General features: G+C 38.7%; 3 protein-coding genes and 2 pseudogenes across 6 annotated transcripts in view; 1 reads left to right on the top strand and 4 right to left on the bottom strand.

Annotated features, from left to right (window-relative positions):
- Nucleotides 1–18,502: 18,502 nt before the first annotated feature.
- LOC125919825 (secreted frizzled-related protein 3-like) lies at nt 18,503–20,156 on the bottom strand (annotated as a pseudogene).
- Nucleotides 20,157–24,192: 4,036 nt separating this feature from the next.
- Nucleotides 24,193–150,130, bottom strand: BMAL2 (basic helix-loop-helix ARNT like 2). Its single transcript, XM_049627227.1, has 16 exons — nt 149,816–150,130; nt 102,370–102,516; nt 84,754–84,795; nt 81,007–81,164; nt 74,428–74,507; nt 71,436–71,528; nt 69,097–69,211; nt 68,157–68,300; nt 42,332–42,572; nt 41,788–41,894; nt 41,483–41,633; nt 40,491–40,549; nt 39,626–39,734; nt 28,576–28,663; nt 26,676–26,784; nt 24,193–25,332 (listed from the first exon to the last, which is right to left on the bottom strand). The coding sequence occupies exons 1-16, from the start codon at nt 149,890–149,892 to the stop codon at nt 25,196–25,198; spliced, it is 1,857 nt and encodes a 618-aa protein (XP_049483184.1). The 5' UTR covers nt 149,893–150,130; the 3' UTR covers nt 24,193–25,195.
- A 6,938-nt stretch (nt 150,131–157,068) lies between these two features.
- STK38L (serine/threonine kinase 38 like) lies at nt 157,069–241,040 on the bottom strand. The gene is made up of 14 exons (XM_049627212.1): nt 240,879–241,040; nt 188,513–188,657; nt 184,962–185,013; nt 178,149–178,271; nt 177,629–177,712; nt 170,231–170,354; nt 168,245–168,399; nt 167,746–167,848; nt 167,508–167,569; nt 165,063–165,180; nt 164,514–164,637; nt 162,993–163,088; nt 159,647–159,738; nt 157,069–159,542 (listed from the first exon to the last, which is right to left on the bottom strand). Exons 2-14 carry the CDS (start codon nt 188,644–188,646, stop codon nt 159,415–159,417), a joined length of 1,395 nt encoding a protein of 464 aa, XP_049483169.1. The 5' UTR covers nt 188,647–188,657; nt 240,879–241,040; the 3' UTR covers nt 157,069–159,414.
- LOC125920183 (60S acidic ribosomal protein P1-like) lies at nt 176,061–176,399 on the top strand (annotated as a pseudogene).
- Nucleotides 241,041–242,516: 1,476 nt separating the features above from the next.
- MED21 (mediator complex subunit 21) overlaps nt 242,517–260,424 on the bottom strand; it is a 120,980-nt gene continuing 103,072 nt past the window's right edge. For all 4 annotated transcript variants that reach the window (XR_007456975.1, XR_007456976.1, XR_007456977.1 and 1 more), the window contains one exon: nt 242,517–242,685. The gene's annotated coding sequence lies outside the window, so the exon portion shown is untranslated. The remainder of the gene's footprint in view (nt 242,686–260,424) is intronic.

The raw sequence follows: 260,424 nt of genomic DNA, 5'->3' as shown, positions 1-260,424 counted from the left end.
AAAAAAAAAAAAAAAAAAAAAAAAAAAAAAAAAAAAAAAAAAAAAAATTTAAAAATAGAATTACCATATGATCCAATAGTCTTACTTCTGGGTATATATCAAAAAGAATTGAAAGCAGGATCTTAAGTTAGAGATGGAGGGAAGCAAACCATAAGAAACTCTTAAAAACTGAGAATAAACTGAGGGTTGGTGGGGGTAGAGGGAGGGGAAAGTGGGTGATGGGCATTGAGGAGGCCCCTGTTGGGATGAGCATTGGGTGTTGTATGGAAACCAACTTGACAATAAATTTCATATTTTAAAAAAAGAAAGAAAGAAAGCAAGCAGGATCTTGATGATATATTTGCATACCCATGTTCACAGCAGCATTATTTTCAATAGCCAAGAATGAATAAAGATGAGGTATATACATTAAACAGAATATTATTTAGCTTTAAAGGGAAGGAAATCCTGTCGTATGGTACAACATGGATGAAACTTGAGGACATTTTGCTAAGTGAAATAAGCCACTCACAAAAAAAGTGTATGATTCCACTTAGATGAGATATCATCTAAAGCTGTCAAACTTATAGAAATAAAGTAGACTTTTGGTTGCCAGGGGCTAGGAAGAAAGGAAACAGGGAATTGTGGTTCAGTGGGTACAGAGTTCAATTTTGCAAAATCAAAAAGTTCTAGAGATCTGTTACGCAACAATGAGAATGCAGTTAACATGACTATTACATTAGTATAACATTGTATACTATAACATAGATACTATGACATGTAACCTGTATACATGTATATAACAATACTAATGTATTACATGTGGTATAACATTACTACACACCTAACAAAAAATGGTTAAGACAGTGATTTTGTTATAACAATTAAGAAATACTTCAACAGGGGTGCCTGGGTGGCTCAGTCAGTTGAGAGTCTGACTCTTGTTTTCAGCTCAGGTCATGATCTCTTGAGTTCATGAATTCAAACCCTACATCCGGCTCTGTGCTAACAGTGCGGAGCCTGCTTGGGATTCTCTCTCTCTCTCTCTCTCTCTCTCTCTCTCTCTCTGTCTTTCTCTCTCTCTCTGTCTCTCTCTCTCTCTCTGCCACTTGCCCAGTTGTTTTCTCTCTCTTTCTTCCTCTCTCTTAAAAATAAATAAATAAATTTTAAAAAGAGAGAAATACTTAGAGATTTTTGTACATTGAATTAAGGAGGGTGGGGGAAAAGCAGACCCTGAAAATGCCACAATAAATCAAAGGGTTTATCATAACACAGGATTAAGAGCACCAGGCAGGGCTGTAGTGGGTCTGGATCCTGACTCCACCATGCATAAACTGGGTAACGTTGTCAAATTACGTAACTCTCCGAGACTCAGTTTCCTCATGTGTAAAATGGGATAATACCAACATTATCTTCACAGTTGTTAGGCAGCTTAAATTAATACACATTAATACAGGTTTAGGAACTTGCCTGCCATAGTAAGTATTTAATAAAGGTTAGATGATATTCTTAGAACATCAACAGCTCAAGAGAATACAGACTGTAGTATTAGATAGGCCGTTCCAAGAATAAATGTATTCTATATATAATGAAAGTATAGAAGAATGCTAAATCCATCAACATCATTTCTGAAATGTAACTCATTGACTTTCAGTGATCAAAATGCAGCCTGATAAATTAAAAATTTAGAGGAAATGTTAAAGTGAGAAGAAACCACTATTTTCAGTATCTTATAAATATAAGTATATAGATATTTTCTATTTCAAAAGTTTTCAGGAAAAAAAAAAGTGTAGGGAAGGTAAAACTATCTTTTACCCTTGTAAGTTCTGTGACTGGGCCTAAGAATTGAATGGACATAAGACAGATTAGCAGGAGAAAGTCATACAAATGTAATATTTTAATGTGTACATGGGAATCTTCAGAAGGAAAATGAAGACCCAAGGAAGGCTTTAGGCCCCAAACTTACATACCTTTTTACACAAAGAACAATACATTGTGGGGGTGTGACAAGATATGATAAATTGAGCTAGGGGCAATAAATTTGGGGACGGGGCGCCTGGATGGCTCAGTTGCTTACGCATCCGACTGGTTCAGGTCATGACCTCACGGTTCTGAGTTCGAGCCGGGCGTGGGGCTCTGTGCTGGCAGCTTCGAACCTGGAGCCTGCATCAGATTCTGTGTCTTCCTCTCTCTCTGCTCTGCCCCTCCCCCACTAGCACTCTGCCTCTCTCTGTCTCTCAAAAATAAATGAATGTTAAAAAAAAAAAATGTTGGGACAGAGACTAGTAAATATATGGGGAAACTAATGGAAAATTAAGGTTATTTTAGTAGGGTTTTTTTGTTGTTGTTTGTTTTGTTTTGTGCAAGTCCATTTCACCGGCAACTCCCAGTCTCTGCTAAGAATGTTGTTTTCTTTCTTACGCAGGGAGGGCACCTTTCTCATGGGAAAACCTTGTGTCCCACTTTCAGGTAGAAAGCGGGAGGGCAGAGACCTTTCCACATGTGCTGTTTCTCAAGTGCTTTCAGCTCAAAAGAATCCATGTGCCAAAGTGGCAAATTTTTGGAGTGGCCTCAAAATGGTCTGAAACCCTTCAGAAGAAACAGTGATACACTTGCAAATAACAGAAAGATCATTATCGAGCTCTGTTATTTAATTAATTTAAGCAGTTTGTTACAGATGAAACGATACCCAGATTAATAGAAGCTCCTCCTCACCCAAACAGCATCCCTACCACTTCCATCCCCTTTCCAAACAGGAACTAGAATATGCAAGAACTTAACGGTCTGTAAAAGTAACAATTCAAATCAGTAGGGAAAGGAAGGACAAGTCCCTGAATGTTTGTGGGGCAAGAGGCTCATATTTAAGAAAGAAAAACTAGACTTCTGTATCTCCTTACAGACTAAAACTTCACCTAGATCAAAGACTTTAGTGTAGAAGTATGAAACCACAGGACACCTAGAAGGAAATGTAGGTATGTTTTCATCTGATTTTGGGGTGAAGTTTTTCTTTCTGAGTATAAAAGCGGAAATATAGACTGACCTATTTGACCACATAAAAGTGACTCTGGAAAGAACACTAGATAAAAAATTTCTGTATTGTAGTTGGACAATTTGGATTTGTAGTTACGCTTCCAAGAAATCCATCCTAATAAAATAGCAAACGTTTGTGTCAAAGGATGTTAACTGACATGTTACCCATAATAGTAAAACTTTCCAAATATCCTAAATATTCTATCATTAGGGGAATATTTAAATTGTGGACTCCCTGTTCTACACCCATTCTGGGCAAATCAAGAAGCGGTAATCAAAGCATAGTTAGAAATATAACTATCAGTATTAAAATAGGTTAAAAGAGGGGCGCCTGGGTGGCTCAGTCGGTTGAGCGTCCGACTTCGGCTCAGGTCACGATCTCGTAGTCCGTGAGTTCGAGCCCCGCGTCAGGCTCTGGGCTGATGGCGCAGAGCCTGGAGCCTGCTTCCGGTTCTGTGTCTCCCTCTCTCTCTGCCCCTCCCCCGTTCATGCTCTGTCTCTCTCTGTCTCAAAAATAAATAAATGTTAAAATAAAATAAAATAAAATAGGTTAAAAGAAAGTCATAAATGGTTGCTCTAGACAAGAATTACAAGTTAGATAACAAGAATTAATGTAAATTAGAGACTTTTTTTTATAATATGCTTTTAAATACTAAATGACTTTTAACCAATATACATGTGTTAATTTCATACAAAAATATAGGAATAATAGAATCCTATTATTTATAAAATTTTAATTTAAAAATAATCAGAATTTATAGATTACCAAAGTGTTCATTGTGGTTTTTCACTGGTGAAAATTATGGTGAAATTATAAGTGATTTTATTTTATTCTTAGCACTTTCCTGTATCCCTGAATTTTCAACAGAGAATATAAAATTCTTTTGTCATCTGAAAAAAATAATTAAAATAAGCTAATATTACTACAAAGAAATAGAACAGTGTTTTACTGTGAATAATATGAATTTGATTATTTTACATGTAACCTGGTATGTTTCCATTTCCCCTTATCCAAGAATGACTATTTCAGGCACTATAACTTTTTTCTTGACTTTTGTTTACTCAAATAGAATATGGTGGGCTTCCAAATAATGTTAACAATCAGCTAATTATGTGCTATTAGTCTAGATGTCCATTCTGGTAGATGGAAAACCTTTTGGGTTATTGCTCTCTCAACCAAGTATAAAATAATTTTTTTCATTGAGACAATGGACTTCACATTACGTTAGTTTCAGGTGTAAAATATGATTTGCTATATTCATATATTGTGAAACGATCACATCAGTCTATTCAGCATTCATTACAATGCACAGTTATAATTTTTTTTCTTATGAGAACTTTCAAATTCTACCCTTAGGAACTTTCAAATATACAATACAGTAATACTAACTATAATCACCATGCTGCACATTACATCCCTCAGGACATTTTTATTCCATAGCTGGAAGTTTGTACCTTTTAACCACCTTTACCATTTTACCTACTCCCCAACCCTGCCTCTGGCAAACACCAATCTCTTCTCTGAGCTTGATTTTGTTGTGTTTTGTTTGATTTCACATATTGATGAGATCATACGGTATTTGTCTTTCTCTGATTTATTTCACTTAGCATAATGCCCTCAAGAAACATCTAAGTTGTCACAAATGGCAAGATTTTCTTCTTTTGTGGCTGAATAATGATTGGTATGTATGTATACAAATATAACACATTTTCTCTATCCGTTTATCCATTGATGAACCCTTGGGTTATTTCCATGTCTTGGCTATTGTAAATAATGCTGCAGTGAGCATGGGGGTGCAGATACCTTATCCAGTTAGTATTTTCATTTTCTTATGCTAATACTTGGAAGTGGAATTGTTGAATCATATGTTCTATATTTAATTTTAAATTTTATTGAAATATACTTGACATACAATATTAGTGTCAGGTGTACAAAATAGTGATTTGACAGTTGTACACATTATGCAATGCTCAGCATGATAAGTGTAGTTGTGATTTGTCATCATACAAAGTTACCACACTATTATTGATATTTCCCATGCTGTACTTTTTATCCTTGTGATGTATTTTTTCTTCCTTGTGACTTTTCTTTTATTTAAATTTTAGTTAGTTAATATATAGTGCAATATTTTTTCAGGAGTGAAATTCAGTGATTCATCCCTTACATACAACACCCAGTGCTCATCAGAACAAGTGCTCTCCTTGGGGCACCTGGGTGGCTCAGTCAGTTAAGCATCTAGTTCTTGATATCAGCTCAGGTTGTGATCTCTCAGTCGTGAGATCGAGCCCCACATTGGGTTCTGTGTTGAGCATGAAGCCTGCTTAGGATTCTCTCTCTCTCTCTCTCTCTCTCTCTCTCTGCCCCTCCCCAACTTGTGCTCTCTCTCAAAATAAATATTAAAAAAAAAAAAGAACAAGTGCCCTCCTTAGTACCTACCACCCATCTAGCCCATCTCCCACCCACCTCCCTCCATCAACCCATCAACCCTCAGTTTGTTCACTATCCTTAAGAGTCTTTTGTGGTTTCTTTCCCTCTGTTCTTTTTCCTCCCCTATCCATATGATTATCTGTTTTGTTTATTAAATTCCACATATGAGGGGCATCTGGGTAGCTCAGTTGGTTAAGTGTCCAACTTCATTTAGCTCAGCTCATGATCTCTCAGTTCGTGAGTTCGAGCCACTTGTGGAGTTCTGCATGGACAGTGTGGAGCCTGCTTGAGATTCTCTGCTCCTCCCCCACCTGCACGGTCTCTCAAAATAAATAAACTTAAAAAAAAATCCACATATGAGTGAAATCATATGGTATTTGTCTTTCTATGATTGACTTATTTTGCTTAGCAGAATACATTCTAGCTTCATCCATATCATGGTAAATGCAAGATTTCATGTTTTCAATGGATGAGTAATATTCCATTGTGTATGTATACCACATCTTCTTTATCCATTCATCATTTGATGAGCATTTGGGCTCTCCATATTTTGGCTATTGTTGATAATGCTGCTATAAACATTGGGATACATGTACTCCTTTGAATCTGTATTTTTGCATCCTTTGGAAAAATACCTTATAGTGCAATTGCTGGATGGTAAGGTAGTTCTATTTTTAGGTACTTGAGGAACCTCTATACTGTTCTCCAGAATGGCTGCACCCAGTTTTCATTCCCACCAACAGTGCAAGAGGGTTTCTCTTTCTCCACATCCTTACCAACACCTGCTGTTTCTTGTGTTGTTAATTTTAGCTGTTTTGACAGGTGTGAGGTGGTGTCTCATTGTGGTTTTGATGATGAGTGATATTGAGCATCTTTTCATGTGTCTGTTAGCGAACTGAATTTCTTCTTTGGACAATTTTCTATTTATGTCTTCTGCCCATTTCTTCACTGGGTTATTTGTTTTTTGGGTGTTGAGTTTGATAAATTCTTCCTAGATTTTGGATACTACCCCCTTATCGAATATGTTGTTTGCAAACATCTCCCATTCCATAGGCTGACTTTTAATTTTGTTGATTGTTTCCTTCACTGTGCAGGAGCTTTTTATCTTGATGAAATTTCAATAGGTCATGTTTGCTTTTGTTTCCATTCCCTTCAGCAACGTATCTGGTAAGAAGTTGCTCCGGCCAAGGTCAAAGAGGTTGCTGCCTGTGTTCTCCTCTAGGATTTTGGTGGTTTCCTGTCTCCCATTTACGTGAGAAGTCTTTCATCTTCTCATTTGAATTTATTTTTGTGTATGAAAGTGGTCCAGTTTCATTCTTCTGCCTGTTGCTGTCCAGTTCTCTCAACACCATTTGTTGAGGAGACTTTTTTTTTTTCCATTGGATATTCTTTCTTGCTTTGTTGAAGATTAGCTGGCCATATAGTTGTGGGTCCATTTCTGGGTTCTCTATTCTGTTCCATTGATCTATGTGTCTGTTTTTGTGCCAGTAGCATACTGTCTTGATGATTATAGCTTTGTAATACAGCTTGAAGTCCAGAATTGTGATGCTTCCAGTTTTGTTTTTCTTTTTCAGGATAGTTTTGGCTATTTGGGGTCTTTTGTGCTTCCATAAAAATTTTAGGTTTGTTTGTTCTAGCTCTGTAAAAATTGCTGGCGGTGTTTTGTTAGGGATTGCATTAAACATGTAGATTGCTTTGAGTAGAATAGACACTTTAACAATGTTTGCTCTTCCAATCTGTGAACAGGGAATGCTTTTCTATTTCTTTGTGTCCTCTTCAATTTCTTGCATAAGCATTTCATAGTGTTCAGAGTACAGATCTTTTACCTTTTTGTTTATGTTTATTCCTAGGTAACTTATTGTTTTTGATGCAATGGCAAATGGGATTGATTCCTTGATTTCTTTTTCTCCTGCTTTGTTATTGGTGTATAGAAATGCAACAGATTTCTGCATGTTAATTTTATATCTTACAACTTTACTGAATTCATGTATTAGTTCTAGCAGTTTGTGGAGACTTTTGGGTTTTCTATAGAGTATCATGTGTCTGTGAAGAGTGAAAGTTTGCCTTCTTCCTTGCCAATTTGGAGGCCTTTTATTTCTTTTGTTGTCTATTGCTGAGGCAGGACTTTCAGTACTGTGTTGAACAACAGTGGTAAGAGTGGACATCCTGGTCCTGTTCCTGACCTTAGGGAGGAAGCTCTCAGTTTTTCCCCGTTGAGGATGATATTAGTTGTGGGTCATTAATATATGGCCTTTATGGTGTTAAGGTATTTTCCTTCTACACATATTTTCTTGAGGGTTCTTTTTTTTTTTTTTATCAAAAAAGAATGTTGTATTTTGTCAAATGTTTTTTCTGCATCTATTGGCAGGATCATGTGGTTCTTACCCTTTTATTAATGTGATGTATCACGTTGATTGATTTGCGAATGTTGAACCAGCCCTGCAGCCCAGGAATAAACTCCACTTGATCATGGTGAATAATTCTTTTAACATATTGTTGGATTTCATTTACTAGTATCTTGTCGAGAATTCCGCATGCACGTTCATCAGGGAATTTGGTCTGCAATTCTCCTTTTTAGTGTGGGGTCTTTGTCTGGTTTCAGAATCAAGGTAATCCAGGCCTCAGAATGAGCTTGCAAGTTTTCCTTCCATTTCTAGTTTTTGGAACAGTTTGTGAAGAATAGGTATTAACTCTTCCTTAAATGTCTGGTAGAATTCCCCTAGGAAGCCATCTGGCCCAGGTCTCTTGTTTGTTGGAAGATTTTTGATTTCTGATTTAATTTCTCTGCTGGCTATACATCTGTTGAGATTTTCTATTTCTTCCTATTTCAGTTTTGTTAGTTTGTCCATTTCTTCCAAATTGCCCTGTTGGTTGGCATATAATTTTTCATAGTATTCTCTTGTAATTGTTTGTATTTCTGCAGTGTTAGTTGTGATCTCTCCTCTTTAACTCATGATTTTATCAATTTTGGTCCTTTCTCTTTTCTTTTTGATAAGTCTGGCTAGGGGCCTATCAATTTTGTTAATTCATGCAAATAATCAGCTCTTCGTTTTATCGATTTATTCTACTGGATTTTTTGTTTTGTTTTTATGTCATTTATTTCTGCTTTAATCTTATTTCTCTTTTTCTGCTGGCTTTGGGCTTTTTTTTCTGCTCCTTTTCTAGCTCCATTTGGTGTAAGGTTAGGTTGTGTATTGGGAACCTTTCTTGCATCTTTAAATAGGCCTGAATTGCAATATACTTCCCTCTTAAGACTGCCTTTGCTGCAAATGGTTTGGATTGTCATGTTTTCATTTTCATTGGCTTCCATGTATTTTTTAATTTCTTCTTTAATTTACTGGGTAACCTTTCATTCTTTAGTAGGATGATCTTTAACTTCCATGCATTTGAGGGCTTTCCAAATTTTTTCTTGTGGTTGATTTCAAGTTTCATAGCATTGTGGTCTGAAAATATGCATGGTATGATCTTGATCTTTTTATACTTGTTGAGGGCTGACTTGTAACCCAGTATGTATGTGATCTATTCTGGAGAATGTTCCATGTGTACTTGAGAAGAATGTGTATTCTGTTGCTTTAGGCTTTAGGATGACATTTTCTGAATATAACTGTTAAGTCCATCTGGTCCAGTGTGTCATTCAAAGCCATTGTTTTCTTGTTGGTTTTCTGCTTAGAGGATCTGTCCATTGTTATAAGTGGGGTGCTAAAGTTCCCAACGATTATTGCATTTTTATCATTCAATTTCTTTATATTTGCTATTAATTGATTTATATATTTTGGTGTTCAAGTTGGGGGTATAAATACTTACAATTGTTGGATCTTGATGGATACACCCCTTAATTATGATATAATGCCCTTCTTTATCTCTTGTTACGGTCTTTGTTTTAAAATCGACTTGTCTGGTTTATGTATGGCTACTCTGGCTTTCATTTGACATCTATTAACATAATAGAGGGTTTTCCATCCCCTCATTTTCAATCTGCAGGTGTCTTTAGGCCTAAAATGTAGGTAGCATATAGATGGATCTTGTTTTGTGGGTTTTTAAAAATACATTCTGATACCCTATGTCTTTTGATTGGAGTATTTAGTCCATTTACATGCATAGTGATTATCGAAACGATATGAATTTAGTGCCATTGTGTTACCTGTAGAGTTGGTGTTTCTGATGATGTTCTTTGCTCCTCTCAAGTCTCTTCTTGCTTTGTTGCTTTGGTCTTTTTTTCCTCCTCCACTCAGATCCCCCTTAAAATTTCTTGCAGGGCTGGTTTAGTCGTCATGAACTCCTTTTTGTTTGTCTGGAAAACTTTTTATCTTTCCTTCTATTAGAATGATAGCCTTGATGGATAAAGAATTCTTGGCTGCATATTTTTCCCATTCAGCACGTTGAATATTTCCTGCCACTCCCTTCTGGCCTGCCAAGTTTCCATGGACAGGTCTGCTGCTAACCTTATATGCCTGCCTTTGTAGGTTAAGCATATTTTGTCCCTAGCTGCTTTCAGAATTCTCTCTTTATCTTTGTATTTTGCAAGTTTCACTTTGATATGTCACGGTGTTGACCTGTTTTTGCTGATTTTGAGGGAAGTTTTCTGTGCCTCTTGGACTTGAATGCCTGTTCCCTACCCATATTATAGTAGTTCTCAGCTATAATTAGTTCAAATAAACCTTCTGCCCCCTTTTCCTGCTCTTCTTCTGAGACTCCTATGACACCAATATTGCTTCACTTTATGGAATCACTAATTTCCCTTGCTCTACCCTTGTAATCTAATAGTTTTCTTTCTTTCTTCTTTTCAACTTTATTACTTTCTATAATTTTATCCTCTACATCACCTCTTTTTTCCTCTGCTGCTTTAGTCCTTGTTTTGACTATATCCACTCAGTTTTGCATCTCAGTTACAGGCTAACTAGTTTTTATTTCAGCCTGACTAGTTTTTGGGCCTTTTATCTCTGCAGCAAGTGTGTCTCTTGTGTCTGCTATGCTTTTTTCAAGCCCAGCTAGTAGCCTTAGGACCGTTATTCTAAATTCTTGTTTGGATATATTGCATATATCTGTTTTGAGCAAATCCTTGGCTGTGATTTCTTCTTGACCTTTCTTATGGGAAGAATTCCTCCATCTTGTCATTTTGGCTAAGTTTCTGTCTTTTGCATGTTTTGAAATCTTGTTGTGTTTCCTGCAACTGAGAGTACTACTATATTAAAAAGGGATCATACACTGCCAAGGGCCCGGCACTTCAGGAAGTGTCTCTGGTGTGTGCTGTGTGCACTCTGCTGTTGTGTTTTGGCTGCTCTTTCTCACTGGTCAGTCCTCTGCAGAGCTCCTCCTTGCTTGCAGTGGGGAGTTTTTGGAACTTTAACTAGGTATGCTTTGATTTGTTTGTTGAAAGAAGCCTAGAAAAAAAAAAAAGGAAAAAAACCTGACCAGAAAAAAATAAAAAGAAAACAACAACAACAAAACAAGAAGGCAATCAAAAAACTCTAAGTCTGATTCCAAGGAAAAAGAAGAAAAAAGAAAGAAAAAGAAACCTGATTCCCCCCTTCCACCCCCCAGTCCAAAAGAGAGAGAGAGAGAGAAGAAAATGAAAACAAACAAACAAAAGCTATAGGCCTGGTTTCCAAAGGAAAAGGAAGAAGAAACTAAGTCTGGTCCTATTTCCACCAGAACTGCAGGTGACACTTTGAAGCACTCTACGATCAGCACATTTTGTCCATGTGGGGTGCTGTGCTCATCTTCTGGAGGAGGGGCCCACTGGACTGGCCCAGAGTCAGTTCTGCCTCAGTAAATGAGCAGTTGCCAGGCACACGGTGGAAGAGTTTGGTGTAAGTGCGTCCCACCTCCTCTGGGGGCCACTGTGTTGCTCTCTCAAGTCCCACCGTGTTGATGTTAAGGGAGAAATAGTGCCACCTCACTGTCTCATCCCTGGACAGGGGATCTCACAACCCTGCTGTTCAGTAAGCTCTCACAGAATGACAGGGACAGTCAGCATGCCCTGCAGCACAGCTCTTGTGCATTTTATCTTTAGTGCGTGGCTGGGTTTCAAAACTCGAAATCTTAAAGCACCCAGCACCACAGACCTACCCCCTCCTCCAAAGTAGAGACTCTCCATGCTGTGTCTGGTGTCCTTTGTCCCAGAAAAACAGTCCTACACCTGTGCAGCGCATGGAATCTATAATGTGGTACCACAAAAAGTAGCAACCAGGTTATCTGCCCTCTGTGCACCATTCTTTCCCCTGCTGATGAAAGGTATCTTGCTGGTGCCTGCAGGGTCTTTTGTCCTTGGAGAGGACAAATGTACTGCAGGAAGGGGAATATTCTCTCTCAGTGTGACCCTGAGATTTCTACACCATGCTATGCACTCTGTGGCCAGTGCCCTCCTTCTCTCCAAGGGCGTGTACCATAGCTTCTCTCCAGAGAAAGTCACGCACTTCCAAAACCTCAGAGTTTGAGCTCCACACACTGTTTGCAAAACACCTGTGGCACTCAATACCTCTTGCTTCCCAGTTCGTGGTCCAGAGAGGTTTTTCTCTCATGTGAACTTGGTGCCACACTCTCTCAACCCCACTCTCTTTCTCTCCCTTTTGTCTCTCTATTGAAAGAGTTCCTTCCCTCCTTCATGACACCACCTTTTTTTTCTTTCCCCCAATTCACTTCCATGCAACTCACCACACTGTCTTCCTCCAACAGTGGAGATCCTTCTGTCAGTCTTCAGACCAATTTCCTGGGTGTTCCAAGTGATCTGACCTCAATACCAGCTGTGTTTGAGGGACAAGGGAAGCCCAAGGTCCCCTTACTTCTGCACCATCTTAACTCCTGCCCCCAATTTGTGACTTCTTTGAAACTGGAAATTTGTGCCTCCTTATCCCTTTCATCTATTTCACCCATCCTCAATCCCTGTCCCCTTTGACAGCCACCAATTTGTTCTCTGTATATGTGAGACTATTTCTGTTTGTTTGGTTCTGTTTTTTTTTTTTTAATTCCACATATAAGTTAAATCATATGGTATATGTCTTTCTCTGACTTATTTCACTTAGCATCTTGCCCTCTACGTCCATCCATGTTGCATGAATGGCAAGACTTCATTCTTTCTCATAGCTGAATAATATTCTATCGTGTTTATATACCACACCATCTTTATCCATTCATCTATGGATGGACACCATGGTTGCTTCCACATCTTGTCTATTGTAAATAATGCTGCAATAAACATAGAGGTGCCTATATCTTTTTGAATTAGTGTTTTCATTTCTGTTGGGTTAATACCTAGCAGTGGAATTACTGTATCTTTTTTGTTAATAAATGGACTCATATCACATTTATTATTCTTGCTTTTTATTTTTATTTTTTAAAAATGTTTTATTTATTTTTAAGAGAGAGAGAGCAGAAGCAGGGGAGGGGCAGAGAGAGAAGGCTGAAGAGAGAGAAGGCAGAGAGAGATATCTGAAGCAGGCTCCAGACTCTGAGCTGTCAGCACAGAGCCCGATGTGGGGCTTAAACCCATGAACCTTGAGATCATGACCTGAGCCAAAGTTAGATGCTTAACTGACTGAGCCACTCATGTGCCCCTACTGTGTCTGTTTTTAATTGTCTAAGGAACCTCCATGCTGTTTTCCATAGAGGCTGTATCAATTTACATTCTGACCAACAGTTACACAAGGGTTCCCTTTTCTCCACACCCTTGCTATTTGTCATTCTGAGTAGTGTGAGGTGGTATCTTATTGTGGTTTTGATTTATATTTCCTGATGATTAGTGACGTTGAGTACCTTTTCATGTAGGTGTTGGCTACCTGTATGTCTTTGGAAAAATGTCTATTCAGATACTCTGCCCTTTTTTTTTTTTATTGGATTGTTTGTGATTTTGTTGTTTGCTATTAAGTTGTCTGTGCTGTTCATATACTTTGGATATTAATCCCTTATCAGATATGTAATTTGCAAATATTTTCTCCCATTTAATAGTTTTTGTTGGTGGTTTCCTTGCTGTGCACAAGCTTTTCAGAGTGAGGTTTATTAGATTCAAATTTGTAATCTATTTCAAATTGAGTTTTGTGAGTAGTGTAAGATGGGCTCCAATGTCATTCTTTTGCATGTGGCTGTCCAGTTTTTCTAATACCATATATTGAAGAGACTGCCCTTTCCTCATTGTATATTTTTGGCTCCTTTGGTGTGATTTAATTGACCATATATCCATGGATATGGCTATATATCCATATATCCATGGATTTATGGCTGGGTTTTCTGTTCTGTTGATCTATGTGTCTCTTGTTATGCCAATACCTTAATATTTGATTATGTAGTTTTATAATACAATTTGAAATTGGGAAGCATGGTGCCCCTAGCTTTGCTCTTCTTACTCAAGATTGCTCTGGCTATTAATTTCTTTTGTGGTTCCATATAAATTTTAGTATTGCTTCCTCTATTTCTGTGAAAAATGCCATTGGAATTCTGTTAAGGATTGCATTTTTTTTAAGGTTTTTAAATGTTTATTTATTTTCAGAAAGAGAGAGAAGGCATGAGAGGGGGTTAGGCAGAGAGAGAGGGAGAGAGAGAGAATCTCAAGCAGGCCCCATGCTGTCAGCTCAGAGCCTAATGTGGGTCTCATATTCACAAACCATGAGATCATGACCTGAGCTGAAATCAAGTTGGATGCTCAACTGACTGAGCCACCCAGGCACCCCCAAAGATCGCATTAAATATGCACATTACTTGTGGTAGTATAAACATTTTAAAAATATTTGTTCTCCCAACCTATGAGCATGGAATATCTTTCCGTTTGTTTGTGTCATCTTTAACTTCATTCATCAGTGTTTTATAGTTTTCAGAGTACAGGTGTTTCTCCTCCTTGGTTAGGTTTCTTCCTGGGTATTCTTTTTTTGGTGCAATTGTAATTGAGATTGTTTCCTTAATTTCTCTTTCTGCTACTTTATTATTAGTGTACAGAAATGCAACAGATTTCTGTATGTTGATTTTGTGTCCTGTGACTTGACTGAATTCATTTATCTGTTCTACTAGTTTCTTAATGGAATCTTTAGGATTCTTTCTATACAGTATCATATTATCTGCAAATAGTGACAGTTGTACTTTTTCCTTATCAATTTGGATGACTTTTATTCCTTTATCTTGTGTGATTGCTGTGACTAGGACTTCCAATACTATGTTGAATAAAAATGGTGAGAGGTGGACATCCTTGTCTTGTTCTCATTCTTAAGGGAAAAAGTTCTCAGTTTTTCACTATTATGATGTTAGCTATAGGTTTTTCACATATGGCTTTTATCATGTTGAGATATGTTCCCTCTAAACCTTTGTCTGAGGGTTTTATCATAAATGGATGTTGCACTTTGTCAAATGCTTTTTTTGCATCTATTAAAATGATATGGTTTTTATTCTTTCTCTTATTGATGTGATGTATCACGTTGATTGATTTGCAAATATTGAATCACATTTTCATTCCAGGAATAAATCCTACCCTATCATGGTAAATGATTTTTTAAAATGTATTATTGGACTTGTTTTGCTAACATTTTGTTGAAGATTTTTTTAAAGTTTTGTATTTATTTTGAGAGAGAGTGAGAGAGAGCGAGAGAAAGCAGACATGTGAGCATGACTGGAGGAAGAGAGAATTCCAAGCAGGCTCTATGTGCTGAAAGCCTGATGTGCAACTCACACCCATGAACTGCGAGATCATGACCCTAGCCAAAATCAAGAATCAGTCACTTAACCAACTGAGCCCCACCCAGGCATCGCTTTGTTGAAGATTTTTACATTTGTTTATCAGAGACATTGGCCTGGAGTCCATGCTTGCTTGCTTGCTTGCTTGCTTTCTTCCTTTATTGTAGTATCTTTATCTGGCTTTTAATGCTGGCCTCATAGAATGAATTTGGAGACTTTCCTTCCTCTTCTATGTTTTGGAATAGTTGGAGAAGAATAGGTATTAACTCTTCTTTAAATGTTTGGTAGAATTCACTTGTGAAGCCATCCGGTTCTGAACTTTTGTTTAATGGGAGTTTTTTGATTACTGGTTAAATTTCTTTGCTGGTAATTGGTCTGTTCAAATTTTCTGTTTCTTCCTGATTTGGTTTCTTGAGCTATGTTTCTAGGAATTTACCTATTTCTTAGGTTATCCATTTTTTTGGCATGCAATTTTTATAATATTCTCTTATAATCCTTTGTATCTCTGTGGTATATTTTTTTCATTTCTGATTTTGTTTATTAGAGTCTCTCTCTCTCTCTGTCTCTCTCTTTCTCTCTCTCTCTTTGATGAGTCTGGCTAATTTTGTTGATCTTTTCAAATAACCAGCTCCTGGTATCATTGATCTGTTCTATTTGTTTCTATTTTATTTCTGCTCTACCCTTTATTTCCTTTCTTCTACTGGTTTGGGGTTTTGTTTGGTCATTTTCTAGCTCCATTAGGTGTAAGGTTAGGTTAAGATTTTTCTTGCATCTTGAAGCAGGCCTGTATTGCTATAAAATCTTCTCTTAGAACAACGGTTGTTGCATTCCAAAGATTCTGGATCATTATGTTCTCATTTTCAGTTGTCTCCATGTATTTTTTTATTTCCGCTTTAATTTTTTGGTTGACCCACTTATTGTTTAGTAACAAGTTATTTAACTCCATACATTTGGGTTCTTTCCAGATATTTTCTGTGGTTAATTTCTAGTTTCATAGCATTGTGGCTGCTATGAAAAAATGCATAGTATGATTTCTATCTTTTTGAATTTGTTGTGACTTGTTTTGTGGCCTACTATGTGATCTCCCAGGAGAAATTTCCATGTTCGCTTGAAAAGAATGTGTATTTTGGATGTTCTGGATATATTTGTTAGATGCATCTGGCCTGATAGGTCATTCAAAGCCACTGTTTCCTTGTTGATTTTCTGTTTGGTTGATTTATCCATTGATGTAAATGGGGTGCCTAAGTCCTCTACTATTATTGTATTAGTATCAGTTACTTCCCTTAGGCTTATGTATTTATGTATGTAAATACATAATGTATATATTTGTGTATATATATATATATATTGCTTTATGTATTTTGGTACTTTCATGTTGGGTGCATAAAAACTTACAATTATTATATCTTCTTGTTGGACTGTTTCCTTTATTGTTAGGTAGTGTCCTTCTTTGCCACTAGTCTTTGCTTTAAAGTCTATTTTGTTCAGTATAAATATTGTTACCCCACCTTTGTTTTCACTTCTATATGCATGATAAACATGTCCTTATTCCTCTCCTTTATTCTGTATGTGTCTTTAGGTCTGAAATGAGTCTCTTGCAGGCATCAGATAGATGGGTTTTGCTCTTTTTTTTTTTTTTTAACCATTCTGTAATCCACTGTTTTTTGATTAGTGTATTCAGTCCATTTACATTCAAAGTAATTATTATAGGTATGTACTTCTTGCCATTTGGTACTTGTTTTATGGTTATTTTTGTAGTTCTTTATTCTTCTCTTGCTCTCTGTTGTGGTTTGTTGGTTTTCTTTAGTGATTTGCTTGGGTTCCCTTCTCATTACTTTTTGCATATCTATTACCTGCTTTAGATTTGTGGTTGCCATTGGGTTTATATATAATATCTTATGCATATAACAGTCTATATTAAGTTGATGGCTGTTTAAGTTTGAACCCATTCTAAAAGGATTCTAAATTTTTACCACCTCCTGCCATGTTTTATGTACATGATGCCATACTTTACATCATTCTATTTTGGGAACCTTGTGACTAATTTTTATTTATTGTTTATTTAAAAAAAATTTCCTTTTATTTAAATTTAAATTTTAGTTAGTTAACATACAGCGCAATATTGGTTTTGGGAGTAGAATTCAGTCATTCATCATTTACCTACAACACCCAGTGCTCATCATAACAAGTGCTCTCCTTAGTACCCATCACCCATCTAGCCCATCTCCCACCCACCTCCCTCCATCAACCCTCAGTTTGTGCTCTGTTGTTAAGAGTCTCTTGTCATTTGTTTCCCTCTCTTCTCATCCTACTCCCTTCCCATATGCTCATCTGTTTTATTTCTTAAATTCCACATATGAGTGAAATCATATGGTATTTGTGTTTCTATGATTGACTTTTTTTGCTTAGCATAATACAGTCTAGCTCCATCCACACCATGGCAAATGCAAGATTTCGTTCTTTTTGATGGCTGAGTAATATTCCATTCTATGTATATATCATATTTTCTTTATTCATCAGTCAATGGATATTTGGGCTCTCCATAGTTTGGCTATTGTTGATTATGCTGCTATAAACATTGGGGTACATGTACCCCTTTGAATCTGTATTTTTGTATCCTTTGGGTAAATACCTAATAGTGTGATTGCTGGATAGTAGAGTAGTTCTATTTTTAGTTTCTTGAGGAACCTCTATACTGTTCTCCAGAGTGGCTGCACCAGTTTGCATTCCCACCAACAGTGCCAGAGTTTTCTCCACATCCTTGCCAATCTGTTGTTTCTTATGTTGTTAATTTTAGCTGTTTTGACAGGTGTGAGGTGGTGTCTCATTGTGGTTTCAATTTGTGTTTCCCTGATGATGAGTGATGTTCAGTATCTTTTCATCCTTGACTGACTTTTATAGCTGGATTTAATTTTACTGCTTTGGTCCTTCCTACAGTTCTTCCTCTTGCTGATGGTCTTTCCTTTCCACTCAAAGAGTCCCCTTGAACATTTCTTCTAAGGCTGGCTTAGTGTGATGAATTCCTTCAACTTTTGTTTGGGACACTATTGATCTCTCCTCTATTCTGAATGGTACACTTCCTGGATAGAGTATTCTTGATTGGCAGAATTATTTTTCTTTCAGCATTTTGAATACATTGTGCCGTTCCCTTCTGGCCTGCAAAGTTTCTGGTGAAAAATCTGGTGACAGTCTTATGTCTTATTGGGGTTTCCTCGTATGTAACAAGTTGTTTTTCTTGCTGCTTTTAAGATTCTCCCATTTAACTTTTCACATTTGCATTATAATTCTGTTTATTGTTGTTAAGTAGAACACAAATAATGCATTTAAGGATCTGAACTCAGACCACAAAAAAGGGAAAGAGAAAAAAGAGCAGAAAACAGAAAATAGAGGTAATAACCATTACCATGTGATTTATGTGGTAAATAACAGATTATCATGTTCAACCATGCAATTTTCCTTTGCTAGTCCAGCAATGCAAGTCTTACCATGAAGCTCACCAATGTCCTTGCATTCCAGGATGTAGTTGCATGCTTGCAGGGAGTTAGAGTTCCTGCCAGATGTCTGACTCTGAGAGGAGTTACTATGGCTAGAATCACTTTTACTCTAAGATGGCAGAACTTCATATCCCAGTGTTTAACTTTTTTTTTTTTTTTTTTTTTTTTTTGCCAAGATGATCTTTCCATTTCTCAGCAATATAACTTTTCACCAAGACTAATCTTGGGGCATCACTCACCATAATAAGCCATAATGATTTACTGCCTATTAATATCAATGAGGACATAGGCAGCCAGAAATTGGTGTGAAGGTTAATGGTGTGCTTGGAATGATTACTAGAGAAGTCTTTAAAATCTCCTTCACCTCAACTACTGTAGTCACACCACAGCGTTTGGTCTTTATCTCTTAACTTTAGCCTGTATGACATAGTTATAATTGTTTTGAAACTAGATGTTCTGTGTAGCCTAATAGGTTTACATTTTCAGCATCCACTGCTTGCCCCTCTACAGTTTCCATTACTAGGATCCATAGGAAAATTCACTCCATCCACAGCGATGATGGCCTTATGAAAGATGCACACACCCTGGTCATAAACGGCAGCTCCTTGTAGGCTTGGCTCTCAGACCACAGGTGGCAGTACTTGCTGAAGATGGGCCTGCAGCCCTCTGGACCTACCTGCACGTAAACTTGCAGAACGTAATGTGCTCTTGTTGGAAGTAATGTTGCAGATAGATGCATACGTGGCACAGGAAGAGAAGATCAGGGCTCTTGGGAGTGCCTAGCAGATCTTCAAACTGCTCATTGGCCAGGATGGCATTAGTCTGGTACTGTGATGCAAGTAGTTGGACATCTTGGTCATGCTCTAGGGCAGGGGCTTGCACAGAGGGATGGAGACAGGCTCACAGGCTGCAGGCCAGACTCAGGGATCCACAGCAGGCAGAGCACAGTTAGGGCCAGCAGCCCAGCTGAGCCCACAGTAGCATCCATCCTGGGCCAAGGCAGACTATGATTGTGGCAGGATGGGGCAGGATGCAACAGTGTCAAGGACTCTGTGAGGCCTGCTTCACTGTCTCCTCTCCTGCACTGTAGGTTTGGTCTGTCCATGAGAGGAGGTGAATTCAGGATCTTCTTATATTTGGAGCTGGAGTAAATGAGATGTTTTGAGTTCTATTAAGTTATGTGTCCGTAATCTAGGTTTCTCATTTTAGCATTGTCTTTTGAAAAAAAACAAAAACCAAGAGCAAAAAACACCATAATGTATTTACTCCCAAGGTAAATGGGACTGATTTCCTCCTGGACAGGAATAAATATGGAAAACACTACCTAAATGTGAGCTTAAGAACCAGGACTGCCTAAGAAAATACATCCTAAGCCAGAGACACACAGCTGGACAAGAACTTAAGACAACTCTTTATGGATCCCTAACCACACACTTAAGCAACAGACAGGGTCTTCCAAAGCAACTAATGGCTGGGTATTAAACGAAAAAGGTGACCAATGTTAAAAACACATCACACAACTTGCTACTCCTCACTACCCTCTCATTCCCCCAAAGAACAATAAAAAAATAAGACTCCACACTCAGATAGCTAAACCTACAATTCTCAGAAATCATCAACTATTATAAATTACAAGTTTTCCATTGCCCTTTCTGCATATGTCTCTATTCTTTCCATTGGCCCTAGACCATTAGGCAGCTGGCTGTTTTTGACATCATTTCCCTTTCAAGGGTGCCTTTAAATCCAAGTTTGGTCATGTAACTAAAACCTGGCCAATCTGTATACTCCAGCCTGGTGGCCACAGGAAAATCTATGTGAACCAAGTTGATCCAAAGGCCCAAGCAATGGACATTTTTGTGTGAATTACTAGGAAATAGAGAAGCTCTCTTTCCATTGAGATTGCCAGGTAGAAGAACAATATGTGCTGGGAACTTCTGAGTGTCTTATGGGGAAGAAGGTGGTTACAGCAGTTAGCATATCTTCATAAACATGCACAAATATATACAGAGAGTAATGTAGTTCAATCTATCTCTCTGCCCAGTGGTTTGAGAAGAGTGGATTTTCTTGTCTGTATTTCCATTTTATTTATTTTTTAATTTGAAAGGAGAGAGAGAGAAAACACAAGCAGGGGAGAGGGGCAAAGGGAGAGCTAGAAGAGAATCCCAAGAAGTCTCCATGCTCAGCGCAGAGCCCGACATGGGGCTCGAGCCCGCAACTCTGGAATCATGACCTGAGCCAAAATCAAGAGTCAGATGCGCAACTGACTGAACCACCCCAGACACCCCTATGTTTCCACTTTAGAAAGTAGTTAAGGATATACCTTTTTTGGAAGAGGTCTAAATATTAAGTTTAAAAAACTTCAAACTAGTAATTATTACAAAATATATTTAATTTCACTCTTTTCATTACCACAAAATTTTTAAAATACTAATATACAGACAAGAGCAAGTAAACTGGAAAAGAGGTAAAAATTGTATAAAAGACGAAGCTAAGCATAGGAATGTAGGAGCAGTGACACATATACACACTCAAATGAATTCAGAAAGCATATTCCATGTTAAAGTCTAAAGTCATCTTTTACTGGAGCCACATCTGGAAAGCTCCTTAAACCAAAGTTCTTACATGGGAAGCATCTTCCCAGACTTCTCTTAAAAAGCATTTCTCATAAAACAGCCCACACCAGAGACACAGTCCTAATCTAAACACAAGTCACAAATACCTCCCCTAGGCCCCATAGAACTTGGAAAAATTAATGAAAACTATGCACTACAGAAATGGAAAAGTGACACCTAGTGGCCACATGGCAGTTTTCCATTATGGCTTCCCTGCCTTGCCGGTAACTGCTTGGCAAATCTGAATTTCCAATTCCTGAGCCAAACAATGACCTACCTGAGTGGTAGATATCTCTTTAGAGCAGGATCTGAAATGACACTGCTAAACATGGTCCAATAACTAGGTAGTGGTTATTTCATTTACTATGCCCAGACTCTACAGAAATTCCTCAAAAAATATGACTAATAAATATAGCCTTTCCCATTAAGAAACTGTAATGAAATACCTTAATCCCACTTATTTACCAAAAGCCTCTATGCTCTATTTCCTTTCAATTTTTCAACAGATTTCCAAATTTAGTGACTACAATAGAGTGTCAACATACACCCCAAGTTTGATTTCAGGCTATCATCATCTAATAAAATATCTGATAGCATCTTCAGGTTCACTAGTTTCAAAAAAGTTTTAAATTTGACACATAGAGGTTCAGTTATTTGTACTAAATCAAGGATCAATAAACAATTGTTCCTTAAGCCATAGCAGTTAGAGGTAAATATCATAGTTATGGTATAACCTTTGGTCTACTTCAATAATATCCATTTAATAAAATGTTTTAGAGCAGCACTGTCCAATAGAAATATAATGTATGCCATATGTGTAATTTAAAATTTTCTAGTAGCTACATTAAAAAAGTAAAAAGTAAAATGTTGATGTTTTATATAATTCAGTATATCCAAAATACTTGTCTAAGTGATCAGTATAAAACTGGTTTTTAAAATGTATTTTTTATATTTTATTGGGGGGGGGGAGCCCAAGCAGGGGAGGGGTAGGGAGAGAGGGGAAAAAGAGGATCCCAAGCAGGCTCCATGCTGTCAGCGTAGAGCCCTACATGGGGCTCGAACTCACGAACTATAAGGTGACGACCTGAGTGAAAATTAAGAGTCAGATGCTTAACTGACTGAGTCACCCAGGCGCCCCTTTATATATTATTTTTAAATTTTATTTTTAGGAAGCTCTACGCCCAACATGGGGCTTGAACTCAACCCCAAGATCAAGAGTCACATGCTCCACTGGCTGAGCCAGCCAGGCATTCCATTATAAAATTGATAATGTGATATTTTGCATTCCCTTTTTTACACTAAGTGTATGAAATCTGGTATGCATTTTACATTTAAAGCCTATCTCAATTTGCATTAGTGACATTTCTAGTGCTCAATAGCCACACATGGCCTGTGTCTATCATACTGGACTGCACAGTTCTAGAGTCTGACCCTAATACTCAAGTCCTGTAGATTAGAATCACAGAATCAGAACTGGAACTAAACCTAGAGGTCAAGCCTCTTGTACAGACAAGGAGCCTGAGGTACAGAGTATTTAAATGGCTTATGTGAGGTCACACAGCTTAATTTAGGCTGAGTAGGCTCTTCAGCTTCTAGGCTCTTGTCCCACTCCACTCCATTATTGTAGGTAATTCTTAGAAAAAAAATTACTCTTTTTATGATTTCATTCAATGTACAGATGTTTGAAATTGCAGGAAATGCAGGAAATTAATGAATAGGAGAAAGATTAGTTATAGGGCAAACCATAAAAATATCACTCCTAACAACAATTCAACATAAATGCAACACACTTTGGAGAAAACACTAATCTTGGGAGAGCTACAGCTATCATACGCTGCATAGACTGGATTCTGGATCCAGGACAAGATCTACAGAAAAATACTAGAGTGGATTATTAAAGGATCAAAGCATTCAATTGGCTATCTGTCCACTGTTCTATGGAATAACCCTTCCTCTTGCAAAGAGGAAAAACTGTTACTATGCCAGGCAGCAATGGCCCGCTTCTAGAAATTCTGCCTCCCAGATCCTTGCATCATAAAGCCCCTCCACTTTCAAGGCCATCCAGCACAGTGACCCATCTTGCTACCACTGGCTGAGTTCAACTCTAGAGGCCACGCCCAACCTGCAATGGTTTAGCCCCACAAAAATGTTATGTTGGTAAGGCCTCTGACTTAAAGAACAGCAACTCATTCCTGCTTCTTCAGATGGAACCGTCATGCTTAGGCTGTTGCAAACCAAGGTCCTTCATCTCATAGGGTTTCTTTGGCTTATTCTAAACCTCAGTGTGTCTCAAGTTCCAGAACCAGGAGTGGGGCTGACCTTCTAATATTGCTGGAACACTGTAAGTGCTGCAGGACACGGTGATACACCGTTGCCCACATGGCCACTGCGGCTGTCCCGCTTGAAGGGAACATGTGCTTTTGGCCTATTGCCTGTTGGTATGTTTACCATTAACATGTCTGACAAAAGTTCTAACTTATTACGTACAGCCTAAAGAAATATGCAGAGTCAAAATAATGCTTTGTTTTGGTGAGAGGCTCTGAGGGAGATCTGTTGGAAGGTAGAGCACCACCTAGAGGAAGAAAACGGCATTGGATTCCCTACTGAGCCTCAGGCTTCTCCATTAGTTTCCTAGCCTATCTTACTTTCCATTCGTGGGGCACCAAAAAAAAAAAAAAAAAAAAGGCCACAATATATATATATATATATATATATATATATATATATGGAAACACACTGGGTAAACTAGAAAGAGCAATTAAAACATAAAGTATAATGAAATTATGATCTTCAAAAAGGTAGATATACATGTATTATCTTAAATATTCTTCTTGTACTCAGTTTAAGCCACCTCTCAGTTACTAGTTAAAAAATGATCTCCGAATTTGTAATTATAGCTAGAAAATTGGTTTTTACATTCTTTCTCATTGCCTCATAGTTTCAAAATTATACTTAGCCTTTACATAACTACCTTTGGCTACAGGCAACAGTAACCATAATTGCCTAATCTAGAAGGCCACAGCTATTTCCTGGGTCAGTCAATTCATCATTTAACCAGCGAAACCAGTGCTTCCCCAAATGTGTATAAAGAAACTGGTTTATACACATTAAACATTTCAAAAATACGAATTTAATTGTGACTTTACACAAGACATTTATCCTGCCTGGGCTTGTTTTTTTCCTCCATGGCTAATCCTTCACTAAGCACCTTTACTGCATCAAAAACTGGTTTTAGATATAATGAAAATCTTGATTGGTTATGTTAACAGTAATTCTTACATGCAAAGGTTAATTACCAAGAACTAGGACTAAGGTCTTCTGTAAGCAAAGTTGAAACTCTCCCAGCTTTTCTTTTCTTTTTTTTTTTCCTGAGTTTTAAATAAATCATCTCACTTAAAGTCTATCTCAAGTGCTTCACTAAGCATAAATACCCTGTATCCAAGTCTACAACGACTGAATACTGTATTCATTACAATTATGAGCACCGATTATATCATTTCTTACATGTTCAAGTACTCGGTTTTCTTAAAATATTTAAGCCCTATTCTCAACTAAGGAAATACACAGGAAATGGTGATGTTCCAATTTACATAAATCTGCTATTATAAATCAATTATAAATGAATCTTAGGCACAATATATTAAATTCCCCAAACTTAAAAATTGCATCAGAAAATAAAAACAAAACCAAAACAAGGTGTATGTGATATTCTTGGTTAGAAATATTTTAGCAAAAATACAGCAACTAGTGGGTTTTAAGCCATTTCACTGAGCCAAGGGGTCTGTAGGAAACGCTGAGCCATTCTTTGTGAAGGGAAACCTCACATTTCCCCCATACTGCTGTGAAAGGTGCAAATCTATAAAAATTGGTAGACCATTAATAGGAATAAAAGATAAGAACAGTATCAATACAGAGCAGAAGATTGTACAGTTTTTTTTTTTTTTTGTAAATGAAATGCTTTATCACATTCCTAATTTTTAGAGTTAGAAAATCAAATGCTAGAGTGTCCAGTGGATATCACTGATGTCCCCAGGATCTCCCAGGCCCCCTTCTGCTTCAAAGTAATTCATGAAGGCAGCCATGGCTGTGTCGTCATTGTCACACAGGGCATCAAAATCCAGCTGGGCACCTTGGCCTATCAAATTAAAATACAGACTCGTGAGTACATTTGGAGGTTAAAAGAGGAGTATCATTAAAAATGGCAAAGCAAGCAAAAAAAGAGATATAAATCAAGAAACAGAGTCTTAATTATAGAGAACAAATTAATGGTTACCTAAGGGGAAGTAGGCAAGGGGACTGGTGAAATAGGTGATGGGGATTAAGGAGGGCACTTGCCATCATGAGCACAGGGTGATGTATGAAAGTGCTGAATCACTATATTGTACACCTGAAACTAATGTAACACTGTATGTTAACTAACTTGAATTAAAAACTTGAAGAAAACTAAAAAGAAAGGCAAGAACACTATACAATGTAATTTTGAAGGCAAAACCTCTGTCTTAAATTGCAGAAGGCTGATACATTTTTAAATGGGCCACCTCTTTTTACAACAAGGTGCTGTCACAGAAATTGCACATAACTCACTTGATACACCTAAGTGAGCTAGTCTATGAATTTTCTAATAGAAAATGACAGTGGTAAAAGACAGTTGGAAGCTAGGGGCCAGAATTCATGCATGTGTATGTATAGAGCCTGGAAGGATAGATTTAACTTTAATCTGATGCCTTGTGAAAATGCCAAGGAAAAAATGCCTTGTATTTGTTTAATCTGAATGAGAAGATGGATACAAAAGCATCCTCTTCCAAAAATCTGAAAATGTTATAAAAGGGGAAATGCCCAGATTTTTATTGAAAAAGGAAATAAGAAACCATAGAAATGAGTTATAAGTTAGATACAAGGAAAAGGTTCTAGAGATTATAGGTTAACACACAGCTACAGATTAGCCAAAGTTTTCTAGAAATTTTTCAAAGTACAATACAATTTGAGATGATGAATATGTGGCTCTGCATGAAGCTGATGTTCGTTTTCTTTCAAGTTCTTTGATTCTCTTTAACATACGTTTCTAGTAGATCAATGTTAGTTATGTATGGTATAAAACTGTATACTTGATTTGAGTCTGCATAAACATAGTTAAAATGAATAATTACATCTTAAACACTTCGTGATTGGTATCATTCAAAAGTTCTTATTCTTGGGAATGGACGTTTTTTCCCTAGATATAAGTACCTTAGTTTTACCTAAATGGCATGTGTTAACGATACCCATAACTGATTCAGTTAATAACTGAACTTACAATGACAGGTGCATTAGGTAGCATACACCTTAAAGTCAAGAGTGTGATTTATTGCATTTAGGATTTTGAAAAAAATCTTAGTTTTAGCTATTTGCTTCTCTAGAAGTCTCCTAAGTCTGAAAATATAATGATTAAGAAAGTGTTAGGTAAACTAAGACAGTGGGTGGTTGCCAAAGAAAACCTACCAAGGAGTGGCTCGTGACTATGGGAAGGAACAGCACTGTGGTTTTGCCTTGGAGCCTCTGGCTCCCCTATTTCAGAAGGATTTCGTGGAATCGGCTCCTTATTTGACATCTGAAAAGACAGGATAATAAATAGTAAGGCTCCTACTTGAGTGAAATAATGACCTCTTAGCAATGGTCGGATGTGGGCCTGATGGCAGTGCCATCACTGCCATCATCAGTATGACAGCCTGCATCTGCCCAGTACTATGTGCCAGGACCCCACAAGCAGCCTCTCCTTTCGTGTCTCAAACGTTGTGATCAGAAATCTGAGGGCTAAAGCTTGCCCAGAGTGTTGGGGCCATTATTCTAACCCATCCACCTGACGCCAGGGTCCACATTCTTTATAACAATAACTGAATGTACATGTTATAAGGACAAGTTTTGGATTAAGGAGGAAAAGCTATTTTTTTTTTTAAGAAAATGATCATAAAACTATCGCACATGAAACTACAATGGGAAATAGTGCTTTGGAGTGGGAAATGGATTAAACTAGAGGCTTTTACCAACAAGTTTTCATATTGTTGCAGAGTTACAAGCCAAACAATTGAATGTATTTAAAATTTTTTTTAATGTTTGTTTATTTTTGAGAGAGAGAGAGAGAGAGAGAGAGCAAGCAGGGGAGGGGCAGAGAGAGAGGGAGACACAGAATCTGAAGCAGGCTCCAGGCTCTGAGCTATCAGCAAAGAGCCCAACACAGGGTTCGAACTCAGGAACCATGAGATCATGACCTGACCTGAGCCAAAGTCAGAGGCTTAAACTGACTAAGCCACCCAGGCGCCCCACAATTCAATATTTAATGTAGCTTATCAATATACATCATTTACCAATATAATATTACTGACACTTTATTAGCCTGGCAATTGCCCTCCGATCACATCTCCTTTTCTCTTCTGCTGAAGTCACCACAGTCTTGAGTTTTATGTTGATTTTCTTGTTACTTTTATAATTTTAGCACCTATATAAATACCCTTAAGCAATGTATTGTTTCTAAAACCTTATTTTGAACACTCAATAAATGCAGTAATGCTCGGTGAAAAAAAATACTTCATTTACCTACACTTTCTTATTAAGTTGGTGAATTTGATCTATGAAAGTCTATATAATGCACACTACTTGGAGATTATGTTGGAATGCCGTAACTCCCTGCTTCTAGCTTATTGTCTGGCAAAAAAGGGGTACTTAATAAACATTTGCTAAATGTAGGAGTAAAACTTAAATACTAGACTGAAAGACTTAGGACATGTGTATAAAGACATTTTTTCAATTTCTGGTCAGATTTCTCTTATATTTTTATACCGCTTAGTTTATAGTCCCACTTTAGATCTTTTTGTTGTCTGGGATACATTAGAATTATATTGTAGATGGGTCCTCCAGATATTTAGGACTACATTTAATCAATTTTGTAAATGTAACCATGCATTTCAAATAGCTAGTATATGTTAAATTGAATTAAATAGTAGCTTATAGTAATTTTTCCCCACACCATAAGGAGTACATTTAATCCACTGAATTAGAACCCATTAAAATAACATTAATAGCTAGCATTTATTGGTCACAGGTTGTGTACCAGTCACTGTTAAGTTTTTGTTTGTTTTTGCATAAAATCACTTCATTTGCACACCACTCCAGAGTTCGGTGCTATTATTATCCCTACTTAACAGATGAGGAAATTGAGGCGCAGAGTTTAAATAGCAAGCCTGTGGTTGCCCAGCAATAAATGTCTGAGTCACAACTCAGATCCAGATAGTATGCTGTCAGCCACTATTCTATGTTGCCTCTTAAAATCCATGGAAAGAGTTTATTTTTACAGGACGGCATCTTTTCTCAAAAGAAATAATATTTCATGAATATTAACACTTACCGTACTTACTTTCCTGTAGTTTATAGTGTGAGAATCTTTCATTAAATCTGCTGGCCTTGAGTCCTCAAGGGAGGAAGAAGACTGTAACCTTTAAAAAGTGACACATAAAATTTTTCTCTATGTATAAGGTAATTTTCTCCTCCAAATGCATAATCTACTGATAAAAATACAGTGAAAAACAGGAGAGTGAATGTCATGACAGTTTTCACAATTAGACTAATTTGTTCAGTGCCATACTTACTTTTTACTATGGGCTGCTGAAAAGTAGCCTGTGGTAAATAGAAACCTAAAACTCCGAGGGTAAGAGCTCTTAGGTAAGTCATGTTGCCTGTCTTAATATAGCATGTGGCAAAGTTTGAATAGTAATACAGTTCAAAATAGGCATTCACATAAAGAATCTGTTCCTTATCAGTTCCTTATAGACAACAGAGCTGAGAGTAAAGAAAGATTTCCTAACATCCCACAACCTTTATTTTAAGTGAAAAATGGTCACATTTTTACTACAATAAGTCATCCCCAGGTACAAAATCAATGAAACATAAAACAACACAAACAAAATCATATGCTTTAGTCATAAATCTCTTCAAGACAATATGACAATATTAGTCTCTTCAAAACTTGGACAGTATCATATAAAGTTAAGTGCTCGATTATGTGAAATTCATAATGGCATTAGCATAACTTTGTCTTTATTGTCAAAAAACTAGTTGACAAGAAATTATAGAGGAAGAAATTAAAACGCAGGAATGAAATGAATTAGGTATAAAACACAAGTGAAAAAAAATCAGTGACCTGTCTTGGGGATTTTTCATAGGACAGCCCATGTAAATAGCTTTGCTGGTTTCTCATTCTATAGTTCATTATTTAAAACCACCACTTGTTCAATTAGCCTTAGGTTAAAGATACACCCCCGTCCCTGGACTTCATTTCCACATTAATCTAAAATACAGCTTCATATTAGTCACCTGGGCAGAAACCTGCTATTTAAGTCCCTTCACCATGTGACCTCTCCTTGGTTAAAACTCCCCACTGCTCAGCAACCCAACTTCTCTCACAAACTCCTTGTTATGCTGAAACCATCATGCTTTCTCCTACCTATCTCTATGCATTGGCTGTGGTGCCTCCATGGATAAACACCCTCCCCACTGCTTCCTAGACATTCTAATGGTATTCAGTTGTCAATGTGTGGCTCAAGTTCCACTTTTCTTCAAGTGCCCTTCCAGCATCTATGGTCAAATGATTTTCAGCAGGGCTCTAAAGACCATTCAATGGAGGAAAGGATAATCTTCAACTGATGACATGGGAAAACTGGATAGCTACATGAAGAAGAAAGTTGGACCCTACCCTGTACCGTACACAAAATTAACTCAAAATGGACCAACACCTAAACATAAGACCTAAAATTAGAAAACTCTTAGCGGAAAACAGGGGAAAAGCCTTATGACATTGAATTTGGTGATCATTTTTTAGATGGTGTCAAAACACCAAAACAAAACTGGGTCACATCAAAATTTAAAAATCTTGTATATCAAAGGAAACTATGAACAGAGTGAAAAGGCAACCCACGGAGAGGGGAAAAAATATTTACCAACCCTATATCTGATAAGGGGTTAATATCCGGGATACTTAAAGAACTCCTACAACTCAACAACCAACAGCCTGGTGAAAAACTGGGCAAAGGACCTGAATAAATAATTCTCCAAAGGACTACAAGTGGCCAATAAGCACATGAAAAGATGTTCAAAATCACTAATCATTAGGGAAATACAAATCAAAACCACAACGAGCTACCACCTCGCAACCATCAAGAGAACTATCAATGTACAGAAAATAACAAGTGTTGGCAAGGATGTGGAGAAACTAGAAAACTTGTGCACTGCTGGTAAGAACGTACAATGGTACAACTGCTATGGAAAACAGAATGGTGGTTCCTCAAAAAATTTAAAATACAATCACCATATGATTCAGCAGTTCTACTTCTGGGTGCATATGCAAAAGAATTGAAAGCAGGGACTAGAACAGATACTTGTATACCCACATTCATAATAGCCACAAGGTGGAAGCAACACAGGGATCCACAGATTAATGCATAAAGAAAATGTGGCATATATATACGGTGAAATATTATTCAGCCTTACAAGGAAGTTCTGACACATGCTGCAACCTGCTTAAACCTTGAAGGCATTATGCTAAGTGAAAGAAATCATTCACAAAAGGACAAATAATTATATGATTCATTCAGAAGAGCTACTTAGAGCAGTCAAATTCATGGAGACAAAGTAGAATGGTGGTTGCCAGGGGCTCAGGGAAGAGGGAAATGGGAAGTTGTTGTTTAATGGGAGTTTCAGTTTTGCAAGGTAAAAGGTTCTAGAGATGGATAGTGGTGGTGATTACATGACAATGCAAATGTACTTAATGCTACTCAACTATAAACTTAGGAATGTTAAGCTTTTTATGTTTTGCCACAATTAAAAAAGAAAATGCTTTTTACTGATACAATTGTTTTCAGTACTTAAGCCATTTAGTTGTAAAATCTTACATTTAGAAGGAAACCTGGATCCTATAGTGAAACTCAGTATAGGATTAAATGCCAAGAATGTACAAATTACACACTCAAGCATTTAATAATATACTATATAGTACTTTCAGTTTTACATATTAAGTGTTAAGAGATTTATGATCAAAATGTATGATGGGTCATATGCATATTCTAGTGCATATGTTTCATAATACTTTCAATTCTTAAAAGTATATAGCACATTGCAAGTATTCAATATTCAATAAAATTGGGCAGACAGTAGTCACATGACAAATGTCTGAGTTTTTTTCAATGTAAACTTTTTAATATGAAAATTAAACTGTATGAACAGGTAGAAAATAAAAAGCAAAAATTTCTTCCCCCTTGTTTGTCTCCTACCCACCCACCCCCATGCCTAGTTGCAAATAGGAGAAGTAACTAGTCTGAACAAATTTCCGTATTGTTCTATATTGTGAGGTTTTAGGACCCTTCTCTACAATTCCAAAATCAAAAAGGCTTTGAACACTGAAAGATTTCCCATAATTTATTTGGCAGCAAAATTAGAACTGATCTGAACTTGGCCAAGTCTGACCTGATATGAAGCTAATATTTTATCCTACTCTGCCCTCCTAGTATTTGTAACAATTCACTCCAGAAATAGATCTTTAAACTTTCATTATGGAACACTTCCAAAAGATATAAAAGTAGATAATACAACGAAAGATCAATAATTCTTTTCTAAATCTTATTTAATGTATACACCCCAAACTCCTCTCCTCTCCTCCCAGACGTTTTACCATTTAATCTGTAAATACTTCTCAAAGCATAAATACTAATGTAATTGATTATGGGGTGCTGCTCATGATGTAACTAATTGTTCTAAACAAATTAAATTTCAAAACACTATATTTAAATGTTTGTTAGAATTCATCTGGGAACCCATCTGGTCCTGGGCTTTTGTTTGTTGGGATTTTGTTGATCACTGATTCCATTTTATTACTGGTAATGGCTCTGTTCAGATTTTCTGTTTCTTCCTGATTCAGTTTGTAAGACTGTATATTTCTAGGCATTTATTTATTCCAGATTATTCAATTTGTTGGCATACAATTTTTCATGGTAGTTTCTTATATTCCTTTGTAGTGTAGGTTGCAACTTCTCTTTCATTTCTGATTTTGAGTCCTCTCTTTTTTCTTGATGAGTCTGGCTAAAGATTTATCAATTTTGTTTATCTTTCTAAAGAACCAATTTTTAGCTTTGCTGATCTTTTTGTGTTTTTTGCTTTTTTGCTTTTTTTTAGTCTCTATTTCATTTATTTCCACTCTAGTCTTTATTATTTCCTTCCTTCTACCAACTTTGGATTTTGCCTTTTTCTAGTTCCTTTACATGTAAAGTCACATTGTTTGAGATTTTTCTTGGTTCTTGAGGTAGGCCTGTATCACTATAAACTTCCTTCTTAAAACTACTTTTGTTGTATCCCAAAGATTTTGAACTATTGTGTTTCCATTTTCTATTGTTTCTAGTTATTTTTTAATTTCCTCTTTCATTTCTTCATTGATCCACTTGTTGAGCACATTGTTTAGCCTCCATGAGTTTGTGTTTTTTCCAGGGTTTTGTTGTTGTAATTGATTTCTACTTTCATATTGTAGTAGTTAGAAATGATGCTTGATATAATTTTAATTTCTTTAAATTTATTGAGAATTCTTTTGTGCACCAGCATGTAATCTATACTTGAGAAGGCTCCATGTGCATCTAATGTGTATTCTGGGGTACCTGGCTGGCTCAGTAGGTTAAACCTCCAACTTTGGCTCAGGTAATGATTTCACGGTTTGTGAGTTTGAGCCCAGTGTCGGGCTCTGTGCTGACCGCTCAGAGCCTGGAGCCTGCTTCAGATTCTGTGTCTCCCTCTCTCTCTCTCTTCCCCTCCTTTCTGTCTGCTCACATGTCTGTCTGTCTGTCTCTCTCTCCCAAAAATAAATAAACATTAAAAAATAAATAAAGAACGGGTGCTTGGGTGGCTCAGTCAGTTGAGTGTCGGACTTTGGGTCAGGTCATGATCTCACAGCTAGTGAGTTCAAGCCCCGCATCGGGCACTGTGCTGATAGCTCGGAGCCTGGAGCCTGCTTTAGCTTCTGTATCTCCCTTTCTCTTTGCCCCTAACCCACTCGCAGTCTGTCTTTTTATCTCTCAAAAATAAATAAACATTAAAAAAATTTTTTTAAATAAATAAAAGAAATGTGTATTCTGCTATTTGGGGATGAGACATTCTGTATATATATTTTTTTATGTCCATCTGGTCTAATGTGTCATTTAGAGTCACTGTTTTCTCATTCACTGATGTCAGTGAAGTGTTAATGTTCCCTACTATTATTGTATTACTGTCAATTTCCCCTTTATGCCTGCTAATATTTTCTTTATATATTTAGGTGCTTCCATGTGGGGTTTAATAGATATTTACAATCGTTATATCCTCTTATTGGATTGATTCCTTTATTATTATGTAACACCCTTCTTTGTTATTGCTATGGTCTTTGTTTTAAAGTCTATTTTGTCTAATAGAAGTATTACTACCCCAGCACCTTTTTTTTCTGCCTCCGTAATCTCTTTCTCCATCCCTTCACTTTCAGTTTGTATGTTTTTAGCTCTGAAGTGAGTTTCTTGTATGCAGCATATAGTTCTAATTTTTTATCTATTGAATCACCTTATGTCTTTTGATTGGAACATCTACATTTAAAGAAATTATTATTTTTTTAATGATTATTTTTGAGAGAAAGAGAGTGAGCAGGGGAGGGGTAGAGAAAGGGGTCAGTGGATCCAAAGTGGGCTCCATCCTGACAGCAGAGTCCGATGCAGGGCTCAAACTCATGAACTATGAGATCATGCCCTGAGCCAAAGTCAGATGCTTAACCCACCCAGGTGCCCCTATATTTAAAGTAATTATTGATAAGTATGTACTTATTGCCATTTTGTATCTTCCTTTCTGGTTGTTGTAGTTTTTTGTTCTTTCTTCTTGCTCTTTTCCTGGTGATTTGATGACTTTCTTTAGTGTTATGCTGGGATTCCTTTCTCTTAATTTTTTTGCATATCTTTTATACATTTTTGGCTGCGGTTACTATGAGTTTCACATATAACATCCAATGTATACTATATGAAGTTGATGGTCTCTTAAGTTTGACATTCTAATTTTTTTTTAATATTTATTTTTGAGAGAGAGAGGGAGAGCAAGTAGGGGAGGGGCACAGAGAATGGGAGACAGAGAATCCGAAGTAGGCTCTGCACTGTTAGCACAGAGCCTAACATAGGGCTTGAACTCATAAACCACGAGATCATGACCTGAGTCCAAGGTTGGGCACCTAAATAACTGAGCCACCCAGGCACCCCTTAAGCTTGACATCCTAAAAGCACTACATTTTTACTCCCACCTTTCATATTTTATGCGTAGGATATCATATTTTATACCTTTTAATTTTTGTATCCCTTAACCAATTTGTTCATATTATTAATTTTATTAATTTTGTTCTTTAACCATCATAGTAGCTTTATATATAATTGACCTACTACCTTTACTGTGTGTATTTTTTAACCAGTGAAATTTTTTCCTTTCACAATTTTCTTCTATTTATGGCCTTTTCTGATTAAAAATTTCTCTTCAACATTGCACATAAGGCCAGTTTAGTGGTGGTGAAATCCTTTAATTATGTTTGGGAAACTCTTTATGTCTCCTCAATTCTTATTTTTTTAAAGATTTTTTATGTTTGTTTTATTTATTTATTTATTTTTTAATTTTTGTTTAATGTTTATTTATTTTTGAGACAGAGAGAGACAGAGCATGAACGGGGGAGGGTCAGAGAGAGAGGGAGACACAGAATCTGAAGCAGGCTCCAGGCTCTGAGCTGTCAGGACAGAGCCCGACACGGGACTTGAACTCACAGACCGTGAGATCATGACCTGAGCCGAAGTCGGACGCCCAACCGACTGAGCCACCCAGGCACCCCATGTTTGTTTTATTTTTGAGAGAGACAGATCATGAGTGGAGGAGGGGCAGAGAGGGAGGGAGACACAGAATCTGAAACAGACTTCAGGCTCTGAGTGTCAGCATAGAGCCCAACACGGGGCCTGAACTCGTGAATCATGAGATCATGACCTGAGCCCAAAGTTGTACGTGCAACTGACTGAGCCACCCAGGTATCCCTCTCCTCAATTCTTATGATAATCTTGCTGAAAGAATATCCCTTACCCCCCCCCCCCTTAAATGTTTCTTTATTTGTTTTGAGAGAGAGAGAGAGACTAGGGGTAGGGCAGAGAGAGAGAATCCCAAGCAGACTGTATGGTCAGTGCAGAGCCTGATGAGGAGCTTGAATCACGAATCATGAGATCATGACCTGAGCCAAAATCAAGAGTCAGACGGTTAACCAGCTGAGCCACTCAAGCACCCCTGGGTAGAATATTCTTAGTTGTAGTTTTTTCCTTTCAGCACTTTGAATATATCATACCACTCCCTCTTGACCTGCAAATTTTCTGCTGAAAAATCAGCTGATAACCTTGTGGAGTTTTCTTTATATGTTTCTAGTTGCTTCTCTCTTGCTGCTTTTAAAATCCTCTCTTAACAATTTAAGATGTCAAAAACTAAAGATAAGTGTCATGGTGTGGATTTCTTGGGTTTATCTTATTTGGGGATTTCTTTGCCTTCTTAACCTAGATGTCTGTTTCCTTCCCCAGGTTAGGGAAGTTTTCAGTTACTATTTCTTCAAATAAGTTTTCTGCCCCTTTCTCTCTCTTCTTCTTCTTCTGGGATCCTTATGATGCAAATGTTTGTTCACTTGATATTCTCCAAGAGATCCCTTAACCTGTCCTCATTCTATTTTTATTTTTGTTGTTTAGCTTGGATGCTCTCCACTACCTTGTTCTCAAAATTAGTGATCCATTGGGGCGCCTGGGTGGCTTGGTCGGTTAAGCGTCCGACTTCAGCTCAGGTCATGATCTCACGGTCTGTGAGTTCGAGCCCCACATCGGGCTCTGTGCTGACAGCTCAGAGCCTGGAGCCTGCTTCCGATTCTGTGTCTCCCTCTCTCTCTGACCCTCCCCCGCTCATGCTCTGTCTCTCTCTGTCTCAAAAAAATAAATAAACGTTAAAAAAAAAAAATTAAAAAAAAAAATTAGTGATCCATTCTTCTGCATCTGCTAATTTACTGCTGATTACCTCTATTATACTTTTCATTTAAGTCATTGTATCCTTTAATTCTGATTATTTTAATATTTTCTGTCAACTTGTTGAAGTTCTCACTAAGTTCATCCACTCTTCTCTCTTGTCCAGTGAGCATCTTGGTGCCCATTACTTTGAACTCTTTATCAGGTAGATTGGTTATCTCCATTTAGTTTTTTGCCTAGGGTTTTGTCTTGTTGTTTTGTTTGGTACACATTTCTGTCTTCTCATTTTTAACTTATTGTTTTTTTCTTCTATGTATTAAGTGGAACAGTTACTTTTCCCAAACTTGAAGGAATGGGCTTGTGTATGGTTGTCCTCTGTGTAGACTACGTGCCTGGTGACTTTCGCTGACTGGCTAGAGCTGTGGCTAGCATGGGTGCAGATTCCAGGGCACTCTGAGCTAGGGCTGCCCTGGTGGGATAGCTGGAGCTGATGTGGGCATGGGCCAGTGTAGTCTCAGGGCTCTCTGCACAGAGGGTGCCCTGGCAGGACAGCAGAGAAGGGGCAGTGTAAGCTGGGGGTGCCTGGGGCTCTGGCAGAGTACCTAAAGGTAAGGCAGGGCTGAGTCTGAGGGTCCTGGGGCACATTGTGAAGATGGCATTCTGATAGGGTGTCTGAAGCTAACGCAGGCACGATCCAAGTGGCCCCAGAGTGCTATGGACCAGAGGTGCCCTAGTAAGTCATATGGAACTGAAGTGGTTCAGGTCTAGAGTATTCTGGGCTGCTCTGTGCCCATGTCAGCTTTGCAAGACAGCTGCAGCTGTAGTGAGCACCGACCAGGTGTGTTCTGGCATGTGTTATACTGGGACAACCTTGGTGGTACAGCAGGGCTGGTGTGGGCTCGGGGCATGGGGCTCACTGAAGCATTAGGCCACCCAGAATGCCGAACCCTGCTTCCATCCACACTCTCAAGGTGGAGGGGAAATATAAACTGCGGCCACCATCCCCTCTGACCTGGACAAAGTTCCAGCAGTTCCCCTGCTATTTGACAGAGTTCTCGGCTGGTTCCTGTATATCTAGTTGACCTTTTAACCCATGACTTTTTTTATGTGCCCCACAGCAGATGATCTGCTCACAGTATCCCTTCTCACTGCTGTTTGCAGTGTCAAGGGTGAGGATTCCCTTTGTTGCTGAGTCTCTATTTCTCTCGCTATTCTTTATGTGGTCTCTGTATCTTCAATTGTGCAGAAGCTGTTTAGTCAGCCCTCTGCTCTTCTTCAGGAGAAACTTCTCTATAAATAGGTGTAGATTTGGTGTGTCTGTGGAGGAGGTGAGTTCAGGGTCTTCTAACATCACCCCCTTGGAACAAAATCTCTTCTTTATGATTTTTCTGAATATTTTCTTTTCTCTAGCATATGTTATTGTAAGAATACAGTATACAATACATCTAACATACAAAATATGTGTTAATTGACCATTTATGTTATTGGTAAGGCTTCTAGTCAACAGTAGGCTATTAGTAGTTAGCCTTTGGAGGAGTCAGAAGTTATACGCGGATGTTTGACTGTGAGGGGTGATATCCCCAACTGCCATACTGTTCAAGGGCCAGCTGTATATATTTTTAACTGTGTGGGGAGGGGTGAGCAATTGTTGAAGTTTTTTGGCCATTTATAATTTTTCTAGTCTACTCTCCAAATTCTTTACTACTTATTTTATTCCGCAAGCTCTTTTTAAAAATTGGTTATGGCTAGTATCCAAAATCTATAAAGAGCTCACCAAACTCCACACCTGAAAAACAAATAATCCAGTGAAGAAATGGGCAGAAAACATGAATAGACACTTCTCTAAAGAAGACATCCAGATGGCCAACAGGCACATGAAAAGATGCTCAACGTCGCTCCTCATCAGGGAAATACAAATCAAAACCACACTCAGATATCACCTCATGCCAGTCAGAGTGGCTAAAATGAACAAATCAGGAGACTATAGATGCTGGAGAGGATGTGGAGAAACGGGAACCCTCTTGCACTGTTGGTGGGAATGCAAACTGGTGCAGCCGCTCTGGAAAACAGTGTGGAGGTTCCTCAAAAAATTAAAAATAGACCTACCCTATGACCTAGCAATAGCACTGCTAGGAATTTACCCAAGGGATACAGGAGTACTGATGCATAGGGCCACTTGTACCCCAATGTTTATAGCAGCACTCTCAACAATAGCCAAATTATGGAAAGAGCCTAAATGTCCATCAACTGATGAATGGATAAAGAAATTGTGGTTTATATACACAATGGAGTACTACATGGCAATGAGAAAGAATCAAATATGGCCCTTTGTAGCAACGTGGATGGAACTGGAGAGTGTGATGCTAAGTGAAATAAGCCATACTGAGAAAGACAGATACCATATGGTTTCACTCTTATGTGGATCCTGAGAAACTTGGCAGAAGTCCATGGGGGAGGGGAAGAAAAAAAAAAAGAGGTTAGAGTGGGAGAGAGCCAAAGCATAAGAGACTCTTAAAAACTGAGAACAAACTGAGGGCTGATAGGGGGTGAGAGGGAGGGGAGGGTGGGTGAAGAGTATTGAGGAGGGCACCTTTTGGGATGAGCACTGGGTGTCGTATGGAAACCAATTTGACAATAGATTTCATATATTGAAAAAAAAATTACACTTCAGTTAAAAAAAATAAAATTAAAAAAAATTCTTTAATAACTTTATTATTTATACCCTATATAAACTTTAATATAAATAAAGGTTAATAAAGTTATAAAGTTTATTTATAAAGTTTAAATGAAGTTTAATAATGTTATACTATCAAACTTCTATAGTAAGATATATTCATTTTATCACCTGAAACACACATTTTCTGCAATTTATTATTTACCTTTTTCAGAATGGTTATTATGCTTAAGTTTTGAGTTTTTATATAATTAACTTTTTTCTTTATGAATTATAGGTTTTTTGTGATGTTTAGAAAGGAGTTTCTAAACTAAGATTATAAAAATCCATACCTGTGTTCTTGATACACTTCTTATAGTTTTTATTTTTTTAAGTTTATTTCTTTATTTTGAGGGGGGAAGGGGCAGAAAGAGAGGAGGGAGAGAGAGAATCCCAAGCAGGCTCTGACAGCAGAGCTCTGACATGGGGCTGGAACCCACGAACCATGAGATCATGACCTGAGCTGAAGTTGGCCCGCTTAACCAACTGAGCCACCCAGGTGCCCCATATAATACTTAACCTTTTTTTGTTGCTACTATAAAAATGATCTTCTCTTCCATTATGTTATTGAACTGGTTATTGTTTGAATATAGGAAACTTACTGATTTTTGACTACTGGTTTTATAAGTATAATAATTTTACTTGTGAAGATATTTGCAGCAATAAAACATTACCTTTGTAAGTCCAGGGCTTCATTTACAAGATCTGTTCCAATACTACCAGGGCCAAGTACTATTCCAGTAGACATTCCAGGTACATTAATATAAGATGGTTTTGAGGATTCTAAATAATAACAAAAGGGAAAATCCAATTGAAGACTTCTAAAAAGTTATGTATAACTTTGGTTAATATGTTTATCTCAATTCAAATACATTTCCCATTTTCCTTTTTAAAAGAAACAGACTAGCTACATCCTAAAATATTAGAAATATTTATGCTTGCATTACAAACATAACTCATGATGGCTTAAGACGTGTATGAAGAATGATAGGAGTCAAATGTGTAGAACATCATTGAGGGTATAATCATGACCTGTAACCCTTGAGCACAGACAGTTCCTTCCCATTTTAATCTCCACACTGAAGCCAGAGTAATACTGCTTTATTTTTAATATTCCTTCATATTTCTGTTTTTATTTATACAAGTAATAGAATAAAATATTCCTGTGGTGAAAAACCAAGATAAGCAAAAACTCCCCATTAATACTTTTCATTAATTTGCTCAACAGATATGTATTGAGTGCCACAAACTACAAGGAACTATGCTAGCCACTAGATAGATAATGGATAAAATACCATTCCTACTCTTGAAGAACTCGATCAAGGGGCAGACCAGATGAACAAACAACTAATTGCAATACAGTGTAAGAGTATAATGGAAGGGTAATCAAAGAATTGTAGAAATTCTAAAGAGGATAACTTTAGCCCTACAAGTCTTTGCAATATTACCTTGAAATCTTTCCCTCTCCAAGACAGAAAAAGATGGTAACAATAACAACACTCCTAGTAATAAATCCCCATCATTTAAAACCAAGCTTACCTTCTGATAATTGAGAGCTGCAAGGAAGTAACGATGCTTCTCTAACCTCACTATGTCCCCTAGAATGAAGAAACACCATAGGTGATTTTTTTTTTTAGGTGAAGGAAATTGTTAAATAAGTAGAGCTTTAATGTAGTGGCTTTATTAGTTCTTGACCTTTTTGTTTTATATATACTTATTGTTAATGTCACCACTAGAGATCAAAGTATTTATGTGCTAAGTACCAGGACATTTGCTAAATGTCCTATTACCCTATAAGGTACATTTTCTCAGTTACAAACTCTCGGTTTGTATACTAATGATAAGAAGGCAAGGATTATTAGAATGATAAACAGGGGATAGTGCTGGAATGCCAAGCTTTGGGGGCCTTTTAAAAACCTAAGTATAGTAGATCAGGAAACAGAATTGGGTTAATGTTACAGCAATTACAATGAAAAACTTACAGAAAAATAATGATACTTAAAATGGGCTATGCTATCCTATTAAGCAAAGCAGGGAAAGTTGTTCTTCCTTTAAGTTAGCTGACACAGACATAGCCATGGTTTGGCAAGCAGTGCTTAGGCTGGATTTGTGCTTATCCCTCGGCCAAATATTCCTACACAATCACATGTTGTAGTACCTCAGGCTTAGAAGATGTCTATAAAAATGATCTGTGGGACAAAACAATTTCTTACGATGATATATAGTTGAAAGCTACAACCACATCATTTATTGGAAGGTCATGACAAGGCCATGAAAGGTAGGAAGAAAGAACTTAAATGCATTTACTATCACATTTTATACCAAGCAAAAAGAAATGTATTCCAAAAGGGAAAACTTTCATCCTAATTCTGAGAAGTAACGCCAATCAACAGTGAATGAATTACAAAAAGTATGTACTGAAGTTATAAAGCCAGATGATCATGCAACTTTAATGGTTTAGCAAGACAAGAAAAGACATGACACTTATTTGAAATCAACATAAAGGTCTTAACAACATAAAAGTTACTTACAAAACTAAATTGTTGACAGACACAATATATTCCAGTTCTTTGGTCCAAGGATTTGTGAAACTAAACCACTGGCTTTTTAAAGTTACAAAAGAGCCATCTTTCTTTCTGAACTTGTATGAATCTGTAAAGATTTTCTCTTTACTCTGTAGAACTTAACAAGAAAGGATAATAATCAGCATAACGGTCTACTGTTACATAAATCAATCCCTTGAGGGTTAATTCAAGTTTCAGATTTCACAGGGATGAAAAATGAGTTGAAGCTATAATTAAAAAGTACCAAAAAAATTACCCTACTCAATGCCTACCTGCTTTGTGCTTGTCAGTCAAATTACTATGGTCATCCTGATGAAAATATTCATAACAAGAAGTTCCCAAAAGTTCCTGAGGCAGGTATCCTAAAATTGCTGTTGCCCTGGTTTTAAAATCGAAAATAAACTTCAGATTGGTGAATGCATTCCCTTCCAGAGACTGTAGGTCCACATACAGTCACAATAGTGGGAAAGTGACAGGGGATGAGTAAGCCATATGCATCACCAGGCCCCCCCTTTGGCTGCCCTAGACCCAGGCTAGAATGGACATCCCCCCCAGCCCAGGGTAGACTCTTTTTACCATTCACCAATAAAATTGTGGCCACAGACCATGCTCAGTTTCTGCACCACTGGCTCAGAAATATTCCAAGTTTATTTTTTGACTTGAACAAAATTATGCACATATCCACATTCTTTTTTCATTTAAACTTATTTCCTGTTCTGAAGCCTTAACAATCTAGCAGTACTATCAAGGTACATCTTTAATAGCCTTAAGTATCCCATTGAATGCTAATCATTATGGCAATAAATAAATGTTCACCTTTGGTCCACATAGACAAACTTCCCGTTCATTGCAAACCGGGTTATAAATTCAGTTGGTTTCACTTTAATCTCTCCACTGTTCTGTGGTACAATATATGGATGTAACCTTCCAATGGCAACAAGGCAGGTAAAATTACTACTGTCTTTCTTACTGTCCTTTTCTTCTTCCATTCCAACAATATTTGGAGGCCAGCTTCTCAAGTAACCAGTGCAATGGATAGTACAGAATTTTCTATGATCTAATTCAAAAGTTAAAAAAAAAAGAACATTTGTGTTATTATGAATAAACTCTTAAATTTCTTTGACATTTATAATTATAATTGTGCTATAAAGTATTCTTGATGCTAAAATACGAAAGGGGAAAGGTATTACATTGAAAAGAAATCATCAATTACATTTAATAACCTTATTCTTAATGGGTTATTTTTCTCATCAACTAAATTATACATACTACAATAAAAAGTTAAAAGATTACTTTAGGTCTAAATAGGCCTGTAGCTAAGTATATTTCCAAGTCAGTTTTTAAAAAAATTTTTTTAATGTTTATTTCTGAGACAGAGAGAGAGCATGAGTGGGGGAGGGGCAGAGAGAGAGGGAGACACAGAATCCGAAACAGGCTCCAGGCTCTGAGCTGTCAGCACAGAGCCCAACGTCGGGCTTGAACTCACAAACCGTAAGGTCATGACCTGAGCTGAAGTCGGTCACTCAACTGACTGAGCCACCCAGGCACCCCTCCAAGTCAGTTTTTTAAATAACAGTTGGGGCGCCTGGATGGCTCAGTTGGTTAAGCGTCCGACTTCGGCTCAGGTCACGATCTCACGGTCCATGAGTTCGAGCCCCGCGTCGGGCTCTGGGCTGATGGCTCAGAGCCTGGAGCCTGCTTCTGATTCTCTGTCTCCCTCTCTCTCTGCCCTGCCCCCGTTCATGCTCTGTCTCTCTCTGTCTCAAAAATAAATAAAAACGTTAAAAAAATTTTTTTAAATAACAGCAATTCACATCTGTTAGAAAAACTTAAACTTCAAGCTCCCTTGCTCTTAACCACAAAGGTACTATTTTTGGCTTAATAACTTTTTGGTATAATTCATATTCAAAAATTTATACAAGACAGCATACATTCTTAAATTTCTTATGTTAGCACTTATACTGATTAATAGATATCTATGGTTATAATAGATTATAAAAAATAGAGAACATTTGGAGAAATTCATAAAAGGTATAAAAATAAAATTTGATTTGATTTCACTTTTCAGAAAATTCTCAATTAACTCATAGGAAAAGACTTAACAGGCCCAATCAAAATAACAAAGAATTGGAGCTATCACCACAGAGCCTGACATTGGGCTCGAACCCACGAACCAAGAGATCATGACCTGAGCCCAAAGTTGGACGCCTAACCAACTGAGCCAGCCAGGTGACCCTTAAATGTTTATTTTTGAGAGACAGAGAGTGAGCACGTGCATTTGTGCAGGGGAGGGGCAGAGAAAGAGAGGATGACAGAGATTCTGAAGCAGCCTCTGAGCTGTCAGCACAGAGCCTGACGCAGGGCTCAAACTCATGGAACCATGAGATCATGAACTGAGCCGAAGTCGGAGGCTTAACCAACTGAGCTACCCAGGTGCCCTTCAAATATCAGGAAATTCTTAAAACAATGAGATACAACACTGCAATACTGCATAAAAGATAAGCAGTATACAGATTATGGCAACTCACACACAAAAAACCAATTTACAGGTTAAAAGAGACGGGAGGGGAAAGCCTGGTAAAAATTATTTAAAACAGTTGTTTGTGATAAGAGTTAGAAAAGACCAGAACACTCATTGTTTTAAATCAGCACTATTTGGTAAGACTGTTATTACAACAAATCTTAAAAAAGAATTTTTTTTAACAGAAGATGATATGGGCTGTCTTGTAAGACAGCACCTAACAGTAAGAGCAAAGACTTGGAGAACACTTCTTGTGCATGCTGTTTTAAGTGCTTTAGATGTATAATTAATTCTAATAGCCCAGTGGTGTTCCTATATTAGCACCACTGTCTCAGGAAACTGAGTTAATGCCAAAGTCACAGCAGAAAAGGGTGGAGCTGTGAGTGCTCTGTCTTAGAAGGTGTTCAAACATGAGTTGTCTGGGTGACGGAGGGGGAGGAATACAAAAAGGTGTTTCAGTCACAGGGAACAGCCAGTGTAAACCCAGAGCAGAGAGTGTCAGATGTGGGTGAAGGCATGGTCTGTGATGGGGGTGTGGCTTGACAACAAAGCAGGGAACAGATAGATTTAGCTCTTGTAAACCGTGTATAGGACATTGTACTCATCACCTATCAGACATCACCTCCTCCATGGTCCACAGATGCCTTAAATTATAAGTTGTCTCTTCTATTCTCAATCCAGATATTTCCTTTAATTTTTTTTTGTTTCAGGTGTACAACACAGTGATTCCACAAGTTTAAACATTATGCTATACTCACAAGTAGCTACCATCTGTCACCATACAATGCTCTTACAATATCATTGACTGTGTTCCTTATACTGTGCCTTTTATTCCATGACTTATTTGTTCCAAGACTGGAAGCCTGTATTTTCCACTCCCTTTCATTCATTTTGTCTGATAACCTCAACCCAACTTAAAAATGGGCAAAGGACCTAAATAGACGTTTTTCCAAAGAAGACCTAAAGATGGCCAACAGACACATGAAAAGATGCTCAGCATCACTAATCATCAGGGAAATGCAAATCCAAAGCACAATGAGATGCCACCTCACATCTGTCAGAATAGCTAGAATCAAAAACATAAGAAATAACAAGTGTTGGTGAGGATGTGGAGAAAAAGGAATCTTCATACACTGTTGGTGGGAATGCAAATTGGTACAGCCACTGTAGAAAACAGTATGTTTTTCAAAACCTTAAAAACAGAAGCACCATATGATCTAGTTAATTTCACTGCTTACCCAATGGAAAAAAAAATACTTACTTGAAAGGATATATGTGCCCCATGTTCATCGCAGCATTATTTACAATAGCCAAGATATGGAAGCAACCTAAGTGTCCATCAATAGATGAATGGATAAGGAAGATGGGAGATACACACACACACGTGCACACACACACACACACACACACACACACTGGAATATTATGCAGCCAAACCACATCTTTATCACTTACTCCCTATTCTGCTTATTGGCACCATAATCAACCCCAGTAGATAAATGACAAACCTGGGAATCCTACCAAGTTCTTTCTTTATAACATCCAAGATACCATAAAGGAATTATGGTAAGTGGTAAAAACGAGGTTTTTATTAATATTAAAACTAGATAGCAGTCAAAAGTAAAAAAGCTTACATACACTGAGTCTGGCATTTCTGATGACACTAGCTTGCAAATTTACAAATGATACCGACTAAAAATATTCTATTCAACTAAAAATGTAGGTTTAAAAAAGTGTCACATTCATATGGAATTTCATCACACAGAACCTCGCATTTTGCTGTGATTCTTCTCTAACAACAGGGTTGCCAACCAAATTTCCAACTTAATCTGTCTCACAATCCTCACTGTGAATATTTATTCATTGACACATTTTTAGTTGGGATTATGTAATTCCATCCACTGTAATCCATTCAATCAATTATCTAAGGTATTGTTTTAATCCCATAAAAAACCTCTTATTTCAAGAATTCTTTAGATTTTTACCTAAATATTGGGGTCATCAGCCCCAATCCTCATCAAACTATTTACATCAGCTCCAAAGGGTAGATTCAAGTATAGCCTACTCCATGATTTTTGAAGAGGGAGGAAATTTTATATTAACCCAAACACTGTCTTCGTTTACAGGACATCTTTTCAAAATCCTTTGTGAAAATTTTCTTCAGATTGAGGGCTAGGTCTCTCAGCTTGATATCTTGCTGTCTTGGGTTAAATTCTCACAGAAGCAGAGCCTGAGACAAGGATTCTGGTACAAGAAGCATATTTGAGAGGTGATCCCAGGAACACTGGTAGGGAAGTAGGATGAGACAGGGAAGAGGAGGAAGCTAATAAAGGACATGTTCTCTAGCAAGCTGCCACTTTGGAAAACCAACGTTATATCTGGGCGGGGGGTATTTGGGAAATAAAAATGTAGAACAAGAGCCTCAGAACTAAGTAATCTGAAGGAAAAGAGAGCTAGGAAGTTTATCCATCAGCTCCCTTTAGGCATTGGATGAGGGATGCTCACAGGCAGCATTCATTCCCTAGCACTTGAGGTCTGCCCCTAGCTAGTATAGGCAGAACTGTCTCTAAATAAGGGAGAAGGTCTAGTAGAGTCTAACAGAGGTTCGACATTGGAAACAAGGTGCCATGCCCTTGAAGTGGTAGGTGCTAAGAGGACAGGTCATGGTGTACTGACAGCATCTGCCACACTTGCACAAGGAGCCAATGGGATTCTGGGTGTACTCCTGCATGGTTATCTTATTAGGTTCAGGAAACACCCAAGATATTTGGTAGTAGCCATCCGTTCTGCATCAGCCCTTGACTTAACAAGCAGAGACACATGAATATTCCTATCTTACAAGCTTTTTCAAAGTATGAATCTGTAACATTTATGTTAGAATCAGGCAGAAATAATGTTTTTAATGTCAATCTGGCTTATTTTTTAAAAAGTTTTTATTATGGAAAATCTCAAACACACAAAATCAGAGAGAACATTACAATGAAACCTCACTAGAGTGTGTCATAGCCAATCATGAGAAATGGTTTTTCCATAAATCTTAAGTTCAGTTTCAAAAATTAGCATAAAAAGGCTACTTCCTAGTGACTCTTTTAAATTAAAGTATAACTAGGGGCACCTGTGTGGCTCAGTTGGTTAAGCTTCTGACTCTTGATTTCGGTTCAGGTCATGATCTCATGGTTCATGGGGCTGCATTGGGCTCTGCACTAATAGCAAGAAGCCTGCTTGGGATTCTCTCTCCGCCCCCCTCTCTCTCTGCCCCTCCCCTGCTTGTGCTCTCTCTCTCTCTCTCAAAATAAATAAACATTTTTTAAAAGTTTAAGTGTAACTAAAACATGGAGGCAAGAGATCAGTGGTTGCCAGGGGTGGTGGTAGGGGGTAAGAGGAGATGAATAGGGCAGAACACAGTGGATTTCAGTGCAGTGAGACTACTCTGTATATATTTTTTAAACCGTTTTTTAATGTTTATTTATTTTGAGGGAAAGAGAGAGTGAGCAGGGGAGAGGTAGAGAGAGAAGAGAGAATCTTAAGCAGGCTCCACGCTGTCAGTGCAGAGCCTGGCATGGGGCTCAAACTCACAAACCTGAGATCATGACCTGAGTCTAAATCAAGAGTCAGATGCTTAACCAACTGAGCCACCCAAGCGTCCCTACTCTGTATGATATTATAATGATGGATACATGTCATTATATATTCGTCTAAACCCACAGAATATACAATACCAAGAGTGAACCCCAAGGTAACTGTGGACTTTGGGTGATTATGATGATGATGTGTCAGTGTAGGTTAATCCTTGGTAACAAATGTACTATTTTGGTGGGAAAGGTTGGTAATGGGGGAGGTGTGTGCATGTGTGGGGGTAGGACTACAAGGAAAATCTCTGTCCCTCCTTTTTTTTTTTTTAATATGAAATTTATTGTCAAATTGGTTTCCATACAACACCCAGTGCTCATCCCAACAGGTGCCCTCCTCAATGCCCATCACCCACCCTTCCCTCCCTCCCACCCCCATCAACCCTCAGTTTATTCTCAGTTTTTAAGAGTCTCTTATGGTTTGGCTCTCTCCCTAACTTTTTTTTTCCTTCTCCTCCCCCAAGGTCTTCTGTTAAGTTTCTCAGGATCCACATAAGAGTGAAAACATATGGTATCTGTCTTTCTCTGTAGGACTTATTTCACTGGAACCCTCCAGTTCCATCCACATTGCTACAAAAGGCCATATTTCATTCTTTCTCATTGCCACGTAGTATTCCATTGTGTATATAAACCACAACTTCTTTATCCATTCATCAGTTGATGGACATTTAGGCTCTTTCCATCATTTGGCTATTGTTGAAAGTGCTGCTATAAACATTGGGGTACAAGTGTCCCTATGCATCAGTACTCCTGTATCCCTTGGGTAAATTCCTAGCAGTGCTATTGCTGGGTCATAGGGTAGGTCTATTTTTAATTTTCTGAGGAACCTCCACACTGTTTTCCAGAGCGGCTGCACCAGTTTGCATTCCCACCAACAGTGCAAGAGGGTTCCCGTTTCTCCACATCCTCTCCAGCATCTATAGTCTCCTGATTTGTTCATTTTAGCCACTCTGACTGGCATGAGGTGATATCTGAGTGTGGTTTTGATTTGTATTTCCCTGATGAGGAGCGACGTTGAGCATCTTTTCATGTGCCTGTTGGCCATCCGGATGTCTTCTTTAGAGAAGTGTCTATTCATGTTTTCTGCCCATTTCTTCACTGGATTATTTGTTTTTCAGGTGTGGAGTTTGGTGAGCTCTTTACAGATTTTGGATACTAGCCCTTTGTCCGATATGTCATTTGTAAATATCTTTTCCCATTCCGTTGGTTGCCTTTTAGTTTTGTTGATTGTTTCCTTTGCTGTGCAGAAACTTTTTATCTTTGTGAGGTCCCAATAGTTCATTTTTGCTTTTAATTCCCTTGCCTTTGGGGATGTGTCAAGTAAGAAATTGCTGCAGCTGAGGTCGGAGAGGTTTTTCCCTGCTTTCTCCTCTAGGGTTTTGATGGTTTCCTGTCTCACATTCAGGTCCTTATCCATTTTGAGTTTGTTTTTGTGAATGGTGTAAGAAAGTGGTCTAGTTTCAACCTTCTGCATGTTGCTGTCTAGTTCTCCCAGCACCATTTGTTAAAGAGACTGTCTTTTTTCCATTGGATATTCTTTCCTGCTTTGTCAAAGATTAGTTGGCCATACTTGGTCTCTATTCTATTACATTGGTCTGTGTCTATTTTTGTGCCAATACCATGCTGTCTTGATGACAAAGCAAACCTCCTGCTTTGGTCTTCTTCTTCAATATTACTTTGGCTATTCAAGGTCTTTTGTGGTTCCATACAAATTTTAGGATTGCTTGTTCTAGCTTCAAAAAGAATGCTGGTGCAATTTTGGTTTGGATTGCATTGACTGTGTAGATTGCTTTGGGTAGTATTGACATTTTAACAATATTTATTCTTCCAATCCATGAGCACAGAATTGTTTTCCATTTCTTTGCATCTTCTTCGATTTCCTTCATAAGCTCTGCATAGTTTTCAGCATACAGATGTTTTACATCTTTGGTTAGGTTTATTCCTAGGTATTTTATGATTCAGGTGAAATTGTGAATGGGATCAGTTTCTTTATTTGTCTTTCTGTTGCTTCATTAGTGTGTAAGAATGCAACTGATTTCTGTACATTAATTTTGTATCCTGCGACTTTGCTGAATTCATGTATCAGTTCTAGAGGACTTCTGTCCCTCCTTTTCAATTTCACTGTAAACCTAAAACTGCTCTAAAAATAGTCTTAATAATTTAAAAGCTTAAATGTAAGTGATGTGTCATGGTAAACACGAAGAAAAACACCTTTAGTATGAGCTTTCCTCATTAATAGGAAGTGATCTTAAAACATAATCCCATGGGCTAATTATTACCGGAAAGAACATTTAGAAGCAACTATAAAATATAAAAATATATTTTTTAATATTTTTATAAAATAAAATTGTATCTTTATTCGATTTTGTGTGTTTGTAAAATATAATTATTTCATTTGATACTCTCCTTGGCTAAGGTAGAATACAGGTGTGGGAACCCACCCACACATGTGGCCAATCAAGGTTCAATTTTGCAGTTACCTTATCCTGACCCAGTTATCTGTCTACATTCAGTTGTCCTCAAACCAGGCACTGCAAGGAAAGGCCATACAATTGTTAACACATGGCCTTACTATTCCTTAGGCCAAATTAGCCGTATGCCTTTGGCACAGAGTTCTGGAATATTAAGTGAATATTTGGTTCAAGTGCTTGAGCAGATTAAAAAGTCTCTTTTGAAAAGATATTTGATTCTGACTGCAGGCATCTGTGTGTGGGCAGGAATACATTCCACCACAAAAGCCAACCCCTTGCTGTGTGTCTGCTGCACACATCTAGAATGCATCTCTTTCATTAGTAACCTTTTGGCATCTAGGAAGCTGCTTTCGTAGGTAGTATGGCATGGTGGGAAGAATACAGATTTTAAAGCCATGTTCATGATTCTGCCACTTTCTATGTGACTTTAGACAAATTACATAGCCTTTGAAGGCTTCAGTTTCCTCGTGTGCAAGATGAAGATGGTTTGCACAGGATTATTATTCAGATTAAATTAGGCATTTACTCAAAGTGGCATAGAGTTTTTTTTTTTTAATTAAAAAAATTTTTTTTTAACATTTTATTTATTTTTGAGACAGGGAGGGACAGAGCATGAACAGGGGAGGGTCAGAGAGAGGGAGACACAGAATCTGAAACAGGCTCCAGGCTCTGAGCTGTCAGCACAGAGCCCGATGCGGGGCTCGAACTCACCGACCGAGAGATCATGACCTGAGCGGAAGTTGGCCGCTTAACCGACTGAGCCACCCAGGTGCCCCATCAAAGTGGCATAGAGATTTTAAATAATTACTGATTTTCTTGCTGAAGAAGAGAATTTTATTTTGTCCTCCTTCTTTCGGAGCCACAAATAATGGCTTCCATTTATCAAGCATCTACTAGGAGCCAAGTACAGCATCAGCCACATGTAATCCTAACTCCTGTGAGGTGGTATTATTCTTATGCCCACTGGATCAGTCTGCGAGGGCTGCGATAACAAAATACATAGACTGGGTAGCTTAAACAACAGAAATTTATTTTCTCACGGTTCTGGAGGCTAGAAGTCCAATACAAAAGTATCGGCAGGTTTGGTTTCCCTGAGGCCTCTCTCTCTGGCTTGTAGATGGCTCACTTCTCATTGTCTCCATAGAGCCCCTTCTCTGTGTGTGCACATCCCTGGTGTCTCTGCCTCTTCTTATGTGGAAACTGGCCAAACTGGATTAGGGGTCCACTCCATAACCTCATTTGACCTTAATTACCTCTTTAAAATCTCTCTAAATATATTCTTCAAATATTGAGGAATTTGCTTCCAGTTGCACAGGTGTTAAACAGCCCCTACTGAATTCAGACTTCAGGCCCCTTCTGCTCTGTCCAAAAGCCTGTCTACCAACATGGTTGTTGCCAGGCAGAGCCACTTTCTTTGACTCATCACAAAATTCAAATGTGAATTAGTTCTAATATAGCAATTGAAATAGATATAGTTTTCCAGGAAGATTATCCAAATTTATTTAAAAAGAAACAAAATCTTCCCTGTCTCTTCTATACGTTTCTACCTTAAAATAAAATAATTCCATTTAGAAATCATGTAGGAAGATTAAAGCTTGATTATGACATTCTTTAAAAATGCTGTTTGGATTTTTTTTTTAACCTAGGCTATATGTAGGTCTTTTTGCTTAAGATTTAGTATTTTCAAATACTGTAATGGAATCATGCTTCACAATACTGTAACATACTATGCAGTCCATGGAGAGCATCTTATTTCCTTTTTGTGTGTTTGCAAAGGGTTAAGAGACTAGACACAGAAAGTGCCCTTTCTCTTGGCACTTACTTGGGTGCCCTTATCTAAGAAAAATCCTTCAAGAATGTATATATCCAGTTCTAGAATTCCACAAAGGCTAAAACAAAAAAATCTAAGGTGGCATAGAATTTAGACAAGGTAGAGTCCTACCACCAACTTACGACTTGTAGTTCCATATTTCCAGCCAAATTTTAAAATGCCTATTCAATAAACACAGATTTTTTCAACCAGACCCAGATTCCTTTGGTTCCCACTGCAGAGCCTTTCCAGATTGACTTCTCATGAGAATTATGTTCAAATTCAAGTTGTTGCCTATCTTAGCCAGAGCTCCCATAACACAGCATCACAGACTGGGTGGCTTGAACAACAGACTTACTTCCTCACAACTCTGGAGGCTGGAATTTTGAGATCAGGATGACTGCATAGCTGAGTTCTGGTGAGGGTTCTTGTTCTGGCTTGTAGACTCCTACCACCTCACTATGTGAGACAGTAAACTCTCGGCTGTTTCTTCTTACATGGGCACTAATTACATCATGGTGGCCCCACTCTCGTGACTGAAACTTCTTGGGGTCAAATCTTTTAAAATGTTTAGATTGCTTTTTGGGTGAAACAAAAACATTATAATGTAGATTAATTCACTGGATTCTTCATTGTTGTGGATCTGAGAGCAATTATGTGGTCAATCAGGGAAAACAAAACAAAACCCAAGAAGATGGTCATTTAAGCTTTCAGTAAATGAGTGTCTACAATGTGTCACACGTCATAGAAACATATGAAACTCTCATTCTAGTGTGAGATGCAAATACAAAAAATTATTGTGATACGGTGCAGCAAAGAGCTTAGGGTTATTAATGGGTTACCTATCAAAAGTAGCTACCTGGGACTTAACCCAACCAGAAAGGGAAGATTTCTTGGAAAGAAGTGTTGCCTGCGTTTTAATGGTTCTGGATCCAAACCACTAGGCTTGCATTCTCCATTCCTTCCAGTAGGGTGGCCTCATGTTGCTGCTGGTATTCTATTTCAGAGATAGAAGGCTGGTAAACCTTCAGGGCCATCTGGGTAGGTGCCTGAGTTATAGGCTTGACAGGCTCAATCTTCTCTTCCATACTGGCACCTTCTCAATTCAGGAATAAACTTTTGCTATGGTAAAGCATGTTATCAAACTGCCTTCTTAAATCTTTCATGTTGCCACTGATCATGCTGTGGGGTCTGCCTTATTAGGGGACGGATCCTTTGAAATGTTTCTTAAGGCTCTCTCAGCTGGTCTACATGTCTTGGCTCTTGTGTGGTGTTCACAAGAGATCCTAAGGCGGAGAGTATACTCAGGGTGTCCAATTTGGTACTTCATAATCTATTGCATAATGGCCACTTAGCTCCCACTGGACCTAATACAACACAGAAATGTTCTTCCTTACTAGCAGGTTAGGGGCCTATTAAAAATGCAGAGATGTTCCTAGGGGCACCCCCGAGGCTCGTCTGTTACTTATCTAATTGCTAAAGCAGTGGCCTTCAAACATTTTTTATTGTGCATGCTATGAAAAAAATTTTAAGCCCTTTCATGGGCATACACTTTATATATCTACTCTTATACCAATATATTATGTGTATTATAAAACACAAAAACTAAAATTAAAAATATGAGAGAAAAAAGATGAAAAACATTGTTTTAAGAACAATTTTATTCATGGTAAAACTTTTGTTCTTGAAAAATTAGAATACATCTTAGTTAATGAAGCTACATAATTATGGCTTATTATTTTTTAAGACCATGTTTTAACACATTGTGAAAGAGTTATGTGAAGGTCTGGTTCTAAATCTGGTTTTGTTCATTACTTTGGCCCCAGCAAATGGAATAGTGTTTGGCCCATACTGTGTACTTAGTAAGTATTTCTTGAAAAACAATTCTTTTTTTAACACAATACCATATAATGGTGTGTTACTTTGCATCCCTTCCCGGTCCCACATTCAGTGGCCTCATGTGGGTAAAAGAGTGACTACTTACACCACAGATATTGGCACAGCTACAGATCAGGGCTTTAGTTGTTTTCCCCTGATTGTCTAGACCTATGAAAATGGTGGAGAAATTAATAATGAAGATTAAACGTTAAAGCATGTTGTGCCTTTAGTTGTTATGTAGTAAACGGCACAAAAATTGAGTAAATAATCCTCTAATATTAAAAAACTATCATTTCAGCAAAGTCACTAATAATTTAAAAAATGAGTGATGTCCTGACAACATTTCTTTATGATTTCACTTTCACCTTATTACTGTAAAGGGAAGTATGTCAACCAACATTCATATCAGAAGTGCGTTCAGAGAGCTGGTCATTGAACAATGACCAGCACACCTGGTCCCTAGCCCATATGGGTCTCCAAAGTTGGTCTCAACTGCCTCCCTTCCTATCACTGTCTCCTGTATCTAGGACGTAGTCACACTGTTCTTTGCCAAGTGCCCCCAAATGCCAAGTGTCTCCTTTCTGTTAGGAATTTCTTCCCAGAGATTTTTGCATAGCTGGCTCCTTCTCATTATCCAGGTGTCAGATATCAAATGTCACCTAAGGAGACATTCTCTGAGTATTCTGAAGTAATTAGCTCTTTCTAGTCCCTGTCCTCATTATTCCATATTATTGATCTCATTGTACTTTCCCCTACCTAAAATATTCGTTAATTTGCATGTTGACTGGCTGCCTCCTGTGTCTATAATACAATGTTCACTAGAGCAATGACTTGTCTGTTTTTAGTGTATCCTTTGCATTTGGTATGGTGCCTGGCACATAGTAGGTACTCAGTAATTATTGACTGACCAAAATCTGTTTAATTAGATACTACTATGTTTGGCAATGGTATCACACTTCTACCACTTTTTTTTTTTTTTTAGAGTGAGCATCAATGGGGGTGAGGAATGTGGGGAGGGGAGGGAGGGAGGGAGGGAGGGAGGGAGGGAGAGAGAGAGAGAGAGAGAGAGAGAGAATCTTAAGCAGGCTCCATGCTCAGCACAGAGCCTGATGTGTGGCTTGATCCCACAACACTGGGATCATGGCCTGAGCTGAAAGCAAGAGTTGGATGTTCAACTGAATGAGCTACCCAGAAGCCTTTCTACCACTTTTACTTAAGCATAGCAAATTTGCAGGGATTTTTTTTTTTTAACTAAGATTATGGCAGAAGCTATGAGAAAATGCAAGTGAGGAAGAATCTCCACCAACAAAATTTCAGCACCAATCTTGGACACTGTTGCCCAGGGCATCTGTTTTCCTCTACTTTCCTTGTTCTCTCCTCCTCTTCTGCTCCTAGATAATCTCTTACTTGAGAGAGGAGCCTAAAACAGTGGTTCTCAGAAAGAATAGAGAAGTTGAGAATCAAACCTGTGAGGCTGCAAAGTTTAGAAGCACTGAGAGTGAAATCAAGTTTTACAGAAGTAAAAGTATGGTTACACTGGTTACTAGCCGTGCACCAAGGCAAAGACATGACTAAAATACAGTGCTAAATTAGACCATTTGGAAACTCTTCTATTCCCAGAAGACAAATTTTTCTGAAAATCTTTTTTTTTAATTGAAATATAGTTGACACAGAATGTCACATTAGTTTTAGGTGTACAACATAGGGATTTGACAAGTCTATACGTTATGCTCACCGCAAGTGCAATTAGCATACAGCACTATAACAATATTATTGACTGTATTCCCTATGCTGTACCTTTTATCCCCATGACTTACTCATTCCTTAGCTGGAAGCCTGTTTCTCCCACTTCACTTCTCTTCGTCCATCCCTCCCCAACATCCATCTCTCCTCTGGCAACTATCAGCTTGTTCTTTGTATTTATGGGTCTGTCCTGGTTTTTGATTCCACATATAAGTGAATTCCTATGGTATTTGCCTTTAATCTGACCTATTTTACTTAGCATAAAATCCTCTATATCCATGCATATTGTTGCAATATCAAGATCTCATCCTTTGTGGCTGAATTAATATTCCATATTGTGTGTATGTGTGTGTGTACACTACTTCTTCTTTATCCCTTCATCTATTGATGGACACTTAGGTTGCTTCCATATCTTGGCTATTGTAAATAATGCTGCAATAAACATAGGGGTCATATATTTTTTCAAATTGGCGTTTTCATTTCCTGGGAGGGGGGTGTTAAATATTCAGAAGTAGAATTACTGCATCATGGTATTTCTATTCTTAATTTTTTGAGAAACCTCCATAGTGTTTTCCAAGTAACTTACATTCCCACCAAAAGTACACAAGTGTTCCTTTTTCTCACATCCTCACCAACAGTTGTCTTTTTGACTGTAGCCGTTCTGACAGGTATAAGGTGATATCTCATTGTGTTTTTGATTTGCATTTCCCTGATGATTAGTAATGTTGAGCATCTCTTTTTAAATGTTTATTTGGGGGGGAGACAGCATGAACGGGGGAGGGGCAGAGAGAGAGAGGGAGACACAGAGTCCAAAACAGGCTCCAGGCTCTGAGCTGTCAGCACAGAACCTGATGTGGGGCTTGAATCCGCCAACTGTGAGATCATGACCTGAGCTGAAGTTGGACGCTTAACTGACTGAGCTACCCAGGTGCCCCTGTTGAGCATCTTTTAATATACCTATTGGCCATCTGTATGGTTTTGGGAAAATGTCCATTCATTTGCCCATTTTAAATTGATTATGTCTTTGATGTTGAGTTGTATAAGTTATTTGTATGATTTAATATTAATTCCTTATTGGATAGATCATTTGCAAGTACCTTCTCTCATTCAGTAGGCTGCCTTTTCATTCTGTTGATGATTTCCCTCAAACTTATTTTGCTGTAGTCCCAATAGTTCATTTTTGTCTTTGTTTCCCTTGCCTGAGGAAACATAACTGGCCAGACAAATGTTGCTAAGGCCAATGCCCAAAGCATTACTGCCTATGTTTTCCTCTAGGATTTTTATGGTTTCAGGTCTCACATTTAGGTCTTTAATCGATTTTATTTTTGTATATGGTGTAAGAAAGTGGTCCAGGTTTGTTCTTTTACATGTAGCTGTCCAGTTTTCTCAGCACCATAAATTCAATAGATTGTCTTTTCCCCATAGTCTTTTCTTATTTTTGTTGTTGTAGAGTAATTGACCATATAAGTGGTGGGTTTATTTCTGGGCTCTGTGTACTGTTCCAGTGATCTACATCTATTTTTGTGCCAGAACCATACTGTTTGTATAACTATAGCTTTGTAGTATATCTTGAAATTTGGGATTGTAATATCTCCAGCTTTTTTTTCTTCCTTAAGATAGCTTTGGCTATTGTGGTCTTTTATGGTTCCATATAAATTTTAGAATTATTCTAGTTCTGTGAAAATGCTGTTGGTATTTTCATAGGGATTGCACTAAATCTGTAGATTGCTTTGTGTAGTATAGACATTTTAACAATATTAATTCTTCAAATCCATGAGCATGGTATGTTTTTCCATTTGTTTCTGTCATCTTCAATTTCTTTTACCAATATTTTGTAGTTTTCAAAGAATGGGTCTTTCTTCTTGGTTAAGTTTATTCCTAGGTATTTTAGTGTTTTGCATGCAATTATAAATGGAATTGTTTGCTTAATTCTCTCTGCTACTTATTAGGGTATAGAAACACAACAAATTTCTGTATACAAATTCCATATCCTGCAACTTTACTGAATTCATTTATCAGTTCTAGTAGTTTTTTTGAGTGTCTTTAGAGTTTTCTTAGTATCATGTCATCTGCAAAGGTGACCATTTTACTTCTTCCTGACCAATTCAGATACCTCTTATTTCTTATCTGATAGCTGTAGTTAAAACTCTCAGTACTATGTTGAATAAACGTAGCAAAAGTAGAATATCCTTGTTCCTGACCTTAGAGGAAAAGCTCTGTTTTTCATGATTGAGTATGATATCAGCTCTGGGTTTGCCATATATGGCCTTTATTGAGATATGTACCCTTAAAACTCATTTTGATGAGAGTTTTTCCCATGAATGGGTGTTGAATTTTGTCAAATGCTTTTTCTGTATCGATTGAGATGATCATGATTTTTATCTTCATTAATGTGATGTATCAAGTTCATTGATTTGCAAATATTGAGTCAACTCTGCATCCCTGGAATAAATCATGCTGACTGATCCTTTTAATGTATTGTTGAATCTGGATGGCTAATATTTTCCTGAGGACTTTTGCATCTATGTTCATCAGAGATATTGGCCTGTAATTTTCCTTTTTTTGTAGAGTCTTTGTCTTGTTTTGGTATGAGAGTAATGCGGGCCTTATCAAATAAACTTGCAGGCATTCCTTTCTCTTCTATTTTTTTGGAATAGTTTGAGGGGAATAGGTAATCTTTTTTTTTTTTTTTTTTTTACATTATTTTTGAAAGACAGAGCACAAGTGGGGAAGGGACAGAGAGAGAGAGAGACACACACAGAATCTGAAGCAGGCTCCAGGCTTTGAGCTGTCAGCACAGTGCCGGTAATCGTTCTTCTTTAAGTGTTACATAGAATTCACCTGTTAATCCATCCTGGACTTTTATTTGTTGGGAGTTTTTAAATTACCAATTCCATTTCATTACTAGTAACTGTTCTGTTCAGATTTTCTGTTTCTTCCTGATTCAGTTTTGGAAGATTGTGTGTTTCTAGGAATTTATCCATTTCTTCTAGGTTATCCAATTTGTTGGCATATAATTCTTCATACATACAAATAAAATAATCCTTTGTATTTCTGTGCTGTTAGCAATTACTTCTCATTTCTTTTTTTTTTTTTTTTTATGGCTGGAATGCATACTCAGCATTTTATTCTTTTTATAAAAACTTGATGTCTTGCCCAGGAAATAAAATATGGCAGGCTTTTTTTTTTTAATATGAAATTTATTGTCAAACTGGTTTCCATACAACACCCAGTGCTCATCCCAAAAGGTGCCCTCCTCAATAACCATCACCCAGCCCCCCTCCCTCCCACCTCCATCAACCCTCAGTTTGTTCTCAGTTTTCAAGAGTCTCCTATGCTTTGGCTCTCTCCCTCTCCAACCTTTTTTTTTTTTCTTCCCCTCCCCCCATGGACTTCTGCCAAGTTTCTCAGGATCCACTTAAGAGTGAAAACATATGGTATCTGTCTTTCTCTGTATGACTTATTTCACTTAGCATAACACTCTCCAGTTCCATCCACGTTGCTACAAAAGGCCATATTTCATTCTTTCTCATTGCCACATAGTATTCCACTGTGTATATAAACCACAATTTCTTTATCCATTCATCAGTTGGTGGACATTTAGGCTCTTTCCATAATTTGGCTATTGTTGAAAGTGCTGCTATAAACATTGGGGTACAAGTGGCCCTATGCATCAGCACTCCTGTATCCCTTGGGTAAATTCCTAGCAGTGCTATTGCTGGGTCATAGGGTAGGTCTATTTTTAATTTTTTGAGGAACCTCCACATTGTTTTCCAGAGCGGCTGCACCAGTTTGCATTCCCACCAACAGTGCAAGAGGGTTCCCGTTTCTCCACATCCTCTCCAGCATCTATAGTCTCCTGATCTGTTCATTTTAGCCACTCTGACTTGTGTGAGGTGATATCTGAGTGTGGTTTTGATTTGTATTTCCCTGATGAGGAGCGACGTTGAGCATCTTTTCATGTGCCTGTTGGCCATCTGGATGTCTTCTTTAGAGAAGTGTCTATTCATGTTTTCTGCCCATTTCTTCACTGGATTATGTTTTATGGGTGTGGAGTTTGGTGAGCTCTTTACAGATTTTGGATACTAGCCCTTTGTCCGATATGTCATTTGCAAATATCTTTTCCCATTCCATTGGTTGCCTTTTAGTTTTGTTGATTGTTTCCTTTGCTGTACAGAAGCTTTTTATCTTTGTGAGGTCCCAATAGTTCATTTTTGCTTTTAATTCCCTTGCCTTTGGGGATGTGTCAAGTAAGAAACTGCTGCGGCTGATGTCAGAGAGGTTTTTCCCTGCTTTCTCCTCTAGGGTTTTGATGGTTTCCTGTCTCACATTCAGGTCCTTTATCCATTTTGAGTTTGTTTTTGTGAGTGGTGTAAGAAAGTGGTCTAGTTTCATCCTTCTGCATGTTGCTGTCTAGTTCTCCCAGCACCATTTGTTAAAGAGACTTTTTTCCATTGGATATTCTTTCCTGCTTTGTCAAAGATTAGTTGGCCATACTTTTGTGGGTCTACTTCTGGCGTTTCTATTCTATTCCATTGGTCTGTGTGTCTTTTTGTGCCAATACCATGCTGTCTTGATGATTACAGCTTTGTAGTAGGGGCTAAACTCTGGGATTGTGATACCTCCTGCTTTGGCCTTCTTCTTCAAAATTACTTTGGCTATTCGGGGTCTTTTGTGGTTCCATACAAATTTTTGGGATTGCATTGAATGCGTAGATAGCTTTGGGTAGTATTGACACTTTAACAATATTTATTCTTCCAATCCATGAACATGGAATGTTTTTCCATTTCTTTATATCTTCTTCAATTTCCTTCATAAGCTTTCTATAGTTTTCAGCATACAGATCTTTTACATCTTTTGGTTAGGTGTATTTCTAGGTAATTTATGCTTCTTGGTGCAATTGTGAATGGGATCAGTTTCCATATTTGTCTTTCTGTTGCTTCATTATTACTGTATAAGAATGCAACTGATTTCTGTACATTGATTTTGTATCCTGCGACTTTGCTGAATTCATGTATCAGTTCTAGTAGACTTTTGGTGGAGTCTATCGGATTTTCCATGTATAATATCATGTCATCTGCAAAAAGTGAAAGCTTGACTTCATCTTTGCCAATTTGGATGCCTTTGATTTCCTTTTGCTGTCTGATTGCTGATGCTAGAACTTCCAACACTATGTTAAACAACAGCGGTGAGAGTGGGCATCCCTGTCGTGTTCCTGATCTCAGGGAGAAAGCTCTCAGTTTTTCCCCATTGAGGATGATGTTAGCTGTGGGCTTTTCATAAATGGCTTTTATGATGTTTAAGTGTGTTCCTTCTATCCCCACTTTCTCGAGGGTTTTTATTAAGAAAGGATGCTGAATTTTGTCAAATGCTGTTTCTGCATCGATTGACAGGATCATATGGTTCTTATCTTTTATTTATTTATTTATTTTTAAATTTTTTTTTTAACGTTTATTTATTTTTGAGACAGAGAGAGACAAAGCATGAATGGGGGAGGGTCAGACAGAGGGAGACACAGAATCTGAAACAGGCTCCAGGCTCTGAGCTGTCAGCACAGAGCCTGACGCGGGGCTCGAACTCACGGACCGCGAGATCATGACCTGAGCCGAAGTTGGCCGCCAACTGACTGAGCCACCCAGGCACCCCTGTTCTTATCTTTTATTAATGTGATGTATTGCACGGATTGATTTGCGAATGTTGAACCAGCCTTGCAGCCCAGGAATGAATCCCACTTGATCATGGTGAATAATTCTTTTTATATGCTGTTGAATTCGATTTGCTAGTATCTTATTGAGAATTTTTGCATCCATATTCATCAGGGATATTGGCCTATAGTTCTTTTTTGCTGGGTCTCTGTCTGGTTTGGGAATCAAAGTAATCCTGGCTTCATAGAATGAGTCTGGAAGTTTTCCTTCCCTTTCTATTTTTTAGACTAGCTTGAGGATAGGTATTATCTCTGCTTTAAATGTCTGGTAGAATTCCTCTGGGAAGCCATCTGGTCCTGGACTCTTATTTATTGGGAGATTTTTGAGAACTGATTCAATTTCTTCGCTCGTTATGGATCTGTTCAAGCTTTCTATTTCTTCCTGTTTGAGTTTTGAAAATGTGTGGGTGTTTAGGAATTTGTCCATTGCTTCCAGGTTGTCCAATTTGTTGGCATATAATTTTTCATAGTATTCCCTGATAATTGCTTGTATTTCTGAGGGATTGGTTGTAATAATTCCATTTTCATTCATGATTTTATCTATTTGGGTCATCTCCCTTTTCTTTTTGAGAAGCCTGGCTAGAGGTTTATCAATTTTATTTTTTCAAAAAACCAACTCTTGGTTTCAATGATCTGCTCTACAGTTTTTTTAGATTCCATATTGTTTATTTCTGCTCTGATCTTTATTATTTCTCTTCTTCTGCTGGGTTTGGAGTATCTTTACTGTTCTGCTTCTATTTCCTTTAGGTGTGCTGTTAGATTTTGTATTTGGGATTTTTCTTGTTTCTTGAGATAGGCCTGGATTGCAATGTATTTTCCTCTCAGGACTGCCTTCACTGCATCCCAAAGCGTTTGGATTGTTGTATTTTCATTTTCATTTGTTTCCATATATTTTTTAATTTCTTCTCTAATTGCCTGGTTGACACTTCTTCTCATTTCTGTTTTGGGACCTCTTTTTGAGGAGTTTGACTAACGGCTTATCAATTTTATCTTTCAAAGAAGTAGCTCTTGGTTTCTTTGATCTTTTCTGGATTTTCTTTCACTTATTTCTGTACTGCTCTTCATTATTTCCTTCTACTCACCTTGGGCTTTATTCTTTTTCTCATTGTTTTAGGTGTAAGGTTAGACTATTTGAGATTTTTTTTTTTTTTTTTTTTTTTTTTTTTTGAGGAAGGCTTGTATTGCTATGAACCTACCTCAGAAGTACTTTCACTCCAAAATTTTGGACCATTGTGTTTACATTTTTATTTGTCCCCATGTATTTTTTTAAATTTCCTCTCTGATTTCTTTGTTGACCCATTGACTGTTAAGTGGCATATCATTTAGTCTTCATGTGTTTGTTTTTAAGAGTTTTTTGTTGTGATTGATTTCTAGTGTCATATTGTTGTGGTTGGAAAAGATATGTGTATAATTTTCTATTCTCTTAAATTTGTGGAGACTTGTTTTGTGGTCTACATGTGATTTATCCTGGAGAATGCCCCATGTGCACTTGAAAAGAATGTGTATTCTGTTTTTGGATGAAATGTTCTGTATGTATCTGTTAAGTTCATCTAGTCTAATGTGTCAAAGACACGGTTTCCTTATTGATTTCTACATGGATAATCTATCCATTGATGTAAGTGGGGTGTTAAAGTCCTCTACTATTTTTGTATTACTGTGTATATATTGTATTGTATACTATTATTATTTTATTGTCCATTTCTCCCTCTATATCTGTTAATATTTGCTTTATGTATTTAGGTATTCCTATGTTGGATGCATGAATACTTACAATTGTTCTATCCTCTCGGATTAATCCCTTTATCATTATGTATTGCTCCTTTTGTCACTTGTTATGGTCTCCATTTTAAAGTCTATTTTGTTTGATACAAGTACTGCTAACCCAAGTTTTTTTTGTTTGTTTTTGTTTTGTTTCTATTTGCATAGAATATCTTTTTTCATCCCTTCACTTGAAGTCTGTATTGGTCTTCAGGTCTGAAGTGAGCCTTTTGTAGGCAGCATATAGAAGGGTGTTGTTTTTTTAATCCATGGAATCACTCTATGTCCTTGATTGGAACATTCAGACCATTAACATTTAAAGTAATTATTGATAGGTATGTACTTATTGCCATTTTGTTTATTGTTTTCTGGTAGTTTTTGTAGTTCTTCTCTGTTCTTCTCTTGCTCTCTTCCCTTATGATTGATGACTTTTAGTGTTTTGCTTGGCTTTCTATGTTATAGGTACCTATTATAGTTGTTTGGTTTGTGGTTACCATGGGGTTCATCTATAATATCCTAAGTATATAGCAGCCTATATTAAGTTGATGGTCACTTAAGTTTGAACATATTCTAAAATATTTATTTTTACTCCTTTCCCCATTTTATTTATATGTTGTCATATTTTATATCTTGATATTCATAATTTTCTTCTAAGTATGGCCTTTTCTTTTCCACTTCAAGAGGTCCCTTTAACTTTTCTTGTAATGCTAGTTTAGTGGTGATGATGTCCTTTAACTTTTATTTGTCTGGGAACTCTATTTCTCTTTCAATTCCTAATGATAACCTTGTTAGGTAGAGTATTCCTGGTTAGAGATTTTTTTTTCAGCACTTTGAATATATCATGCCACTCCCTTCTGGCCTGCAAAATTTCAACTCCATAATCAGCCAATAGCCTTATGGGGTTTCCCTTGTGTGGCACATTACTTCTCTCTCACTACCTTTATTTTATTTTAATTTTTTTAATGTTTATTTTTGACAGAGAGAGAGACAGAGCATGAGTGGGGGAGGGTCATAGAGTGAGGGAGACACAGAATCCGAAGCAGGCTCCAGGCTCTGTCAGCACAGAGCCTGACGTGGGGCTTGAACTCACAGACTGTGAGATCATGACCTGAGCCAAAGTCGGATGCTCAACCAACTGAGCCACCCAGGCACCCCTCTCTCACTACTTTTAAAATTCTCTCTTTAATTGTTAACATTTTAGTTATGATGTGTCTGGTGCAGACCTCCTTGGGTTCATCTTCTTTGGGACTCTTGTGCCTCTTGAATCTGGACAGCTGTTTCCTTCCCTGAAATAGAGATTTCTTCAAATAAGTGTTCTGCTTCTTTCTTTCTTTCTTTTCTTTTCTCTGTCTCTCTCTCCCTCCCTTCCTCCCTCTTCTCCTCCGGGGACTCCTATAATGTGAATGTTTGTTTGCTTGATGTTGTTGAAGAGATCCCTTACCTATCCTCTCTTTTTAAAGTTCTTTTTTTCTTCTTGCTCTTCAGCTTGGGTGCATTCCATTACCCTATCTTCCAGACTGCTGATCCGTTTTTCTGCATCTATTAATCTGGTGATTCCCTCTAGTGTATTTTTCATTTCAGAAATTGTATTCTTCAACTCTGATAGTTTTCTTTTATATTTTCTGTCTTTGTTGAAGTTCTCACTGACCTCTTCCACTCTTTTCTCCAATCTGGTGAACATCTTTATGATCGTCACTCTAAACCCTTTATCAGGCATATTACTTAACTCCATTTCATTTAGTTTTTTTTCTGAGGTTCTTTCATTTGGAGCACATTCCTCTATCTCCCTATTTTGCCTGACTTTCTGTGTTTGTTTCTATGAATTAGGTAGAACAGCTATTTTTCCTAAACTTGAAGGAATGGTCTTGTGTATGGTCATTCCCTGTGTGGACTCTGTATCTGGCAACTTTGGCTGGTTGGAACTGTAGCTGGTGTCAATGGGGGTCCTAGGGCACTCCATGCTGGGACTGCCCTGGTGGGATGCCAGAGCTAAACTGGGCATGAATTGAGGTGGACTTAGGACCATCTGCACAGAAAGTGCCCCAGTGGGACAGCTCAAGTGTACATAGGCTAGGGAGGTCCCTGGATTCTCCACAAAGAAGGTATTCTGGTAGCACAACTGAAAGAGAAGTGTATACCAGCTAGTGGGTCCTGGAGCTCTCTGCACAGAGGGAATCCTGGCAGGATAGCTGAAACTGAAATGTAGACATGGGCTGGGGTGACCTCAGGGCTCTCTGCACAGAGGATGCTCAGGCAGGATAGCTGAAGCTGAAGTGGGTGCAAGCCACAGTATGGGAGGGTTCAGCATACAAGTTGCTCTAGCAGAGCAAAGGATGTGGAGATGGGTATGGACCAGGTGTTCCCAGAGCACTAGGATGCCCTAGCAAACCGTTTGGAACTGAAGTGATGTGGGCCTGAAGTATTCCAGTGTGCTTTGTACTTGTGTCACCTTGGCAAAGCAGCCGGAGCTGTAGTGAGGTGACCATGGGTGTCCTGTTCTGCACTGTTGTGGAGCTGCTTTAGTGGGACAACTGGGCTGGTGTAGACTAGGGGTCTGGGGCTCAATGAGGCAGAAGGCCAGCTAGGTCACTCAGACCCTGCTCTCATCCATACTATCAAGTTGGAGGAGGAATGTGAACCATAGTGTTCATCAGCCTCTCTGACTTGGAGAGAGTTCCAGTAGCTCCCTGCCATTTGACAGTGTTGTAGGGCTGGTTCCTGTATATTCTAGTTGCACTTTTACAGTGTGGCTTTTTTGTGTGTCCCAGGGCAGACAAATCTCCTCACAGTCCCTCAGTACTATTCCTCCCCACTACAGTTCACAGTGTCGGCTAGGGTTTCCCTTTGTTACTGTGCCATTCTGTATGTGGTCTTGTATTGTGCAGAAGCTGTTCAGTCAGCCCTCAGATCTTCTTTAGGAGGAAGTACTCTATAAACATAGATTTGGTGTGTCTGTGGAGGTGAGTTCAGGGTCTCCCTATGTCGCCATCTTGGACCAGAACCATTAATCTTTAAAACACTTACAAAACCTGATAATTTTAGACTTTACTCAACTTACAACTTGTGTAAAACACCACCGAGATCTCAGTCATGTTAAAGTAGTTGCATTGGCTGCCATGTTTTTCTCTCACATGGATTGCTGTATAGACTAAGGGATTCACTTATGGTTGGATCTACCCAATATGATATTGGTTTACTTCCAGTTAAATCCTAAGGGTAAAATGTACTACAGTCCAGGGTCTACATGGAGCATGACTCCTTGGACCATCCATGCAGAAGGAATATTCTTGCCCTTGGAGACTAGTTCTACATTATATGGCAATGTCAAATATAAGATGAATTGGCTGACTTGGGAAGGAAGGCAGAGAAGACAGGCACCCTGAGGTAATGACAACATCATCTGCTTGCACGGTCCTAAGAGTTTACATGCATTACTTCTAGTAATACTCATAACAGCTCCTAACATTTATCTAGTGTTACTATGCTAGGAACCATGGTAAGCACATCACATGTATTAACTCATTTAATCCTAATAACTACCCTAGGAAGTTCTATAATTTTCCTTTTATAGTTGAAAAGAGTAAGACCCAGAAGGATTTAGTAATTTATCTTAAGTCACAAAGTTAATCACAAGTTAGGATGTAAACCTCAACAGTTTGGTTCCAGAATCAATGCACTTACCTACTCCACAAAACATACAATCCTGTGAATAATCTCGTTTTATAGATAAGGAAACTTGGCTCAGAGGGATTAAGAAACTTGTTCACTACTACAGAGCTAGCAAGTGATAAAGCCAAATTTGATCACAGTCAGCTGGATTCCACAGCCTCTTCATTACCAGGTCAGTTATGACTTCACCCCCAGGGGGCAACTCTTGCACTCAGAGCCAAGGGCAAGAGGGCAGCAATTGATGGATTAAAACAGTTCCTCTCTTATGACTGCTGATTCATTCCACTTACGTTTCTTTAGAGTGTAACAGACGAGTAGGGGATTTAGGTTTGAGTGTGAGTCTTGCCTAGTTCCCTTTCTGCAAGTTATTGAATCTCTTCAAGTCTCTCTTCTTGATTCTAAATCAGGGGTAAGAATAGTGTTTTCATGGGAATTAAAACACTTAGCACAGTATCTGATCTGGCACAGAAATATACTTAATAAGTATTTAGTGATTATCATTTTGGGTGGTCACCAAAAAAGACTTGACCAAAACTTGTAAATAAATAGAATCTTCCGGCTCTATAGAAATATCCTGAGATTTTTATAAATATCTCTGAGATATTATATATTCTGGGAGAGAGAGAGCTAGAGAGCAGGAGCACAAGTTGGGGAAGGGCAGAGGGAGAGAAAGGGAATCCCAAGCAGGCTCCACAATGTCAGTGCGGGGCCCGATGTGGGGCTTGAACTTACGAATTGTGAGATCATGACCTGAGCTCAAATCAAGAGTCTGACACTTAACCCACTAAGCTACCCAGGTGCCCCTATATAAATATCCTTTTAAAGGATATGAAAGCAAATCTCACATTAAAATTTGCATAGGAAATCCTATACATAATAGGTTAATATATTCTTAGGCAAAAAAGCATGAGACATTTTGTAGTCCCTGGAATTTCTCGGTTAAGTAAAACAGATGAGTGTTAACTCAGTTCAAAATGTAAATAGGACAAACCTATAAAAGAATCAGAAGAAAACAGAACTAGAAATATTTACCAAAGAACTAAAAGAATTGAAACTACCCCTGAAACATCTTAAGAAACTTTCACCAATTAATCAAATTGGGCTCTTGTACTATTACAGTTTTTCTTTAAGGACTTACCTTTTATATTTTAAAAGTAACAATGGTATTTCATAACAAAAGTTTTATTTCAATCTCTTCCCATTTGATTGCCATGTGATTCCAACAGCACCATTAAAAACTTGGGCAATAAAGAAAATATGTAGTTACCTGATAAATTTGAAAGATATGATGAGCCAGTCTTAGTAATTCTGGTTAAAAAACAATCTTATTTCCTTTGATGCTTTTGGCCTCAATTATTTGCCTTGACCATACACTTTACTATTTCTGTATAGAAAGTTTTTAGGACGCTAATTTTATACGCATGCCTTAAATCACTTGACATCTTAAGATGATGATACCTTTTTTCTTTGAGGTGGATAAGCATTCATGCTCTTCTTTGACAGAGATTTTACAACGCCTTATCCGACAAAAAAAGGATCGTCTCAAGCCAGAATACACGTGACTCCTTCCACTGTGGAAATTACTATGAACTTGCAAATCAGCTTTCATAGCAGGAGGGGGCAGGAGAACAGGTGGAAAAGAAAATTTTCATATAGATAAGAAATGTCAAGGGACACATTTCAAATGTGTTGAAAATTGAAAAAGAAAAATGGTTAAAGCAATGGCATCATTGTACCGTAAACCACAAAGTGAAATATACCAAAAAGAGCATTTGTCAAGGAATCGTATTTTTATACCTTCTAAACACTTGTAATTTATCTTCCTTTTTTTGCCCTGGGTGTAGAAATAAAGGAAATCTAAAAGAAATGAAATTTTAAAAAATTTTAATGAAAAAAACCCCTTAACTATAGTAGTAATCAATGGCATAAAGCATCAGTATAGTATAAATAACTGTTCGGCACTAAGCATTTTCAGGGAGGTCTTTTCAGAGAAGATAAACAATATTTACACTTCCAAAGTACAGTTAACAAGGTCTTTCAAACTGAGTAAACCTAACCCATATAAGAAAGAGAATTGTTTATCAGTAAGTAGCTGAATAATGGAAACTCCAGCAATGTTTTTAATCCCAAATGATGCTTTCTTATAAAGATTGTATTAGCATATGAAAAATAGTGAATATGAAATAATCACATATTCCCCAAAGCATCTTCATACAAATATGAAGGAATTCTCTAGTTATACTGTTTTTTTGAGCTCTGAGGTTAATGATCGTAAAGTTTACTAAATCTCCTCTTTATAAAACCATAATTGCCTAATTTTCAAAATATTATATAGTTGTGCTTTTAAGTAAGTATCATATTTACATACAATCACAGACATACTGAGATGAGCACTTACTTTTGGCATCGATCAGCTTCTCCCTTGGTGAAATATCAGAAGAAAGTTGCTCCTTTACTTTGGCAACATCTTTTGGATGTAAGAAGTCAAATAAGCTTTGTCCAGTCAAGCTAGCCTATTTATAAGGTAGATGTTTGTTTAAAATTAGTACCACAATTTTTCTACATTTCTTCATATAAATGTATGGTAAATCCTGTTAAAGTGGCTTTTTCTTAAGCTCAAAAACACATCTACTGCACTGTGTGACATTAACTTAGTGTTAAAAGCAGGGTGATACTTGTGGATAGAAACACATGCACACAAAACCCTATCTGGAAACACACAAATCACAGACACGTAATTGCTAATGTTCAGTGGACTCTTGTGAACGTCCCCCAATTCATTTGTTACTTCTAAATCTTATTATGATTTAAACTTTTTTTACGTGGTAAAAGTAAAGAGATTGTCATTATAATATAATATGGAAGTCACAGAGAATCTGTAATTTTATGGTGTGACTCAGATTTAAAAAAAAATCACTATACTATTAAAAAACAGAATTTGGGGTGCCTGGGTGGCTCAGTCAGTTAAGTGTCCAACGCTTTGTTTCAGTTCAGGTCATGATCTGGCAGTTCATGAGATCCAGCCCCTCCTTGGGCTCTGCACTGACAGTGTGCAGTCTACTTGGGATTCTCGCTCTCTCCCCCTCTCTCTGATAAATAAAGATTAAAAAAAAAAAAAATCAAACCTGGAACACCTTCCACTTCCCATTCCCCTTCTCCCAATATGTAGAGCATTCCTACTCTATGCTTTTACTTGTATGGTCTCATCATCTAGAATTCATTACTCCTTTCTCTACAAACTCAAAATTCCCTAGTCACTCTAGTCAATTGCCTTTTACTCCCCAGACTCCCTCCTCAACTTGAAATGTCTTCCTTCCCTTGTCTGCTCATCTTAAAGTCTAAGCAGACATTCTACTTTGTATGTGAAGCCTTCCCTGACCCACAGTGATTACCCTTCTTGTGAAATCCTTTATTAGCTAGGTAGATATTACAGAAGGCAGAACAAATGGACCAGCTAATACAATTAGCCTGGTGGCAGTTAGATATCTCATATTTTTAAAACTAGCATTTTATAAATCAATCTATTGTGTCATTGGTTGATAGAAGTTTATACCCATAACTCTTTGCCTCAAAGAAAACCTGGTTTTTGAGTCTAAAAGCTGAGGACCAGACCCCGTATGATGGTGGGGATTTCAAAGTCCTCCTGAGTAGTCAGTGCCCAGGGGGACTGGATTCCATGTCACTAATTTGGAACTTATGTGCTATCCTGAATTGTTATCTTCACATGGGTGTGTGTGTGGTGTTCTCTATCTTCTGTTGGAAAATAACCACGTCTTGCCCTGCTTTTGTGTCCCTTAGGCAGCTAAAACCAGCTGTATGATTCACTGGGTTCTTACTCCTTCCATAAGTAAGTTCGCAACACCTCTTCTTTTTATCTATGAATCTTGTATCTCTCCAAATTTTCATGTTTGGGGAGAAAATAGGTGAAATTAATGTGAGTTATTTAAGATTAAACCCGTGGTCAATTTGATTTCTATTTTAAAGGAGACCATAGCATGATCTCACGGTGCATGAGATCGAGCCCCACGTCAGGCTCTGCACTGACAGCAAGGAGCCTTCTTGGGATTCTCTCTCTCTCTCTCTCTCTCTCTCTCTCCCTCCCTCCCTCCCTCTAAAAATAAATAAACTTAAAATGAATAAGGGAGACCACAGGTGCTAGTTTATTCACTCTGGTGGATTATTGTTAGTGGTATAGCTTTTGAGTAACTTTTTTATTACTGGCAAGTATTAATTTATTAATTTAAATTAAATGGTGTTCAGGAATGAGGAGGTAAAGAGATTACAAAGCTAGATAAATAAAAGATGTATTTTAGAGTTTGTTGCCAGAGATTAGAGCAAAAGCTAACATGCAATGCATATAACCTAATAATATATAATAACGCTGTCTTTTGGAGGAAACAGAAGGGCAACTAACATTTTTCAGACAGTCTCAAATATGACAGCTATGTGTTTACGTCCTAAGAGACCCATGTAACCACCATTTCCCCTTTTTACTTAAGAGAAAGTTCAGGCTCAGGAAAATTAACTTGCTGGAGGTCAAGAAGTGAACACTCTTGTCAGTAATAAACACCCATACTCTTTCCATACATCTTTCCATCTCTCTTGGAGTTCTTCTAATCAAGCAAACCTCAGCTCCCAGCACAGTGGGAAGACAGGGTTCAGGAAGAGAACCCAGAAATAAGTGTTTGTTCAAAAAAAATTAAACATCAGGTGGAAAATATCCTCAGTTTTGGATACCTGATCATAATTAAGTGTTTTGGAGACTGATTTCGAAACGAAGAGAATTTTTCCTCTTTCACATCCAACCACAAATAGGAAGCCTTCTGCAGTCTAGGATTTAAAAATATAAAAGTAAATATTTTTAAATATCTTCTTTCTTACACACATTCAGAGACTGTGAAATTGCTGTAGCAATAAAACTAAGAGTGGTTGGGGCAGCTGGGTGGCTCAGTTGGTTGAGCATCACTCTTGAATTGGTTCAGGTCATGATCTCACAGTTCATGAGTTTAAGCCCCGCATCAGGCTCTGTGCTGACATAACAGAGCCTGCTTGAGATTCTCCCTCTCTCTTTGCCCCTACCCACTCATAATCTCTCTGTGTCTCTCAAACTTAACAAAACAAAAAAAAACTAAGAGTGTTCATAGAGCTAGTAAAATTAGGAAATTTTCTTAAGATGTAAAAGGATTTGTGAAGAACATCAAATTGAATGAACTCCAATCTAAACTCGTTCTTGACATGGAAAGTTTAGCCATGGAATATATGGTTGAGAGATTTTCTAATATAAAAAACACCTATACCAAATTCTATACCGCATACAGAAACTATAAAGATATCAAAACACATCCATAACACTTTCCCGAGGATGTTCTGAGATGAAGGGACTGTGTAGGCTAGGGACAAGGAAAAGAGAAGACATCCTACGATAGATATACTTTTTGAATTATGATAAGGTGCTGCTCATTTAAAACTAAATTAAAAAAATTCTAACATCAGCTACTCCCACTAAAATCTGCCCAGGACATCCTTTGGGAAGCAACCTATATGGAAATGGATATGTATGGACACAGGATGAGTCTGGCACTCCATTGGACATTTCCTTGATTAATTTCTACTAACTGGAAACAAACATGAAGTGACTTAGGCAGACATATTCTATAAGGGCAGAACCAGTATATATTAAGTTATGAATGAAAGAAACACCTAAAGATTGGTGAGAAAGTTTCCAAAGCATATTATACATTTTTCTAACTTTAAAAATCTTCATCTTCGGGGCACCTGGGTGGCTCAGTGGGTTAAGCGTCTGACTTCAGCTCAGGTCATGATCTTGCGGTTTGTGGGTTCAAACCCCGTGTCAGGCTCAGTGCTGACAGCTCAGAGCCTGGAGCCTACTTTGGATTCTGTGTCTCCCTCTCACTCTGCCCCTCCCCTGCTCATGCTCTGTCTCTCTCAAAAATAAATAAACATTGGGGAGCCTGGGTGGCTCAGTCGGTTGAGTGTCCGACTTCGGCTCAGGTCATGATCTCGCGGTCTGTGAGTTCGAGCCCTGCGTCGGGCTCTGTGCTGACAGCTCAGAGCCTGGAGCCTGTTTCGGATTCTGTGTCTCCTTCTCTCTCTGACCCTCCCCCATTCATGCTCTCTCTCTGTCTCAAAAATAAATAAACATTAAAAAAATAAATTAATTAAAAATAAATAAACATTAAAAATTTAAAAAAAAATCTTGATCTTCAAAAAAAAAATCCTTTATATTTCTATCAGGAATATTATATTTAAATTCAGCTGTTCAGGGGTGCCTGGGTGGCTCAGTCAGTTACGTGTCTGACTCTTAATTTCAGCTCCAGTCATGAACTCATGGTCATGAGATGGAGCCCTGAGTTGGGCTCTGTACTGGGTGTGGAGCCTGCTTAAAATTCTCTTTCTTCTTCCCTCTGCACCACTCCCCCCCCCCCCCCAATAAATACATACATACAGCTGCTCAAGTAAAAGAAGGGCCTTTTAGGGGGCGGCTGGGTGGCTCAGTCAGTTGAGCGTCCGACTTGGTTTCAGCTCAGGTCATGTTCTCAGGGTTCGTGAGTTTAAGCCCCACGTCAGGCTCTGCATTGTAAATGCAGAGCCTGTTTGGGATTCTCTCTCTCTCCCTTTCTCTGCCCCTCCCCTGCTCTCCCTTCCTCACTGTCTCTCAAAATAAATAAGCTTTTAAAAAATTAGAAGAGGGGCACCTCGGTGGCTCAGTTGGTTGAGCGTCCGACTTCAATTCAGGTCATGATCTTCCGGTTTGTGAGTTCGAGCCCTCCATCGGGCTCTGTGCTGACAGCTCAGAGCCTGGAGCCTGCTTTGGATTCTGTGTCTCCTCCTCTCTCTGCCCCTCCCCTGCTCATACTCTGTCTCTGTCTCTCAATAATAAACATTAAAAAAAAATTTTTTTTTTTAATTAGAAGAAAAAAAAAGGTTAGAGAGGGAGGGAGCCAAAACATAAGAGACTCTTAAAACTGAGAACAAACTGAGGGTTGCTGGGGGGTGGGTAATGGATACTGAGGAGGGCATCTGTTGGGATGAGTACTGGGTGTTGTATGGAAACCAATTTGACAATAAATTTCATATTTAAAAAAAATTAGAAGAAAAAGGGACAAGTATATATATACATATATATAAAGAATCTTTCTGTTTAATCATTCTGCGGCTTAAAGGCCAGGAGTCATAGCACAAGATCAAGACACTTATCACCTCCTGGGGGCAGGCAGGATAAGCCAATGACATGGCCATATTTTCCATGTCAAATAAACCTCTAGACCAGTGAATCTGAAAACCCATGCATGTGTAATGATGAGAACAGAAATGTCAAAACATCAAATGATAGCTCATAATAGTAACTGGCTAATGTTCAGAGAACAGAATCCTGAAGGAATAGGATATGAAGTAGATGACTTTGAAGGTGGTGGTGACGGGGGAACAGATCCCATGGCATAGGAGGTGAGTGCAGTAGGTGGTGTAAGTTTAGCATTAAAGACAAGCTTTGCTCTGTACATTGCAAAGTACCTACCCCATCTCTACTTTCATCATCCCACGCTAAGACACGGTTACTTGTACAACTTATTTTTGTATTAAGGGAAATGTGGTGTAATAGAGAGTCCCGTGTGTTTACAACTGGAAGCAAACTGAAGAAAGTCTGTGTCCTACTCAAGCAAAGTAGAAAGGACAAATGCAGCTTAGACAAATAGATCTCTTTACTTACCTTAAGGATTAAGTGTCTGAGCTCATTATCCTGAATAAATGAAGGTCTATAATTATCTCCTGCATAAGAATTAGTCATACCTAAAAATAAATCCAAAAGTTATGGAAAATAGTGTAGAGTTGGAAACGTAGTAAGTGCTCAGTGAACATTAGCACTGTTGCTCCTGCCAATATTGAAAATGGTATTTTCTCTTTTAGCACTAAGACCTTATTGTGATCATTATTTCATTATTACTAGATTAAAATGTCCTGCTTTTATGCTGTAAATTCTTAGAACTACTTATTCCCTTATACTTAGATGTGTAGACAGTAGGAGCTGTATTTAAAAAGAGTAACATCTCTAACACTACAACATGCAACAATATTCAACAATCTAGTTATTTCTGTAATTTCTTAGCTTATTAAAACTGATCATGTGAATTACCCCAAAGAGGAAAACTGTGGAATTTTAAACCATTTCTATGGATTCATAAAATTTTCCATATAGCTCTTTAAAAATCATAGGGAGACTTCTGATAATATACAAATATGTATAAAATATAAACGAAATAATTCAAGCCCTAAGCACAGAGTATATTGTATTAAAATAACTGAACAGCTGGCAAAATAAGGAATCAGGAGGTCAAAACCTAGGTCAAAGTTTGAATGAGAGAAGTAAGGGAAGCACCAAATCACATTTGCCCTGAAGGCATCTACCCACCTTGACAGGAGAAAGCCCTTTCTGGCCACAAGGGGGCGCAGCCTAGGTGCCCAGTCTCCAGATAACCTCCAGGCAAGGGTGATTCACAGGTAAATGAACTTTCCCTCCCTTTTCTTCTCAACATCCCTAACCCCAAGCCTTCTTCCTGAGGATTGCAAGAAAAGTTGCTTTTCCAAGAGAAAGATGGGTTAATGCCCTGAGAGGGTCCTCCCCTCTACCTTGAGATATTTTAACTACATACTGGTCCTTGGATGGATTTGCAGCTCAAACTCACAAAATACCTAAGTGATGGGGGAGGGGGGGGGAGGAGGGGAAATAAAAAACACCTCATGGTATGATTTGATAACGTTTTCTCAGATTGGTAGCACCCTTATGAGCGTTGCATAAGTAAACGAAAACCTGTCAGGGGTACCTGGGTAGCTCAGTCAGTTGAATGACCGACTCTTAATTTTGGGTCAGGTCATGATCCCGGGGTGATGGGATCGAGCCCCATGTGGGGCTCTGTGCTGAGCATGGAGCCTGATTAAGATTTTCTCTCTGTCTCTCCCCAGATTTCATGCTCTCTTAAAAAAAAAAAAAAATCTATTTTTCAGAATCTATCTTCTAGATAGGCCACCAAGAATTCCCTCAAACGATTTCTTGTTATAATTACTACACAGCAACCTGGTGGGAGGAAGTTGAGAAAGAGCTGAAAGATACAGACTGCGTTCCAGGCCAGGGTACAGCAATACATCAATTTGAGCAAAGCAGTGATATCTGCTTGTCTGGCTTGAAGCAAGGTTGGCAGAGGGATGCTGGGGAAACCCTGTCAGGGTAAATTGGCCAGAATAGGTGAGCCCTGACAGTGAGTGAGGACGTGCTCTTGAGAAAATGAGGGGAGCAAGGGCAGAGCTAAAGCTAGGGTGAGGTGTGTTAATAAAATGCATGCCGTGACATTCTGTACATGTGCCAATGAGGGATAATGAATTTGGATTCTCAGATTTCTGCTGGCAAAAACCAATGAGGAAACATGATTGCTCACCTTTATGACAGTGTTCATTAGGTTAAAATGATCAAAATCTCAGTAACTATTCCTCCCCCTCTTCCTCTTACCCCCAACTCCAACATGAGTAAACACTGTGCTTGTCCTTTATATATATTATTCTTTACTCTTAACAACGACCCTATCAGGTAAGTGCATTATCCCTGTTACAGATACAGAAGCTGAGGATTAGAATGTCAAATAATGGGAGTAAGTCACACAGCTCTTAAGTCAAAGAGCCAAGACGTGAACCCAGGAGGTTTACTTCTGGGACCATATGCATGCACCACTGTACCCTACTGGGCCCCAGTGTTATGATTGCACACATATAATGCCCACAGTTTCTCTGAAGGTACATGATGAAAAGAAGGGCTACTCTAAGTGTGGTCTGCGGACCAATGTCAGCAGCAAACTGTGGCAGGTGAGTACAGAAACTAAGAACAAGCATTTAGACCCTTATGGAATCGACACTGTTGTGGATCCCAGCCCTGATCCTTTTTCCAGTAATTAAGTGTATTTCACAATGGATGGGAGTGGATAACACTTGTCCTCCACCCAGCTAATTTGAGAAGCACTGTTGAGAGTATAGTACAAAAAATTATTCGCCATCCTTCTGTCTTTAATTATGTAGGGACCCAAATAACACGATCCACCTGCAGCCCTCTGATGATTCCGTGTCTAGGTTTTTGTGGTGCGAGCTGGGGGTATATGCTGGTAAATGCCCTGGAATGCAGACAGACCCAGTGGCCTTAAGTCCTCTCACTTGTGGGCAGCACTGACTAAAGGGTATGCTCAGGATGTGCGAGGAGTACTTGATCACCGCATTTCAGCTTACAAGGGCCCAGGGCAAAAACCTGTGCTCCATGCCACAGAATCTGCTCTGGATTTAGACAGTGTCTCATCCCCACGGAGCTTCTATTGCTGCTCCTGTCACTCATACTTCCACTGTAGCATTTATCACACTAGGTTTTAATGATCTCTGCCGGGGTCTGTTGCTCTTGCTTACCGTGAACCCCTAGAGCATAGAGATCTTGCTTCCTTTTCAAGTTCCCAGCATAGACAGGAAGCTACTTGCTGCCCAGTGCATGATTGTTGAATTAATCGATAGATTTGTGGCTTTTCCCTTAGGTCCTCCTCCCTCAGGGCCTTACAAATGTGAAAATTGTTGGGTAATTTTAGGGTTGCAATCAAACGACCTCAGTTGAGCCTGCAAATGTTCACTGCCAAAAGACTTAAAGGAAATATTGCATACAACTTATGCAAGATCCAGTTGTGGGTAAAAGAGAATCTTATTTCACAACAGTTATGAAAATGAGACCTCCAGTCACACTCCCAAAAGGAAGCCTGCCAAGCAGTATCCCCACGCTTGTGCCATTCTGCATGGCATTGAAGGGATCAAGGCTATACGTTCTTTTCCCCACCGCCTGCTCTTCGGATCTGCACACAGTCAGCTAGTTGGAGTAGAGAAGCCACTGTTCTACCACATGTGGAAATCTAAGGAAGGTGATTGAAAGTACAATTTTTTGTTAAAGGGACTTCTTAGGCAGAAAAGAAGGGGCTATAACTAGAACATCATGAAAGAAAAATATTTCACTGGTAAAAACAACTATGTAGTGGGGCGCTTGGGTGGCTCAGTCGGTTGAGTGTCCAACTTCAGCTCAGGTCACGATCTTGCGGTCCGTGAGTTCGAGCCCCACGTTGGGCTCTGGGCTGATGGCTCAGAGCCTGGAGCCTGCTTCTGATTCTGTGTCTCCCTCTCTCTCTGCCCCTGCCCCGTTCATGCTCTGTCTCTCTCTGTCTCAAAAATAAATAAAATGTTAAAAAAAAAAAAACAACAAACAACTATGTAGTAAAGGTAGTGGATCCACCACTTATAAAACTAGAATGACAGTTATAAGACAAAGGTAGTAAAATTATATCTATAAAAATCAAAGGATACACGAAATAAAAAAAGATGTAAACTGTGACATCATATATATAAAATGTGGAGAGGGGGAGTACAAATGTAGTGCTTTTAGAATGTGTTCAAAGTTAACTGACCGTCACCTTAATATAGGCTGCTCTATACTAGGATTTTATATATGAAACTCACAGTCACTACAACCAAAAACCTATAATACATACACAGAAAATAAAGAGAAATAAATCTAAGCATCACACTAAAGAAAGTCATCAAATCACAAGGGAAGGGACCAGAAGAAGAAGAAAGGAATGGAGAAGAACTACAAAAACAACCTGAAAACAATTTTTAAAATGCCAATATGTACCTATCAATAATTACTTTAAATGTAAATAAACCTAATGTTCCCATCGAAAAACATAGAGTGACTCAATGGGTAACAAAACAAGACCCAACTATATGCTGCCTACAAGAGACTCACTTCAGAGCTAAAGACACAGACTGAAAATGAAGGAATGGAAAAAGATATTCCATGCAGATGAAAGCAAAAGAAAAGATGGGGTAGCAATATTTATATCAACAAAATAGACTTCAAAACAAATAACAAGAAACTAAGAAGGCCATTACATAATAATAAAGGGAATGCTCCAACAAGAGGATATAAAAATTGTAAATACCTATGCATCCAACATAGGAGCACCTAAATACACAAGGAAAACATGAACATACATAAAGGGAGAAGTTAACAGTAATACAGTAATAGTAGAGGACTTTAACACCCTACTTATATCAACAGATAAATCACCTAGACAGAAAATAACAAAACAGTGGCTTTGAATGACAGAGTACAACAGATGGGCTTAACAGATATACATACACAAAACATCCCATCCAAAATAACAATACAGATTCTTTTCAAGTGCACATGAAACATTCTCCAGGATAGATCACGTTAGGCCATAAAACAAGTCTCAATAAATTTAAGAAGACTGAAAAAAAAAAAAAAAAAAGAACCTGAAATCCTATCAAACATCTTTTCTGACTACAACAGTATGAAACTAGAAATCAATTAAAAAAAGAAACCTGGAAAAACACAAATGTGTAGAGGCTAAAAAAACACACTACTAAACAACCAATGGGTCAACAACTCATAGAGGAAAGGAAGAAATACATGGAAATAAATGAAAATGTAAACAATGGTTCAAAATCCCTGAGATGTATCAAAAGTAATTCTAAGAGGGAAGTTTATAGTGATACAGACCCACCTCAAGGAAGAAGAAAAATCTCAATCTAACTTTATACCTAAAGGAGCTAGAAAAAGAACAAACAAAACCCAAAGTTAGTAAAAGGAAGAAAATGATAAAGATCAGAGTGGAAATAAATGAAACAGAGACCAAACAAACAAAAAATAAACAAACAAAAAAAACAACCAGAAAAGATCAATGAAACTAGGAGTTCATTCTTTAAAAAGATAAAATTGTTAAAACTTTGGCCAGATTTATCAATAAAAAGAATCAAACAAAATCAGAAATGCAAGAGGAGAAGTTACAACCAACACTGCAAAACTGCAAAGGATTAAAAAAGAGTAGAACAAAAAATTCTATGCAAACAAATTAGACAAACTAGAAGAAATGGATACATTTCTAGAAACCTACAATCTTCCAGAAATGAATCAGGAAAAAAGAATCTGAACAATTACCAGCAATGAAATTGAGTCGGTAGTCAAAAAATTCTCAATAAACAAAAGTCCAGGGCCAGATGGCTACATCACTGAATTCTACCAATCATTTAAAGAAGAATTAATATCTACCTTTCTTAAATCATTCCAAAATATAGAAGAGAAAGGGAAACTTCCAAATTCATTCTATGAGGTCAGCGTTACCCTGATTGCAAAACCAGATAAAGACACTACAAAACAAGAAAATTACAGACCAATAGCCCTGAAGAACACAAAAATCCTCAACAACATACTACCAAACCAAATTTAACAATACATTAAAAGGATCATTCACCATGATCAAGTGGGATTTGTTCCAGAGATGCAAGGATGGTTTGGTATCTGCAAATTAATCAAAATACACCATGTTATAAAATGAAAGATAAAAATCATATGATCACCTCAACAGATGCAGGAAAAAGCATTTGGCAAACACAATATTTAGATAAACTCAGCAAAGTGGGTACAGAGGGAACATAACATAATAAATGCTATAAATGACAAACCCAGAGCTAACTTCATCCTTAGTGGTAAAAAGCTGAAGGCTTTTCCTCTAAGATCAGGAAGAAGATGAGGATGCTCATTCTTACTGCTTTTATTCACCACAGTACTGGAAGTCTTAGCCACAGCAATCAGATAAGAAAAAGAAAGAAGAGGCATCCAAACTGGTGAGGAAGGAGTAGAACTGTCACTATAAGCAGATGACAAAATACTATACAGAGAAAATCCTACAGACTCCACCAAAAAACTATTAGAACTAACAAATGAATTCAGTGAAGTTGCAGGATACAAAATCAATATACAAAAATCCATTGCCCCTCTATACACTAATAACTAGCAGAAGGAGAAATTAATAGAACAATTACATTTAGCATTGCATCAAAAATAATAAAATACCTAGGAATAAATTTGACCAAGGAAGTGGAAGAACTATACTCTGAAAACTGTAAGACATTGATAAAAGACTTGGAAGATGACACAAATGCAAAAACGTACTGTGTGCACTTCAGATAAAGCTTTTAGTGAAACCAAGATTTTCGATATCTAGAGTCGTGTTCTCTCCACATACAGAATATCAGCAAGTATCAAGATTGATGCCTATAAAAAACTGATGCCTATAAAGCTGAAAGACACATCTGTACAGAATCTCAGTAGCCAATAACAACAGAACGAATGAATCAAGTACCTTGATTACAGGGAGGACTTCACAAATCCAAGTGTGGAAGCCACTTCCAAACTCACCTTTTAAAGATCTCACGTGTTGGACAGCCATTCTTAAAACCGTCAATTTGTCCAGTCTACGTGCCACGGGATTGCACTGAGGGATCATTGCAGACAGTTCTTCAATCAGGTTATTCATTTTATCTCTCCTCCGCTTTTCAGTTTGACTATGAGCTTCTCTAAGAAGGAAAAGAACCTCCTTTATTTTAACAATGAGCAGACCCACGGTTCCCCCAGAGGCACCAGCTGGAGCCAGAGGAGGCCCCCAAGCACACGCGGTCCTAGCTCCCAACTCTGGCCCTGCACTGGCAGTTCAGGGAAGAGGAGGGTGCTGCTGAGCACAGGGACGGTGCTCATTCACGGAGCTTTCACCCCACCAACTACCCCTGCTCCTTCCTCCCTATCTTATTTCTGCAAGCCTTCAAGAATTAAGATGTGTCTGAGAACCACGTGGGTAGTCTTATAACTTCCTGTCTTCAGAGGAAGAGTTGAGTAGCCTTCCATTGCAGCTCACTCTTCCCGGGTATTATCATCAGCAGTTATCAGCATCTTTTTTTTTTTTTTTAATGTTTAGTTTTGAGACAGACAGAGACAGAGAAGGGGAGAGATGGAAAGAGGGAGATGCAGAATTCCAAGCAGGCTCCAGGCTCTGAGCTGTCAGCACAGAACCCAACACGGGGCTCAAACTCATAAGCTGTGTGATCATGACCTGAGCCGAAGTCGACTGAGCCACCCAGGAGCCCCTGCAGTTATCAGCATTTTAAGGTCACTCTCTTCCACAGCTCCTTCCCATGGGGCTACAAGTGTGTGCAAATCTCTCCATCCGGGGGGCGGGGGGAAACAACCTTTTCCCAATTCTAGGGATTTTTTTCCTTGCCATCTTCCCTTCTCAGCCAGCTTCCTGGGAAGAACACCATCTCCACTATGTCTTTCACTTCACAGGCTTTCCATCTATTAAAATCAACCTCCCACAGACACTGACCCACTGAAACTATTTCTAGTGTCCTTATTTTATGCAGTTCCTTGCTGATCCCTGACTTGAATTTGACAGTACTGACATTTCTTATTCTTTTTCCGGCTTCTGGGACCGTTCCTGCTCCTCCATCCTCCTGCTCAGCTCAGTCCCCTTAGTCTCTTTATCAGCTCTTCGATCCTTAAACAGTGGTGTCCCCAAGATTCCCTGTTTGGCTATACTCTTTCCTCACCTTACAGCTTCACCCTGAGATACCTCCTTTCTGCAAAGACTTTACAATTGTACATAAGCTGCTTACTACGAAATCCCTACCTCATTCATACCTCACCCAGGCCCCGACCTTCAGAACTTGAATTACACACCTATGTGATTCACAAGCGCCTTAAGCCTCAAGTAATCCCACACTGAATACATTCTTTGCAATTTGCCCCATTTTATTTCTCCCTCCTCCATTACCCCTGATTTACTCCTTCTATAGAGTTTAACTTGGTTGCTGACATCACTAGGGTCATTCTAAACCCTTCCTTCTTTACTCTGAGGAACCACATAATCACAAATTCCTATAGGTTGTAGTTCTTAAATATGTCTTCTCTTCCTCTCCATCCATCGGTCGCCACCTTAATTCATTAGGCGATAGCTCACTGCACTATCCCCAAAAGACTTTTAACCTGCTGTACTTTCTAGTGTCTTCCTCTTCCAGTCTATACAAACCGCCGCTTCCAAAGTTATTCTAAAACAAATGAAGTCATCGAATTCCACCGCATAAAGCTGCTAAATACATTTCCACTGCCTAAGAGGAAGAGCCAAACTCCCTAATGACATCTCAAGGTTCACCAGGCCCTGGCTTGTGCCCTCAGTCAGTTCCATCTCTCCATGCTTTCTCTACCTCTCCAAGTGTTATTTAGTAGCAACGCCAAATGACTTGCTAGTCCTCAAACATGCCAAGTCCTCTCACATCTCCACTGACTTGCTCTTTACTAGGCTTAGAATATCCTTCCCTTCTATATTCATAGAAAAATCCTACTTCTTCTTCGAAACCCAGCTCGGTTATTCTCCCGAAAACTTTCTATGACTACTGCATGATTAATCACTTCCCTCTCTCCACTACCTCAGTACCTTTTATACTGTTACCATATGTCACCAAACCTAAGCCACCATCTGTTGGAAATTCAGTGTTAATACATCAGAAAGCAAGAAAAACGTTGCCAATTAGCAGGAAGATGCCATTGATAAGACATTTTACACAGCTGGGAAAATGTAGGGGAAAAATGTGGATCTTACATTTCAAGAATTAGGCTATTTTACTCTTCACGCTTAACTGTAAGCATTTGTCTGTTTCTCTTAGAATACTCAGATCATGGCAACTCCAGAATTTCCATGTAAGAAGAGTTTTCAAAGGACAATCTGATGGGTAAGAAGTAGGAGACTTGCTTGGAGCTATTTCTATAACAACTTTATTTTCTGAAAATTTTTTCATGTTTATATTTGGGAGCAAGAGGCAGACAGAGCGTGAGTGGGGGAGGGGCAGAAAGAGAGAGGGAGACAAAATCTGAAGCAGGCTCCAGGCTCTGAACTGTCAGCACAGAGCCTGATGCAGGGCTCAAACTCATGACCCACGAGATTATGACCTGAGCTGAAGTTGGACGTTTAACCGACTGAGCCACCCAGGCGCCCCTACGGCAACTTTAAATTAGATGAAAGAAAATGTAATTTTTCTACATAAAAGAGTGGGGGAGGGGAGAACACTGAAGGAGGCTGATGGAGATAATACTTCCCTCTCCCCCAACCATTCACACTTGGGTAATGCCATTCCTGGGACAAACTATGTCCTTTTGAGTGAACGGGATGGAATTAAAATTATATGTGTATTCACATAAAATTTAGTTATGCACTCATGCTTTGGTCTATTCACGAGTAATTTTTAGATTAAAATTTAATGGTTAGAAGAATGTTATAGTTATCCTCATGTTAGAATGATCACCTCTTGTTTCTACTGGTATTACCCACCAGCACGGACAACAGCAATGGACAGAGATGCCCGATGCCACGGCTGTACAGCAGACAGGGTGCTCTCAAAGCTGTGGGTTAGAGACAGGTGAGGACAGGTGGGACCAAGGCCACTGTGGAGAACAATGAATGATGACGATAGGAACCAGGGAACCCAGAGGAAGGCACAATAGCTAGCATTTGAATAAAGTTCTTTTCTTCAAGGAGATGCACTTGACAAGACATCTGGACGATCCTATGAAGGAAAGGCATGCTTCCCAGAGGCTGGTGCTCACTTCATAATGGAGCAGCAGGGCTCTGGCTCTTAATTCTGTGTACTGTTATTGCCACTCTGACCCATGCCAGAGTTTTGTAAATCACATCAAAAGCCAGAATAAATGAAGAAAAAGCAACACTGAGATGCGGCCAGGTGGCCAGATCTAGAAAAATTTCTGTTGATGTTGAGACTACGTTGAAACAACTGACAGAGAATTTTACGACGATGAATTCCTAACCATCAGAAGCTCCTCATAAGTAATCGTTTGTTTATATTTTGTTTATATTTGTTTATATAAGGAACCCACTCTTCTCTAGTGCTTAAGGGAAATATTTTAATAAACAGCTCTTGTAAGAAAAATTTAGAGGCATCTTAAGACAAAATGTTATTCAAGTAGATAGAAAAGAAAGTAGATAGAAAAACCTCATATTCGTGAACCAATTCTGTCTTGATGTTGCCTTTCACTTTGGCTAAAGGTTTGCATGTGCAGCCTTTTCCACCCACCACGTGCCAATCTCACAATTTAATGTACCTGAAGGACTTCATTTGTACGTGTTGTTCACCATCTTCCTTTCTACAAAAAAGCAGGATAAAATGTCAAACGACATGAAACAGATTTTATTTAATTCTTGAAAGAGAAATAAATGTGAGATTAAGTACCATCATCCTAATTCCTGTTCAGGGTTTAGTTACGAATGCTACCCTGAGCTCCTAATGACCAGAAATGATTATCACTGTTGACACAAACGGTGGTTCTCCTCCCGAGGCTACAGGCACATGATCCCCAACAGGGCGACAGCTGACAATGAACAATAATTGGTGCTCTACTTAAAAATGATCTCATGCCAATCCTGAGAAATAGAATTTTAATATGAATAATGTTAAATAGAATAATTTTTAAACAATTGATGGCTTTACCAAAAATTTTACGGCAGCTGTATGAAAATAGCCTAAAAATGAATTAAGAATTTCAGACCTTTAAACAAAAGGAATTTATTTTGTTAAAATTCATCTGGATGATGAAAAATATCACTGAAGACTAGAAAGTCTGATCACTTGCCAATAACATTAATATTCACAGTAGCAGGGCGCCTGGGTGGCTCAGTCGGTTAAGCATCCGACTTCAGCTCAGGTCACAATCTCGCGGTCCGTGAGTTCAAGCCCCGCGTCGGGCTCTGGGCTGATGGCCCAGAGCCTGGAGCCTGCTTCCGATTCTGTCTCCCTCTCTCTCTGCCCCTCCCCCGTTCATGCTCTGTCTCTCTCTCTGTCTCAAAAATAAATAAACGTTAAAAAAAATTTAAAAAAAAAATTCACAGTAGCATATTCCCTAGCAGACTATGCCAAATGTATATATATGTGTGGGAATATATACATACATGTATGTTTGTGTATGTATGTGTATGTGTTATTCATTAAGAAATGGAGTCACCAGACCACTGCTAAAATGAAATATACTGATGGTGACAGAATACTTTCCACATTAAAAAATCATGCAGGCTGAGTAGTTTTTAAAATATATATATTTCAAAGAGCCTAAATGTCCATCAACTGACGAATGGATAAAGAAGATGTGGTTTATATATACAATGGAATACTACTTGGCAATGAGAAAGAATGAAATCTGGCCATTTGTAGCAACATGGATGTAGCAACTGGAGAATGTTATGCTAAGTGAAATAAGTCAGGCAGAGAAAGACAGATACCATATGTTTTCACTCATATGTGGATCCTGAGAAACTCAACAGAAGATCAGGGGAGAAGAGAAGGGGGAGGGAAAAAAAAAACTTACAGAGGGAATAAGGCAAACCATAAGAGACTCTTAAATACTGAGAACAAACTGAGGGTTGATGGGGGTTGGGGGGGAGGGGAAAGTGGGTGATGGGCATTGAGGAGGACACCTGTTGGGATGAGCACTGGGTGTTGTATGGAAACCAATTTGACAATAAATTTCATATTAAAAAAAAATAAAACAATAATAAAATGGAAAAAAAATAAAAAATATGTATTTTAAGAAATATATTTCCAAATGTATCAATACAAACAGACAAAAAAACAAAAACCTCTTAAATACAGAGAACAAACTGGTGGTTGCCAGAGGGGAAGTGGATGAGAAGATTGGCAAAATAGGTGAAGAGAATTAAGAGGTACAAAATTCCAGTTATAAAATATAAATAAGCCACAGAGATGAAAAGTACAGCATGGGGAATATCATCAATAATATACTAATGTTATGTGGTGACAGATAACTACATTTATGATAGTGAGCACTGAATGTGTGAATTGCCAAATCACTATGTTGTACACCCAAATCTAATATAACATTGTATGTCAACTGAACTTCAATAAGGAAAAAAAAACTTAAATGAGATTTAAAAAATATTCAATAGAAAGTGATACACACAGAAGTGTAAAAAACAAAAAACAAAAATAAGCCCAATATAAATATGACTGAGACTGCAAAGAATGCCAAACAATAGAACAAAATAAACATTAAAACTATAATTCCAGAACATTTTTCTAAAATTTGGAAAAAATCCCGGAATTATATATTGAAAGGATACCATAACCATGTTAGCATGGCCAACAAGGAATCATAATTAAAACTACTTTATTTTTCTTTAAAGTTTATTTATTTACTTTGAGAGAGAGAGAGCAAGCACGTGCAAGCGAGGGAGGGGCAGAGAGAGAAGAGAGAGAGAATCCCAAGCAGGCTTGGTGCTGAGAGTGCACAGCCCAATGTGGGGCTCGAACTCACAAACTGTGAAATCAAGAGTGGGACACTTAACTGAGCCACCCAGGTGCCCCATAGTTAAAACTACTTTAAAGAAAAAAAAAAAAAAATCACTGGACAACCAGGCAAAAAGGCTAAGTCACTAATAAGGAAAAGAAAACAAGATTGTTAGTAGATTTTTCAACAATTCTTAGTACCCAAATTTAAGATACTCAAGGAAGGGAAATATGAGTCCAGGATTTTATATCTACCCAAATTGACCTCCAAGTACAAAGCTGCAAACAAACTATTATAAACTTGCCAACTTTCAGGCTACAATGATCCCATGAGCCCTTCCTAAAGAATCTATTAGAAATGGACATTCAGGGGCGCCTGGGTGGCGCAGTCGGTTAAGCGTCCGACTTCAGCCAGGTCACGATCTCGCGGTCCGCGAGTTCGAGCCCCGCGTCAGGCTCTGGGCTGATGGCTCGGAGCCTGGAGCCTGTTTCCGATTCTGCGTCTCCCTCTCTCTCTGACCCTCCCCCATTCATGCTCTGTCTCTCTCTGTCCCAAAAATAAATAAAAAACGTTGAAAAAAAAAATTAAAAAAAAAAAGAAATGGACATTCAGAAAACCAAAAGAGTGAAAGACAGCAATATAAGAATCCATGCTGATCATTAGATATAAATACACCTGTAGAACAAAGCTAATCCATGGTTATAAAGGAGAGAAAGAAAAAGAGGCAAGTTGTTTTCTAAAAATGCATATTTAAAAAATATATTTCCAAATGCATCATTTTTCAGGGGGGACTTGAAAAACTCAGAAGAAAGTACCCATAATATCACCTGGAAATTATCATAGTTAGTATTTTACTGTCTCCTTCCAGTCTTTTTCTTAAACATGTATCTAGATACATACAGAAAACAGCTTTGACTATTTAATTTAGATATGGTGTGTATGTGTGTATAGTCTATTTATGGAGATGTGTGTTCCATATAGAAACAGAATATATACTATATATGGAATGTATAATATATAGAATATTACATATAATGAATAAAGTTCAGATAATAGTGTATAATTTTTTATAGCTTGTCTTATTCACTTAACATTGTAACACAAATATTTCCCACACCATCAGATATTCTTGGGGAAAAGGACTGAAAATGATTAAATAGCCCATTGGTTAGCTAAACCATAATCTAATCATTTTCTATTACTGGATATTTCAATATTATAAATAATATAGCTAATACTATTGTGGTGCATGCATATTTGATTATTTTTCCCATGATAACCCTTCAGAAATACAATGTTATGGATAACTATTTTAAGGTTTCTGATTCATCTTGCCAAATTTCCCTCTTGACTCAACAATTATCATTTTTCAAGTTTAGCTTACCTTTGAACTATTATATTTATCTGACATATTTTGAGTTTTTAATATTTTCTTGCTTAAAAATTCATTCTCTCTATAGAAAAATTAGTAAACTTTATAAAGAGATGCTTATAAATATGCCAGATAAAAAGAGCCACTAAGATAAAAACTTAAGGGATGCTTTTCCTTCTCACTGTCTAAATAAAAAATAGCTTTCATAGTTGTGGTACTGTGTCAAAAATATTTTAAAATACCTAGGAATAAACCTAACCAAAGATGTAAAAGATCTGTATGCTGAAAACTATACAAAGCTTATGAAGGAAATCAAAGAAGATACAAAGAAATGGAAAAACATTCCATGCTCATGGACTGGAAGAATACTGTTAAAATCTCAATACTACCCAAAGCAACCTACACATTCAATGCAATCCAAATCAAAATTGCACTGGCATTCCTCCCAAATCTGAAACAAACAATCCTAAAATTTGTATGGAACCACAAAAGACCCTGAATAGTCAAAGTAGTGTTGAAAAAGAAAACCAAAGTGGGAGGCATCACAATCCCAGACTTTAGCCTGTATTACAAAGCTGTAATTACCAAGACAGTATGGTATTGGCACAAAAACAGACACATTGACCAATGGAATAGAATAGAGAACCTGGAATCAGATCCCCAAATGTATGGCCAACTAATCTTTGACAAAGCAGAAAAGAGTATCCAATGGAAAAAAGACAGTCTCTTTTGCAAATGGTGCTGGGAGAACTGGACAGCAACATGCAGAAGAATGAAACTGGACCACTTTCTTACACCATACACAAAAACAAACTCAAAATGGTTGAAAGACCTAAATGTGAGACAAGAAACCATCAAAACCCTAGAGGAGAAAACAGGCAACAATCTCTTTGACCTCAGCCACAGCAACTTCTTACTTGACACATCTGCGAAGGCAAGGGAAATAAAAGCAAAAATAAACTCTTGGGACCTCATCAAGATTAAAAGCTTCTGCACTGCAAAGGAAACAATCAATAAAACTAAAAGGCAACCTATGGAATGGGAAAAGATATTTGCAAATGACATATTAGATAAAGGGTTAGTATCCAAAATCTATAAAGAACTTACCAAACTCAGCACCAAAAAAACCCCCAAATAATCCAGTGAAGAAATGGGCAGAAGAATGAATAGACACTTTTCCAAAGAAGACATCCAGATGGCCAACAGACACATGAAAATATGCTCAACATCACTCATCATCAGGAAAATAACAAATCAAAGCCACACTGAGATACCCCTTCACACTGGTAAGAGTGGCTAAAATGAACAAACCAGGAAACTATAGATGCTGGCGAGGATGTGGAGAAACAGCAACCCTCTTGCACTGTTGGTGGGAATGCAAATTGGTGCAGCCGCTCTGGAAAACGGTGTGGAGGTTCCTCAAAAAATTAAAAATAGAACTACCCTATGACCCAGCAATAGCACTGCTAGGAATTTATCCAAAGGATACAGGAGTGCTGATTCATAGGGGCACATGTACCCCAAAGTTTATAGCAGCACTTTCAACAATAGCCAAATTATCCAAAGAGCCCAAATGTCCATCAATTGATGAATGAATAAAGAAGATGTGGTTTATATATACAATGTAATACTACTTGGCAATGAGAAAGAATGAAATCCTGCAATTTGCAGCAACATGGATGGAACTGGAGGGTATTATGCTAAGTGAAATAAGTCAGTCAGAGAAAGATAGATATCATATGTTTTCACATGGGTGGAACTTGAGAAACTTAACAGAAGACCATGGGGGGAAGGCAAAGGGAAAAAAATAGTTTCAAACAGAAAGGGAGGCAAACCCATAAAAGACTCTTAAATACAAAGAACAAACTGAGGGTTGATGGGGAGAGTGGGGGAGCGGGGAAAATGAGTGATGGGCATTGAGAAGGGCACTTGTTGAGATGAGCACTGGGTGTTATATGTAAGAAGTGAATCACGGAAATCTACCCCCAAACCAAGAGCACACTGTATACACTATATGTTAGCTAACTTGACAGTAAATTACATTAAAAACAAACAAACAAACAAACAAGGAATTCGTAACCAAAGATTATATATATGTATATATTTTTTCACATATGTTATCTGATTCTCACATTTAAGAATCATGTAGTTGTCACCATCCCCATTTTACAGAGGATGGAATTGAGGCCACTAAGGTTAATGACTGCTCAAGGTCATATACCTAACAGGAGGCTGGTATGTCTTCCATTAAGCCTCTCCTGTTGCTGTCATCATTTCCAGTCTGCTCTGTGATTGGTCTCTGAAGCAAAAAACTAGGTTAGATTAAGTCAGCTTCTTTTCTCTTTTCCCCTTTTAGTCTAACATCATACTTAGGGAATAAAACAGAAAATAATTTTACAGGTGAATGATTTTCTTCCTATTGGTCTGGAACTGTATATACATACACATTACTTCAATTTCAAAAGACAAACTTTAGCTGTTATGAATCATGCTTTTTTTTTGATTATAGACGTTTTGGCGAATGAACTCACTCACTGAATTCACCTCTTTGGTGAAATCCCAACCTACTGTACTTACGAAAGCCAAATATACCAGTATTTCATGGTCCCTGGTAGAACAGGAAAAAGGCATGATTGTGTTAGCCAAACAATTCACTTCTTGTTTGCAGCACAAACCTAGGCAATTAGTAAATTTGCTATCTATATTTTTTTCTCCGTACTGGCATTTGGTCTATAGTCATATTTTTGCATATGGATTTAACAAGCTTTCTGATATCAATAATGTTCGCATTATTTAGATGCACTTTCTTAGTGTAGCATCTTATATGACAGAGACATAATTTTTTTCAAAATACAGTGCAAGTTTTCCTTAAAAACTACTTTCACTGCATTTTGAATGAAATGTAGGCCTTCTCCCTACATCACACAAAGACGAATGAAATTGGGAGCAAATACAATCCAAACATCTCCCCGATTTGCTTCGCTCCATGCCTTCCTCTTTTGAAATCCCTCTTCCTTTGGTTTCTGACATACTCCTACTTCAGAGCCATGTCTTCTCACATTTGTGGTAGGATTCCCTCCTTCCTTTACTGTGTCTAGGCCCAAGTACCCCCAGAGTATATCCTCAGCCCCCAAGTCTTCCCACTCCACACACCTCCCCCAGTGACTGCATCCATGCCAATCCCTGCACTTGTGTCTGTACATTAATGATGTGTGAATCTCTTTCTCCAGACTAGGACTCAACCCTGAGTTCCAGACCCTCACATCCAACTGCCTACTTGAAGATCCCAGAAATAATACATTCTCATTGTGTCCAAAACTGAATTCATCATCTATCCCTCAATCTCAACACATAATACCATCCTCCACGTAGGTAACCAAGTCAGAAAACTTGTTGGACACTTCTTGCATGCCTGCTCTCCCTAAACAACAGTCATTAATTCTCTTTTAAATGTGTCATAATAGGTCTCTCCCTTTTCGTGTCCTGCTGTCCAGAGCTACTCTCTTAGACCAATGCTCAGAAAACAACCCCTAGCAAGAACTTCTCAGCTATTTTCTCTGCCTGCTGGATTTTCCCCTTTCAACCCATCCTTCATGCTGTTTTCCACAATGATTCTCTGAAGATGTAACTCTGCTCCACTTCGCACCTGGTAGGATAGCTATATTCTTTTTAAAAGTGGAAAATAACAAGTGTCAGCAAGGATATGGAGAAACTGGATCCCTCGCACTTTGCTGGTGGGAATATATAATGGTACAGCCACTGTGGAAAACAGTTGTGGTCCCTCACAAACTAAGCAGAATTACCATATGACCCAGCAATTCCACTCCTAGGTGTATACCCGAAGGAACTTAAAGCAAGGACTCAAACAGATATGTGTGCACCAATGTTCATAACAGCATTATTCACAATAGGCAAAAGATAAGAACAACCTAAATGCACAACAGATGAATAAACCAAATGTGACATATGGCAACCCCTGGGCAGAGCACCCCAGGACCCCTCCCTGCCCAGGTACATCACCTCTCCAAGTCACTCTCTGTACAGACAGTCCTGGAACATACTTGTTTGCACCCACTTCAGCTATCCTACCAGGACACTCACTGTGTATAGAGCTGAGGGGTCTCCTGGTCCACATACTGCCTTAACTCTAGTCATCCCACCAGGGCACCCCCTGCATGCAGTGCCCCCAGAAACCCCAGCCTGCACTCACTTCAGCTGTCCTGCCAGAGAGCCCTCAGTGTACACAATCTGAAACACTGGCCTGCATCTTCAGCTTTAGCTGTCAGGACAGGGTGCCCAGTGCATGGAGAGCCCTGGGATCCCACGACATATAACCACTTCAGCTTCAGCTGTCCTACTAGGGTGCCCTCTTTGTGGAGAGCCCCAGGACGCCCCGAATAAAACCCACTTCAGATTCAACTATCCTGCCGAGGTTCCTTCTGGGTGTAGAGCCTTAGGAAACTCCTGCATGAACCCACTATCCTGCCAGGGCACCTGCTGCATGAAGAGCGCAGGGACTGCACTGACCTGTACCCACTTCAGCTATCCTGCCAGGGTACCCACTGTGTGGAGAGTCCTGGGACACCCAGCTCATGCTAGACACATCTCCAGCCAGTGAAAGCCACCAAGTACACAAGGTCTACATAGGGAATAACACAAGACAATTACTTCAAGTTTAGAAGTAGTTATCTGCCTAATTCATAGAAACAAATATAAGAAGTCAAGTGAAATGGGGAGATAGAGAAATATACTCTGAAGGAAAGAACAAGACAAAAACTCAGAGAAAGGACCTAAATGAAATGGAGGTAAGCAATATACCTAATAAAGAATTTAAGGTAATTATCATACAGATGCTCACTGGACTGCAGAGAAGAGTAGATTAACTCATTGGGACCTCAATAAAGAGATAGAAAATGTAAAAAAGAACCAGAGTTGGAGAATATGATAACTGAAATAAAAAAAAATATATTAGAGAGAATCAAAAGTTTAGAGGATGCAGAAGAACATATCAGTGATCTGGAAGACAGAGTAATGAAATGCACATAAGCTAAAGGATAAAAAGAGAAAATAGCAATAAATAAATGAAGGTAGATTAAGAGATCTTTTGGACAGCATCAAGTGAAAAAACATTCTCATTATAGGGGACCTAGAAGAAGCAAGAGAGAGGGAAAAATCCTATTTGAAAAAATAGCTGAAAACTTCCCTGACATAGAGAAGGAAATAGGCATCCAGGTTCAAGAAGCACAGAGTTCTAAACAAGATGAACCCAAGGAGGTCCAAACCAAGACACATAATAATTAAAATGTCAAAGGTTAAAGATTAAGAGTGACTTGGGGTGCCTGGCTAGCTCAGTCAGTAGAGCACACTACTCTTGATCTCAGGGTCATGACATTTAAGTCCCACACTGGGCATAGAACCTACTTAAAAAAGAGAGATTTTTTTTTTAAGTTTATTTATTTATTGTGTGTGTGTGTGTGTGTGTGTGTGTGTGTGAGAGAGAGAGAGAGAGAGAGAGAGAGAGAGAGAGAGAGAATGAATATGTGGGCGGGGGAGGAACAGAGAGAGAGGAAGGGAGAGGGACTGAGAGAGAGAGAGAGAGAGAGAGAGAGAACCCCAAGCAGGCTCTGTGCTGCCAGCCCAGAGCCTGACATATGGCTTGATCTCACAAACCATGAGATCATGACCTGAGCCAAAAATCAAGAGTTGGATGCTTAACTGACTAAGCCACCCAGGCACTCCCAAAGACAGATTTTCAAAAGCAGCAAGAGAGAAACAAAAATTTACCTACAACAAAAACCCTAAAAGGCTATCAGCTCAGTTTTCAGCAGAAACTTTGTAAGCCAAAAGGGAGTGACATGATATATTCAAAGTAAGATGGAAAAAAACTTACAACCAAGAATACTCTACCTGGCAAGGTTATCATTCAGAGTTGGAGGAGAGATAAAGAATCCCCCCTCCCTCTCCCACCACCAAAATGATTTTATTACCACAGAACTAACCTTATAAGAAATGCTAAAGGAAATTCTTTAAGTGGAAAAGAAATGGTCATTAGATGTTAGAAAATTATGAATAAAGATACAAAATATGACAGCATATACATAAAACATGGAGGAAAGAGCAAAACAAATCTTTTTTAAGAATGTGTTTGAACTCAAATGACCATCAACTTAAAAAGAATGCTATTACTTAGGATGTTATATATGAACCCCATGGTACCACAAACCCCAAAACTACAATAGACATGAAAAAAGAAAAAGAAAGCCAAACATGATGCTACAGAAACTCATCAATCACAAAGAAAGACAGCAAGAGAAAGAACTACAGAGAAGAACTACAAAAACAACCAGAGAAAAAAATGGCAATAAGTACATACCTACCAATAATCAGCTTAAAAAAAAATTTTTTTTAATGTTTATTTACTTTTGAGACAGAGAGAGACAGAGGATGAACGGGGGAGGGTCAGAGAGAGAGAGAGGGAGACACAGAATCTGAAACAGGCTCCAGGCTCTGAGCTGTCAGCACAGAGACCGACGCGGGGCTCGAACTCACGAGCCGTGAGATCATGACCTGAGCCGAAGTCAGACACTTAACCGACTGAGTCACCCAGGCGCCCCTACCAATAATCAGTTTAAATGTAAATAGCCTAAATACTGTAATCAAAAGACATAGGGTGGCAGAATGGATAAAAAAACAAATGCTGTCTACAAGAGACTCACCTCAGACCCCAAAACACATGTAGACTGAAAGTAAAAGGATAGAAAAAATATTCCATGCAAATGGAAGTGGGGGGGGGGGGGAAAGTCCAGGGTAGCAATACTTCTATCAGACAAAATAGACTTTAAAATGAAGACTGTAACAAGAGTCAAAGAAGGCCATTACATACTGATAAAGGGCTTAATCCAATAAGAGGATATGTTGTAAATACCCACACAACCAACATAGGAGCGCCTAAATAAAGCAAATATCAATGGGTAGATCATCCAGGCAGAAAAACAACAAGGAAACACTGGCTTTGAACAACACATTAGACCAGATGGACTTAACAGATATACACAGAACATTCCATCTAAAAATAACAGTATACACATTGTTTTTAAGTGTGCATGAAACATTCTGCAGAGCAGATCACATGTTAGGCCATAAAAACAAAAGTCTCAATAAATTTCAGAAGATTGAAATCCATACCATGCATGTTTTCAACCACAACAGTATGCAACTAGAAATCAATCATTAAAAAACAAACAAACAAACACACAAACACATGGAGGCTAAAGAACACTGCTAAACAACCAATGGGTCAATAAAGAAATCAAAGGGAAAATTTTTAAATACACAGAGAAAAATGAAAATACAATAGTCCAAAACCTTTGGGACGCAGCAAAAACAGTTCTAGGAGGAAAATATAGAGCAATACAAGCCGATCTCAAAAAACAAAAACAAAACAAAAAGAGAAAAAAGGAGAAAGAAAGCAAGCTCAAAAAAAAATCTAACCTTATGCTTAAAAGAACTAGAAAAAGAGAAACAAAGCTCAAGGTGAGTAGAAGGAAGGAATTGGAAGGAAGGTGAGTAGAAGGAAGGAAGAATAAAGACCAGAGCAAAAACAAATGATAGAGAGACTAAGAAAAAAATAGAAAAAAAAATCAATAAAACTAAGAGCTGGTTGTTTGAAAAGATAAACAAAATTGATAAACCCTGAGGCAGACTCATCAAGAAAAAAAAAAGAGAAAGGACCCAAATAAAATCAGAAGCAAAAGAGGAAAAATAAGATCACAGAAATACAGAAGGATTATAAGAAAACACTACAAAAAATTATATAGCAAAAATTATTGGACAAGCTAAAAGAAATGGATAAATTCCTAGAAATGTACAATCTCCTAAAACCAAATCAGGAAGAAAGAACATGTGAACATACCAACTACTAGTAATGAAATTGAATTGGTAATCAAAAATGACCAAAAAATAAAAGTTAAAGACCTGATGGATTCACAGGTGAATTCTACTAAACATTTAAAGAAGAGTTAATACCTATTCTCAATCTATTCTAAACAGAAAAAGGGAAGCTTCCAAATATATTCTGCTAGGCCAGCATTACCCTGATACCAAAACCAGACACACACACGCACACACACCCACACACAAACCCCTACAAGCCAATATCTCAATATCTCTGATGAATATAGATCCAAAAATTCTCAACAAAGTATTAGCAAACTACATTCCACAATACATTAAAAGGGACCACTCACCACGATCTAGTGGGATTTATTCCAAGAATGCAAGGATGATTCATTATTTATAAATCAATCAAAATGATGAACCATATCAACAACACTAAGGATAAAAATCATATGATCTCAATAGATGCAGTAAAAGCATCTGACAAAATTCAACATCCATTCATGATGAAAACTCTCAACGAAGTGGGTTTAGAGGGAACACACCTCAACATAATACAGGCCATATATGAAAACCCACAGCCATCATCATACTCAGTGGTAAAGAACTGAGAGATTTTCCTCTACAATCAGGAACAAAACAAAGATGTCCACTCACCATTGTTATTCAACTAGAAGTCCTAACCATAGCAATCAGACTAGAAAGAGAAATAAGAGGCAATCATATCGATAAGGAAGAAGTGAAACTGTCACTATTTACAGATGACTTGACATAACATAGAAAACCATAAAGGCTCCATCAAAAAACTATTAAAACTAATAAATTTAGGGGCGCCTGTGTGGCTCAGTTGGTTGGACAACCAACTTTGGCTCAGGTCATGATCTTGCACTTTGTGAGTTCGAGCCCTGTGTCAGGCTCTGTGCTGACAGCTCAGAGCCTGGAGCCTGCTTCAGATTCTGTGTCTCCCCCTCTCTCTACCTCCCCTGCTCACACTCTGTGTCTCTCTGTCTCTCAATAATAAATGTTTAAAAAAAAAACTAATAAATTCAGTAAATTTGCAGTATACAAAATATACCAAAATCTGCTACAGTTTTATACACTAATAACAAACTAGCAGAAAGAGATTTTAAGTGAACAACCCCATTTAAAATTGCACCAAAAAGACTAAAATATCTAGGAATACACTTAACCAAGGAGGTGAAAGACCTGTACTCTGAAAACTATAAGGCACTGATGAAAGAAATTACAGATGACAGAAATAAATGGAAAGATATTCCATGTTCATGGAATGGAAGAATTTATATTGTTAAAATGTCCATGCTACCCAAAGCAATCTAAAGATTCAGTACAATCCGTCTCAAAGTACCAAAAGCATTTTTCACAGAACTTGCACAATCCTAAAATTTGTATGAAACAACAAAAGACCCTGAGTAGCCAAAGCAACCTTGAAAAAGAACAAAAGTGGAGGTATCACAGTTCCAAATTTCAAGATATACTACAAAGCTATAATAATTAAAACAGCATGGTACTGGCACAAAAACAGACACATAGATCAATGGGACCAAATAGAGAGCCTGGAAATAAACCCACCATTATATGGTCAATTAATCTATGACAAATTAGGCAAGATTAGGCAATAGGGAAAAGAGAGTATCTTCAACAAATGGTTCTGAGAAAACTGGACCTCTCTAACACCATTCAGAAAAATAAACTCAAAATGGATTAAAGACCTATATGTGAAACTTGAAACCATAAAAATTCTATAAGAGAACATAGGCAGTGATTTCTCTGACATTGGCTGTAACAATATTGTTCTAGACATATCTCCTAAGACAAAGGAAACAAAAACAAGAATAAACTATTGGGCTACATCAAAATAAAAAGCTTTAGTGCAGCAAAGGAAACCAACAATATAACAAGGCAACTTACTACACGGGAGGAGATATTTGCAAATGACTATCTAATAAGGGGTTAATATCCAAAATATATAAGGTATTTATACAACTCAACACCCAAAAAGCAAACAATCTGATTTAAAAATGGGCGAAGATCTGAATAGGCAGTTTTCCAAAGACATACAGATGGCCAACAGACACATAAAAAAAGCTAATCACTAATCATCAGGAAAATGCAAATCAAAACCACAATAAGATACCACTTTCCGTCTGTCAGAATGACTAAAATTAAAAAGGTAAGAAATAACAAAAGTGTTGGCAAGGATGTAGAGAAAATATCATGCACTATGGTGGGAATGTAAATTGGTATAGCCACTGTGGAAAGCAGTATGGAAGTTCCTCAAAAAATTTATAACAGAAATAACATATAATCCAATAACTCCACTACTAGGTATTTACCCAATAAGACCAAAGCACTAATTCAAAAAGATACATGCAGCCTTATGTTCACTGCAACATTATTTACAATAGCCAAGATATGGAAGCAACCTAAGTGTCCATCAATAGAGAAGTGGATAAAGAAGTGGCACACACACACACATTAGAATATTACACCACCAAATAAAAGATGAGGTCATTTGCAACAACATGGATGAAGCTAGAGGGTATTTTGCTAAGTGAACTAAGTCAGACCAAGAGAAAGACAAATATCATATGATTTCACTCATGGGGCACCTAAAAAACAAAACAAATGAATAAACAAAAAGTAGAATCAGACTTATAAATACAGAGAATTAATGGTTGCCAGAGGGAAGGATGGGCAAAATGGGTGAAGGGGTGTAGGAGATACGGACTTACACTTATAAAATGAGTAAGTCATAGGAATAAGTGGCACAGCATAGGGAATATTGTCAATGATATCATAATAGGGATGTATGGTGACAGACTGTAGCTATGTGATAAGCACACCATAATGCATAGAGAAGTTGACTATGTTGTGCATCTGATACTAATGTAACATTGTGTGTCAATTATACTTAAATTTAAAAAATGGTACAAAGGTGTGGTATATACATACAATGGAATATTATTCAGCCATAAAAAGAAATGAATGAAATTCTGATATATGCTGTAACACACATGAAATTTGAAAATTTAATGCCCATAAGAGACTCTTAAAAACTGAGAACAAACTGAGGGTTGATGGGGGGTGGGAGGGAGGGGAAGGTGGGTGATGGGTATTGAGGAGGGCGCCTTTTGGGATGAGCACTGGGTGTTGTATGGAAACCAATTTGACAATAAATTTCATATATTGAAAAAAAAAAAGAAAACGTAATGCCCAGTGAAATAAGCCAGATACAAAAGGACAAACATTGCATGACTCTACTTATATAAGATATCTAGAATAGGCAAAATCATAGAACTAGAAAATAGGCTAGAGGTTACCAGGGACTGAGGGAAACGAGGTATGGAGTATCATTATTTAATGAGCACAGAGTTTGACTGGGGTAATAACAAAGTTTTGGAAATAGGCAGTAGTAATAATGTAACAATGCAAAACACCGTGAACATAATTAATGCCGCTGAATTGTATAGTTAAAAATGGTTGAAATGGCAATTTTTATGTTATATATGTTTTACTAAATAAAAAACGTACCAAGGCCAACAATTTTTTTAAATGTAATTTGATCAAGTCCTCTCATCCTTAAAATCCTTCTGTTTTCCTGACTGCATGCAAGATAATTTCTGTACTCTTTGGTTCAACAGATCTCTTTACCCAGTCCACGTGCATCCCTCAAGTCTCATAGCTCACCCACCTCTGTGTACGCCCTCTGCTTTATTGTGCAAACCACATCTCCTGATTAAAAGAGTGTTATTTCATATTTCGTGCCCTGTGCTTCTGAACAGTTCTTCCTTCTATGTAAAATACCTCCTTTACTCCTGCAGAGAATGGCTCACCTCCATTCTTCATTTACAACTTAGCTTAAGTCAACCTCTGCAGGAAGCTGTCCTTCCCTACTGATCCCAATCTCATTTAAATGCCCAATTGTCTTTGTTGCCAAAGAACCCATGGTGTATGTTATGACAGTTATCATGTGTAATAGTTATCTGTACCTTTCTAATTTGTACACGTTTCTTTTGTCTAATCTGTATTTCTTCCTCCCAGTCTACTGGGTGTCACATAGTAGGTACTCAAGAAATTGTAATGACTACATTCCAGGGAGTCTTCATCCATGACCATTTTAGAGAACCAGCTCTCCAAGAGTGCTGCAAAAATGGTAAACATTCTCATACATTCTTTGTTTAAAAATACCAAGAGTGCTGCAAAAATGGTAAACATTCTCATACATTCTTTGTTTAAAAATACCCAATATTCTGAGGCTCCACCAACGAAATCAACTTCATATCTACCGAACGGCTTTCACACCCTGAGTCTCTGGGAACAATGCTACACAATTAGTATTTTGTAAAACCTATAAAGTACTTTGACATCCATCATTTCATCAGAGGAATGGAATATGGTGGAATGAAAGAAGGATTGGGGCAGAATGGAGAAGCTCTAAGGTAGATAATGAGCAAATCAGTGGGGTGTATACTCTCTTTCGACTCTCTTCCTCTTCACCTTCTTCAAGTAGGAATTATGTCAGGTCGAATTCCAGGACTTACCTGCTGCCACTGGTTGCTGATATTTATTTCTTTGTTGAAAGAAGATAGGTAAAAGGGTACTGAGAAAGCTTTTCCACCTCTCTTTTTTTTTTGTCATGATTCCTGACATGGAAGAAAGGAGGTCTTGGGTCACCTACCCATACATGTTGGGAAATGGACAGCATAATTATCCTCATGTGCTAGAAGTAAGCTACCCTATCCAATTGCAGAGAGACAGGAAACAGTGTAATGAAGAAACTACCACACTAACAATCAGGAATTCTAACTAGTTGTGTAATGTTAGGCAAGTCACTTGATATCTTTGACTCCTGATTTCTTCAGTTTCTAAAATGTGGGCAATTGGCTAATCTTTAGTGTTGTCTTCTGCCAAAAGATCACTATCTGTCAGTATTTCGCATGTTTCTGTTATTTCGCCTACCAATGACCCCATTTCCCCATTCATTCCCCAAACCACTGTAAGGTCTCATCCATGCCCCATATGTGACATAAAACTGTGTTACCTCTAGTGCTCACTGCTCTACTTCAACAGCCACAATCTTATTTGGATCCTAAGAAAGAACAATGGTGCTTATGATTCTGAAGAAAAAGAAAGAACATAAAACTTATAATCAATCACTTCTAGCTTGAGCTGAGTGGGGACTACAAACTGATCAGCAAACAATGCCAGACAGTTACTTGGTCAACTGCAGTTATTTTTTATGACTATTCACATTACTGGGAGAGTATAAGAGAATACAGACAACCTGTAGATAACTTTCAAGTCAATTAGAGGGGGGGCTGGGAAGTACACTGGTACTTACATTTGAATAACACTGATTCTGCTGTCTTGGGAATTTTAGCTAAATTATAAAGTATATTGGGAAAAACAGGCTTAAAAAGAAGTAGAATGTTTCATTATGTTCTCATCTTGTCACCCTACTCAAAAATGTTCCCTTCTTTCATGAAAAACTGTCATCAACTATCATATTTATGCAAAGTACCAGCCTAAAATGGAGTACTCTAGATTGCAATATTTACCTTGCCTTATCAATTTCACCATACAAACCCTAGCTTTGGGGAGTTCATTAAAGAATATTTGGGGGCTGTGAGCTGTATTAATGCAACAAAAGAAACAAGGAGATAGTATCCTCAACATTGGCTTTATTATCTATTTGGCTTAATAAACATGGAAAACAAGAGTTTTATATGATTTAACTGACCACAGATAACCAAGGGCTGGTTATTATATAAATGATGAGTAAGGCAAGAAGCAATGTGGTAATTATTATTTTAAGTGCATGCAGGAAGATGTTCTCTTCATAGTTAAGCAATTCAAATAGGAAGGTAAGTATCTTGATATGACCATAAATGTTAAACAAATTAACCTTATGTTCCTATATCTTTCAAATTCCAGCTGACTCCCCCAGATATCTACTACGCTTCAGAATTCGATGGAAAAGTTCCAGATCAGACAGTAACAGAGGAAGCAATTGGGTGGAGAAATAATTGTCCCCATCCGTATGTCACCATGTAAACTGAAAATCATCAGTGATTTGCAAAGTAATCTTTTTCTTTTTTCCTTAGAATCAAAGATTTCATAAATTCACTTACTGGGATGGGTCTGAATCACTTCCTTTTCGTTTTCTTGGGAGCTCTGTCACATGTGGGCTGAGGGATCCGATAGCTGTTGGTTTTGTCCATGGGCTTACATAACTGGAAACCATGGGAGCAATGCACTCGTTCTTTTCTATCAGCATTCTATCTATGACAGATAAAGCACAATAGGACATCTATCTTTAACATTAACTTCCACTTTATACATATCCCTATCACATTTTAAATGGCTTTACTATCTTGTTATTTTAAAGATATCACCTAAATAACAACATAACATAGAATTAAAGACAAATTACATACACTCAAATATTAGAAATGTATTTGTTAGTCCATATTTTAAAGCTTATTTTCCCCATTTAATTGTAAAAGAATTGTAGAAAGTATAGAAAACATAGAAAAGTAGAAAGGAAGGGGGAAAATCAAATGTCACCATTCTGCTATTGTTAGAATCTATGTTTGTTTTCACTGTCACAAATATATATTATGGTACCAAAAACTTTTTATCTACTGGTTATTTTATTTGCATAGTATCCCAGAAATGAGTTAACAAGGTCAAGGGACATGAATATCTTTAACCCTAAGTAGCTAAATATGACAATAAAATCCTTTTTGTATAAAACGTGGCTTATCAGATGTTTAATAAAATATAAAAATCAAAATCACAGAAATAAAAATAACCTATAGTCCAAAAGTGGGCCTCCCTGAATAACTATAATTCCCTTACTAAAATATAACAAGTTTATATTTATATCTATAAGTTACAACATAGACTGAAAATGTGTAAGTAGTATTAACAAGGAGAATGCAATAACTCTACAATAGTGGCAGATTTTTAATACATCTCTAGCAGTAACCGATAGATCAAGCATTCAAAAACAATGATATTGAAAATTTAATCCACACAATAGGCAAGTTTGGTGTAATAGACATATACAGACCACTATCCCTAGGAGCTTCAAACCCATTGTTTGTTTTGGGTACACATGGAGCATTTATCAAAATTAACAATATACTGGACAAAAAGCAAGTCTCAACAATTTCAAAAGACTATCATACATCAAACATTTAGTGACTTGGTGTAATTATGCTAGACACCTGTAACAAAAAGATAACTAGACAATCCCTGTATCTTTAAAAATTAAAAAATATACCAATAACACCTTCAGATAAGGAAGAATTCAAATATAAAATTATAAAATGTAACTAAATAATAATAATAAAATATTATACATCAAAATACATGGAGATCGTGAAAGCATTACTTAGAAGGAAATTTTAACCTTTATCTTAAGAAATTAGAAAAAGATATGTAAAATCCAAAGAACTAAAAGAAACACAATGCAAACAATTGCACATCAAAAAGCTACACATGGATTCTTCTAAAAGACTGTATCTCTAATAACTCTATGGCAAGATTTTTCAAGAAAGAAAGAGGACGTAAGTAAATATAAGTGAACATGGGTCATAATTTTAGATGGTCTGGAGATTTAAAAGACAGTAAAAATCTCATGAACATTCTTTTCTTTGAAGTTTATTTTGAGAAAGAGAAACGGCATGCACACACACACAGGGGAGGAGCACAGATACGGGGAGAGCAAGAGAATCCCAAACAGGCCCTACACTGTCAGCGTGCAACCCAACACAGGACTCGATCCCACAAACTATGAGAACGTGACCTGCGCCGAAATCAAAAGTCAGTCACGTAACCAACTGAGCCACCCAGATGCCCCTCATGAACAACATTCTAAATATTTGGAATTTTAGATAGAATGAAAAAATTCCTAGAGAATTTTAACCAACAAAAACTGAAGCTAAAAAAAACAAAGACCTGAATATCACTATATCTTTCTTACACAACTATTCCAATATACAGAAAAAGAAGGAATATATTGGCCCCCAACGCTTTTTTAGTGAGGATTTCATAATTTTAAAATTAAAAACCTGACAATGTGAGTACAATAAGAGAAAATTACAGGGTATCTCATTTATGGACAAATACAAAAAATCTTAGTAAAATGTTAGCAAGATTCAGATATGTATAAAAAGAATCACCCAGGATGACCAAGATAGTTTTATTCCAGGAATACAAAACTGGTTTAATATTAATAAATCAATGAATATGATTAACCAGAACAACAGATTAATGGGAAAATGTGATTATCTCAATAGATATAGAAATATTAATGAAGAAATACTGAAAGCGTGTTCTTTAGAATCAGAAACAAGAACACCTTTTACTACTACTCCTTTTCAACACAATAGTAGAAGACTTGCCAGTGTAGTAGGGAAAGAAAAAGAAATACGAGGTTTAACAATTGGGAAGAGGGGCGCCTGGGTGGCGCAGTCGGTTAAGCGTCCGACTTCAGCCAGGTCACGACCTCTCAGTCCGTGAGTTCGAGCCCCGCGGCAGGCTCTGGGCTGATGGCTCCGAGCCTGGAGCCTGTTTCCGATTCTGTGTCTCCCTCTCTCTCTGCCCCTCCCCCGTTCATGCTCTGTCTCTCTCTGTCCCAAAAATAAATAAAAAACGTTGAAAAAAAATTAAAAAAAATAAATTAAAAAAAAAAAAACAATTGGGAAGGAAGACAAATGTTTTTTGCTATTACTGATAAATCATATGACTGAGTATATAGAAAACAGAAAATAATCAACAGATAAATGATTAAAATTAGAAAGTGTAGGGGTGCCTGGGTGGCTCAGTCCGCTGAGCATCTGACTTTGGCTCAGGTCATGATCTCCCCATTCGTGAGTTCAAGCACCACGTCAGGCTCTATGCTGACAGCTCAGAGCCTGGAGCCTGCTTCTAATTCTGTCTCCTGGTCTCTCTGCCCCTCCCTTGCTCCTGCTCTCTCGCTCTCTCTCTCTCTCTCTCTCAAATAAACATAAAACAAAATAAAAAAAAGAAAGTGTAGCAAGTTGGCTATCTATAAGATCAATATATAAAAATCAACTGCCTTTCTATTCACCAGTAATAAAAATATTATTTACAATAAGATACTTAAAAAGACACAATTTACAATAACCTCAAAAAATATACAGCACCTAAAGAAGAAATCTAATAAAAGTGTGTAAGATCTTTAGGGTGACTGGGTGGCTCAGTCAGTTCAAAATAAACAAAAAAGTAAGATCTGTATAAGAAAAATATAAAAATTTATTTAAAACAGTAAAAAACATCCATGTAAATGGGAAGATATGCCATTGGATTGGAGTCCTCCATATCACAAAGTTGTCAATTTTCCTAAAATAGATGTGTAATTGAATTCCTCTCAAAAGACTTTTTTCTGGTAGAATTTCACAAACAATATAAAATGTATATGGAAGTGCAGTGGGTCATGAATAGACAAGGGAAGGTGGAAGGACTTGCTGTATCAAGTATCAGGACATTAATAAAGCTATAGTAATTAAAGTATAGACAAACCAAAGGAAAAGTAGAGAGGGCCCAGACACGTATAAATGGACATCTGCTAAATGTCTGAGGTGGCATTTCAGGTCAATGTGGGGAAAACAGCTTTTTAGTAATTGGTCCTAGGCCAAGTGGTTTTCTCTATGGAAAAGAATAAACCTGGACCCCCTACCTTATACCAAATATAAAACCCAATTCCAGCTGGAGTAAAGACCTAAATATAAAAGGTAAAAATGTAACAGAAAAGACTCTAAAGGAGAGACAGTATTTTATTGGTGGGGAAAGAACTTTCCAAAACATAAAAAGAAACACCAATAAAGACTGATCAATCTTCTTAAAATTAAGTTAATGTTGATCAAAAGATAACTATAAAGAAAATGAAACCACAAGCCACAAACTGAGAGAAGATATGTGTTACACATATAAACAACAAAGGGTTAATATCTAGACTGTCTAAAGAATGCCTTTGCATCAACAAGAAAAAGCAACAACACAGTAGAAAACTGGATAAAAGACTAACAAGCACTTCATAAAAGAATTCCAATTGTCAATACACAAATGGAAAGATAACTCAATCTCATTAGCAATTAGGAAGAGCCAGAGTAAACAGTGGTGATCTACCCATCCCATGGCTACAATGGAAAAGTTTGAGGACACCAGATGTAGGTGACGATGTGGAGCAATGAAAGGTTGATGCTTTGCTAAGTGGGGATGTAAATCGCTACAACCGCTTTGGAAGCCACTTTTGTTATTACCTAATAAATTGAATATTGCATATAACATATGATTCAGCATTCCAGGTCTAGGTACATAGTGAAACTCCATGCATATGAGGAGACACGTACAAGCACTGCTTGTAGCTGAATAACAAAAACAAAAACCTGAGAAAACTGGAAGCTAAATTTCCATTGACAGAAATATAAACTGTTTAGCTACTAAATGAAATATTAACAGCAGTAACAATGAATGAAGTACTGATATCAACATGGATGAATCTCAAACTAGTAATGCTGGGCCAAAAAAAGTGACAGATAAAAAACCTATAGCATGTTTTTTTAAAAAAAAAATTATATAAAGTTTAAAAATAGGTAAAACTAATTTTTTTTTTTTTTTTTTAGCAATACCTACAGAGGTTGCCACACTATATAGAAAAGCAAAGGAACACTTAACACAAAAGTCAGAATTCTCTTTGGGAGAAGAGAAGGTGCATCTGGATTCAATTACTAAAGGACACACAGGGGCATCTAAGGAATTTGTGTTCTATTTCTTAACCTGGGTGTGAGTTCAGATTTTTTTTTTAATTTCTTAAACTACGTATATAATTTTTACAAACCTCTATAGGTTACAGTATATCTCACAATAAAGAAGTGGGGAGAGGGGCAACCTGGGTGGCTCAGTCGGCTGAGTGTCTGACTTCAGCTCAGGTCATGATTTCATGGTCGTGTGAGTTCGAGTCCCACATCGGGCTTGCTGCTGCCGGCCTGTCAGCACAGAGCCCACTTTGAATCTTCTGTCCCCCTCTCTCTGCCCCTCCCCCCACTTGCGCTCTCTCAAAAATAAATAAACATTAAAAACAAAAAAACAAAAAAAGAAGTGGGGAGAATAATTTTATCAATGATTGTTGGCCACTTGGGAATTAAGTTTCTGATTTTTGGTCTTGCAAGACTTCTAGGCTTGGACTCTCTTAATGGGAACGATTCAGGATCACCAGATACACATGAGATTAATTATGATTTCAGCTACCAGACTTCAATCTGATGGACTTTGAATGGCAGAACACCATCTGTCTCCACAGAAAATGTCGTGAGTTTCTTACAATAAGTGACAAATCAAGGGGAAAAATTCACCAACTATGAACCATGGTTTATACCAGACCCTTCCATCCACCTCCAGCCTCCAACACACTCAAGCAAGCACATGGTTTCCCTCACATAAGTTCAAAACAAAGATATTTTTGCCTCTCATTCTAGGAAACATGATCTTCATATTTCAATCCTACTGCCTTACTAACTTTTAAAATAAGAAATGGACCATCTTTAGACTGGCAGAATAATATTCTTCTTTTCACAAAATCAAAATCTAAACCACTGAGGGTCTTTAGTTGTATGTTCCCTAACGAGTGGGGGAGTACTGCCCCCTAATTAGCTATGTCCCATCAAATTTGGCTATGTCAGTAGAAGTGAATTCAAAACAGAGGGCTTTCTGTAAACAAAAGGAAAATATGGGTTAGTGGGACTAATTAGTTCTGGATGAAAAGATCACACAGATTTTTGTTAAAAGGTGACTCACAATTTAAAGAGTGAAGATTTCATTTTTAACCTCCCAGTTTACTTTCAGCCTCTCATTTAGAAGATGAGACCATGCGTTGAGGAACTGAAAGTTAATTCTGCTTTTGTTGAACCCATTTTGAAGGCGTATCCTTCAATATTTTGATATTGTCTTTCCTCACCAAATTGTTACCTCTCAATGGCGAAGATAATATATGTTATTTTTTTCAAGAAAAATAACATTTATACATTTCTATAATACTATTTTCCTATTAAAAAAATTTTTTGCATATAGTTGACGATGTGACATTATAGGTACACAACATAATAATTTAACATCTCTATACGTCATGCTATGCTCACCACAAGTGTCACTACCATCTGTCACCATACAATGCTATTACAATACCATTGACTATATCCCCTGTGTTGTACTTTTTATTTCTGTGACTTATTCATTCCATACCTGGAAGCCTGTACTCCCTACTCCTCTTCACCCATTTTGCCCATCCCCCCAACTGCCTCCTCTCTGGCACAGCCATCAGTTTGTTCACTGTATTTATAGGTTTATTTTTGTTTATTCATTTATTTTGTTTTTTAGGTCTGCAAGAGTGAAATTATATGGTATATATCTTTCTCAATCTATTTCACTTAGCATAATACCCTCTAGGTCCATCCATATTGTCACAAATGGGAAGATCTCATCCTTTTTTATGGCTGAGTAATATTTGTGTGTGTGTGTGTGTGTGTGTGTGTGTGTGTGTGTGTGTATTCACCACATCTTCCTTATCCATTCATCTATCAGTGGACACTTAGGTTGCTTCCATGTCTCGGCTATTGTAAATAATATTGCAGTAAACATAGGGGTGCATATATCTCTTTGATCAGTGTTTTCATTTTCTTTGGGTAAGGACCCAGTACTGAAATTATTGTATCAGATGATATTTCTGTTTTTAATTTTTTCAGGAACCTCCATACTGTTTTCCACAGTGATTGTACCAATGTTCCCACCAACACTGCATGAGGGTTCCTTTTTCTTCACATCCTCACTAACGCTTGTTATTTTTTGTCTTTTGATTTAGCCATTCCAACAGGTGTGAGGTGATATCTCATTGTGATTTTGATTTGCATTTCCCTGATGATTAATGATGCTGAGCATCTTTTCACCTGTCTGTCGGCCACCTGTATATCTTTGGAAAAATGTCTGCTCATGTACTGTAAGAGTGCTAATAATACTGACTCCGTCTTTGGCCCTCCATCTTGTTCATGTTTGCTCAAGGGCCTCTCTTGGGGCTATGTGTTCCGGGCCACTTGGATATTAATATACATACCTTAGACATGCCTGCCAAGACTAGGATGGTGGGAAGGCTTGTTTCAGCCTCTCATTAATCTGTTAGAGATAACATAGACTTCCTTCTTTCCTGATGTACAGGTGGTGCCACAAGATCTAACTAAAAGGTAGCTGTCAGTTAAGTGCATGAAAGCCTTCTGAGGTGTGTGCGAGCCCTTTCATCTCACTACAGTGCCCTCCCGCATATCCCCTCACTCTATAAAATCTGTGGACTAAGGTCTGGACTTTGTGAAGAATAGCTATGCGGACTGCATGGATCATCCTCCTCCCAATTCCCCCTATGTCAGTTAAGTTACCCTGAATAAGACTGTGTAAACTGTATGGCATCGCCTGCTTCATTTTCCAGTTTCAAAGTGCCTTCTCAGTTTGGGGGATACGTTACTGTCCCTCCCCCACTTTCTAATAGCCCCTCTGCCAATGTTTTAACTGGATTGTTGGTGTTTTTGATGTTGAGTTGGGTAATACGTGTTATTTAACACTCAATAAAATAATTCAGAATTTAGGGGTACCTGGGTGGCTCGGTCGGTTAAGCGTCTGACTCTTGGTTTTGGCTCAGATCATGATCTCACGGGTCGTGAGATTGAGCTCCCTGCTCAGGCTCTGCGCTGACAGCATGGAGCCTGTTGGGATTCTCTCTCTCCCTCTCTCTTTCTCAAAATAAATAAGTAAACTTAAAAATGTGACATTAGCATTTTATCTCACTCCGTCCTACATGCATCTCCCTGGTGATGGTCATCAATCTAACAATATTTTTAATGTTTAGCATTTAGTATCAGTTCCTCAAAGATGAAATAAATTGGGGGGAAATGGGCAGCTGTTTGGGAATCATAAGTAGGGGAGAGCAAGCAGCCATTTGGTTCAGGCTCATAGTTATAAAGGGATCAAATTTAGAATGTGATATTGTGCTTGAAAGAAAATACACATACACACAGGCACACACACGTTCACAGAATGCAATGGCAGGATGGAAAAATTATATTTTTCATACAACTTAAAAACTTTTGTCCCACTACCTATTTTCAGTGCAGTAGTGTGCTATGTTAAAATTTACATAAAATTTAAATTATCCTATGAATAATTTTGTGTTAAAAATAATTTGTGCAATATAAACATTTGCTTCTTAATTTCTGAGGATCCATGCCCCCAAAACTGTTTTAGTCTGGTTTATCCACTACAAATTGTTTATTCAGGACAGGGGAGGGGAGGGAGAAACAAGTCATTTAACACATCTGAGACTATTTCTTTAAAATGGAAGTAGGTAGGGGTGCCTGGGTGGCTCAGTCAGTTGAGCATCCGATTTTGGCTCAGGTCAGGATCTCGCAGTCCGTGATTTTGAGCCCCACATCAGGCTCTGTGCTGACAGCTCGGAGCCTAGAGCCTACTTCGGATTCTGTGTCTCCCTCTCTCTCTCTGCCCCTCCCCGGCTTGTGCACTGTCTCTCTCTCAAAAATAATAAATAAGCATTAAAAATTTTTTTTAAATAAAATAAAACAGAAGTAATTTCCTGCAAATTTCATTTGTTTGTTTGGGTGAATCAACAACGTATTTGAAATCTGTTTGAAATGAACAGTGATGCTAAGTAACTAGTCCAGCAAAAGAGTCCATAGTAATGAGCCATAGTGATGCATAAGGTGTCCATCAAGAAAAGGCACTGAGTTCAATGCCTCTTAATTTTTAATTAAAAAGTGTTTTAAAAAATTAAAAATAATTTTTAAAAATGTTAAACTTTTAATTTTGAAGTAATTTCATACCCATAAAAATAATGCAAAGAACCCCCATACACCCTTTAATCAGATTCCCCAAATGACAATATCTTACTTAACCCCAAGACCAGGAATACTCACATTTTGCTAATCGCCCTGCTAATATCCTTTTGCTGGTTCAGGTTGAATCCTGGGTCACATGGCACATTTGGTGTCTTCAGTTTCCTTTCATATTTTTTTTAGTTTATTTTGAGAGAGAGAGAAAGTGCGAGCATGAGCAGGGGAAGGGCAGAGAGAGACAGAGAGAGAATCCTAAGCAGGCTCCGCACTATCAGCACAGAGCCCAACATGGGGCTGGACTGCACGAACCTCAAGATCATGACCTAAGCTGAAACCAAGAGTTGGTTGCCTAACCAACTAAGCCACCCAGGAACCCCTTCAGTTTCCTTTACATTTTAACATTTCCTCAGTCTTCTTCTGTCCCTGAGGTTTTTGAAAGTTACTGGCCAGTTGTGTAGAATGTCACCCAGTTTGTCTAATACTCCCTTATGACTAAATTCAGGTTATGCACTTTTGCCAAGGATGCCACAAAAGTGATGCTGTGTCCTTCTCGGTGCTAAAAGCCTGCACTTTTCAATGTTATTGCTTCTGGTACTTTTTATTGTTTCAATAAGATTCTGCTCTTCGGGATTCCAAAAGGTGTTCAGCTCATAGAATCCACAAAAGAGGCAAAAGAAAGATTTTTGGGATCCACAGTAAGCTCCAGGACTGGAAAGTTTCGAGGACCACATCATCTCATCTCCCCAAATCCTAGGACAGTGCCTGACACATAATAATAGGGTTTGTTGAAAGAATGAACTGCGTTTCATTTCATTACCCCTAGACATTCAAAAGAGAATCTGAAAGAGATGTGAAATCAGAACTAACAGATTCACCTTCCTGGACTGCCAGAAATGATAAAATTCCCACAGTAAGGAATATGCAGTTCCCCACGGTACTATTTCACAAATGAGCAGGCCTCCTTCCTACCAATACTTCATTCTGTTTTATTTCTGACAGAGGGAAAAATACACTTGATTGTCCATTGGAATAAAGGTACTGTGTAATATGGGATTTGGCAGTCTGAAGTCGCTTTCTAGAACAAGAAGTAATTATTTTATAGGTTTGTGGTAACACATCATAATGAAAATCAAAAACTGTTTATCACGGACTTCTACTGAAAGATGCTTAGTCACTACTGGATAAAGTACTACTTGGCACTATTAAGAATAATACCATCGGGGCACCTGGGTGGCTCAGTCGGTTGGGCGTCTGACTTCGGCTCAGGTCATGATCTCATGGCTCGTGAGTTCGAGCCCTGCATCGGGCTCTGTGCTGATAGCTCAGAGCCTGGAGCCTACTTCGGATTCTGTGTCTCCCTCTCTCTCTGCCCCTCCCCTGCTCACACTCTGTCTCTCCCTCTCTCTCTCAAAAATAAACATTAAAGTTTTTTAAAGAATAATACCATCTGTAGACAGTACTATACACAAATCATGAAAAAGCTTTTGTTGAATGACATATCAGATAAAGGGTTAGTATCCAAAATCTATAACTTATTAAACTCAACACCAAAAAAATAATCCAAGGAGAAATAGGCAAAAGACATGAATACTTTTCCAAAGAAAGACATCCAGATGTGTCTAAATTAAAACCACAATGAGATACCACCTCACACCAGTCAGAATGGCTAAAATCAACAATTCAGGCAACAACAGATGTTGGCGAGGATGTGGAAAAAGAGCGTCTCTTTTGCACTGCTGGTGGGAATGCAAGCTAGTGTATCTACTCTGGAAAACAATATGGAGGTTCCTCAAAAAGTCAAAAATAGAACTACCCTATGACCCAGCAATTGTACTACTAGGTATTTATCCAAGCGATACAGGTATGCTGTTTCGAAGGCGCACATGCACCCCCATGTTTATAGCAGCGCTATCAACAATGGCCAAAGTATGGAAAGGGCCAAAGTAAAGTCCATCAACAGATGAATGGATACAGAAGATGTGGTATATAGGGGCGCCTGGGAGGCCCAGTCGGTGTCGGACTTTAGCTCAGGTCATGATCCTGTGGTTCGTGAATTTAAGCCCCACATTGGGCTCTATGCTGACAGCTCAGAGCCTGGAGCCTGCTTCAGATTCTATGTCTCCCTCTCTCTCTCTGCCCCTCCCCCACTCACACTCTATCTCTCAAGAATAAACATTAAAACAACTAAAAATTAAGAAATAAAATAAAATAAATGTGGTATACTCACACACACACACACACACACACACACACACACACACACACACAATGGAGTATTGCTCAGCAATCAAAAAGAATGAAATCTTGCCATTTGCAACAATGTGGATGGAACTAGAGGGTATTATGCTAAGCTTTAAGATACAAAACATGAACATAAAGGAAGGGAAGCAAAAATAATATAAAAACAGGGAGGGGGACAAAACATAAGAGACTCTTAAATACAGAGAACAAACAGAGGGTTGCTGTAGGGCTTGTGGGTGGGGGGATGGGCTAAATGGGTAAGGGGCATTAAAAAAGACACTTGTTGGGATGAGCACTGGATATTATACATAGGGGATGAATCACTGGACTCTATTCCTGAAATCATTGTTGCACTATATGCTAACTAACTTGGATGTAAATTAAAAATAAATTTAAAAAACAAATAAAAACCAAAGCTTTTGCTCAACAGAGATTAAAAATATTCTATTAATGGGTCTCCCCTGGGGCTCATTTGGTTAAGTGTCCAACACTTGATTTTGGCTCAGGTCATGATCTCACTGTTAGTAGATCGAGCCCTATGTCAGGCTCTACACTGACAGAGTGGAGCCTGCTTGGGATTCTCTCTCTCCCTGTCTCTCTGCCCCTCCCCCACTCATGCTCGCTCTCTCTCAAAATAGACAAACATTTAAAAAATATTCTATTATTTCATACTATTTATTAAGAGCTTAATGTAGGTGGGGGATATATTTTAAAAGGTTAAGATTTAGTACTTCCTGTCAAGAAGCTTATGATCCTAAATACGTTTGTGCAAATGGGGGTGTATAGACATAAACCAAACACAGAATGAAGTTAGATCTAGATGCAGGTACAAGTTTATGCTGCAAGAACACAGAAGGAAGAGCATCTAATTCTGTTTGGGGGAAGGGAATAATGCTTAAAAGCATGTTTTCAGGCTAAGAGAACATTATGAACAGGTGGCAATTCAGTAAAATTCTATGCCGTCATTAACAACGTTTCGTTATTCAATCAATGAATACCTATCAGAGTCAAGTTTTAGAAAACGCACCTCCTGGTACAAGTCTGATGGATAAAATTGGGCTTTTTCAAAATAAATTTTACCTTCTCACATATGAAACAAAATGCACACTAAATTGCCCTATCTGACCAGAAACCAGATCCCTAGACCATCATTCACCATGCAGAATGCAGATTGCCTAGAAAATTCAAAATAAGGATGAGGCTTAGATTTACTGAGATTTCATGAAAGCCCCTCAAGATTTATTTATCTATGAATTCTGACCACGCCTAGAGGAGGCAGGAAAGAGTCTCTCAGTGACCTCCTTTCCTGTGTTGTCAATCCCGACAGCCAGCCAAACCCTGAGGAAGAGCGGGTATTTAGCCACATTAGTCTCTGAAGCCAGCCAACTATCCTGCTTAAAATAAAGGGTGGATATTAAGGTACAGGGGCTTAAATGTGTCGTTTTCCAAATTTCCATCTGTTCTCTCAGACAGAATGTGTCGACAGACCCTTCACACTGTAACTGTTTTTGAACTCAATTTCAGACCCCAACACATACCCTACTATTATAGAAAAATTGCACCCATTATCGTTTTCCTGTGATTTCAGCCTCCGTGACCTTGGGAGAAGAGGAGAATTTGAATTTTGATTTAAAAGCAGGGTTTTTACCTGGGTCTACCTACAAGGAGAAAAATGAAGGAAACCATATGGATGCCCAGACAAGGTCTTCTGATAGAGATATTTTGCATCCACTAATAAATTGGCATCCTGCTTTTCTATGCCAAAAAAACTGACATTTAATGTCTCTTCCTATGATAATAGGGTTGTACTGGTGGCATCTCCACTATTCCTTTCTGTTTGTTGAAAAGTGCAGCATCTTTGGCGAATGGGTGTGGCTTGGGTGAAGGAAGACCAAGAAGCAATTCTAAGTGATATTTCAGGAAAGTTTATTTTCTCGTGGCTCCGTCCAGTTACTGCATTTGAAACAAAGCTTTACTCGGCATTTGCCCCTGTGAAAAATAATAACGGGAAACCTCACTAAAATGGAGTCACTAACATGGATTAAAATCCACTAAAAGTCACAAAACATGGATTAACAGTCACTAAAATGGAGATTGAGCTGGGATGCTCTGACGCCCTGGCACTCCTCAACTGCAGACCCAATAGGAAGAGACGGGCCTTGCACCTGGATGCTACTTTTCTATCCTCCCCCAACAAGCCAGTCAATGAGAGACAGTCACAGTCGGGCCAATGAGAAGCCACTCCACTGCCAGCTTCAGTTCACTCCAATGGACTTTTGTTTACAACAGCCTTCACGACTTCCCTCTTTCCTCTAGAAAAGTGCATGCCTCTCCTTTATTCTTGAGAGTTGCCCTCGGTTTTCTGGCAGCCTGCTTGTCCCAGCTTGTAATTCTCCTTTATTCCTGAGTAAACCCATCTTTTGCTAATAAAATAACTGGCAGTTTTATTTTTAAGGTTAACACTCCAGGGCACCTGGGTGGCTCAGTGGTCAAGCTTCCAACTTCGGCTCAGGTCATAATCTCACGGTTGGTGAGTTTGAGCCGAGCGTCTGCTCTCAGCACAGAGCCAGCTTTGGATCCTTGGTCCCTGTCTCTCTCTCGGCCCCTCCCCCTCCCAAAAATAAATAAACTTTAAAAAAAAAGTTAACATTCCATTATTCAATCTAAAGTGAGAGGGCTTCGAATTTTTAATGTGACCTAAGAAACAGGTTGAAAACGTTAACTCTTATTCAGTCGCCACATTGCCCTGCTGCCTGGGTATCTGGCCCCTTTGCACAGACATTTTTTTCAATCCTTGTAGCTTTTCCATAGAAATTTCTTACATCTATCATCATTTGTAAGGTTGGAGAGTCATAGCTTCAGCTATCTGACAGGTTTCCCAAAGTGAAGGCTTTGATACTGTCACATAGATAATCTCAAAAGCTAGCTGCTCCCCCATCACTTCCCTTTCCCTCTGCCCAGCCCGCACTTCCTTACATAACACAGCAAGGAGAGCGCTCTTTCTTGAGTGGATGGACACAATATATTGGGGCAATTTGAGGAAGAAATAAGTGGATATAATTTTTCCTTTAAAATCTATTTGGACGGGGGCGGGGGGGGGGGGGTCGGTATACAGACGAATGTTTGTGTCTCCCCCCACATTCATATGTTAAAATCTAATCCCCAAAGTGATCCTGTTTAGAGGTGGGGCCTTTGGGAGGTATTTAAGTTATGAGGGTGGAGCCCTCTTGAATGGAATTACTGCCCTTATCTAGAGGCCAGAGAGCTAGCTCATTCTCTCTGCAGTTGGCAGTTTGCAAACAGAAAAGCATCCTCTCCAGAACCTAACCGTGCTGAAACCCTCAGACTTCCAGTCTACAGAATTACAAGAAATAAGCTTCTGTTGATAAAAAATAAAATAAAATAAAAATATTGTTTATGAGGTTTATGAACATGAAAAATGCTTGTGCAATGTTTTTTTAAAAAGCAGGATGAAAGGCACAGAGACTATGTAAAACAAGATACAAAGAAAATGTATATTCAGGGGAGAAAAAAGCCTGGAAAGAGACACAGTGAAATGTTTTCAGGTGTTTTGTCTAAATGGCCAATCAAATGATTTTTTTTTCCTCTCTACTTTTGTATATTGTTCCAAATACAGAAAATATACAATATACTTATTGTTATAAGACATAAAACTGAGAAAGAAAAGGGCATATATATGGACTACTGGGGAATAACAAGTACATTAGTACGACCTGACATCGTGTGAAACATTAGGAAATCAAGCTGGAAAAGTAGATTGCACTAGTTCATGGAGGACCCTGCATGTCCCACTGACAGAATCAGAGCTTTATTTCCAGGTAGCAGAGAGCTAATGAAGTTACCTAGCACTGCATCTCAGCCCATTTCTTGGGCCAGTCCTCATAAGGCAGCAGGTACATCTGTACTGTTTACCTTACTAGGAATTAGTCTTCCTGTTAAAAAGCTACAACTTTCACTCTAATGCATTCTACCTTTGCCCAACCTGAATGGCTGGTTTCTTACCTGGGTTCCTATTTATTTCTGTAATGAGGCTTGTGCTCGGAGCCGTACTCTGAACCCTTTCCAGCTGGGCTGGGAAAATAAGGCTTTGATGCCAAGCACAGACAGAGAAAGCCAAAACCCTTTCATATGGAGCATAGCAGGATTCCACCCGTGGATCAACCACCACGTATCTCAGACATGCTGTTGTAAAATCACAGAAGGATCAATGTCTCCTATGTAATGAGGAAATTTTATTCTTTTGGCCATGACTTCAAAAGTAGCAAGAATATCTAAAAGGTAAGTCCTAAGGATGGTTCTTAAGATGACATCGTGTTAGGGGAGGATGGCTCAGATACGGTGAGAAAGAAACCCAGGTAGAAGACCCTGGGGCAAAGTCTAACTACCTCAGACTTCATAAATGAAAATGTAGTTAGCCTTATTTTCTCTGTTAATTTTTATTTTAAGACTCTGTTAATTTCTTTGAGTTCCAACTAGTACAGGGGAAACCACATACTCCTAGATTCCACGGATGCAGAGCTTTTGCTGGCATGTGATTTTGTCCATGATTACACAATAGCTGCAGAACCAAAGCAGAGGAAATAGACAATTTTACTTGCCCAAGGCCAGTCCCTTGCCAGGGAAGTATGCAGAAAGTCAGAGGACAAATGAGTAAGTGATGTCCACATCACAGTAAAATGGTCCATCACGGAGTACAGCCTGGGTAGGAAAGCAAAAGACAACTCAGAAGAAGCTGAAAAAAATAGGCAGGTGGTTGGAACGTTTGCATAAGTGGGAGAGGGTCAAAATAGGAGACTATAATCAGCAGGGAGAAGTTCAGACTTTGGGATTCAAGGCTCTACATAAAAGGTGCCCACAGGGGTGCCGTAGTGAAGACAGAGTATGTGGGAAGAGAGAAGAAAGACCAAAGTTACCCAGGATGGCATTAGGGAATGGACAGGAGAGAAAAATGTCTAAGAATATACAGAGGTAACATCCTGAAGAGAAACAGATGATTAAAATGAGGACAGAAGGGGCGACTGGGTGGCTCAGTCGGTTGGGCATCCGACTTCGGCTCAGGTCATGATCTCACTGCTGGTGGGTTCGAGCCCCACGTCGGGCTCTGTGCTGACAGCTCAGAGCTTGGAGCCTGCTTTGGATTCTGTGTCTCCCTCTCTCTCTGCCCCTCCCCTGCTCATGCTCTGTCTCTCTGTCTCAAAAATAAAAACATTTAAAAAATTAAAATGAGGACAGAAAAGGGTGAAATAAGCCGAAAACCTACATGAAAATAATTGACAGTGGGGAATAATTTCTTAAGATGGCAACGAGGCTCAGATAATTCCAACCTCACTTCCTGGTTCCGAAATACACAAGAGAATGGGTAGCTTCCACAATTCCCTTATGATCAGTACCTTCAAATTTGGGCTGATCACATTACAAATAACCAGGGAATTACTGAAGTGAAAAAAGAGATACTTTTCCCCTTTCAAACTGATTAATCCTGATAAATTGTTATACTGGCAAAGGAGCCTTGGAGAAGAAGAGGTAAGAATAGAGACACTCTCGTAGTTTCATAGACTTCTGGTGGGAATGACAATGGATATAACCTTTCTAAAAGGCCATTTCCATCCTTTGATCCAGAAATTCTATGTCTTTGAGTTTATCCTAAAATTATTAAAGATGCACATAAGGGCTTTTATGCATAGATATTTGTTAAAACATTACAACAGTGTAAACCTGAAAACAACCTAAAGGTATCAACAAAGCATCAACTAAAAAACTAAATGTAATCATGGGATGGACTTCTTTGCAGCCTTTAAATAGTGTTTTCAAATGATTTATGAAATGGTAAATACTATACACAATATTAAATTTCACATGTTTTGTGTTCTTTATTGCTTTAAAATATAGTATATGAATAGGAGATTTGGGGTCCAGTAAAGCCAACAGATCAGGAAGTGATGCGAACAAAATGGCAGAACTCTCACAGTTCCCAAGAGGAGGGGCAGGCACACCATTGGAGGTATGGGGAAGCACCGGGGTCAGTCAGGTGGCAGAGGGAAAGAGAGGGTGTCTGTGAGCAAGAGTCATTATTGTGTTATTTTGTGGGGGAGAACAGGTGGACAGGCTAAACAGCCTTAGGATTGGCTAGTTTGAGAAATTTCAGCAGGCCATGGACAAAGGGAGTGTCTCTAGCTGTCTGTTAGCTGGCCCAGGAGCAGTCAGGACACCTGGATAGTAGTCCAGAGTGTGAGATCTGAAAGAAAGGAGGTCGTTGGGATGGAGCCTCTGGATAGGTTGGTCTGAATTGGAAAAGTACACACATAGGCAAATTGTTTACTATCTCCAGAAATGGATTAATCCTGGGAGAAGCAGTCTCCATATCTCAAAGCATCTGAATACAGAAAATTAAAAATATGGTTAAACATTTATATTTTCCTTAATTTAACATTTGAAAGTAAAAGTTTTTTTAATTTTCTGTGACTAACACGTTACTTTTTAATTCAGGAAAAAAAAAAAAAAAAACCATACCACAAAAGTTCTGTGTTATTCACGAGCCTTGGGCATTTCCTTGAAAGGATAAATGTATACAAAATTAAAGAGTCATGTGTGCAACCCTTATATTGTTTTTTAAACCCAAAGAACAAATACGAACTGCTGATACTGTGAACTTAATGTTGCTTAAGATACGAGAACATACTGAGCCACTTTCACAGAACATTTAATGTTTTCCTAAAGAGAAGGGACAGAGAGTTTCTAATCAACTGCACAGGATTCCAGACTGACTCTTGTCCTAAACTGTATGTGAAAGATCTGTTGGCAAAGTATTCAAGTGAGTTAAGAGAAAACTTTCCACAGGAGTCACCTGCCTATAGAGAATCTGTTTATGGATGAGGGGGAGGGGTAAGTGTATGGATTTCAGAAAGTGGCAGCCACATGACTTCAATCACCTCTACATGCCACACTGGATAACTGATTGAAAGCATTAGTGAGGTGCCATGTTTAATGCTTTCTAACTGTGACATTACAGCCCACAAAGGGCTGTTTTTTGTGGCGAGGAACAGCCCCTACTCTGCCAAAGGCACCTGCTTTTTCACGGGGAGGAAGTAGATCCTGAAAACCTTTACTGATTGCTGAGCACTCTTCTCCTAAAGGCAGAACTTCCTGACTGTATGGACTTCATAAAATATCCACCAAGGATCCTAACTCAAGTTGAAGTCCCTGTTGCAGTAACATTGTTCCACATACAACATGAGTAGCCCACCACCTCCGCCGACCGTGGGACAGGGAACAGTGACACGGCACTGGGCACAGCAAGCACATGTTTGTCCGAGCCCCCTCGACTCACCAGGTGGCTCTAGGTAAGGTGCTTCACCTCTCTGTGCTTTCCTCAGCTGTGAAATAAAGGCTGATACAGACTAGACTTACCTTACAGAGCTTCTGTAAAGAAAAAGAATGAGGTCAATGTTGAATCCTTTTAGAATCTGTGAAGTTCGTTGGATGAAGTGTGTTATCGGGTACTACATTACTTATTTATCCGAGTTGAGAATAATGGGCTCCTGGCAAGGTAGAAACCCAAACGGACACGGATGTGCATCTATCTCCATCCTCATGCAAATGATCAGATGAAACGATGGTGTAACTGTTAAAGATAAATAACTAAGGTCCCAGTCAAATTAAGGGTCAGGCTGTCTGTGGAGCTAGAGTAAATATGAAATATAGTGCCAGATAATTCAGATTTCCACATGAAAATCCTATCTAATAGTAAAAAAATTAATTTCTCCTACACCTTCGGAAGAAGGAAATGCGAGACATTAATGACTAATCATATACTTAATTCAAAACTGTGATCACTGCTTGGGTTAAAAGCCGTGTGCAATGAGACTATTCAATATGCAAACAACTAGCAGTGTGATTATTGCCCAACAGATTTAATTATTTCCTTCTATTATGGCTCTCCACTGAATTTAAGATGACCTGTAATATAAAGTCTTGCATAGCATAGCACAGCCTGGCTACCGGCCTCATCCCATGCTGCTCTCTTATTCATGAGCCAGGCAACAGCCACAGGGCACTAGGTGACACTCCCCAGTCATACCGCATTCCCTCATGGCTCTGCCTCCCTGGGCCTATTCCTCCCTTGCCTGGAATGCCCTATTCCCAAATCAGAGTAACATAAGCTCTCCTGTCAAGACATAGGTCAGATGTTAACTCCTACAAGAAGCCTTCTCCAACCACTGCCCCCAAACCCGCCACCTGACCGAGGCCCCTTTTAGGTAATATGGTGACACTTTGCAATTGATGCCATCATTGAACTTATCCCACTTCACTGTAATTATCTTCTTACTAGCCAGTCTCCCTCATTAGACACAACTTCTTGAGGGCAGGGGCCATATTTGTATTTCCAGTTTAACCCAATCCCTGACACATCACCCACACTCAATAATTGGGGCAACGATGGATTGTTCCAGAACTAGTATTAGGTCAATTCCTAACTGTTCATAATATATTAAATCTATATTTCTACCTACTTATCAAAATAAATTTCTAATGAATGAGTTCAATGTAGAGAAATCATAAAAGTATAAGAAAAAATATGTGAGTATTTACATAATCTTAAAGTGAGGCCTTCTGAAGGGTGAGCCCAAAGGTAAAAGCCATGAAAGAAATTACTACAATAAAAAGTTAAAATTTCTGTATTCAAAAACCACCATAAGATTAATACATATAAAAGAAACTGGAGAAAGGCTTCTCCAAAGCTGCTCTTTGCAGTCCACCCTTCCCTTTACTACCAACCCCAGGCAGAGTGACTTCACTGTTACCTAACCATTTGTTGGCATTTTCTAGACTTTATAAATAGAACATGATATACGCCCTCCTGAGTTGGCTTCTTTTCCCCATAATGAGTTTGAGATTCATCCATGTTGTTGAACATATTCGTAGTTTACTCCTTTTTATTCCTTACTCCTTTAGGACATTTGACATTTTATCAATTTAATTCATCTGCTCATGGCCATTTGGCTTGTTTCCAATTCTTGGTTATTGTAAACGAACATTCAGGTACAAGTCTTTGTGTAGACAAATGTTCTCATTTGTGTTTAGTAAGTACTGAGATGTAGAATGACTAGCTTTTAAGACAGGTCTGTGTTTCACTTTTTGAAAAACTGCCAAACTGTGTCCCTAAGGGTTTTGTGTCATTTCCACCAGCTGTGTAGGAGGGTTTCAGTTTGCTTCATATTCTCAGCAAAAAGGGACATTGTCAGCCTTAATTTGATCCATTCAAATGAAAGCATTGTGCCATCTCACTGTAATTCATATGATTTCATGACATTTCAATTATTTGAAAAGTTTACTCCTTGGATGACCAAAATATCTCTCTGTAATTTTTAACCATCAATCCTATGTCTAAAAAGTCTAACAAGTTTTCAGTTCAGCTGGGGAATTGTACAGGGAATTGTGTTAGAAGCCAGAGAGGATGCAAAGATGAATACATCATGGTGTTTGCTCTCAAGTATCTCAGTCTCACAAGTAAAGCAATAACCCAACTACAAGCTAGAACAGAATTGTCTTTGGAAGAGTTTGGGTCACAACATCCTATAAAGACTTCATGAAGGAGGTGTCATCTGAGATAGTCTGTGTATTGTAGAACTCCTCAAACTTTGGCTGAAAACCACAATATCGCACACTTTTGTCCTAAATCCTTCTCTTCCCTAAACCGGACCATGTGACTCCCTCAAACATCACCCATAGGATGCCCTGTCGTGAGCTTGGTTGTTCTGCACATACTTAAACTAAAAAAATCCTTTGACGTGTGGTGTGATCAGAACAGAACACCCAGGAGTTGTCTAGCCCACAGAGAAGACAGAACTCTTATTGATAATGTTTTGCCTATACTTTCATTATTTATAGGACTACATTAGTTCTTATTTCATATATTGGACCTTTACTTTATATAAATGAATGAATAAACAGTGTAATTTTAGAACTGTAACTGGTGTTACAGATGGTCTAATATAACTCTGTTTTCAAGAAAGAAAAAGATTTCCACAGTTGATTAAGTTCTTTGTCCTTTATCATACAGCCAGAAATTGATGGAGAAGGGACAGACCTTTGAGTCTTCTGACTCCCCAACAGGGCTTTCTTTGAGTAAATCCAAATCTGTCTTTGCTTCAGGTTGTTGTTAAGCCACATCTTTACTTTTCACACATCTGCAGTTTTTCTTTTTTATACTTAGATACTGGCCCTTTTTTTGGCTGTTAAGTTTAATCTTCTTTGGCACCACCCTAACAGCATCTTTTTGGATTCAGATTATATCTAACAAATTGACTAAGCCTCCTCAAAATATGCCATTTGCAAAAGTGACCAGCATGACATTTACATTGTCAAACCAAATGTCTGGCTGGTGTGTTGAACAAAAAATCCAAAGAGAGAACAGTGGGAAATTTACTCACTCTGATGAAATACAGCGTAGGCAGAGTGAGAGCCCAAGTAAGAGTTACAGTGGATAGCAAAATGTTGACACTAGGGAAGAGCTCTGAATGGTTGGAATGGACTCAGAGAATCACTCAACAGATGGGAAAACTGACCTATTTGGGTTGGGGACGGTGGTCTGGGAGTAAGACTGTGAACCATGCACAGTTGTCAGAGAGCCTCGGGGGTTAAGCTGTGCTAGCTGCTTGGATTGTTGGGCCTCATGTCTTAAAGTGAACTTGGGAACTGCTACAGTCCATAGGAATGATGTCGCTAGCATTGAATGCCACACAGGGAAGTGGGTGGGCCATGTTCCTCAATGCCTCAAGATTGTGCACTTTTATTCCCTGGTACGCCTGAACATTGCCCTTTCCCAATTTTGTCCCTCCCCGCCATTTCACCACAATGCCAACAGCACTCCAGCCTTGGGTTAATACCTGATAGAACTCCCAGGATACACAGAGGCTCTGTTAGATTTTCAGTTCCATGAAACAGACGTCTTTTGGGTCAATGCCACCTTCCCAGCCCCACAATGCGGTGCTTGCTTCATAGTAGCTTGATGAATATGTACTGTTGGAACAATATGCAGGACACGATAGGATCACAGCTGACAAGTTCTGCTCACCAGGTGACTATCCCAACAGGGGAATACACCAGCTCTTTCCTACCACATCTTTTCTACCTGGTTGTGCTACAAACTGGAGAACAGGCTTTTTGGTTCTTTCTGGGGTTTGAAAGTCATAAACTTCCTATCTCTCTCATATTCAACTGGTCTGTGTTCCACTCTGAACACTGTGCCCTCATAACCAGAAATGGAGAGCCTTAGTATATACTGTGCAAGAGGTCCAGGGCACCTGTGCATTTTAAGGTTATGTTTAGTACACACTCCAGTAGGAGGAATATAAGCAAATCCATATCCTAACTCATACATGCTCTGGAATATATAAGCCTTTGCACTGGGCAAGCCTGGGAATCACTGGCCCCTCCTTACTAGTAGAAGGGATGTGTCACATAGATAACCAGATCCTCGCCGGTTCATTTTAAGCCTTAAAGGACATGGCCCACTCACTTGCCTGTGTGACATTCAATGCCAAAGCTGTCATTCCTATAGACTATAAATGGTTCCTAAGTTCATTTATTTGTTCACATGTTGTTTCTTATTGATGGGTTGGGGAACTGAAACATTTTCCTAGCTAAATTTCTATTTATTATTTGATTCTACTATATTTAAGTATTGCCTCTTATGTATCTGTTTTGATCTAGGAAAAAAAACTACTTTTGATCTTAAGATAAAGATCACTATAAAATTTTTGAAGAAAATCCTAAAAAGATACCTGTTTTCTTAATTTACAATAGTACCTAAAGAGGAGGAAAAAGGAACAAAAGAAGTCATTTTGTCAAATAAATAAATATATAAATAAAAGAAAAAGAAGCAAAACTTAAATACAACAGCCTCTTCCGGAGAAACGGTTCTCAAGTATGTCCACTTTCAATCACTACAGAAATTCAAAAAGAACAAAATACACTTAGAATGAATTTTCATGCCACAGAAGGCAGTCCTCTGTCCGACTAGCTTTTAGCAAGCAAGGTGGGGCCTTTTTGGAGAAAATAGTTGGAATAGTGACTGATACATTGAGGAAGGCTGTAAACATAGTGTGTCCAGATTTCAGTAAGACACTTTTTCAGAGATGGAGAGTAGTGAGCTACTTGAAGACTCCATTACAACCTTGAGGTTTAAAAAAAAAAAAAAAAAAAAAAAGATGGATGAGAAGTTTGAGGCAAGAGCACCAGTTAGGAAGCCAACCACTGCAGTGAAGCAGAATGATCAGGAAAGTGACAAAAAGTGGGATTGAGTCACTTTTGTAGGTGAGACCACAGCCACCAATGTCACCCACCCCCCACTACCACCACCACGACAAACAGAATAATCTTTTATTGAATCTTTACATGCAAGGCACTATGCATGCCCTTTGCCTACCTACATTCTTTGATGCAGTCCTCACAACAACCTTACAGTGGTGGTTTAGCAAATGAGGAATCAGACTCAGAGAAGTGAAGTAACTTGCTGTGATAGTCTTTGTGCCGGGTCAGCTTGGCCAGGCTAGGATCCTCAGTTACCCAAACACTGATCTAAGTGTTGCCAGGGAGGTATTTTGTAGATGTGATTAAAGTCCATAGTCAGTTGACCTTAATAAGGGAGATTATTCTAGATAATCCGGGTGGGTATGATTTAATCAGTTGAAAGGCCTTAATAGAACGGAGGCTTCCCTGAAGAGAAGGAAACTGCCCACCTACAGCTGCTTCAGCCTGTGCCCGAGAGGTCCAGCCTGCCTTTCCTAACAGCCTGCCCTGTGGATCCCAGTCAGCCCCCACAGTTGCATAAGCCAATTCCTTGCAACAAATCTCTTAATAGACACATCTCCTACTGGTTCTGTTCCTCTGGTTGAACCCAAATTGATACACATGCCAAAGATCACACAATAATTAGGTGAAAGAGTTCAGATCCTCTCAAAGCGAAAAGCAGGCCACTATTCCACATTCCCTCCCAATAGAAGTTCAGCTTTGGATATCAGCACTTAACAGATATGGCAGCACATCCAAAAATCTAGCAAGCATTGAAGGAAAGGTTAAAAGGTTAAAGCTCTAGAGGCCAGTCTATACTAAGCTTTTGAAATGGGGCCAAGGGGTAGTCGAAACACCCATTATGACTATAAGGAAATCAGTCATAGAAAACCACTCAGTTGTGATACAGAATATAATCAGAGTGATATAAACATTGAAGACTTATTCCCTATGACTATTCTGGAAAAGGTCAACATTTCATAGGCATTATAACCTAATCCAGGTATAGGCAAAAGCAAGGGAGTAGAGTTCATCAGAAACAGGAAAGTCCTCTAACTTGTTCCGGACTGGATTGATCCTCATGCATAAAAAGAATACAGTGTTCAGCATTTTGAATGTCAACATGTTTTTCCAAAAAGCAGAAAAACATATTTAGATTTGGATGGTCTATACCCACATCATCGTTACACTTGGGAAAATACAATTCCTGCAGCTGATGAGTAAACAGAACAATGATGCATGCTATTATCATGATTAATGTTAATCTGGCATGATTGGATACGCCAAATGCCCCACAGAAAACCTATAAAAGATACAATGGTTACAGTTTAAGGAAGATGGTGGAATAGGAGGATCCCGAGCTCACCTCCTGCCGCAGACATAACAAGGCAACAACTACGTATAATGCAGCTCACTTTGAAAACAACCGGAAGCCTAGCAGAGCAGATCTCCCGCAGCCAAAGAAGTAAAGAAAAGGCCACGTCAAGAAGGACAGGAGGGGAAAGGATGCAGCAGAGAATGAAACCACTGGTGTGGCAGAGACCCACAAGCAGGAGGGACATCACAGGCACAGAGGTGCTCCCAAGGTAGCAAGGGGATCAAGCCCCACATTGGGCACTTCCAGCCCTGAGACCTGCACCAGGACAAGCCCTCATAACATCTGGCTTTGAAAACCAGCAGGGCTTAACTCAGGAGAGATGGACAGCTATAGGAAACTGAGACTCCACTCTTAGTATCACTCAGTCCAAGACCCAGCACAGAAACAACTGTTTGAAAAGTACCTGGGTTATACACAAAGGAGACTCACTGACTAACTTCAGGCATGCGTGCCAGAGGGGCGGGGATCTGTGGGAGCTCTCTCTGGGAATGGAAGTACTGGTAGGCACCATTTTTCTTGCCCTACTTCAGTCTAGCTGGCCAGAAGCTTGTGGGAGCCAGTTCTTATACTTTCCATTACCATACTGGCACCACTTGCCCTGCTCTACCAACCCACTCACCCCAGCCGGCACTCCTGCAAAGGGGCTCCTGCCTTGCAACACCGGGTAGACAGCCTCTGTCAGGTCCAGCACCTCTCCAGGAGGAGACACTTGCCAGGGAGAAGGAAGCCAGCCCTGCCCACCAGCATGCCTGTAGAGGTCACAGCCCTCTACTGGGCCCCACAGATGCCTTTTACAGAAGGTCACTACTTTCAAGACCAGATGTAGCTGACATACCTAATACATAGTAATAAACACAGAGAGCCAGAAAAAATAAGGAGACACAGGAATATGGTCCTGATGAGAGAATAAGACAAATCTTAAAAAAAAAAAAAAAAAAAAAGAACTAAACAAAATGGAGACAAGCAATCTACCTAATAAAGAGTTCAAAGAAACAGTAAAAAAGATGTTCACCAGATGAGAGGAGTGTGTGAATTCAGTGAGAACTTTAAGAAACTGATAGAAAATATAAAAAATAACCAGTCAGAGCTGATAAATACAATAATTGAAATGAAAAACACACTAGAGGAAACCTGCATCAGACTACAGGATGTAGAAGAACAGACCAGCTATCTGGAAGACAAGCTAAGGGAAAGCATCCAAGCTGAACAACAAAATAGATAGATACATAGATAGATAGATAGATAACACATATGAATTTAAAATAGAAGATAGGTTAAAGGACCCTCAGGGCAACATGAAGTACACCAACATCTGCATTACAGGAGGCCAGAAGGAGAACAGATTGAGAAACGGGCAGAAAATATACTTAAAGAAATAACTGTTGAAAACTCCCCTAAACTTTGGAGAAGCGAAAACATATCCAAGTTCAGGAAGCACAGAAAGCCCTCAATACCAAGACACATAATAATTTTTTTTATTAACTTTTTTTTTTAATCTACATCCAAATTAGTTAGCATATAGTGCAACAATGATTTCAGGAGTAGAGTCCTTAATGTCCCTTACCCATTTAGCCCATCCCCCCTCCCACAACCCCTCCAGTAACCCTCAGTTTGTTCTCCATGAGTCTCTTCTGTTTTGTCCCCCTCCCTGTTTTTATATTATTTTTGTTTCCCTTCCCTTATGTTCATCTATTTTGTCTCTTAAAGTCCTCATATGAGTGAAGTCATATGATTTTTGTCTTTCTCTGACTGACTCATTTCACTTAGCATAATACCCTCCAGTTCCATCCATGTAGTTGCAAATGGTAAGATTTCACTCTTTTTGATTGCCAAGTAATACTCCATTGTATATATATATACACCACACCTTCTTTATCCATTCATCCATCGATGGACATTTGGGCTCTTTCCATACTTTGGCTATTGTCGATAGTGCTGCTGTAAACATGGGGGTGCATGTGTCCCTTTGAAACAGCACACCTGTATCACGTGGATAAATGCCTAGTATGCAATTGCTGGGTTGTAGGGTGGTTGGTTGTATTTTCAATTTTTTGAGAAACCTCCATACTGTTTTCCAGAGTGGCTGCCCCAGTTTGCATTCCCACCAGCAGTGCAAAAGAGATCCTCTTTCTCCACATCCTCACCGACATCTGTTGTTCCCTGAGTTGTTAATGTGAGCCATTTTGATAGGTATGAGGTGGTATCTCATTGTGGTTTTGATTTGTATTTCCCTGATGATGAGTGATGTTGAGCATTTTCTCATGTGTCGGTTGGCCATCTGGACGTCTTCTTTGGAGAAGCCAAGACACATAATTATTAAAATGTCAAAAATTAAAGAGAGAATCTTCAAAGAAGAGAAAAAGCAAATGGTTAAGAACAAGGGAAACTCCATAAGGCAATCAGCTGGTTTTTTAGCAGAAACTTCACAGGCCAGAAGACAGTGGCATGATACATTCAAAGTACTGAAAGAGGGGAAAAAACAAACAAAAAAACCAAAAACCTTTCAACCAAGGATACTGCACCTGCCAAGATTATTCAGAATTGAAGGAGAGATAAGAGTTTCTCAGACAAATAAAAGTTAAAGGAGTTTATCATCACTAAACTAGACTTCCAAGAAATGTTTAAGGGACTTCTCAAAGGCAGGAAAAAAAAGAACATAACTAGAGGTAAGAACATTATAAAAGGAAAAAAATTCACTGGTCACAGCAAACATATAGCAAAGGTAGTAGATCAATCACTTATAAAACTAGTATAAAAGCTAAAACAAAAGTAGTAAAATTAGAGTTCTGGTTCAAGGTGACAACGTAGGAAGACTCTGAACTCACCTCCTCCAGGGAACACACCAAATTACACCTATTAATAGAACAATTCTTCCTGAAGAAGAACTGAGGGCTGACTGAAGAGCTACTGAACAAAGATAGAGAGAATGGCAAGAGAACAGGAAGAGAGAGACACGGTAACAAAGAGAACCCCCACCCCAACACCGTGAACAGAAGTGGGGAGAGAGACAGCACTGAGGAACTGGGAACAGACCCCTCTGTCCCTGGGGGCACAGAAAAGCCACAGTTTAAAAGAGGAACCAGCATATCGGAGGGACTGCTCTAGAAATCTGCCAAGAGGTGGAGGAGCTCTGGAACACTCTCCAGGTCAGAGAGACTGAAGGACACAGTTGTGTTCCCCCCTTAACAGCCTAGACTGGAGCAGGATCTGGATACCATAATGGGTGAGCTTACCCATTATCTGAGTGAGCTTACAACTTGAGCGAGCCCAGAGTCCACAAGCCCACACCCTAATCACACTGGGGCACAGAGAAAGAAGCCAGGTTTAAAAGGAGCTGTGGGAATACTCTCTCCCCCCTCCACCTTAAAAGCCAAAACCGGAGCAGGGTCTGGACATCATAACAGGTGGGTTCATATGCCATAATTAGCAGGTCGTGATGCCATAACTGGTGGGTCAGATCATCACGGAAAGCTTGTGACCTCAGGAAGCCCAGATCCACAAGCCCACACCAGCCCGCTGGTGCTGGGACACAGAAAAAAAGCCATGGTTTAAAAGGGAAGAAGAACTATGGGAACATTTTCTCCCCTCCACCCTAAAAGTGCAGACCAGGGCAGGTTCTGGACGCCAAAAGGGGCAGGTCCAGATGCCACAACTGGTGGATCCAGTCATCACAGGGAGCTTGTGACCTCAGGCAAGCCCAGGGTCCTCAAGCACACACCAGCACCAGTCACACTGCGGCACAAGAAAAAAAAAAGCGACAGTTTAAAGGTGCAAAGGGACCGCGGCACTCTCCACCTTAAAAGCACACACTGAGCAGTGTCTAGCTCAAGGAGCTTGAAACATCAGGAAGCCCAGGATCCGCAAGCCCACACCAGCTGCCCTGTGCTGTTGGGACACCAAAAACAGGCCATGGTTTTGTGTTTCTCTGGTTTGTTTTTATTTTGTATTCTTTAATTTTTATTTTATTATGTTTTTTTCTTTTTAAAATTCCTCTTCTTTTGTTTTACTTTTGGTCAGTTTTGTTTTTCTTGTTTTTTTCCCTTTCTTCCTCTTTTCTTTTCTTTTAATGTTTTATTTATTTTTGAGAGAGAGAAAGAGCGAGCGAGCAAGCAGGCAAGGGGCAGAGAAAGAGGGAGACACAGAATCCGAAGCAGGCTCCAGGCTCTGAGCTGTCAGCACAGAGCCTGACGTGGGGCTCAAACTCCCAAACTGGGAGATCATGACCTGAGCCGAAGTTGGACACTCAACCGACTGAGCCAGGCACCCCTCTTCTCCTCTTTTATTTTCTTTCACTTTTTCTTTTTTCTCTTTTTCATTTTTTGTTTTATATTTCTCTTTTACTATTAATCTTTCTTTATTCTTTCTGTAAAAAGGGACAAAAGTTTAAGAGATTAAGTAGCTCCAGACTTCAGGTTATACTGTAAAGCTGTAGTAATCAAAACTGTATGGTGCTGGCACAAAAATAGACACATAGATCAGTAGAACAGAACAAAGACCCAGAAATACACCCATGATTATATGGTCTGTTAATCTTTCACAAAGGAGGAAAGAATATGCATGGGGAAAAAGTCTCTTCAACAAATGGTGTTGGGAAAGCTGGACAGCTATCTGCAAAAGAATGAAACAAGAGACAAGAAAAACCTCAATCTAACCTTACACCTAAGGGGACTAGAAAAGAAGAACAAATAAAGCTCAAGGTGAGTAAAAGAAAGGAAATAAAAATCAGAGCAGAAATAAATTAGGTAGAGACAGACAGACAGACAGAAAGAAATCATTGAAACCAAGATCTGGTTCTTTGAAAAGATAAAAGAGAAAAAACCTTAGCTAGACTCATGAAGAAAAAAAGAGAAAGGACTCAAGTAAATAAAATCAGAAATAGGAGAAGTAACAATTGACACCATAGAAATAAAAGGATTATAAGAGAAGAAAATGTAAAAATATATGTCAATGAACTGGACAATCTATAAGAAATCAATTCCTAGAAACATAAATCTTCCAAAACTGAACCAGGAAGACATAGATAACTTAAACATACCTATTACAAGTAATTAAATTGAATTGGTAACCAAAAACTACCAAAACATAAAAGTGCAGGACCAGAGGACTTCACAGGTCAATTTTACCAAATATTTAAAGAACAGTTAATACCTATTCTCCTTAAGCCATTCCAAAAAATAGAAGAAGGAAAGCTTCCAAATACATTTTACAAGGTCAGCATTACCCTGATACCAAAATCAAAGTCATCACAAAAAACAAAACTACAGGCCAATATCTCTGTTAAGCATACATGCAAAAATTCTCTACAAAATATTAGCAAATTGCATTCAACAATACATAAAAAAAAAATCATTTACCATGATCAGGTAGGATTTATTCTCAGGATGCAAGAATGGTTTAATATTCACAAATCAATCAACATCATACACCACATCAACAAAACAAAGGATAAAAATTATATTGTCATCTAAATAGATGCTGAAAAAGTATTTGACGATATTCAATGCCGCTTCATGATAAAAACTCTCAACAAAATGGGTTTAGAGGGAACACACCTGAACATAAAAAAGGTCATATTTGGAAGACCCTCAGCTAAGATCATACTCAACAGTGAAACACTGAGATATTTTCCTCTAAGATCAGGAACAAGACAAGGATGTCCACTCTCACCATTTTTATTCAACATAGTACTGAAGGTCCTAGACACAGCAATCGGACAAGAAAAAGAAATAAGAACATCTATACTGGTAAGGAAGAAGGCAAACTGTCACTATTTGCAGACGACATGATACTATACATAGAAAATCCTAAAGACTCCCCTAAAAAACTATAGGGAGTAGTTAACAAGCTCAGTAAGGTTGCACGATACAAAATACCCAGAAATTGGTAGCATTTCTATACAGTAACAACAATTGTAGAAAGAGAAACTTAAAAAACAACACCATTGAGAGAGGGAAGATGGCGGTGTAGGAGGACGCTGGGCTCACTGTGCGTCCTGCTGATCACTTAGATTCCACCTACACCTGCCTAAATAACCCAGAAAACTGCCAGAGGATTAGCAGAACGGAGTCTCCGGAGCCAAGCGCAGACGAGAGGCCCACGGAAGAGGGTAGGAAGGGCGGCGAGGCGGTGCGCCCTCCACGGACTGGCGGGAGGGAGCCGGGGCGGAGGGGCGGCTCGCCGGCCAAGCAGAGCCCCGAGTCTGGCTGGCAAAAGCGGAGAGGCCTGACAGACTGTGTTCCCACAGCAAGCGCGACTTAGCGTCTGGGAGGTCATAAGTTAACAGCTCTGCTCAGAAAGCGGGAAGGCTGGAGGACAAAGGGAGGGAGAGCTGCTGAGCCCCCGGACGGCAGAGCTCAGCTTGGCGGGGAACAAAGGCGCCAGCGCCATCTCCCCCGCCCATCCCCCAGCCAAAATCCCAAAGGGAACCAGTTCCTGCCAGGGAACTTGCTCGCTCCGCGCAAACACCCAACTCTGTGCTTCTGCAGAGCCAAACCTCCGGCAGCGGATCTGACTCCCTCCTGCTGCCACAGGGCCCCTCCTGAAGTGGATCACCTAAGGAGAAGCGAGCTAAGCCTGCCCCTCCTGCCCCCGTGCACCTTGCCTACCCGCTAATACGCCAGATCCCCAGCACTACAAGCCTGGCAGTGTGCAAGTAGCCCAGACGGGCCACGCCACCCCACAGTGAATCCCGCCCCTAGGAGAGGGGAAGAGAAGGCACACACCAGTCTGACTGTGGCCCCAGAGGTGGGCTGGGGGCAGACATCAGGTCAGACTGCGGCCCCGCCCACCAACTCCAGTTATACACCACAGCACAGGGGAAGTGCCCTGCAGGTCCTCACCACTCCAGGGACTCTCCAAAATGACCAAACGGAAGAATTCCCCTCAGAAGAATCTCCAGGAAATAACAAGAGCTAATGAACTGATCAAAAAGGATTTAAATAATATAAAAGAAAGTGAATTTAGAATAATAGTCATAAAATTAATCACTGGGCTTGAAAACAGTATACAGGACAGCAGAGAATCTCTTGCCACAGAGATCAAGGGACTAAGGAACAGTCACGAGGAGCTGAAAAACGCTTTAAACGAAATGCAAAACAAAATGGAAACGACGACAGCTCGGATTGAAGAGGCAGAGGAGGGAATAGGTGAACTAGAAGATAAAGTTACGGAAAAAGAGGAAGCTGAGAGAGAGAGAGATAAAAAAATCCAGGAGTATGAGGGAAAAATTAGAGAACTAAGTGATACACTAAAAAGAAATAACATACGCATAATTGGTATCCCAGAGGAGGAAGAGAGAGGGAAAGGTGCTGAAGGGGTACTTGAAGAAATTATAGCTGAGAACTTCCCTGAACTGGGGAAGGAAAAAGGCATTGAAATCCAAGAGGCACAGAGAACTCCCTTCAGACGTAACTTGAATCGATCTTCTGCACGACATATCATAGTCAAACTGGCAAAATACAAGGATAAAGAGAAAATTCTGAAAGCAGCAAGGGATAAACGTGCCCTCACATCTAAAGGGAGACCTATAAGACTCGTGACTGATCTCTCTTTTGAAACTTGGCAGGCCAGAAAGGCTTGGCACGATATCTTCAGTGTGCTAAACAGAAAAAATATGCAGCCGAGAATCCTTTATCCAGCAAGTCTGTCATTTAGAATAGAAGGAGAGATAAAGGTCTTCCCAAACAAACAAAAACTGAAGGAATTTGTCACCACGAAACCAGCCCTACAAGAGATCCTAAGGGGGATCCTGTGAGACAAAGTACCAGAGACATCACTACAAGCATAAAACATACAGACATCACAATGACTCTAAACCCGTGTCTTTCTATAATAACACTGAATGTAAATGGATTAAATGCGCCAACCAAAAGACATAGGCTATCAGAATGGATAAAAAACAAGACCCATCTATTTGCTGTCTACAAGAGACTTGTTTTAGATCTGAGGACACCTTTAGATTGAGAGTGAGGGGATGGAGAACTATTTATCATGCTACTGGAAGCCAAAAGAAAGCTGGAGTAGCCATACTTATATCAGACAATCTAGACTTTAAATTAAAGGCTGTAACAAGAGATGAAGAAGGGCATTATATAATAATCACAGGGTCTATCCATCAGGAAGAGCTAACAATTATAAATGTCTATGTGTCGAATACCGGAGCCCCCAAATATATAAAACAATTACTCATAAACATAAGCAACCTTATTGATAAGAATGTGGTCATTGCAGGGGACTTTAACACCCCACTTACAGAAATGGATAGATCATCTAGACACACGGTTAATAAAGAAACAAGGGCCCTGAATGATACATTGGATCAGATGGACTTGACAGATATATTTAGAACTCTGCATCCCAAAACAATAGAATATACTTTCTTCTCGAGTGCACATGGAACATTCTCTAAGATAGATCATATACTGGGTCACAAAACAGCCCTTAATAAGTTTACAAGAATTGAAATTATACCATGCATACTTTCAGACCACAATGCTATGAAGCTTGAAATCAACCACAGGAAAAAGTCTGGAAAACCTCCAAAAGCATGGAGGTTAAAGAACACCCTACTAACGAATGAGTGGGTCAACCAGGCAATTAGAGAAGAAATTAAAAAATAGATGGAAACAAACGAAAATGAAAATACAACAATCCAAACGCTTTGGGATGCAGCGAAGGCAGTCCTGAGAGGAAAATACATTGCAATCCAGGCCTATCTCAAGAAACAAGAAAAATCCCGAATACAAAATCTAACAGCACACCTAAAGGAAATAGAAGCAGAACAGCAAAGGCAGCCTAAACCCAGCAGAAGAAGAGAAATAATAAAGATCAGAGCAGAAATAAACAATATAGAACCTAAAAAAACTGTAGAGCAGATCAACGAAACCAAGAGTTGGTTTTTTGAAAAAATAAACAAAATTGACAAACCTCTAGCCAGGCTTCTCAAAAAGAAAAGGGAGATGACCCAAATAGATAAAATCATGAATGAAAATGGAATGATTACAACCAATCCCTCAGAGATACAAACAATTATCAGGGAATACTATGAAAAATTATATGCCAACAAATTGGACAACCTGGAAGAAATGGACAAATTCCTAAACACCCACACTCTTCCAAAACTCAATCAGGAGGAAATAGAAAGCTTGAACAGACCCATAACCAGCGAAGAAATTGAATCAGTTTTCAAAAATCTCCCAACAAATAAGAGTCCAGGACCAGATGACTTCCCAGGGGAGTTCTACCAGACGTTTAAAGCAGAGATAATACCTATCCTTCTCAAGCTATTCCAAGAAATAGAAAGGGAAGGAAAACTTCCAGACTCATTCTATGAAGCCAGTATTACTTTGATTCCTAAACCAGACAGAGACCCAGTAAAAAAAGAGAACTACAGGCCAATATCCCTGATGAATATGGATGGAAATATTCTCAATAAGATACTAGCAAATCGAATTCAACGGCATATAAAAAGAATTCTTCACCATGATCAAGTGGGATTCATTCCTGGGATGCAGGGCTGGTTCAACATTCGCAAATCAATCAACGTGATACATCACATTAACAAAAAAAAAGAGAAGAACCATATGATCCTGTCAATCGATGCAGAAAAGGCCTTTGACAAAATCCAGCATCCTTTCTTAATAAAAACCCTTGAGAAAGTCGGGATAGAAGGAACATACTTAAAGATCATAAAAGCCATTTATGAAAAGCCCACAGCTAACATCATCCTCAATGGGGAAAAACTGAGAGCTTTTTCCCTGAGATCAGGAACACGACAGGGATGCCCACTCTCACCGCTGTTGTTTAACATAGTGCTGGAAGTTCTAGCATCAGCAATCAGACAACAAAAGGAAATCAAAGGCATCAAAATTGGCAAAGATGAAGTCAAGCTTTCGCTTTTTGCAGATGACACGATATTATACACGGAAAATCCGACAGACTCCACCAAAAGTCTGCTAGAACTGATACATGAATTCAGCAAAGTTGCAGGATACAAAATCAATGTACAGAAATCAGTTGCATTCTTATACACTAACAATGAAGCAACAGAAAGACAAATAAAGAAACTGATCCCATTCACAATTGCACCAAGAAGCATAAAATACCTAGGAATAAATCTAACCAAAGATGTAAAAGATCTGTATGCTGAAAACTATAGAAAGCTTATGAAGGTAATTGAAGAAGATATAAAGAAATGGAAAGACATTCCCTGCTCATGGATTGGAAGAATAAATATTGTCAAAATGTCAATACTACCCAAAGCTATCTACACATTCAATGCAATCCCAATCAAAATTGCACCAGCATTCTTCTCGAAACTAGGACAAGCAATCCTAAAATTCATATGGAACCACAAAAGGCCCCGAATAGCCAAAGTAATTTTGAAGAAGACCAAAGCAGGAGGCATCACAATCCCAGACTTTAGCCTCTACTACAAAGCTGTCATCATCAAGACAGCATGGTATTGGCACAAAAACAGACACATAGACCAATGGAATAGAATAGAAACCCCAGAACTAGACCCACAAACGTATGGCCAACTCATCTTTGACAAAGCAGGAAAGAACATCCAATGGAAAAAAGACAGTCTCTTTAACAAATGGTGCTGGGAGAACTGGACAGCAACATGCAGAAGGTTGAAACTAGATCACTTTCTCACACGATTCACAAAAATAAACTCAAAATGGATAAAGGACCTGAATGTGAGACAGGAAACCATCAAAACCTTAGAGGAGAAAGCAGGAAAAGACCTCTCTGACCTCAGCCGTAGCAATCTCTTACTCGACACATCCCCAAAGGCAAGGGAATTAAAAGCAAAAGTGAATTACTGGGACCTTATGAAGATAAAAAGCTTCTGCACAGCAAAGGAAACAACCAACAAAACTAAAAGGCAACCAACGGAATGGGAAAAGATATTTGCAAATGACATATCGGACAAACGAAATGCAAAGGGCTAGTATCCAAAATCTATAAAGAGCTCACCAAACTCCACACCCGAAAAACAAATAACCCAGTGAAGAAATGGGCAGAAAACATGAATAGACACTTCTCTAAAGAAGACATCCGGATGGCCAACAGGCACATGAAAAGATGTTCAACGTCGTTCCTTATCAAGGAAATACAAATCAAAACCACACTCAGATATCACCTCATGCCAGTCAGAGTGGCCAAAATGAACAAATCAGGAGACTATAGATGCTGGAGAGGATGTGGAGAAACGGGAACACTCTTGCACTGTTGGTGGGAATGCAAATTGGTGCAGCCGCTCTGGAAAGCAGTGTGGAGGTTCCTCAGAAAATTAAAAATAGACCTACCCTATGACCCAGCAATAGCACTGCTAGGAATTTACCCAAGGGATACAGGAGTACTGATGCATAGGGGCACTTGTACCCCAATGTTTATAGCAGCACTCTCAACAATAGCCAAATGATGGAAAGAGCCTAAATGTCCATCAACTGATGAATGGATAAAGAAATTGTGGTTTATATACACAATGGAATACTACGTGGCAATGAGAAAGAATGAAATATGGCCTTTTGTAGCAACGTGGATGGAAATGGAGAGTGTGATGCTAAGTGAAATAAGCCATACAGAGAAAGACAGATACCATATGGTTTCACTCTTATGTGGATCCTGAGAAACTTAACAGAAACCCATGGGGGAGGGGAAGGAAAAAAAAAAAAAAAAAGAGGTTAGAGTGGGAGAGAGCCAAAGCATAAGAGACTGTTAAAAACTGAGAACAAACTGAGGGTTGATGGGGGGTGGGAGGGACGGGAGGGTGGGTGGTGGGTATTGAGGAGGGCACCTTTTGGGATGAGCACTGGGTGTTGTATGGAAACCAATTTGACAGTAAATTTCATATATTAAAAAAATAATAAAAATTAAAAAAAATAATAAAAAAAACACCATTTACAATTGCACCAAAAAAGAATAAAATACATAGGAATTAACTTGACCAAAGAGGTGAAACACCTGTACTCTGAAAACTATAAAATACGGATGAAAGAAACTGAAAATGACACAAACAAATGGAAAGATAGTTCATGCTTATGGATTGGAAGAATACTGTCAAAATGTTCACGTTACTCAAAGAAATCTATAGATTCAATAAATCTCTATCAAAATACCAACAGCATTTTCCACAAAACTAGAACAAATAAAACTAAAATGTATATGGAACCACAGAAGACCTGAAATAGCCAAAGCAATTTTGATAAAGAATAATGAAGCTAGAGATATCACAATTTCAAGATACACTACAAAACTGTAGTAATCAAAACAGTATGGTATTGGCACAAAAACAGACACATAGATCAATAGAACAGAACAGAAACCACAGAAATAAACAGACATTTATCTGGTCAATTAATCTATTAAAAAGGAGGCAAGAATGCACAATGGGGAAAAAGAGAGTCTTTTCAATAAATGGTGCCGGGAAAACTAGACAGCTACATGTAAAAGAATGAAAGTGGTCCACTTACTAACACTATACAGAAAAATAAACTCAAAATGGATTAAAGGCCTAAATATAAGACCTGAAAGCATAAAAATCCTAGAAGAGAACATAGGCAGTAATTTCTCTGACATTAGCCATAGCAATATTTTTCTACACATGTCTCATAAGGCAAAGGAAACAAGCAAAAATAAGCTATTGGGAGTACATCAAAATAAGAAGCTTTTGCATAGAAAAGAAAACAACAAAACTAAAAGAAAATCTACTGAATGGGAGATCTTTGCAAATGATATATCCAATGATGAGTTAATATCTAAAATATATAAGGAAATTATATAACTGAACACCAAAAAAAAATAAATAAATAATCCAATTTAAAAATGGGCAAAGGACCTGAATAGACATTTTTCTAAAGAAGACATATGAACGGTCAACAGACATATGACAAGATGCTCAACATCACTAATTAACAAGGGAATGCAAGTCAAAACCACAAAGAGATATCACCTCATACCTGTCAGAATGGCTAAAACCAAAAACACAAGAAATAACAAGTGCTGGCAAGGAGGTGGACAGAAAAGAGCCCTCATGCACTGTTAGTGGGAAAGCAAACTGGTATAGCCATTGTGGAAAAAAGTATAGAGGTTTCTCCAAAAATTAAAAATAGAAATACCATATCATCCAATAATTCCAGTACTGGGTATTTATCCAGGGAAAGGAAAACACTAACTCGAAAAGATATAGGCACCTCTATGTTTATTGCAGCATTATTTACAATAGCCAAGGCATGCAAGCAACCTAAGTGTGCATCAAAAGCCAAATGGATAAGGAAAATGTGGTATATATGACAATGGGGATACTACACCTCCATAAACAAGGATGAGATCTGGGCACCTGGGTGACTCAGTTGGTTAAGCATCCAACTTCGTCTCAGGTCATGATCTCAGTTCCTGTGAGTTCGAGCCCTGCGTTGGGCTCTGTGCTGACAGCTCAGAGCCTGGAGCCTGCTTTGGATTCTGTGTCTCCCTCTGTCTCTTCCCCTCACCCGCGTACACGTGCTCGCTCTCTCTCTCAAAAATAAACATTAAAAAAAATTAAAAAATAAAAAACAAGGATGAGATCATGCCATTGGAGACAACATGGATGGCTTAGAGCATATAATGCTAAGTGAAATAAGTCATACTGAAAAAGACAAATACCATATGATTCCACTCATAAATAAAATCTAATAAAAAATGAATAAACAAACAAAAGTCAGAATATGAACTATAAATACAGAGAACATGGTTGCCAGAGGGTAGTCGGGGTTTGGGCAAAATGGGTGAAGGAGAGAGGGAGATACAGGCTTCCAGATATGGAATGAGTAAGTCAAAGGAATAAAGCAGAGCATAAGTCAGTGATTTTGTAACAGCAATGTAATGGGATGGATGGTAACTATACTTATAGTAAATATAGTAAAAAGATAATGTATAAACTTGTCAAATCACTAATTGTACGTCTGACACTAATATAACATTGCATGTCAACTATACTCAAAATTTTTTTAAAAGTAGTAAAATTACTCATATCTATGAAAATTAGGGGGTAAACAAAATAAGAAGATGTAAAATATGACATCATATATATAGGACATGGAGATGGGGTTAAAATTCAGTGTTTTGGAGTGCCTGGCTTGCTCAGTCAGGAGAGCATGCAATTCCTGATCTTGGGGTCATGAGTTCAAGCCCCGCATGTGGTGTAGAGTTTACATTAAAAAAAAAAATTAAATAGGGGCTCCTGGGTGGATCAGTTGGTTAAGTATCTGACTTCAGCTCAGGTCATGGTCTCACGGTTCGTGAGTTCAAACCTGCATCAGGCTCTCTGCTGACAGCACAGAACCCACTTTGGATCCTCCCTTCACCTCCCCTGCTCACACTCACTCTCTGTCTTTCAAAAATAAACAAACATTAAACAGTTTTTTTTAATTAAAAAAATGTAGTGTTTTTAGAATGTGTTCAAACATAAGTGACCAATTTATAATAGACTGCTATATACACAGGATGTCACATAGAAACCTCATAGTAACCACAAACCATAATCCTATAACAAGCACGCAAAAAATTAATGGAATAAAACCTCAAGCATAAACTGAAGTCATCAAATCACAAGTGAAGAGAACAAGAAAAGAAGAAAGGAATAGAGAAGAACCACAAAAACAACCAGGAAACAATTAAACAAGTACAAACCTATCAATAATTACTTTCACTGTAAATGGAATAAATGCTCCAATTAAAAGACACAGCATGAATGAATAGCGCAAAAAAAAAAAAAAAAGACTCATGTATATGCTGCCTGTAAGCCTGTAAGAGACCCACTTCAGATTTAAGTTACATAAAAACTGAAAATGAAGTGTAATGACAAAGGAATCAATCCAACAAGAGGATAGAACAATTGTAATTATCTATGTACCCAGCATAGGAGCACCTAAATATATAAAGCAAATATTAACAGACATAAAAGGAAAAGCTGACAATAATACACAATAGGGGACATTACAAGTCCACTTACATCAATGGATAAATCATCCAGATAGAAAATCAATAAGGAAATAGTGGCTTGGAACAGCACATTAGATCAGATGGCCTTAACATATATATACAGAACATCCTATTCAAAAACAGCAGAATATACTTCCCCCCCCCCCAAGTGCACAAGGAATATTCTTCAGGACAGATCACATGTTAGACCACAAAACAGATCTCAACAAATTAAAGAAAACTGAAATCATATCAGGCACCTTTTCTGACTACAATGGTATGAAACTAGAAATCAATTTCAAGAAAAAAAAAAGCCTATAAAAAATGCAAACATGTGGGCTAAACATGTTACTGAACCACCAATGGGTCAATGAAGAAATTAAAGAGGAAATAAAAAAAATACATGGAGACAAATGAAAATGGAAACATAAAGATTCAAACTCTCTGGGACACAGCAAAAGCAGATCTAAGAGGGGAGTTCAGAGCAATATAGGCCCAACTCAAGAAACAAAAAACAACATCAAACAATCTAACCTTACACTTAAAGGAACTAGAAAAAAGAACAAAGCCCAAAGTAGTAGAAGGAAGGAAACAATAAAGAGCAGAGCAGAAAATATGAAATAGGGACTAAAAACAAAACAATAAAAATGATCAATGAAACCAAGAGCTAGTTCTTTGAAAATTGATAACCCTTTAGCCAGACTCATCAAGAAAAAAAAAAAGAGAGGACTCAAATAAAAATCAGAAAAGAAAAAGGAGAGTTAATGGAAAGCACAGAAATACAAAGGATTATAAGACTACTATCAAAAATTATATGCCAACAAATTGGACAACCTAAAAGAAATGAATAAATTCCTGGAAACATACAATCCTGTAAAACTGAATCAGGAAGAAAGAGAAAATCTGAACAGATCAATTACTAGTAATGAAATGGAATCAGTAGTCAAAAACAAACAAACAAAAACAAAACAAAAAACAAAATACAGAAAACAACCCCAAGAAACAAAAACAAAACAAAAAACAAAATACAGAAAACAACCCCAAGAAACAAAAATCCAGTACCCAACTGCTTCACAGATGAATTCTACCAAACATTAAAAAACAGTTAATATCTATCTGTCTCAACCTATTGTATAAAATTAAAGAGGAAAAAATGCTTCTAAATTTATTCTATAAGGCCAGCAGTACTGTGATACCAAAACTAGAAAAAAACACTATAAAAAAAAAAAAAGAAAGAAATTGCAGACCAATATCTCTAATGAACATAGATGTAAAAATTCTCAACAAAATACTAGCAAACCAAGTTTAAGTATACACTAAAAAGATCATTCTCAAAAAAAAAAAAAAAAATCATTCTCCACTATCAAGTGGGATTTATTCCAGGGATGCAAGGATGGTTCAATGTCTACAAACCAAACAATGTGAAACACCACAATAACAAAATTAAGAACAAAAACCATATGATCATCTCAATACATGCCAAAAAAAACAATTAACAAAATCCATCATAATTCATGAGAAAATACTCTCAAAAAAGTGGTTATACAGTTCAGTTGGTTACATGTCCAATTCTTGATTTTGGTTCAGGTCATGGTGTCGAGGTTCATGAGATCAGACTCATGTCCAGCTCTGTGCTGACAGTGCTGAGTCTGCTTGGGCTTCTCTCTCTCCCTCTCTCTCTGCCCCTCCCCTATAGCTCTCTAGCTCACTCGCTCTCTCTCTCAAAATAAACATTTTTTTTAAAAAAAGGGATAATGGAGGGAACATACCTCAACATAATAAAGGCCTCATATGGCAAGCCCACAGTTAACATCATTATCAATGGTGGAAAACTAAAAGCTTTCCCTCTAAGATCAGGAACAACACAAGGCCATCCATTCTCATCATTTTTATTCAATACAGCATTGGAAGTCCTAGCCACAGCAATCAAAGAAAAGGAATAAAAAGCATCTAAGTTGATAAGGAAGAAATAAATTATCATTATTTGCAGATGACATAATTCTACATATAGAAAACCCTAAAAACCAAAAACTTACTAGAATAAATTTCAGGATACAAAACTAATACCCAGAAATCCGGTGCATTTTTAAACACTAATAACAAACTGGCAGAAAGAGAAATTAGGAGAATAATCACATTTATCATTGCATCAAAAAGAATAAAATACCTAGAAATAAATTTAACCAAGGATGTGTAAGACCTATACTTTGAAAACTTATAAGACATTCATGAAAGAAACTAAAGATGACACAAATAAACGGAAAGCTATACCATGCTCACGGACTGGATGAATCAAGGTTGTTAAAATGTTTACACGACCCAAGGAAATCTACAGATTCAATGCAATCACTATCAAAACATCAACAGCATTTTTCATAGAACTAGTTACTGATGACTTTTGCATATCTCCTATTCTCTGTCCTGAAAGACCCTCTTCTTGGCTACCTCCCCAAGAATTATCTACCCACTGATACTAAAGTTAGCACCTTCTCTTAAAGTCTGTGAGTCCCTCCCTGCTGAACTAGATGTGATTTCTCCTTTGGGTAGTGAGGCTCACTCTCAGCAGTTAAACTAGAGATTTTACTAGGTTCTATCTTGTTACATATACCTTGACTGCTTTTTACCTATTTATAAGCTCTTGAATCATTTTTCTTTCTTTATCCATTTCTTCATCTCTGTGTGCTTAGTACAGTAGTTTGTATTTAATGGATAGTTTATGAATGAACCAGCGCTGTCCACACATTAGACCAATCGTTATTTATTTAAAATCAACAAACCTTTATTAGGCATTTAACAGGTACAAGGAGTTGGAGATTTTAAAGATGAGTAAGAACCCTGTTCTCCTAGGAATGGGCAACCAGGGCTGGAGCTAAGAAACCTACCTAAATAACTTGGGGCAAGCAGGCCCAAATGTTACAACAGACCCACAAAAAGACTACAGTGTGAAAATAGAAGGGGAGAAGCATTTCCATAACGGGGAGAGGAGAGGCTCTGGGAATCATCTCATTTAATTCCCACATAAGCTTCCAAGTTAAGCATTTTTACCCCCCATTTTATAGACAAGGAAATTGGGGCTCAGAGCAGTTTAATAATTTGGCCAAGGTCACATAGCTAGTAAATAATGAAACTGGTGATCACATTCCCAATGGCCTGGTTCCCAAGCTCATGCTCATTTCCCTATATACCAGCTGTCCTCCTCCACAGGCAAGTAAAAACACAGTGACACCTGAGCTCAGCCTTCAAGACAAGGTAAGACTTCCACATGCCCATCTGGAGGGCAGGAGCATTCCAGTAGCAGACAACAGCCTGAGCAACACCTGCAGAGAGCAAAGTTTAAAACATATGGGGAAAGGCAGATGCCCTCATATAACAGACTACAGGACATAATAGGGAGACAAAATGGAGATATTTTGGAAGAAAAAGCCAGTGGATGACTCTCCACTTTGCCTGCAACATGTTTGGAACATATGGTAAAGTGTATTTCTTATCTACTTAAAAAAATACATAAAATATCAGAACTAAAACATTTTGAATATATTGGCAATTACTGTTTTCTGGCAATAATCTTCACCTTCAATAAATATCCTGTAATGCAAACCATGTTGAGTGAAAAAATGATTCTCTCCATATTTCCTTTTCCTCCAGCTTCTGTTTTATCTCTCTGTAAAGATATTATTTAGAGATTTAAATGGTAAGATTAAAGACTAGGGAAATGAGATACCAATAACTTATTTGGATAAATGACAAATTTCCTATCGTACCGAACAATATTTAAGTATTTTCAAATGAGAATTTTAATATTATATAACTGGACTGATTTAAAATATTTTAAGAAATTTTAAAATATTTTAAGTTTAAAAATTGGAGGGGCGCCTCGGTGGCTCAGTGGGTTAAGCAACTGACTTCGGCTCAAGTCATGATTTCATGGTTTGTGCGTTCGAGCCCCGTGTCGGTCTCAATGCTGACAGCTCAGAGCCTGAAGCTTGCTTTGGATTCTGTGTCTCCCTCTCTCTCTGCCCCTCCCCCCTCACATTCTGTCTCTCTCTCAAAAATAAATACATTGAAATTTTTTTTTTAATTGGGAGGTGAGATATTATAGCCTAAGGTGATATAATTTAAAGGGTATTTGTGAAGTACTGCTAAATGTGACGTCACACAAGAGAAGAAAATGGGGGCATAAGAAGAAATGGGCATAAGCACAGCTAAGCGCTTCATAAATGATCAGTAAATATCCAGAAATACTACAAGCAGCTGCAGAGAAGATCTTCCAGCTGTAGTCCCAGCTCCAATAAGAGTTCAAATTGTAGGTTCTTTTAAGTTTTCACAGCTCCTGCCAGGAAGGAGGGAGGCACTGGGTGAGGCAGGGGGAGGGTACAGACAGGCTGGGATTTGGTGGGGGGAACAGACTGCAGGGAGCAGGCCTGCAGAAACCAGGAGAGGAAAGATGAGCAGGCAGACGTCTCAGGTACACTCGTCTCTTGCAGGGCACCTGCTCAGAGTCCCTGATACTGCTGATGACCGTACTGATGCTGACTCGTGACCCAGACCCCAGGCAGCTGTGTAACTCAGCTGTCACAGTGGAAAGCTGGAGGTCTTCAACTAAATGGGACAACTGAAGTCAGGGCTACTAGAATGAGCTGTTATTACCTAATTTATGATTTCCTGAACTTTATGTAAAGGGAGAGATTTTGAAAGGTTGCTGTAATCAATGTTTACAGCACAGAAAGAGACCATGCTTTTTAGAACCAAGGGTCTTGCCACAAGGAAAAAAGTAAAGTGAAATCACTGTTTACTAATATTTTGGATTTCCCTACATATTTTAAACATTAAATGCCTTTTTATTTTTTCCTGGAGTCAAACTTTGATGAGCTGGCAGTCCCTACCCCCCTCCATGCTCTCACCTCTACCCTGCCTTATTCCCCTCTTCTCCCCTCTCCCAGCTCCTTGCCTTGCCCCTTCTCATTTTCCTTCCCCTCCCCTCCACCCTCTCCTCTCCTTTCCCCATCTTTTTCCCTCACTTTCCGCCTTCCTTCCCTCTTGCGCCTTTACTCTCTCCCCTCTTCTCTCTTTATTCCACCCCTACCTCCCCCCATTCTCTCTTTTCCTCTCACTTCCCACCTGCTCCACAACCTTGCCCCAAACATGTGAAAAGCAGTTTTAATCCATCCTGGTTTATCTTGAGTAACGCATCTCAGGCTCAAGCTTTGCCTAAGGGTCCAGGCCAGGAGTGGCAGCTTATGCAAAGTTGATTGGGACATGTTTTTTTTTAATTTCTGAGTCACAAAAATGAATTTAAGCCACTATAATTGCAGAACTATGCCTTAGAAAGAGTTGTCTGATAACATCACAGGTGAAAACATGCCCTAGTAAGAAAGGGAAGGCGAGAGAGCTGTCCCACAGACAACAAGACCCCAAACCATCTCAGGTGGTCCATCTTGAAAATGTGCCTCTCCTGCATGATTGCCTTGGCCCTGACTCCAAGAATTCTGGAATCATTGGCCAGGAGGACATCCAGTCATTTGGCAGTTTGCTTAACCTTGGTGTTTACCATAAGCCTGTCAAAAAATTGAGCAGGCAATTATGTTAGGCACCAGCTGATTTTTGGCAGCCATCTGCAAAAGCAGCCCTGAAGTTATTCTCAGCAGGGTAACCACCATGGAGGGTTTTCTCCCCACTACTTTTAGATTGGTATTTTACTCCCAGGACCTTAACGTCAAACTGCCTAGGGAAAAGAAATCTTTAGGGATTTTGTGTAAGGAAAACATGGTCCTGGATTCTGATAGACACCTGTTTTGTTTTGTTTTCCCACCAGGGATAGGGGAATGTGTAACAACATGTGTTTCACCCTTTTTATCTACAGGTGGCAGTGGGGGGTGGGGTCTGAAAGGGCGCACATGGCTCATTAGCGCCTCCCAGGGAGACAGGAAAGAAAGGAAAGCAGCATGGCCAGTAGCCACAGATCTTGAGTCCAGTTTTGTCATTTCTCTGGCTGTGCAACTGTGGGCCAGCCTGTTTTCTCATGTCATCTGCAAAATGGAGATAATGCCACCTTCGTCACAGGGCTGCTATGAACTAAGGAAGGCATATCTTATGCAATGCTTGGTATGTAACAGGCCCTCAATAAATGCTGGCCCTCCCAGCCCCCACTGAAACTTTGCTACTCTTACCTAAGAAGGATTAATTTTAATCATTCCCAGCTGCATGTTTGGTATTCAGCTAAAGAGCAATAAGCTATTTGCCTGAAATCTTGTAAGTCCAGAAGGCTTTTGCGATGAAGGCCACTCTTTGAATGGGTGGGTGCATTTTTAGGTTTCTCTTTTTTCAGTAAAGTCCAAATATTCTTCAATTTGGCCAATTTTAACTTGGTGGGATAACATTTGAATTAACTAGACAAGATTCGTCAATTTCACAAAGCAAATGGGAGCTGTAAATTAATAATTGTATTAAGCTAAGGTTTGTGGAGCACTTATTATTACTCAAGTACTGGGTTAAGCACTTTATATGTACTTAAATGCATTTATATCTCATTTAATCCTAACAACCCTATAAAACAGATACTATAATTATCCCCATTTTACAGATGAAGAAACTAAAGCTAAGGATAAATAACTTAACCCCAGTGACATGTCTGAACTTAACACCATATATACTGTCTTCTCTTTGCAAAACAGTGCTTACCCACATCTTTATGTCATCCAGAAAGACTTCACATATTCACATGACAGAATGTTGGAAATCTCCCCATGATCCAAATCCCCATTAGCTGTATAAAGTTTTCAAGAGCACCTCTTCCCATTGCTGTATCTCAGAGAAAAATCACAACTCATCACCATATTCCAAAAGGACAGTGCGGATTAAATCAATGGCGTCCCTGAAATTCTCTCTGCCACTCAGTTTTCCTTTAGTTATTTCTGTTTTTCCCTGACTCCCTTTTGACCAAACAGATACTCTATAATCATCCCAGAATTGCGAGTGGTCTCTCAATGGACAAGACCACAAAATGTTGCCAGTGTATGCATACTGGAGGGAGGAAAAAGAAACAGCAACGCTTCCAACTCAATTCACGAAAACTCCACTTAGATATGAAACAAAACAAACGAATTCAAACGTTGGCTTTCCTAAAGCAGCAATGGTAAAAGGGCCACCTCTCGCTGACTGAGGGTTATTGCGGGGCAATCTGTCATTTTCGAGTGAGAGGTGCGGTGGACCCGCCTCCACGCGCTCCCCTGTCCCCCCTGCCCGCCCCACCGCGGGGCAGTTTTTGAAACGGGTTCCGGGAGATTGAGTGTTTCCAGCACAGAGGATACAGGCTCGCAGGACCCGAGTTCCTTCAATGGCTTATGACAACTGCTTCCTACAAAAAACGAAATCTAAGAAGTCCCCGCAGCAGTCCCTGCAGACGACGAAGTGGGATCCCGGTGGTCGGCAGAGGGTCCCTCTCCAGGTCACCTTCGCCAAATGGTCCAGCCGGGGCCAAGATGGGAGGCTGCGGGTAACCCCGAGACCGGCGGCGACCCCGGGCACTCCCCACCTCCCTCTCCCCGGGAGAACGCGCGGGACGCCGCGCAGCACCTGTGTCCCCAAGGGACGACCTTGGTCCTGGAGCCAATCGGAGGTGATGCCGGGGCGAGAAGAGCCCTCCGCAAACTGTGCCCAGCACCTGGCGTCGCGGCGCCCACCGCTCGCCCCCAGCGCGGCGAGGGATGCTCCCGCGCGTCCGGCGCCGTTCACCCACCTGGGGCCGCCCGCCCGAAGCCTCACCTCTCGCCGCAGCCTCCCCTTCCGCCGCCATCGCAGGAGCCAACCGGCCGGCTCCGCAGCCCCGGGGCTGGCGGCATAGAGAGCTCGGGGCCCGCCCTGCGCCGGCCCCGTAACGGGGACGAGGGCCCCGGGGGAGCTCTGCAGCCTGGGCGCGCAGCAGCGCGGGCTCGTAGCGCGGCGGCCGCGGACTGCAGAGCACGCGGCCTGGGACTGGCCTGCCCGCGGGTCTGGGCTGCGCGGGGCTCCAAGCCGGAGAACCGGGCCGGGCGCAGGGCGGAGTCACGGTGGCACCGCCCCCGACCCCTGCGGCGGCAGGCCAGGCGCACAAAGGCCGGCGAGGCTGCACCTGGAGCCTTTCTGGAAACTGGCTTTTAAAAACAGGTTAAAACAGTCTGAGTGTTGGGAGGGTCGGAGTTGTTTCCCTTGGGGGCAAAGATAAAGGATAAAAGGAGATCGCTGCAAGGTGGGGGTCCGTGGGGGAGCTGGAAGAGAAACTTCCCTGGTACACAGTAGGGCTAGGCAAGGGCTTCGCTGCAGAGACAAGGGTGCGATGACAGAGAGGGGTCGCCGAGGAAGCTGTTTTGGCTCCTGCAACGGTTGGGTAACTCCAGAAGCAGGATCCTCTGGGGATCATTTGACAACCTTCCATCCTGTGCGGACGACGCTGCTTCTCTCCGCGCCCTCTGATTCCTAGACCCGTGCCTGGGTTACAGTTTGTCTAGTAGAGGTTGGGGCGGGGGGATGGAGGAAAGGAACAGCAGAGAAAACACAAACGCTTTGTGTCAACCAGCCTAAATCTACTACTTTTCCCACCAGCAGTCTTCATTATAGCGTCTTAACTAGCTGCATATGCGTCCTGAGGGCTACTTGAGACTAAACCAGGGCAACGGGGTTGGAACAAGGTTCCCGGGCAGTAGGCAGGACCAGAGGAAACTGCTGCCCTCTTAAGGGCGGACTGGGATTTTACGCTGCGGGAGGTGCAAGTCGATGCTGGGAAAAGTCCGCTGCCCTCGGTAACACACTCCAAGGCACTTCCCTAATCAAAACCACTCTTGAAACATCTCAGTCCCAGCTTTGACTTGGAACTCTACCTGAATCCACCAGCTTCCGCTGGCCGCTCAAAAAGAAAAATTCCACAGAGGAGCCTGTGGAATTCCACAAAGGAGTCTTAAATCTGGCCCAGGTGTCCGTGAATATGTTCAAACCCTGGCTTTCCAGATACATATACAGTCTGGAGATGGTCTACCAAGTGGGGAGGCATTCTAACACCCAGGCATGGGTTAAATGTCACCTTAAAGGTGAAGCAGAATTTTAGGGCCCTGGTGAAAATGTACAGTACAGACTATATATTGTCTTGAGGACAAAGTGTTTTTCCCTTTGTCATCTCATGTGAGCCTCACAACAACCTTTGTGAGGTGGCTGGACAGCTGTCAATGTTGTCTTATCAGTAGGCAAGCACAGGCTCACAGATGAGCATTTGGGCCAGGATCACTCAGCAGATGGGAGAAGCCAGACTGTAAAAGTCACATCTTCCTAGGAGTTCATACTATGGTACCCAATACACTTGCCGGTGAATCACTGCAGTCCTCATTTCTTAGAAATGATGATTCACTTCCACCCAAAGCCTGAAAGCCAAAGAAAAGGAAGCCAGAACCTAAATATGATAGCAGGAAGTAATGCTCAAGGAGAACATACAGGATTCTGTGGCAGCAAATCACTCTTCAAGCTTAATGTGCATTCCCCTTAATGTTCAAGTTTAAGTCCTACTGGCTACTTTTTCTTTATGCTCCAGAGCTTTCCGTTCTAGGACTTTTTTTTAAAGAGTAGTTATATTACACCTCATAGGATAAGACAGAGATAGAAAACTTGTATCTGGAGAAATGAATGGGAAGGTAATCTCTCATTTCCAAACAGTGGTTTTTTAATCCTTGGGCAAAATGTGGGAGAAATGATTTGAAACATAACTTGCAGAACACGTGATATATATATATATATATATATATATATATATATATATATATAGTTCCTTATGGTCAATGACGTTTTCTCACCCAAAGCCCAGGGACAACATTGCTCTTCAGGAATCATTGCTAATCCTAGGGTGACCTTAGTTGGCTGGTTAATTTTGCTTCACTGCCAAGTACTCAGGCAAGAACCATACTGGGATTTGTAACCACTGCCTCTATAAATTCCTATACTTGGCAACCTCCTGATGGGATTGTAACAATGTAATTTATATTTTTTGTAACGATGTGATTTAGTTTGAGGGTTCCTTAAGACCATGTAGATATTTTAGTTGGTTTAGGAGGCAGAAAAGAAGGAAAAAGGAAGAAAGAAAAAAAAGAAAGAAAAATCCACCTGCTTGAGTGTAGTTACACTAAAGCTACTATTTCCAATGATGCATAAATATTAAAGTAACTACCCATTAATGAGCTCCTAAGTGACTGGAGAAAATAATTACATTATTATCATTTGAAACTACTCTTGGAGGGCGCCTGGGTGGCTCAGTTGGTTAAGCGTTAGCTCAGGTCATGATCTCCAGGTTCGTGAGTTTGAGCTCTGCATCGGGCTCTGCGCTGACAGTGTGGAGCCTGCTTAAGATTTTCTCTCTCTCCCTTCTCTGCCCCTCCCCTGCTTTCTCTCTCTCTTTCAAAATTAAAAAACAAAAAAGCCCACTACCTTTTCTTCCCTGTCACCCTCCCTCCCCCGCCCCCCCCAGCATTCTATGGAGGGTCAATACTGGGGAAGATTCTTGTTTTTGCTAAGCAGGTTGATGAGTGGGAGCGCAGCTGGGAGAAACAGGGAGGCCAAATGTGTTTAGAGGAGTAGATGGGCCCACTGTGGGCATCTGGTGTGGAGAAGATAGCTTGAGCTTGGCTTATGAAGGGGAAAGGAAGCCAAGAAGGTAAGCGCAGGAGGGTATACTCATGAGAAAGGGGAAAGGAGGCAGTGGCAGCTGCCACGGAGAAATTTGAGAAAAATCTTTTAAAAGGGTATTAAGGGAACTTCACTGTGTAATGAAAACCTCTTACATTATTGCCCTGGAAAGTAGCAACTTTAGTGAAGCCTACTCTCCTTTTCAATGCTTTTGGAGTTGATTTCTGTTATTAAAAATGGGAACATGTAGAGATCAGCCTTAGATGGAAAGTAGGGCTGCCCACAACATGCAGTTATTTAATGCACATGTTCACAAACAATTTATAGAGCGCTGCCGTGGACCAGGTTCTGCTGTAAAGCACCGACTTGTACTTCACCCACTGTGCATCCATCATGTCATTTAGATGTTCTCACAGCAATTGGTCAGGTGGGTATTATTTCATTTTGGAAAAGACCAACCAGCGTGCTTAGCTCAGTGGTTCCCAAAGTTGGATGTTCATGATAATGTGCAGAATTTCAGACCTGCCCCTAGAGATGCTGAGTTAGTAGTTCTAAATCCTTGTTTCGGATAAGCTCCCTAGTTGAGATGTTTTGACTACTCTACTTCAAGAAATACGGCTTCAACTTGTCAAAAATCCATTTTCCTAAGCCTAGGTTGTGGTGGGGTAAGTTGTATATGTGTTCCTACTAGCCAGAGACCAGAAGTAGCAATAAACTAAAATTCTAAGAAAAATACAAAAAGGGGCAAGCGTGGTTGTGTGGACAGCTCTTTATACATTGGAGTTACTGCTTAATGTTATTTTTCCCTTAGAGATTATGTTTGTATGTGTGTGATAAGTGTCAAAAGCTGAACTAAGTTTTACGTTTGCAGGTTTTGAACACTCTGAAGTATGGTATCCCTGATCCTCCTCCGTCCTTCTCATATTGTATGGAATTGGATAGGAGTGATCTTCAAGTTCTATTCATGATTATCTTACCCAAGAGGACAAGAAAGGAAAAGGACAGTTTTCCTTTCCTGTTATGGGTTCCTCTGTTTGGAGGAGAAGTCATCCTGTGTTCAAGGGGTTCATAAGGAACATTTTAATATGAACAGTAAGGTAATTGAGAGAAACATTGTGGTAGTTAGCACAAGCTCACCTGAGGAATGTTTTGATTTCTATTAGTCAAAGCCCCTCTACCCAGGTTAGACAAGGCAGTTGAGCCAAAATTAATTAGGCCACCCCATTCCTGGATGGATCTTGGGGAAGTACATTGATGAGCATCTCTATTACTGATATAACAGCAGAGGGGGAGATGGACCAATGAAGAGATGATTAGGAGCTGGGAGGGACGGCAAAAGCACTAAACAGACCAACCCCTGGTCACTGGGCCATGCATACATCTATTCTGTTTGTATGAGGTCCAGAGACCCACCCCTATGCCTGGTTCTCCAATGGACAGGAAACCTGAGATTATAGTAGCTGAGCTGTGATCTACACAGTGGTACTTAGCACTGCTGTTTCTGATAGGCCAGGAGACATGTTAATGGATCAGCTTTCAGTTCATATGTAGCAATGGGAGAACCAGCAAGAACATCCAGGTACAGTGGCTTAAGGTGAGAACCATTGCTATAAACATGTATGGTACCCTTTTGATTATCTTGGAGCTTGGTAAAAGAAGTCCAGTTGGTTCTGGTATCAGGTGGCCATGGGCTTTAGGTAAGCCTCACCCTGGTACCAGGGATGTGAATCCTGATCAGTTTTAAGTCAGTCACCAGGAACGGATGGATGACATAATCATGACCAATAAAATGTGGGGGTTACATTGCTTAGAATGCTTCTAGAAAAGATTGTCCTTTGTTTTAAAAAGAGGGTGCAAGAAGTAGTTTTTTTTTTAAGTTTATTTATCTTGAGAGAGTGTGCATGCACGAGCTGGGGAGAGGCAGAGAGAGAATTCCAAGCAGGTTCTGCACTGCCAGCGTGAAGCCCGACGTGGGGCTCAATCCCACGAACCAGGAGATCATGATGTGAGCTGAAATCAAGAGTCAGGTGCTCAACCAACTGAGCCACCCAGGTGCCCCAAGTAGTTTCTAGGGACTTACGTGTTGTAGAACGATTTGATGCTTAGGGTCCTTGTATAGCCATTTAGCCTTTCTGAAAAACAAGACCAAGGACAAAGCTAACACTACTAACAAAGTAGAAAAACGGAAAGAACCTGTGCTCTTGATATTTTCAGATGCCACATTGACTACCCTGGAAGCTCCCTATCTTGTGTCTTCATGTTACATGAGATAATTTTCCTTATTTTTAAGGCCGTCTTGACTTGCATCTTCTGGCACTTGCAGTCTAAAGTACCCAAAGTGACAAGTCTGTCACTAGCTTCCCATGTATTTTTCTGAGGTCTAGAAGCACATGAGGTAATTTGTCAATGAGGCATGCTGTATGACTGGGGGGAGTGAAGGAGCTCTGGACTTGGGTTCACGAGCAATTTATTACCTGGGTTTGGGTTAAGTCATGCTCAGCCTCATGTTCGTCATCTATAAAATCATAATTATGTGTATTTCAGGGTGGTCGTAAAAACCAAAATAATGTTAGTGACAGTACTTTGTATACAAATGTGAGTTCCCTTTATCAGAAGATGCTCTTGAAAGAAGATGCACTTAGTCTCCAAGTTTGCTCCAACGTCCAAATTTTCACATTCAGTTATTTCACTGTTTTGTCTTCACAACGGCATTATTGAATGATGTAAGTCAGGAAGGAGCACAATTAGGATCAGCAGGATTCTGACAGGCTCCCTCTGAGCTCAGTGGAAGGAGTATCATCACCACCCACAGGACAGGATGTCATGGTACCTGGGTACTTGGGCTACTTACATCACTAGTTTCCATGCTATTTTGAGACATTTTAAATTTAATTTTGAGGCATTTTCAATTTCAATTCTGCTTGCAAACTAATTTTGGCTAGGTGGGGTAGTTGTATACAAACCTGTACAACTACTTTGATTGTTCAAACATAACACAGTTGAAACTTCAAATATTCATTTTGTTCTCGATGTGATATTTAAGTGGAAAAGTTACACATATTTACAAAATAGTTTCTTGAATTTTGAATAACACCTGTCTCAAAACTTGAAAATAAAACCAAAACACCTCATCAATAGAAATATTATAAACATAGTTTTTATTCTTTTCTTACCTTCAATGAAAAAGGCCTGATGCCACCAAAACATTTTTGTGAAACTCAGTATCTAAACACAGAACTTGAGAGCCCAATGATTATTTTTCAAGACAAATGCTGAATAATTTATATTGCTTTTAAAAAATAACTAAGATCTATTTTTATTACTTCAATTTCTTCTTAAAGTAGCAATATGCCCTCACATTTTTTTCATACAAATCTAAAATATATCTAGTAGTCCCAAGTGTTTTGTATTTACGTTTGTTCTAAGTGTTTGTTTCATTAAAACTTTTCAGAAATAAGTGCACTTCTAAAGAGAAAATAAATGTGAAATAAAGACAAGAGGAAATAGTCATGGTTATAGAAAAACAGTTGTTCTGAATGTTCTGGACCTTAACAACTCAGAGAGAATGTGTTTAGATGCTAGGGGGTCTCTCTGCTGATTCAAATCTCAATTCATTAATTTATAGATCATCCAAAGAAAAATCACCAGTTCTTCTAACCGGTAGATACTGCTTGATCGTTTCATGGTTGTCTACAATAAAACACCAAAAATAAATGAACTTAATTTAAATTCACAGATTTACACGAAGATATATAGATGTTTTAAAAACAGAAAGAGTATTCTATTATGGAAATAAATGATACCCTATCTTAAGCCTTAGCAACCAAAAAAGTTTTGAGTATTCCACATGTTATTTTCCATTCAACTAATAGCTTATTAAATCGGCTATACATTCCATTCAGAAAAGGTTGATTGATAAGAAATTCCTTGTTTTCAGATAGCACTATGCTCCAATGAATTTAAAGACTTTAAAGCTATGTTCATAAGAAAAGCATAAAAGAAAAATAACATAACTTGCTTTAATACAAAGGTTTTTTTTAATAAAAAAGTCAAAGTCTACATTAAATCAGGAAATCAATAAATCTGAATTATACAAGCTTTCTATATACTTAGAAAAACCAAAAACACACAGTTTATAATAAAACTCTTTAATTCAAAATAGAGTCTAATTTAAAGAAAATGTCATTATGCCCAGTTGATTAGATTGGGTTTGTCATTTAAATTAAATGGTTCACCTGAAATATGGTTAAGTGTATAATAGAGAAACTTCAATCTGAGGGGTACTTTGCAAATTATCTAGCTAATTTGCATCATGAATCAAATTCTTAGCTTCCAAAGGGCAGACACAGTCTTTAATTGCTTTTAGATAGGCACTTAAGAAATGCTTTTGACAAGGAGGAAACCCCAAAGATTGTGAATCACTCTGTCAACTCCAGGGAATAATGAGACTCTAAACAAAGTAAACTTTCCAGAACTGCCCTTCCACTGCCAAGAAACCATAACTATTTCCAAGTTCTTACTGCTAAGAAAAATGAGGGAGATAGAAACCAAAATGCTCTACTCTTACTCGATTAAATAGTAAACTTCAGCTCTCTCTCTGTCAACTTGAATTAATGACACTTTTCTATACTGAAATAATTACTATATTACAACTAGAGAGTGATGTAATTTCCTCCTATCTTACTCATTCACTATCACACTAGCAAAACAGTCTGTAAAAAAAAAAGGGGGGGGGGGACGGGGGATGAGGTGGGGTGAGAAAATCTTATAAAAGTGAGAAGTTACAGAGTTTTAAAAATCAGATGTGGTTATAATATAATTTGACCACAGTTGGTCAAATTGAGATAACCCCAGAATTGTAATAGTTCTCTCCTACTCAGCCACATGATCCAAACAAGAAAAATGGAGATGAACTATTAGATGAACACATAGTAAGTACCAAACAAATACTAGGAAGGAAGGAAGGAAGGAAGGAAGGAAGGAAGGAAGAAGGAAAGAGAGAGACTAGGTGGAGGAAAAAAAAAACAAAACCCAAACCCCAGGATGGCCCTGCTGAAACACTGTGGAGCTACCTCGCAGCAACGTTTATAAAAGCTTCTGTAGATGTACGTAATGATGCTATACAGTGCTTCCCCATCAAGAAGAACACACCTACAAATAAGTCATCATTTTAGATTTTGATCACAGATAATTTGTAATGGTTGTAATTGCTATATCTTAAAAAAAAAAAAAAACTTATCAATTAACAGTTAAGACAAATGTTAGGCCATTCTTTGATAAAATGTTGCTCCTCAACTAGTACTTTTGAAACCAGAACCTCAGAGAGTCATTTTAGAATTAAAGCGTTGAGCTAGAAAAGATTATTTCATTCTTAGGGAAATAGCTGAAGAATTTGATGCTGAAGGCACCCCCCCATCCTCTCCTCACAACCCGCCCTCTGCCCCACCTGTGTTTACTTCCTTAATTTCACTTACGTTAACCACAGTGATGTAGCTGAACATGAACAATATTGCCCTTGAATAAGCTTGACCTCTATCAAAGATCTGTCGTGTCCGAATATGGCATTCCCATAGGAAAGGAAAATCTACTCGGTGGTGAACACCCACTCTGTTCAGGATCTTTGGTACATTTGGAGTGTAAGAAAATGATGGCACAATAATACAAGTACTATCAAAGGAAAAATTTTTCACCAAAAGAAATAAAAGTTAACCGGCCATGATATGTAACAACTTTCTAGAAAACCAAAGTAAACAGGTCTTTGTTCTTTGTAAGTCCATTTACATGATCAGAAGATTGACATTTAAAAAAATAGTTTAATAAAAATACACCAGTTCTACAAGCAGCCTTCATGGTCGTTTCTTAAATTCAACTCACCATAATCAAATCAAAATAATGCCATGTCCTCTTGTTAAAAAAGAAGTCCTTTTGTCACAAGAAAAGTAACTTTACATTTCATATAATACAGTACATCTCCCTATGAATATACAGACTACGTATATAAAGGTCATCAGTATTTCTGAATGCAAAGTAAATATATTAGTGGAGTGCTTGAGTGAAGGTGTTAAACTTCCTCCTTCTTATAAACCTGTCACTCCCAACTGTGGAGTTTGTGAAATAACATGATGATAAAGTCTATTTTTTAAAGAACCAGTGTATTTCCTTTCTAAAATTTCTTAAGACCATTACAGAAATTGTCTTCAGATATATTCATTCTACATATGTCCAAACCAATAGGGCAAGTATTTGAACACCAACTATGGAAGATGGCTTTTTTTTGTGATTATCTAGACCCATAAGATTTGCAGTAGAACAGCGATACTGTGGTGCTACCTACAGGTTAGCCTACGCTGCTTTGAATGATATGTTTCTCCTGAATCGATTAGAGGTGTTACAGTACAAAAGCCACAGCACACACAGGCAGAATGGACCTTAATACGCATGTAGGCAGTGCAGTTACAGAGGGATGTACGTTTCTTTTATTCCAGTACCTTCATATAATAAAGTTAACAAAAATAATAAAATATTAAAAAAAAAAAAAAAGCCAGCTGGCACTGCCAACCAATTCCTGTAGTAGTCTCAGAAATCCTAATCCTGTAGAATTTCCTCTTGTGCTCAGAAGCACCACTGTCCGGGAGTATTTCAGTGTCTTGTTATCTACGCCAAGCAAGCCTGGTGATGCAGCTACCTGAGTTCTCTTGGTTGTGGGCGAATGTGATCTGCGTTCATAATTTCCCCGCTTTCATGTAGGTGGGGATAGAGCCACGCTGAGTCAACCCTTCAAACCTTTTATAGGTATAATTGAGAAAAACCCAGTCTTTGGATTTGTAGTCCGGTTCTGTGGTGTTTGGCACTAGAAAGATAGGAAAATTAACCAAAAGCAAAGGAATTTCATTAGTGAAAATGGCAGCATCTTCATCAACTGTTATCAGTGTTAGTTGTGTTACAGTATCTTACCTGGTTGTAAAATATCAGATTCAGGAAAGTCATCAAAATTTGAAGTATCATCAATGCTTTTGATTTCTATAGGGATTGCTGCTGGCCTTTCCCTATAAAAAAGTATCAAGTAGCATGGTAAATTTTCCTGAACTCTTGATTTTCCAAAAAATAACTCTACTTGCAAATTCTGCATGCTATTCTGTAGCTATCAGAAGAGCCAAGGAAATTTATCGTGGCCTTGAACACTGTTAAGTGGATTTCATAGTTGAGTATGGTATTTTATTAAAACATTACCATTTACTTGGAGTTTCATTTCTTTGTACCCAGACTTTCTCATGCTGTTTTTTTATTTAAGTAGAAAAATAAGAGGTAAAGAAAGGGAAAGTTAGAACAGAAGAGATTTTGTCCAAATGATTTTATAATTGTATAAAGTATGCTGGACATTGTGGGTACTGGATTCTATCTAAGTAATTCAGAAACAGGATTCTTCTAGTAGAGGATCCATACATTAAAAGTCATGTGTAGAGGGGGGCACCTGGCTGGCTCAGTCAGTGGAGCATGTGACTCTTGATCTTGGGGTCATGAGTTCGAACCCCACACTGGGTGTAAAGATTATTTTTAAAAAAAGATATTTGGGGGGAAAAAAGCACTTTTGGGAAATTAAGAGGCTCATAAGGTCAAAGGACTAGACATGTGTGATGAAATCTAAATCCAAAACCATATAAATTTTAAGGGAATCAAGGACATCAGGTTAAAAAAAATTAGTCATGAAAATGCCTTATCATGATAAAAATGTTTAAGTACAGAAATAGCTAAATGAAGCTATCCATTTCTATTGGAAATATCCATTTCTATTTTTTTCAACAAACACTTGACTCGATGTATTAGGTGCTAAGTTAACAAAGCCTATTATGTAAAAATATATTTTTCCCAGAATCATTCTAAGTTATTCATAGTTAATGTGGTAAATTAATAAATTTATATTAGTTTAGTGAAAAGAACCATAGACTTTGGTGTCCTAATCTCTTGTCATTAACTAGCTGCGTGACCTTAGACAGACAAGTCCCTGCTCTACAACTATTTCCTTACTGTCAAGGTAAGAGATTGGACTAGTGGTCTCTAAGTGTCCTTCCAACTGTAAAAAGGGGGGAATCCTACTTCTGTTCAGTGAGATGAGGTAGGCACAGAATAATGCGGCACAGCAGTGAAGAAGAAGAACCAGGACTCCTAAATCAAACTACCTTGGTCCAACTCTGGTTAGGAAATTCTTGCTAGATTATTTATTACCTGTGGCACCGAAGGCAAATTACCTCTCCATGACTTAGTTTCCTCAGTTGTAAAATAGACATGATAATAATAGTACCTATTTTATAAGATTTACTATGACGATAAGATTAAAAGTGCACAAAAATTAACAACTCAGAAAACAACAGATGCTGGTGAGGATGTGGAGAAACAGGAACCCTCCTGCACCGTTGGTGGGAATGCAAACTGGTGCAGCTGCTCCGGAAAAGAGTGGAGGTTCCTCAAAAAATTAAAAATAGAACTACCCTACGACCAAGCAACAGCACTACTAGGAATTTACCCAAGGGATACAGGAGTGCTGATGCATAGGGGCACTTGTACCCCAATGTTTATAGCAGCACTTTCAACAATAGCCAAAGTATGGAAAGAACCTAAATGTCCATCAACTGATGAATGAATAAAGAAGATGTGGTTTATATATACAATGGAATACTACTTGCCAATGAGAAAGAATGAAATCCTGCCATTTGTAGCAATGTGGATGGAACCAGAGGGTATTATGCTAAGTAAAATAAGTCAGTTAGAGAAAGACAGATATCGTATGTTTTCACTCATATGTGGAACTTAAGAAACTTAACAGAAGACCATGGGGGAAGGGAAGGGAGACAAAATAGTTACAAACAGAGAGGGAGGGAGGCAAACCATAAGAGACTCTTAAATACAGAGAACAAACCGAGGGTTATGGGGGAGGCGGGGAAAATGGTGATGGGCACTGAGGAGGGCACTTGTTGGGATGAGCACTGGGTGTTGTCTGTAAGTGATGAATCATGGGAATCTACCCCAAAACCAAGAACACACTTTACACACTGTATGTTATCCAACTTGACAATAAATTATATTAAAAAAAAAAAGATTAAAAAAGCACAAAAGTACTTAGAATAGTGCTGGACATACAATAAGTGATCAAAAACCACTAGTTATTATTATAGTTATTATGCCTAGCACATTGTAGGAGTTCCAGCGAAGATCTGCCTGAAGTGACACAGAAGCTGTCTTAAAAGATGAAAAGGAGCTGGCCAGGCAGGGCAGGAGTAGGGACAGGAACAGGGAAGAGAGAAGAGCATTTCAGTAGAATGAAGTGCAACTGACAAAGCCCTGAGGTGGGAGGAGTGGGAAACAGCACACTAGATGCCACTGCTACAGATGAGGAAAGAGCCACACCCCACAGTCCTGAAAGCAGTTAAGGATCCTGAATTTTATTCTAAGTGCAAAGGGAAGGAAGAGAACAGCACGATCAGATTTATGTTCTTAAATTGTCACTGTGTGGAGAACAGTCCAGAACTACTGAAGGTGGTTTGGCCATTAATTGAATAAAGACCAATGCTCACAATGAACAACTTCAAGCAAATTCTTTTTTTTTTTTTTTTTTTTTTTTCTTTTTTTTTTTTTTTAGAGAGAGAGAGAGAGAGAGAGAGCACAAGTTGGGGAGGGGCAAAGAGAGGGAGACACAGAATCCGAAGCAGGCTCCAGGCTCTGAGCTGTCAGCACAGAGCCCGACACAGGTCTCGAACCCACCAATGGTGAGATCGTGACCTGAGCCGAAGTCAGACGCTTAACCAACTGAGCCATCCAGATGCCCCTACTACAAGCAAATTCTTACAAGTTACTTGTTTCATTTCACTTTTGCCCACAATGTTTAAAAAAGGCACTGTATCTTCTTATAACTTCATAAAGAAAATGGTATATTAGAGAGAGGTACAGTATACAGTGTGATGTAATAGGACAAAAATGAGGGGTTGTAGTGTGAAATATAAATACGTCTCTGTTGTGCTAACATCAGCCTGTATCACGTAACTCTGAATACAAAAGTTGAAACAGATGCACAATATGTGGTTTTCCCCTTAAAGTGGACATTAGCTAAAATGAGTCATTTAGCTATCATCAGGAAAGTCTCACCCCATATAACCCAGAAAACACTGATTTAACAACATTATAACCGTGTTACCTCTTGTATTTAATCTAGTAGAACCAAAGACAAATTGATTGCTAAATCCAGTAAAAAAAAAAACCAAAACCCGTTTTTACTAAGACCTCTCCCACTCACAGCCTATGAACATACCTGATGTGCCCCCAGTCTACACCTTCAAAAAAAGGATGACCTTTTATTTCTTCAACTCCACTATTTCCAATTCTGTTTTCAGAGTCAATACAAAATCTAGAAAATGGAAACAGAGAAATGATGGTATGCAAATTACATCTAAAGTACTCTATTTGCATTTTTTCAAACACTTATTTTTCTTCTCAGTTTACTGAAGTTAGCTGTTTATTGTGGGAAATGTGGGAGAAAATAGAAATCCTCTGTAATTGCACCGTACAGAGATAACTTACTGTAAACAGTGTGAAACCATTTCCTTTTAGTCTTTTATTACGATTTTTAAAATATGTTAGTATAGTAGTCACTGTTTTAGGGCTATATATTTTCACTTAATATACTGAGAAAACTTCCCAAAACTATTAAATATTCTTTCTTGACTTCATTTTCTAAAATTTGCATATAGAAATATTACACTCTATGTAGCCGGTCCACTATTATTGAATACTTCGGTGGTTTTCAAGTTTTCATTACTAAAAACCTATCATGATAAACATATTCTACCTAAATCTTTACACACATCATCTGCACAAGCAAAATTCTTAGAATTACTGGGTCAAAGCTCATATACAGTTTAAAGATTTTTTTTTTTATAATATGCTGTCAATTAGCTGTTGTCATAGGTTGTCCCAATTTATATTCCTTGGAGCCATTCACAACAGTACCAAATACTTCATCTTAGTTGAGAAACAGAATGAAATCCTTTGCTTAGAAACAATTTCCTACATAGACTCATGATATAAAGTAGCAATTTTCTTCCCCTTTTCTCTTTAATGAGATAGCGTCACTGCATTCCAACAGGAGTGACCTTTGAAACAATACAAGTCTTCTTCCCTCCTTTTTTTTTTTTTTTTTTAAGTTTATTTATTTATTTTGAGAGAGGGAATGAGCATGTACTGGGAGGGGCAGAGAGAGAGAGAGGGAGAGAGAATCTCCAGCAGGATCCGTGCTCTCAGCGTAGAGCTCAACTCAGGGCTCAACCATGACCTGAGCCAAAACCAAGTTAACCTACTGAGCCACCCAGGCCCCCCACCCCCTTCCATCTTCTTAACTCTTACTGTTTTTGCTGCATGCTTCCTTTTAATTGTTTGCAGTTTTTTTTTATTTTTTTTTTTTTTAACGTTTATTTATTTTTGAGACAGAGAGAGACACAGCATGAACGGGGGAGGGGCAGAGAGAGAGGGAGACACAGAATCGGAAGCAGGCTCCAGGCTCTGAGCCGTCAGCCCAGAGCCTGACGCGGGGCTCAAACTCGCGGACCGCGAGATCGTGACCTGAGCTGAAGTCGGACGCTCAACCGACTGAGCCACCCAGGCGCCCCAATTGTTTGCAGTTTTAAAAAAAAACACCATTTCTTTATTGATCTCTTTGACTGTATAGATCAACGGTGATCCTTTTCTTCCCACAAAAGTAAAATGAGATTTAATCTTTTAGGTACCTGTGATGATTTAAACTATGACAAACTCCTCTAAGGAATTAACCACTAACCTAAGAATTAAGTCCTTGGCTTTCTCAGATATAGGAACCTCTGGAGGAAATACCAAAGTTTCTTTCCAGTTCATCACTTTTCTATATGTTTCTTGAGGAGTTTCAGAGCAGAAAGGTGGATATCCTACATATCAGAGAAAACAAAAGTTTTATCAGCTTTTATTATCAAATATTCTATACCTACTACATATGTGCCACAAGAAACACAACAGTCCTAAGTGCTCTATTCAATAGTAAAAAATGTCCCCATTCATCAATTTGTAATCAAATTGCTAATAAAGGCAATAAAATAAAGGATTTAAAGCACTGCCCCCTTTACCTGAAAGGCCATGCAGATATAATTTTGATACAGGGGAATTCTGGTTACATACCGTCTTCCTGAATCCCTACAGAGCTCACTGGTATTTATCGTGTATTTAACATTGGGGGATGTAAAAAATTGGTTTCAAAGAGTTCAGATATTTTAGCCCATGATATCAGCAGTATGTTTAATCAGGGGCACTCACAGAAATTTATACAGTATGTACATAAGCAGATGGTAAAACATACCTATTAGCATTTCATACATAATCACTCCCAAAGACCACCAGTCACACAATTTGTTGTAACCAGTCTGCATAAATACTTCTGGAGCAATGTAATCTGGTGTCCCAACTGTGGAATATGCCTGCAAAGGAAGAGCTTATCAAACCAGGACACTTAAGTATTTTTTGAAAGATCTGAGAATGGCTCACTACTGGAAAAAGCAATATATACAGAAGTTAATTTTTCATATAATACTTGTTTTGCATGTTTATCATGTAGAAAGCTTAGTGATAGGAACCAAGTCAGATAATATGTTATTTAAGATATGACTTCTGCCCTCCCAAGAAGCTCAATGAAGTTATTTATATATTTAGCCATAAATCCTGTGGAAATTAGTAAAGGGAGAGAAAGGGAGAGCTCACTAAAGCAGACTTGGGATACTAGAAGGGGGAGCTATACTACCCGCTGTCAATTACAGATCCCATCAGAAGAATCCTCAATCACAGCCCTAACAGTGAAGAGAGGATACTACATCTCCTATGAGAAAACTTGCCCTGCAACTCCGCCAAGGAGAAACCTTCACCACCTTGAACTCTTGCTCTTTTCCAATGGACTTTTGCTCAAAACAACCCCTTCCAAATCCTCGTCCTTCTCTTAAAATACCATTCCTTTTCTTTGCTGGACTGGCCAATGGTTTCGCCATAGCTTGTATGTCTCAAATAGCAATTCTCTGTTATTCTCAAATAATCCATTTTTGCTGGTAAAGTAATTGTTTTATTTTTAAGGTTAAAATCCATTTCAAAAAGAATAAGGAGGTTGAGCCCAGTGGGCCTGGGTTCCCCACTCACTGCTGATGTGTTCTCAAGCAAGTTATTCAACCTGTCTGAGCCTCAGCTTCTGCTTACAGAAAATGGGAGTAATAATACCTGTCCTAACTCCATTGATAGGAGGACGAAACAAGAAAAGGAGTGTGCTTTGTAAAGTGCAACCAGCTACATATATAAAACATCCAGTCTTTTCATTATAAACCTAATTCCAGGGCATTTCATTCTTAATTCATATAAAATGTTACAAAGACAATTTCTTTAAGGCAGTAGTTCTCAACTAAGGGCAGAATGCTAGGGACTATTTGAAAACGTGTGACAGCAGATTTCATCATTCCAATGACCTGATGGGGGTGCTGACTGGCATTTAGTTGGAAGGGGGCAGCAGAGAGGGGTTGGGGAGGGGATGGGAGGGTAGGATACAGGATTTAAAGAATTTCCTGCCCCAAATACTGAGTCCCCTCTACTTCTCCCTTGGTAAATAAACATTGATAGAAGTCATGATGATGGCCATGAGAATTATAAAACATGTACAGCAGTAATCACCTGTGAACGCTCTGTAAGTAGAATTCCCACCATATTTTTAAGCACTATTCATTTTTCCCCTTAAAAGTAGGAAATACTGCAATTCTTCTCTCAGTTGTAAAATCTGATCTGAAAGCGGCACATTTAAAAGTAGAAGGAAGTTTTTGTGATTAATTCACAGCTCCAAATATTAAAAAAAAAAAATTTTTTTTAAAGCTTTTAAAAACACTGAAATGCTTTTACAAACACAGAAAACTTGCAATTAACTACGTGGGCCAATGATAGAATGAGCTCAATCATACACAGGTCATTTTATTGGTTTGAGAGGGTATCAGACCTTTCAGTCTATTTGCCTTACCCAATACTCAGAGAAAATACTGAATTAGTTTCCTTGTCATCATTGGGTTGAATTTAACAAATATTTACAGAGTGTCTATATGGGCAGGCATTGTATAAGAAATCAGGAAAACAAAGTCAAAAGGCACATTCCTAACCCTGAGAATGTTTATGGACCTAGTTAATAGCATAAAGGGAAAGAGGAAAGGGCACAAACAATTCTTATATTTGCTAAGTAATAAAGGAGAAATAGTTTGGGTAAACACAGTTTTATCCAACTTCCATTAAAAAAAGTATTGGAGTTTATCTGTAGTAAAGTCTGCTCTCTAATTTTATTTTATCTGCTTTATTGCAATACTGTTAACATGCCAAACTTCCTATTTACTTTATCTATAAAGAAGTTCTTAGAGACACACAATCATCTTACTTATGCTAATTGATATGTTATTTCAGAACAAGTATGAAAAATGGAAAACACAAGGCATTCACTACAATCACACTCATGTCAGTGAGTTTTATATAAAGTGCTAATTACTAGTAAACAGATGACTTAACAAGAGATATGAGCCATAAAATAAAGTTAAATCACAGAGTTAAAATTAGCAGTCACTTTAAGGGCAAGGCAATGCTACAGAGAAACTAAGAGAACTACGTGATTCCAGAAGAAGCTCTATCATTGCTACAAAGTAAGTGCTAATCATTGTGAAGATATAAAATGATCCAGTGAAACCCCAGTGAAATTTGAGGACTAGGGCAACCTTTCTTAAAGACATGTCTGACTTACCAGTTGTCTCCTGTTCTTCTTCCATGTTTCTGCTTTCCTCTTGGAGTTCATGTTCTGAAATGCTAATGTCAACAAGAGAGAATTGTAATCATGAGGGAAAAACTCTACCAAAAAAACAAATTCAAACATATACAAGTAAAATACATTGGTTTAAGGAGTGAGGGGAGAGAGAGAAGTTTTAGTTCTTAACAACCAGCTACACTATGTTAACCTGAAAAAAAAAAAAAATCAAACTTACAGAAGTCACTTGGCGGGTTGTGTGTAAGGTTTCTGTAGAATTCAGTCCTATGAGCTTTCTTTAATCCCGTGCATAAACCAAAATCAGATAATTTTACATGACCCTAAAAAAAAAAATAACTAGTAAAATCAAGATTATATTAACTTTGAAAGAAAGCCTTATTATAAATTTTTCTTTTAAATGCAATCATTATAAACATTTTTAGCTTAAAATTCATATAGGTGATATGTAAAATTAAAAATATTTGATGATGATTTTTTTTTTAATTTTTTTTTTTAAGATGATGATGATTTTTAAAAGTAGAAAATGTTAGAAGATAAAGATAGCCATACTCCCTTGATGTCATTTCACTCCGGAGTCCTGTCCTATTACATCATTCTATGACATCACACAGTTGAGTGATGACTAAATTGTAGTTGCCCATTTCCAATCACAAAATCAGCTCTATTACTCCACAAAATAATTAGCAACCCAATATTTCACCAGTTTATTCACATGCCTTGGCATCCAATAAAAGGTTGTCTGGTTTAATATCCCGATGGATGAAACCCAACTGGTGGATTGCATCTATTGCCAGAACAGTCTCTGAAATGTAGAACTGTGTTTCCTCTTCTGTCAAGGTATCTTTTTTCATTAGCAATGTCATCATGTCACCTAAATAAAGAAAAATAAGTATCATGTATTAGAAACACCTCAAGCTTTCTCCGCATCTCTACAACCTATGCCTGATTTTCACATTTTATGACCCACCCAGTATATCTCCAACCATTTCTAGGGCCAAGTAAAAAAAGTTACATTGCATTAGCAAAAGTTTCACGACATCTAATGATTTTAAGGTAGAAAGTATGTGAAGTCAAATCAGAGCAGAGATGATCATGAAGTGATATCCTCCACTCAACATCCAGAATAGGATAATATGCTGAACTATGAAAATGAATCAGAGTAAGCACGCCAGAAATGGGATGTATTCTTTCAAATTGAAGTTCCAAAAATATTCAGCGCTCTTCAGTCCAGCAAAAATAGAACATCATCCCACTAAAAGACACTCTTTTATTTTCCAGGAATTTTTTCTTTAAAAGGGGACAAAGAACAAACAATAGTGAATTTACAATTCAGAAATGACAACTGTTAATATTTTTCACGATAGTTCAAGTCTTTTAAAAAACAACAACAAACATGTGGAAGTGTTCTTCATCCTCCATATCCCGTTTTATTCCCCTTTCCCTTTTTGTTGAGTAACCATGATCATGGATTTGGTTTGGTGGGTAACATTCTAGCTTATTTTTAAAATATGTTTTCATATATATATATGATGTATATATATATATGAAATATATATATATATGAAATATATATATTGATGTATGAATTTACGGCCTTTTACATATTTTTTTAATTACATAAATGGTACATGTAATTCCACAGCTGGCTTTATTACTCCACTGTTTCCGACATTTTCTTATTGAAACGAATAGAGCTCCTGACTTTTAACAACTGTAAAATAATTCATCACCTAATCATGCCATATTTATTCAGTCTACTAATGGTCATTTATTTTGTGTGCAGCTTTTCACTGTCACAACAATGCTGCAACGAACATCTTTCACAAATCTGTTGTGCACATGTCAGGGAGAATCTCCAGGGAATACACTGGTTGTAGAATTGCCAGATTGTAGGACACATGCACTTTTCACTTCACTGGTATCTACAAACTGCTCTCCAGAAGAGTTAGAGATTAATTTACGTGGAAGAGAGGCCAGTTTCTCCCACAGCCTCATCAGACTTTTAATGTTTTTACTAATCAGATGAGTGTGAAATGGTATCTCATTCTTGTTTTAATTTGCATTTCCCTAATATGAGCAGAGTTGAATACTTTCCTATATATTTATAGACTAGCCTGAGTTTCCCTTCTGTATGTTGTCTATCATTTGCCCATTGGGTTTTGGGTTGTTTGTCTTTTTCTTTCTTTTTTTTTTTTTTTTTGTTTTAGTTTATTTTCTTTATTTTAAGAGAGAGAGCACGAGCAAAGGAGGGGCAGAGAGAGGAGAGAGAGAATCCCAAGCAAGCTGACAGTGTGGAGCCTGACGCTGGGCTCAAGCTTCAAACCATGAGATCACGACCTGAGCGGAAATCAAGAGTCAGACGCCCAACCGACTCACCCACCCAGGCGCCCTGGTCTTTTTCCTTAGTGACTTTATTGTTCTTAACTCTAGACTTGTAACAATCTAACTAATTATATATTGTAAACCCAGAATGGTAGTATATAAAATGGTAGTATTTAAAATTTAAAAAGGATTTATCATTCTTTCAAAATAATCTGATTTGTGGTAAAAATTAGATTATGGGAGGAACTAGAGGAAAACCATGACTGCCTTTGTAAAACCTCACAGCTAGGAATGTAACAGCGAACCTAATCGACAGGATAATAATTACATATAAAGATGTGCTTGCGTCAGTCTGTCATTGGTATCATGTTTGCTTTTACCTCCGGGGAGAAATTCCATGATCAGATAAAGGTTCCTCTTATCTTGAAAACTGTAAAACATCTTCACCACCCAGGCACCATCTGCTTCTACCAAAATATCTCTCTCTGCTCGGATATGGGCCACCTAGATGAATGTATTTTGAAAAAATAATTGCAACACATCATACATTTTTCCAGTTCACCTCTTACAATCATCCATCCAGTTCCTTAATGGTTGTGAAGGGAAGCGGGAGTTGTAGAAAAGATTTGAAATACATACGCATGTTCATAATCTCATTACATATGGAGAACCTCCAGAAACAGTTTATTTTAGCTTTTATCTTTAGGCCTGGAAAAGGGGAATCCACAAGTTCATTATAGGAAGCTGAGGCCTCTGAGGTAGATAAATGATTAGTCCAAAAACTTTCCAACCAGAATCCCCATTTGCCAAGGATCTTGGCTTTGTCATACACATTTCAGGCCCTGGCCTGACTTTTACAAGTTAAAAGTAGTAAGCAATGCTTTACAGATTGGTAAGACAAAGTCATGGTCCTCAGCAAACTAGTTTTAACTGTTATTGGTCAAAGAAAGGGCCTTTTGTGGTGGTTAAACATTTGGTCATTTTTTTTGTAACAAGTAGACACATTTATAATAATTTTGTATGATTTTGCTAACTATAATAACTTTATGTTATTTTGTTAATTAAAAAACCTCTAGAATATCTATAAACATGATATACAGCAAATTAGTGTAACCTTTGGGGGTTTTGCTACTGACTTGTCAGACACACAATTACTAGGGACACTTCTATGTGAACATTTTATAGTCTGAAAAATTTTATAAACGGTAATTTGTTGGGTTGGTATAATCAATTTTCAGATGCTTTTGCATTAATATATTTATACATTCTTTTCAAAGATCAACAATAATATTTGATTTTATCCTTTTGCTATTCCCATTGTGCATTATTATGAATTCTGCCCCAAGGCACATGAGAACCCAGATTTCATAAATCTTTGCATGATAATGAAATATGATCTGCTTAAAATGTCATATTTGGGATTACTGTATTTATTACCTGGTGCAATAAATGCTCTGAGGGCAAAGCATAGGAACAACAGTTGAAAACTAAGAACCTGTTTTCTGGCATCAAAAACCCTTACAACCTCTCTGGATTATGTTTCATAAAGTGAAAAATGGTATCAAAATTCTTACCCATTGCCTTTTACTAAGCATTTCTAGGTTAGTAAAGGAAAAACCTCAAACCTTTGATGCTGCATCTATGGTGCTGTCAGGAAAAACTACATCATAAACTTGGCTTGATTATTTTTAAATGCTTTAAAGTCAGATTACAGGATGTTTTCACAATGGTCCTGTTTTCAAATAATAGGAAGTTATCACACATAGTAATCTGGTACCACAATATCAGGGAGATAATGTGCTACTAAATTTTGTGGACTGGTTAGTATTAAAGTAAATGTAATAAAAACTTAAAGTAATGACCTTTTAGAATTGAGTGGGAAAAGGTCTTCTAAAATGAAATTCAGTGGTGGCAAAGGCAGATTAATTTACAGGGGGGGGAAACAATAACAATGCAAAATAGACTGGATGTTTGGGCTCTGGTGGGATTTTCCCTGCATAGGAATGAAAAATGGTCAGAAGCTCTTAAATCTCTGGCAAAATATTCAAGATTGGTGCTATCCAATAGAAATACACTGCAAGCCACATATATAATTTAAAGATTTCTAGTGGCCACATAAAAAGTAAAAAAGAAACGGGAAATTTTTTTTATTTAAAAAAAAATTTTTTTAATGTCTTTACTTTTTTAAGAAAGGGAGAGAAACAGAGCACAAGTGGGGATGGGGAAGAGAGAGGGAGACACAGAATCCGAAGCAGGCTCCAGGCTCTGAGCTGTCAGCACAGAGCCTGACATGGGGCTTGAACTCACAGACAGTGAGATCATGACCTGAGCTGAAGTCGGAATCTTAACTGACTGAGCCACCCAAGCACCCCAGGGGAAATTAGTTTTAATAATATAGTTTATGTAACTCCATGTATCCAAAATGTTATCATTTCAGTACATAATCAATATAAAAAATTATTGAGTTTTTTTGTGCAGAATCTTCAAGTTTTGGTATGTATTTTCCATTTACAGCACATCTCAATTCAGACTAGCTATACTTAAGTGCTTGGTAGCCACATGTGGTTAGTACCTAAAGACTGAACTGCTCCTTTTGTCCTTCCTCCAAAACCTTACCCAGGACTAATCCCATATGGCTTAGTTAGATCCTGTTAATCTCTTTGTCTCTGAGGCTCTACATCTTGACCCAGACCTTTATTCTTATCATTATCTGTAATTCTCTAATACAATTCAGTATTTCAACCTTCCTTGAGTTCCATACGTCTTCCCTCTAGAATCAGTCTGTCTTCAAAAAAGTCCCCTATCATCTCACCTCTGGATGGTTCCTATCACCTTGTTATCCTGACTGAAACTAGGCTGTCTGCTGAGAGTTCTGTCTTCCTGCACAAGGAGTTCTCAGGAATGGCCTGCTTTTCTTTCACATCTTACTTGGTGAGGCGGTAGGTTTCTTGCTCATTTTCATGCTGCATCTGAACCACTGTGACACTTTCCTTCTCTGCAACTCTTTTGAAGTGCATGTTGTGAAACTCCATCAGCCATCATCTATCCTCACAGCTATCATTTATAGACCTCCCAGTCAATCCCTCTCATTCATGACTTCAGCTCATGGCTCACCAACTTCCTTTCCATCTTTTCCACTCATGGATAGATTTCAACATCCATAAGGATGAACCATCAGCTACCCTATCTATTGACTTCTTCCTCATCCTCACTGATCTCTTCCACCACTGCATGTTGGTCAGCCACCCATGGTAACCTTCTCATTACAATAACTGTATCCCCTCTAAAATCTCAATTTCGAGGACCTTTTTTTTAATGTTTATTTTCTATTTCTTTTTGAGAGAGAGAGGGCGCAGTGGGGAGGGGCAAGGAGAGGAGAGGGACAGAGGATCTGAAGAAGACTCTGTGCTGGCAGCAAAGAGCCCGATGTGGAGCTTGACCTCAGGAACCAAACCATGAGATCATGACCTGAGCCGGAGTTGGAGGCTTAACCAAATGAGCCACCCAGGAGCCCCCTCCCTTTTTTCGATCCTTATTTATTTATTTTGAGAGAGTGTGAGAGACAGCGAGAGCAAGAGAGTGCATGTGAAAGTGAGGGGGAGGCAGAGAGAGAGGGAGAGAGAGAATCCAAGCAGGCTCTGCACTGTCAGTGCAGAGCCCAACATGGGGCTCAATTCCAGGAACTGTGAGATCATCACCTGAGCCGAAGTCAAGAGTTGGACACTTAACCAGCTGAGCCACCCAGTGCCCCAAGGAACTCTCTTTCTGATCTCCACCTTTTATCCTTCCAGGTCTCTTATTCTTGTACTTCAATCTCCCTTCCATGGACTCTACCACTTTTTCTCTATTAGTCTCCTCACAATCTCATTTCTTTTTCTATCCAGCCTAGATTCCATCATTAGGATCACTCTTACAAATGCTTTAAACTCCCTCGTCCTCTTCCTCCACTGTATTTGCCTGGGAAAACATCAACCCTAATTAAACTCAAATTTCTGTCTATTCTGTACCTACCCCAGAGCAACTAAGTATTACTACAGAAAAGTTACCCAACTATGCTAACTGGTTTCACTTTACATTCCTGACTGCCGATCTCAATGGGTATTCAACTGTATTTCCCTAGCTTTCACACCATTCAAATCAATAGTTGTGACTATTTCACAAATTCTCTCTCCTTACACCTCCAGCTGGCTATCTACTAAGACATGATGGCCTCACTTATTTACACTCAGGCAGGAACTTGGCACTTGGCACTACTAAATCAACCACCTGCATTCGTTCCCACTTTCTCTGCCTCTCCTTCCTGTTTTAGTGGATAGGTACATGTCTACTCCTACCAAAGATCAACTCTTCTGTCTGCCAGTGCATTCCTATAATTATCTGCTCTCTCCTGCATCTTCAATTTTCTTTCTAATGGATTCTTCCAATCAGCATCAAACACTTCTGTCTTAAAAAGAAAAAAAAAAAAATCCTCTTTACCCTAAATCCCACTTTACAAATCTGTTCTTTGTTCTGCTTCACATGAAAGATTGATCTGTGCTCACATTCTCCATGTCTTGCTTCCTTTTTGCTTTCTGTTACACTATTTCAGTCAGGCTTCTGCCCCCCAATCCACTGGGAATGTCTTTGCTGAGCTATTAATCTCCATATTGGGACATCCACTGGCTTGTCTTCCTCCTTGTACTCTCTCTGCAGCATTCAACATAGTTGACCACTCACCTCCCTCCTTTAAACACTTTCTTCTCTTGGCTTCCATGACACCATGTTCTCACAGTCTCCCCTGCCTGATAAGATGTTCCCTGTTGGTCCCCTTTGCTGGTCTCTCTTCTGCCTATTGTTCTCTAGGGCTTGGATCCAGTCCCCCTTTCTTTCTCTATCCAGATTTTTTTTCTAGGAAATTTCATCTTGTCCAATTACTTTAAATATGATCAATATATTGATGGCTTCCAAAGGATATTTCTAGTCAAACTTCTCTCTGTATTCTAGCCAACTGTCAACTCAATACCTCTTCTTGGAGATCTAACAGGCAGCTCAAACTTAATATGTCACAAAAGAGAACTCTTCATTCCCCTGATCTCCAAACCTGTTCTTTTTTCATTCTTTTCTAAATCAGAAATGACACCATCATGTACCCCGTTTCTAAGTGAAACTCTAGGTATGATCCTGCTTCTTCTATTTTTTCCTCACTACCCTTACCCCTCCTCTCATCCCCTAATATAGAGGACATCACAGAAAATCCTGCGGACTCTTCCACTAAAACATACACTTAATCTGTCAGACTTTTCTTCAGCTTCACTGCTGCAGCCCCAGGATAAGCCACAATCACATTCTGGCTGGAGGTGCCACACAGTCTCTTACTGGTTTCTCCGCTTCAACTCTTGTTTCTTCTGTCAGCAAGCAAAGGGATTGATTCATCTTTGTAAAACATCAATGCCACTCCTCTGCTCAAACAAAAGTGTCCTCCCCTCGCATTTAGAATAAAACCCAAACGCTCTGCCTTGGCCTTCAAATCCCTGCGTAATCTTGTCCCTGCCTACCTCTCCCACCACTCTCCCTGCACTGAATTGTAGCCACAGTGGCTTCTTTCTCTTCTTTGAGCAGGACAAGACTATTCTTGCTTCAGGGCCTCTGCATTTGCAGATATTTGCTCTACCAGATCTTTATCTGTCCTTCTTTCTCATTACTCAGTCTTTCATCAAATATTCCCTCTTTAGAGAAACAACCCCGATCTAATTCTTCCTCCTAAACCCAGGTCGTCTGCATTGATTTACCCTTTTGTTAAAACTTTTGTCATAGTCTTTCTCAATCCTATTTGAATTGAAATAGCTGTCTGCCTATCTCCCCACTACTAGAAAAAAACAAGGATCAAAAAAGAAAAGAAAAACCAAGGATCAGGTTTGTCCTGTTAACCACTGTATTCCCAGATCCTAGAGCACATTATGGGCACATCTGGCACATCACAGGCACCCAATAAATACTTGTTGAGTGCATGGACTAGAAATAGTGAAAGAACGCAGTGAAAATTCAAGAGGGCCATGTTTAAATGAAAATCAATAGTATACTGCTGTAATAGCCAAGTAAGCTTCGGGTGGGGCTTTCCTCAGCTGCCACTAAGGTGCTCGGTCCTTCAGAGGAAGCTAAGGCCACATTGGGGTGAGGCCCTCAGTTCATCCAGAAACTAGCACCGGGCCAGACATAGCACTCATCTGCACCATGGCCTCCGTCTCGGGGCTGCCCTGCTCCTACTCAGCCCTCATCCTGCAGGACCATGAGTGACAGTCACAGAGGATAGGATCAATGCCCTCATTAAAGCAGCAGGTATAGATGTTGAACCTTTCTGGCCAGGTTTGTCGGCAAAGGCTCTGGCCAACATCAACATCAGGAGCCTCATCTGCAAGGTAGGAGCTGGTGGGCCCACCCCAGCAGCCGGTGGTACACCACTGGGAGGTCCTGCTCCCTCCACCATGGCTGCCTGGCTGAGAAGAAAGTGGAAGCAAACAAAGAAGAATCAAAAGAGTCTATGATGACATGTACTTTGGTCTTTTTGACTAAACCTCTTCCTCAACCTGTTCAATAAGAAGCTGAACTGGTAAGTAAGCTTTAGGCAGACACTAAAAGGCTGAAGTAAAGAATTAAGTAGAGAGAGGTGTTATCTTCCCTCTATATCTCCATTGTTGAGTCCTTCCCTAGTATATAGAATCAATTTAGGGTTCTACAGAGTGTCCACCCAGACTAGACAGAGGTGAGTACATAAAGTAATATTATTGATGTTTTCAGATTTATGACCAACCCTTAAACTGCGTTAAAGTCACAGGAAACATGGAGAGTCCAGGAGTATGAAATTAGAGGGGTTACAGATTTTGGAAATATGTAAAATCAGCAAACTCTCAGGAGACCGGTCTTGCTCCTAATGTGACACGGATAAAGGAAGCTGAGAACTGTCGTTTATTTTCACTGAAGTCAGAAAAGAAGGTATTTTGTTATGGACTGACTGTTTGTGTCCCTCCCAAACCCCCCAAATTCCTATGGTGAGGCCCTAACCCCCAGGGTGACTGAATTTGGAGATGGGGCCTCTAAGGAAGTAATTAAGGTTAAGTGAGGTTATGGAGGGAGAGGGGGATAGTGTCCTTATACGAAAAGACCCCAGAGAGCTCACGTTTTCTCTCTGTGCACACACCAAGGGCACTTAGTGGGAAGCTATCTGCAAGCCAGTAAGTGCGCCTCACCAGAAAGCAAACCCTGCCATGACATTGATCTTGGACTTTCGGCCTCCAGAACTGTGAGAAAATAAATTTCTGTTGTTTAAGCCACCCAGTCTGTGGCACTTTAGGCACTTATGGCAGCCTAAACAGACTAAGGCATTTAAAAAAAAATTTTTTTTATGTTTATTCATTTTTGAAAGACACAGACAGAGCACAAGCAGGGGTGGGGCGGAGAGAGAGGGGGACACAGAATCTGAAGCAGGCTCCGGGCTCCGAGCGGTCAGCACAAAGCCCGATGCAGGGCTCAAACTCACGAACCGTGAGATCATGACCTGAGCCGAAGTCGGATGCTCAACTGACTGAGCTACCCAGGCGCCCTACGACGTTTTCAGATTATAATTTGGGAGAAATTTTAACTTTCTTGAGAATTGAGAAACAATGAAACAAGCTATCAAAAAAATTAATAGGACTATATATAGTAAGACATGTAGATTCCTTTTTATAAATTCCAATATTTACATTTACTCTAACACCTAGTCAGTGGTGCTCCTTTGGTTACATGTGTTAAAGAACTCATACCTGCTCTTTTTCAAGCATATCAGCTTTTCTCAATATCTTCATTGCATAGATATGGCCTGTATCTTTCTTCTGAACCAGCCGCACCTAGAATGTAAAAATTGATCATACTATCAATGTTAAACGGTCATTACTATTGATTTAGGAGCAAAAGGTAAGTTTCTTTAAAGAGATCAGTGGCAATTTGCCACTGCTTATATTTTAGGAATTTCATTAAAGTTAAACTATTTTGCTATATTAAACTATTTTAATATATATTTTAAACTATCTGAATGAAGATAGATACTTTCAATGGCAGTGCCTTTAGAAAAGAAGTAATCTCGGGGCACCTCGGTGGCTTAGTCAGTTAAGTATCCGACTTCACCTCAGGTCATGATCTTGTGTTGGGCTCTGTGCTGACAGCTCAGAGCCTGGAGCCTGCTTTGGATTCTGTGTCTCCCTTTCTCTCTGCCCCTCCCCTGCTTGCACTCTGTCTCTCTCTCAAAAATAAACAAACATTAAAAAAAAAAAAAAAAGAAGTAACCTCTCCAAATGCTCCTCTTCCTATAACTTTCAGAGACTCAAAGTCATCCAAGCCAAGTCTGGTCCTCTTGAGACGTAAGAACTCTGTTTCCTTTCGGGCATGCTGTGATCGGCGTAACTTTTTCTATTAAAAAAAGAATTTAAAAAGATGATTTTGTTTTCAGTGAAGGCTATAGTGTTAAAAAACGAGATACATCAAAATGGAAGTATCTTAAATATTATTAAAAGATGAGATATATAAAAATGGGAGTAAAGTATCTTAAATATTATCTTAAATTTACCAAAGTCGAGTATTTGTTAAGCCTGGAAAGAATAAAGCAATCTTAAGAAACTTTTTCATTCTTAACAATTGATAAATCTTATTCTTCAGGTGGATTCCATTAACTATTTCACCTTAATGAGCTCATCACATATTTCATCTACATGCTAACTTAATTTATAAATAAAAATTAAACTTTAGGAAATGCTAATAGTATTCTGATAATGAATTTTACAGTCAGGCAATCTACTTTGCTTCACTTCCCTAATTTCCAAGGCTGTTCTGTGACAACTACTGAGACCTAGGACACCAAAATAACAAACAGCATGTTTCCATAGAGATTTGCTTTTGACAGAATTTTTTCTTAGATAAATTTTAATAAACTCCTTGAGATTTGGCACACAACTTCCTAAAAATATGAAACTGCCAAAAAACATAATGATTACATGAAGAATTCGTTAAAATATTCAAGTCAGTAATTTCATAATTCAGTCTCTAAAAGTCACCAAAAAATAACTGCCATTAATAAGAAACATTATGAAATACCTGAAGGTTACATTTGGAATAGGCATTTATCTCATTGTTCTAAACCTCATTTTTCCCCTTACCAAACAAAACTCTGTTGACATTCTGTTAGTTCCTAGTTGAGGCAACATACAGTGGGAATAAACAAAATCAAAAAAATTAAGCACCTGTTCATCTTCAAATGAACTCTACCAGGCTTTCAGGAATTCCATTCTGAAGAAAAGGCAAGTCAAATGACCATAACAACTCAGAAACACTGCTTTTAAACACAGTACAAGGTATAACCACTGAGTAGTCTCTTACTACTCCTGTGTATATCTGCTTTCAAAAAGGTATGGCAAGCTATCAATTAACTGGGAATCTGTAAATGTGTATCCCCAGTGCAATGGAATTCTGATACTTTGAACAAAGTTAATCTAAGAAGATGAAATCCAGAAATGATGTCTTCATATCAATGGAGGAAACAGTGAAGATTACTTTTTGTTCAAAAATGCTCCTTCAGTGATTTTTAAAAAATAACTGAAATACTAATAAGACAAAAAAAAACAAAAAAAAAAATGTAGCTTTTTTTTTTTTTTTTTAATGTTTGTTTTTCAGAGAGACACAGAGTGTGAATGGGGAGGGGCAAAGAGAGAGGGAGACACAGAATCTGAAGCAGGCTCCAGGCTCTGAGCTGTCAGCACAGAGCCCGACACGGGGCTTGAACTCACGAACTGTGAGATCATGACCTGAGCTGGAGTCAGATGCTTAAACAACTGAACCACCTAGGAACCCCCAAATGTAGCTTGTTTTAAGACTATAATTTACCCACCCCCCGCCCCCGCCTCCTGTGTCCTTCCAGAAAAAAAAAAAAAAAAAAAAAGACTATAATTTAAAAAGGCCACATGGTGGCACTATAGTATCATGTCTTTCAAAGCAGCAAGGAGGGTTGGGGGGGTTGTTTTAAGTATATAAATGAATAAATGTAAGAATTTCAGAAGACATTCTGGACTGTTGACTTTCTGGACTATAAAATGTAGTAGAGTTGGGTGTAGTTTCAGAAACTTGTCTAATCTAAATGAAAAAGATGACCTCGTTACATACTTTAATAAACTGTGCTCAAAATCAACAGAAGAGAGGCCACTAAAGAAAATAATTTTCACTAATATTTGATAGGTCGTGTAATGCAGCAAGCAAACAATGTTTATATAGTTTGGGGTACAGCTGTTTAACGGCAAAAAAGGGAAAATTACAAGTATATAGAGCATATAATTTTACAAAAATGGGACATGACTATAACATTGTGAGGTTACTTTTAAAAACAGAAAAATGAAAAACCTATTTCATGATCTATTAGTCTTAAAATCAGTGTTGCAGTCGGGAGGGAGCTGAAGCAAGCTAGTGTTAAAAAAATATATTGGTGATATGATGAGCAGAGTAATGTATAGAATCGTTCAATCGCTATATTGTACACCTGAAACTAATACAACACTGTATGCTAACTATACTGGGAATTAAAATAAAAAACTTAATAAGCTAAAAATATATATATTGATGAAAAAGCACGTTGATATATCTGTTCATGACTTGTGTAGATTAAACAGCCTTGAAAAACAAGTAACATTTTTGTGGTAATCATATCTTTTCTCACCAAACAGGACAACAAAATCTGGAAACACATTTAACATTTCATGGCTCCCTTTAAAAGCAGCTTAAATTTGTCTGTTTTGGTTTTCCATGAGAGTGAATAATATTGCATGTCTGATGGTAATTCTTAAGTAAGATGAAATTAGACATATATCGTTTTCTTCCTTTCTCCATTCCTTTTTAAATGAGTGTTCCCTGGGGTGCCTGGGTAGCTTAGCTGGTTAAGCATCTGACCCTTTATCTTGGCTCATGTCATGATCTCAGGTTCCTGAAATCAAGCCCCACATCCGGCTCTGTGCTAACACAGAGCCTGCTTGGGGTTCTCTCTCCCTTTCTTTCTGCCCCTCCCCAAGCTTACACACTTTTTCTCAAAATAAATAAATAAACTTTAAAAAAAGGGGGGGGTGTTCCTCAATTCCTCAAACTCTTGATCTGTGGGATGTTCAGTTTTTATATAAGACAGTGTACACAGAAGTTCTGAGATGGGAAAGAGTTCAGTTGGCAACTTCAATTCTGCAGAGACATTCTACATGATCACATTATATGGTTTATTTTTTACAAATAACTTTCACAAATTACTTCACCAAGATTTTCTATTACAAATGAATTAGGGATAAATATTACTTTTCATTTTAAAACTAGGTTTTTTTAATGTTTTATTTTATTTTTGAGAAAGAGAGAGACAGAGACTGAGCAGGGGAGGGGCAGCGAGAGAGGGAGACACAGAACTTGAAGCAGGCTCTAGGCTCTAAGCTGTCAGCACAGAGCCCGATGTTGGTCTTAAACCCACAAACTGCGAGATCACGACCTGAGCTGAAGTCAGACACTCAACCGATTGAGCCACCCAGGTGCCCCTAAAACTAGATTTTTAGAAAACAATTTTATTTTTAAAAAATCTACCCCACATAATGATAGCTCCAACATATTTTATATTAAGGATAAGAGAGGATATCTATTTTATAGACTTTGACATAATCTAGGACCTAGCATGGGCCTAATAATAAGCATTTGTGGAATTAAAATATCTTCACAGAAAAATGTTAGAAATTTTATAGTTATTAAAGGGCACTATTTGTAGGTATAAATCATATCACACTTTCTACAAGTTCTTCAGAAGAATTTAGGAAAATAGTTTTTATTTTTTTTAATGTTTATTTTTGAGAGAGACAGAGAGAGACAGAGTGGGAGTGGGGGAGGGATAGAGAAAGAGGAGGAGACACAGAATCCAAACAGGCTCCAGGTTCTGAGCTGTCAGCACAGAGCCCAACATGAGGCTTGAACCCACAAACTGTGAGATCATGACCTGAGCTGAAGTCAGACACTTAGACACTTAACTAACTGAGCCACCCAGGCGCCCCAAAAATATTTCTAAACATATTCAGCACTTCCTGGTGCAGACCAGCAGTTGCAAACTGAGAGTTACAAACTGTATTCAACCTCAAAAATATTTGATTTGGCCTGCAAGTTGTTTTTAGGACACTTGAATTATTTGCCGATATTTTAAAAAGCAGGTGATTTCACATAAAAGTCCAGATTTCCAGTTTCTCCTGAAAAACAGGAACTTGGCCACACTCGGCCAAAGTGGCAGTCACTCCCCCTTCGATAGACATCAGGTCTCTAACTTGTCAGCATCCACCACTGATGCCAGTCATCAGGGGACATGCAGAATTGGACTGGTGCTCCTGTTCTCTTTTAGTAAAGTGAAAGGTCGTATGTCTCTATCAAAATATAAACGCGGAGGACCAAATATTTTAGAAAGAGAAAAACAAAGAATCTATTTCTTTGTGGAAGTGAAAGAATATTCTTAGGAGTTGAATATGCAGATAAAGTGTGTTGGGTCAAAAGAACATATAACCTAAGACGTCGCGAAACCAAGCCGGCCAGCTTCCTTCATTCGTGTTATCTGGTTGGCCCCTGGGCATCTGTTTTTATAATTTCTCCCTCTAAATTCTGAATTAGGACCTTATGCTTGAGATTTCTGTATCAATATAATGATGTACAATGTACATTAATACAATTATATGATTATTAAGGATAAGAAAGTTATTAATACTAATAAATAAATGTGCGGACAGATGTGCTTGGCCTTATTTTTTCTCTATAGGTTATAATACAGATCGAAACCATTACCTTTCTCACTTAAAGTGTAAAGGATATAAATTAAATGAGTTTTTAAAATATTATAGTAATTTTATGTAAATAATTTAGATTTTCTAGGTTGAGTCAACTGATTAACAAAGTAACCACCTGTAGTACAAATCACTAAATATATTTTATTTAACTTAAACATTTCCAACAGAAAAATACAGGTAAAGTCCTAGGAAAGGTACAGGGAAGATTAAATAACTGCTTTCAAGTCATCATTTGTTAGACTGCTCTTTGAACATAGAAATTCCTTTCTGATCATTGAAACTGTTGAGCAAATTAATCTAGGTTGTACCCCCCTACTGCCTAGAAAATAAAGCGTACATCGCTCAGTAAGCTATCCCAAGGCTAGCCTTTCCACTACATGGTGTCAGTTTACCGTGCTCTTTCCTCTACTGCATCCTTCATAGTTCATTGTTCTGCATTATTTTATATGTATTTATTAATTCTTGTGTAAATCTACCTATTTTTTTTAATATTCAAATCAACTGTTACCTCTTCCCAAACCTTTTCTGATCCCCTGAATTAGGTGGGGGGAAATCCCTGTATTTTTAAAGTTTGCCAGAATCTATCATGTATACATATATTTATATACACACATACATGATCTCTCCTTCCAGTCAGTAAACTCCTTGACGGAAAGGTCATTGTTCATTTATTCACGAACTATTTCTTATAGCCCCTGCCAGCTCTGGAGGTATATAGCTGAGTAAGACATTATGGAGTTTCTACTATGGGGAGATATTTTAGGCTGCCACATGGACACAGACACATGGACACATTAATATTCTGTTAATGCAGAATGTGGGAAGAGTACCCCAAGATATTAGGGAAGATTTCCCAGTGGAACTGAGGCCCAAAGCGAGACCCAGAGCTTCTTAAAGAATAAGAGGAGTTGGGCAGGAGTAAGGAACTTCTAAGTGGCAGAAATGCAGATGAAAGGTCCACAGGCAAGAGTGTGGAAGTTAAAGTAACACAATATTGGTGGTCAGCATGGAGGTGGGTGACAAGAGACGAGGTGAAAGAGACAAAGCAGAGGCCAAACTGTGAGGGGTCTTGCACATTAATGTTCAAGGGTCTACCCTTATCTGAGAGTACTTGGGAGCCCATGAAGGGTGTTAAGCAAAAGAGTGATGTGATCAAACTTGTTTTTATTTTTCTTTTAAGTTTATTTATTTAAAGAGAGAGAGTGCATGTGTGCATGAGAAGGGGAGGAACAGAGAGGGAGGGAGAGGATCCCAAGCAGGCTCTGCACCGTCAGCCTGAAGCCTGACGCAGGGCTGGATCCCAGTAACCAGGAGATAATGACCTGAGCCAATATCAAGAGTCAGCCCCTTAACGACTGAGCTACCCAGGCGCCTCTCAAACCTGTTTTCAGACAGGAAACTCTGGATAGTGTATGCAGAAAACCTGGAGGTGGGAAGACACCAGCTGGGGGCAATTGTTCTTTAAGTAAACTACACAGTAGTCTGAAGTAGGGTAGAGGCAGGCGCCTGGATGGCTCAGTCGGTTTAGTGTCCAACTTTGCCCCGGGCATGATCTCATGACTCATGAGTTCAAGCTCAAACTCGGTATCAGGCTCTCTGCTGTCAGCGCAGAGCCTGCTTTGGATCCCCTGTCCCCATCTCTCTCTCTGCCCTTCCCCCATTCACGTGCTCTCTCTGTCTCTGTCTCTGTCTCTCTCAAAATAAATAAATAAACTTAAAAAAAATAAAGTAGGGTAGAGGCACTGGACTAGAGAACTAGAGGGTTTTAAGATATATTCAGGAAAAAATGTGAGAAGATCTGGCAATTCACGGATTCTTCTTAGAGCCCTCTCTTCTTGTTCCATGCTCTCAGGATACTATAGATACTGTTCACTAAATCTATATTCTTGGAATTAAAAAAAGCTGCCTCTTTAAAGATCTCCATCATAGCAACAAAGAAGTCCATATTCAAATGATGAAATCCATGTTACCTAAGTTATAAAATCATCTGATATCAATAGAGGACAAAGACACTGGGGTTGCCATTATACAGTAATTAGTCTTTCCCTCCCCAACTTTCTTGAGATACAATTGACGTAACACAAGCTTAGAGCGCGATGGTTTGACGCACATATATATTGTAAAATGATTACCACAAAAAGGCTTGTTAACATATCCATTGCCTCACATAAGTAATTTTTTTTTTTAGTGTGAACATTTAAGATCCGCTCTTAGCAACTTTCAAGTATAGAGTACTGTTACCTACAGTCACAGTAATTACAGCTAACATTACCTCTTCATCTGCTAATCCTTCTTCTTCCATGGCCACTTCTAATTTCTTCTGCCTTTTCAAAGAAAAAATAATTTAAATTTTAAATACATTCCTAACTATTCCAATTTAAGAAATGTTCACTTATTTATTTGAGTTTACCCCTTCAGTTTGCTATGCTAAAAAAAAAAAAAAAAGTCTTTAAAGATGAATCAAAATAATCACTAAGAATAGTTTTCTTTCTTAAAATTAAACCCAACCCAGATTTCAAATCACTTTCTCATACTGGCCAAATGAAAAATTTCCTTCTTAATGCTGCTTAAATCAATGATTAGCAAAGATGACTAATGTTCTAATAAGGGAAATCTATTATCTAATATTCAAACCACCAAAATCATTAACATTTATCAATATTTATATTGGAAGTATATAAAGGTAACTATAGTGACTAAAAGTATAAATATTTAAGGTGGATATCCCTGTTTGAATCCCAATTCTAAAAGCTTATTAGCTAACTGAGCTTGTGTAAGTCCTTCATTTCAAGTCTAAGCTTGATTTCCTAATCAAGAAAAATGTTCAATGCAATTGAGTGTATTTTATTCTAATTCTTTGAAAACTGGAGTCATATATGTACATAAAAAAACCCACTAACCACCAGAAGATTTGCTTTTCTAGGTATAGTCAAGTTCAGGTACTCATTATTTTTAAATGACACCACTGAAGTAAGTTAAACTAAGCACTGTGGGGATGGGGAGGAAGGCGGGATGACTGGATGAATTAAGTCACTAGGAACTAGGGAGATGGCTCTGATACAAATTTTGCAGCTCATTTCCAACAGAATATTAAGCATTTTATTTCTATCATATTGGTTTTTCCTGAATATGAACCTGAGAGTACTCTTCCTAATTGGTGTTGGACTATGTTAGAATAGGACTGACTTTCCAGGATTTAACTACATGGGAGAGTATCTAAGGGTTGAGGATTGAAATCATCAAATACATTTTTTAGTATTTGTCCTTTACGATAATATGTCTGAAGGTAGGCGCTTTCCTAACCCACCATTCTTATGGAAAATTCATAACAAAAATATCTAAAGCCTGTTCATAGATCAGCACCCCAATGGCAACGACACGTAATGACATGTTCTCTGCCTACTTCGTCAACATTTGTAATAGACATCTTGGTGCTTATCATACTGATTTTAATCTTTTATTTACACACTGTTCTTCTAAGCCCAACCCTTAGAATGGAATAAGCTCTGTGCCTGCTACCATGCCTCTCTGGGTGCTGCAAGGCTGCTTGCTGAATGATTTTGAGCTTTCTCCTCTGTAGAGAGAATCCACAGTGTAAGGGACCATTCATCTGGGACGGCCTATCAATATACAAGCAACTTCACTCTTCTGTCACATCTCTACTGTCCCCTTTCCTCAATCCTTGCCAAAACCAACTTTTCATGAAATTATCCCTGACTCTGGACAGAGAGGCAGTAGCCTTTGTACGTTTCCACCATATCTAAACGTGAAGACCTGTGACTTCCTGTGCACCTTTCAAAGAAAATAGTTTTCTTCCTAAATGCTCTGATGTTTTGTTCTGATTGGTACTCTATTTGGCTTATGTATTTATCCAGTTAGTTAAGCCTTAAAAATTTATCACATGTAATCCTAAAGTCCAAGCTTTTAATAAATACAAGCTAACTGTTTAATATGACTTCCATGGCACCAAGCTGTGACTGCCTTTTTTTTTTTTTTAAGTTACAGCAGATACTTTTATTTTTACTTTCCTTTGTTTGGAAATAGAGGGCAAAACTGAATTACTCAAAGATTTCATGAAGAAAAGACAACAAGCCTTCAAAATTCTGATGCATAACTTAAGTGTCTGCTTCCTAAAAAAGTAGTCTTTCTTTCCCTGGTTCTCTTCTACTTCGTTTACTCTCCTTGGCGACTGGATCATTTCCAGAGACTTTCATTGTATTTACAGTTAATGTAATTACTCATATGTTTGCATTCGTTTCTAACTGATTGCGTGGTCTCTATTTGTGTCGACTTTTTGGCGTTTCAGCTTTGCTTTTTCCCTCGCCTTATTTTCAATTGGGGTTTTGTTTTCCTCATTTCATTATTTTCCTTTCATTAGTTTGGAAGTTACAAACTCTGTTAGTCTGAAATGAATCAATCTTTACTCCTCTGTATGTCGTATCTCTATCATGGAGATACACAGATCTCTAGCAACACTTTAATTCCACTGACTTCCCTCCTGAGAGCCTATCATTGGGAAATATTTTAATCTACTTAAAAAAATGTATAAGACTTTATCATCATTGTTTTTGTTTTCATACAATTTGTGTTGAGATTTATCCACACATTTATATTTAGCTCTGTTTGTGATCACCTTCCTTCAGCCTAAATTGAATCTTCTGGAAGTTCTGCCAATGGTGAACTCTTAGTTTAACCTGCCTCTGCTCCAACCCCTTTCTTCTCCTCCTTTAGGAACTTTGGTTAAAGATACGTTAGCTTTCCTCACTCTGCTCCATATTTAACTCTCCTTCATATGTTCCTACTCTGTGTCTCCAGTTGACTTCTGAATAATTATTGAAGTTTTATTTTCTAGTTCAATTCTCTGTTCAGCTTGTCTGATATGTAGTTAGACCTATCTGACATTTCGTCTCTGGCTAGTCACCACTTCTGTCAATCTTTCTCACTTCTAAATTCTATTCTACTGTTGTTGTCATGATCCTAATTCAAGCCTCCTTTCCACATGCTGGGACTACATCATTAGCCTTTCCTGTTCCTTCTCTCTCTACCCACAATCCATTCTGTACATCACAACTAAAGTACTCCTCTAGAGAAACACCCATGATCACTGATTCTGTTCAAAAATCTTCAAGGCTCTCTACTCCCATGAGGATATCTACATTCACAAAGCAGTCAAGGGTCCCAGGAAATGCTGAAATCCAGCATGAGCTAAACTGACTCTTGCTTGACCCAGCACTGAGGGTGATTTCTTCTGTCTGTAATATCCTTCCTCCTGCTTTTTTATCTCTTCCTTCTCCCTTTTCTGCATGTATGATTAATACTTTCCTTAAGAGCTCTGACAAATGCCACCACCGTTTATGAAGCCCTCCCAGTTGCTTTACTCAAAAGCAATCTCTGCCTTCTTTGACCTTCTCTTAGTGATGCTTCTCACTGTCATGTAATATTTATGTGCATTACCTGCCTTAATAGAGTTTTCTGAAGGCAGAATAACACGTCATTAATGTTTTTATTCTTTCACCCCCATTCCCACTATACATGCTTTTGGATTAGAATTAATTATTCCTATAGTATAAGGATATATTATAATTTCACAGCTGGGAATGTTTTACTTAAAATATCATTGACATGTGATAGAAGGATATGGGTGCAGAGGACAAGAAACCATTCTGTTAAGATAATTAGAGGCACTGTCAGTAGAGGAAACCTAAAAACAGCATACAGGGACCCACAATATTCATATTATTAATGGACAATGTGTTTACACTCCACTTGCAGCATAAGAGCTTCTTAAACCAAACAGAAAATTCTGATTAGCCTTTACTATACCTGGTCTCTCTCTCTTCATGCTGTAAAATTAGATTGCTGTAAAAATTCTCCAACGTGAGCTTGGCCACAGTCACTCTTTCCCGGGTATGGTTGCTCATAGGAAAGGAGGCTGCAGTCCCTGCCGTCATTGCCATAGTAACAGACACTGAAACAACATATAAACACAAATTGTTCAGTAGAAAAACACTTTCTATCCCTCATAGTAAACTCTGGAGACGGTTTAATTCCTACGAAGCAAAACTTTACCGTAACAGTTAAAACGTCCAAGTTTTCCACATTATAAAGAAGACAGTGCTAGTAAAGAAAGAGGAAGATACACTATTCCCAAAGCAATAGAAATTAATTTTGTGTTGGCAAAACCAGGGATGAATAAGAGTAAGGAAGCACCAATCCACACACAACATGGACACATTTTATACAAAAGGCTGTAGTCAACAAGCATTCAGAACAAGAAAGGTTCGATGTATTTTGTTGTTGTTTTATTGATCACTGCAAAAAAAATCCACAAGATTTGGCTAATACATATGCCTGCACTCAATGTTAAGTCTCCTAAGAGTGAATGTAGTTCAGCTAAATAGTAAGAAGCAACTTCTAGAATATAAATTCTATGAAACATGAAGCAGTGGATCAAATATGTACACAAAATCAGTCTGAAGTAATTCTTATGTATATGTTTTATGGGAAAACAACTTTTCAAAACAAGCCCCCTTTGGATGGAGTCCAGGGTGCCCTATTTCATTCTGAATTCTATGTCATTTCAAATAGCTCTATAACAAGGTCCAGTATACGTCTCCAGACTATAAGGTCCATTTCATTTTCAAATGATACTCATTTGAACCAGGCAGAAAACAGAAATGTATGAATCAAGCCAGGTGACAATAGGGATGTTCTGTGGCCTTAACTGGGCCTTGTGGTCTACTTAGTCACTCAAGTGCCATCTTTGAAAAACCACCAGGCAAGCCAAACATAGTACTGGTTTGAAGAAGATAATTGGACAATTAGACAAGATAAGGAATGTAGCAAAATGACTGCTTCACAGGGGGCACAGACTGAACTGTGATGGCTGCTACCAGTGGGTGGTACCGACCATAAGAAACTTGCCTACTACAGTCTACATCTGGACCAAAAAAGACTAGGATGGTTCCATGCATTAAGGAGGTTTTTGCTGATCTGGATGGAGATCATAACAGACCTAGAGAAGATGCAGACTGCCAACAGTGAGCATCCAACATTGCACTGTTAGCTGGGAAGTATTCCCCCAACCTATACCCCAACACCCACCTCTCCCTAATTACATGAAGATACAGACCTCTGTGTATGGATTTGAACTGTAGTAGACTCCAGGGATAATGGAATGGACCAAAAGACCTTTCTTGTTCTTCAACATCAATCAAGTGCAGGTTAATAGTAAGTTTAACTATGACAAATTCCTAGTTCCACTGCCCTCTTATTGGTTTTACATCTCAAGGTACTACAAGAGTCTTAAAGTCATTATGTCCAAATACAACATTATTATTTTAGCCTCACAAACTTGTTCCTCTGTGGACTACTCTAAAGATTTTTAGAACAAGAAGTTGATTGTGTCACTTGTTTAAAATCATTCATGTCTCTTCACAGCCTACAGCAAATCAAATTAGCTTTGCACGATAAACAAAGGCAACTCACATACACTGAATGGTCGTGCCTATCAGGAATTTTGTGATATTTTATTCACTGATTTCTCCCCCTTTCCTCCAGAGGATTCAAGAGAGTGGCACTTTCTATGCATGACTGCATTTCCTCCTTACAACAGCCCTGCAAGGTAAAGAACTGAAGCTTAGAAAAGTCACATGGCACGGCAGCACCTGGGTGGCTCAGTTGGTTAAGCATCTGACTTTGGCTCAGGTCATGATCTCACAGTTCGTGGGTTTCAGCCCGCATCGGGTTCTGTGCTGACAGGTCTGCTGTCTGGAGCCTGCTTCAGATTCTCTGTCTCCCGCTCTCTCTCCGCCCCTCCCCCATTCGCACTTTATCTTTCTCTCTCAAAAATAAACGTTAAAAAAATTAAAAAAAAAAAAAAAAAAGATGTAATGAATTTAACTCCAAAACCCAAAGGTGGATACCAAGTAATGAAAAACAAGTTCCGTATGTATGGAATGTATGTGTATGTGTATACACACACACACACACACAAACTATATAATTTGATCATGATTAATACTTTCCATTCTAGTTATACATACATACCTGCAAATATGTATACTTTGTTTAAAAACCAAAGCAGAGCAAAACCTGTGTCTACTCAACAACTGGCAAAGTATTGAGCACACAGTAGGCATTCAGTAAATGATGATAACAACTCAACTCTAATGGATTTTAAATTATATTTTCACATATAATAGTTTCCTTTGGATTAAAAACTACAGAATCATTAGTGTTATGTTAACGTTCAGAAACAAATCCTACTTGAGGGATACAATTACAGAAAAAGCAAATATCCCACCCCTGATCTCGATTAAATAGTATCTTTTAAAAAGTAGCCTTAAAAAGAAGAAAAAATTCTTTCCTTCCAGCCAGACAAAATAGGCTTTAAAAATTCCAAATTAAACAAAACCAAGAAAAGAAGTGACCAAATTATTACAAAGAATGATCTAGATGAGTGGCACTTATTATATTGCAAATTTATTCCTCTAATGGATTTAACACTGTTCTTTGTCTATTACTAAAGCTCTTTCTTTCCTCAGAAAAAGAACAGGATACAATTTGCAAGTCTACAATTCCTGGACTGATAAAAACAACACTAGGTGCCCTTGAATTTCCTGTTCACGTGTTTTCTCCAGACTCCCCTATTCATTAATGGAGACACTACCAATAGTTAAGTCCAACATTCTTTCGTTTATCAAGCCTGGGGAAAGGAGATAACAAATCTGGCACTCAGGCTACCTATAAATAGATGTGGTGTCTCCAACCATTTACCATCAAGCTTCTAAAGTAGGAAAACAGAACTGCTTTACCTGACTGGCAAAACATACTATTTAACTGGGGGTTTCACCCTAGTTGCCACATACTACATATCAGAGGAAAGAGTATCCTTAACGCTACTGTATTGCTTTATAGTGTACAATTGTTTCTACACTCATTTAGTTGCGACCAAAAAGCCCCAGGCTACAACAGATTGGATACCGCATATACCAGGTCCCTAAAGACACAGCAGCCACAGCTTCTTTTCTCTGGGCAGTATAACCTGAAGAGCAAGAAATTCACTCAGGTGAGGATTCCAGGCCCAGCACTAAATTTTACTAGTTGTAGTCTTTCCAGCTAACATTTACTGCAAATTTACACTATATGCCAGCACTGCACGGATTACTGAGAATACGAAGAAGGATAAAATAGAGTCCCTGCCCTATTCATGATCTTACAGGGACACAAAGAAGGGAGAAGTTGGCTCTGCAAGGGTTTAAGAGTAGTCAGAGGTTTAACAGAGGAGGAGATACTTGAACTGCAACTTGGGGTGAGTGGGGAGGAGTAAGGGTTCACAAGTCAGAGGGACAGGGCAGCGGAGGGAGAGGTGGAAGGGCACCAAAAAGACCGACACACGTGAGTACACAGATGGCTTGAGTATATTCAGTGAAATAGCAGGAGATGAAGGGGGAAGGACAGCTAGAAGTCATGATAAAATACCTTTTTGCCATGTTAAAAATTACCCTAAGCACAAATGGGCTTTTAACTAAGTGAAAAGTGACAGCCAACAAACAACATTACTCAGTGCTTACCCAAGTAGCAAGAACTCTTCTAAGAATGTTCCTTGTTTTGATGCAGTTAATCCTCCTGTCAGCAACAAGACCCTAAGACCTGACCTTTACTGCCCACCTGCATGTGCCCACCCACCTTTGTCCCACATTTTCCTTAAGTTCTTTCCAGCTATCTCCTCACTCAGGCAAAGGAGCCAAAGGGCACAGCATCCATTGATGGAAACCAAAACTACCCCTCAAGCTATAACGACTGCCAGGGGGAAGAACTTCGGAGGCCCAGACCAGTTTGAGCTTAACCACTGGCTTACACCTGCGCAGTTGGACCATGCAGTGACCGACAGTGACCTCTACCTCACTGTAATGCTAAATTCTCCACCCAGGAGGAGCACAAGCCTCACTAACAGAACCTATAATGCATGTCTAGGCATGTTTCCTTGAGGCACATGTGTGACCTTATGCCCACTTCACATGCGATGACAAGGGTTCCCTTTCTAAATATTCACCCTAACCCTAAATAAAAGGAACTCATTCACTCTTGCCTGGGGAATCACAGCTTTGGACATTATTCCCCCATGGTCTCTTTATTTGCTGCAAATATAGTTACTTTGTATGACAAGTCCACCCACTGTAGTTTCTATCTGTAAGTCACCAAGGAGCAAACTCATGTCAGTTGGGTTACATAACCACCTCTGAAGTCCCATCTGACTGGTACTTCACGTGATTGTGCTGGTACAGGGAGGTTGGCAAAAAGTCTGGGAGGAGATTACATGGAAGGAATATAAATCAGGTTAGGGGGACTCAGTAACAGTCATGGGTTACAAACTGTGGCTCTGGTCATATTTTGTTTGGTTTGCACTGTGACTTAGTGACTTAGAAGATTTCACATAAGAACTCAGATTTCTGGTTCTTCTTGAAAAATCAGATTGGTCAAATATGAGCCCACATTACTGCCTGGAACAGAGAAGCAGCAGCCCCCTTGCAAGACAGGGCATAGTGCCAAAGCCCACCAACTGTCTACTCCCTTATGCCCAGCATCCTTCACCCATCTTATTACCTACTTGCTTCTGGTAAGCATTTGAAATTACAATCTTTGGCTTAGTATAAAACAATGAGGGCCTAATTTAAGATAGTAGAGGCTCAGATATTTAGCTGGAAAGACTGAATTCTATAATTACTTCTGGGTTTCAGATTTGGATAAGTGGGTAAATGGTGATATCATCAATAAGAATAGGAATTATAAGAAGAGCTAACTTGGTAGGGAAAGAAAATAAGTTCGTCTGATTCTAAGTTGTTACCAGACTCAGTTTAAAATTTGTGCTTTTTTTTTTTTCTTTTTTAAGTAGGCTCCATGCCTAGCACAGAGCCCAACATGGCACTTGAACTCATGACCCTGAGATCAAGACCTGAGCTGAGATGAAGAGTTGGATACTTAACCAACTGAGCCAGCCAGGCACCCCAAAATTTATGCTTTAAAATGATAATTAAAAATTTTTTTAATGTTTATTTTTGAGAGAGAGACAGAGTGCAGCAGGTGAAGGGAAGAGAGAGAGGGAGACACAGAATCTGAAGCACGTTCCAGGCTCCAAGCCCTCAGCATAGAGCCCAACGCAGGGCTCGAACCCACGAACTGTGAGATCATGACCCAAGCCCAAGTCAGACACTCAACTGACTGAGCCAGGCACCCCTAAAATGATAATTCTAAAGATTTACATTTAGAAATGAAAAATAATCCTGTTCACAAAAGTAGCAAGGAGAAGGGGATAAAGAACAACATCCATAAAATACCTAAGAATCCCGTGATTTAAAAAAAAAAAAAAAAAAAAAAATTGGCCTTTTCATGAGGAAATCTAATCATAGACTGTGGAAGGAAGGGAAGAATTATTCAATTAATGGTGTTGAAATAACTGGTTATCTATTTAAGCAAGTCAGATGTTCATTCCATTCCAAAGGGCAAAATACATTTCAAATGGTTCAAAAGGGCGAACATAAAAACTAAAAAGGAAAAAAAAAAACCAACAACAGGAAATAAAGTAAAAAGAATAAACTTCAAAAAAATTACAAGAAAATACAGATGAGTAACTGTCTGATCTTTGAACTGATAAGAAATGTATTCAAAAGAAATCACAATAAAAATCGTGCCAGGCATCATTATACAAAAATTTAGAATATACATATATGGATATCAAACAAGATTTAAAGGACAGTATTTGGGGGAAAAACTGCAAAATAACAATGTGTATTAAAAGTATACTGAAGTATAAAGGTATATGCTAAAAATAAATTCATTTCTTAAAATGTATTAAAACCATATAACAGCTTTTTAAATATTAAAGTTGTAAAAAGAAAATAAGAACCCTAATAATGAATGAATAATACTGATTGACAATATATAAATAAAAATAGCTAACTTCTGGAAAATGTTCAATTTTCCCAAGTAAATCAGACATGGAAACTTTAAAATAATGTATATATTCCCTCTATGAAAAAAGCCATAATTTAGAGGGGCAAACCCTCCTGGTCCAGGCTACCATGAGATGACTTTCTCATATACCATCTATGCTTGTTTGTGTGGATTCTTCCAGCTTTACTGAGATGTAATTGACACTGCATAATGTTAAGATGTACCAAGTAATGATTTGACATATACATACATCATAAAATAATTACAATAAGGTTAGGTATCCAGCAAATCATATAGTTATAATTTGTCTGTGTGTGGTGAGAATTTTTAGGATTTACTCTCTTGGCAACCTTCAAATATACAAAACAGTATTGTTAACTATAGTTACCTTGCTGTACAGAACATCACCAGAATTTATAATTTACATTTTGTACACTTTGACCACCTTTCCTCATTCCTCCTCCAACTGCCCCACCCCTGAACCCACAGCAACCGCCAATCTATTTCTAGTTCAATATTTTTTTAGGTTCCACATAGAAGTGATATACAGTATCTGTCTTTTTCTTTCTGACTTATTTCACTTAGCATAATGTCCTCCAGGTCCATCCATGTCACAAATGTCAGGATGTCCTTTTTTTTATGGCTGATTGATATTCCATTATATCGAAATACCATATTTTCTTTATTCAGTCATCTATCAGTAGACACTTAGGTTGCTTCCATGTCTTGGTTATTGTGACTAATGCTGCAATGAACAGAGGGGTGTGGCTATCTCTTTGAGACAATGATTTCACTTCATTTGCAGATACCTAAAAATGAAATTACTGGATCATATAATAGTTCTATTTTTAACTTTGGGGGGACCTCCATATGAATTTATATTTCCAACCAACAATGTATAAGAGTTTCTATTCTTCCACATCCTCACCAATACTTGTCACCTCTCGATAATACCCATTCTAACAGGTGTAAAGTAATACCTCACTTCCAAAGAATATCTTCAAGCCTTTTGTCCATTTTTAATCATATTATTTACTTTTCTTGATACTGAATTACATGAGTTCCTTGTATATTTCGGATATTAACCTCTGTCCTAGGCTTTTCTTTGTTGGGAGATTTTTGATTACTGATTCAATCTTCTTCCTTGTTATCGGTCTGGCCAGATTTTCTATTTCTTCCGGATTTGGACTTGGTAGATTGTATGTTTACAGGAATTCATCCATTTCTTCTAAGGTTGTCCATTTTTTTGGTGTTTAATTATTCACTATAGTCTCTTATGATCCTTTGTACTTCTTTTTTTTTTTAATTTTTTTTTTAACGTGTATTTATTTTTGAGACAGAGAGAGACAGAGCATGAACGGGGGAGGGTCAGAGAGAGAGGGAGACACAGAATCTGAAACAGGCTCCAGGCTCTGAGCCATCAGCCCAGAGCCCGACGCGGGGCTCGAACTCACGGTCTGTGAGATCGTGACCTGAGCGGAAGTCGGACGCTTAACCGACTGAGCCACCCAGGCGCCCCAAAACTGCATTTTCATACTACTCATATAACAGGTCCCACAGAAGGGAAAATAGGGTAAGAACCTATTTTCTAGAGCCTGTAGCCTCCTCTACAGGTAAACCAAGTACGCTTTGCTTTCAGAAAACAAGAGGCTTTAATTCTTCAAAACATTTCCCTACCATTGGCTAACAAAGTCAAAGAATAAAATTGGGTATCGTGAGATTGTGAGATCGTGACCTGAGCCGAAGTCGGACGCTTAACCTGAGCCACCCAGGTGCCCCCGATCCTTTGTACTTCTATAATATCAGCTGTAATATCTTCTCTTTCTTTTCTAATATTATTTGAATATCCACTCTTTTTTCTTGGTTAGTCTAGCTAAAGGTTTCACACTTTTGTGTACCTTTCCAAAGAACCAACCAACAGTTTTGTTAAACTTTTCTATTGTTTTCCTATTCTGTACTTCATTTATTTCTGCTCTGGTGTTATTTCCTTCCTTCTGCTAACTTTGGGCTTAGTTTGTTCTTCTTTTTGTAGTTCCTTGAGTTGTAAAGCTATGATATTTGAGATCTTTCTTTTTTTCTTAGTGGATGCATTTATCACTATAAACTTCTTAGAACTTCCTTTGCTGCATCCCATAAGTTTTAGTATGTTGGGTTTCCATTTTCAGTTGTTTCATATTTAAAAATTGTTTTCTTTTGATTTCTACTTTGACACATTTGTTGTCTATGAGTGTGTTGTTTAATTTTCATATATTTGTGAATTTTCCAGCTTTCCTCCTGTTCACTGATTTCTAGTTTCATATTACTGTGGTCAGAAAGATACTTGATATAATTCCAATCTTCTTCAATTTGTTAAGACATATGTTGTGAGTGTTTTTTGTTTTTGTCCGTTAGGTCCATTTGCTCTAATGTTATTCATATCTACTATTTGCTTATTGATTCTCTGTCTGGATGATCTATCCATTACTAAGAGGAGGTATTAAAGTTCCCAACTATTATTGCATAGCTATTTATTTCCCTTTAGTTCTGTTAATATTTGCTTTATAGATTAGGTGCTCTGATGTTGGATGCATAATTATTTACTATTGTTATATATTATCAATTAATTAATCCTTTTATCATTACATAATGACTTTGTCTCTTCTGACCATTTTTAGTTTAAAGCCTATTTTGTCTGATTTAAGCATAGCTGCCCCTGTTTTCTTTTGATTACCATTTGCTTGAAATATCTTTTTCCAACCCTTCATTTACAGTCTGTGTGTGTCCTTAAAGTTTAAATGAGTCTCTTGTAGGCAGTGCATCATTGGATCTTGTCTTTCTAATCCATTCAGTCATTCTGTGTCTTTTTATTGGAGAATTTATTCCATTTATGTTTAAGTTAATTAATGATAGGTAAGGACTTAATATTGCCATATGTTAATTGTTTTGTTTTGTAGATCCCTTGTTCTTTGCCCCCTCTCTGGCTATCTTGTTTTATGAATGATGACCCTTTTTTTGTGGTAATATACTCTGACTCCTTTATCATAACCTTTTGTGTTTCTACTATAGGTTTTTCTTTGTGGTTGTGGTTATCTGGAGGCTTATAACACCCGATTTGAAGCTAGTAACAAATTTAACAATAACACTAACAATTATTGTAGTTATGCTTATTTTTACAGTGTTTATTTTCTAACATTTAAGAATGTGGCCAGTGAGTTTTACACATTTGTATGTTTTTATGATGTTAATTAACATCCTTTCACTTCTGCTTGAAGAATGTAACTTTAACATTTCTTGTAAATTAGATCTAGGGGCGGGCATTGCTTTTGTTGATTTGGGGAAATCTTTACCTCTCCTTCATTTGTAGAGGACAGTTTTAGGGCATATAGGATTCTTGGTTGACAGGTTTTTTTCTTACAATATTTTGAATATATCATCCCATTGACTTCTGGACTGCAAAGTTTCTTTTGAGAAAGCCACATATAGTCTTATGAGAACATCCCTGTACTGACAAGTTGTTTTTCTCTTCCTGCTTTCAAAATTCCCTTTTTCTTTGGCTTTTGATCAAATAATTACTGTGTCTTGGTAGCCCTTTCAGGGTTCAACCTATTTGAGATTCATTGCACCTCCTGAATCTGATATCCATTTCTCTCCCCAAGTTTGGGGAGTTTTTTGCCACTCTTGCTTTAAATGCACTTCTCTCCCTTTCTCTTCTTCTGGGCATTCATAATAATATACAGATTCAAAATACATATTTGCATCTCTTTATTGTGTTCTATAAGCCTGTAAGACTTTCTTCACTCTTCGTTTGTTTTCTTCTGTGAATAGATAATTTTAAATAACCTATCTTTCAATTCATTAATTCTTTTTTTTTTCCCTGCTTTGTCAAGTCTGTTGTTGAAGCTCTCAGTTGAATTCTTCAGTTCATTATATTCTTCAGCTCTAAGATTTCTGGGTTTTTTAAAAAATAGTTTCTATCAAAAAACTTCATTGAACTTTTCATTTTGTATGTGCATTATTTTCTGAATTTCATCTAAGTGTCTGTCTGTGTATTCTTGTAGCTCACTGAACTTAAGAGAATTATTCTGAATTCTTTATCAGATAGTTCACAGATCTCCATTTCTTCAGGGTCAGTTTTTGGGAGTTTTATTTATTAGTGTCATTTGGTGGTGTCATGTTTACCTGATTCTTCACATTCTTTTTTTTTTTTTTTTTAAGTTTATCTATTTTGAAAGAGAGAGAGAGAAAGAGAGTGTACATGTGGGGGAGGGGTAGAGAGACAGGGTGAGAGAGAGAATCCCAAGCAGGCTCTGCACTGACAATGGAGCTGTCTCAATGTGGAACTCAAACTCACAAACCATGAGATCATGACCTGAGCCAAAGTTGGATGTTCAACCAACTGAGCCACCCAAGCATCTCTCTTCATGTTCCTTGATTCCTTGTGTTGGTATCTGCCATTTAGGTAATTGGTCTCTTTCCCCAGATTTTATAGGTTCAGCAGGAAAAGACCTTCACCAGTCAGCCCAGCTTGGGATACTGGACAGATCAGCTGGTAGTATCCATGGGCAGGTAGGACTTGCTATCAGGATCTCTAGTTGGGTGAGGCTGCTGCCCACGCTCTGACATTAGGGTGGGTGCTACTAGCTGGGCTCTGTGGTTGCCTGAGTCTGTTGGCTGGGTTCCATATTCAAGCGTGGCCAATGAGAGGGCTCCCTGACCAGGTGGGGCCACTGGCTGAATTCTACAATTACCTTTGGCCAAGTGTGGTCACAGGTTGTGTTCCCTGGCATAGTGGTGCCACGGTTGGACTCCCAGATTAAGTAGGACTATAGTCTGGGCGCTGCAATCACTCCTGTTTGGGTGGGGTCTTAGGCTGTGTTTCCTGACTGGATGGGCTGCTGGCTGAACTCCATGTTGAGGTTGGCTACAGACAGGCCTTTGTGGTTGGACAAGGCCTTTGGCTATGCTCTGTAATCAAAGAGACAGCAGGCTGTGCCCTGAGGTTGGGCAAGGTCTCAGGTTGTACTTCACATCAGGTAAGCTGTTGGCCATGCTCCACTGTTTGAGAAGGTTGCTGGCTGACTTCTCTGGTTGGGAGGGATCTCCATCTGTGTCCCGCAGTTAGATGGGCTAGAGACTGTGCTCCGCAGAAGGACAGGACTGCTGTCTAGGCTTCCGCATCAGGTGGGGCTGCAGGCTATGCTTCCCAGTTAGACAGGTGGCTCCCTGCCTGGGGAGCCTGTGTTCAACAATCAGGCAGAGCCATAGGCTGTGCTCTCTTGCAGGGTAGGGCTGTGGGGTGGGCTCAGCAGCTGGGTAGTACCATAGACTGGGCTACAAGGCTATCCAGGCTCACTGTTCCCTGATTATGCAGTGACAGAGGCTACACTTAACAGTATACTTAACAGGGCTTCTGGCTTGGCTCCCTGCCCAAGTAGGGCTGTAGGATAGGCCCTGTGGCTGCACAGATTCTTTGGCCTAGTTTCTTGGTTAGGTGGGACTGGAGGCTATACTGAACAGTTGGGCAGGGTTGTGAATGTGCTTCCCTGCATGGCTGGGGCCATAGTACAGGCCCCACACTTGGTATGGATGGTTGGCTAGGAACCCAAATAAGGCAGAGCTGTCCATTAAGATCCCTAATAAACAAGGCCACTGTCCTGGCACTGCAGATAGGCAGAGCAGCTGGCTGGGGTCTCTGCTCAGGCACCACTGTAAGCAGGAATGTGGGCCACCAAGATCTGAGCACTGGGTGGTGTAAATGCCATCCCCCTTCTCTATCTATCTGATCCCTAGCAGTAGAGTCCTGCAGACTTTCCCAAGGATCCCTGTGAGGTGAGCCCCGAGTGGACATCCCCAGATGTATTCCACAATGGTGGAGGAGCTGGATGGCAACCATGGGCTCTCCTTTTACCCACTGGAAAAACCATAGGCCCAGGGGGACCTTCTCGGTACAGCACTGTGCCGCACTGTGAGGCTTGGGGGAGGGACAATAAGGTCACAGCATGTGGCTCTTCTCAGTCTCTGTGAGACAGCCTCACCCCCTGGGTTCTGGGATTTTTATAATGGTGCTGTCTACAAGTAGTTGCTAGTTGGTCTTCTTGGAGGGGGGCTGAAGTTGGGGACAATCTATGTCACTAACTTGATGATATCACTCCCTGTGCTTATGTTAATTGGTAGGAATACTTTCTGGTAGGGACTATAGCAATCTGTATTAAGAAACTAAGTTTTGTAGTTTTTTGACATAATAATTTCACCTTTAGGAATCTATTATAACAAAGTAATAACAACTGCAGCAAAAATTTATAGAGTTGTCTTTAAATCAAAGCCTTATTTAAAATAGCAAATAAAACAAATGTTTAAAATTAGGTGAAATGAGGGGCGCCTGGGTGGCCCCTGGTCAGTTAAGCGTCTGACTTCTGCTCAGGTCATGATCTCATGGTTCATGGATTCGAGCCCTGCATCGGGTTCTGTGCTGACAGCTCAGAGCCTGAAGCCTGCTTCAGATTCTGCGTCTCCCTCTCTCTCTGCCTCTCCCCCACTTACACTCTCTCTCTCGCTCTCTCAAAAATAAATAAACTTAAAAAAAATTTAAATTAGGTGAAATGATTGATGGAATTATGATAGCAAGAAATACCACAGAAACACTGAAGAAAATTTCCCCCAAATATTTAACATGAGAAATAATATTAAGTAAATAGGATACAAAACTCTATCTAGAGGTTATATATGAACTCAAGAAAAAGGAAAAAGGGAGTCAATTATGGCATGAAATTATGGATAATTTAAATTTTGTGCTTTATCATTTTTTAAATATTCCAATTTTTCCATAAAGGAAAACCAATGATTTTTATAATAAGAAAAAAAAAAGTATGTAAGAGTAATTGTGTGAGGGTAGACACAGAAGCAGCAAAAGGGCATCAACCCAAATTTTTCAGCCCACGAAGGTGGTTTTCCAGGTACCACTGTACTTGGCAGTTTCTTCCTATGAACCAAATTCTCACTTCTGGTTTAGTGGAGGACTACGAACAGCAAAAAGAGTCTGAGTCATGGAATAAAATTAAGCATACACCACAAGGCTAATGAGAATTCTGAAAAGTTTTCTAGTCGCATCTTAACTTTTTAGGAAAACAGATTTTTAGTGGCTCCTACTTGTGCATGTTCACAAGGGCTCAAACTGTTTGTCACTCTCTTCTTACACAGCTTTTGTACTGGGGACTCCAAAGGCCCATCACAGAATCAAAAAGCAGAGCAGCACAAATCTCCCCTAAATTAACTTCAAGTCTTATTTCAGGTAAGGGAGCTACTCCAAGATTCTAAGAAGAGACAAAATGAATGCTCTGGCTTTAAAGGTGCCCACTCCCCTTTACTCCTTTTTTAAAGGACGCACAGCCTGATTCAACACACCAGAACAACCAAAAATGCCTAGTTTGTGCTGAAAGGTGAAGGTCTGGTAGGACCAGAGAAAACTAAAGGGACGACGCAGGAAAACGACGAGTGCTGACAGGCGGTGCGATACACTGTAAAGGAAATTTGGGGAGCAGCCCAAACACTTGCGTCACTCAGTGGCCCGACTGTAAGAGCTGATCTCTGAACTCCCATCTTTCACTTTCTTAAAAGGAAGCTTCTAACAGGAATCAGAACGGGAATGAGAGACAGAGACAGGAACAGACTGACATTTACCCAAAATGAAACTTGAAAACAGGCTTAAGTGTAGGTGAGGATGTAAAATACAAACTTCCCAAACGTGACTTTAATTAAAAATATAAACTCCTAGTTTAATTTTCCCATACACTCAAAAATATGCAAAGCAGCCGCATCACTCAACAGGCTCAGGAGGGATGTGGATTCCTCCACTGTGCCAGTTTCTTTTAGATGCCTTACTTTTAGTTTTAAAATCATTACTGTATTATTTTGTTTGCTGCTCCTTGTCAAATGACAACCATTCACTGAAAGAGATCAGACTAATTTAACATAAGAGCAAGAAGCAGCAGTGCTTTTTGAGGGCAAAAACTGGATTAGACTAAAAATAAAACATGGTATCACTGAGCTTACAGTTTTAAGATGTAAGTAGCTCTGAGGTACTTTTAGTTATTTTGAGTCATTTAAACTCTCCCAAGAGGCCTTTTGACCATCACAAGTGACCAACGAAAACTGCCCCCAGCTAAAAGCAGACTTACCATGTGACTCATAAGATTCAGATACTGTGTTAAGTATGACTTGCTTTCTGCAACCGTGAGAAAACCCAGAAGGCATCCACCCCATTTAAGACACCAGAGTACAAAAATCTCTAAAGCAGAAAAAAACATTTTTAGTGCTATTGACCTGTATTTCATTAACTAATTTAGTAATTAATACCTGAACAGTTGATTATCTAACTATCAAACAGGGTCAGACCATTTTATTGACTTGGGATCTTTATTTTTTTTTTTAATTTTTTAATGTTTATTTTTGAGAGAGAGAGAGAGAGAGACACGGACAGAAAGTGAGTGGGGGAGGGGCAGAGAGAGAGGGACACACAAAATCTGAAGCAGGCTCCAGGCTCTGAGCTGTCAGCATAGAGCCCGACACGGGGCTCAAACCCACAAACACAAGATCACGACCTGAGCCGAAGTCAGACACTTAACTGAATGAGCCACCCAAGTGCCTCCAACTTGAGATCTTTAAAACACAATCCTGATTTTATTTGGAAAATAAATATAGGAGAAGGGGGAAAATGCCTAAAATGGAATAAAAAGCAAATTGTATAGTTAGCTGTCATCAAGGATTTCCTGTAATTCAAGTGAGTGTACAGGCAAATCCTCCCATAAATCAGTGTAGGAGTTCAATTCTGTTCAGCATTTTCTAGACTTCATCACATAAGGTCTAAGGTGGCAAATTTAGTTCACCAACGCGCAAGACTGTTAGAACCCCAGAACTTGAAAACAGAAGCTATGTGATCCAGCCCATCTCCCTCATTTTACACAAGCACAGCCCACGGTCACATGGCTATCTGGTGGAAAAACCTGGACTAGCACCAGCTACACGACCTTCAGGTGGAGCTCCCCATCTAGCCAAGAGTCCACAGAGCGTGGTGGTGGGTCTAGGACTCTGAATTACCCTGCAGAGAAGCTGGCTGTCTGAACACTGACAGCCGGGGCCAAGTCCCAGACTACACGGTATCTATTAGCTCTAATGCCGATGTCCATGTCCAACACTAAATCACTGCTCACTATCTTATGACTACAGATCTGTGGATCAAATCACTGGTTTCTGCCTGCTTTTTGGATGACTGAAGAATGACATTTTTTACTGCAAACTTTCTAAAAAACCAAAATATTATGACTAAAGCTTTCTTGAAAGCGATTAGGATTTCGATGACAGAAGTTAACCACTATTAAGTGATCTAAATTTAGCCTGAACCCTACCTCTATCTATAATTATTTCCTTGTAAAACTATTCCCCAAAGTGAGGTTTTCAAAATCTGTTATACCCTATGGAATCACGGGCACTCCTCGTCCCTGACACCTGAGCCTGAAGGCATACCTAAGTGGACATATATTCAGAAGTCTGGAATCTGCCGTAGGTATTCTATAACATGAAATAAGGTTTCTAAAATATAAAAATATACTTCTTTTCTTCTCAAACTGGAAATATCTTTTTTCTATTTATGAAAGTAAAACATTTCCTGTAAAAATGTGAAAATATCCAGAAGTATATAAATTGCAACATGAAAGTGACCTCACATTCCTACCTCCCATAATATCCAGTTTTAACTGCTGGGTAACAGATTGGCATTACACTGCCTGGATTTAAATTCTGGCTCTGTCACTTATGAACTCTGAGAGCTCTCAGGGTGTCAGTGTCCTTATCTACAAAACACAGATAATAACAGCATGTGAGAATTGAAAACTAGTGTTTATTAAGTACTTTACAAAGTGTAGGTATTGTTCCAAGCACTTATTTTAATTTTAATTAAATAACGAATTTTAATAAAGTGGTTGACGGATATATGATATATGTAAAAGTACTGAAGAGTGCCTGAGCCTCAGTCAGGTGCTCATTAAATGTCAACTGTTGTTATGATGTTCCCAAATTTTAATGCACACAAACACACACACACACATATATATGGTTTTACTACAAAATGGCTCATATAAACTGTTTTGTAACTTGCTTTTTCCCTTACTGTCTTAATATAAACAGATACACTTTACCTTTTTTAAGAAGCATACGGTAATAACATTTTCCAACATACAATGAGTTGTTTTGTGCTAGACACTGTGCTTTTTGTGTATCATCTCACTTAACCCTCATATGAACCCTAAAAAGGATGTGCCATTAATACTCCTACATATTAGGAAGAAAGAAAAGACTGAACTGTATTAAATAACTTGCCCAAGATCATACAGCTAACTGTGGTGGAACTAGGATTTGAACTTACCATAGCACACTCCATTTTCTGTAGTGCCATAGTTTTGAGCCAATGTCCATTAACAGACGTTTAGATGGCTCCCATTTTGGGGAGGTATTGTTAGCAATACCGCAGTGAACGTAGTCGATCACAGATTGTGCATTTTTTCTCTAATTTCTTTATTATATTCTTCTAGACATGCAATTGCTGAGTCAAAGAATATTCACATTTTAAATTTTGATACACATGCAAGAGTCCTTTCCAGAGACAGGGCCAATTGACCACCTACATTTAGACAAACAGATGTCTAATATACGAGAGAGCCAACACTGGGCACTGTCCATCTTTTTAATCTTTGCCAGCCTGATAGGTTTAAAGAAAATTTTACTTTTGCTTATATATTTCTTTGACTAAAATGACTTAAGCATATTTTCATATTTTTAAATAATTATTACTTCTTTTATAAGCTGTCTGATTTAAGTTCCTTGCCCTATCTTGTATTGAAAAATTCACTCTTTAACAGTGTCAAACTATATTTTAACAATATAATTATCAAAGCTCACTTTGAGCTATTTTAATAGCTTAAATTATACCTTAAAGCCAATATTTAAATAATTTCAGTTTATACAACTTAAGAAATAAGTTAAAGCAGGCTTTAATTCATGCAGGAACTATAGTTATTATATTAGAAGCAGGATACCTTCCTATAAATCAATAAGATCAAATCAAAGCTGTCAGACGACTCAAAGGTTGACAATGTAAAGTAGAAACAGTTTTCCAAACTAAGTAAGATTTCTGTTATTGGGATGTTACATTAAGACCCTATTGTTTAGGCCCTATTTATTTAGACCAGCACATATAATTTCTTTTTTTTTTTTTTAATGTTTATTTTTGAGAGAGAGAGAGAAAAAAAAATACAAGTGGGATATGGGTGGAGAGACAGGGAGACACAGAATCTGAAGCAGGCTCCAGGCTCTGAGCTGTCAGCATAGAGCCTGATGCGGGGCTCGAACTCACAGACCATGAGATCACGACCTGAGCCGAAGTTGGACACGTAACCGAGCCACCCAGGCACCCCTATAATTCTGTTTATTTTTTTTTTTAATTTTTTTTTAATGTTTATTTTTGAGACAGAGAGAGACAGAGAATGAACGGGGGAGGGTCAGAGAGAGAGGGAGACACAGAATCCGAAGCAGGCTCCAGGCTCTGCGCTGTCAGCACAGAGCCCGACGCGGGGCCTGAACTCACAGACCATGAGATCATGACCTGAGCCGAAGTCGGACGCTTAACCGACTGAACCACCCAGGCGCCCCTATAATTCTGTTTTAAAATCATGCCAATTTACTCTTCAGCAGAAAACTTCCCCTCATAGATAATGATTCTCTGGGAAGCAATTAACCAATGTCCTTATTGTCACTATCAATCCTGTCATCATCATGGCTACTATTCACTAAGCACCTTACCTTCTCTGTGCCAGACAATACTGTGTGCATTACCTCACTTAGTCTTCACAACAACTGTATGAGGTAGGTACTATTTCCCCATTTAACAATTGAGTAACTGAGGCTCCAAGAAGTTAAGTTAGTTGCCAGAGGCCCCTCGATTAAAAAGTGGCAGAGCTGGGATCTGAACCCTGTCTGACTCCCGGACTATGGTTCTCTTGTTCTAACATCACTCCTACCCTTTATGATCAGACTCAACTAGTTCAACAAAGCTAAAGCCAAAAATAAATCTTTTAACCTCCTAAAGACAACTCAAGAGAACTACTGGTCACTTCTCACATGATCAGCTTACTTATTCTTGATAAACCTGAAATCACAGTATAGTTCCTGGTTTTATAGAAACTTAAAAGACTCAACTAGCACATCCTACCAGAAATAAGGCTATGTTAACCTTCCTCCCACTCAACATGCCTTCTTGCCCAAAAAGCTGTACAAAGCGTTAAAGAGTTTTATCATCTCTTTTGGGAACCTTTGCAATCATTTCACCGATTACTTAAAATATGTATTGTCTATCCTATGCTGTCCTCATCTCTTTGTCTAAATAGGGGGAAAAGTACCAGAATGGCTTACTGCGTGAGCAGGAAGACTAACCAACACTGAGCGGCAGTCAGAAACCCAGCAAAGTTGCCATATTAGGGGTGAAGTCCAGGTTTAAGCTGCGTCTAGATGGGTTCCCAGGATCCCTGAAATAACCTCAGAAAGCCAGAAAAGTCTCCAGAGTGGTGACAAAGGAGACCCTCTTATCTGTTTGGCAGCCTTACAATTAGAAAGTTCTTCTTACATCTAACCTAAATCTCTCCTGCTGAAATTCAAACCCAACTATTTTTCTCAAGTTCTCCATTAAAATTAAGAACTTCAACTGCAGCAATTAACTTGCCCCAATTCTCACAGCAAATAAGAAAAATGTAGCTAGAATCAGCACTGATTTCTTTTGATTCTTGTCATTGCATTAATCCAAACTTCTTAAATTTTCAGTCCATTTTGCTAAGGGAAAAACTGCTTGTCTCTCTCAAAACAACTGCGAAACTGGAGAATAAAGTTGCCCTTCTGAAATCTTTATGACTGGCATTTATTTAAGAATTAAAAAAAAAAAAAATGGAATCCCTTCACAGTGCTTTTAAAGACGTTTAATTAGTAAAAATAAAACCGTGGGTAAATTTAATCCACTACTTCTATGTCGGGTACACTGCTACATGTTTCCCACGCATGACAGTCTTTCATCTCCACAGCAATTCCGTGAGGTAGAAGTTTCCAGACTCACAAATGAGGAAACTGAGACTTAGTTAAGTCGCCACCCCAAAGACATACAACAAGTAAGTGGAACCCAGTCTGCCTCATATCAGGGCCCAAGCTCACAACCCATTTAACTAGACTGTCTCTCATCTGACTTTTATTTTCAAACGGGTAAGCCCTGCTTTACGGAGTACTTTGTTACTGAACGCACCAGGCTCATTATTACAAATTTGACTTTCCTTGCCTCTTTCCGTTATAAAATGTGTGGAAAAATAACATCCCACACTTTCACAAAACTAAAGAGAGTCGTACTTAAGTGTACAGTGCCATTTATTTATTTATTTATTTATTTATTTATTTTTAAATATCATGTTGTACATCTTTATTTTTTTTAAGATTTTAAGTAATCTCTACACCCAAAGTGGGGCTCGAACTCACAATCCTGAGATCAGCGTCTCATGCTCTACCAACTGATCCAGCCAGGTGCCCCTGGTGGGCATTTTTCAAAAGCTAAGAAAAAAATATGTGCACAAACGCTTAGGTATAAGTATGACCATCCACAGAACTTTTGCACTAGATAACCATCTGATAACAGTCCATTTTGAGACTCTTCTCTGTTCCATTAATCAATCTATTCATTCATTCATTCATTCTTACACCTAAACCAAACTATTTTATTTTTAGAGCTGTAAAATAAACAAACAAACAAAAAAAACAGGTTTTGACACCTGCTTAGGCAAGCCTCTCTCCTTTTTCCTTTGTTTCCCCTCCCCCAAATTTTTACATTCTTTCATATGAATTTTAGAATCTGCTCTAAAGTTCAACTAAAAATATTGTTGGGGGGGGGGGGTGCCTGGGTGGCTCAGTCGGTTAAGCGTCCGACTTCAACTCAGGCCACGATCTCGCAGTCCGTGAGTTCAAGCCCCGCGTCGGGCTCTGGGCTGATGGCTCAGAGCCTGGAGCCTGCTTCCGATTCTGTGTCTCCCTCTCTCTCTGCCCCTCCCCCTTTCATGCTGTCTCTCTCTCTCTCTGTCTCAAAAATAAATAAACATTAAAAAAAATTAAAAAAAAATATTGTTGGGATTTTAACCAGGTATCTTCTTTTTGGAAAGACGAAAAAATATGGTTTAAACTAACCCAGCATCAGCCTATGGCTTCAAATTACCATTTTGATTTCGGTTTTCTGCCAAGGTATTTCTGCCACCTGGGGGACAAGTATCCAGATTGAAGGTTAAGGTTTTTTACTGACCCTTTTAAAAAGCTGCATCCAAACTTACAGTGTCTGTTATTGATTACAGAAAACAAAATTAAGATATTCAACGAACCTAGGAAGTGGTGTTTGCAAGACAGGGCCTCAGGATGACCAAAGATAGAAAAATAGAAGAAACAAGCTAAGCTAATAGTTCCACTGGCAAATACTTGGCATCATTATCACCTGCTATACATGAGACCCTCTGCAGGTACGAAGAGACCCAAATAATGAGAGAGATGACATGAGCACTTTAAGATCCCATAATATATTTTATTAAGTTTTTAGTTATTTTGAGAGAGAGAGAGAGAGAGCACGCATGTGCATGAGCAAGCAGGGGAGGAGCAGAGAGCAGAAGAGAGAGAATCCCAAGCAGACTCCATGCTGTCAGCACAGAGCCCAACGCAGGGCTCGATCGCACGACCATGAGATCATGACCTGAGCCGGTATCAGGAGACAGATACTTAACCAACTGAGCCACCCAGGCACCCCAGATCCCATATTATTTTTGAAAAAAGCAAGACTAACTCACAGAAACAATTAGTGCATGTGACAAATAAGCTTGGGTGGGCCTTTCTGACATAAACAGTGCTTCAGAACGGGGAAAGATCGGTGTAGGCTGCCGTGCCCAATGGAAACTAGTAAGTTGGGTAGCTCAGCTCTCTCTAGCTTACCTGAATGCTTCACAGTAATCAAAATGTAATGACATTGATTTTTTTAAAAGCCCATGTGAGGAAAAATAGTGATGATCTCAATTTGGTTCCAAACTTGCAGCACCCTAATAAAAGGGCAGATACCCTCCAGGCAAGCATCTCCCAATGCTCTTGCTGTAGCTACTCCACATGATATGCTCGAACTGTGGCCAGCACTAGATAAACCCAATGGAAAACCCCTCCAGATATTTGGTGGCTCCAGGGGCTACTTGGTACCGGAACCCTATCCTATTCTCCCATATGCGACCTGAAAAGTCCCCACTCCATAAGACTTGCTCCACGAAAACCTCCACCCAGTCTCCTAACATCATGGAAATTTACTAGTTCACTCAGAAGACCTAGTATGTGGGCTCATCTATTTGTGGAAAGAGGTAGCTCTTTCCAAAATTATTGAGTCAGAAAATTTTACCGGCACTAGTCTTGTTTAAAAAAAAAAAAAAAAATTTTTTTTTTTTTTTTTTTTTTTTTTTTTTTTAAAAAAAAAGGATAAAAATTTTTTTTCCTTCAAAGGGGGGAAAAAAAAAAAAAAAAAAAAAACACTGCTAAACATAAGCTTGGAATATTGGTTGGGAGGAATTAGGGTGGAAGGAACCTTTTTTTTTTTTAATTTAAATCATATGCAAACTCCAAAGTTAATTAATTTTAAAATCATTATTAGATAATGCAAAGCAAGGCATCTGAGTAGTTTCTTTACCACACTAACATGTCAGCAAGCACTATTTGGGTATTTAGGAAGGGCATTTTCTTTGAAAACGAGTAGAAAACTTACCTGTCATTTGGTATTAAGGCAGTTTCACTAAAATCAGGTAGTTAAGACTATTTAACCCTCTGAAATTCATTCCTTCCAGTCCTTCATGCTGTTTATACTCCTTAAAGGTAATTATTAGTACTTTAAATTAAGCAGAGAACACAGCAGGGTGTGAATGTTTTCACACACGAGCCTCAGAACTCCATTTCTAATCAGATACATTGCAAATCATAAAACATTACTTCACTTGATACCCTACAGCTTTTATTAAGTGAAACTGGGAAGGTTGGTGGGTTGTGAATTTTTAGAAGTGAAATAAATACTCTATATAGTTCCCCATATACTTTAAGAGTTGTGAAGGTCAGGGGCGCCTGACTCTTGATTTCGGCTCAGGTCATGATCCCAGGGTCACGGGGTAGAGTCCTGCTTTGGGCTACGCACTGAGCCTGGAGCCTGCTTGGGAATCTCTCTCTCTCTCTCTCTCTCTCTCTCTCTCTCTCACCTTCCCCTTCTCTTTCTCATTCCCTCTGCCCTCTCCTCTGCTCACACACTCTCTCTAAAATAAAAAATAAAAACAAATTTTAAAAAGGAGTGGTGAAGGTCAAATGGAAGAGGTACAATTGTTTTGTAAAAGGCAGGACACTACTCGATGTACCACACTGGAACCGGTTGTACGTGCACTAGAACATGATAAAAATTCTGTATCCAGGATAATGGTTATCTGGGAAGGAGGATAAAAGGCATCTCAAACTCTATAGTATTTTGTTACTCAAATAAAATCCAAGGCAAATTTGGCAAAATAATAATATCTGTGCTGCAGACACGTGGACGTTCCTTATACTTCTCTGTATAACTGCATATGTTTACAATTCATAATACCAGAGGGTATCTTATTTTCTACTATTTTCCTTATTAATATTGTCACCGTCTCCTGTCTTCCTTACACCTCCATCTAACAGAGTTTCAATAAAAAAGCACAACTCTCCAGGGACAAAGGATGTCAGAGAGAAGGGGGCAGTGAATGAGCGGCCCTGGGAACAGCTGGGTAGAGCACGGAGTGAGAAGCAGGGCAGAAGACCACCACTCACGGGGGGGCACCAAGGTCCGCAGTGAGGCTTCACTATTTTGTTTGAAGTATCATGACTTCCCAGAATACCAGAGACATCTATATAGATATATATTTAAAGCCCTAAAAAACATATCCCATACATACTAAAATATTTCCAGATGAAATAACATCACATCAAGGATTTGCTGCAAAATAAATATGAAGGGAGTAGGTGGGGGTACAGATGAAACAGAACTGGTTACGATTTGATAACTGTTTAAGCTGGTGATGCTACATGGGGAGACATTATACTCTCCTTGGGTATACATTTAAACTCTTCCATAATAATTTTTTTAGGAAAAAAACCCTAAAATAAATTATTTAATTTTTACCGTGCTAAAAGTCCTGCCCCATTGCAATGTGTTAGACCAGTGCATGGCAGGGGGATCAGACAGGCCAGGATTGGTCCTGACGCTACCACTAGTCAGCTGTGTGCCCTGATCTTAGTCACTCAAGTGTCTTCAGTGTTGAGTTTACCCATCTGAAAAAAATGAAAGGGTTGGATGAGGTAATATTAAGTTCCCTTTTAACTATAACATGATTATTGGGTTTATAAAACTGACTTGCCGTTCCTGTATAATACAATTAAGAACTGCAAATGTTATAAACAGAGGGTTACTGGAGGGGTTGCAGGAGGGGGCGTGGCCTAAATGGGTAGGGGCATTAAGGAACCTGCTGAAATCATTGTTGCACTATATGCTAACTTGCTAAGTTAAAAAAAATAAACTAAATGAAAAAAAAATAACTGCAAACGTTATTAATGATACACTATGGCCAACTGGGAGTATCTTTGATCCCTCATTTATTTACTTATTGACAAACATTTAGGGAATGTGTATGATGTGCCAGGCAGTGCTACATGTGGGCAGAATACAAAGTTAAATGACACAGAATCCCTGTTTTCCAGATCCATTTGAATCATGAGACAGATGTATAAACAAATGACAATACAATGGGTAAGAAGATAGCGATGATGGAGCTGAAAATGCCAAAGGCCTTCACAGTGTGAGAGAGCAGGGAATTGTAAATAATCTTATATGTAGAAGGAGAGAGAAAGTTATGTGGCAGGAGAGGACACTGGCTAAGAAAGTAGGGACCAGACCGAAAAGAAGCATCAATGTTATACCAAGGAATTTGGATGGTATCTTGAAAAGTGATAAGGAAGCCATTTTAAAGATTGTAAGCCTGGAAATGATGCAATCCAATCTACACTTTAGACAAACTGCTGGAGCAGGAGTATAGATTCGGTGGTGGTTCGTGGTGTTTGGGGAACAAAGGAGGGAGTCAAAGAAGGGAGGGACGCTCACCTAGCTGTTAGGAGGTAACTACAATGGTCCAGCAAGACATGATGACGCTTGATCCAAGGCAGTATTAGTGGACATCACTGAGATATTGTTACAGCTTTAGAAATGCAGGTTTTAGATATTCTACTATATTCCCCCAGCCCCTCCCCGCCCCCGCACCAGCTTTCAAGATAATATACAAGCTACAGCATGAAATAATATCTATTTATCACTGGTGGGGTACCAGCTTCAAGCACAGTGCGTAGCACATAGGAGGCGCTTAATAAATGTGGGTTATGTGTTGAATGCGACAAGTTTTAATGAACTAATGAAACACACAGGGTCACATGGTATGAGTGGTTAAGTCTCTGCTCACTGGATATTGGCAATGATTTGATAGAAAGCCTAAGTAAGGGAAGATAGAAATTCTTTTTCAGGTGATTTTTATGCCCCTCTATAACCCTCCCTTCATCCCCCCAGATTTGTAGACAATATCAGCAATGATCCTCTCTGTTATTTCTTAAAATCATGGAGTGGATAGTTAATTTGTTGTTATTTAAAAGTTAGACTACTCCTATGTGTAGACTATAATAGAAGACTTTTTTCCCATATATATTACATAGTATCTTTTAAGAACCAAGAAGGGTACTTCCAAGAAAAGTATTAGAAGTACTCATCAGTACTAGGTACTACAAACCATATAAACTTCTGTTCCAAGTTTTACAAAACAAAAGTAATATTTTTCCTGGAACCATTATCTTTAGTTGAATAAAAATAAAAAGTAAAGCACAGAAAAGTAGATCATCTAGACAATGTCCTGCTGTTACTGACTGTTACTCAAATTAGAAAATTGTGCCCTTTAATTACTACCTTCTTATAATTTCAGATTTTCTCAGCAGTCTGTGGTATTAAACATTAAAACTTATCAATTTTATTCTACTCCAAACCTGTAACTTTTAAAAATGTTAATATCATCCCAAATGTCATTGACAAAAATAAGAATATGTAATTCATAAGTAACTAAACATTAATTATGTGCCAGATAATATGTTTAACATTTTATATATACTTTATACATATATACACACTCAATCTATACCATGTGATCTTGACCCTCACAGTAACCCTAAGAAGGGGTACATAAAGTTACTGCCATTTTGCAGTGGAAAAAAATAGGGCTCAGAAAAGATGTGTATAACATTATCCAATGTTATATAACCAAAACAAGCCTGTTAAACTCAGTAGCCCACAACTTTTTGCCACCATGCAAGACTGACTGCCTCTCACAAACCGTGAGGTGGGTAGACAGGTATTATTATCCCTGTTTCAAAGGTGAAAAACCTGAGGTTCAGAAAGTTGACAAGACTTGCCTAAGGTAACACATTTAGAAATGGAACCATCAAGTCAGGCTCCTAGTTCAGAGTCTCTATCGCTCTACCTCTTATGCTGGACCTGTTTCATGAAAAAAATCATAACCACTCCATGTGAATCAGCAAAGTATCAAATCGCCCCACCATTGTTTTAAAAAAAAATCAAATCAAATCAAATCCAACACAAAATGGTTTTGTCAATATAGCCTAAAGGTCATGAGGTTCCATTAAAAAAAAAAAAAAACCAGTAAAGTTTCTTTTTGACACATCAAGGCTACCTCACCTCAAATCATAAAAGGAGCTAATTTAGAAGATAGCATTTTTAAAATTTCTGATGTGTGCATTTATTTTGTTTTCCCAATATTTATTTGTTTCTTCTACAGTCCACATTGAACTTCCAAAGTTTTCAGTACTTATCAGAGACTTGGGAAAAGGTTAAAGAGCAAGTTTCTGTCCTCAGCCCACAGAGAAAACAATGTCTGCAATTAATCCTCACAGAATCTACTCCCAAGTAGCAAGCAGGTGCAATAATTCTCTGATTCACTATGTGTATCTGGAGCAGAGGTAGTAAAAAAAAAAAAAAAAAAAAAAAGGGGGGGGGGGGGGAAGGGTAGAGAGAAACATAAAAACTAAAAAAACTAAACTAAACTAAAAACTGGGGGATTCCTTTCTTCCAAGTGACTTACATCTTGTAAGGCATCTGGCTGTTGACAAGATGATCCTGCCCTTGAATACAAGGAAGTTGCACCCAGTCTCACAAAGCACAGATTCAATCACCCTAAACAGAAGTCTGGACTTCCCTCCAAGACAAATATGGAATTCAATCTGTGTGATGCCTTGAATGTGGCTAATTAATTTGCAATCCTTTATTATGACCATACAAGGGTGGGAAAAGAGCTACCTTCTTAGTCTGTCCTTGACAGGGAAGCAGTAGAGGAAAAAGCTTAACATTTAAATCCCATAGCAAAGTTTTAAAACTTTTCCATTAAGATACACACCCTAGCTGAGTCATCAGCATAATACCCTACAGCCGATCACCTCAGTACTAACTCTGCCTCCTATACATGGTTGTCCCAACTCTGTGCTAATTCTACTCAAAACAGAATGGGCAAGGAGCTATACCTTGTTTTAGCCCTATGATTTTTAGAGGAAATGTACTGACCTTAACTTACCTAAGTACTTGATCTAGAGTTAACTGAATAAAGAAACCACAGCTGAATGAAAATTGTATCTGAAATAGCCAAAGCAATAACAGCAACCTAAAGAAAATTGTTTCATGAACCAATGAGAATGTTTTAAATCCAAAATAAAGATTATGAGGAGGAAAATCCTCTTAACCTAAAAGCACTTGAACCCATCTACCACATGGAAAATGTGTCCCATTCTTTCACTATCACATTAAAAAACAAAAGTTTTAGGGGGGCACCTGGGTGGCTCAGTCAGTTAAGCGTCCAACTCTTGATTTCGGCTCAGGTCATGATCTCAAAGGTCATGGGACTGAGTGGGGCTGTGTACTGACAGCGTGGAGCCTGCTTAGAATTCTCTCTCTGCACCACCCCCCAACCCTCACACTCACACACTCTCTTTCTCAAAATAAATAAACTTAAAAAAAAAGGTTTAGGTGAATTCTTCTCTTAAACTAAAAATTAATACTTCTTCAGATACCAATTGCTATATATCTTATGAATCTACTTCTAAGACTCTGCAACAAGACTGCCTGAGTGAATCCGTGATGCTACTCTTGTTAGCTGTGTGATCTTGGAGAAGTAAATTCATTGAGTCTTTGTTTTTTCATCAAAGGGGTCCTTGTGACTTAACATAGTTAAGTAGTCAGTTTGAAGAAACTATTATTACCATTTCTATCACCACTGTTGTTAACTTGACAACTTATACTCTTAACATGTCCATTTGCCATCCTCCAGCATGCAGAAAATCTACTGAAAGATCATTAGATCTCTGAACTGCCACTAACCTAAAGAAAATAATACACTGACAGTTTGGTCAGCAAGCTACATATTTCAAAGAACTTAAGTCTGTGATTTAACATCATAGGGACTCAACTCTAATAATAGTTTAGGATTCATCTGAATTATCTTATGGGCAACTGTTACAGATTTCAAGCCATCTCTAAGTTACTAGTATTAAACTTTTGAAATTATGAAGCCGAAAATACTTTGTATTCAAAATAAACACGTTGCACTTGGAGAGACAGATGCATCTACAACTAGGCCACAATAAAGAAAATAAAACTCCAGTAATTCAAGCGGAGGATTAAATAGCTTAATTTTCCCTGGGGTTAATAAAAAAACAACAGCAACAACAAAAAAAATAGTACTGAAGATTGAAAAATTAGTTGATGAAATATAACATGCGCCATGAATGTGCCATGGTTAATGAATACATATTCTAGATTTTGTAAAAAACTTAACTCATACATATTAAAATTTATAAACATTAAAATACTAAGGTAGAAAAAACCACACTAGCATCATAGAATGAATAATACGCCACCAACTAGTAGAAGGTATTTGCAACACTTAAAAACAAAGAGTTAAATATAGCAAGGGTAATATAGTATTAATAGCTATTCTTAAATAGTTCTTACTATGTATTAGGCACTATTCAAACCAATATGAGTGTATATTAAATACATGAAGAATTTCTATGAATCAATTAAAAAAACACAAACAAGAAAATGAAAAGTGAGCAAAAACCTCAAATAGGAATTTCACAGAACGCAAAACACAAATGGTCCATAAACATAAAGAAAGATGCTCATCTACAATTCTAATCAAGGAAATGAAAATTAAAACCCCAATGAGGTATCATTTCATGCCCCTAGATCAGCAAAAACTTAAAAGGCTGTCAATATCTATTGTTGCTGAGGAAATAGAATAGGAACTCTCATCCTCTGCTGGAGAAGGAACAACTGATTTAGAGAACAGTTTGATACTACTCAGTAAAGTGGAACACACCCAATGACCAAGCAATTGCACTCCCAGACATATGCCAAAAAGATACACATGTGGTACAGGGGGCATTACTTAACAATGGCCACTGGAGCACTGTTCTTACAGATAAGAAACAAAACAAAACAAAACAAAACAAAACACAACACAATGACCATCAACAGAAGTGGAAAAACAACAGCAAATATTGTAGTATATTTATATAATTGAAAACTATACAACAGAGAAAATGGGCAAAGTACCACTACATGGATTAACCTCAGAAACATAAAGTTGGGGGGAAAAGCAGCAAGTCGTAAAATATGCACCATGTGTTTCCATTTATATACAGTTCAGAAACAAGCAAACCTAAAAAATAATATTCACTCAGTGGGATAGATTTCTAGGTGGTGAAACTATAAGTAAAGCAAGGGGACGCTTACCAAAAATTAAAGACAACTGTGGTTTACCACTGAGAGAAGGAAAGGCATAAGGGAAGCTTCTGGGATACTAGCAAAGTTATATTTCTTAACCTCCCTAGAAATTACTTAGGGGGTTATTTCATTATTTTTCCTTACACTGCACAGATACATTGTATGTTCTCTTTTTCTTTTTAATTTTTTTAAATGTCTATTTATTTTTTGAGAGACAGAGACAGAGCATGAGCTGGGGAGGGGACGGAGAGAGGGGGGGAGTCACAGATTCCAAAGCAGGCTCCAGGCTCCAAGCTGTCAGCATAGAACCAGACGTGGGGCTCCAACTCATGAACCACGAGATCATGACCTGAGACGAAGTCGGATGCTTAACCAACGGAGCCACCCAGGCACCCCACATTGTATGTTCTCTTATGTTCTCCTACTGACACACTTTAAATTTAAACAAAAACAATTTAATATATTCCTTTTAGAAGAGTTGTGTTGTAAGTCTACATAATGCATCCATCATTGAAACAATGTAGATATTTCAGAATAAGAAAGTAACTAGAATAAAGAATGTAAGAGATAACTTAAAATCTGCAACAGAAAAAATCCTGTTTCTGCAACAGAAAAATTTACAATGGAGTCAAACTCATTCACAAGCAGAAAAACAACAAAGTAATGATATAAAGCATCTTTTGTCCACGTGTGTTCTAGAAAACACTTCTTCTTAAATGTCTGAAGGAAAATGGCTTCTAAGAGTGAAATAAATTGGGGGAATAATGGATTAAACAAGTAAATCTCCTGAAGAACCATCAGAATTTCCCAAACTCTTTGATCTGGAATCTTTTAACATGGTGAATCACACAGTAATTGATTCTTTCAGGACTTGTGTTTCATATAACACAAATAGGGAAACATTTTATAACACGGAGGTCACACTGGATACAATATTACCCCCAAGACTCAGGTCAGAGCAGGAGAAAAACAGTCTAGTAAAAGATTTTAGATGTCTAAGTCTCTGGTAACTGACCTGTCCAAGACAGACCCTGGACAGTCTCAATCAAAACCCATAACCAAATAGAACGCTTAGGGACTAAGTGAATGCTCATTCTGTGTTGTAGGAACATGGATACCGCTTTACTGTAAGGGCAAAACATGAAGTAGGCATAAAGTGCAACAGAAAAGATCTAGATAGGATCTAAAGAAATATTTCTCCAGCTTTTAGGGTCATGGTAGACTAATAGGCAGAGGGTCTTATTTGATATAGGTAGAGTTCAATAGAAGCCTCCAACACAAAAACCTAGGTTTCAAATCAGATCTCTCAGTTAAAAGGTTTTTCTATTAGTCTTGTGATAAAATAAGAAATTCTCTAATTTTCTACTCAAGTTTTCCCTAGGTACAATGAATCTATGAACTGAATCTGGAAAATTCTTCATAATATGCTTTTCTTACCATAGGCGGGGGAAACATGATAATGTTCTTTGAAAGAAAATATAAACACTGCACATTTATTTTTAAAACTCTTTATGATTAGATGACTATCATAAACTTTTGCATACACTATTCTTGGAAACTAACTTCTGGGGGACAGTGAAATATATTTTTAAGGAAAAAGTTGTTGAACACAATGTCTTTGTATCTCAAATATGTTAAAATATTATTTGAAAAGAGTCAAATGTCTATTTTTTCAGGGTATCACAGGGATTCAAATGGGGAAATGTGCTACTGTCATGGGTCTCTACAAGGTGAAGGCTATCAGACAGTCTCCTTCAGAGGGCTCTTGACAGGGTAGCATTCATTACCTTGGTAATTTACCACAACCCAGGCCCAATCCACAAGCCTTATAGGCTCAGAACTCTGACTTTTATCAGCATCAATAATGTAGCTCCATCTTTTAGAAGCAAACAAAAATTAACATAAGACCCAACAGAAATCAGAATACAAATTTTAAAAAAAAATTTTAATGTTTATTTTTGAGAGAGAGAGAGAGCATGAGCAGGGGAAGGGCAGAGAGACAGGGAGACACAGAATCTGAAGCAGGCTCCAGGCTCTGAGCTGTCAGCACAGAGCCTGCAACGGGGCTCAAACTCACGAAGTGTGAGATCAATGACCTGAGCTGAAGTCAGATGCTTAACCAAATGAGCCACCCAGGTGCCCCAGAACAAATTTATTAATGTAGAATGACAAATATAACTGTGACAAAAGTAAAAATTCCTGTTTATGGCCATACATGGCCAATACTCTCATTACATCCAGACTTATATGGACAGTTCCTGAGTATACATGGAATTAGAATTAAGAGGAAAGGAGTATTTAATAGTCTTCTTTCATTCTGTCAATAACAATTTTTAAAATTAAGCAACTACTGGGGCACCTGGGTGGCTCAGTGGGTTAAGCGGCCGACTTCGGCTCAGGTCACAATCTCGCGGTCTGTGAGTTCGAGCCCCGCGTCGGGTTCTGTGCTGACAGCTCAGAGCCTGGAGCCTGTTTCAGATTCTGTGTCTCCCTCTCTCTGACCCTCCCCTGTTCATGCTCTGTCTCTCCCTGTCTCAAAAATAAATAAAACATTAAAAAAAAAAATTAAGCAACTACTGTGTCCAGGCAGTCTCCTATGTGCCAGGGATACAGAGGTCTCAACTTTCAGAGAGCTCATGTCTAAGTAACAGCTCGAGTACGTATTTCACAGAAGTTTACTGTATTATTATTAATAAAACCAAAAAATTTTGGAAACAATCTAAATGTTTAACAATAGAATTGTGATTAAATAATGGTAAATCCACATGATGAAAAGATGTAGTTCTTTAAGAAGAGTATTTTTTAAGTGTATTATTTATTTTGAGAAGGAGAGAGAGAGAGAGAGAGAGAGAGGGCAGAGGAGGGGCAGAGAGAGAGAGGGAAAGAGATTTCTAAGCAGGCTCCACACTGACAGCACAGAGCCCCCCTTGGGGCTCAATCTCACGAACTGCAAGATCATGACCTGAGCTGAAATCAAGAGTCAGATGCCTAACCAATAGCCACCCAGGGGACCCTAGAATAGGATTTTTAAGAAGCCATTCATGACACGGGGAAATTACCATAATGCAATGTTAAATGAAAAAAGCAAGCTACAAAAGCATATAATAGTACACAATCATATATATGTAAATGTATCACACATATACATACATTTGTATATAGTTCCTATTCCTTTATATACATAAGAAAAAGACCAGAAAGAAAACCAACCAAAGTACTGTTAATGGTCATCTTTTTTCCTCTAGACCTTTTTGAATTTTCTAATTTCCTAAAATAACTCGACATGCCTTTTATCACCAAAAGAAAAATTACTTTTTAAAGTAATTTCAATCAACACGAATACCAGGATCTCTTCAGATTTATCTATCAGAAGCTATCTATGAAAGCCAGTCCTTGAACCTCAAATGTCTTTGAATTCTCAGAGAGAGCTCATCCTTTCCCCTTCCTTTAAGCAATACTCTCCATGGATGATTAACACACCCTATCTTTTCATCCAACCTGCTGTCTCGTATTTCTGGCTGTCTGCTGAACATTTCAACCTAAACACCTTACACATAACTCATATATATTTACATCCAAAAGTAAATGCATACTTTTCCCCCACAGCTAATCTTCTAGCAGCCCTATTTCTGTCCATGGCACCAACCCTTCTCCCAATCGGAAAGCTTGGAAAGCAGCCTTAATTCAACTCTCCCTTTCCCATTTCAAGTTCATTAACAAACTCTGTCCAAATCTCTCTCCCACTCCACCTTACTCTTAATTCTCATTTCCATCACCTTATCAGTCCAGGCCCCATCATACTGTCAGTGACAGAAGTGCATCAGCTTTGGGTGGGGTCTTCCTGCTGCCATTCTCTGACATCTCTAAATCACATCATTCCTGGATGATGTCATTCCTTGGCTCAAAAACTTTTGAAGCCTTCTCCTTTCTACCACTCCAATCTAAACCTCTTTGCCTGGCTTTTATTAAACCCCATAATTTGGCTCGACCCTGACTACGTAAGTTTTTTTCCATTATTCGCCAGTCTCCTCCTTCATCAACCAACAGACATACCATAATCAACCTTACCACCAAACTTGGAATATCTGAATTTAAAAACAGTCCTTCCTTTTCCCTCTATTTGTATTTAAAGAGCCTCATGAATTTTTCCTCTTCTACGAAGCTGTTCTTGATTTCTCCAACTTCATTTACATTTCATTTTTCAGAACTTGTCTAGCATTTATTACAAATCTCTCAATTAGGCACTTAATTCCACTCCTGTATAAGCAGATTTACTGTCATGTATGTTAGTCATCTATTAAATTCCATATTCCTTGAGGACAAGGGCCATACCTTATTCTGTCCCCCACAGTATTTAGCACGATACACAGCACAACAAAAGTGCTAATATTTGTTGAGTGAAGTAACCACCTCGACCCCCAGTTTCTCTTTAACTACAGGTTACATACATTGCTACCTACATTATATACATTGCTATATACATTGTAGCACTCTGGGCAGGTCAAGGACCATTCTAAGGGATACAACAGGAGACTATTTTAGCACATGGGGAGGCCCACATATGGAGGCCCATTAGGTATAACACTGTAGTGATGACAGAGGGTCTACATGTGCCATAACTGGGACAAAGAGAGTTCTAGGGAATGATAATTGGGGTTCTTGAAGTCTCTTTCAAGGGGACAGTAATGAGGATCTCAAACACCTTCCAATCTCCATGAGAACAGGTACAAGGTCTTTTGAAAGAGTGCCTTGACTGGAGGGAATATCAAAGAGAAATGCATAATAAAACAAAAAACCTAATCAGGGTCCTGCTTATTCATAAAATGGTATTACATAAGTCACCAAATCTCAGGTGTTATGCTGCTATTGATTAAGAGATGGTAACTGCCAGCTGACAAATATTTTCATGTGCATAGTTGTAGTGCCCGTATCTATGAAGTTCTTTGGAGTCTTGAAAGGGCTTTCTACATCATCTTTTATTATCTGAACTTTACTAAATGCAGGGTGAAATGGACTTTCAGATAGACTTCAGATACAACAAATATTCTGTCTTATTGAGTCTACTCTAAAATTGTTTTTTAATGTTTATTTATTTTTGAGAGACAGAGCATGAGCGGGGGAAGGGGAGAGAGAGAGGAAGACATAGAATCTGAAGCAGGCACCAGGCTCTGAGAGGTCAGCACAGAGCCTGATGTGGGGCTCGAACTCAGGAACAGCAAGATCATGACCTGAGCCGAAGTCAGACGCTTAACCGACTGACCCACCCAGGTGCCCCTTATTGAGTCTACTTTAAATACACATACCTGTATCACCGTAAAATTTAAGAGCTACTTCAGAACCTAACTATTCAATGACTTCATAACATGAGGTTTCTTCTGCAGCAAAGGTAATGTTTCAGAATACTTAACCTGTCAACATCTAGCATAATCTCTAATGCTTTCTTCTTTGTAGAGAGGTATTTTAGCTTACTCATTTTGTGCTAACTCAATTAAAATGTGCATGGAATCCACCAAATATAAGTGTTAAAAACCAGTTTTCAACAAAATTTCTATTCACAAAATTTGACATTTTACTTTTAAGTTTAAAGAAATAACTTGTATCTATTTCAAAGTGTAATGACTGGGTTCTCAACAAAGGCATTATTTTTGTCTGGATCTTACCCCAAAATGTTAAGTTTTTTGAAGGGATTACTTTGAGGCTTCTTGTGGTTTCTTTTAGCAACTGTACAGTGTTAAAGAATGGTACAATGGTACTTGGATGTCTGCTTCATACCCTAGCATACAGGCATCTGTAACAGACTCTTGGCTGATGAGGAGGCAGACCTTGCAAAAACTGAAAAATGAACGTTTTACACAGAGAATTGCTGCTGCTGTTGCTAAGAAAAGCTAGCATTTACTGACTGCTTCTGAGCACACGTCAAACACACTGAAGGTCATATACACCATATGTTAATATATGCAGGCTCTTGGGGCACCTTGGTGGCTCAGTCAGTTAACTGTTTGACATTGGCTCAGTTAACCGTCTGACATCATCTCCCAGTTTGAGCCCTGCATCGGGCTCTCTGCTGACAGCTCAGAGCCTGGGGCCTGCTTCAGATTCTGTGTCTCCCTCTCTCCCTCTCTCTCTGCCCTTCCCCCACTCACATTCTCTCTCTCTCTGAAAAATGAACATTAAAAAAATTAATAAAAAATACATGCAGGCTCTTAAAACCATGTCTGTCAAATAGCAAACCCGACATAAAAGCTTATCATCATCATCTTCATGTCACTTCATTCTGAGAAGAGGATAAATACATTATGAAGCAGGCATTACTTTACCGTAGCTCCCATCCTCCCCATTTTACAGATACGAAATTAAGTCTAGAAGACTGAAGTTATTTCATTTGTTCCAGGCCACACAGTTAAGTGCTAGATTTAAAGCTTTTTCTAATCACTAGGTGATTTTTCCCCCTATTTTATTGAGATATCATTGACATACATGACTGTAAGTTTGAGGTATACAGCGTGATGGAGTGACTTACATATGTTGTGAAATGATCACTGTTACAAGTTTAGTTAGCATTCATCATCTCCTACAGATACGATAAATAGAAAAAGCAAAAGAAGAAAACGTTTTTCTCCTTGTGAAGAGAACTCTTAGGATTTACTCTTCAGCAAGGTTCCTATATAGCATACGGCAGTGTTAGCTGTGGTTGTCATGGTGGACGTTCATTCCATCCCTAGTACCTGCTTAGCTTGTGACCGGAAGTTTGTACCTTTGACCAGCTTTCCCCTGTCCTCCCTGCTCCCCTCGACTCTGGTAAGCACAAGTCTGAACACTTTTTCTATTAGTCTGTTTTGTTTTGTTGTAGATTCCATATATAAATGAGATCACATATATTTGTCTTTCTCTTTCTAGCTTATTTCATTTAGCATAACAATATTCAGGTCCATCTATATTGTTGTAAATGGTAGGATTTCCTCATTTTTTTAAATGGCTGAATATTCCAGTGTGTGTGTGTATATACATATACACATACACAATTTCTCTATCCACTCATCCAACAGTGGGTGCTTTGGTTGTTTCCCTGTCTTGACTACTGTAAATAATGCTGCTATGAACATGGGGGTGCAGACAACTTTGAGTTCGTGTTCTTTCTCCTTTGGATATATTCCCAGAAGTCACTATGTAATTTTGATTCACTGATCAAGTGACTTAAGCTTAACATTGAAGAAAAGGTAGAAAAACTTCAGATATTCTTGTAACTAAGAAAGAAGCTGGTTATGCTCTGAAAAAAAAAATGACAATAATGAGAAAAGTCTAACAAATTATTTGTTGCAAAAAAACAAACAGGAAGGGTGTTAACAACAATGTGGTGTCAGGTCCCTGCAAACACATACCCCAAATATGAGTATTAAAGAAAGAGAACTGACGTTTTAAAAATTCCTTTAATGTTTATTTATTTTTGAGATAGAGAGAGACAGAGCACCAGCCGGGGAAGGACAGAGAGAGAGAGAGGGAGACACAGAACCCAAAACAGGCTCCAGGCTCTAAGCTGTCAGCACAGAGCCCAACGCGGGGCTCAAACTCATGAACTGCGAGATCATGACCTAAACCAAAGTCGAATGCTTAACCAACTGAGCTACCTAGGCGCCCCAAGAGAACTGACATTTCACAAATAAGTATATATGATACGGTTAAGGATCACTGAGTCTGATGTGATAGGACTCTGAACTGGACTAGAGCAATGGCGGAAAGGTAGAACATAAAGAATTGCTGATTTGGAATATTCTAGAGACTAAAGCTGACACAGAAGTAAACTGAGTTTTAATGGGGACTGCAACTTTTGAGACATCTGCTAGAATTCTTCGACAGCTAAAAATCACGGCATCTGATAAATGCCTGTCTGGCTAAGCCTCCCATCTCTCAAGTAAGGAAAGAAACCTTCTGGATATGAATGTGACCATGGCAAGTAATTAGCTGATTAAATGGAAGTACTGGGAAATCTGACAGCAATTTTGAAGTTTGTGATGATGACTGGGAATGGGAATGTGGGACATTAGAGGATGCAAGTTACAGACAGTTCCCAGAAAAGTAACTCTTGTCTGAGACTCTAAAGGGAAGATGCATAATATGTTTCAGGAAGCTCTCAAGAACACAACTCTAGTTAAACCAGCTTTGAGTAATATTTACTGAGTATCCACCATGGGCCAGGTGCTGTTCTTGGCAGGAGGGATACAGGTAACATAAAATCCCTGCCTTTATGGAGCTTACATTCTAGTTGGGGAGGGGATAGAAAGTGCAGGAGTTGAGAGAGGCATTAAAATTTTAAATAAGATCATCAGGAAAGGTTCCATGGAGAAAGAAGTTTGAATGAGGTGGGAAAAAAGTGATTTCAAAACGTGGGGGAAGAGGGTACCACACAGGGAACAGTCAATGCAAAGGCCCTGAGGCAGGAGTGTATCTGTAAGAAACAGCAAGGAGATTAGCATGGCAAGAACACAGCGAGTGAGCAGCAGTGGTAAGAAAAAATGTTCAGAGAGGTAAGAGGTGGTGCAACACACAGGACTTGCAGATGCCATGAGGACTTTGGATTACTCCTGAATTACACGTATAAGAACCCACACTCATTGGGTCCTGTTACACTGAATGCCTATGTGAAATATCTGCGTTTTACTAGGTGTTGTGAGGAAAACACAAAGGAAGCAGAAATCATGATTATTCCCCCAGAGACAGTATTCATCTTAAGCTCTATTTAAATTATAAATTCAAAATGAATTTAAAAGAATAAGGAAAATGTTCTAGATCTATTCAGGACGTGATAAAGTACCAGGTTGAAACTCCTAGGTTTTAGAGTAAAAATTCCTAAAGTTACATCACTAAAGTAGCCAAGAAAGAAGGGTGAGAGAGAGAGAATGAATTAAAGAAAGAGAATGAGTCAGGAAAACATGGGGGAGAAAGGTGTAACCAAACAGTATTGCCCCTAGTCATCCTAGCTGTGTAGGAAAAAAGTAAAACTTGAAATGATTTGGTAGAAGAAAATAGAGCTCTGGTTTGTAGACTGGAAAGGGTATGAACGACAGAGAAAGAGGGCAGATTCTGGAAAGACTGGTTGCACAAAGAGCTCTCCAATGAACTTAGTTTTCGAAGACACGAAGAAGAGACATGCACAACGTGGATGCCTGTGAAAGAAACGCAAGATGGTATCAGGAAGTCAAATGTCCACAATGAGTGAACTTAAGAAAACCATTAAAGGGCTACAAAAGGGGCTTCTGAATTTCTGTCTGGAAGGGAAAATGTGCAATAGGGCTCGGTAAGTTTGTTAAGGTAAATGGTGTAGTTAACATATAACAGGAAAAAAAAAGAAAAACCACTTCTGTTTTGCTCTTTTAAAATATTACACTTGCACAGCACTTTACAGTTTACATATTTCTATTTTATGATATCCTTGCTGGGGAAGCACAACCCCTGTGTTATAGAGAACTCCCAGTCAGATAGATGCACACCCATCAGCCACCACTCAGGCTCTGCCTCTCTTCACAGTGGGGTGGGGAACAAAGGCCAAAAGTAGATGCCCAAGGAGGGAGCTAAAGCCCAGGACACAGAAGGCCATCAGAGAGCTACCCGCATGCCCTGCAAATCTTCTGACTTGGCCAGCTGATCAGTTTGCGAATCATGGACCCATGGATGAACGCGGCCAAGTGCTCTAAGTACTCTGACGAACAAATGAAGACCAGAGAGCTGTGCTGAAACTGCCCAATCTTTCAAAATGAGGAAAGAACATCAACATTACAAAAGAACATAGATGTTACAAAACATTACAAAACACTAACTGTTGTGCTTATCATCCATCCTGAGGAAAATTCTAGAACAGATAATAAGGCAGATGGCTTTTGAACAAAGATGGGTGATCACTAAACTCAGCATGGAATCAGGAGGAACAAGTCTTGCCAAGCAACTTTATTTCTTTTGCTGGCAAATCCACAGGACAAATCATCTCTGTGACTTCAGAAAGGACTGAACAAGCCCCACTCTCCAATTCTTTTTAGGGGGAGGATGGGAGAAAGATGAAGACAAATGGGCTGAATGTCTATAACCAATTAAGCAACAAAATTCGGAGTGCTCATAGATAAGTTCTGCAAGACTCGCTGAGCTTAGACAATTATATTATCTGGATATATTAACTCGACAAAGTCCTATCCTTATCAAATGTATCCTTCTCAAAATCCTTATCCCAAACTGGAATCTGGAGACAATAGTCAAAAAGGGGACAGCAGATTCTAAACCCAAAACATTTTTAGTAGAAGGTTAACTTTAACAAAGGAAATTTAATGGAGAAAAGGTAAAGAATTATATTTGGATTTTTAAAAAAAATCTAATGCTATGCATAAATTGTGACAAACTCTCATAGGCATAAAGAACTAAAAATATTTGTTGAACAAAGCTTGACATCAATTAAAAAATGTGAAATGGCCACCCCAAAATGTATGCAGTCTCAATCTCAGGCTGAGCTAATGGACATAAAAGTTCAGGAACAAGGAGGGTGAAAATTATACTGTACCCTGTATCGGTCAGCTCATACCTGGAGAAGTTTTCAAGACTCGGCAATCAATGCCTTATAGTCAGCACACAGGGACAAAGCAAATGCCCACAGAATTTGAAAATTAAATCATCCCTCTGGGAATAATATCAGCATGAATCAAATAGAGTGGTAGAATTTAGCTATCAACATAAGTAATTCCAAGAAAATGTGTGACTGAAAATATTTAGAAACACAAGTCCAATCAAAAGCAAACAGGGTATAGTTTCTAGGAGGCAGGATTAGAATGTGAACTAGGAAAGCTGAAACCTTGTCAATTTTGTTTACTTCTGGCGAAAGAAACCGTGTTAGCAGAACACTGTTATATTAATCTGGGGGAGAAAAAGCAGGAGTTTGACCTGCAATATTTTGCCTGCCTTTCCATCACACTGTCAGAGGCTGAAATGAGCCGCCCACAATCAGATCAGCGCTGGGCAGGGGCATCCTTATTAAAAAAGAGGCTCCATTAGGCTCTCATGGCTTAGTGATGCTTCCCATGAAGACTGTCCTTGTGGGTGACAGTATGCTGACCAAATGATGCAAGCTTCCATTCTACTCAGTTATCTTAATAGGTTAATTTAGTTGGCATTCTTGTGTTTATATCAGTCTCCTGGTCACTTGCTAAATGTAAGTAAATTTCCCTAATCCTCATTATTTCTGGACACACACAAACAATTGGGATTTATAGAGCTGGAAAAGTCTACACCTTAAATATTAAATATTCTAGAAAGAGAGGGACAGAGGAGTCCCGAGTTCAGAAGAAGTCTGAACAAGATGTACAGATTTGGAAGCGATCATCACAGAGTGGTCACTGAAGATATCAGAGTATGTGAGATCATCCAGATCCCACAGCATGTGGAAGGAGAAGAAAAGAACAGGGGACAGAAGGCTGGAGAACACCAGCCACTGAAGGGAATGAAATTTAGGTGTTCTGCCTTTAGCAAGGAACTAAAATATGTGGACAAAGACTAACCATCCACTTCCCAGAGATTAGAGGGAACACATACAGTTAAGAACCCAACTAGATGACCTATACAGCATCTTTCAGCTCTGAAAAATGAGTCAAAGACTTTCAACTCCATCCAGTATTCCTCACAATCCGAGAAATAACTTTTTGTCACATTACAGAAAAACTAAAATTATACCCAATTTTATTCTTTGACTTTGTTAGCCAATGGTAGGGAAATGTTTTGAAGAATTAAAGCCTCTTGTTTTCTGAAAGCAAAGCGTACTTGGTTTACCTGTAGAGGAGGCTACAGGCTCTAGAAAATAGGTTCTTACCCTATTTTCCCTTCTGTGGGACCTGTTATATGAGTAGTATGAAAATGCAGTTTTGGGGCGCCTGGGTGGCTCAGTCGGTTAAGCGTCCGACTTCCGCTCAGGTCACGATCTCACAGACCGTGAGTTCGAGCCCCGCGTCGGGCTCTGGGCTGATGGCTCAGAGTCTGGAGCCTGCTTCCGGTTCTGTGTCTCCCTCTCTCTCTGCCCCTCCCCCGTTCATGCTCTGTCTCTCTCTGTCTCAAAAATAAACGTAAAAAAAAAAAAAAAGAAAATGCAGTTTTACCCAACCACATTCTTGCTTACTCTTCCCTTCCTGCCACCTCTGCCTGACTAGGGCTAGCCGTAATCTGTGGATTTAAATCTTAAAAGCTATACTACATTTCAGAAAAGTACCTGTAACGTTCACTAATATTTAAAATCTGCTGGTTTCTGTTACCCTTTCCATTCAATTCTAAAAACAGAGGCACAGGTATATACACACATTTTGAAAATCCAGAAATATTTGATTAAAACAAACTGCCATTTTTGTCATAACAATACACCCAGTGTATTTGCAAACATGACTACTTGCAGTTCAACTTAATCTTACAATATGGCACCTGTCCCACTAAGTGGCACCTGGAACTGCTGTTACAGGTATTTGACCCTTTAACCATAGGCACCTTTTCTCCACCCCCTACCCTATGCCTCCCCCAACACTCTGTAACCCTTCTTTTTCTTTTCCTGTTCTTGTCTTTAATTTCCTCTTGGTAGTGCCCATAAACTTTTTTACCACCAATGGCACTAACGCTAACACAGCTGCTAAGCCCCGACCTAGAAATACAATGGATATAATTCTTTTTTTTTTTAAGTTTATTTATTTTGTGTGTGTGTGTGTGTGTGTGTGTGTGTGAGAGAGAGAGAGAGAGAGAGAGAGAGAGAGAGAGCGAGCACACAAGCAGGGGAGGGGCAGAGAGAGGGAGGGACAGAGGATCCAAAGTGGGCTCCGTGCTGACAGCAGAGTGGCCAATGCGGGGCTCGAACTCATGAACCGTGAGATCATGACCTGAGCCAAAGTTAGACGCTTAACCAACTGAGCCACCCAAGTGGCCCACAATAGATATAATTCTAATGAACTTTTTGGTTGTCCTTCTAAAACAACTTCTATATTCTGTTTTAGTGACCAATCCACAGGACAGAAAGAATAAATGGCTGTAGGAAATAAAACATGTAAAAAAGAAACTTGGAGTGCTTCCTAACTTCCGCTGTCTGATACAGACTATGTTTGCATAGTTTGGAATCGTGACTTGCAGGGGCAGGTTTCTGAATGACCAGAAAAGGTGGGAGAGGGGCACACTAGACTCCATGTTTCACACCAGTTGAAGTTTAGAGTCATGCTAAGTTACTAAAATATAGTAAGGGTCAGAGTAGAGAAGATGGAAAAAAAAAAAAAAATCAAGTCTAAAACCAGAACAAAAGGACTTTAGCACTAGGTATTACAGTTCTGGGAAAATTTCACGGGTTCCATAAAACTTTATGGGAAAGGTAAATAATTAGGTTCCTACCACAATCTGCTCCCTTGAGTCCAGTGCTCTTGAAGCTACCCTTTGATGCTGCAGTTCTCTTTATATGACACCCCCAGTGGCTCTAGGCATTCATCAGAGAAAAGGTCTTCAGTGCACGGCTTCCTCCCTTTATCTCTCTGGCTATCGTTATCAATTATTTCTGTTTAATTTCACAAAATGGAAGCGAGAGAGACAATTTAGCACCAATTTAGCTCTGCCAGTATACCTGCAGGCTAGGAATGGGAAGCAGAGCAGACAGATGCCTTCCACTAGGCTAAAGAGGCAACAGAAATACTTCCTTACAAAAGCTCAGTGTGCAGGGGCTGGGCAAAATAAATATTAAAAAAAAAACACGGCAAATAAAAAGCTATTTTATTAAGACAAGTCATTTTATCCTATCCATCTTCACGTCCCAACACTAAAATATCCCAGGTTTTTGTGGCTCTCTAAACAGTCTCGTGGATCTCTATGCTATCATGTCCTCCTGCTGCTTGCTGGCCTGAAAAACTCCTACTCAGCCTTCAAGTTTAAGCTCACACATTACCACCTCCCTGGAAGGTTGCTTTGATTCTCCCAAATAGGTGCTCCTTTCCCTTAGATGCTCCTCCTACTGCTCCCTCATCACAGCAGCTATGTGCTATTGCAATTATTTCTATACCTGGGAGTGTGGCTCTCTAGTTGCCTGCCTGCTGTCTGAGGGAGCACCATGTCTTTCTATTACTGTATCTCCTGGTACATGATATGACATGTACCCCCACAGGTAATTCACAGCAAAAGAACTCCCTAGGTCTCAAGTTGGAGGGGCAACACCCATCCATCCAATTCTCCCTTTTCCAAACCCACCTCGTTTAGAACTTCATTATCTATCTCTGGGGCACCTGGGTGGCTCAGTCGGTTAAGTGTCCAACTCTTGATTTAAGCTCAGGTCAGGATCTCACAGTTCATGGGATTGAGCCCTGTGTCAGGCTCTGTGTTGGCAGCTCAGAGCCTGCTTGGAATTCTCTCTCTCCCTCTCTCTCTGCCCCTCCCCTGCTCATGCTGTCTCTCTCTCTCTCAAAATAAATAAACTTTTTTTAAAAAAAAGGACTTTACCATCTATCTCCTAGATTAGTCTCTTCAAAACAAAAACACAAATTAAAAAAATACATATGCGTGCCTACATTCATTTCAGTACTATTTATGATAGCCAAGAAATGGAAGCAACCTAAGTGTCCATCAACAGATGAATGGATAATGAAGATGTCATATATTTATACAATGGAATATTACTCAGCCATAAAAAAGGATGAGATCAGGCCATTTGTGACATGGATGTACCTAGAGGGCATTATGCTAAGTGAAATAGGTCAGATTTAGGAAGAGAAATACTATAAAATTTCATTCACATGTGGAATCTAAAAAACAAAACAAATGAATAAACAAAAAGCAGAACCGGGCTTATAAATACAGAGAAGAAACTGATGGTTGCCAGAGAGGGGGAGGGAGTTGGGCAAAATGGGTAAAGAGGAGTAGAAGGTACAGGCTTCCAGTTATGGAATGAATAAGTCATGAGGATGAAACACACAGCATGGGGAATAGAGACACCGTAATAGCGTCATATGGTGACAGATGGCAGCTACACTTGTGGCAAGCATAACACATAGAGAACTTGAATCACTATGTCATACACCTGAAACTAATGTGACACTCACTGTGCATCAACTACACTCAAATCAAAAACATTAAATTAATAAAAATAGGTTAATCTCATCATTGGTCCCTCATTTCTGGTCCCTCTTCCCTTGAATCCATTCCAAATACACTACTGCCACTATAATGTTACTAAAGTGTGGCTTTAATTAAATGTACCAGGTTGAGCAGTTGATGATGCAGAGAATAAAAAGCTGAAAAACACCTGTTCTCTAAGCTCCATGGGCTCAAATCCAACAAGGCAGAGAGAGAAGTAAATAATTAACATACAATTTATCAGCTGTTATAGAGAAATATCCAACTCACGCTAATCCCTCTACCTGGCCTGTGCTTCACTCTTAAATAGCCAATTCGTATTTCACTTTACACAGGAAGACTTCCTAATCTCTGCAGCCAGAAGCCATCCCTCCTTCCTCTGCTCCCACAGTACCCTGTCACTCACTTATCACTCTCTGTTTGAATTACAGTTATTTGTACCCACACATTATGTCTCTTACTGGATCGAACCTTTCTAAGTGGAAGTGCAACACATTTTACTCGTCTCTATTTCGCCATGGTACCTAACACAGGGCCCTGCAAATAGCTGATAAATGTTGAATTACGATGATTAACCTCACTAAAACATTATGAGTCTGCGATTCCTTTAGGATTTGCCAATATTAAGAACATCAGTGGGTCAAATATATGCAATGCAGGACTGACATTTTTCCACTCTAGCCACAAAAATAGAAAAAGTCTATTCTGTTTGGCTAGATAATAGTGGACATACGGAAAATATCCTCAACCAGATTTGGAAGATGTGTCCAAATGAAATGTATCTCTTGTAAAAACACAACAAAAGGCAATTCCCTAGTACTATAAACCAGGCCACCAGCCTCTGCTGACAAATACAAAAAAAAAAAAAAAAAACTATGAAGGGCAAACATGATGCGGTGTGTCCACACTGGGGCCAACTCAATGGGCAGTTGCTTCACTAAGGAAAAAAATCCACACTTTAGTCCAAATCAAATTTAATAAAATGAGATACTGGCACAAGATAAAATTTCAAAGATGGATCATTGAATGAGCTCTCTGATCTTTCAAAGAAGTTGAGTATATGTAGCTTATCCATTCTTTAAAGTTTACATACAATTTCCTACAATAGTGACACTATAAGACACCTCCTCAAGCCCTGGTTAGGAACTCCATTGAAATTTTGTCTGTACTCCCTCTACCCCATTCCTTCACCAAGATTATTTTAGTCAGATGCAACCATTGTATGCAGCATGAGGTAGGCAGCAACTTGACCATCCTTCACCTGAATCACAAGAATGGAGGACGTTTAACATTTCATGATTTAAAATGCAGAACTAAAATTCCAACTTCTCAGTTTTGACCAAAAAGGAAGCTCAAATCTCAAAACCTTAATACCCTTTAAGAAAATGCCGTGCTGTAATGATAGTTATTTGCTCTTAATTTGCTTGAATGAAGTCAGAACATTTGATTATGTCATTTATTTCAGCATTAAAATTGCTGAGGACAGGGGCGCCTGGGTGGCTCAGTCAGTTGAGCGGCCAACTTCGGCTCAGGTCATGATCTCGCAGTCCGTGAGTTCAAGCCCCGCGTCAGGCTCTGTGCTGACAGCTTGGAGCCTGCAGCCTGTTTCAGATTCTGTGTCTCCCTCTCTCTGGCCCTCCCCCGTTCATGCTGTCTCTCTCTGTCTCAAAAATAAATAAACATTAAAAAAAAATTTTTTTTAATAAAAAAATAAAAAATTGCTGAGGACAAGAACTGCATCTCAACCAATTGTGCACAGTCCTTAGGAAACTGCCTGCAGCACCTTTTTAATCTAAAGACCTGAGTTAAAGTTTGCCAGGAGGATTAAGTAAGAAAAAGTGGGGGGGGGGGGATGCTTTTAAGAAACTCTAAAGCACAATACAAATATAATGTGAGACAAGCATTATTCTTACAATAAGCTCCCTCAAAGAGCAAGTCCCCTTCTACAGGAAATCTGAATACAGCTGATGTATTTCTGTATACTCTTCCCAAAAGAATTTGTGTGACATGCAAAACTGTAAATAACTACTTAAAAAGGGAGGAAGTGAAGGGAAGAAAGAAAACTCAGGTGGGACTAGAAGAAGGAAGTAAATTAAACGGCAGGGGAGAAGTTTATTAGATAAAATAAAGCAATATAGGAGAAAAGTAAACTGGAACTTAGGGATCAATTTCTAACTCCATCACTTACTATCTACCCACATGAATCTGGTCACTTCACCTCCATAGACTCCAGTTTCCTCACGTGTAAGCAGAAATAATAACTCATAGGGTTGCTGCAGGGATTAAATGAGATAATATTTACATAAAATACTTAGCATTATGTCTTGTACATAGTAAGTGATAAGTGAGTGACTAATTGTTGATAAAATTATTATTAGACCCGTATACTGATTGGTGACATTCAGGAAGAGAAAAGAGCCAAGAATACGTCAGAAGGGAAGATGATATACAGAGAGCTCAGTCTTTAAATTCTTGCTGGGAGACAAAGTTTGAGAAACATATATTACACAAAGCATTTTTCATATTAAATATACAAATTACATACTGTGTTTCCAGGATTGCTGAAGAGTCTAGAGAACTGTAGCCAAAATCTCGAAGTCATAAAAATAGAATAGCAGTGACTGTATGGAGGGAGAGCAGGACAGACCCCACCCCGCCGCTAAAAAAAATAAATAAAAATAAATAAAAATAAAAAAGTGCTTACTGATGTGTACAGAAGCCTGCTTCCAAACTTTCAATTTTTTTAACTTTTCCTAGACAGAATGAAACTTAGGTTCCATAGCAAACGTACACCAACTCTACCGGCCAAAATTAGATGGTATTAACAACCATGCACAGTCATTTAGGCTTCCATTATTTGCTCTTTAGTCTGGGGAAGTTGTATTTGTGATGGATTTTAGGTGTTAAGTATTTTTAACTCCATCATACTCAGTAATTGCAAAAACAATGAAAATGTTTCAAAATTAGGAATCAGATTTAGAGACAGCAAATCATTGTAAAAAGTAAGAAAACAGTGGATGCTGCCTGTGTAATGGGATCAGACTTATTGGCTGTAATATGTGAAAAGTCTATACCCATGGAATCAATAAGAATCAGCAGAAGACAAGGAAAACAAGAAACCCTGCATGGGGTGGCCAGAGAATTAACATCACTTTGGGTTGTCCACTGGTCTAGTGTTAATTCAGGAGAAGGCAAGGAGTTTAACAATTTAAAAGCTAAGCATAGTACAAGTACTATCATAAAACTGCTAAAGTTCAAGGCCTTTCAGTGTGAATGGTCAGCTCACTATATGACCTGTCACTGCTAACCTCTTCCCTAAGGCCTGTGCAGATCATCTAAGAGGGAGGCTGCCTGTCTCAGTAAATTTTCAATGTAGACAAAACTAGTCTATTAGGGGAAAAGACGGCCAAAAAATTCTACCAGCAAGGAGGTGAGAGTATATCTGGTTTCCCTTTGAGGGACCAACTCACAGTCCTTTTTACTAAAAATAACCTTTCAAAACCAAATCTGTACTTAGAGAAACTTTTAATTTTTTTTGGGGGGGGGGCAACAAAGCATAGTTGTCTTATAAGTATCTGCATGAAATTATGGGCTGAAGATCCTAAAAATGTTGTCAATCAGGCAGTGATAAATGGAAATAATATTTCATCACTATTAATTTAAGCTATGTATATATATATATATGTACGTATATGTATATGTATGTATATACATGTGTATATATGTGTGTGTGTATATATATTTGTTTTGTCTAATTGTAATAATAAAAGTATATGAGCTTTAAATCTTGGCTTTAGTTCTGCTCCTTCTGTTAGGTTTAAAGCTCACCAACCATGAATTATCCTACTGTGGAGGTTTTCTACAATCTACCCAAATCAAACAAGGAGAGAACACTTACTATACTCAATCACAGAAAATGTGCCTCTGGAACTCTATTAGGAATTTGGTCAATCAGGACACAGACAAAGGAGCTGAAGTGTCTGCATTTCGGTAGACAGTACCCCTACCACTGCCAAGATACACTTTTTATCCTAACCTTTAAATCCAGCTGAGTTTACTGTGATCCCAATACTTAGATAACCAATAACAAATGTGAACTATTCTTGCAACTTCATTAATAAAATCATTTGGACTATTCATTCAACAAAGAAGTATTTCTTGAGTAGGCCTATACTAGGCACAATGCATTTGTATGGCACCTTTTATTTTACAATCCCAAAGAGCTTTCAAAGTTGCCCTAACATAAAGTATCAGTGATTGAACATCTCTCATTTTATTTTATTTTTTCAATTTCTTTTAATGTTTATTTATTTTTGAGAGAGACAGAGACAGAATGCGAGTGGGTTAGGGGCAGAGAGAGAGGGAGACACAGAATCTGAAGCAGGTTCCAGGCTCTGAGCTGTCAGCACAGAGCCTGACGTGGGGCTCGAACCCACGAGCTGTGGGATCATGACCTGAGCCAAAGTTGGACGCTCAACCAACTGAGCCACCCAGGCGCCCCGAACATCTCTCATTTTATACATGTACAACACTCTATTCAAAACCATGATTCATGGGGCACCTGGCTTGCTCAGTCGGTAAAGCGTGTAATTCTTATCGTGGGGTTGAGTTGGAGCCCTGCATTTTGTATAAAGATCACCTAAAAGTAAAATCTTAAAAACAAAACAAAACAAAACAAACAAACAAAAAACCTGAATAATAAATTGAGCTGTTGGTGGAAATAAAAACTCAAGGGGCTGAAACAATCAACCATTAACTAAATTCCAACTTCCCAATTCAATCCAAAATTACCCAGTGCCAAGTGATTTTTTAAAATTACAAGCCAAAATATACAATGATTCAAACATTCCATTAGGGAAAGGAGTTAATATAGTTACAATTTCCCATTCCTAAATCCTTATGGGTATGCTACTAAGTAATAAGTCAAATTTATCAAAAGTCCCACTCAGTGGTTATATTTAATTTGCATACATTTGAGTAACTTTTTGAAATGGATTACCTAACTTTCCAAAAATAACTTATTTACCTGGGTTTTCTTTATTTTGAAGCTTTCTAGGTCTTTCTAGAAAATTGAGCTCTAAATTTATGTGTTAGTGAAATGAATTTGCCAAAATCAATTTTTTGAAACAGACCTGAGAAAGACCATCAAGAATGGAAGAGAAAATAAGGATAGTGAGTAAGCACAGGGACAGGTATAAACCAGAATTCTTGGCTTGGAACCCTTGTTCTATGATTTTCTAGTTAGCTGGTCTTGGTAACTCAGTTACTCTGTCTGCAAAATGGAAAGAATAAAAAATACCTACTCCATATGGTTGTTACAGGGATTAAACCCAGGTAAATTAGTACATATAAGGGTTTAGCAGCAATCAGCATTATATAATGTATTTACTTATTACGATTATCATGACTAAATCATCCAAATCATTTACACAAATGCTGTTCCCTCCTCAAAACCTTCCTTATCTGATCTAGTAGAATTTAATCCCTCCCTCCTAGGCTTCTCCACAAAATGCATCATGTATCAGTTATTTGGGTAAATTTCCCTCCCAATGTCGATTACTTACATCTCTTTGAAGATAGAGACTACAGCTCATCTGAGTGCACCAGACAGCAAATATTGTTCATTGCTGTCTTTCTTCTCCCTCTCTCTAAACGTTCTTAACAATCAAACCCTGTCAATTACCAAACTTTTACCTGGAGACAGGAGCTTTATGTAACCCAATGCACTTATGTACTGGTCTTACCTTGCTAAATATTCTGTTGAGACTTAAATAAAATTTTGCAGGGAGAGGGAAGAAAGAAGGACTCATTTAATACACTTAAATTGCTGACTAAGAATATCTTTGTAAACTAATGTATTTTTTTAAAAATTTCTTATGCCTTAAAAGCTTACTTGCATTATTTCATTCAGAAAAGCCCACGGTACTTTTAATGTAAAAATACAGTAGCATAATTTCTGCATATGTCAAGTCTAACCTAATCATAACTTGCCCATCTGCTGATTTTAATGTAATCCTGGGGATGCTAGAAGACAATATGCTTGCTTGATTCACCCTACACTATTTATGTAAAATAAAATAATTTTAACATTACATTGAGATGCAAATCTTTCTGGCTTTGATATGTGCTCCCTTTTTCCTCCTAAAAAAAAAAAAATGCCACACACACACACACACACACACACACACACACACACAAAACAAGCCTCCAACTTATTCCGGATCACTGGAAAGCATTTTCTATAGTATTATCCAACTTCACTTACACAATGACGTTGCCCTTACTTTGAGAGAACTTTTCTGAAAACAAATGGCTGATTTGAGTGCATTGCTTTGTTGCCGTTTTCTACAAATTCTCCTTTGTTTTTATAGCGTCCTACCTTTTGAAATAAATTTTTCAGCATGAAAACTTCTGAGGATACCTATTCATTTGCACAAATATTCCTAGTCTCTATTCTTTGACTCATTTTAAAATAAACTAAAAAAAACAGAAGGCTAAAAAAGAATTGCACCCATTTAAGGTGGCTTTTCTAAGTTTAATTTTTGTTTTTCATTCCTCAATAGCAGGTCCTTCCAAAGGAGTACAAAAACTACATCCAATTTATTTCTCATCCTAAACACATCCCAGCCAAATGGGAAACGTTATCAGTCATCTTAACCAGGAGAAAAACACAAAGCTAAACCAGATCGAACCAAATTTTCTTTTTTTTTACTTTTGAGATCAAGATTTTTCACATAAAAGTGCTTTGATGTGCTATGCAATGAACAAATGTAATCACAATTTAACATCATATTTTGGACTAATTTCTCTTCCCCAAATAGTCATAATAGTGGCTAATTCACATATAATACCTCTCAGCTACCGGGTATAGTAAACTTAATTGTTTTATATATCCTGAGGCATACAAAGAAAGGTCAATCAAATACAAAGAGGTTCCCAGTATGTTATATACACATGTGACTGAGACAAAAAAAATCTACCCTAAGAAAAAACTGGACTTAATAATAGATCCTGCCTTAAAGTAGGGAGACCGGAGAAGTTGAAGCCCCCATCCCATCCCCACCCCCTAAAAGACAAGGTCTCCCTCCCACCTTACAACCAGGAGGCATAAATTAAAACACTTAAAGAGTTGTTTCCTCAGACTTTAGCAGTAAGAAAGCTAATACTCAGGCCTTTTCCGAGCAGTTGGCTTCTATCAGAACTTATCACAAGTTATGTGAAACAGACAAGAGCATTGGTTCTGCATTTTACCAAGTGAGAACGGCATCGCAGTTTTTGGACAAGCCACCACTTCCAGCACCCAGCTCTTCCCGCCCCTCCTCCCCCCATCTCTTTTTATATCTTTCCTCCAAACTTGCAACCCGAAAAGTGATGCCACAAAGCAAAAGCCGCATCAGTAAACGGGAGGCCACCGGTTTTGAAAATAAAGTTTGTTCTTTTGCTGTCAACCTGATAACTTTTTAAAGACGAAACGTCTCCTACTCAATCGGGTACAACCTATCCTATTCCCATACCAAGCAACCACTCGTTTGTCCCCGACAGTAAAGAGGAAAAAAGGGAGTGGGAGCAAATGATGTTTAAAAGAAGGGTCTACGGTGCCAGGGGTAGGGACAGATTTTGAGACCGGTGTTGAACACTCCGTGCTTCTGGGAGCTGGGCGGCTTTACTGTGTCGATCCGAGAAATGTTTAGCAATCTGACGCATCAGTTTTTAGGAATGGTACACAAGCAGCCCCCACAATTTGAGCCATGCCTAGAATACCTCTTCTCGGTGACACGGGCTGGAGGGCATGGGACAGGCGAGCCCGGGGTACCAGGAAAGGTTCCGCGACATTTGTTATTGTTTATGAAGCCCAGGCAGGAACCGGGATCGGGGAGCTCGGGGGCCGAGGAGTGGAAGGGGAGAAGAGCAGAGAAGCACAAAGATTCCTCCTCGGGCTCAGGGCTACCCTCCGGACACACGGGGCTAGTATCACCTCGGGGAGCAAGAGGGCGGGCCAAGGCCGTCGCTGGGGCTTCACTGGAGACACTGCCAGCCCCGACATTAGCCGAGTCGTCCCTGGACACCCAAAGACACATAAGATCTCCTCCTGCCCCTACTCGCAGAGTTGGGGCCGGCGCGGCGGGGGGGGCCCCCAGCCGCGGCCGCCGCGCGCCCCATCCGCGTACTCACCTGCCTCCGGTCGCGCCCGCGGCCGGCTCAGCCTCCGCACGGACCGCAGCCGGCCCGGGGCCCGTCCGCTCCCTTTTGCCCGCTCCGCCCTCGCCCCGCCCCCGGGAGGTGGAACCCGCGGCCGCGCCGGAATCTCGGGGCGGCCTTCCTGAACTCTCGCGAGCCCTCCCTCTTCGGCTTCTCGGTGGCTAGGCCGGTCCGACTCGGCCCTGACGTCATACGCGCCATAGCCGGAAGTAGCCTTCTGTCGTCAACGCCCGCTGCTCTGCCCCACCCACTTACGCCTGGTGAATTCCTGATGGTCCTGGAGGAGTTGTCTGGACTGTCACTACTAACCTCAGTAATCAACCTCACCTCACTTCCCTCTAATCTACTCAAAACTGGTTCAGGCCTCTTATGAGAGTGCCCAATGTGTTGCCACATTAGTCACGTGTCCTAAATGACAGAGTTTTTCTCACTATTTCCCAGTGTAATGCAAAGAATGTTGGAAATGGAAAGGGGTTTAGAGATAATTCCCACGAATCCACGCAATTTGCAGATTACGAAAAGGTGGTAATTAACAAAGATGGATTGGCTGACCAAGTTGCTTAGACACTAGCTGTGGGATCTAGAAGTAACCCGGGTTCCTTGACCCTTTTCCATCTCACCATGACTCCACTGCAAAGACTTGAAAGGGATTTAAATTTGGAAACGCCACAAAAAACTGGGAGGCATACACGAAAAACTTGCTTAGGTTATCTTGGAAAATCTAAAATATCTGACAGTACTGGGCTCCTTTATGTAGGATCGGTGAACCAGGAGGAAAACCCCTGCATCATGACTCAAAAGAGATGACTTTGTGAAGATGATGCATTTGTCTTTGGGGAGAAAAGTTTGTGGGCAAACCAAATAAGAGAATCGTTCCCAATTATTGTTAACAAATTTATCTTTGATCTGCATATTGGAGGTGTTATCAAATACCCCTGGCTTTTAGAGACTACTAAGGCAATATATGAAGCTGGTACTGTGCTTGCAGAAAACATAATGATCTTTAACTTCGCCAAGAGCAAGTGATAGATGCAAAAGACTTAGGGAAGCCTCACGACATCACTTCTCTCTTTTTTTACACTCGGTGCTTTTCTCATACATTGCTTGGTAACAGAAAAAGCACTATTGTGGTAATTAGTGTATTCTTGAGGAAATCATTTCCACCTTTATCATATGGTCCTTTTGAGGCTCAAATGACCATTGCCATGTACAAGTATAAGGAAGTTTCATTGTGATCAAACATGCTTGACAGAGGCCTATACACCTCTTTCCCTCCGCCACACTCGCACATACATTAATTCAAATGAGTAGAATGGAGAACAGTTTGTGGAATGTTCTAGAGCAATTTTATACTTTCCAGTATGCCATTTTTTTCATACCACTAGAATAATATGGACTAGTCTAGGGTATCAGAAGAGGATAATATGGAGACTAAAGCTTTAACCTCCAGTTTTTAAACTGATGCTATTCTAAACAAACTCCTGCAAGAAGTTGTTGAAGGTGCCTGAACTAAAATAAATTAAAGCCATGTGCCCTTCTGGAAGCTTGGTGAAATCTATGGATCTTTTTCAGAATATTGTCCTTAAATGCATAAAATAAACCATCTAGGGCTACAAAGGAAATTGATTTTATTAACATGCAGTTATTGAAACACTAAAAAGTGAATTTGTGATACAGTTATGTGGTAGGCAGCTTCTAAGATGACTCCCAATAATCTTCATTTCCAGTATTCTTGTCTTGTGCAACCCCTCCTCTTGAGTGTGGACCTGGTGACTCGGTTCTGAAAAAGAAAATACATCAAAACTGACGTAATGTCACTTCTCATGATAAAGTTATAAAAAGGATCTTGCTTTCATCTTGCTATCACCTCTTGCTCTTTCCCTTGCTCACTCTGGTGGAAACCAGCTTGCCACACAGAGACCTACCTTATGGAGAGGCTCACTTGGCAGGGAACTGAGAGAGGTCTCCAGTCAGCAGCCACCAAAGGATTGAGGCACTCAGTCCAACAGCCTGCAAAGAACTGCCAACAACCTGAGATGACCGCAGCCCTAGCTGACACCTTGACTGCAGCCTGGGAAAGGACCCTGAGCCACAGACCAAGCTAAATCAGGCCAGATTCCTGGCTCACAGAGGCAGTGAAATTATAAATATTTGTTATGTAAGCCACTAATTTAGGGGGTGACTTATTACACAGCCATTGATAACAGTTACATATTTGTGTCTTTATTAATGCATTAAATAACAAGATCAAGACCTACAGTAATTTTGCAGTAATGACACACATTATTTAAACAACATTTTAGATATCTGCAACAACTTCAACGTGGTAGAAAATATGTGTGATTTCTCTTGGGGTGAAGTCACAGGTTGCTAATGTTACTGTGGTTTGCTGACTACTTTCATAATGGGAGAAATGCTAATTTACAGACTTCAGTGAAAAAAATATGCGAATGTACATATATGCTAAATATAAGTAGGTATATGTACATATATATAATGGATATATTTACTTTTTCATTAAGTTTCATTCACCCAGATGAAGAACTCGTGGCCTAAATAAGAGATTATTTGTAGGGCCTTCCAAAACTGCAATCATCAACATTCTCAGACATTAGAATTAAAGTTCAGGGAATAAACCCAGTTAACAGATACAGACCATAGCCATTGCTAACTTTATTAACCTACCGTTGTACATGGATTTTTATCCTCTTTCACTTATTCCCTCTTCTCCAAACCTAGGCTAAATGTCGATAGACAGGCTAACATCGTAGGCCAGAACGTGAGAAAAATTGTGGTTGAAAACCTCTACAGCTCTCAGAATTCATCTGATTTTTGTTTTCAGCATGTAAGCTGAAAATGTAAGCTCTTTGACCAAAGTGACTCTTCAGTATTACTTTTACTCTCCTAGGGCTACCTCATAGTAAGTAACCAATGAATGTCAAATGACTGCAGTAAATGATAATAGAAGGGAACTTTATTTATTTATTTTTTTTTTGAGAGAGAGAGAGAGAGAAGGGGGGGCAGGCAAAAGGAGAAGGAAAGAGAGACTCTAAGCAGGCTCTGTGGAGCTTGATGCAGGGCTCCATGTAGGGCCCCATGTGGGGTTTGATCTCATGACCGTGAGATCATGATCTGAACCGAAATCAAGAATCAGATGCTTAACCGATTGAGTCAGGTGCCTCTAGAAGGAAACTATTAATAAAACCTTCCCACTGGCTGAATAGAGCTGCTTTTCTATATATGCAGCTTTGTAATTGTGGGATATGGTCAAAGCAGTATTTGGAGGATAGTTTATTGCTTTAAATGCATTTAACAGAATATACAAAAAACGTAAAAACAAAAAACCAAGCTCTTAACTCAGGAAACTTGAAAAAGAAAAGAAACCTAAAGAAAGTAGAAGGATGTAAAGATTAGTGTAGAATCCCTTCCAGGGGTCCATGGCCCTTATGTGCACCAAGTATTATAGGTCAAAACATAACTAATCCTACACATAATTCTATTTTTCAAATGGATGTAAATTCTATTATGATTAACAAAGTCAAATACATTTCTGGAGCACCTGGGTGGCTCAGTCGATTAAGCATCCGACTCTTGATTTCAGTTTAGGTCATGAGCTCAGGATTCGTGAGATCAAGCCCTGCAGAGCCTGCTTGGGATTTGCTCTTTCTTTCTCTCTCTGCCCCTCTCCTGCTCACACTCTCTTTTAGAATAAATAAAATAGGAGGCTCCTGGGTGGCTCAGTTAAGTGTCCAACTTCAGTTCAGGTCATCATCTGGTGGTTTGTGGGTTCGGGTCCTACATCGGACTCTGTGCTGACAACTCAGAGCCTGGAGCCTGCTTTGGATTCTGTGTCTCCCTCTCTCTATTCCTCCCCCACTCACACTCTGTCTCTCGCTCTCAAAAATAAACATAAAATTTTTTTTTAATAAATAAAGTAAAACATTAAAAAAACAAATACAGTTCTAGAACGTAAATGTAAATATAAAATATTAATGCAATAGGGAATTTTTTTTAAAGACTGAACTTGACTTATAAAAACCAAAAGGTGATTCTTTGAAAAGTCAAGGAAGTAGGAAAAACTTTGGCAAGACTAATTCAGGAACAAAAATAAAAGACACGAAGAGTAAGAATGAGAATGGAGATGTAGCTACAGGTATGGAGATTTTTTAAAGCATAAAAAATGTGATTAAAAAAGAGAGGAGGGGCAGCTGGGTGGCTCAATCAGGTGAGCATCCAACTCTGGCTCAGGTCATGATGTAGCAGTTTGTGAGTTTAAGGCCCACGTCAGAGCCTGAAGCCTGCTTCAGATTCTGTGTCTTCCACTCTCTCTGCACCTTCCCCTCTTGCACTCTGTCTCTCCCTCTCTCAAAAATAAATACATATTAAAAAGATTTTTTTAAGAGAGAGAGATTGTTATTAAGACAAGCTGGTTGAGCACTCCTCTCTGTGTGAATAAAAGAGTAATATTAATTTCTGATTCGCTCCATGTTAAGATTAAAGAGTAACTAACATTTACTGAGCTCTTTCTGTGCGCTAAGCATTGTGCTCTTTGCTTGTAATATCTCATTTAATCCTTACAATAAGCCTGTGAGTTAGGTATAATTATCCCCAGTTTACAGATGATAAAACTGAGGCTCAAGAGCTATAGTGACTTACCTCGGGTCACACTAGATAGCGACTGACAAAGCCAGCCTCTCAGATTCCCAGTGGTAGACAAAATACTCCTGAGCAAAAGCAAAAACAAGAAATCTGGAGACAGAGAAACTTGTTTTAGGTCACTGGCCTACTTACAATATGCTCAGTGAATGTTAGCTATTACTGTGATAATAATCCCCATACTTTAAATGGGTTTAAGACTACCACCTAAAACACACCAGAGTTAAGGGCAGAAATTCACTTTCAAGGCTGTTCATCCAGCATTATTTATTTGCACCTGTGAAAAGCTGGAATTAACCTAGGTGTCTAAAAGTAAGGATGGGTGCAATAAATTACTATGGACCCATACAGTATAATAGCATGTATGTGTTAGAAATCATATATAGATAAATGATTGACATGAGGAGATGTTCAGAATATTTTGCCTGGTTTGGAAATTCTTTTAAAGCACATTGCCAAGACTGTAATATCTTTTGTATGAAAATTATTTGAAAAATAATATATGTATATATAATCACAATATGTATATTTCAAGATTTAAATGAAAGACACAAAATAAAAGTTTTCTCTTAATGTGATTATGAAAAAAAAATTATGATGTATAATGTTATGCCAGTAGATTAAAAAAATTTTTTTTAAGGAGAGAGAGAGAATAGGTACTTCCAGTCCTCCTGGAAGGCTGTCCTGATAGAAATCTATTAATTTTTTTACTATGGAAAAAATAGAAAGTTTATGGAATAATGCCTTTCCAGTTTGACCCTAAGAGTGTTTGACTACTGGCTCCTCTTGTCATTGTCCTGACTTTCAAAGGGCTAGTTCAGCCAGGCTAAATGCAACTGAGTTTCTTTGAAAATAAAGGCTCTGTTCTGTAAGCTTCAGGGGTATTTGCCCGGACCGTTTAATCAAACACATGACAATCCATTCAAAACTCTCACCAGATTGCCTTCTGCAAAGCACTTTATAAACCTGGAAACAATGACTTCTAGTTGATGCCTGCTTTAATTTTTAACCTGCTTGACTAAATGGCAAACTATTTATCACAGAGGGTCTAAACCATTCCAAGATTTTGGCTATGTCTCCCCCAAAGTGAAAAGCACCTATGTAAATCAGATGCCTGAAGAAAAGCATTAAGGAAAAGTGAAAAGTACATTGTGTTTAACCATCTCTTTGCATTATTTTTATTGCTCTGCAAAGTGTAATAAAGAACCAAAAGGACTGGATTCCAAGGACCTGGTTCTATTACTCACTGTATGACCCAGCACAGATCAAAAAAGTTACCCGAAGTCCTGTTCCTGCATCTGCAAAATGAAGAATATCAACACAATAGTTGCTGAAGAGATGAAGCAGAATTATGTATGGTAAAGGCACTTTGAAAATTATAAGACCCCATGGCCATAAAGGAAAGAATACTAGTTTGAAGCTAGGAAGATCTCAATATCAATAGCTACTTCTTAGGATCACTGTGAGGATGAAGTGAAATTAAATGAGATAAATTAAGCACCAAGTATAGGGCCCAGAACGTAATCACATTCATTTCAAGCGAACTATTATCATTTCCATTAATAACATTTAGTGAGGGGCGCCTGGGTGGTTCAGTCAGTTGAGCGTCCAACTTTGGCTCAGGCCACGATCTCACAGTTTGTGAGTTCAAGCGCTGCGTCGGGCTCTGTGCTGACAGCTCAGAGCCTGGAGCCTGCTTTGGATTCTGTGTCTCCCTCTCTCTCTGCCCCTCCCCCACTCATACTGTCTCTCTTACTCTCAAAAGTAAATAAACATTTAAAAATTTTTTTCAAATAATATTTAGTGATATAACAAAAACATATGTTTTAGAATGGAACCCGTTTTTCTCTTGTCACTACAAGCCAAATGGATTATCTGAAATTAAGGAACATTTTTGGTGATGTTTACATCCATGAAGAGAGAGAAAGTCCCTATGGGACCTTTCCTGCTTTGACTCTTGTCTGCTTTCTATTGATTTTTACAAATTCCTGATCCTAACAAAGATAAAGATACAGTGGATTTTCCATCTGTGATACAGGAAATATAGTGCACGAGTAAGATGAGGCTAAGCAATGCAGTAACAGATCATCACAGATTTTTAGTGGCTTCAAATGGTGAGGATTTATTTACCGCTTATGCTTTATGTCCTTTATAGGTCATCAGTAAGGCTTTGCTCCTTAGAGTCACTCAGGGTTCCAGGCCAGTGGACAAGCTGTCATCTTGAATATTGCTAGTCTTCATGCCAGAAGGAAAAGCAGTTTGGAGGGTCTCAAGCAGAGATTTCTGCTTACAAGAAATCTCTTTGGCCAGAGAGTAGTTGCATGACCCTATACAAATAAGACGGAGCCAGGATAGAATCTCTTGATAATCCAAGAAGGAGAGAAAACCAGAAATATTTGGCGATTGTACTAATTGTACAGTATACATGTGAAATTGCATTGTATATGTGGAAACCACTCTCCAAATGCTATTATAGGGTGCCCTTTCTTCACCTCTTAAAGAAAAACTGACAGTGACACTCCTTACAAAAGAAAAGTGCAAGGCACTGTGATATTTTGTGATGATATATACTACACTAGATATGGTTTAAAGATTTTAAAGCTGAAGTTAAAAAGAAAAAAAGAAATATGTTTGGTGCCTTCAGTTTCCTAAAAATGATCTTCACTGATATTAGAAATTCACTAACGTTATAATTCAATTTTAAAAAGTCTTTTTCTTTTTAAAACTGAAAAGCTGTGGGTTTTTTTTTTTTTTCCTTAAATCTTGCTGTCTTCCCCATTCCTAATTTTAGGGTTGAGTACAAAAACTTCATTTTTTCAAGTAAGAAAAAGAAGCCCCACCAAAGACTATTTTTCATCATAATAGTCGAATTCAACTTATGAAAACCCATTGATGTTTAATATAGGCAGCCCAAGAAAAACTGAAATACTGTGAATACATTCTAGAAAATTATTATAGTCCCTTTGTTGTAGAGTATCTATTCATATCCTGTGATTCCAGTACTTAAAATTATTGTACTTTAAAAAGCGATTACTTTCCAGTTTTAAAAGGAATTTTAATGATACCACTCATATTTTTAACTGTAAGTCATGTGTGTATAGTATAGGAATAGAGTTCCTATACTTTATTTGGTTTTTCCTCTGTATTAGCCATTTAATATGGAATATATGAAACAAAATTGATTTCTTTAAAAGTAATTATGAGTGCTTCACAGTCTGTTTGAATTTTAGCATTAGCTCTTTCAAGATGGTGTGAGGTCTCAGAAAATCTATAAACCAAAAGGCTTTGGTGGGGCTTTTTTATACCTTCTATCTTTTAGGGTGGGGATTTCTTTCCCTTTTTTACAGCCTATTCAGTGACTCTAAGTGCAAGTCCTACTCCTTCAATTATCTACTTTATTTTTTATTTTTATTTTTTAATGTTGAAATATCTAGGACTGGAGAAACAGTCCAGATAGAGAACGTCTCTAACACAAACCCCCACATGGCCTGGATGCTAGTAGATGTTCCTACTGTGGGCTGAACCTGGAGGGAAATTCAGACATGGTACAACTAGCAGACCTATTTTCCGCGTTCTGAAGTAAACTGTCCATGCTCGGAGGCAGAGAATAGGACAGACCAAATGGGCAAGCAGGGCAGAGGGTCTCTCCTGAGTCACACTGTGTGTTGGAAGGAGGACCACATTTAGGGTCCATATCTGGACTAAAGGCTTATTCCTTAGCCTAGTGGTCTTGGGCACATTTCTTACACTCTCTAAACCTCAATTAACTCATCCATAACAGGAATAATTTAGATTTTGGAGGTCCTCATTATCAGGGGATAATTGTTTCCAAAAAAATTTAAGATGTTGGAAGGAAAGCCAGTATTTTATAGTAAATATAAAAAAAAAAAAATTGGTTGTGTGTACTTTACCACAGCAGAAAAATTTTTAATTAGGTTACAATTGCAGCTACGCAGTACTTAGACTGAGCAAAGGCTAAATCACATTAGGGATTTGGTTAGTGTAGTTTTTCTGACACACTTGTATGATATTATGGATTGACATCCCTCAGTCTACATTGGACATTACATCATAATCATATAGAGAGGGTCACTCTGGAAAAAAAAATGTTTTCTGACCTCCTTTGATGTTCACATTTTTCTATTTTAAACCATTGTTTTCAACAGTTTCCACTATGTTAAAGCAGTTAAAACAACTGGACTTCCTTCTCAGCTCTTTCTTCCCACCAGAGAATGTCAACGTTAGGGCAAATTCCTAGAACTTGGTGAAATAGAATGCACATTTTACACTTGCACACTTATTGCCAAATGGCTACCCAGAGATTGTACTAATTTCCACTATAACCAGCAAGCAGTACAGGCAAATTCCCACTTCCCCACGTGCTTGGTCATGCTAGGCCTTATCCATATTTTTAATCATGCCCAAGAAAGACTAAGACCTTAGCATAATATTTGAGATAGACCCTACTGTTAAACAGAAGGGAAGTTTGTGTGGAGACTCATTTTGTAATAGGTCAATTGGCTAGTAATTATTTTAATGTTTTAATGACTTTTGCTTCTTCAAATAGTCTCATACCACCGGGGATTCGGGGAATGAATATCTGGGTAAGAAAGACCCTCTCCTCCATCTGGTACAGTCGTGAAAGCTAAATTAGAAAAGGTATATAAAATGACAGCTACTTCACAGGCACGCCATCCAAGTTCCTCTTCTCCCTTTCGGCCCTGGGGCTATGGCTGAGGTCAAGACTCAGCCTCACTGTAGGGAAGTAAGTCACAAATCCTGTGGCTTATTTGAACATAGAAAATTCAAGTAGGGTCTGGGGCAGACAAGATCATTACTAGTGTCGGTTGTTGCTCTGTTGATGGTTGTCTTGTTGCTGAGTAGTTCTATAAATCTAAAGATAGGGATTGTCGAGGAGAAGTTACTGGATCTGCTTCTCATTCCATTCCATTCTCCAACCACCCTGTGAATCAGGTTGTTGTTTTCAGAGGCTTACCGCATACATTTTATGCTGATTTGGTTTCCTGGAGGAAGTAACCCAAATAGGCCTTGAAAAAATTGATTTTTTTTTTTTTCTGATTAGGCCACACAGCATTTTGTGGACAAGGTTAAGGAGATTATCTTCATTTAATAGCAATAGGAAACTGTTGAAGGGTTTCAGGCAGAAGAGTGACAGGTCAATTCGCACTTTAAAAATACCCTGACGATAGTATGGAGAATCAGAGTGGATAGTAGTGGACCATTAGGAGGTTGAGTTTTATATTTATAAGCACTAAGTTGTATATTTTAAATGGTCTGGGGCCAGAATACCATGGTAAGTGGAAATGAATATCTGGTCTACTTGTAGGTATGTCCCACCAGGGCTGAAGGGTGCAAAGATGACCAGATTTGATAAATCAGATAAATTGAAATCAGACAAATCATTTTACTCATCAAGACAATGTCTGATTTCACTTCAATTGACATTTTCTTACGGATTAAGGGTATGCTACTTAGCCAACAGAAATGTTTTGGTTTGCTAGACAATTATATTTTTCATTATAAATTGCCACAGGTTCTTTTCTGATTTCCATTTACTCTTAGTTTATATTAATTTCTCTGAGTTTGATTATCTCTGAAAAAGTTAAATTTCTAGAAAGGCATAGCTAAGGATTAAGATCTGTCCTAAGCAATCCAAAGAAAGTCTCTTGTTAACATCTTTGTGTTGTTGGTCTCTGATTACAATAGTTCCTATGGTAGAATCATGCTGGAATAAAATTCTTTTAGGAGGAGTGATACTCATAGAACCTTAAACATTCTAATGTTTAAAATAGACCAAGTGTAATACCTGATAATCAAATTATATATTATGTTGTTATTATCACTCACATACATAATGGCCTGGTTGTAGGTTAGGTTTCCTGGGAAAAAGACCCTGTAACTCTTGGATTCGTGTGCAGATTAATTGGGGAGTGATCTCTGGAACCACTCAGGTGCAGAGAGAGCGCCACAGGATTAGGCAGAAGGAGAAGTTGAACTGAGAGGCAGGTGCAGTAGAGGCGTCAGCCTACCCCACAGGGAGCTCTGGAGTTGGGATGACCCTTCAGAGTCGTCACAATTGAGGCAAGGGGTCGGGGCTTTGTACCCCAACCTCAACCAGCTGTTGGATGGAGAGGCAGTTGAGTTGGCTGCGGGCATAGCTGGAGAGGGGCTCTGTGGAGGCTCTCTGAAGCCAGTGCTCCCAGCAACCACGGACCTGAGTGACGTTCCGCAGCGTCCGAAACCCGCCCACTGAAGACTTTGTCCTTGGGCCTGCGCTCTTATATTGCACGCACCAATAAAATACTGCCTTCAAAACATCCCACTTTACCTGCTGATGTGATACACTGAGGTCACGTCCCTTCTGTATCACCCTCTTACCCTCAATCTAATCATGAAGAACATCAAACAAAAAGCGAGAGATATTATGCAACAACGGGCCTATACTCTTCAAAATGTACGGGGTGCCTGGAAATGTCGTAAAAACGGTCAGACTCAGAAATGTTTCCAGACTTTAAAAGATTAGAGAAATAACACAGCTAAATGCAATACTTAATCCTCAATGTATTCCTTGATCAGAATTTTATTATAATTTGCTATTAAAGACATTACCAGGGTGCTAGGCAAAAATAAATTAGATGTTAATGTAAATTTTTTTATTCTGAAGTTTTCTGTGGTCACGAAGAAATACACACAGCAATATTTAAGCATAAGAGGGTAAAATGTTCCATTTGAACAGTACCATAGAGAAACCACAGTATCTGTCGATGGAGAACATTATGTTTTTAGTAACTAGGACTAATTACATTTCATAGAAATGTGCTTACCTAGAATGCATGCACAAGGAGAATAGATCCTATTTTCTAAAAGGGCCCTTTCTTATTGTTCTTTACAAAAGCCAGGTGGCTTCATTTATTTCTGACTTGTGCAACTACCTCCTTCCTGCCTATGTATTTTGTTTTTTAGGTCCAAAGGCCCTGTATCATTTACCTTCCTTATTTGATATATTTTTTAAACAATCTGTATACACACATACATACATAAAAACAATTTGTTGTGAATTACTTCCATTTTACATAAATATTGTTAGTGAACTTCCATGGGAATTACAGTAACTTAAAAAAAAGTAAAGTAATCCTCTTTGTTCAATCAGTAAGGTGTTTTGAATCCTGCTGAGTCCCACTGAATAAAAAAAGAATAACATTTTTATAAACCTTTACAGTTACTTAATGCTTTCCTTAAAGGATCTCAAAGTAACTTATAGGTATTTAATTAAGCAATGAACACTCCTGTGAACACACTATATGTTATTCTTTTATTTTTTTTAATGTTTATTTATGTTTGAGGGAGAGAGTGGGGAGGGACAGAGAGAGGGAGAGACTCAGAATCCAAGGCAGGTTCCAGGCTCTGAGCTGTCAGCACAGAGCCAGACGTGGGGCTCAAACTCATGAACCATGAGATCATGACCTGAGCCAAAGTTGGATGCTTAACCAATTGAGCCACCCAGGGGCCCCATTATTCTCATTGTAAGATAATTCAACTTGGTGCACCTGGGTGGCTCAGTTGGTTAAGTGTCTGACTTCGGCTCAGGTCATGATCTCACGGTTTGTGGGTTCAAGCCCCGCATCTGACAGCTCAGACCCTGGAACTTGCTTGGGATTCTGTGTCTCCCTCTCTCTGCTCCTCCCTGGCGTGAGCTCGCTCTCTCTCTCTCTCTCTCTCTTCTCTCTCAAAAATAAATGAACATTAAAAAAATGTATGACAAAAATAATAAAAAAAATAAAGATGAGTCAGCTAAAGAAAAATTAAACAGAAATCGTTATGTTATATATATCTATATCTATATATGTATATAGATATAGATATACATATATACATATATGTATGCTTGCCCAGGACTTTCTTGGTTTTACCACTGAAAACCCTGTGTCTCAGGAACTCTCTCGATATCAGGCAAAGCAGAACAATAGGTCACTCTAACTATACCTTCTGTTTCTCTTTCAAGGTAAATGAATGAACATTGACTATAAAAGTCAGAGACCCGACTAGTTAATAAGTTATAGACTGGCCTTGGGGACTTGTGAACTTAAGTGCTCACTTTGTCCCACAATAAAAGTGAGCCTTGGGTCCACTTCTGTGGGTTTTTGCATTCTCCATCAAACATTTTAACGTGTCATTTTTGTTTGAAGAAGTGACTATGTAAACAGAATTATATGTTGCTCCTAGCCTCTTGCAAGCCCAATTTAGAATTCACAGCGCTGAGAAAGAGAAGTTTTTAAAGGTCGAATGGGCTGGGAGGTTCATAATAGGAAGGGTCACTAGGAAAAATGTAAAATGTCAAAAAACACATCAACAGAACTCTCAGAGATGTTGTGAGGAGTAACAGACGTTGGTAAAACTGTTAATGAATGGCTTCCCCCAGGAACACTGGATCTTGACCCCAGCAACAACAGAACCACAGCCCCATAATGCTCAGCAACCATCCCCATCGTCAACAGTCATACCACTAGTAGTAAAAGGTAACTAAAATGAAAGAAACAGCTTTTGTATACAGCCACGTGTATGGCTATTGTGTAGAGTGATTAAACTACCTTCACTTAATTTATATCACAATTCCTTTAAGATGAAACTGAAACAATGATACTCTGTTTGTATCCTGTACACATTTTATCATAGCACTTGCAATGTCCCATGCACCTAGAGTGATTATTGATATATGGTAGGTATAAATACTTTTTGAAGGAAAAAATGAGAGAATAGAGAGGATTCAGGCAAGTGTACTGAATAATATACTGAATAGTCTACCGAAAATAAGCTCTGGTAGGCACACAGGTGCTAACTAGAAAATATACAAGGAGTGCCTGGGTGGCTCAGTTGGTTAAGCGTCCGACGACTTCAGCTCAGGTCATGATCTCACAGTTCAAGAGTTCAAGCCCCACGTCGGGCTCTGCACTGACGGCTCAGAGCCTGGAGCCTGCTTCGAATTCTGTGTCTCCCTCTCTCTCTGCCCCTCCCCCACTCACGCTCTGTCTCTCTTTCTCTCTCTCAAAAATAAATAAACATTAAAAAAAAGAAGAAGAAAATATACAAGACATTCTTCTAAATTGGGAGGTGGAGCAAAAGGACAAAGAAATGTAAGATTATGCCTCTGTCACTAAGAGCATTAAAATTATGTCAGGGAGCTATGGTTGAAAGTTTAAAAATGCCTTGTGTTCAGTACAACAGTACAAAGCTCCACATAAGTGAAAGTCAAATGAATGATAAGGACAGTAATCTCAGAGAAGACGGTGACATCAGTATGACCTGTGCTAGAATAAGTGAGGTCCTAGCTTAGATTCATCTCCCCGATGACCTAAGACTGGATTAAATCCTCTTATGGCTTCCCTCTCATAGTATGGAGGCACTGAAATTCCTATTTTCTTCTCTGTTTCTGCCACTAGGCAAAAATCTCCTTGAGAGAAGGAACTGTATATCATTCACCACTGCTTCTCCAACAGCTGCCATCATGCCTGGCAAAGAGAAGACCAAAAAGAAATGGATTTGGAAAGATTGAATAAACAAGTGAATAAAAAAATATTTTGGGTGAATCTTTAAGGATCTGAGAAATTAGGGGCACCTGGGTGGCTCAGTTGGTGAAGTGTCTCTGACTCTTGGTTTTGGCTCAGGTCATGATCTCAGGATTCATGTGATCGAGCCCCATAGCTGGCTCTGTGCTGACAGCGGGGAGCCTGCTTGGGATTCTCTCTCTCCCTCTCTCTCTGTCCCTCCCCCACGCATCGTGCTCTCTCTGTCTCTAATCTCAAAACAAATAAATAAACGTTAACAAAAAGGGATCTGAGAAATTAAAGGATTGGACATTCGGGGACAGGGAGAACAATGTGGGCAAAGATGTAGAAGCAGGAACAATGTGTTCACTGAACACTGACTAGACTAGAAGTTCCAGGAAAGTAAATCTAGAATGTAAAGCTAGACAAGTAGCGTGGGTTTGAACACTGGAGTCAGAATTTTTTTTTGGCATGTACTAGGAATTCTGATATACTTTTTTTTTTAAGTTTTTAAATTCCAGTTAGTTAACATATAGTGTAATACTAGTTTCAAGTCTACAGTTTAGTGATTCAACACTTCCATACTCACTCTGTGCTCATCACAAGTGCACCCCTTAATCCTCATCACCTATGTAACCCATTCCCCCATCTACTACCCCTCTGGTAACCATCAGTTTATTCTCTGTAGTTAAGAGTCTGTTTCTTGGTTTGCCTCTCTTTTTTCCCCTATAGTCACGTGTTTTGTTTCTTAAATTCCACATATGAATGAAATCATATATTTGTCTTTCTCTCACTGACTTATTTCGCTTAGCATAATACTCTCTAGCTCCATCCATGTTGTTGCAAATGGCAAGATTTCATTCTTTTTTATGGCTGGATAATATCCTGTTGTGTGTGTGTGTGTGTGTGTGTGTGTACCACATCTTTATCCATTTACCAGTCAATGGACATTTGGGCTCTTTCCATAACTTGGCTATTGTAAATAATGTTGCTATAAAATTCTGGGTACATGTATCCTGTCAAATTAGTATTTTTGTATTCTTTGAGTACATACCTAGGAGTAAGAATTTTTAACCTGACGTTCTAGGAGAAAGTAAGGTCATAAAAGTTTGAATTGGAAGATGACAAAACCAAAGAAATCCTTTAGGGAGACTAACCTGGTGGGAGGGAATGGATGGACTATTGAATGAGGGAAAAGGAGACACAGAGCTCAGTTAAAAGGCCAGGGCAGAGGCCCAAGTCAAAAAGATAAGAACTTTGGGGGGTCGCCTTGAAAAGAGCAAAGCAAAGACAAATGAGAGAGGTATTTTTTGTGTGATCCTATCATGAAACAGAAGGAGAAATTTTGAAGAAACAATCTCTTTAGTAGATTGGCTATGGGCAAGAGCAAGGAAAGAAGTGAAGAATTATGTTTTGGGGCCTGGATAAATTAGTGAATGACAATTGTAGCTACATACCAAACAAAAAAAAAAAGTAGGGGATGAGTTTGGTTTTGGAATGTTGCTATGGTAACTAGGCTTGAAGATGGTTCCAAACAATTCCACCATTCCCTGTACATTCAAGCTGTTTCTTGCATGAAGAGATAGGGCTTGGGCACCTGGGTGGCTCGGTTTGTTAAGTCTCTGACTTTTGGTTGTGCCTCAGGTCATGAACTTGCGGTTCATGAGTTCGCACCCCACATCAGGCTCTGCACTGACACACAGAGCCAGCTCGGGATTCTCTCTCTCTCCCTCTCTCTCTGCCCTTCCTCTGCCCATGTTCTCTCTCTCTCTCTCTCTCTCTCAAAATAAATAAATAAACTTGAAAAAAAAAAGAGCTAGAGCTTATGATCTTTCTCCCCAAATCTGGCTAGGCCGAGACTGCTTTCACCAATAAAATACAAAGGAAGTAATTTTTTGGGACTTCTGAACTCAGAAGAGAAGGCCTGGCAGCCTCCACTTCCTCCATCTTGGAGCTTGAAGTCATCAGGGAAAAAGTCTAGGATACCCCACTGAAGAGAGACCATGGGGTGAGAAAATCAAGGCACCAGCCGTCCAGCCCCAACTGCTATCCGAATACAACTGCATGAGAGACTCCAAGCGGGACAAGTACAGCTACCCAGGTGAGCCATCCAAGTCAACCATGGAATCATGAGTTAGAGTAAAAATGGTTGGCATTTTAAGCCACTAATTTTTGGGATGGTGTGTTAGGCAGCAATGGCTATTTAAAATGGTAGCTTCTGATGTCATTACAGTATATATTGAAGTGAAAAAGTGCAGCAGCAGAAAAATAAAGCTAAGTTTGAAGGCTGGGACACATGCAGAGGGGCTATGGCCTGAGAGAGAGTAGACCAGCTGGCCAGAACTCTTCATCGTTCTCATGCTATGATTCTAGGAAGATGGAAATCCACAGTTATCTTGAAGGCCTGTAAATTGAACCATCACTCTCCCCTTACTCTCCTCTCCCAAGTGTTAGGCAGAGAGTCAGGTAGGTAGCCAGACATTAGCCTCTCATCTTCATCTCCCCTGTGGTAGGGTTTCCAGGTAATGTACAGGATGTCCAGTTAAATTTGAATTTCAGACACACAATGAATTATTTTTTTGGTATAATTGTGTCCCAAGGATTGCATGGGAGATACTTATCCTAGAACACAATTCATCATTTGCCTGAAATTCAAATTTAACTGGGAGCCCTAGTTTTTGTTTTTGCTAAATCTGGCAATCTTATCATCAGCCACAGTACGGAGAGTTCTTTCCTAAAAGAAGAACAAGGGCAGCTAGTGTGGGTACTGGATTCCAGTGTTTCCCATTGCATTCAGGAGTCTGGAGGCCCACCAGAGTAATGGCTGGCCCCTGAAGCCATCCAGTCAGCAAATCCCACCCAGATACACAGTTAAACTTTCTATCATTTCATTCTTAAATATAAATAGATAGCCAGGTATTTGATGAAAGCCTACAACATTAAAGAGAAAGATCAAGATAAATAAACAGAAAAAGTGGCCGTGGACAAAACAGTTAATGCAGGGAACAGGGTAGGACTTTTAAAAAACAGAAATAAAATACTCAGAGAAAATGAGGTGACATTGTATTCCTAAAACATGAATACGATGCCATGGGAAAAGAGAAGTCAGATAACAAACCTCATTCTTGGGATTTGAAAATACAAGCGCCGAAACAAAACATTAAAAAGTTTGGAAGATGGCACAAGGACATTTGGCCAAACATAGAATAAAAAGACCCTAAGGGAAAAGAGAAGAGGGAACGTTAAGAAATGAGGGATCATTCCAGAAAGTCCAAACTGGCTAGAAAGCATTTCAGACAAAAAAGAACAACAACAGAATAGAAAAGCTAAATGAAGAAACAAGCTGTCTTCATATTGCACAAGCCCATTGATTGCAGAACAGGATGAGTGGGGAGGGGAAAGAAAACCGAAAGAAAAAACCCAGATATATCACTGGAAATGTATTAAAGATAAAATCCTAACAGCTTCTTGAGAAAGTTTACACATACACACACACACGCGCACGCGTGCACATCGTTATCATCTAAGGAGTAAAAGGCAGGCATGCCTCAGACTTCTCATCAGTGGTAGTGTTGTCAAAATTCTGAAAGAAAATCAGTTTCAGCCTAGAATTCTATGTCGAGCCTATTGACTAGGTTGAAGGCAGAATATAGACATTTACAAATATGTAAGAACTTGGAAGTTTTACTCCTAATGCGTCCTTTCTTAGCAAGTTACTTGAGTATGGTCTCCAGCAAAATGGAAATAGAACTTCAAGAGTCTAATTGAGGACAGCAATGAAGAGAAGTACGAGCATGGCGTCTATTAAGCAGGGTTAAGAGAGAAACTCTTTCATTTATCCAGCAAATATTTATTGTGCCCCTACTTCATGCTAGACCTTCTCCTAGGGGATGGGGATTCAGCAGTGAACAAGGAAGTCACCAGAATACTTCCATTTTAATGAGGGAGACAGAAAAGTAGCAAACAAATATGTATGTCATCTAATTGTAGGAAGTGGCAAATGCTAGGAAGGCAAACAAAGCAGGGGAAGGACAGGCGTGTTAGCTCAGGTAGGCGGACAAGGAAATCCTCTCTGAGGAGTGACAATTGAGGTGAGGCTTGAATGAAATGAGGAACTGGCCATATGCAACTCTGGGGGAAGAGTATTTCAGGAAGAAAACACAGCAAGTGCAAGGGCCTAGAGATAGAAATTAGCTTTGCGTGTTTGAAGAGTGGGAAGGACGCCACTGAGGTTAGGATACTGGGAGTAGTGGGAGGTGGTTAGAGGCATTAGCAGGCCCACATCATGAGAGCCATCCTGCAGTGTGAGCTGTGACTATAAAGTCATTGGAGGGTTTTGGGGCACCTGGGTGGCTCAGTCAGTTAAGCACCGGACTTCAGCTCAGGTCATGATCTTGTGACCTGTGAGTTCAAGCCCCATGTCAGGCTCTGTGCTGACAGCTCTGAGCCTGGAACCTGTTTCAGATTCTGTGGCTTTCTCTCTCTCTGCCCCTCCCCCCCGCCCATGCTCTGTCTCTATCTCTCAAAAATAAATAAACATTAAACATTTTTTTTAAAAAGTCATTGGAGGATTTTGAGCAAGATAATGAAGTGTGCAGCACAATGAAGGAATACAGGAAAAAAAGATTTCATGGGCTAGAAGGTGTGATTAAAATGATGAAAACTATTAAGTATCAAGGCAAAGCATAGAAGAGAAAAATGGAAGGTAATCTGCAATGCTAGGGAAAATAGGTGGTATAATAACTAATGTAATTGTAGCATATTATGGAGCTCCCATTGAAAAATATTTAACTCCACACAATAATACAAGTAATTTTTAAAGACTTTCAACTTTTAGGATGGGATTGGAGTAAGCATTAAACAGAGCAAGCAGAATAGCACCGTGGTTATGAGCATGGCTTCTAGGAGTAGACTGCCTGAATTTGAATCCTGTCCTTAGCATTTGTTAACTGTGTGACCTTGGGAAGTTATTTAACCTCTCTGCTTTTCAGTTTCTTTACCTATAAAATGGGGATACTAAAAAGTGCCTACCTCATATGGCTGTGAGGCATAAATGAGTTGATGTTTGTAATGTAGATGGAACAGTGTTAGTACTGGTTGAGATTAAATTACTATTTCTTTGACTTATAAAGCATGGTACGATTAGAGGGCATTAGAAAGGTGCTCCATTCAAGTTCCTCTGTCCTACAGGTGTGAAATTCCATTATTGGAGATTTTGTTGAAGGCTTCACAATCTTTTAGAGCCCCTATGAAGTAAAAGTTCTTTTGAGAGGGATGATGTCCTAAATTCTCATCTGCCC

The sequence above is a fragment of the Panthera uncia genome, chromosome B4 (genome assembly GCF_023721935.1).
Source record: "Panthera uncia isolate 11264 chromosome B4, Puncia_PCG_1.0, whole genome shotgun sequence".
In the NCBI taxonomy this organism is placed as follows: domain Eukaryota; kingdom Metazoa; phylum Chordata; class Mammalia; order Carnivora; family Felidae; genus Panthera; species Panthera uncia.
The sequence above is the reverse complement of the archived record's forward strand: the minus strand, read 5'-3'. Positions and strand labels throughout refer to the sequence as shown.

Coding starts and splice junctions, on each gene's coding strand:
- BMAL2 (XM_049627227.1), bottom strand. CDS start 149,892: ATGCCGCCAGCCCCGGGGCTGCGGAGCCGGCCGGTTGGCTCCTGCGAT. Junction 69,212..71,435: donor AAACACTTAATTATGATCAG/GTATCCAAAACT, acceptor CCTTATAAATAG/GCTAGCTTGACTGGACAAAG. Junction 41,634..41,787: donor GACTGACAAGCACAAAGCAG/GTAGGCATTGAG, acceptor TTTCTTGTTAAG/TTCTACAGAGTAAAGAGAAA.
- STK38L (XM_049627212.1), bottom strand. CDS start 188,646: ATGGCAATGACGGCAGGGACTGCAGCCTCCTTTCCTATGAGCAACCAT. Junction 177,713..178,148: donor GAAGAGGAGCATTTGGAGAG/GTTACTTCTTTT, acceptor TTTACATTCTAG/GTGCGGCTGGTTCAGAAGAA. Junction 163,089..164,513: donor GCCAAGGACTTAATTCTTAG/GTTAGTGGTTAA, acceptor TCCATTTTCTAG/ATTTTGTATTGACTCTGAAA.